This window comes from Gastrolobium bilobum, unplaced genomic scaffold (genome assembly GCF_033153095.1).
Source record: "Gastrolobium bilobum isolate Gb01-03AN ecotype WA unplaced genomic scaffold, APGP_CSIRO_Gbil_v1 utg909, whole genome shotgun sequence".
NCBI lineage: Eukaryota > Viridiplantae > Streptophyta > Magnoliopsida > Fabales > Fabaceae > Gastrolobium > Gastrolobium bilobum.
The window spans coordinates 1,025,331-1,313,688 of NW_026895707.1; the positions used below are offsets into that span (position 1 = coordinate 1,025,331).

Genomic DNA, 288,358 nt, shown 5'->3' on the forward strand with positions numbered 1-288,358 from the left:
AAAACACATGTCAGGGACGGAACTAAAATTCCGTCCCAAAAAATTAGCGAGGAGCGATTTAGGGACAAAATTTGTTCCGTCTCAAATTCTGTCCCTAAATAATTTAGGGACAGATTTATGACTTTTAGCGACGGAATTTGTCCATCCATAATACCAGTTTTTTTAGTAGTATAAACTAAGTCAAACAAATAGAAACCGAGAGCATTAAAAGAAAAGGAGGAAAATTTTTACGTATTCGATTCCTAATTGAATAAGAAAAATCTTTCAACCGATATAATTTAATATGTTGTATTTTAATATCAAGAGATATATCGTCTCTCATTTTATTTATTTTTTCAGTGGTATGACTAAAGTTATCCCTTTTGATACTTAATATATAATAACTTATTATATGGCGCTGACTTCTACTCAGGCGATTGTGGATCGGAGTCCCACTGGTCGTGCTTGATATACACATGAAAACGTACGTATAAAGAAGCTCTCTTAAAGTCCTATTAAAAAATTATTTATCATCTGCATATTTTGTTCTTAAATTTTAGAAGTGTATGGGCAGAAGGCACGGTTAGGGTGCACCTTATTGAGAAGGGAACACCGGTGGTCCTTTCCTCTTATTTATTGCTGTAGATAGCGTAGAAAAAATCAGCCGTAGCAAACTCTTACCAACAACTTGGAGAACACAGAATAATAAAGGATATGGCTGCTCTACTTTACAAATAAATAATCTCTATTTTATCACCACAATTCGTCACCTACAAAGGGTTGACTTTTGTTTTTTGAAACAAAGGGTTGACTTTGTTTATCTCCAGCATGACATTATAAATTATGTCATGATTATGGAATGGCTAGTATACATGCCCGGATTCATCATATTCAATATATTTTACATCAACTATGTAACATATCTCACATGCGCATATATAAGTGTTGAACTCCTAGGCTTTGTTTGAGAGTTTGGACAGAAGGAGAATAAAGGGGATTCGAGGGCAAGGAATGGAAGAAAATTGAAGGGTATTCCCTTCCTTTGTTTGTGAGTTAAAAAAATGGTGAAAGAGGAAAATTGAGGATTAATGAGATATTTTTACCATTTTACCTTTTTTTTAAATTAATATAATTATTATATTTTACAAATTAAATTAAACTTAAAATTTCTAACAAAATTATGTATGTACTTTTCACAACACCAAAAAAGATCATATTTTCGATGAAATTTCTACGTTGCAAACGATAAAAATTTCATCACAATTATTTTTTTCGTCGGAATACTTTTCGTCGAAAAGCGAAGGAATTTTTCAACCGATGAAAATTTTTACAAAAATAAATTTTCTATTGAAATTTTCGACGAAATTTAGTTTCCATCAAATATTTTAAATGAAAAAAGAATTCTGTCAAAAATTTTGACGGAACGTTTTTCGTTCAAAATTTCGATGGAAATATGTTCTGACGAAAATTTCGACAGAAATTGTTTTGTTAGAAATTTTGAGAAAAATGTTTCATTCGAAACTTTCGACGAAATTTAGATTATGTAAAGAATTTTGACAGAATATTTTTTTCGTCAAAATTTATGTCAAAATATTTTTCGTCAAAAATTTTTACGAAAATATTTTCTGTCGAATTTTTTTACAGAAATGCGTTCCGTTGAAAATTTTGATGGAAATGTTTTTCTATCAAAAAACTTAACGGGAATATTTTCTGTCAAAAATTTTCGATGAAAATGTGTTTCGTTGTAAATTTCGACAGAAATTTTTTTTGCCAACAAGTTAAACGAAAATTTTTTCGTCGAAAACTTTCGGCGAAATTTAAATTCTGTTAAGAATTTTGATGAAAATATTTTTCGTCAAAAATTTCGATGAATATGTTTTTTTGTGAAATATTTTGGCAAAATTTAGATTCCGTAAATAATTTTGACAAAAAAATTTTCAATCAAATTTTTTTACAGAAATATTTTTAGTCACAAATTTTGATGGAAATATTTTTTGTCAAAATTTTGATGGAAATATTTTTTGTAAAATTTTTTGACGTAATTGTTTTATGTTGAAACTTTTCGATGGAAATGTGTTTCGTCAAAATTTTGGACGGAAATATTTTCGTTAAGAGTTTTGACGGAATTTAGATTCTATCAATAATTCTGACTGTATTTTTTTTCGTACAAAATTTATATTAGTGATTATTAAATCTGGTTCCGTCTCTAATTTTGTCTTTAGTTTTGACGGAAATTTTTTGACGTATATGATTTGCATCAAAAATTTCATTACCATTTTTGACGAAATATTTTTCGTCAATAAATTCTGTCGATATTTGAGACTTTTCTAATAATATCGCATTTAAAAATGATTCACAATTACGTAGTTTTAACATTTAATGCTAAGAGTAGATAAGTAATTTTGAATATTTTTTCCCTCAAACCCTTTAGATTGGGGAAACTTTAATTTTAAGAAGAATGAGGATTTTGGAGGGATTAGTAAAAATTCCCAAATTCTTTCCTCCCTTTTTTTAAACTCACAAACAAGGGAAGGGTTTACTAAAACCCTCCCTTTCTTTTTCTTTCCATCCCCTTCTAAAACCAACTCCCAAACAAAGCCTTAAGCACCAAATCATACATAACCTGTAGAAGCCATATGTTGAACCCTTCCTCATGGAGGATGCATCACTAATACAAATATTTATTTCTTACGAAGACACTAATTCTTTATTTCATATCCTCAAACTGATCTGGCTATTAATAGGTCATTGAAATATTCTTTCGGAGTTTTCGATTAAATTAGATCCGGCTATTTACCCAAACCCGTACATTTCAATGATATATCAACCTCATCACAAGTACACCTGGCCGACATTTTCCTAGTCAAACCAATCTTTCATTTATACATGATTACAACTTAGGGTATAATTAAGTCAGGCTGGCCTACAATTTGGCTTATGTTAGGTCTGATCTATCTAGCTTATTAAGAAAATAGAACAAGTTTAGACTTGTAGAAAAGTCTATTTAAAAATAAGGGCACAAGCCAACTATGAAAAGTTTGTAAGCCGACTTGTTTAAATTTTAAAATAAAATAATATATTTATCATATGGGAAAAGTGTTATCTTTTAAAATGACACAACTTATATACTTTTACTCTCACAAAGAGGTGGGACCCACACCTTTATTTTTTTTGTTAACTCTCTCCTCTTTTATCTATCTCTTTCTCTCTCTTAAAGTGACACAACTTTACATCCTTTAAAATGACACACACTTTTCTCTTATCATATATATTATTTATTTATCCTAATTTAGTTATGGCATATTGCACTTTTGAGATTTGTTTGAATGAGAACCTGGATATAGGTTTATTGGTTTCATATGTTGGTCTAAATATTAGAAGGGATTAGATTTCCTTTAAATTCATGTTATTAAGTATTGATTCTTGTTATTGGTTTCATATATTTTATTCTTGTTATTGGTTTCATATATTTGATTCTTGTTATTGATTTCGTATTGTTTTTATAAATATGTTGTATTTGGTAGGTTTAGAAGACCTTATAGGTCATGTTAGGCTTTTTATTTTTAACAATAGGCCAGGTCTGGCCTATAAACCAAATCTTTAATAGGCTAGATAGACTCAACATATTTTTACATAGGCTTAGGTCATGAAGTCAAAAGCCTAGCCTAACCTGACCCATTTACACCTCTACTTGCAAGCATATATTGTTGTCAAAAACACAAATTAAAAATGTAGAAATGTTTTCACACTTTTATTGAAGTTACATGCATTAAAATATAAATAAAAACACATCTCAGTAAACGTAAAAATGATATAAATGCAAGTTTTTTTTTTTTTTTTTGGTAAACAGAAGGCCTAATCCAAAAGAACAACAAAGACAACCAAAACCAAAACTAAATCCTACACCTCACTTCCCTGTACCTACTGACACCAGTAAAGTCACCACGGAGAAGATGAAGAATGCCAGGAGGAGGATCCCTCCAAAACTGATAAGTAATGAAATCATCCAAATCCAGAATAAAATTCGCTAACCAATCAGCACACGTTTCCTTCTCTATAAGTATGCATCAAAGTAACTGACCAACTCCTATTGATCCATGTCTGTATACGAGCAATCAGATGACACTCACGGACTGCTACACCAGACTTGGTGAGCACAGTGATCACACTAGATGAATCACTCTCAATGATTATATTACGAAATCCTTCGTTCCAAGCTAGCTCCAAACCACGAAGAACACCCCAGAGCTCAGCCTTAAAAGAAGAGCAAATCCCCAATTTGTAAGCAAAACCCCCCAGCCATCTCCCTTGAGAATTACGAATCAAACCCCCACAAGCAGCTAGGCCAGGATTACCTCTAACTGCACCATCTATGTTAATTATTACTGACCCATCTGTTGGATATTGCCAAGTAATGTCCATCTTCATTGAAAACTTTACTGGAAGCCTCTCTTGAGCACTAGCTAAAGCATTGTTAATGTCCCTCGCAGAGCTGCAAATAATCCTTTTCCTCACATTTAAGCAAGGAAAAGCCGAGCCATGCACCAATTCATTACGCCACTTCCAATTTTTCCAACAAATAACAAAAAACAAATTCCTCCAACCATTCGTAATCCCATGCTTATCCATGTCCATATTAACCGATAACCAATGATCAACATCACCAAAGAAGAAGTTTGCAAACTTATCCGAAGGCACAAAATGAGACCAAACGGACTTAGCCTCATGACAGTCCCGAATTGCATGTAACAAGGTTTCACTCTCCTCCCTACAAATAGGACACGATTCAGTGCCAGTCCCCCAAAGAGCAGTCCTACTTCGAGTGAGGAGCTTTTTGTGGCAAACCTTCCACATAAACAACTTGATTCTTTGAGGACCATTCCAATCCCACACCCACTGCCATCTACCATCAGCCAAACCCGAGATTAACTCTTGGCCAACAAGAGCCTTATAGATCGCCCTTACTGTTATGGTGTTCTCACCATCAAGATCCCAATACTTGCTGTCAGGACCATCATTTACACCTGGAGTTAATGTCCCGCGAAAAATATCAATGACATCTCTCGGGAACCAAAGGCCTAAAGAATCATAATTCCAATCTCCATTAGAGTTAACCATATCAGCAACACACATGACATCATTAACATCCAGATTCGGAGATGTGACTAGCTCACGAAGAGGCTGCGCCAAAGTGAGCCAATTATCATGCCAAAAGGAAACAATCCTACCATCACCAACTTCCCATCTAAGCCTCCCCTCCATCATCCTCCAAATACGACACATATTCTTCCACAAGGAAGAGTCACCATTACAAGCCACAAAACCCGCAGCTCTCGAACTCCTTGATTCATATTTAGATTTCAGAACCTGAACCCAAAGATGATCTGGTTTGTTTGAGAAGCTCCAAACTCTCTTAGCAAGCATGGCATCATTCATAAATTCCAGTCGTTTCAAGCCGAGACCCCCAACCTCCTTAGGACTCGTAATGGTACTCCAATTAATAAGATGATTAGCTTTCCTTCCTTCCTTATCACCCCAAATAAAACTTCTCTGCAACTTCTCAATCTCATTACAAACAGACAATGGAATCTTACAACTTTGCATTTGGAAATAAGGCATGGAAACCACAACCGACTGAGATAATGTGATGCGGCCTGCCTGCGAAAGAGATTGTTGATTCCAAGCATTCATCTTATCTCTTACATTCTCTATGATCCCTGCATACAACTCCTTAGACGCTCTCCCATGCTGCATCATGGATCCTAAGTATCTGCCCATGTTCCTTACGCGCTTGAAGCCACTTTTTTGTGTGATTCTAGATATTACATCTTCACTAGCATTTCTGGAAAAGTAAACACTTGTGTTATCAACACTAAGACGCTGCCCAGATACTTCCTCAAATAAATGCAGGCAATGCAATAACACATCAATTTGTTCTTCCGTAGCCTCCATAAAAAGCATTAAATCATCGGCAAAAGAAATATGGGAAAGACGAGGACCCCCATTACCAACCCGAAACGGATTCCACAGACCACCCAGCACGACAGTATTAATAATATGAGTTAACTTTTCCAGTGCAATAACAAAAAGATATGGTGATAGAGGATCACCCTGCCGAATACCACGTGAAGGCCTAAAATCCTCAGTTTTACCACCATTCCACAAGCATTGATCTTGGAGGTTTGAACACACTGCATGATAAGGTTATTGAACGACATGGGAAACTGAATCTCCTCCAAAGTTCTACGTAAAAAATTCCAGGAAACCCGATCATAAGCTTTGACTAAGTCTATCTTCACTGCAATAAAAGCTTTCCTACCTTTCATTTTATGCATTGAGTGAATAAGCTCCTGGACAATCACAATGTTATCTTGAATTTGTCTTCCCGGAACAAAGCTAACCTGAGATGGAGAGATCAGTTTATCCATAACTGGTTTCAACCGATGAACAATCACCCTTGACAGAATCTTATATAAAACAGGGAAAAGGGAAATAGGCCTGAACTGAGAGATACAGTCTGGCCTCTTAACTTTCGGAATCAAAACGAGAAGGGTATTATTAAACTCCTCCACCCGATCCGGATTTGACCACATATCAATAACAGCATTATAAACCTGATCCTTCACAAGATTCCATTGTTTTTGGAAGAAAATTGCAGGGAAGCCATCTAGACCCGACGCTTTAAACGCATTCATGCCATTCAATAACTTAGTGACCTCAGCCATACTAGTAACTTTGATCAAATCATCCTTTAGAGCGTTAGACAGTGATGTCCAGTGGTTGGCAGACGCGAGCCATCTTCGCTCTTCGATATCTTCTGTAAACAAAGTTTTATAAAAACTGCAGACATGATCCTTTAACTCATTCACATTTTCAATCCATTGGTTGGTTTCACAACGCAACCTTGAAATTTTGTTACTGCTTCTTCTAATAACCGTCCGCAAGTGATAAAACTTCGTATTTTTATCTCCATCCATAATCCAATTATGTCTGGATTTTTGAAACCACAACAATTCTTCCTCCTCCAGCACATGATCAAGACTAATTTGCAAACTGATTTCCAGTTCATGAAGATTCGGACTATCCGCAACAGACCTCTTTAATTGGACAGAGGCAATATCATTAACCAAACTGTTCTCCCTTCTACCTATGTTTCCATACACCTCCTTATTCCACTTTTTAAGAATTGGAACAAATCTATTGAGCATCTGATTAAAATCAACATTCTTATTCCACTTATCCTGCATCAGATCGTTGAAGTTGGGATGGTCTAACCAAGAAGCAATAAACCGAAACGGTCTATCTTGCCAAAGATTGGGACGATTGGAGAATTTCACAAGAAGGGGACTATGATCGGAATGATGCCTTGGAAGAATTCAGACTTGAACATCTTCAAAGCAGATTCTCCAGTTCACATTAACAACTGCTCTATCTAACTTTTTTTAAACTCTTTGCAAATGGTTCCACTTTGGGCCTTGCCAAGTAAATTCAAAACCAGAGCTGATAAGATCATCCACATGACAATCATTTAAGAAACCTGCAAACCTATCACATTTATTCGAATCAGGTTGAGAACCTCCCTTCTTCTCCCCCATGCATTTTATGTCATTAAAGTCACCAGCTAAAATCCAAGGAAGGTTAACATTGAGACTCAATTGCTTAACGTCATCCCACATAACATGCCTTTCGTCTTCTCTAGGACTGCCATAAACAACCGTGCAAAGAAAACTAGGACCATCATCAATCTTCACAGTCATATGAATAAACTGATTCGACTGAGACAAAAGCTGCACTCTTGCCTTTTTACGTTACTCAACACCCAAATACCACCCGAAAAACCATTAGCCTTCTCAAAGACAGAAGAATTCAACTGAAGTTTCTTCATTAGCCTTTTACTGTTCACACTACCAGTACGAGTTTCTAATAAAATCACCATACAGATATCATGTGTATCTACTAACATCCTTAGAATTCGACCAAGTGAAGGTTTGGCCGCACCTCTACAATTCCAAAAAAGTAAAGACATTAAATACCTTTATTGGAAGATCCAGGCTGAGATTGCACCTCAGACAACCGACCAGTTAAATTCCTTCCTACTCCACGTTGGGAGACTATGGCTCTCGACTTGGCATTGCTTTCTTTATGCCCCCTATTTTTTGTATCAAGAGGTTTCAAATGTTGCACTCTACCCCTACCATCCGAGTCCTGTTTAACGTGTTATACATGCATATCTGACGCAGTACCTGTCAAACTTATTTTTGTATCTTCCACCATCAACTGGCCTAAACTAGCATATTCCCTAGTTCCATCAAAAGTTGGATTTAAACGCACATGCACTGCGTTTTGAATCCTTTTGAAAATTTCCTTTTAATCAATCAAACTTATCTCCTCTTCCTTGTCTTGACTCATAATATCGTCCTAAAAAAGATTGAAAGCATTTTGAGTTTCCACAAGCCTAACTCTATCATTGGATCCTTGCCTTTTCTGTCTGCTTGAGGTCCGAGTCTTCTCCTCATCCACCAAAATAATTGCTTTCTCTAAACCTTCTCCTCTTCCTTGCTTTATCAATGAAGTTTTTATTTCTTCGCTTAGACCTAAAAGCTGAACTGGGTCAACTTTTAATCCATGATGGTCATGATTTTGACATTCCAAGTTTTGTAAATGAACTGAGCAAGAGAAAAGGACATTGAGGACATTGAGGACATGCAACTGCTCCTTTATTATTTATCACTTTTAAATAAAAATATTAATTTAATTATTTTAAATTACAAATAAAATTCAATTAATATTCTTATGAAAATATCACTGATTAAATAATTAAGAATTAATTTTTAGTTATAATCTCATTTCATATAAATATGAAGGTAATTTATTATGGTTGATATTTTAAATAAAATTATATTTTCCATAAAAAATATATACTATGTACATTTTATTTATTTAAAAATAAGGAGGAAGGAATGAGAAGTGAGCAATGTGGGACTTCTTAGAAAAACTATTTTTTCTTCAATGTGGACAACCATTTTTTGATGACCTTTTTTGTTTATCATTTTTAAGTAAAAGTATTATTTTAATTATTTTAAATCAGAAATAAAATTCTATTAATATTTTTATGAAAATATCAATGACTAAATAATGAAGAATCAATTTTTAGTTATAATCTCATTTCATACAAATATCATGATGTTTTATTTGATTTGAATCAATTGAGATAATTTTGTTGCTAAACTTTATTCTTTTGATATTTTAGAACTTTGTTGTAGGAGTTGTTAAACTCTTTTTGAACTTATGTCTTATATAGGCATAGCTATGTGACTTATTTTAAATATGAAGTTGCTCATTGAAATTTGAGTAATGACTTATGTGATTTTTTTACATGCATATATATATATATATATATATATATATATATATATATATATATATATATATATAGAGAGAGAGAGAGAGAGAAATAAGAATCATATTGTACGAAAAAAATTTGGTTATGTTACAGATTATAACTATGTATTACGGGTAATACATAGTTACAATATTAAAGTTATTTTTTTTTCTCTCTGCCACATCAGCCGACAGCCTTCCGAGGAGAGAGAAAAAAAATAGCTTTTAATATTATAACTATGTATTACCCAGAGTACATATAATATTTTTTTGCAGGACCAAATTTCTTTCCTGCAACATGACGGATTGAAATCCCATATATATATATATATAATACTGTATCTTGGCCTTAAGTAATAGAAACTTTACGTTTCGTGTCATTTGTACTATTTACGTTTCTATTATTCCCTTCTATTTTTATGTAAGAACTCAATTTTCATAATGTTCAATAACAAGAGACGAAAGGAACATTACAATGAATCTATACATTGAATTGATACAGGAGTGTACAATATATAGAAACACTAATGGGCTTAGCCCAGACCTAATCCAAATCCTAATGAAATAAGGAAAAAGATATTTACAAGTAATAAAGATTTTCTTTCTAACAGTCCCCCTCAAGCTGGAACGTATAGATCATAAGCACAAAGCTTGTTACAGATAAACTCTATTCAAGGACCCTTCAAAGACTTTGTAAATATATATGCTAACTGATCATTAGAGAGTACAAACCTAGTTATAATTTCACTAGAAAGGACCTTCTCTCGAACAAATTGACAATCTATTTCGATATGCTTGGTTCTTTCATGAAACACCGGATTGGAAGAAATATGTAGTGCTGATTGATTATCACAAATGAGAGTTGCTGATCTAGTATTTCCAAACTTGAGCTCTCTAAGAAGTTGCTTAAGCCAAATGAGCTCCCAAGTAGTAGTAGCCATATAGTAGTTGCTTAAGCCAAATCGAGGTGACAACTACATTCTGCTTCTTACTTTTCTAGGAAACCCAGTTGTCTCCAACGAAGACACAATATCTAGTAGTAGATCTCCTATTAGTAGGACAACCGGTCCAATCAACGTCAGAGTATCCAACAACTTTAACATGACCTTTATCTTCATATTCAAGGCATTTTCCTGGAGATGCCTTGATATACTTAAGAATATGAATGATAGCATTCCAGTGTTCTTGACATTGAGAATTAAGAAACTGATTTACCTCACTAACTGCAAATGAAATGTTAGGTTGAGTGACTGTGAGGTAGTTCAGTTTTCCAACCAGTCTTCTATAACTCTCAGGATCTGAAAAGGTCTCCCCCTGATTTGGTAGAAGCTTGACACATAGATCCATAAGGGTATCAACAAACTTAGAATTTAACAAAGTAGTCTCTTCAAGAATATTCAGAGCTTATTTCCTCTGAGATATCATAACTTCATCTTTAGATTGGGCCACCTAGATTCCCAAAAAATATCAAAGTTTTCCAAGATCCTTGGTCTGAAAATGATAACATAAATGCTGCTTCAACTGAGTAATCTCATGATTATCACTACCTGTGATGACAATATCATCCACATATACCACCAAGTAGATAGACCCGAAAGCTGAATAATGATAAAAGAGAGAATGGCCAGCTTCACTCCGAGTCATACCAAATTATTGAACAACACTGCTAAATTTGCCAAACCAAGTTCTTGGAGATTACTTGAGACCATATATAGACTTGCAGAGATGACAAACAAGACTTGACTCCCCTTGAGGAACAAATCCAAGAGATTTCTCCGTATAAACTTCCTCCGCAAGATAACAAAACTAATCGGAAGAAGAGGGATCCGTGTGTCACCAAAAACGATGTCGAAACACCAAAATAGAACCAGATCCAGAACCATCTCAGAGAGAGGAGAAGAATGCAACCGGTCATCGCTGAAAAATGTCCTTCACGTGCGTAAGGGCGCGTCCGTGAGTGTAAGGAGACAATACTTGGATGGACAGGATCGCGCAGAGAAGGTGATTAGAACAATATATGGCACACCTGGAAAAGTCATCAAAAAACTGTGGTCAATAGAAGAGGAACGACAGTCAACGGCGTTTCCAATTGACGCTCGCGAAGAGACGCAGAGACGATCCAAGAAAGAGAGGTATCAGGAAACTGACTAGAAGACAATATTCAGATTTTTTTTTGAAAATCCGACATACAATGGGTTCACCAGAAAAGGGAAAAAAAACGGATCAAGGTTAACAAGAGACAAAAGGAACATTACAATGAATCTGTACATTGAATTGATACAAGACAAGAGTGTACAATATATAGAAACACTAATGAGCTTAATCCAAACTTAACCCAAATTCTAATGAAATAAGAAAAAAAAAATTACAAATAAGAAAGATATTCTTTCTAATAGACAACATTACTAGAAATGATTCTCTCGCTCTATTTCCTTGAAGTTTACTGAGCAAACAAGGGACAAACAAAAAAACTAATCTTTTCTTAGATCTCCAATTTGTCTTTGTGTGCCTCTATGTGTGTGGTTTCCTTTTTTTTTGTTAAGATGACAATTATAATGATAGTCACAAAATGCTATCCAAATATCTTTATTGCATAATTTCTCATTACTATAATATTTTTAAATTAAAATGTAAACATTTTCTCATTGATACTGCTGCATGTTTAATTACTTTAGTGTTACCTTTACTTTTGAGGTTTTGCGCATTTCTTCTTTTCTTTGTTAATGCTTCTTTGTAGTTACTTGTTTGTAGATACTTCAATAGGAACGTATATTTTTATTTAGAAATTTCTTGCCCTTGACTCTAATTGTTGGCTTAATTGCAATTTGGTTGTTGATTAATTGGTTTGGCAGGTTGACATGATATCTGGTAGTAGGATACATATTAGGTACTTTAAGTGAAAATGTATATATCTCATAAATTAATTTATTGTTTTTTAAATAAAAAATTATGAATTTATGGTTGTTTTGAAAATAATTACACATTTATTACACAATACCACGCCCAATTTATGGTTGACACTACCGTATTACCTACATCCCACCAATAAAGCATAACATCTGTGCTGACATATTTCTTTAAGAGAGAGAAAAAAAATTACTTGAATATTATATCTATGTATTTCAAAAAATAGGTAAGTGAAATTTTATTTTGAATAGGAGTCATATCCACTACTTGATACAACGGTGATACTGAAGATGTTCTCCCCATAAAAATGTCAAGGTTCAATGCCTGTACCTTGAAGTAGGGATGGCAAAAACGAGCCAACCCGTCCTAAATGAGTCGGGTTGGGTTGGCCTAAATGAGCTGCCAACCCGACTCAACCCGACCCGATACAACCCAGACCCAAACGAGCCAGCCCGCGGGTCAAACGCGCCAGCTCACGGATTGGGTATTTTTTTTAATCAAAAAATAATAATAATATGACTGTATTAAAAAAAATAAAATAAAAAATAATATGAAAACTCCAAAACTGCCATACGCTCACATCGTCGTCTCTCGTCACTTTCCTTAACCCTAAGATTCTTCTGCCCCCTGGATAGCTTGTTCACCTTGTTACCATTAACCTTGCATCTTTGGGTCTATTGGCCTATTCTCTTGACAAACGCAATTCACTACTCCCAAGGTGCAATACCCTTTTCCTTATATTTCTCATCTTTCTTTTTTATTTTCCCCCAATATATATATGAAAATGGATTCATTGTTCTTCTTCTATGTTGTTGATATTATAAGATTTGTTACTTCAATCTTTTTTCTTTTTTCAATCTGGGTACCTTTGAAGAGATCAAAGTTGGAACCTTTTGGCAGTGTTGATAATTTTAGCAGTGTTGGAGAACAAATAAGACTAGTTCCACAAAAATCAATTTTTTTAGCCAACCCGCGAGCCAATATTTTGAGCTAACCAACCCACTGACATCATTCCGAGCCAACCCGCGAGCCAACCCTAACCCGGCTCGGGTCGGGCTGGGTTTGGTTTTCTGACTCGTTTATTTTTTCGGGCCAACCCTAATCCGACCCGTTTTTTACGGGTTGAATACGAGTTGAGCCAGGTCGAGCCGGGTTGGCTCGTTTTGCCAACCCTATCTTGAAAAGACTGGTGGGGCAAAGTGTCAACAGAGTGAAGTGTGAAATAGTTGTGAACCGTTGGCCACATAAAAGTAGGATGAAGTGATACGATAGGCTTTGAGATAGGCGATTCCATCCTTAAAGGTGTGCAAGTGATTATTATATTAATAAATTTATATTAATATCTCTAATACATTCCCTCTCACACAGAAGCTTTTGAATTTGACTTGTGTTGATTTTAACTCGCTTTTTAATTTTATTGAAGATCAGGGACAATGACCACATTAACAATTTTATATTAATATCTTGAACTCTCTTTATAAAATTTCTTGTCTCCCCACCTACATGAATGACGTAATAAAATCCTTCATAATTTAGCAATTTCAACTGATTTGGAGAAGCGGTATGCTTGGGCTGATTGACCATTTTATCCTTACTTTTAAATTTTTTATACCAATTAATCTGCTCTCTTTTTAAATTATATTTTTTGAACAGGTTATATTTACAAACTCTTACAAACTATATTAAGTACGACCAGTCATACTTTAATCATGCAGTGTACGACCGGTCGTACTTAGTGTATGATGTGTAAAATCGGCAAGTGCACCGATCGTACCAAATAATAAAGAGTGAGTAGAGTATCGTCTCCACGAGGATTGAGGCACCTAAGTTGTTATAACTATTCCTCTCTTGTTGGATTAATCAAAATAGGTTGATAATGATTGTAGTTCATGAAACAAACTAAAATAATTAAAGTAAAAATGTAAATGATTCCAAAAGTGTTTTCAGAATGCAAGAACAAAAGATTAAGGATTAGGAAAATATTTGAGAAAATATTGCGGTAAAGAGAAACAAACACCTTTCCGATCCCCACCTTGCAACTTGGATTACGTTTACATTTACCTATTCAATTGATCGAACAATTCATCATCTTTTATATGAGTAGTTAAGCCCTAATCCCTTAGTGACTTTAACCTTGTTAACTCTATTAGAATCCTAATCCCTTAGAAATCCCTTTTCGAGTTAACCCTTAGAATCAATGAACCTTTAACGTTCGCTGTTCATGTAGCCTATCCCTAGTGCGTACATGAACAATTATCTTATTCTTTGTCAGGAATTAGAATTCCAACATCCCTATTGTAAACCCTAACCCTCGCAACCCTACTAGATTGATCAGTTCCAATAGAATTATAGAATGAAGAACAAGAAAAGATAAATGCAATTAAAATAGATAATCATAAATTTCAACCAAGGTACAAGGGGTTCACATCAAGGGTTGTGACCCTTACCACAATGATAAAACTAGCCAGACATGTTCATGTCTGACAAAATAACAATAAAAGAAAGTAGTATTTAAAACCTAGAAGAGAAAGGGAAGATGAAGATCTTCCGTCTTGATCGATCGAACCCTTGAATCTCCGAGAAGCTCCAAGGAATCTCTGCTCTATTTGTTGTTTTTCTCTCCTTGATTCTCCAAAAGTCCCTCCTTCTTATGTTTCTGATCCTTTTATTAGGTTTTGGGAAAACCTATTTCCCTTAGCACTCCAATTGGGCCTTATTTTAGCTGATTCACACTTAAAAATATATCGCCCGCGCACGGGGCGCCAAGCCTGGCGCCCCAAACTTGGGAGAAACAGAAGCTGAATCTGTAAACGGCGCCCCGGGCGCCAACTCTGGAGTGTCGTGCGCCAGTCCCGCGCTCCGTGCGCCAACTCCCGCGCTCCGGGCGCCAGGTTGGAGCGTCGTGCGCCACCTCCCGCGCTTCGTGCGCGACCGAAACAGAAGCAAATCGTCGATTTGGCGCCCCGTGCGCCAAGTACCGCGCCCTGTGCGCCAGTTTGGCGCTCCGTGCGCCAACCTCCGCGCGTCGTGCGCCAGCGGGAAATTTGGTTTCTCCGTTTTTGCTCCTTTTGCGGTGTTTCCTGCTATTTAAACATATAACTTGAGTGAGAACATGATTGAGAAAGAATAATCAATATTTCTTGCATTCAATGACTATTTTCACTCATTTATGATTAATTCCTTGCTTCTTTCAAGTTAGAAAACATCATATGCTAGACGCACATCAGTGTAATTTGCAAAAAAAATTTGTAAACGGATCGTATTCGTATTCCATATTTTTTATACCAAATAGCCCTGTTTTTAAAACTATATTAGACAAGAATTATAATGATGAATAAAAAAAATTGCAATTGATAAAGTTTGGAAGAGAATCTAAAAGACTAAAACAACTCTAACGATTGAATATTATCTTCAATCACATTACTTATTATGCAGAGAAATGAAATTCAATACATTTATAATTTAGAGTAAACACCATTTTTAGTCCCTGTCAATATCTACGAAGTCCTTTTTAGTCCCTGAGAATAAAAAAAAGACCAAATTGGTCCCTGAAATTACAAAAAAAGGGTCATGTTAGTCCTTATGTCAACTCCCAAATATGTAGAGTGGCCCTTTTCTTGTACTTTCAGGGACCAATTTGGTCTTTTTTTATTGCCAGGGACTGAAAAGGACTTCGTAGATATTGCCAGGGACTAAAAATGGTGTTTACTCTATAATTTAATAATTATCATGTCATTATTGAAGAGAATACATATGCTCCAAGTATAAAAACAGCACGATATCTTTCTCATTATTAAACATAATTTATGTTTGGATGGGAATGACTTGGAGAGGTTTAGTCTTATGCAAGGTAATCCCATATTTCTCAGACATATCCATTTCCTCTGCCTTTACACCATCCGCGAGCTTCCAACCATAGCTATATAGAAGAGAGGCCAACACAATGTGCACAGTCCTAGAAGCCAATGGCAATCCCGGACATATCCTTCTCCCTGCTCCAAATGGAATCAACTCTAAATATTGACCTTTAAAATCAATCTCACTCTTTAAGAATCTTTCAGGCATAAATTCATTTGGGTTTGTCCAAATACTTGAATCTCTTCCCATGGCCCACACATTAACCAGAATTTGTGCACTTTTAGGCACCATGTATCCACATAGTTCAACATCAACTTCTGATTTGTGTGGCACTAAAAATGGGATGGGTGGATGCAAGCGGAGAGTTTCCTTCACCACTGCTCGTAGGAAAGGAAGCTTTGAGATATTTGATTCTTCAAGCTGTTCACCTTTGACAAGTACCTGTTGAAGCTCTTTTGTAACTTTATCTAGTTTTTCTGGGTTACGTAACAACTCTGTCATCGCCCATTCTATTGTGCTTGATGTTGTGTCTATTCCAGCGACAAATAAATCCTGATACGATCAATTAGATAAGTCATACAAGATGAAATATCGATACGATTGTTTTCCAAAAATAAAAAAAAAATATTGATACGATTTAGTAAGAAATTGTGTTCCTTTAAAGAAAAATAATAATAATGATGGGTAACTGGAAATCCCATAATAAAGAGATTTTTTCAAATGAGCTAAAGTGGGCTTGGATAGCGAACGCTAACCGCTATAATTTAAATACTCAATTCAAATAGGTCAGTCAATTATTAACTTTGATACTACTGTTTGATAAACAGGAGAGAACTATCATCAAATGATTAAAGACAAACTCACTCCAATAAATGAATTCGGATACTGGATCTAAATTAGGGGAGTTTGAGATGTGGATTGGATGATCAATTTTGAAATAAAAATCATCTGACCATTTAATCATCTATTTGGTTTGAATTTTATTCGATTTAAATTGGATCGGTTTTCGATTTTTTGAAAAACCTAAAATTTAAGTCATACAAATCACTAACTATATCAAAATAAAACTATTCAAAGTTACAAACCACTATAAAATTTAAGTCTTCAAACTAAAATAAGTATTAAAACTCACGAAGAGTTAAAAAAAATTAATAGATAATAAAAAATTAAAACAAGATAGTTTGTTATTAATAACATCCAAGATTTTAAGTTTACAAAACAACAAGATTCCAAGTCAGCATCTTTCGAAAATAATAAATACATAATATATTAGATCGTTTGGATTGGATCAATTTTCACCAACCAAATCGAAAATCAATCTAATCTAAAATATATGATTTTTTTTTTAGTTTTTGGTTTTTTAATTTTTGGTTATCGATTTTTCGGTTAGGTTATCGTGGTTTGAATCGGCTAACATATTCTCAACTCAAAATGAGATATTTGTAGTGCATGATTAGATAAGCCATATATGATGAAATATTTATGGGTAATTGTAGTCTTATGTCACATAAAAATTTTGTTATCTCCTACACACTCAATTTAAAGTGGGGCCCAATAGAAAAAAAAATAAAAAAAATAAAAAATAATTGACACAAGTATCGATGTATGGACATAAGATAAAAAAAAAATTCCTATTACATAAGAGTAATATTGCCCTAGTATTTATACCATTAAGTAAGAAGTTGTGTTCCTTTAAAGAAAAATAATAATAAATAATGAAGTTTTTATTCAATCATCCAAATAATCAAGGGAAATTAAATAACATTGGTAGCAAAGATACTCACCAGGAATAAATGCAATACATGAGGGCGGCTCACTTGCGAATTCTCTTCTTGCATGACTTCCAACAGAGAATCTAACACATCATTGCACGCCTTGGATTCATTTTCTGAAGCTCTTAAGCGCAATCTTTCTTCTATAAGACCATCAAAAAACGCAATTAACTCTCCAAAATAATTCTTCATTCTTGTACTTGCACCTTGTGGATCAAGCAGCCGAAAGATTGGGAAAAAGTCCACAACGTTAGGCCTTCCAGCTTCTTCCATGATACCCCAAATGATATCCTTGAACTCTTGAGACTTATCAGAAGTGAAATGAGCCAAATCCATAGAGAAGAAAGTGTTTGATATGGAATTTAGCACGGTTACAAAGGAAGCTTCACCAATATCCAAAGCCTCACCTTTTTTGCAGCTTTCCTTGACATGATCCATTAAATCTTGCACCTTCCTTTGACGAAGAAATTGTGTAGAATCAAGTTTCTCGGAAGAAAAAACTTTGGTAGCACAAACTCTTCTAAGGGTCCTCCACTGAGATGAAGGAGGCATCCATACCACCGAGAGTATGTGGTGATCATGTGCTTGGAGAGTATCTGGGACTGTCCTATTAGCGAAGATTTGATCATGTTTATGCAATACTTCTTTGGCTATTTGGGGAGAGGAAATAACTATGGTGGTTATGTTCCCTAACTTGAGACTCATTATAGGTCCATAGGTTTGAGAAAGCTTAGCAAGTGCTTCGTGAGGTTTGTTGCCAAGTTCCAAAATGTTTCCAATTATTGGAAAAGGGCGAGGCCCGGGGGCTTGTTTGTGAGATTTGGTGCTTTTTCTTCCAAAGATGGAGATTAGGACATGAATGCTTGCCAACAATACCAAGGAAATTAACAGAAGTGTAAGGTTGTCCATGACTCTGTTATTGCCCTCGAATCTTAGCTAGTGTCTTTTATACTATATTAAATGTAGTTCTAATCTAGTATAAAAGAGACTAGCTAATATTAAATGTAGTTCTAATCTTTGTTTTAAAAAAAAAAAAAATGTAGTTCTAATCTATCTTGCAGTGATATCTATATTGGATTCCATACGACATGATATGACAATATATTAATTGTAAAAAATATTATATTTTGACACGTTAAAATATGTTTTGATATTAAATAATATTTTTAATTTATATAATATATATTATATTTAAAACTAAACTTACAATACTAATCAATTTTATAAAATAAATATTTCAAACATTTATAAACTCAATAAAATAATAATAGTAATTTAATAAATTTAATAACATAGCACAATACAATTTTTGAATTTTTTTTAAATCTCTGTAACACGTGATAGAATATCGAAAATGTTGAAGTATCGGACAATACATGTTATATGTTTTAGTCAAAGGTCACATGAGTACAGGGAGTGCCCTCTGGCCTCAGCCAGACAATTCTGACTAATTTGCCTAACACTTCATTCATATCTACTTTATGATTTATTATTTTTCAGATCATTGTGATGTGATCTTTTTTGGTTTTTTAGATACAGAATTGTTAGAATATTCATTAAAAATTAATATTTTTTTATAGTACTTGAGCTAGAAGGATTGAAGGAACCGGTGGGTAATGCATTTTATAAATAAATAAATAAATAAATAAACTATCTCATCTTATTTGAAAAAAGTTTGAAACTTCTCTCGAAGATTTTTCTTTGCTTGTAACATATTTTTCCACCTTCTCTGAAATGAGCAAGAAGCCAAAGATACCCTTTTCCCCAATCGGCCAAGCAGCCAAGATACAAGTGACATTGTGGTCCACCTCTAACCTAGAAGAAAAAAAAGAAAAAGAAGAAGAAGATAATTTTGAATAATTTGCCCGACAGTTCAGATCAGCTTTATGCAATGAATCTTACATAAAAATCTTCATGAAGTCACGCGCGTGCTGCACAAATTTGTCCCATTCTAAAGTTGGAACATAGTACATACGCACAGGTCACAGTGTCGTAGGATATAGATGACATTTCAGCGAAGGCTCATTAGCAAGCGCCAAAACCAATGACTGATTTCCTTCCTATAAGTGTTATCAGATTCGGTTCCAACCGATTGAGTCGATAATCTGATGAATTGATTATTGTATCAGTTCGAGTTAAGTATTGAATTGTCTATATATTAAATTCGGTGAAAATTGGTTTAAACTGGTCGAGTTTAAAAATTTGCGAGTTATGCATTTTTATTAATAAAAAAAACTGTCTCATCTTGTCGAAAAAAGGGTGAAATTCCTTTTAAAAAAATTTATAATTTTATTTATTAATATTATATTCTTTTATAGTAACTTTAAATTCCAGCTTCCAAATGATATTACGTGCCATGGCTCTCACGTGCACCAACAAACTAAAGCGGTAAAATTAATAATATTTACAGATGTGTTTAAGGTGCATGTGCATTTAGTCGTGCACCAATCAAATGGTATTACGTGTCATGGCTCTGACGTGCTCTCCCAAAAGCGTAGTTGTATCTGCCGCATCTTAAACGCGCAGGTGACAACACCGCATCTCAAGTCAAAAGCCCAATCACTTGTGATTTTCAGGGAAAAGCTTTTAAGATTATTCTTAAATTTTCGTATAAATCCAAAAACTAAGATGGTAAAGAATCTTGGGATACAACATCTTAAAAGTTAGCTCAAAGAGTGAGAGTATTTAAGGTCTTATAAACGTCACATTAGTTGCCCACACAATTAATGTGGGACTATATATTTCATCAATGTAGCTTTACCCAATAGCTTAGGCTATTGGGTTGAATTGGTTCTTTACATGGTATCAGAGCCTCGTGTCCCGGATTCAAACCTCGCCGTTCCCCACTTTCTCTTGTGGAATTTTTTAGCACAGGAGGCGAGACTGGGTCTGTTGCATCATGCACTCTTCAAGAAATGTGTGTTTTCGTGTGAGGAAGCGTGTTGATATATATAAAACTATTAATGTAATCTTAAGCTATTGGGTAAGGCTACATTAATAATTTTATATATCTTAACAAAATGTTAGTCGGGAGCAACGATGACGACGGATGCATTCACGATATCTTATAAGGGTTTTATATGTCTGCTGCAGCAATTGGAGAAGAAAAGAACCTCCTCCTAACCCTTCAAAAATCATGCTGATCCATTTGTTTTTTGATTTTGTTTTTTAAGTGGAGTCCGCTACAATTTTGTCTCAGCAAGGGAAGATTTCATTTTTGCTGTTGAAAGAGAAGATGATATCCCATCTTATAATAGTTCTACAAAACACAGAGATTATCATGGCGACTTGGCGAGGCTGTTTTTTTTTTTTTTTTTTAATTGTATCAGCTAGGCTGCTAAATGTTTATATATTTCAAATTTAATTTTAAAATATATCATAATTTTAATTTATTAAAAACTTATATATCTTTATTCGTTTCATATAATAGAAGCTTTTTTCTGGTCACTTTATTTGATATGCCAGCAATTTAATAGCGAATATATATAGTGCACACGTGTAAGAACAAAAAGTTTTATATAATAAATGAAATGTTAGATATAAATAAAATGAATTATCAAAATTAAAAGTATAATTTAAATTAGTGTAAAATAATATTAATATATATATATATATATAAAGAAATTAACAATTTGATGAAATAATTGATTCATTCGCATAAGATCATGGTAGGTAGCAGCTAATATATGTGGAAAATTTCTGAAATATACAAAATTCAATAGGTAATTCAGCACATCGGCTTTTTGATCATTTTGCTCCTTATTAATTAATTAATAATTATTTTTCCCTTTATCCAAAATTATCCACCAACTTGTCCTCTTTAATCGATTAAATACAATATTTAATCGGTTAAATGGTCAAAACACGTAAAAAGGATTGACCCGAGATTTAATCGATTAAATATCGAGTATTTAATCGATTAAATCTCTCCCTTAATCGATTAAATCACCCTAGAAATCCTATATTTACATTTCTCCGTCTCATTTCAACTATACTCATTTTTTACACCAAAATCTCTCTTGTTTGTCATATGTAATCCAAACTATCAAGAGTCTATTTCATCACACCATCTCTAAAGCCTTAATCTTGTGAAATCATTGTCATTGCACTTATATATTCCTTTGTTGTTGAGAAAATCCGAACCCAAACCCCCAAAATCCGAACCCTAATCCCAAATTCGTGTGAAAGATGAGCTCAAGTCCAAATATGTATGTTACAGTGATCTACCACGCTGGAAGGCATTATGAAGGTCTCAATGGTGTTCAATTTGAAGAAAAAATGAAAATGTTGCAAATCAAATGAGACACTACATACAACGAGCTCAAAGGGAGAATTCACCAAAAATTGGGGCTACAATGCAACCAATGCATTCAGCGAATGATAGTCAGGGTAGAGTCTACAGTTGGTAAGGATGTTATATACTACATTAGGAACGATATATGTGATGACGAAGACGTGGAATATGTCATAGATGCAATTATTGACCGAAAATTTCAAAAAAAATTCGAGATATATGTAGAAATTGATTGTGGTCAATCTTTATCTGCACCCATGCATACAAGAAGTCCATAATATTTTGGTCAAGAAGACAGAGTCGTCGATTTATCTGCACTGTACCTGTCATAAGTCAGATAACAGTGAGGGATATAGATGAGGATGAGCAGGAGGAGGATATAGAGAGTGATGAGGAGGGTGAACCTGAGAGTGTTATTCCACTAGGTGACACCTCAGATACTGACGTGGAGGGTGATTTTGACGCTGACACGAACCCAGCAAACCTGTGTTCCTCGGTTTTGCCATCATTTCATGTTGACTCAATTAGCAGTGGTAAGATAGTAAATTAAGTTTAAATTTAACATTTCATCTTTGTGTTATTATTGGTACTGACGGAAAAGTAATGATTTAGACGTAGATCCTGAGATTGAGCCATTTTGAAACGGAAAAGCCCGCATTATTCCTTCTTTAATTGGGTGCATGATGGTACGTAAATTCGTTTCCATCTAAGCCCATTTTGATGGCAAAATACTATATGTTCCCTCATATGATGAGCAACTTACATGAAAATCACTTGTTTTACACATTTGTGAAAAAAACACAGTGGGGGAACGTATGATGACGTATTTCTTTGAAAACATATTAAAAGGGGAACAGATTGAGAGCATTTATTACACCTGCTACCTTCATTTAATACTCTGCTCATTTTACAGGAAACGTGAAAACAACGTCTTCTAAAAAGCAAGGCGATGCACCACTTAAGCAGCAGGAAACGTGAACAGCAGAGAATCAAGAGTTCTCATTGGCTAGGAAGAAAACAAGGCATGAGGGACTGCAAAAAAACGGCTAATCATCAACAAAAACTGTCCCATCAAGCAATTTGCAAGTTTCTAAACACTGTTGCCACCGCCCCGTCCCTTCATTCAAGAAACCAACTCCAAAGGATTTACAAGACTGCCACTCTCTCTTCTGCCTATAAATAGGACGTCCCAAACACAAAAACATCATCGAATTCTGGAGGGATTGAAGTCCTAAAAGAAGAGATCACCTAGTATTAGTTCGTAGTTTAGTTTTGTATAGTTTTAACTGTAGTTAAGTGACAACCCTTTTTCCTTACTCTGTATCATCCATTAAGACTCCCCACGAGCATCAAACCATCTTCTCCATTTTATACTTTGTTGTAATCTTTCTTGTTTGATTTCAATATAAGTGTTTCTTCTTTTCTTTCTAATCGTTATCTCTGAACTGAATCTCGGGTCTATGGGATTTCAGTTTAGAATAATTATGTTTAAAATATCAGCCATGGGCTGAACTATCTGTGGAATGGATAAGCTGTAAAACTCTTAAAAAATTATTTCCAAAACTCTCGACTGAAGCTCTTTGTATTTCTTTGGCTAAGTAAGATATATTCATTGTGTATCAATGGAAATTGAACACATACTGAGAAAGAAACTTCCTTAAGGAAGGGATTTCAGACAGCTTAGCCATTGGGGGAAGGTAGTGTTATGGCAAAAACACTATTGGTCACCTTATGAATAAGGGGCCACTTCGTCCATTTTAAGGTTCTGTACTAAGTATCTGTTAGAGTCAAGGGAGCCGTAGGAATATGGAAACTTGTGAGCCATATAGTCCATGAGCTGAGGAATCAGAGTTGGCAGATAAGAAACTAGGACAAAGCCAAAAAGTGCTAAGTCTTGAACAGAGGAAATAACTATTTAAGAATGTAGCAGTGAATCCGTTCCTTCTGTTAAACTGTTTTTCAAACCATCCACTTTGTTGTCTCTTGATTATAGTTATCATTACTGTTTTATTTTTTACTTTGTTTAATCTTGTATCTAGCAAACTCCAATGATTATTATCACACCTTCTTCTAAACAGGAAGGATCACATACATAACGCAGCGAGCAATTGTTTGCCATCAGACTGAACTTACTGTTCCTGAGAAACGTTGTCAAGAGAGTAGGGAACGTTTGACCAGACAGTTCATTCACTAACTTTTCTTCTCATTTTCATTCTTTTTAAAATAGTTTAAGAGAATATTTAGAGTTATATCCTCGTGGAAACAATAATTTGGGCCTTAATACACTCATTATTACTTGATGTGTGCACTTGCGCACTTGGGTTGGAAGTAAGGGAACAACTCTGTTTTCTGTTGCTAACTTAGAATAGAGGAACATCCCTTATCAGAATATATAATTTCCACCATCAGCAAACCACCCAACAGTGCACCCTAATGATGAGACGAAGATATTGTATGGTGACGATGACTTGCACGGTAGTTGGCAATTAGGGGATCCATTATATTTGTATCAAGAGTTTCGTAACAAATCTGAAATGCAACATGCAGTGAAATTATATTGTATGCAGGCTCATCGCACAACCGTAGTAGAAAAAGTGATGAGCATAGATTTGTGATGAAGTGTCGACACCATGCTGATGGTTGTCCCTAGTATATGAGGCCATTGTTGCCGAAGAATGGAAATACTTGGGTGGTCAGTAAGTGGGATAAAGAACACACCTGCCTAAACCAAGGGATTACCCGTGATCATAGACAACTGGATTCTGATATTACTTGTGCAGCCATTATGAGCATGTATTGTATGATGTGTTATTACATATGTTATGTTATGTTTACGTTAGTTAATGAAAAATGTTTATTGACAATTTTGTTGTGGAGTTTGTTTTTTATAGGTATATTATAGGAAAAACCATCCTTAAAACTAGTTCTTATACAAGAGAGGGTACAACATTTGTATGGATATAAGATAACTTATAGGAAGGCTTGGAAGGTTAAAATGAAGGCCATTGTGAAGTTATTTGGTGACTGGGGTAAATCATATGCAATCTTACCCAATTGGCTGACATACATAACGCAGGTTAATGTGGGTTCTGTGTTCAAGCTTGATACGGATCAATGTTTTGACGAACGTCGAGTTTATACTGACAAGGCTATCTTTCATAGGGTATTTTGGAAATTTCAGCAGCGCATTGAGGCCTTCAAATATTGTAAACCCATAATCCGAATTGGTGGCACGCATCTGTACGGGAAATATAAAGGAACTCTTTTGATTGCGACGTCACAGGATGAAGATGGATACATTTTTCCTATTGCCTTTATTATTGTTCCTCTAGGTGAGAAGTTGGAAGATTGGTCATGGTTTCTTAGCCTCGTGTTTTCATGTGACACATAGGCATGGCATTTGTCTATTTTTCGATCGTCACCCCAACATCATAAGGGCTGTAAGAGATCATGCTAGTTGGCAGTCTCCATTTGCCTATCACGTGTTTTGTCTACATCATATTGGAAGCAACTTTAACACTAAGTTTAGGGATGTGGAATTAAAGAAAACCCTGATGCAACTAGGTTTAAAATTTCGTTAATATGTACTTGTTGTTTTGGTTTGATTATTTGTATTGCAAATTTGTGTCTAATGCATTTAAACTCTTTGTTTTTCAGGGTACACGTGTTCGAAGATTCATTTTGACAATAGATTTCAGGAATTTATCGACAGTAATCCACAAGTTGCTTCATGGATAGATCAGATCCCAAAAAAGAAATGGTGCAGGTCTTATGCTGAGGAGGGACGCAGGTTTGGTCACATGACGACTAACCTATCTGAGTGTGGCAATAAGGTCCTCAGGGGTGCACGTAATTTGCCTATAATGGCATTGGTCAAGATGACCCAAAGTAGACTTGTTGAGTATTTCGTCAAAAGACATGAAAAGATCCAAAAAGCAATGGCAAAAGGTTAGAGAATTTCAAAGAAAGTTGAGGAAGCCATACAAAAAAATGATCAGTTAACAATAAGTCTCCATGTGCGGGTTTTTGATAGGGATTTGCAGTTGTTTGAGGTTGAGGATGCCTATAATCAATCAACACATGATGTCGGTGACATAATGAGGGTGGATTTGATCAATCGCAAATGTCAATGTGGACGGTTCTTTACTAGAAGGTTTCCTTGATTGCAACCACGTTTTAGCAGTGTGCAAGGTAGAGAAGTTGAACCACTATGATTATGTTGACCCTGTGTTCTCTATTTCACAAATTGACAAGGTTTATGCTGCACATTGGTATCTGATGGGCAATGAGTTGTTGATTCCACAAGGCAACGACCCAACTATTATCCCGAATGCATCTTTGATGCGTGCACAAGGAAGACCAAAGTCTTTAAGAATACAAAATGATATGGATTGGGTTGAGTCTCAATCCACAAGCAGTTAGAGTAGATGTAGCTTTTGCAAAGAAGTTGGTCACAACATACGTACATGTCCAATGAGGATTAGACAGACTTGAATTGTATTTTGCAATCACTTTTGTAATGAATTGTTAAAGTATTTTGATTTGTATTGTACTTTGTTAATGTAATGAATGCCACTTTTGTCCTAAATTGTTCAACAAGGGTCAATCACTAATGCAACTACTCTTAATATTCCATTACAAGTCAAAACAATCAAAGATTAGGTGTTTAGAATGGTTCACTAATGTTTTGGTATGCTTAAACCAACATCAAAATACAATCTTGTGGAATTTAGGGTATTCAACGTGCGCGTTTTTATTTTGTGTCCAAAAACATGTTCCCCAAGTCACATTATCTAAGTTCATTGGTGTAGAAACTCATTTAACCCAAAAACATCCGTGGAAACAGAACCATGTTGCCAAAATCACTGGTTTAATCGATTAAAATTTTTAATTGATTAAACCAGTACAAGTTAATCGATTAAAACAATGGTTTGGATAACATGGTTCTGTATCCACAGATTTTTTTTGGTTTCAATGAGTTTCTACACTCATGAACTTAGATAATGTGCCTTAGGGAACATGTTTTTGGACACAAAATACAAATGCGCATGTTGAATTCCCTAAATTCCACAAGATTGTATTTTAATGTTGGTTTAAGCATACCAAAACATTAGTGAACCATTCTAAACACCTAATCTTGATTCATTTGATACGTGTTGGTATATTGGGGCTTTATGATCCAAATTATGGGCCTTGATGATAATTCACCCCATTTACGGGTAATCGATTACAACATAAAAGCGTTTTCCATTAACTTTAATAATATAAACGAAAGGAAACATTCATTTCATTACATCAAACAGTTCAGTACATAAAGTAAATACATGAAATAAATCAAAAGCACTTGAACACCAAATTGAACCCTAAATCTACTATTGGTCCTCATCAGACTCGGTCTCCTCGTCCTCCTCATCTGACACATGAGCCCCCTCCCCTGCTAGTTCCTCAACCTCTTGTCCTCGTGCAAGCTCCAGACGAGCAAGCCTATCCTCAACACCCTTGAATCGACCCAGAATGTGCCTAAACCTTTCTTTCCCTTTCTGGATATGGCTCTTCCTTCATTTTTTATGTTTAAGCGCCATCTTCCCTATCTTCTTAAGTGTGGCATTTATGCCTTTCATGACATCACGAAGGGAAAATCCACCCTTAGGCTCAACTATCTCCTCCAAGTCAGCCTGATCATCCTCCGCCTCAGGCTCAACCATGTGTGCATCTAGGACAACATCAGGAACCTCAACCTCAATCGTACCTGAGAACTGCCATAAACCCGCCCTGTTCTTTGAGATCTTGCACTGCTCCAGTAGACGCTTTCCAAACTTGGCAGTATAGCATGTGGGCCTGTTCAGCTGCTCAATGTCCAGGGGAACACCAAAGTGAACCAATATCCTCTGATGCTATTTGTAGCATGGGTCCAGGGTATAAAGGTCCAAACTTTTACAGAGTACGTGGTTGTAAGAACCCGCACCGTTAATTAAGGAAATTAATTAATTAATTATGTGAAATTAGGAAATAATTCCATAATTAACCCTTATAATTAACATGAGGCTTAAATAAATGTAGAAAGTGGTTCATAATGCTGAAAGTCGCTTTTCTGACGAAAAGTGCAGATACCGGTTCTGCTAGTCGGTATAAATGCGTACCGAAAAAGTATCCCAGAAAATTATAATAAGTGCATGATAATTCTTGTAAAAATGAGTAGGTTAAGAATCCTGAGTTTGGGATTAATATGCTAAGCGTAGCAATTAAAGTTAATATTGTGTGTTTATTACCTAAGGCTATATATACTTAGTGGCACATGATCCTAGGGCATATTTGTACCTTCTACGTGAACCTTGCTGAAGCCTTGTGACCAGCCACCTTGCTACTCCTCTTCTTCTCCATTTTCTCACCAAAGACACCACCTTTGATCATTGTTCTCTTCTTGATCAAGTAAACACTTGAGTATGAGAATGGGAGAGTGCTAAGGGTGCCTTTTCTGAGTTGTGAGGGCTGCCTTGTGAGGTGTTGAGGGGCTGAGTTCTTGGGTTGGGTTGTGTGGGTTGTCTTCTTTGCTTGTGGAGCTTCAAGAAGCCTTCTTTGTGAAGAAAGAGCATAGCTTGGTTGTCTTTTTCGTTTTTGGCAAAGTTAGAACTGTGAGGAGCCATTGGTGAGCTCCAAGAGCACTCTTTTCCTCTGTTTTAGCCTTGGGGTGAGTTGCCTAACCTTGATCAAGAATTTTAATGAGTTAAAGTTGATGTCTTGGCATGTTTCTTGAGTTAAACAAGTAACCTACTGGTTTGTGGACCTAAAACAGAATTAAAATGCATGCTTTGACGTTTTGAAGTGTTAAAAATGGAACCTTTGAAGGATATCTTCACGAAATGCAGAACTGCATTCTGTCGTGAAATATCCGGATATGGATATCCAGATATTGGTATCCGGATATGGGGTCTTTTGATATCCGCATATGGATATCCGGATATGATATCCGGATATTGATATCCGGATATGTCCCCGACAAATATCCGGATATTTTGGGTTTGCGAGGAACAATAGCTTACTGTTCATCCAGAACTGATGTTTGGGGTTTGTGGACCCTAGTTTGAGGAAGTTGAACTTTTTGTAATAATTGAACTAAGTCAGAATTAAGTGATTAAGGGCTTGTGGCTTGTGTGAAGCCTTAAGACGTAAAACGTAAGAAAAGGCGTTGTCTTTATGTTGTATGTTTGCAGAGTATGATTGTTGATATACTATTAGTCCATAACAGATTGTGATTCTGCTGTGTTTGGACTTTGAGCAGTGGACTTTTGGCTTGGATTATTAGCTTGCAAGGTAAGCTTTCGTGTCCTCGGTTTAGCCATTGTTGGTTCCACCATGTCCCATGGGGGGATGGTTATATGCATGATGTTGTTTTCATGATATACTGATTGGTTGAAATGCTATTGAGCTGTTATATGCTAGTGCCTTTATGATATGCAAGTGGTGTTCCACCTATACGGTAAGCCTGAGTATGTGGTACATACAAGATGGTGAGGCTGTGGGTGAGGTGCAAGCGATTTTCCTTGTACTAACTGTAGGTAATAGACGTATTCCTGCATTTCTCTGGCCAGTAGAATAGTTTAAACACACATGGCATGAATATCTGTTGCACTGCATAGTTTTGAGAACTTATATTGAATTACTGCTTTTTGAACTTATATTGCACATGTAAGTGAGCTTGGGGTGGAAGATCCTTGAGGACCCCTTGTCTTACTGTGATTTGTTGTTTAGAGATCTCACCCCACGTTTGGGGGCGCTTATTTCAAATTCAAGTAGTATGGGGGCTGATGCCTCTGGCGGCAGGAGGCCAGAGCTCAGTTGATGATATTGCTGTTTATTATGCTGACATGTTGGATGCTGGATATTCTGTTGATGTTATGTTTTTAGTTGTTTTCATTATGTTGTTGATGTTGAGACTTCTGTTGGGGCTTGTGCCTTATTTGGGTGAGCATGGAGTTTGTCCATGCCACTTTATTTTAGTACCTTGAGTTGAGTTGTATAACTTACTAGGTTGTCCGGTCTACGTGTAGTAGTTCCGTGACTAGAGACTTATATCTGTTATTTTAATTAATGAGGTATTTCAGTTAGCTGTCTTTTGCAATTTACATACAGGTATGGTTTTTTTTAATTGATTAATTAAGCAAGTTGGTAATGATAATAACGTCATAATTGAAAAGAAAAAGATATTTCGCATTTTTAATTAAGCGCAGCTTAATACGATGATATGATAACATTCCCGGATATATACGGGGTGTTACATTTTATGGTATCAGAGCCAGGTTCGAAGGAAAAGCCTGTATGTATTGCAATAACTAAGATGTTTGTCTGTGTCTGTCTTGTGTGTTTGCTCTATTGGGTTTTATTATGATAATGCATTTGTGATCACATTGCATGGACCTGATCAACTCATGATTTGTGTAACTTATGCAAAGTCATGGTAATACCCAAGAGAACTCGTGAGACTGTTGAGGGTTAACCCGACCCAATCCTGACTGCATTGGCTGATATGCAGGAGGCCATTAGATTGGCCAACATGGCAATGATGGACGCCGCCAGAGAAGCGAACTAGAAGGCCACGGAGGATGCTCTTGAGGCGAATCGGCTGGCGAACATGACCATGATGCGAGTCATGCTGGAGGAGATGAGGGATGGTCCTGCTGTTGGCCAGTTCCTTCCGCCACCACCGCCACCGCCACCGCCGCCACCGCCTCCAACTAGTGTTCAGGTTGATAGCCTGAGTAACATTGGTAGTGCTACTCATGTCACAGGAGTAATGGAACCCTTTTTGGAGCCTGCTGAGGACCGTGATGTGATTGATCGCCGGCTTAATGCTTTTCGCAAGCATAAGCCACCTTCTTTTGATGGATCTTATGATCCTATTGCTGCAGCGAGATGGCTTCAGGCGCTGGACAAGATATTCCGGGTCATGTAGAGTACTGATCCGCATAAGCTGATGTTTGCTACTTATATGCTGGAGGGCGATGTCCATGAGTGGTGGACGAACACCTCTCGTACTTTCGAGATGCAGGGTCATGTCAGGATGTGGCCATTCTTTGAGGATTGTTTTCTGGGTCGGTTCTTCCCGTATGATGCGCAGGAGAGGAAATCGAGGGAGTTCGACAGGATGGTTCAGGGCTCGTTGTCTGTTGACGAGTACCTGGCCAAGTTTAATGAGCTGGTAAAGTTTGCACACTTTCGGATGGTTTCGCCTACTCCGATTTTCTTGGTTGCTAAGTTTCGCAGGGGACTTAGTGAGGATATTGTTGATCGTCTTGCTAAAGCAGCGTCGAGAGACTTTGGGACACTTGTGCAGCAGTGTCGAGACATCGAGGATGTCTGCATCACGAGCAAGGCCAAGGTTGCTGAGGTGAAGGGGACTAGTAGTTCCATTCCCACTTCCACTTCCTGGAGTGACAGGAAGTTCGGTCTGAAAGGAAAAGGAAAACAGTTTGCGACTAGGCAGGCTCCTGGTCAGTTCAAGAGGACAACTTCTACACCGCAAGGAAGCTTTGCTAGGCCTCCTTCCACTCCGAGATGTTCGGGGTGCGGAAAGGAGCATGTGGGACGTTGTGCTTCGGGGAAGTTGGTATGCTTCCAGTGTGGCAAGGAGGGCCACTTTTCTAGAGACTGTCTGTCATCGACAGCGAGGGCTGTTGCAGTTCAGGCAGTTCCACTTCAGATGGTTCCGATGGCATCTACTTCGGCACCGCAGTGACACCTGTTACTGAACGTGTGTACACGTTGGATCGCCAGCAGTCGGATAGAGTTCCGAACCTTGTCAGAGGTACTGTGTCTTTTGGTGATTCATCTGTTGATGTATTATTTGATTCTGGGGCTACGCATTCTTTTGTTGCAACCTCGATTGCTTTGGGGCTTGAGTTTCCCATTGTCTGTGTTTTCTCCACCGTTGCGGGTGACTACCGCCACCGAAGAAAAGTGTGATGCTACCACTGTACATCGAGATGTCGTGTTTCAGTGGGACGGCCGTGAGTTCTCGGTAGATCTGATAGGATTGCCGATGGCCAACTTGGAGATTATTCTGGGCGTGGATTGGTTGTCCAGAAACTGTGCATTGATTGATTGTTGTGCCTAGCGAGTGGTGATGCCTTCGTGTGATTCCACAGCCAGTTCCTCGCCTTTTATTGCTACGGGCTAGGAGATCCTTGTGAGCAGGGACATTGGTTATGTCATGTTGGAGGTTTGGTGAGTGGGACACAGAAGGATATCACTGGCTTTCCTGTGGTGAGGGAATTCCTCGGAGTATTTCCGGAGGAGATTCATGAGTTTTTGCCTCAGAGGGAGATAGAGTTCTCTATTGAATCGCTGCCTGGTGTGAGGCTTGTTGTTAGCTCCATACCGGATGTCGCCACCAGAGTTGGCTAAGTTGAAGTAGCGTTCTGAGGGTCTTTCGACGAAAGACTTCATCCGACCGAGCGTGTCTCTATGGTAAGCACCGGTCATGTTGTTTTTGAGGCAAGATGCCTTACGCCATTACTTAATTGCGATGGTGCTCTGTTTGAGAATGTGAAATTCTCTTCAGAGAAACTGAGTGTGTAACACTTAGAATTTGTGGCAAAGGCCACGCGTGAATTTTGTATATGCGAGGCAGTGCATGTACCATTCGTTTGTGAGTTGAGTGGTCTCCATGACCCTAGGATCTTATGTTGATTATTGATATGCTTCTTAAGTAGTTCGCATATTGACATCATGGATAGTGTTAAGCATGAAATGGGTACGATAGATTGTTGTAATGTATCAATGTCATTTCACCTGTAATTGAGTTTCGATTTTGCAGATGCCATGGAGATTGAGGTATATTGTGTTTATAGTATTCGAACTATTATGTTATTAAGATTTAAAATTTTGCAGGTGTACGTGAACTAAGGTACGTTACTATGTGAATTAGCATGTTAACTAACATGTATGGGTTGAAATGAACTTGATTATGAATTCTCATTGTGAAATGAATATGAAATTATTTGGAAAATAATGATTTATCGAATATTAAGACTAGTCGGTGTTAGAGTCTTGGAATAGGACCAAACTCACTCGAGTTTTGTGTGGATTTTAGAGTTTTGGGGTTATGACACCTCTATTGAGAGAGTGACTGGTGATCCCAGAGAATTGAATGACGTTTATGATGTCATTGTAAAACTTCGAGTTTTGTCGGTGACCTCTTTGTTGGGGGTGCTATTCTCGAGATGGAGACTATGAGAGTCAAGAATGAGCTCACGGAGAATATCCAAGAGGAGCAAGTGCAGAGAGAATGCCTGGACTACGTGAAGCACCAGGACGGTGTGTCTTGAAATGAGGATGGACTTCTGTTGTTTCAGAAGCGGATTGTTGGTTCCTCGAGGTCCTTTGACCGAAGAGGTTATGGAAGAGGCCCATAAGGGCCAGTTCACTGTCCACCCTGGTGCGACAAAGATGTATTAAGACCTGAAGAAGAACTTCTGGTGGCCGGGTATGAAAGAGGACATAGCTGTGTATGTGTCCAAGTGTTTGCTTTTCCAGAAGGTGAAGATAGAACACCATAAGCCGTATGGTAAGCTTCAACCTCTTTAGATTCCGAAATGGAAATGGGAGAGCATTTCCATGAACTTTGTTGTGGGTTTGCCTAAGACTCAGGCTGGCTGTGACTCTTTTGGGTCATTGTGGACATATTGTCAAAGTCTGCCCACTTTTTTCTAGTAAGGGTGAGCTTTTCTTCAGAGCAGTTGGCCTAACTGTGTGTTCGCGAGATCGTGAGGCTTTACGGGGTGCCCGAGGGTATCTTCTGCGATAGGGACCCGAAGTCACATCTCGGTTCTGGGAGGCACTGCAGAGAGCTTTTGGAACTCAGTTGAGACTGAGTACAGCCTATCACCCTCAGACTGTTGGACAGACTGAGCGGACCATCCAGATCTTGGAGAACATGCTGAGAGTTTGCACTTTGGGGCAAGGCTCAGCATGGGATGGGTACCTGGCATCAGTTGAGTTTTTATGCTTTTGTGTTTTTCCTTGCTAGCCTGGGCATGGAACCCTGCGAGGCGCTTTTTGGTAGGAGGTGTAGAACTCCTACCTGTTGGTCTGAGGTTAGAGACAAGGAGCTTTTTGGCTTAGACTGTCCAAGATACCACCCAGCAGATCCAGATGATCAGAGAAAAGTTGAAGCAGGCGCAGAATCGCCAGAAGAGCTACTATGATGTCAAGCATCGTCCACTGGAGTTCAGTGAGGGTGAGCACGTGTTTGTGAGACTTTCACCTGTCATGGGTGTTGGACGGGCACTCGGAGTGAGGAAGTGAGCCCGCGATATATTGGGCCATACCAGATCCTTGGTAGAGTAGGACTGTTGCCTACCGGCTTGCCTTGCCTCCGAACTTGGCCAACATCCACGACGTGTTTCACGTGTCTCATCTTCGGAAGTACTTAGCAGATCCTTCGCACGTGGTGCAACCTGATGATGTGGAGGTTCGAGAGAACCTAAGGACTCCTGTCGGACCACTCAAGATTCTCGATCGTGGCGAGAAGCAGCTGAGGAGCAAGATCATTCCAATGGTCAAAGTGCAGTTGACAGGAAGAACTCCTGAGGAGTGTACTTGGGAGCGAGAGGACGAGCTCCTCCAGCAGTACCTCGAGTGTCGGGACAGGTATGTTTCTGATTTTGAGGACAAAATCTTAAAAAGGTGGGGTGAATGTAAGAATCTGCACCGTTAATTAAGGAAATTAATTAATTAATTATGTGAAATTAGGAAATAATTCCATAATTGACCCTTATAATTAACATGAGGCTTAAATAAATGTAGAAAGTGGTTCATAATGCTGAAAGTCGCTTTTCTGACGAAAGTGAAGATACCGGTTCTGCTAGTCGGTATAAATGCGTACCGAAAAAGTATCCCGGAAAATTATAATAAGTGCATGATAATTCTTGTAAAATTGAGTAGGTTAAGAATCCTGAGTTTGAGATTAATATGCTAAGCGTAGCAATTAAAGTTAATACTGTGTGTTTATTTCCTAAGGCTGTATATACTTAGTGGCACATGATCCTAGGGCATATTTGTGCCTTCTACGTGAACCTTGCTAAAGCCTTGTGACCAGCCACCTTGCTACTCCTCTTCTTCTCCATTTTCTCACCAAAGACACCACATTTGATCATTGTTTCTCTTCTTGATCAAGTAAACACTTGAGTGTGAGCATGAGAGAGTGCTAAGGGTGCCTTTTTTGAGTTGTGAGGGCTGCCTTGTGAGGTGTTGAGGGGCTGAGTTCTTGGGTTGGGTTGTGAGGGTTGTCTTCTTGGCTTGTGGAGCTTCAAGAAGCCTTCTTTGTGAAGAAAAGGCATAACTTGGTTGTGTTTTTCGTTTTTAGCAAAGTCAGAACTGTGAGGAGCCATTGGTGAGCTCCAAGAGCACTCTTTTCCTCTGTTTTAGCCTTGGGGTGAGTTGCCTAACCTTGATCATGAATTTTAATAAGTTAAAGTTGATGTCTTGACTTGTTTCTTGAGTTAAACAAGTAACCCACTGGTTTGTGGACCTAAAACAGAATTAAAATGCATGCTTTGACTTTTTGAAGTGTTAAAAATGGAACCTTTGAAGGATATCTTCACGAAATGCAGAACTGCATTTTGTCGTGAAATATCCGGATATTGGTATGCGGATATGATATCCGGATATTGATATCCGGATATGGGGTCTTTTGATATCCGAATATGGATATCCGGATATTGATATCCGGATATGTCCCCGACAAATATCTGGATATTCTGGGTTTGCGAGGAACAGTAGCTTACTGTTCATCCAGAACTGATGTTTGGGGTTTGCGGACCCTAGTTTGAGGAAGTTGAACTTCTGTAATAATTGAACTAAGTCAGAATTAAGTGATTAAGGGCTCGTGGCTTGTGTGAAGCCTTAAGACGTAAAACGTAAGAAAAGGCGTTGTCTTTATGTTGTATGCTTGCAGAGTATGATTGTTGATATACTATTGGTCCATAACAGATTGTGATTTTCCTGTGTTTGGACTTTGAGCAGTGGACTCTTGGCTTGGATTGTTAGCTTGCAAGCCTCGGTTTAGCCATTATTGGTTCCACCATGTCCCATGGGGGGATGGTTATATGCATGATGTTGTTTTCATGATATACTGATTGGTTGAAATGCTATTGAGTTGTTATATGCTAGTGCCTTTATGATATGCATGTGGTGTTCCACCTATACAGTAAGCCTGAGTATGTGGTACATACAAGATGGTGAGGCTGTGGGTGAGGTGCAAGCGATTTTCCTTGTACTAACTGTAGGTAATAGACGTATTCCTGCATTTCTCTAGCCAGTAGAATAGTTTAAACACACATGGCATGAATATCTGTTGCACTGCATAGATTTGAGAACTTATATTGAATTACTGCTTTTTGAACTTATATTGCACATGTAAGTGAGCTTGGGGTGGAAGATCCTTGAGGACCTCTTGTCTTACTGAGATTTCTTGTTTAGAGATCTTACCCCACGTTTGGGGGCGCTTATTTCAGGTTCAGGTAGTATGGAGGCTGATGCCTCTGGCGGCAGGAGGCCAGAGCTCAGTTGATGATATTGTTGTTTATTATGCTGACATGTTGGATGCTGGATATTCTACTGATGTTATGTTTTTAGTTGCTTTCATTATGTTGTTTATGTTGAGACTTCTGTTGGGGCTTGTGCCTTATTTGGGTGAGCATGGAGTTTGTCCATGCCACTTTATGTTAGTACCTTGAGTTGAGTTGTATAACTTAGTAGGTTGTCCGGTCTACGTGTAGTAGTTCCGTGATTAGAGACTTATATCTGTTATTTTAATTAATGAGGTATTTCAGTTAGTTGTCTTTTGCAATTTACATACATGCATGGTTTTATTTAATTGATTAATTAAGCAAGTTGGTAATGATAATGATGTCATAATTGAAAAGAAAAAGATATTCCGCATTTTTAATTAAGCGCCGCTTAATACGATGATATGATAAATTACCAGATATATACAGGGTGTTACAGTGGTCATTTGTAGAATAAGTGGGTTAGCGAAGTCAAGAAACTTTTGCAGAGGAAGATCCTAGCATCTAGTCACCCTTTCTTCTGACTTTGTGATAGCCCAACAAAGTACGCACAATCGTAACTTTGATTTCATATTGTTTCGGTATTTTATAATCATGTACATGATCTAGGAATTATAAATCTATCAAGAGGTGGTAAGAAAAAATAGTGGTAAGTATAACCACCCTTTTATCACACACATGAAACATTTTTTACAAGAAATATTGCAAATGGAAAATAATTAAAATATAAAATAAAATAATAATAATGAAAAAAGTAGAAAAAATATTGCGAATGGAGAAGCTTGGAAGACCAACCTAAAACAGCTCCAACGATTGAATACAATAGGAAGGAAACTTCAAGAAATAAAATTGTTACATTTATTGTTCATAATTATCACGCCATTACTGAAGAAAATATATCTCAAATCAAAACATAAAAACAACACGTCACTTTTTACGGGCGAAGACGAATATAATCTTTCTCATTAATATTATGCTTGGATGGGAATGACTTTGAGAGGTTGAGCCTTATGCAAGACAATCCCATATTTCTCAGACATATCCATGTCCACTTCCTTTAGCCCATCAGCGAGCTTCCAATCATAGCTATTTATAAGAGAAGCCAACACAAAGTGCATAGTCCTAGAAGCCAATGACAATCCAGGACATATCCTTCTTCCAGCTCCAAATGGAATCAACTCAAAATTATTGCCTTTGTAATCAATGTTATTCTCCAAGAATCTTTCAGGGATAAATTCATTTGGGTTTGTCCAAATACTTGAATCTCTCCCCATGCCCCATACATTAACCAGAATTTGTGCACCTTTAGGCACCGTGTAGCCACATAGTTCAGCATCAACTTCTGGCGTTTGTGGCACCAAAAATGGGGTGGGTGGATGCAAACGGAGAGTTTCCTTCACCACTGCTTGTAGGAAAGGAAGCTTTGAGATATGTGATTCTTCAAGTTGTTCACCTTTGACAAGTACCTCTTGAAGCTCTTTTCTAACTTTTTCTAGTTTTTCTCGGTTACGTACCAGCTCCGTCATCGCCCATTCTATTGTGGTTGATGTTGTGTCTATTCCAGCTATAAATAATGCCTGATATGATTAATTAATAAAATCATATAAGTCGAAATCTATACGATTTACTCAAAAATTAAATAAGAAGTTTCTGTTCCTTTTAAAAAAAAACATAATAAATGACGTTTGCATTTCATCATCCAAATAATCAAGTGGAATAATATGTAGACTAGACGGCGGTAGTAAAATTAAGGGATTTTGTATAAAAAAAAAAGAAGTAAAATAAGGGATTTGAATTTTGAGGGATTAAATCGTCAAAATAAATATTCAAGAGATTATATATTGATAAAGAGAGGGAGAAAAAGGTGAAGGACTGATGTGGGCAACCCTAGCCTGTTACTCTTCATGCATGGTTCCCCAAATCATCTTTTATATTTTCATGCTAAGGTGATGGCAACGGGTAATCATGCACCATTGGCATATTATTAATACCACCTTGAATTATATTTCACAATAAACGAGATTTGTAGTTTTATCAATTTATGTGCATATATTTGCTTTATATAAAGTTATATTTCTTTCTCATGAGGTAAGTTATGACATTGAATTTTGGTGTGAAGAGAGACTCAAGATACTCACCAGAAATAAATGCAGCACATGATGGCGGCTCATTTGCGAATTATCTTCTAGCATGAGTTCAAGCACAGAATCTAACACGTCATTGCATGCCTTGGATTCATTCTCTAAAGCTCTTAAGCGCAATCTTTCTTCTATAAGACCATCAAAAAACGAAATTAACTTCCAAAAATAACAATTCATTCTTGCACGCACACCTTGTGGATCAAGCACGCGAAAGATAGGGTAAAAGTCCACAACATTAGGCCTTCCAAGTTCTTCCGCGATACTGAAAATAATGTCCTTGAACTCTTGAGACTCATCAGAAGTGTAATGACCCAAATCCATAGAGAATAGAATGCTTGATATGGTATTAAGCATAGTTATAAAGCTAGCCTCACCAATATCCAAAGCTTCACATTTCTTGCACTTTTCCTTGACATAATCCATTAATTCTTGCACCTTCCTTTGACGTAGAGCTTGTGTAGAATCAAGCTTCATGCAAGAGAACACATTGGTAGCACAAACTTTCCTTAGGGTTCTCCATTGAGCTGAAGAAGGCATCCATATTACTGAAAATTTGTGATGGTCAAGTGCTCGGAAAGCATCTGGGATAATCTTGTTAGGGAAGATATTATCTTTTGTATGCAATACTTCTTTTGCTATTTGGGGAGAGGAAATAACTATGGTGGTTTTGTTGCCTAACTTGAGACTCATTATGGGTCCATAGGTTTGAGAAAGCTTAGCAAGTGAAAGGTGAGGCTTGGTGCCAAGTTCCAAGATGTTTCCAATGATAGGAAAAGGGCGAGGCCCTGGGGCATGTTTGCGAAATTTGGTGCTTTTTCTGCCTAAGCAGAAGAAGAGGGCATGACTGCTTGCCAACACCACAAAGGAAATTAAGACAAGTGTAAGGTTGTCCATGGTTCTGTTGCATTCATGTCTTTCCTTCTCCAACTAGTTTCTTTTATATAGAGAAAATGTATTTCCAGTTAAAGGTTACCGAATATGGCCTGCAAAACCTTTTCTTTTTTAATAATTATTTTTTTGGGATAAGATAAGTTGTCTTATTAATTTGATTGTCTCATTCTAAAATTGGGACGTATGCGTTGGTTTTTTTTTGTTTTTTGTTCAACCCAGCTTAATTAGGACTGAACATACTCATAATTATAACTAAGCTAGAGCTTCACAATGCATAAATATTAATGTTTTCTTTAATTTTAGTTTTTAACATTATTTTTTTTGAGTTAACAATATAATGTTCATTTTAAGATGTAAGGGGCGGATCATAAGTTTAGGTCATGACTTAATTTTAACCGTTAATTTTTGTTATATTTAACGAATCTAATCTGTGATGTGAGTCGTTGAATACAAAATGTATCAATTACTAAGATTAGACGTAAGATTTCTTATTTTTTTACTGACATGAATTAATCTCGCCACTTATAAGCTTGTATATATTACTATATATGTGATATGTATAGCTAGATAAGTAGCAATGTAACATGATAGGATTATGTTATGTTATTTTGTGTTTGGGTGAATAAGATAGTGTCAAGATATGATATTAATAGACAAAAATATCCTTTATAACAAAATTTCACATAATTTCTTTTGTAAATTAATGTTTATATATTTTTTCTTTCGACTTATAACTTATACATTAGTTCCTAGTTTAATTTTTTTAAAATAAAAAATTAAAATTAAAATTTTAAATAAAATATATTACAATCATAAAAAAACTTACAAAATCTTCAAACTAAAAATTATATATTTTCCAAATAAATTTTTAAAATTAAGTTTTGAATTGATTGTTTATACAATAAAAACAATTTGAATAACATTAACACGAAAAAAACAACTCACATATGCAACATTCATTGCTTGAATTAATTTATCTATTGGATCGAAATCATCATTAACCACATTAAGCACAATGTGCATAATATTTGAATAGGGTTAAAGATGTATTACTTGGTGAAAGTTAAATTATTTTTCCAAAGGCGCACGTCATGCGGGCAATAGCAGTGGCAGTGAAAAGCCGATGACAGGGATTTCCTTCCTAGGGAAAATCCAAGGAAAATAACAAAGGGCTAAGCTCGAAATAAGAGGGGTGGAATGTTTCTTATGCTATACTGTTCATTTCTAACCCAAATCCTTTTTAAGGATAGCTTATCAAGCTATGAGCCTATGAGTAGGATAAAATTAGTTAATAAAATCAAATTATCGTATCATAATGACTTATCAACCAATGAATAAGAATAATAATATACTTAGATTACCAAAAAAAGAAGAAGAAGAAGAATATACTCTTATTTGCGATGAGCATAATTTTCGGTAGGCAGGTGTTGTATAACGCTGTTAGGACGAGCTGCGATTAATGGTAGAAATTTAATTAGAAGGAACTTTATCAGGGGAAGTGATATACTCCTAACAATACTCATTACCGATTTAGCACTTGCGGCTAAGTAATGGCTCAACTACCCTTATACTGTTAATACGAAAATTGCGTTTAAGTAAAAATTATTGAAGTATTCTTTTCAAATCATGCTAGGGAACTTCGAGAAGACAATGAATTAGAATAAAGTGTTGTAAAGGATTTTAATTTTACTGTCATAAGTAATTATGAAGTTCAAATTTAATAAAAAAATTCTTGTAATGTTTATTCTCCGAGAAAATATTTTTTCCATAAATGATATTTTATGGTCATAAGTAATACGAAAAATTCTTGTAATCATAATCATATGTACTTCGTGTTTTGGGCTTTTTCACCCTTTTGCCCCTTATTAATTAATTAATAACCATTTTGCCCATGATTCGAAACTATCTATCAATCTGCCCCTCTTTAATCGACTACCTTGCATTTTTAATCGACTAAACGGTTGTTGGGAGATTTAATCGACTAAATCTCTCTACTTAATCGATTAAAATCATACTGACTTATTTTTTTTTTGTAAAATATGAAGATTTAGTCGACTAAATAGGGAGATTTAGTCGACTAAATAGGGAGATTTAGTCGACTAAATCTCCCAGCAGCCATTTTTTGTCTGTTTTGGTCATTTAGTCGATTAAAAATGCAAGGTAGTCGACTAAAGAGGGGCAGATTGATAAATAGTTTCGAATCAGGGGCAAAATGGTTATTAATTAATTAATAAGGGGTAAAAAGGTGAAAAAGCCTCGTGTTTTGTCCATAAAACATTTTCTCCGAGAAAATATTTTTTCTACTAGTGACTCATGCCATAAGTGGGGTCAACAAAATAGTAAAGAGAAAAAAAGCTATGTGAGACCCACTTATGCTATGAGTCATTAGTAGGAGAAAACGATTACCCATTACAAATTTATATGTATCAAATAAATGGTTTTATCCCTTGAATATTTTATTATGATTAGTATTTTTCATGTTGTATGAGATAATTTTATCTTCCGTATACACATAAAAATGTATGTGGCCCATATTTTTTTTTCTCTCACTTTCACATAGTCCAACATGACCCTCACACACTTTTATGTGTTTAAGAGAATAAATTATCTTCTACAATATGAAAAATATTAATTTCTTTTTATTAATACAAATTATATTATTAAAGAAGTCAATGTCCTTAATTAGTAATGATAAAATTTCAGGCCTTTAATAAATTTATAATTAAAATATTTGTTCGTTAATTACTACTTCACATAATTGAAGCATTAGTTCATTATACAAGTGCTGATAAATGATGCCGGCTCAATTGCGAATTGTCTAATTCAAGCATGATCAGCTTCAGCACAAGACTAACTCATCATTGCACGTCTTTGGTTCCATTTGTTGAGTGCAATATTTGCCATATAATATATGAAGATGGTAATATTTGTAACGTCATATAATATATTAAAGGCGTGCTGGATGTATGTAAGGGTGAGTGAAGCGTGGAAAGAGAAGATGAGGAAACTGGTGATATTTGGAAAAGAAAGGGAAACAACGTGACTTGGTATATATATGTGTGTGTGTGTACGTGTGTGTGTGTGTGTTAGTCAACGGGAGAAAACTCATTTAGATTATAGTGTTACTGGGTGGCAGAAATGTTATATATATGACGATGAAACTGGAACATCAACTGCATATGAGAGTCGCATGCAGCATGCAGCATGCATTAGTCTCAGCATTTGAGCAATTCAGATTGTTGATCCATGCATCTGGCTTAATATGCACGCGCGCTAAATATAGCTTTAGAATCTAGCTACAACCGACTAGTAATCATATATGGCAAAATGAATTCTTATGTTGCAGTAAATTGTTAATCTCATGTCACTCTCAATTCGTAAAACGTGCCTAATTTTTTTTTTTTTTTTTCAAAACAACTAGTGGGACCCAGCTTGCTTTTATGTGCAGGAAAATTGGGTGATCTCCAGCTACAGTAGAAATACAAAGCCCAATTTACAAAAAAAAAAAAAAAAAATACAAAGCCCATCATGTATTATGTTGCGATTACCAAAATATAAAAATAAAAACAATAAAACATTGTGATATATAACCTAATGTAATAGAGATACATATTCCCTTACTAATATCTTATGTGATCTAGATTTAATTTTCACGAAATATAGTTTTGTGGAGAGGTGAGGAAATTCAATTGTGATTAAGTCCCGACTAGAAATTAGTTTCATAGCCAATTCAAAAAACTGAAACTGGTGGGGATACGAAACTAACTCATTTCAAAAAGATAATTAGGGTCGTTATACAAAATAAAAAAAGAGTAAAGTCATTTTTGGTCCTTAACAAAAAACTTAGTCCTCACTTTAATTCCTTACAAAAAAAACTAGTCTGATACCTACAAAATTCAAAGTGTACTCATTTTAGTCCTTTTGAGAGACTAATATGAGTCTTTTTTATGAATACCTGCTTAATTATTGTCCGTTTAATGTATATCTGTAATACCTGCTTAATTCCATCACAACTATATAGTAAGTATTATAAGAGTGGATTTACTTGCCCACCATATTCCTGGGAATTATGATTCGAGGAACAAAAAAATTTCTCCTCTACCAAACATCTCATTAAAGAAAATTAATGATGATAGCTTATGAACACGTAATAGAAAACTTAATCCAATATCAGTTTAATATATAACAACATTGCAAAACCAGATTTGACAAGTTTGATATTCAAGTATTTGCAAAACCAAATTTTTAAGTCACAATTTTTTTTCTAAAATTGGAGAAATTTTGTTGTATCATTAGAAACCTTTGCAAAATTTGGGGAACAAAATGATACATAAGGCAGCTAAAGTATTTTTATTAGAAGGTAAAATAAACACATTAATTAAGTTTCTAATTAAGAATGGACTTTTGGATAGAAAAAAGCATAGGAAGTGATAAAAAAAAATATAGGTGAGTAAGTGACTTAGAGGGAAACCACAAGGGAGTATTTGAATTTTTTTCCAATTACTAATGATAAAAAAGAAAGAAAGAAATATTACAATTGGCGAAACTTGGGGGGGAAAAACCTAAACAACTCCAACGATTGAAAATGAAATAGGAAAGCACAAAGAAATAAAATTCAAAACATTTATAATTAATAATGACCATGTCATTATTGAAGAAAATATATCTAATCAAAATGTAAAAATACCACGTCATGTTTTACTCGCGAAGACTAAACCCAATCATCTATTGGGTTATTCCGTAGAATTTATTCGTGTATATTTAATCTTCCTCATTGTTGGGCTTGAATGGGAATCACTTGGAGAGATTGGGCCTTATGCAAAGTAAGCCCATATTTCTCAGACATGTCCATGTCTGCTGCCTTTAGCCCATTAGCGAGCTTCCAATCATAATCACGTAGAAGAGAGGCCAACACAATATGCACAGTCCTAATAGCCAATGGCAATCCGGGGCATATCCTTCTTCCAGCCCCAAAGGGAATCAACTCAAAGTCTTGGCCTTTAAAATCAATCTCACTCTCCAAGAATCTTTCAGGCATAAATTCATTTGGGTTTTTCCAAATACTTGAATCTCTCCCCATGCCCCATACATTAACCAGAACTTGTGCATTTTTAGGCAACATGTAGCCACATAGTTCAAAATCAACTTCTGACTTGAGTGGCATTATGAATGGAAGTGGTGGGTGCAAGCGAAAAGTTTCCTTCACTACTGCTTGTAGGAAAGGAAGCTTTGAGATATGTGATTCTTCAAGTTGTTCACCTTTGACAAGTACCTCTTGAAGCTCTTTTCTAACTTTTTCTAGTTTTTCTGGTTTGTGTAGCAACTCAGCCATCGCCCATTCTACTGTAATTGATGTTGTGTCTGTTCCAGCCACAAATAAATCCTGAAATGATTAATTAGTAAAATCATATGATAAGATGAAATGCCTATATTTGACTTAGTAAGAAATTGAGTAATTTGTGTTCTGTTAAAAGAAAATAATAATAGTAATATATAAAGTTTAGTTTGTATATACAAGCAAGACGAGAATGTATCCTCTTGTATGTTATTTAGCATGATTATGTCAAATGAGAAATCATATTATTCATGATAGATGAATATCGACGAGGGATGAGAGAGAAAAAATATTGAAATAGAAAATAACAAAATTGTCGCTATTAATCTGACAAAGAATGATTATGATCTTCTCAATATATAACATTGTTACGTCAGTTAATTAACACATGAGAAGATCAAGATTCTCACCAGAAATAAATGCAAAACATGTTGACGGCTCACTTGTGAATTCTCTTCTAGCATGACTTCCAACAGAGATTCTAGCACGTCATTGAATGCCTTAGTTTCATTTTCTAAAGATCTTAAGCGCAATCTTTCTTCTATAAGACCATCAAAAAACGCAATTAACTTTCCAAAGTAACTATTCATTCTTGCACGAGCACCCTGTGGATCAAGCACGCGAAAGATTGGGAAATAGTCCACAACATTAGGCCTTCCAAGGTCTTCCGTGATACCGGAAACGATGTCCTTGAACTCTTGAGACTTGTCAGAAGTGTAATGAGCCAAATCCATAGAGAAGAAAGTGTTTGATATGGAATTAAGAATGGTTGTAAATGAAGCCTCACCAATATTCAAAGCTTTACCTTTCTTGCAACTTTCCTTAACATAATCCAGCAATTCTTGCACCATCCTTTGACGAAGAACTTGTGTAGAATCAAGTTTCTGAGAAGAGAGTACTTTGTTAACACAAACTCTCCTGAGGATCCTCCATTGAGATGAAGGAGGCATCCATGCCACTGAAAGTTGGTGGTGGTCAAGTGCTCTTACAGTATCTGGAACTGTCCTATTACCGAAGATTTGATAATGTTTATGAAATACTTCTTTGGCTATTTGGGGAGAGGAAATAACTATGGTGGTTATGTTGCCTAACTTGAGACTCATTATAGGTCCATAGGTTTGAGAAAGCTTAGTAAGTGACTGGTGGGGTTTGGTGCCAAGTTCCAAGATGTTTCCTATTATAGGATAAGGACGAGGCCCTGGGGCTTGTTTGTGAGATTTGGTGCTTTTTCTACCTAAGCTGGAAATAAGGACATGAATGACTGCCAACAAGACAAAGGAAATAAAGAGAAGTATAAGGTAGTCCATGGTTCTGTTCTTGCCTTCAAGTTTTTCCTTCTCTAACTAGTTTCTTTTATATAGAAGAAATGTTGTTCTAATCAAAGGTCATAGAACATGCCCTGCAAAACTTTTTTTTTCCATAAATAGAAGAGAAGTTGACTTATTTGATTGTCCCGTTCTAAAATTGGGATATATGCATTTTTTTTATGGGTTTTATAAGAGTTATGTTGTAGGAAAAGTGATTGTGTTATGTTATAGAGATTCGTTTTGCGTGCCGAAGTTTTTTTTTTTTTTTTTGCTGCGGGCCCCACAAAATGTTTGTGTGTAGTAAAATTTTTATGGTCATGTTAAATGATAGATGATAAACCCTTTTTTTATTTAGTCCCAAATCCAACTTGATAATGACTACTTGGCTTACTTATAGTTGCTACTTTAAAACTCGGACCGATCATCTACTCGATCAATTGTTCAATTGAAGTCAATCGAATTTTAAAATAATATATAATAAATATTAAATTATTAACATTACGTCAAAAAAATAAAAGTGATCTAGTGATAAGCTTTCTAATTCTCAAATAAGGAAATTCAAGTTCCAATCCTGTTTGCTTGCAAAAATGGATCTGATATCCAGCTCGAACTGGTGTTACCGAAACCCGGGTCTCATAACTAAGTAAGCTAGAACTTGATACACTCAATATTTAGATAAATATATAAAATATACATAATATATATATATATATGGTTGATTAAAAAAATTTAAAATGTTAGAAACTAAAATTTTATAATATATAAAAAAACTAAATATTATCATGTTATGTAAAATAATTAATTTATGTAAATAAAATGTTATAATTTATCAATTTATCAATAATTTTTAAATGAATTGAAGTTTTTAAATAATATATAGCACTGTGTTATTTTAAAATGTGACTCGAAAATACACGACCCCTTTTTTAAAAATTTGAATAACTAGAACATCCTTATTTACAATGAGAGTATAATGTTCGGCAGGCAGGTTGTCTTGTAATAATTGTAGGACGAGATGCAATTAATGGAAAGATTATGTAATTAGCAAGGAATATGAGTGGAATATGAATTAGAATAAAATGTTGTAAAGGATTTTAATTTTGCCGTCATAAGTTATTATGGACTCTAAATTTAATAAAAAAATCATTAAATAATGCTTGTCAAAAGTCACTTGTACCATGTGTTTGTCCTTAATTATTATAAATTTATATGTGTCAGGTAGATGCTTTTATCCTTGGAATATTTTTATTTATATACATATTTTAATAAAGTCAATGTCATTAATTAGTGATAATAAAATATCGGCCCCTTACCCAATTTGTAATATAAAATATTAGTTCATTAAATAATTCCCACTCGTTCAGTTGAATTTGGCACCCATGATACTCGTTTCAAATATGTGACGACACATGACGCCGGCTCAATTGCGAATTCTATAATTAGACACACTAATGCACGTCATGGATACCATTTATATTTCTATTGAATGCAATCGTACGTTATTTTATAAGATATGGTCAGGTGTCTTGTCATCTTGTGGAGCATTGTGACTCAGAAACTCAAATAGATTATCCCTCATGAGAGGACGAAGTTATCCGTGCATCATGTGACAATGACTGTTCATACAGATAATATATATGTGACTATCAAAATGAAATATTAATACTCATCTAGCATATAATTATTCTAACCTAATCAACTAACATATAGTTATTTTAACTTAATCGGTAATCTCAAGATCGAATCTGAATACACTATATTGAAGATTGAATCTGAGTATATTATACTGAAACCCTAAACTTACATATTTTTTTAAAAAGATCACCCTCTATAACCTACTTACACTTTTAACCTTGTAACAATTAAACACTTCTGTTAAGTCCACATCCAAATCCGTTAAGTGATCATGTGATGTAACAAGTTCTAAAGCTTGTTGGAAGCAAGGGGAGGATAGGAAAGCAAACGATCGTGTGAGACTCATAGAAGCACTCTTTTTGTTGATTAGTTGTATATAATTGTAGGGAAATATTTCTCTTCAGTAACAGGAAAGAGAATTATATACTGTAGTTATATGCTTTTTAGAATACAGTGAAACTGTATCTTAAAAAACATGTATCATTTGTAGATAATTTCTCTACAACGAGATTAATAGAACCTATAATTGTATTGTGTCCGGAGACCAATACACCAGGAAGAAGAGAATGGTTTTATCTAAAGAAGAGATTTGAGGAACTGAAGTTTTAGAGCCTGTTGTATCAAGTACGTGATCAATTAACAGATTTGGATGTGAATTTCACATAAGTGTTTAATTATTGCATGCGGATAGCTAAATTGCTTCAATTCAAAGTAGAATGAAGGTGGTCTTCTGAAAAAATGTGTTAGCAAAAAAAAAAAAAAAATCGTCAGCTAATAGCCATGGACTATTTGACATTTATCCAACTATTCTCCTTTGTAAATAATGCATAATCTATGTCCAGGTCTTTGGCCTTAGCAACAAAGACACACAATCCCCCAAGCTCCCACCAGGTTCTCCTTGTTATCCTATCATCGGAAACATAGTGCAATTTGGCCAACCCAAATGTACCACGTCCACGCACTGTAAGATAGGCTCTATTACAATATTACCAATTGTGTTCATTTCCTCTCAAGCTTAACCAAAAAAATATTTTTTAAAAATTATCAAGTATTTTCACATAAGGATGTGTATAATAATTATTTTTTCTCTGGCTTTTTTATTTTTGTGCTTAGAAAAATATTTGAGAATTTGATAACAGTTTTTTTATTTTATTTTCTATGAGAAAAAATGTGTATTAATTTAATAAAGGGAAAAATTCAAAAATCCTCGTATGGTTTATTCTTTTATCACTAACCCTCTGACACATTTTTTTTCTTATTATTTACCTTTTGGCGCAATTGGATCTGCGGAAGTATAAAGACTATTGTGGTTTGGAATGCGACAAATAATCATCATTCTTTGTAGGGAAAAGTGTTTGTCATTTTAAATGTCATAACACTCTGTCCTTTTAAGAGAGAGACAGACATAGAAAAAAAATTATTTAAATCTTAAATTAAAAAAAATCATCCACTTTCTCTCTCTCATGATTTTTATTTTTCTGTGTCTATCTCTCTCCTAAAATGACATAACTTATGTCATTTAAAATGACAAACACCAAACCCTTCTTTGTAATATTAAATTATAGGGAAAAGTGTGTGTCGTTTCAAAGGATGTAAAATTGTGACATTTTAAGAGAGAGAAAGAGATAGATAAAAGAGGAGAGAGAGTTGACAAAAAAATTAAAAGGTGTGGATTCCACTTCTTTGTGAGAGTAATGAAATGATATAAATTGTGTCATTTAAAAGGATAAACATTTTTCTCTAAATTATAATATCATACATCTTGTTTCGCAAACCCACAAGGAATCTCCTTGTGTCGATGTGGTGAGTGGTGACCCATTTTGTCTCTACTACTACAGAATCTCCTCACTTCACGATCAAGTCTCCTTTGTGTCACTACACAATCAAGTCTCCTTGTTGAAGATGGATACAAGTAAATCTTCCAGACTATTCTTTAAGGGAAAGGGAAGGGTGTGTGGGCACTCTAAGATTTTATTTTTTTGAGCTCATAGTAACAACATTGTCCGGCTGATGACTACAATGGAGCTGTTAATATGCACACTAAGAAACCAAAATCCTAGACTTTTTGGACTCTTCTCATATACTGAGCCCAACAATACCCCCCCCCCCCCAATTTTTTTTTTTTTTTTTTTATCAAAATTCACCTTCAAAATTGAACTAATTTGCCTATTTAACCCATATTTTGCCCACATAAAAAAAGAACAAATCTATCATAAACAAATATTGGAATCTAAACTCATTGAGACAGAGAAAATGAAATAGCTTTTTTTTGTGTATAATAATTATTTTAATTGGTTTATCGCTTCGCTAGTCGCGACTAGTCCGATTCGAGGGCGGGTCTCGGGATTAAGGCTTTAAAACCCCTCCCAAAAATGATACAATGTCAGGGGAAGCCCGTGGCGGGAGACCACCACCAATGGACTAAGCTACACCAACAGTAACAAGTGAGTCCGACCATGTCTCAACCCAAAACCTTAATGCATTGGGTTCATGGGTCCTTTCACTTATATATTTTTCAATTAGTCCATTCCTAACCAATGTGGGACTCATCACACTTGAATATCTCAACAAACTCCCCATGAAATCCAACATTGATAGCGTCCCCTCAACCGATTACCCAAGGCCCAAATACTCAACCCGCCTCATGACCAATCACCAAGCTAGCTCGAACCCAACCCGACTCTGATACCAATATTGGGAATCATTCTCTCACCCCACCTGCTCAGTTTCCTACCAACTACCATCGTTTGCTCCAAATGAAATAACCTCTTTCTCTAATCCGCTATTGTCATTTTCCACCTTAACGTACATGTAGCATATACAGTCTGGCTCCCGCTACCACTACATGGCAGCTCATACAAATAATAGTTGAAACTGAAAACCTTTATCTTTCAAACACACAACATAATCTTGATTTAACCAACTAATTCCTCTTCGTTTTGCAGAGATGAGCACCCTCGTAAATGATAAACATTCATGCTCTGCCAAATAGAAATTATTCATCGTACCACGGGGAAACACAAATTCTTCTTCGTCGTGCCATAATCTTGATTAGTGCTTTTAATGTAAGCAAAACACAGGTAAAATGGGAAAGTTAATTAAAATTTTAATGGTGTTTGTAACTCCTTCGTCAAATAATAATAATTCAATCATAAACCCACTCTAAAACATATAATTCAATCATATATTATTACAAATAACACCTCAAAATATATAATTCAATCACAAATTATTACAAACAACACACCTATATATATAATTATTATAAACAACACTTCAAATTAAAATAAATAATTTTCTACCAAAATAAATAAATAAATAATTCAATCATAAAATATTAACAAACAAAGTTCGAAGACATTCCAAATATGAATGTTTTCTTTAATATATGATTATTATTAATAATATTTTACTATTAAAATATTAAATTTACCATTGACATTATAATGTTTTTCCTATAAATAAAGGCTATAGCAGTCCTCACCAAAAAAAAAAAAAAAAAAGGCTATAGGAGTCATTTGTCATTGCTTCAAACTTGAGAGAAATCAAGTAGTGAAGAGTATTGAAAAATTTAGAGAAAACTCTACAGGGAGAGAAAAAGAAAAAAAAATTGGAAGTAAGAAAACATAATAAGAAGGAAAGATAAAAGAGAATACTAAGAGTGAGGATAACTTCTTTTTTCTAAAATATAAAACCCATAGAAGTGTTACTTTGTTATTTTATTTTATTCTTCCTCTTATTCCCCTAACCAGTCTTGTTAGGATACCATGATCCAACTTTTTTATGTTATTTATTTTAACAATTTATACTTTTCACTTTATAAATATATGCACACACACATTCTAATTTTATATTTAAATAAATTTAAATTTTACAATTTATAATTAGTGTACATGTGCGTAATAACATATATGTTAAAATAAATTTAAATTTTACAATTTATAATTACTCTACATGTGCGTAATAACATATATGTCAATAATATCATATATATATATATATCCAAAATTATTTCCAGTTCCCCCTCTCTTTCCATATCGGGAAAAAATAGATAAAGTAAACATAAAAAAAGTAGAGAAAATATTTTATCCAATTTTTTTATTTTTGATATATCGATCATAATTATCTTTTTGATGCAAGTATTTTATCTAAATTTTAATTTCTTTATGTTTAGTTAAATTAATATTTAGCCATCTATTAATTGATACCATAAAAAAAATGAAAGAAGTATGAGGAGAGAAATAGAGAGAAAATGTGCTATTCTCCACCTTAGATGTGAAAAAGCAAAAAAAGAACACGAGCGAAAGAATATCGACCTAATATTGGTTTAAAAAATATATATAAGTATGAAAGAAAAAAAAAGAATATAATTAAAAAATTTCATCAGTGTTGGAAGATTCATCCGCAGAATCGAAATTAAATTAATAAAGTAATCGAATAAATTAATGAAAAATAAAATAAAATAAAATTGATCAGCAATATTTTTTTTGGGTAGGTTATACTATAATTCTATTTATCTTTTTTGATGTCTCTTTATTTACTATTCTGCAATACAGTTAGATCAGAAGCGGAAGATATACTTACCACTAAAAAAGTTTATCACTTTTACAACTAATTTAATCATTGTTGATTTTTGTCAATGTAACGGTTATAATTTATTCGAAATTATTGGGTCGTATTTATTAATTAATTATTAATTTTCAATAAATTCAAGAAATTATAATCGTTAGATTGAAGAAAATCAACGGTGATTAAATTAGTTACAAAGATGATAAACTTTTTTAATAATAAATATATCCTGCCCAGATCAGAATCTTAGAAAAAAATTATAAAAATTAATTGAGATTATGATGTTATGAAAAAAAAAACAGTAAAAATAACTTATTCGATTCTATTTTATCTATTTTCTATCTTTCTAAGTTAATTCTTCTTATTCTATCTTCGCGTGACATAGAAAACACTTCATTTCAGTCTTAAGGTAAGGTCTCAACACCTCTTGAAAAGAAGAAACAACACCACCGTAACTCGGAACCAGATGAACGATGAGCGCACGGAGAGGGAGACACAGTATTGCTGCGTTTCCCACGAGTTCTTCCGAATTGCGTCTGCGAACCCTAACAAAATCGCTGTGATTCATGCTTCAGGCGTGGCCAACCTTTCCAGAGAACTGCGCCGCGAAAATGCCTCCTCCCCCAACTTCAATGGAGACATTGCCACACTCTTAGAAAAGAGCGTGGAATCCACGTCCCCGCCACTGTACTATGGGGACCGTTGCTTCACTTACTCTCATCTCTTGAACGCCGTTCGTTCCCTCAGCTCTCGCATCCGCTCTATCCTGCTTGGTGCGGATGACCCTCACTTGATCAGAACCAAACCTCGTGGTTCGTTATTCACTCGACAATGGAAAATTCAGTTTGTTAGTTAGATAGTTAGTTAGTTTTCAATTGTAATTATAAGATAGATAGTTAGTTAGTTGCTTATATGTTAGTGACAACATTGGAGATAAGGTCATGTGGATGTGGAGAGAGAAAAATTCAAGGGATCCATTCCGGAGGGGAAGCTAGTTTAGGTGTGTTTGGTTGGAGGAGTTTTGGAGGGAAAGGGTAATTTTTCGTTTCTAAATTGAGAAAATTATGAAATGTTCATAAAACTGCTTAAGGGATGATTGGAAGTTTACAATGATAATCTCTCATTTTATACTTCTCATTTTAATAAGTAATATTAAGAAGGGTAGTCCTTGGAGCGAGTGATAAGGTTGCTCCTTTGTGACTAGAAGATAACTGGATTCGAGTCTAAGAAACAGTCTTTTTACAAAAATGCAAGGGTAATACTATGTATACTCAATTCTCATCCTAATGCCCATAAATTCGAGGAGCCTTTATGCATGGAGGTTTGCCCTTTTCCCTTAAATAACTAATATTAAGGAAATATGTGGTTTCATTTTATCAAATGTCCACTGTCTAGAAGATTTTGCAAATGCCTGACAAGCTGTTATTCGATGGCTCGTAATCTATTAGTCTTTTATATGTCGGAATGGAGAAACATATTGTGCTTGATGCTGAACTGGCAACCCATATTCTGCTTCAGGTAAAAAGGGAAATGTTCAAACATCTGAGTCCTCAGAAACTGTTGAGCCTAGTGAAGAGCCAATGGCTGATTCAAGTGAAGAGTATAGGCCAAAGATAGTGGGAATGTATATGCCTCCTTCTATTGAATATATTGTTGCTGTTCTTTCTGTGCTGAGGTGCGGGGAAGCCTTCTTGCCTCTGGATCCTTTTTGGCCAAACGAAAGGATATTGTCAGTTGTTTCTTCTTCAAATGCCGATCTCATTATAGGGTCCCGATCTTCATTTGGTAAAAGTAACTTGGACCAGCTTGATGAATCCCATTGGCTGGTTAAGTCAGTTTGTTGTCCTGTTTTGAACTTCTCCATTGAAGAAAACCTTCGAGAATGCAGCTGTCCAACAGATTTGGCATGGCCTTGTGCCAATGAAAAGCAGAGATCATTCTGTTATCTGATGTACACTTCTGGATCAACTGGAAAGCCTAAAGGAGTGTGCGGCACTGAACAAGGTAACTTGTTACTGTAGATTGTTGCGACTGTTATTATACATAAAAGTAAGATTTCTTTACTGAAATGTTACATGGTTCATGCAATTGTCAGTTTCCTAACTTTTTCGTTTTTATGTTCTACATGCGAGAAGAAGCATATCATATTAAGCAGTTTTTTCTGACTTTTTTCCCCCAGTATTCTTTAATATTATGGTTTTTGACTCTTAATTAACATAACCTATTATTATGATTCTTACATCTTTTAACATCCTTATTGGATAATTGGATTTTTAAAATCTTGTATTGAGTAAAACAATGTTCAATATTTATAGTTCTATCATTTTGGTTAAAACAACATCCTGTTTTTATGTATTCTCCTGTCTGAAGAAGAATTCAGTTTTATGCCAGGGAGGTCGACCATGGTGGTTATATAGTATATACCTACTGTTTGATTTGATATGAAAGGAAACAAAAAGACTTGCAAATAGTCTTCATTTAAATAGAAAAAGGCCCATGATACAATTCTATGAGAAGTTCTATGGAAGGCTCTTATATTATGAGAAAGGAGTTCATATCGCATATATTTGACCTGTAAAAGATATGTATTATGGTCATGGAGCAACAATTAGTATGTGAACTCATGGAGGTGTAACATAAGATTGTCCTGTAACAATAGGTTTGCACCAAGGATCAACTTGGTGTTCATACCTTTGTATCTTGGTATTGGACATACTTACAGGGTACATCCCAAAGTAAGAGCCTTAATGCATGTTTTTTGTGAATGATGTAGTCCTAGTTTATGGGTTGTGACTCAGAACAAGTAAATTCTAAACTTGAGTTGTGAATAGAAGCCTTGAAATCAATGGTTTTTGGTTAAGTAGGGAAATTTTTTTTTATACGGAGTACAATTTCAACATGAAGTGGAAACGTTTTGAAGGTGAAAATTGAGAACCACATCATACAATAAGTTGCAAAATTTAGGTATCTTGTATCCATCCTACAAAATGATGGGAGATTGATGGAGATGTCAAATATAGGATTCATGCTGAGTGGATGGAATGGAGGAGTGCTTTAGCTGTAATTTGCCATAACAAAGTGCCTATCAAATTCAAAGGAAAGTTCAATGCGACAAATATAAGACCAATGATGCTATGTGGTAATGAAGAGCCAACAAGAGAATTTTTTTTTTTAAGATAATAATGTTGAGGCAGATGAGTGGATATATATGCAAGAAATTATAAGATTGGGAACAAATGTATCTCGGAGAAAGTTTGAGCAGCACTTACTAAGGAGAAGATGATGGAAATTCACATAAAGTGGTTTCTCATGTGAGAAGACTAATAAATAGTACAGTGAGAATAGTGGATAAAAAAAGGAAGATCTAAGAGAACTCTAGGAGAAACCATTAAAAGAGACCTTGTTCTAAATACTTTTATCAGAATTTTGGTTTTTGATAGAGCCCAATGGTGTCAATTGATCCCTGTAGCCAATCCAATCTAGTGGGATAAGGATTGGTTGTAATTGAATTTTTTTTGTAATTTGTCGTTCAAAACAAATAAGTTTCTCTGTAAATTATCTGATTTTAAAATAAAAGTTTCTGATCCATAATAATTTTTTTTTTATGTCTATATAGTATATACTGTGTTATGTCACAATTTGTGTTGCATTCTTGTTAGGTCTTTCAAATCGCTTTTTATGGATGCAAGGAAAGTATCCTCTGAACGGACAGGAACTATTGTTGTTTAAATCATCAATTAGCTTTGTTGACCACCTGCAAGAATTTCTCAGTGCTATTTTGACTGCTTGTGTGTTAGTTATTCCTCCTTTCAGTGAGCTCAAAGAAAATTTATATTCTATAATAGATTTTCTGCAGGTATGGTGATTCCTGATTAAGCTTTTGTGATTTATGTATTGCCATTATTCATCTTTTACATCTGTAATTCGTTGAACTTTTGTTGCACATTTGGCAAGAACTGCAGGTTTGCATTCGTTTCTAACTAATGCTTATCAACAACCTTTGGGAGTTTAAGTTTTTAGCTGTATTGCCAAATAAATTCCCATTATGTTTTTGGTAACATTATTGGAAATGCTGTTTTGCAATGTTTCTATGTTTGTAGATAATAACTTAAACATTGTTCATAAAGACTGTAATTTATATTTTTAAATATCACATATATTTGAGAAGTATTCTGTATTCTATTAGTCTCTATCAATTAGTAATAAAATTATACTTTTTTTAATTGCTTATCTTTGCCAATTACATTAAATGCTTCTGTAGGCTTATTTTGTTAATAGGCTTACGGCTGTTCCATCACTAATGAGGACAATTCTTCCTGGATTGCAAACTGATGCTGACATGCGGGTTAAAGGTTCACTGAAATTGCTTGTGCTAAGTGGTGAAACTTTTCCTTTGACCTTGTGGGAGATGCTTTCGACTTTATTACCAAAGACATCAATCTTGAATTTATATGGAAGCACTGAGGTTAGAGCAGAAGACTATCTTCTAGACTGAGTTTTTGCAAGAAAGTTTGTAATTTGTAATTGCTGTCTGGTTCCTCTTATGAGATTCTTTCACACGCTATTTGACATAGCATTTTATTCTTTTCCATGTGTGAAGGTAATTTCAAAATATTTCCTAGCTGCTGCCTTGTTTTCTGTTCTTGTTTTGTTACTGGCTTACTGGAATTCAATGCTCATATAGTCATGTTTATGAGATATTATAGACTAAGTGAATTAATTGGAAACAGAGTTGCCACACTTAAAATTATTATTATTATTATCCTACTGGAACAGCTGCTCTGCCGCTGTAATGACTAATGACAAAATAAATGAAAAAAATATGTGAGATCACTTCTGTTACATTGACTCTTTTGTTTGTTTCCCCTGCCGAATCACTACACTTCTTTTAGGTAGTGAATGAAATCTGATAATTAAAGTGGTGGAAATGCAATTCCTTGGATGTGCTTCAGAACAATTTGACCCTATTTTCCATTGCATTCCATAAGCTTTTTGAAATATTAGAAGTTTCTTAGCTGGGCATAAGCATACATATTCTTACTATAATTTGTGACAAATGGAAAGTCACCATTAGATGCCCTTTTGGTCTTAACTTTTTACCATTGGAACAGAAGTCTGTTGGTAACGGTTACTTAAAACATTTTAGGTACAGATTATGATTACAAGGAGTCCCCTAGATTTTGTTTTGTTTTCCTTTACCCTGTAAAATTTTAATTGTCATAGATTTGAGGGGATTTTCAATGCTATAGGTAGATATTATGGGCCATCCTTTCTATTCATTTTTTAGAGAAAAAAAGAGAGAAAAGTATGTTTGAAAACATTAAAATTTACTGACCAATTTAACTTTTTATCTGTAATCATGTGTTTTTAAATAACAACTTAAGCTTTTGGGAGAGTTGGTTCTTGACATATATTGGTAGAAATTTAGAAATTGATTTTATATAAAAAATGCTTAGCAACTTTGATTTAAACTCAAAGAGAGAACCCCTATAAATTTCCTAGTTCGTCCCTTTTTCAATTAGATTATGCATTAAAATGCTGACATTATCTTTGAATATGCACCCTTTAATTATTATCATCGGCCATATGTTACAACGGGTAGCTAACTGTGTCATGAAAAAAAAAAAAAAATAGTGGAGGTGAGTTTATTATTCTAAACTAGACAATGTGCTTAGATTGGTTCCATAACCTCAAGGTCCATCTAACTTACTAATTATGCACGGGGAAAAACCATGAAGACTTGGAATTTATAAGCAAAGTACAAATAACGAGAATAAATTCAAGCACAAAAAAAAACCACTCCCCGTTAAACCCGACTAGCGAGTGTGGGGTGGAGGAAATCCTTGTACGCAGTCTTACCCTCGCATAATTGCAAATAGGTTGTTTCCTGGATTCGAACCCATGACCTTTCAGTCATGAAGGAACAGTTTTACCACTGCTCTGGTTCACCCCCTTTAAATTCAAGCACAAAATTTTAAGAAATTTAGAGAATAATGGAGGGTTTGATTAAGATCTGGTGGGACGGTTTGATTTACAAAAGTGGTTAGGCAAATATCATCCTCTTGAGAGTAATGCTTGTTGGGCTTTGATTTATCTTTTATTTTCATTTATTTTAGAGTAAATACCCTTTTTCGTCCCTGACAATTTTCACGAAGCCCCTTTTGGTCCCCAACAATAAAAAAGGCTCATTTTGGTCCTTAATTTTACAAAAATAGGACCACGTTTATCCTTCCGTTAGTTGGCATCCAACGGCCCAACTAACGGAGCACACGTGGAACGTTAGTTTACTGAGTCACTGTTAAGTATGCCAGCGTGGAAGTAATACGACGCCGTTTTGAACATGCCTTATGTCTTCTTGGAGTTTTGGACAGCTGACCCTTTCATGAAGGCCCTATTTGGTCCCTGACAAATTTATCGAGGCCTTATTTGGTCCTTAACACTAAAAAAATGGATATGAACACGGAAGTTGCAAGGCTATCATGACCTCTTTATATTCAAATTGTCATTTGTCTTTGACTCTTACCTGGCATTCCTCCTCCTTCTCTCCCACCTACCCAGACTCCAAACTTTTTTGTGATGAAACAGAATAACCATTTTTATAACCCTAATTGAGGAATTCAACCATAAAGTAGACTATCGATAAATATATGGCTCCAAAACTCCTTTCAAGGAATCTAACACTTCAAAAACCCAGTAGACAATTCATAGTTGAGTGATTTACATTATGCCTGCCTAGATAATAGATGAAAACCCCTGCCTCCATCTCATGCCCAAGAAAACAAACAAGGTAGCTATTACGCAGCAAGGTCTTTGTGTGATATTGATTAGCATTTACTAGCTTCCAGAAATAAAACGATAAGATTAATATCAATTGGTCCTTATTAGTATCGATCAGCATAGCATTGTTGACTTTACCTTTTTAGTATGCATTAGCATTTTTATTGGCCTTACCTTTTTAGCATTTCAAATGTTGTTATAAATGCCACAATGACTGAATGGAAAACAACAAGAAATTACTTCCTTCCAATCATTCTCTGATTCTCTTCTCTCTTCTCTCTCTCCCAATCAATCTCTCATTCTCACCTCTCTCTCTCTTCTCTATCATTTTTATTGCTGACTGGAATGCATCTCGATGCACCTATTGCCACTTGGTACCAAGGTAAGGCAGCAAATAACCTCCTGCCCAATTGGGATGCATTTGTTTGTACTATCGGTCGCCTCCTTGGTCCCTCTGAGTATGAGAATCCCACTGCCCTCCTCACTAAGTTGTCTCAGATTGACTCCATCCTCGATTACCTAGACGTCTTCAAGAACCTTGCCATCCAGTTTCATGGTCTTTATCAAGAGTGTTTATGTAGTTTGTTTATCTCTAGCTTGCAACTTCGAGTGCGTATGGCGGTCCATGCTCATCAGCCTGTTGACGTGCATGATGCATTTGCATGGGAACACATGTATGGGCCTCAATTCAATGAGCCATTCCTCAGCAACCGCCTATTTCAGCAGCCACCCAAGGCAACACCAAGCCCGACAAACCCGGCTGCTTCCCAATCCCTTTTCACATGGCCTCCTATCAAATGCCTGACAGAGGTATGACACAACAAAGGATTATGCTTCAACTACGACGAGAAGTTTGTCAACATGGACGGTCTTTTATATTTGGAGGGTCTTTGTTACATGGAGGATGAATCACTACCGCTCGAGCCCATCGAATCAAATCCACCTAAACCATTCACATGACGTGTCTCGACTTGAGGACAAGCTGCATCTACATAGGGGGAGGGAATGTTACGCACCAAGTTTTTCGCGTAATATCAATTAGCATTTATTGGCTTCCATTGATAAATAGATTAGATTGGTATCAATTAGTCATGATTAGTATCAATTACCATTAGCATTTAATGGCTTTACCGTTTCAGAATTTCAAATCTTGTTATAAATGACACAATAGCTGAATGGGAAACAAAAAGACATTACTTCCTTCTAATCATTCTATTCTCTTTTCTATCTCATTCTTGCCTCTCTTTCCCTTCTCCTCTGTCATTTCTTTGCAATTCCGCCACCCCTCTAGAAATTCACTTAACAGTAGCCATCACATAGATGGTTTCTCAAGTCAGTGTGTTTAGATTCTGGAACAGTAAGTAGGTCAATTGAATTCTTCACTTGCCACTCCCCCACTTCAGAAGACAAACATTTTATGAATTATCACCCGTCCATAACAAATTCCCTCACAATCTTACATTACATCTCAATATTTTGCATTTCAGGATTTTGAACAAAAATGAACTGTATTGATTACACTGATGCATGTAGCACCATCTTATATACAAAGGCCATTACAAGGAAGTAAAGCTACCTTTATAACAGAAAAGTAACTAATCCTATTGTTAGAAATAATATTAATTTATTATTATTAGAATAGTCTAGAATAGTCTAGATTGTGGGCTTGGCCCATTAGGTCATCCCATTAGGTCTTTTAGTCTCTATAAATAGAGAGCCTCCTTGTAGAGACTTACACACTTGAATATACAATATATTTCAGATTCAATTTGGTATCAGAGCTCTCGATCTGAGGGCTCTGCTTCCGCATATATATCTTTTCCTTTCTTTTTACTGCCGTGCATCATACCGGCAACCATCCTTTCACACCTAACCCTTATTTAGTCACAAATTTCTTGTCCTCAACCTCGTATCATCAGGAAAAAGATCGTCAGCCTCCGTTCATCGCCGGAAACCGCCACAAAACCACCGTCCGCCACTGTTCACCGCCGTCAGACTGCTTTTCCGGCGACTTTTCCGACCAACCACCACGCGATCAGGAGCGGCTCAGGGAGGCGACCCTGTCTGTCCAAGCCGCGTGTTGATCGGAGCATCCACGCGCCGCCACGCGCCGGTGGAAGTCTCCGGCGGCCGAACCACTGTTCCGGCGCGTGAGCCACCGTCCGGCCACCGTTCAAGGCCGGACCACCACCATCTTGCTCGCCTCCTCACCCTCTTTCCAGATCTGGTCTCCGTTCGTTGTGGGTCCCATCCGTTTGAAAGATATCAGTGAAAAACCCGTTGTTTGGACACTTTTGTGCAACGTTTTTGCGCGATTTCTTGCTTTCTTGTAGTTCTTTGCTATTTTCTGGTCATCTCCTTTTATTTTGTGATGGAGGGCTCAAATAATGCGTCCAAAAACACGACTGGCATCATCTCCGGTACTACCCCATCTCCATTCTTTTCTCGGGCCAGTGATTCCAATTGGAACAGTGGACGCGGTCGCAGACGTGGCCGCAGACAGAGGCCTCGTTGCAATTATTGCCAGAATCTTGGGCATTTTGAAGAACGCTGCTATAGGAAGTACCCTCATTTGAAGCCACCGTCTGCCAAATTTGCTCAAACTGATGTTACGCCACCTTCAACTGGATTAGTAACTCTTTCAAGTGCCGACTATGAGGCACTTCTCAAGAAGGTTTCTTCTCAGCATCCTACTCAAGACACTGGTAATCATGTTGCTTGTTTTTATCAATCATCTCTTGGACCCTGGATAATAGACTCAGGTGCTACTCATCATCTTTGTGGTAATAAAGATCTCTTCACTTCACTTTCTTATTCTAATAACCTACCCCCTGTCACTCTTGCTGATGGCACTAAGGCTCCTGCTCGTGGAATTGGGGAAGCCAACCCAACTCCCCTTTTAACTTTGAGTTCTGTTTATTATATACCTGGCATTCCTTTTAATTTAATCTCTGTTAGCCAGTTGATTCATTCTCTTTCATGTACTATTACCTTCTCTAAACAATCCTTTTCTATGCAGGATTCGGGTACGGGGAAGACGATTGGAGCAGGCGTTGAGTCACGAGGTCTCTACTATCTGATTGCACCACCTTCTCCAGTAGCCTGTTCTCTCACAGAGTCTCCTGAGCTAATTCACAGCCGTCTGGGTCATCCAAACCTCTCCAAGCTTCAGCATATGGTTCCCTTTTTATCCAATCTTAAGTCTTTAAACTGTCATTCTTGTCAGCAAGGAAAAAACACACTCGCTCCTCCTTTGCTAATAGAGTCAATAAAAGAGCTGATGCTCCTTTTTCTATTGTTCATTCTGATATTTGGGGTCCGAGTCGAACAACGTCTGTTTTGGGTTTTCAGTATTTTGTCACCTTTATTGATGATTTCTCCCGTTGCACTTGGGTTTATTTAATGAAAAATCGTTCTGAGTTATTTTCAATTTATCAAAAGTTTTGTGCAGAAATAAAAACTCAATTTGGTGCTTCTATTCAAATCTTGCGCAGTGATAATGCAAAAGAGTATGTGTCTCTTGAATTTTCTAAATTTCTGGATACACAAGGGACGATACACCAGACTACCTGTCCCCACACTCCACAACAAAATGGAGTCGCTGAACGTAAAAATAGACATCTAGTTGAAACTGCACGTACCCTTCTCATTCATATGAACGTCCCACTCCGTTTTTGGGCAGATGCTATTATCACCTCATGTTTCCTTATCAACCGCATGCCCTCTTCTGTGCTAAATAATGATGTTCCCCACAGTATTTTGTTTTCCGGAGCACCTTCTTATCCTCTGCCTTTACATATTTTTGGCTGTACTTGTTTTGTTCATGATCTTACTCCAGGTAAAGACAAGTTGACATCCAAGGCCTTCAAATGTATTTTCCTTGGGTATACACGTTTTCAAAAAGGGTATCGTTGCTATTCTCCTGATCTCAAGCGTTATATCGTTTCTGCTGATGTCACTTTCCTTGATCAGCAGCCTTTTCACTCTACTCCGTCTCCAGTGTCCCAAGTTGATCAGGTCCTTCCTGTTCCTTTTCTTGACTTGTCTTTACCAGCTGCAGGTGACCCTATTCCAGAGGAGCAACCAATTACCTCCATACCTGCAGATCGTCCTCTCCTCACATACCAGCGTCGTCAGCCTGCACCTCCTCCGACTTTGCCTCTTGATGACTCATCGCCCTTTCCCGTCGGCTCTTCTCCTCCGGATCCTCCATCATCAGAGACTCCTCCCATTGCCCTTCGGAAAGGTATTCGATCCACTCGAAATCCTCATCCCCTTTATTCTTTCTTGAGTTATGACAGACTTTCTTCACAACATTTTACTTTTGTTTCTAGTCTCTCTTCTGTTTCCATCCCTAAAACCACAGGTGAAGCACTATCTCATCCAGGGTGGCGCCAGGCGATGCTTGATGAAATGCAGGCACTTCACTCCAATGGCACTTGGGATCTTGTTCGTGCTCCTCCCGGGAAGTCTGTTGTTGGTTGTCGATGGGTGTTCACAGTTAAAGTTGGTCCTGATGGCACTGTTGATCGCCTTAAAGCTCGCTTAGTGGCCAAGGGATACACACAGATCTTTGGTCTTGATTATGGGGATACCTTTTCTCCTGTTGCTAAGATGGCTTCTGTTCGCCTGTTTCTTGCCCTTGCCGCCATTCATCACTGGCCCCTTCTCCAACTTGATATTAAGAATGCTTTTCTACATGGTGACTTGCAGGAGGAAGTTTATATGGAGCAACCACCAGGTTTTGTTGCTCAGGGGGAGAGTTCTGGAATGATATGTAAACTTCGGAAATCTTTATATGGCCTGAAGCAATCTCCTCGGGCCTGGTTTAGCCGCTTTAGTTCAGTTGTTGAATCCTTTGGATTAATCAGAAGCAAAGCCGATCATTCTGTCTTTTACCGGCATAGCTCTTCTGGCCAGTGCGTTTATCTCCTGGTCTATGTTGATGACATTATCATTACAGGCAGTGATCAGACCGGGATTGATCAGTTGAAAGAGCATTTATTCAATCAATTTCAGACCAAAGATCTTGGCAGACTTCGATATTTCTTGGGGATCGAAGTTGCACAGTCTAGGCGGGGCATTTCCATCTGTCAGAGGAAGTATGCACTGGATATCCTAGATGAGACTGGCATGTTAGGCTGTAAACCCATTGATACACCTATGGACCCCAATGTTAAGTTATTACCAGGACAGGGGGAGCCACTGCCAGATCCTAGTCGCTACCGCCGACTAGTTGGAAAATTGAATTATCTTACTGTGACAAGGCCAGATATCTCCTTCGCAGTGAGTGTTGCAAGTCAATTTCTTGATTCTCCCTGTGACTCCCATTGGGATGCAGTTATTAGAATTCTCCGATATATTAAAAAGGCGCCAGGAAGAGGTTTATTATATACAAATAAAGGGAGTTCAGAGATCTCTAGTTATTCAGATGCTGACTGGGCAGGTTCTCCTTCAGATAGACGATCCACCTCAGGGTATTGTGTTCTCTTCGGAGGAAATTTGATCTCTTGGAAGAGTAAGAAGCAAACTGTGGTCGCCAGATCCAGTGCGGAGGCAGAATATCGGGCAATGGCAAATGCAACCTGTGAGCTCATCTGGCTGAGTCAATTGCTGAAGGAACTCCATCTCTGTGAACAAAGGCCTATGAAGCTCATTTGTGACAACCAAGACCAAGCATATAGAAATTGACTGTCATTTTGTTAGAGAAAAGATCCAGTCAAGGGAGATCGAGACAGCATTTGTCAATTCCAATGATCAACTTGCGGATGTATTCACTAAAGCTCTTAGAGGTCCCCGAATAGATCATATTTGTAACAAGCTGGGAGCTTTAAAAATTTCAACGTAGAGAATCAAAATATAGAGAAAAATTGGTAGATATGTGAAAGGCTGAAAACATATTGTTCTTTATGGAGTGAATTTGATCAAATAATTGACTCCACTTTGCAGGCTTGAAAACACACTGAATTATGGACTAGAGAGAGTTTGAGCTGTTAGATATGTGAAAGGTTCTCCTTGGTAAGCATTTTTGCAGACTTTCTTTTTTTAGTGTTAAGGACTAAATAGGGCCTCGATAAATTTGTCAGGGACCAAATAGGGCCTTCGTGAAAGGGTCAGCTGTACAAAATTCCAAGAAGACATAAGGCATGTTCAAAACGGCGTCGTATTACTTCCACGCTGGCATACTTACGGTGACTCAGCAAACTAACGTTCCACGTGTGCTCCGTTAGTTGGGCCGTTGGATGCCAACTAACGGAAGGACAAACGTGGCCCTATTTTTGTAAAATTAAGGACCAAAATGAGCCTTTTTTATTGTTGGGGACCAAAAGGGGCTTCGTGAAAATTGTCAGGGACAAAAAAATGGTATTTACTCTTTATTTTAATATTACTAAAATATTAACAATGAAAATTATGAATTTTTTTGGACTGACAGAAGAGGTTTAAGGCTTGGTGTGGAGAGGGGAAGGATGGGCTAAGTTGAGGCAAAGAGGTTTTGATGGGACGTGATCCTGGAATTTAGTAGCTCCCAAAGGAACTTGGTGCCACTTGAGTTAATTACATTAGATTTTGTCATGAAGCACTCTGTTGCACCTTGTCTTTTGTGTCATTACTATTGTCTAATGTATTTGTTTTCTTCTTTTATTTCTGTTGAGATATATAAAAACCATTAATGTAGCCCTCACCCAACAACTTAAGCTTTTGGGTGAGGCTACATTAATGATTTTATATATCTCAATACGCCCCCTCACACGAGAGCCCACTGGGCTTGAAGGGTGGACAATGCACAGGCCCACCTACCTGTGCGAACAAAGAAATTCCACTTGAAAGAAAGTGGGGGGCGGCGAGGATCGAACTCGAGATACGAGGCTCTGATACCATGTAAAGAACCAAATTAACCCAAAAGCTTAAACTTTTGGGTGAGGCTACATTAATGGTTTTATATATCTCAACAATTTCTAATGTAAATTATGCAATTTGTTCGCATGAATTTTTGTAATAGTTGTTGTCTTATTGCATTTTCTTAACTATTTGTATGATTGTCATTGGCTAATGCATTTCTTTTCCTTTTCCATTTTTTTAACTAAGGTCTCTGGTGACTGTACATATTTTGATTGCAAAAAGATGCCATTGGTTTTGAAGGAAAACAAGCTGACTAGTGTTCCAATAGGTTTACCCATCACTAACTGTGATGTGGTGCTTCTTGGTGAAAATGGAGCATCAAATGAGGGAGAGCTATATGTTGGTGGTTCTTGCACTTCTAGGGGTTACTATAATGAATCTAGCATAATGTCTGATGCATTTGTAAAATTGCCTCGTACTGGAGATTCTGTTAATGCTTGCCGAAGCCAATTATACTTTAGAACTGGTGATCTAGCCAAACAATTACCAAGTGGTGACTTTATATTTTTGGGAAGAAAAGACCGCATTATAAAAGTCAATGGACAACGTATTGCTCTGGAAGAAGTTGAAGATTTGCTAAGGGAACATCCATATATAAGTGATGCGGCTGTAATTTATCGAAATAATCAAGCGGAGCTTGTGCTCCTGGAAGCTTTTATAATATTAAAGGACAAGGAAAGATTGGGTGAATTATTAATACCTGCTATCAGAAGTTGGATGATTAACAAACTTCCATCTATTGTACTTCCTAACCGTTTCATCTTTACCGAATCATTTCCTGTTTCTTCTAGTGGTAAGGTTAATTATGAGTTGTTGGTTGGCTCGGCATTATTAACAAAGAATGTCAAGGATAAGGTTGGTAACATTGGCTGCGTCAATCTTCTGCAACTTATTAAAAAGGTATGGTTTCATTATTTTATATGAGAATTTATCTTTTGTGTATCAAAACAGAGATCACTTTCTCCTTTGGTCTTATTTTATTGAACTATATTAGTATTCAAGAACCAGAGGGAAAATGAAAGTAAAGGAAAAAGTTGAGAGAGAAACAAGATAATTGTATTCTCTGAATATTTTGTAATTGAAAAACTGACTGAACCTTCTAAAGTTCTGGTACGTATAGGTAGCAGTTGAGCTAAGTCCCTAACTAACTGTGCCAGCTGGTAGCTGGTTAACTGACTAACAGAACCTAGGAGTTACTCGAGTGTTGTTCAATACAGTCTAACAAGATGTATTTTGTAAACCCAATAGTCATAGTTGGACAAAGTGGTGAGGAAGTGAGAGAAAATGCTGGAGAGAGAAGAGAGAAATCTGAGAATGAAGACATGATTATTCTGAGAATGCATACAAGATACAGAGAGTTAAACAGGGTTCAGAATATAAAGGGGAGAGATCAGACACAATGATGAATCAGCAATACTAACCAACGTAACAAACTCAAACAGAAAGGCTAAAAAACAAGGGAAATATTCCTGTAAAACCAGGTGTAGAACAGAGACACAACCAGCACAGTTAACACTAGTGCAGCAAACATAAATGTACATAATACACTCTAATAGTATGCATGACTGGATATCATAATCTAATTTAATTTTTCCACTCTTTCGTAAATCTGTGATTAAGAGACTCTATGCTCTGGTTTTGTGGCCTGCCTCTTTAATACAAAAAACCCTATAGGGCGTTTGGTACAAGGATTTTTTCCGTATTTCTGGAAAACTGATTTTTTCTAAATTTTTAATTTTAAGATATTATCGTAAACTGAATATAAAAATCATATTTCTTGAAATTGAGATTCTCGGATAAAAAAAAATTTCTCCTCAACCAAAGGTCCCCTAAATACGTTCATGCTCAGTGAGAGATGAGACTCCTGCTCACCATTGTTCCTGCCCGACGACGACGTCTTCTTTGACTCCGGTCGTCGCTCCCTGTGTGCGTTGCGTGCCTTCTCCACGTGCTCCATCCGCAGCTTCGCCGTTGTGCCTTCGCCTTCGCCGGTTGCTGTTCTGTCTCAATCTCTTCTGCGCTGCCTTTGTTTTGTTGCGTTTCATTTCTGCCTTTGTTTACCTTCCGTTTTACATTTTATTTTCGTTTTTGCCCCTGTTATGTTTTATTTGACGAACCAAATTAGTTTTTTTTTTCTCGTTTTATTTCTTTTTGCCTCTGTTTTATTTACCTTCTCTGTTATTCTCAAATTTGTTTTATTTGATAAACCAAATTTGTTTTTTTTTTGCCTCTGTTATGTTTCGTTTTACATTTACTGCATGGGATAAACCAAATTGTGGTTAATTTTTTATTTATTTTATGAATTTGAATGTTGTATTATTTTAGAAAATGTCTTCAAGTGGTATTAATAGTACTACTGCATGTATTATTGAAGAAAAGTAGAAGTGTTTTGTCTGAATAACACTTTCTTGATTCATTGAGAGACCCAATGGGTCCTTTTTATATTGAGTACATCCAACTACCTCAACTACTTTAATAAATATACAACCACCAACTACATAAATATACAACTACCAACTAAATATACAACTACCAACTGCATCAATAAATACTATCTAGAATATTCTACATATTCTACACTCCCCCTCAAGTTGGGAGATATATATTGATCATTCCCAACTTGCTGATCAAATTCTCAAAGGTCGGCTTAAGTAATCCTTTGGTGAGGATATCCGCCGTCTGTTCCTTGGTAGGTATATATGTCAAGCATACACTACCGTCTTCTAATTTCTCTTTGATAAAGTGATGATCAACTTCCACATGTTTTGTTCTGTCATGATGAACAGGATTTTGAGCAATGCTGACAGCAGCCTTATTATCACAATATAATCTGATAGGTAGGGAATAAGAGATCTTCAACTCCTCGAGAAGCCTTCGTAACCAAATTCCTTCACAAATACCATGAGCTAGAGCCTGAAATTCCGCTTCTGCACTGCTTCTTGCAACAATAGTTTGTTTCTTACTTCTCCAGGTCACAAGGTTTCCCCAGACATAAGTACAATATCCTGAAGTAGATCTTCGGTCCATTGCAGAGCCAGCCCAGTCTGCATCTGTATAGATTTCAATCATCCTGTTGTGCCCCTTTTTAAAGAAAATTCCTCGACCAGGGGTATTTTTGAGGTATTTGAGAATTCTATAAACAGCACTAAGGTGTTTTTCCTTAGGAGAATGCATGAATTGGCTAACCATGCTCACAACAAAAGCAATATCAGGACGAGTGTGAGACAAATAGATTAATTTCCCCACTAGTCTCTGGTACTGCTCCCTATCAACATCTTCCCCGTCCTTAACTCCCATCTTGATATTAGCTTCAATTGGAGTCTCTGCCGGCTTGCACCCGAGCATACCTGTTTCTTGCAACAGGTCTAGAATGTATTTTTTCTGAGTTAAAGAAATTCCTTCCTTATTCCGAGCAATTTCCATGCCAAGGAAATATTTGAGAGATCCAAGATCTTTTAGTTCAAACTGGTAAGCTAAACATTTTTTCAAAGAGGTTATCTCCTCGCTATCATTACCAGTGACAATTATGTCATCAACATAAACGATCAGAATAGCAATTCTTCCTTTGTCGGAGTGTTTAAAAAATAAAGTGTGATCAGTTTGAGCTTGGGTGAACCCTCTTCCCTTAACAGCTTGAGTAAATTTCCCAAACCATTCTCTGGGAGATTGTTTAAGTCCATAGAGAGACTTCTGCAACTTGCACACAGAACCATCCCCTTTTTCAAAACCAGGAGGTGGATCCATGTAAACTTCCTCATGGAGATCACCATTCAAGAAGGCATTCTTAACATCTAACTGTTGCAATGGCCAATCAAGGTTGGCGGCAAGAGATAGCAGAACGCGGATAGTGTTAAGTTTGGCAACAGGAGCAAATGTCTCCTGATAATCTATCCCATGAGTCTGAGTAAATCCCTTAGCAACTAATCTGGCCGTATACCTATTGATGCTAGTGTCTGCATTGAATTTTATTGTGAACACCCACTTGCAACCAACAGTTTTCTTTCCTTTACGTAATGTCACAAACTCCCATGTTCCATTTTTTGTAAGTGCATCAATTTCTTCTAATACTGCATTCCTCCATTTTGGGTCGTCAAGTGCTTCTTGGATATTTTTGGGTATCTTGGTACTATCTAACATAGTGTTGAAAGCACGAAAACCTGGAGACAACTTTTCATATGAGATATAATGGGAAATAGGATGAGCAGTGCAAGATCTAGTACCTTTCCGAAGAGCAATAGGCATATCAACGTTGGTTGTACTAGTACATTCAAGTGGGTTGCTGGAACAAGGACTCGAGTCAGGGTCCTGGCAGTCTAGAGTATCTTCATGTGTTTTGCGCCTGCTGTAAAATTTTCTCCATTTACCAAGAGGATCACAAGGAGGATCATTAGATTCAGGTATAGTTGCTCCCCCTGTTTCCTTCCCAATAACTCCACCTGTTTCCAAAGGCCAAGGTAAGACAGCAGCATCATTTGGTTTCCCAGGCTTATCTTCATCCATACCAATACCAATAGACTCCCCCTGAAGATAAGTCGGGGAAAAAAAGGATTGTGTCTCATAAAAGGTAACATCCATGGAAACAAAAACCTTACGGAGAGAAGGTGAGTAACACTTATAACCTTTTTGATTAGGGGAATATCCTATGAAGACACATCTGATGGATTTAGGGTCATGTTTGGACCTTTGATGTGGAGGAATATGCACAAAAACCACACAGCCAAATATTTTGGGAGGAAGAGAAGAAAGAGCACTGAAAGAGGGAAAAGATTTAGTAAGACAGGATAAAGGAGAATGAAAATTTAGTACCCGAGAAGGCATCCGATTAATGAGATAACAGGCTGTCAAGACGGCTTCCCCCCACAGATATTTAGGGACATGCATCGTGAATAAAAGAGCTCGAACAACTTCAATTAGATGTCTATTTTTCCTTTCAGCCACCTCATTTTGTTGAGGGGTGTTAGGACAAGAACTTTGATGAATAATTCCATGCTGGTTTAGGTAATCTCCAAGAACTGAATTAAAATATTCAGTACCATTGTCTGTTCGTAGAATTTTGATAGAAGTCTGAAATTGAGTTTGAATCATAGCATGAAAGTTTTTAAAAGTGGATGCTGCCTCAGACTTATCCTTTAAGAGATATACCCAACATACCTTAGAATGATCATCAATGAAAGTAATAAACCAACGAGCACCCGAGACATTTTTTTCACGAGCAGGTCCCCAAATATCACTATGAATCAATGTAAAGGGAGAAGATTCATGATATTTCTTAGGAGAATAAGTGACACGAGAATGCTTTGCAAGCTGACAAATATCACAAAGAAGGGAACTTGGCTTTTTATTGATAAATAAGTTCGGCAATAACTTCTGGAGATAAACAAAATTTGGGTGTCCCAACCTACGATGCCATAACAAAACATCATTACAGTCATCTGATAAACATAGAGAGTGGTTCGAAAAAATCCTCTTTTCACAATGAACATCTGTAAAATAGTAGAGCCCTTCTTCCTCTCTAGCACTGCCAATCATCATCCCCGAGTCCTGTTCTTGAAAGATACAAGCATTTGCAGAGAACTTAGCAACACAATGCAACTCAGCAGTAAGTTTGCTAATAGAGATGAGATTACAAGTAAGAGAGGGAACATGAAGTACTGAGTTCAAAATAATATGCTCAGAAAGTTTAATGGATCCCTTTCCCGCAATAGTGGAGAAATTCCCATCAGCTGTTCTTATTCGTGACGGGTGATAGTAAGGGGTATAGAAGAAAAATAAGGTTGCATTACCTGTCATGTGATCAGAGGCCCCTGAATCAAGGATCCAACGATTACTACGTTCAACATGGAATGCCATACCTTTTTGAGCAACATGACTAGTTGCCTCAGTAGGTTGAGACATCAATTTCTGAAAAGATGAATTTTCAAAATTTTCAGCGTCCATGGTTTTCTAACAACAGGTACCCAGAAAAAAGTTCCTCCAAATACGATTTTGACCCTCAAAACAGGAAGAGGGTTGCTCGCCAAAATCAATGAATGAGAGCAATCTTGGCTACAGTGAAACAGTAATTGCTACAGTAATGAACAGTACTGCTACAGTAATGAACAGTACTGCTACGGGTCTTCTGTGGGCTGGCTCAGAATCTTGTTCTGAACCTAATGGTGGCCTTGGTTTCGTGGTTGGAGGTGTCTAGGTAAGGATTCTAGCTTGGGCAGTGGCTAAAACGAGAAAAAAAGGAATAGGAAAATGACTTAAAAATAAATCAGAACAGGGAAGAGATTGGAATAGAACCAGCTCTGATACCATGAAGAAAAGTAGAAGTGTTTTGTCTGAATAACACTTTCTTGATTCATTGAGAGACCCAATGGGTCCTTTTTATATTGAGTACATCCAACTACCTCAACTACTTTAATAAATATACAACCACCAACTACATAAATATACAACTACCAACTAAATATACAACTACCAACTGCATCAATAAATACTATCTAGAATATTCTACATATTCTACAATTATATTATTTTATGTGCATATAAATATAATTTGTATCCCATGTTACGATTCTACAATCCATGTTATGATTATGCGATTTACGATTTTGGTTCACCCTTCTGAGTTTGCGTTGAATCTCGAGTTTGACAACCTTGCTGCAAACTCATGAGAAAGAAAACACATGAGAATGTACAACCTGCACTTGCAAGTTTCCTGTTGCACCACTTAAAAAGAGAAGAGGTGGCGATAGATTAGAGTGAAGGTAGCAGCAGCTCTCTTCTTGCTGTAGTTTAATTTGATTTGGAATGAGCTGACACTAGGCTATTGTTAGAAATAAAAAATCATTTTTCAGCTTGCACCTAACGATTCATAGTCTTTGGTTACCTCTCCCTGCCCCCTCCCTCCCAACACCAGAAAAAAGAAGCTTTAGGGTTGATTCAATTATTGACACGGTATCAAAGGCCTCAATGATCAATAAGTTAGGAGTCCGACCTTTACTGCTCCATTCTTCTTAATTAGTCGAATTTTCAGCACAAGGTATTGATGGGTTTGTATTTTGTCCATGCTTAAATCCCAAAAGGTTTCTTCGTGAGGCAGTGTGTCAGACATAAAAACCATTCTCTGGGCATGCACCTTATTCCTTAAGCTTTTAGGATAGTGGCTTTCTTTGCGTTATTTCTTTTCAGAAGGACAAGTTTATAAGTCAGCTTGTTCAGATCTTTTCAAGCATGTTCATTTTTTAAATGCACATCAATGACTGCTTGTTTTCCTTTGTCTATAGGCTTTCTTGTTTTGGATGATTCCTTATTCTCCTCCTTGTTGTACTTCACTCTTCTCTCTTTAATAAAATTTATTTTTACATAAAAAATTAGAAAAATTGGTGGCTGCTCTGAATATGTCTTTCCTTTGTGTGATCTGTGATGCATTTACAAATAATGAATATATTTATGAACCTATAATATAATGAGAGACATTTATTGCTTCTATATATTCCATTTGTGTGTGTCTACTGTCTATGCAACTTGTTTACTCCTAAACTGTTTATATAAGTTGTGTCCACTCAAGGTATGTTTCCTTCTGGAAATTTCCAGTCCATTAAAAATACTTACTGGAGAATATCTTTTCTGCAAAAATAAAGATTTTTATTTGATAATTGGTTTAACAGGCCTTTCATGATGCTTTGATGGTCGAAAAGGTTTGCAATGATGATGATTTCTTTATAATGGGTGGTAACTCTCTTTCTGCTGCACATGTTGCTTACAATTTGGGGATTGACTTAAGATTTCTTTACTACTATCCAAGTCCTTTTAAGCTTTGTATGGCTCTTCTCCAGAAAAGAGGATCATGCCCTTTGCACAACAGGTTCGATAATTGTTTGGAATCAAATACAGACAGACAAAATAACCAATTTTCTTCCAATCGTACTGAATATTCTATTCCTCTTGAGTCAAGATTGATTTCCAAAGGTAATGATGATGATAATTCTTTTACATCTAAGCGCTTAAAGAGCGGTTCTGCAGATGTTACATCGGAGGGTGATGAAACATTCCCATGGTATTCCCCTTCAATATTCTTATCATCTTCATTTAGCCGATGCAACAAGGTGTTGTATAAAGGGCAGCATGCAGTAATTGATACAAACCAAATACCTTGGACTGCAAATGTTCCAAGAGGTAGCAGAGGTCATATGAAAGACTTTTGGAAAGTTTACATGGAATCTTGTGTTGATGCTTCACCAGTGCTTGTGTTTAAAGGCTCAGAGATTTATTTGTTCATTGGATCTCACTCACATAAATTTCTCTGCATAAATGCCAGAAGGTAAAAACAAATTGTTATTTATCTAAAGGTTTTAATCCATTGCTTTGGTATTATTGATCTAAAACTAATCAAAATTGTGTTTGAATGCATATTCATTTTATAGTTTAAACTTTAATCTCCAGGTTCTGATGTAAACTTGCAATAATTGCAACAACTCATTTTATTAGTCTTGTATTCACCATTAGTGCACTAGGGATCATGATTATTCCTTGTACTCTTGAAACTTTCTTAGTACAGATTGATGTATGATAAGAATCACAGATAAACATCTGTACAATCTTGATGACCTAGCTTTTGTTAAAAGCATCAAGATGGTATATAATTTTTTTACCAGAAAAAACAAGGAAACTATTTGGTAAATTACTCAATCATATTCATCTGTTTCTCAAGCTGTTAAAATATTCTGAAGGATTGGAGAATTTAACTGTTCTCTCTAAAATTTAATTTGCATAATATGGCTGAGTTATTCTTAAAATGGACATGAATAGACGTCTCTGTCCATTTTGCATCATTCCAATAGTCTAAAATTACTTCAGTGTTTGAGTTGTAGTTACATTTTATATTGCCATGTCCTTCAGTTGTTGTCATATCTATTTGTTATGTAGCTGATAAACAGGAACTTTGGGTTTTGTTTTATGGTTGTTACCAAACCGTTCCTAGACATGTTCTGTGGGGTTAATAATGTAAATCCCTTCAACCACGACACTGGTATTCTCTATTGATGCTAGAACTGTCAAGAGAATTTTTGAATAATTTGGTTTCTAATTTCTATTCTAGCGCTACTAAAACTGCTACTTAATAATTGGTTTAGTGGTTCTGTCCAGTGGGAGATCAAACTAGAAGGACGCATTGAATGTACAGCAGCAATTGTTTCTAATTTTTCTCAGGTTGGCTTTCATTTTAATGCATTAAGTTACTCTAGTGCGATAAGATTATATGATTCTATACATTTGTTCTAACAACTGGCATTTCTGTAGGTGGTTGTTGGATGCTATATGGGAAAAATATATTTTCTTGATTTTTCAAATGGACACATCTGTTGGAGTTTTCAAACATCTGGGGAGGTATGTATCTACTTTTAATGCTGTATCAAACTGCTATCCTTTCTTATTTGAGGTTTTCTGGTGTCTTCCTGAAAACTTTAGGTTTTCTTTAGCCATGGTTTTTTTATTACCACACAGACCCTGTGAAGGGATGTAGTGATTGCTGAAGGATCTGCAAAAATAAACTTAGCAAATGAACTCAACAAAAGAAGAGGAGAAAGGCAACAGGTTATAGATACATACATAGATTGATTGATCAAAGGAGATAGATATATAGAGAAAGAGATTCTGTGAAAAATTGTCAAACCAGAATGCTCTCTTTTCTTGTCTTTTCTTTCTTATTTTCTTTTTTGGCCTGATGTTCTTGTAGAGGATCTGGTGGGCCTGTGCTATTAAAATTAAAAAGATAAGCTCATTGAAATAAACTAAAATATAGATTTTTTTAATTCTTTTATTGAGAAAAGCACATCCACAGTAATATGTACTTCAGTCCATTTGAAATTAGCGTTAACAAAATTTCTTTGGAGAAAAGTTACTTGCACTTGAAGATAATTACATCTCATATACCTGTCATACCATCTTCACTACCTATTTTTATTCACCTCATTTATGTGACTCGATTATAGTTCCACTCCCCCCCCCCCCCCCCCCTTCTTCTTTCTTTCTTTCTCTTTCCCTCCTCTTTTTTTTTTTTTTCGCTGTCAATTTCTAATTGTTTTAAACTCGTGAAGGTAAAATCACAGCCAATTGTGGACAAATGCAGGCAATTGATCTGGTAATTTTTTTATGCTTCTCTTTCAAATATTGTTGAGTGATCACACATACTTTTTATGAAAGTATTTTCATATCATAATTTTCATGGATGTGTTACTTTGTCGTGCATATTTAATCATTTAACGGTTTGCGTTATAGTAAGTATAAGTCAAATCAGAAACTTTTCTTTATAAAAAATGGCATCTAAATTGTTGAGATATATAGTCCTACATTGGTTGTATGTGCAACTAATGTGGAGTTTCTAAGGTCTTGGGCACTCTCACCCTTTGAGCTAGCTTTTGGGGTGGTGTATCCCAAGGTTCTTTACATGGTATCAGAGCCTCGCCGTCCCCCACTTTCTCTTGTGGAGTTTCTTAGCACAGGTAGGCTGGGCCTGTTGCATTGTCCACGCTTCAAGCCCAATGGGCTCTCGTGTGAGGGGGCGTGTTGAGATATATAGTCCCACATTGGTTGTATGTGCAACTAATGTGGAGTTTATAAGGTTTTGGGCACTCCCACCCTTTGAGCTAGCTTTTGAGGTGGTGTATCCCAAGGTTCTTTACATAAATCTCCATTCTACATAGGACCCTTGCAGGTAGGATGAATGTGTAAGATTGTTCCTTTACAGGACTGCTGCTTTGTGCGAGTCAATCTTTGAAATAGTTATCTTTGGCATTTGGTATAGTTAAGAAGAATAGAAGAGAAGAGACTTCTGGAATGGTTATAGCTTGACATATTTGTTTTACTTTGACCTCTGCTCAGTTTTATTAGGTGAAGCTACATTAATGGTTTTTATACTTCTCTAACACGTCCCATCACATAAGAGTTCACCGGACTTGAAGGGTGGACAATGCATATGCTCACCTACCTGTGCTAAGAAACTCCACAAAACTTAATTAATTATTAACTAAATGGGGGGCGGTGAGGATCGAACCCGTGACACCGAGGCTCTGATACCATGTAAAGAATCAATTCAACCCAAAAGAGTTGAATTGGTTCTTTACATGGTATCAGAGCCAATGGTGAGATTGGCCGGTTTGTGGTGATCGGGGGAAAGATGTGGGCCTAAGACTCACACTTGAGGGGGAGATGTTGAGGAATCTAAATGTAAATGATTGAATGTAGTCCTACATTGGTTGAAAAAGGACTAAGTGAGCATCATATAAGTGGAAGGACCCATGTACCTAATACATTAAGGTTTTGGGTTTGATTGTGATGTTCCAAGCCCACTTAATGTTACTGTTCACTTGGTCCATGGTTGGCGGTCTTCCCCCGCCATAAGCTCTCCCTGCAGGCCCAACATGTGGTATCAGAACCTCAGTATCACGGGTTCGATTCTCACCGCCCCCGTTTAATTAATAAAAAAAATTAAGTATTGTGGAGTTTGTTAAGCACAGGTAAATGGACCTGTGCATTGTCCACCCTTCAAACCCCGTGAGGGGGCGTGTTAGATATATATAAAACCATTAAAGAGACATTCACTTAACAGCTTAAGCTTTTGGGTTGAATTGGTTCTTTATATAGATAATAGAATCAGATTATTCACAGCAAACCATAGCATATCAGGGTTTTCTCTCAATGTTAAATAGGTATGTTACATGTACCTTATTGAAAACTAAGAACGTTTTCCGCATGCTTTAATAATTATACAGGTGCGGCTCACATGATCATAACTTATATGCTCTTGATTACAAAAATCATTGCTGTGTCTATAAGCTACCCTGTGGAGGCAGTATATATGGCTCACCTGCAATTGATGAGGTGCATTTTCTCTTCTAAATAACATAATAATTATATATTGGTTAGTTAAAAGATTACTACTGAGTTCTTATTCTCTTGTACTAATTTTTCGTGTAGGTTCGTGGCTCGCTTTATGTGGCCTCTACTGGTGGTCGTATAACAGCTGTATCAATATCGGTATGTTGAATTCATAATTCTATTAATATAAATGCAAAAGTGTTTGTTTCTTTTAGTGGAGGGCTTCAATTCTGTATTGATATAAAGTGCCCCGTTTACAGATACCCAAATGAGCCTCTGGATTTAGTTTCTTGTGGAAATCTTCTATTTGAAATGTCAACTTCTTCCCCCTAGATTCAAACTGACAATTATGTTTATCAAACTCCATTAACTATGATATTTAATGTTTATCAAACTGACAATTGTTAAAGATCCATAAGAGGAAAGAACACAAAAAAGAAAAAGAAAAAAGAATAGAATTAAATAATACAAATTGAAGAAAAGCAAGGAGTTTTTCATGACCAGAGCGTTACATGGGGAGAGTAGGGGGGGATCAACTAAATGTATGATGACTGTGGAATAAACATGTTTGAAATTGTAAAAGAGGTCTGGATAATGAATTGTATTATAATAATGAGAGGTTACAATATATATAGACACCACATGTATGTTAAATAAGTAAAAAGATCACTCCTCATAAAGAAGAAATAAAAAACTGATTCTAAACTGATTTTAATAGATTCTAGAAAGGAATTAGGAATTTGACAATGTCTCTAATATACGGACAGTAATTTTTCTGATTTTCTGCAAAACAGTTAAACTAACTGTTAACCTTTGGACTGACATCTAGATAAACAGTTAATGAATTCGGAATTAGGCATTTGTTGCTGTGCCAGTGTTCGCAACTTGAGTTATTTCGTCGACTTTGATTTGTAGGCAATCTGGTATAAATAAGCACATGTTTGGGTTTGCTTGGTTTTGTACGTGAAACTGCGTTTCAACCAAAAGCTCTAGTAATGTAATAAGAATAAAATGGTAAATCCCGGTGCACAAGGCTCCCCAACTTGCGAGGGTAGGGATGAGGGTCAATTGTATGTAGTTTTACCCTTATATATTTGCAAAGAGACTATTTCCGAGACTCAAACCTAGGACTTTTCAGTTACAAGAAGCAACCTTATCGCTGCTCCAAGGTTCACCTTCTATGGACACAAAATTATAAAAAGGAAAAAAAGAAATGATCGAAGTTGCTTAGCATTGCCCTAGATAATAATACTTCGATTTAACATTAGATGCATTAATCCGTTACTCTTGCTGAATGTTTTTCAAGTCAATTTAGCTATTGGTCCAAGTCAGAATGAAAAATTCCTTTGCTGAACAGGCTTCTCCCTTTAATATATTGTGGCTCCACGAGTTAGAAGTCCCTGTGTTTGGTTCTCTGGCTGTCACCCAAAATGGAACAGGTATGAAATTGTTCACTTTGCCTTTTATGTTATATGTCTTTCTGATTACTTACGCCTTGTGTAAATTTTTCTCCTTATACCAGTATACTTTTTTTTTCCTGTTCGTTGCAGTAATATGTTGCTTGGTAGATGGCCATGTGCTTGCATTGGATCCGAATGGATCCATTGTTTGGAAAGTACGAAGTTTAAACCTCATCATGGTTGCAATTCTAAATTATGTTCCCTGATGGAAGTAATTTTAACCTGCCTTGTTGATGATTTTTGCTCAGAAAACAACTGATGGTCCAATATTTGCTGGGCCATGCATACCTTCTGCTCTTCCTCATGAGGTACATCATTCTCTTCATGGATTTTGCAAAGCTGATTCTTAATTATTATTTTTTCTTTTTAAATGAAATCAATCCTTTCCACTTACCTTGTCACATTCTTTTGCCAAGATCAATAAAAGATTGTGAAAATTGATGTTGGTTTCTGTTTAGGATATACCTTGGTAATAACAAATATGGAAAGTGCTTTGGGTTCACTTAATTAGTTACTTGTAGTGCAACCAAATTAAAGGTTACTTTTGTCTTTGTGAAGTCTCGGTATTAGTATAAAATATTGGGTCGACCTATGTATTACAATCTTTTTAAATAATTAGTGAAAGATTTCTTTATATCAGTAATTTTTTGTTTATGCCACCTTAGGTGTTTGTATGCTCCAGAAATGGAAGTGTGTACTCGTTCAAACAGGTGAGAACTGGCAGATAAACTTATTTCCTTTTTTTTCTTTAATCATCTTTTTGGTGGATTTTAATTTTTATTATATTAGATTCATGATCAGCCACTCTTTTACTTTACAATGTTTATATTCCCTGTCTTAGATCAAAGTTAATTGCTGGATCTAAGTCTTTGTTTATATGCTGCTTGAGTGCGTGGTATTGGCAGTGGTTTTTAATAGCTTTAGCGTTTTCTCTGATGTGTTTTCTTAATAGCTTTAGCATTACATATTATTATGGCGTGTATTTTCAATAAACAAGATCAGATTGGAGACAACACGGCTTGAAATCTTTTATTGCTAATGAGTAATGACTATTCTACGTTCCACTCCCACCTTTCTCTCTTCTTCAAGTAAGTTCATATCCATCTGTTGTTGGCAATTGCTGACAGAGTCACTTGATGTGTTCCTACCTAACTAGTTCTAATATGAAGCTTGTTAATTGACATGTATCAGTTCTTGTCCTGCAAAAGTATATATATTCACTATGCCTTTGAATATGTACCAGGGATACCATTAAAAATCTATTGTAAATTGATGATGCCTTAAATCTGACAGCTTACAAAATGAATTTTTCAGTGTGAATTTGACAAACATCTATTCTATGTTCCAGCACTTTAAAACATGCACAAGATTGTCCTTAAATGTAACTAATTTGAATGTTAGCTTACTTATTTTTAATAATATTAGGTGAACTTCGTGGAAGTTTTCTTTTTTAACCCTTGAAATATTTTCTGTATTAATTAAATACCAAACTTGATGAATTCATTGTGAAAGATCAACTATTGTTAAATCGTTGTCCCATGTAAGAATGTGCAGTGCCCAAAATGATTAGTTTGGCTTGATATTTGGTTTGTTCCATATGTTGGATTAACACCAGGAGAAGGGGGATCTACTTTGGAAATACAACGTTGGAGATCCAATTACTGCATCTGCTTATGTTGATGAGCACTTGCAGCTGGATTCTGATGACTCCCATTCTTCAGACAGGTTAACCTCGTTGGTTGGTTGATTTTTTTTAAGGGAAAACTTCAATTACCCCCCTGTTAAGTTTGCTCATAATCACTTACCCCCTTCTCCAAAAATTTTAATCATTTACACCCTCATCTAAATTTTTTTATCACTTACCCCCTTATTTTCATTTTCCATCCAAAACTAAAGTTAACTCTGTTAACTTTTTAAAAAAATACCACAAGTACCCTTATAATAAAAAAAACACTCAATGTGAGTGTTTTCTGCGTGCACAAAGTCGCTGGTTTTGCATTTTCTGTTGCTATTGAAACACTTAATAGTGAATACAAAAAAAAAAGAAAAACAAGACAGTTGACATGATATTTAAGGTGAAATTGTTGTAGTCTATAATCTATCAACAACTCACGTATAGTGCTTGTAAGAGTAAATTTGGATAATAAAATGGCACCACAAGACAGAAGGTAGAGCATGTTGACATGATTTCTAATGGCCAAAACCACAAAAGGATAACATTTTTAATAACAATTGAATCTCCAGAGCATGAAAATATAGATTCTGAAATGGTAGAGCATGTTCTGCATCAAGTCTCTTCAAAAAATCTCCATATAGATGTAATACACATTCACATTCTGTTAAACTACTATACTGCTTGGAAATATCCACAATACAATACTGCAGCTTCAAAAAATATGGACAGCAAGCAGCATAAAAAAATCTCCTTTCGAGCATATTAACCTCAAAAAAAAAAAAATCTAGACAACAACCACAATCTTCAAATCAATGAATCTTCATTAGGTGCTAAGGGGACTGATATGTTTTCCTCCTCTTGTAGCCATCTATCAATCCAAGAGACCATTCAATTAAGAACACATAAATAACAAATTATAATTAAATAGGAAAAAGTCATTACCTTTTGCCTATTCGTAGAAGGTTGAGATATTGATTGTGATTGCTCATTTTGACATCGAGCCATCCTTTGACTTGGTGTTTCTCCAATGACAGATGCCTTACAATTTCGTGCATTATGTCCCTCAGCACGACAATTTCCACATCTGATAGGTTTGTTTATTCTTGTATTCTTGTATGGGTTTCTAGGCTCATCAGCTTGTCTTCGCCTCAAAATCTTAGGTCTACCAGGTGGCCTTTTTATAACAGGTGCCGCAACAGTCGGTTCACTCTTGGCAAGATATTCATCAAGGTCAGGAAATGGTTTAATAGGAGTTGAATATACCTTCATATATGTTTCTGTTGTGAAGCAAATATCAACAAAGTCTTCAGGCACCCTTCTCCAATATCTGATTGCTGCAATACCATGGATGCAAGGTATTCCTGTTAACCTCCAAACTCTACAGCTACAACATTTTTTTTCAATATCAGTGGAGAATGACTTCCCACGGCATGTAACTTCAACAACATTTTGTGAAGAAGGACTGACAACACAATCTCTTGACATTGTTTTTAGTTTTTCAAGCCTTTCTTGGATTTTTGGTGTAATTGGACCAATGTATTGCTCCATCTTAGTCTTTCTATCATACAAACTTTTCATTAGCTTCTTCCGAATCCAATCAATCATTGAAATTATAGGCAATTCCCTCGCTTGTACAATGCGAGAATTGAAAGATTCACTAATGCTGTTAACCAATAAATCACTTTTTGCCTTGAAACTAAAATGAGACCGAGACCATTTGTTTGGGTTTAGACGCTTCAAATAATCGTGAGCTTTCCCATCATCAACATTCTGCAGTTTCTTCATAGCAGTCTCAAAACCATTTTCAGTTGTTGCATATGCAGCTTGCCATAATAAGTCAGTGTATAATTTTCCCTTGAATTGCTTCTTATAATTGTCAAGTAAGTGGTTTAGACAATACCTATGCTCGGTGTGAGGAAGAAGGTCAGCAAATGATTGAAGTAGTCCCTGTAAAAAAAAAAAAAAAATCAACTTTAAAATAAAATAGCAAAAAAAGAAAAACAACATAAATAGTAAATAAAATAGCAAAAATAACCTTAAATTAACCTTTTGCATATCCGACATAAAGACTAAGTTCGCTGGATCAATGCCATCTAATGCATTCAAAAGTGAAGTCAAGAACCAACTCCAACTATCCTTATTTTCAGCTTCAACGACAGCTATCGCAATCGGGAACATGCCATTATTTCCATCGTGTGCTATAGCACTTAAAAGATGCCCTCCAAAATGTGTCTTCAAAAAACAACCATCAAGACCAATTAATGGCCTACAACCTGCCGTGAAACCGGCAATCATTGCATGAAAACTCACAAACAATCTTTGAAATCTAGGGAGCAATTCTTTCACAAACCCATTAATCATCACTGGAGGTTGTGGTTCAGTATGTAGCTTAACGAAACTTCCCGGATTTGTACTTAGAATAATTTCAGAATATGCACGACTAACTTCAAATTGCCGAGCATGATCCCCAAATATGGTCTTCTTTGCTTTCTTCCTTGCTCGGTACAGTCGTTGAATCCCTACATCATATCCAACATTTTTACTTACTCTATTTCTCAATCCACTCATTTCTTCCTTCGGGTTTGATCTGAAATCCTCCAATAATTTTTTTGATAAGTACTTGGAAGTAATGAGGCTATTTGTAGCTTGTCTAGGACATGTGTGGATGGGGTTCCATGTTTTAATTTGAAAAGTGCTCTCTCCACCAACCACCGAAGCATGTACTAAGAATGGACACTTTTTGGAAACCTTACAAATTGCTCTTACTCTGCTTCTTTCATTTTTCACACATGTATATTCATATCCACGAGAAATAGACCACTCCTTCAATGTATCTCGAAATTTGTAAACATCACTAAACTGCATTCCATGTGTCAATTCAATTTTACCCTCATCGGTGTCTTCATTTATAATTTCATTCATTTTGTCCTCAACCAATGCCTCACCGTCGAATATATCATCTCCAAAGTCAGCCCCATCATCAACTGCACTCCAATCCTTTCCACCATCTTCAAACTCAGCTCCATCATAGCCATCTATTGCAAACTCAGCTCCATCATAGTCATCCCCATCATCTTCAAGCACTGCTACGTCATAGTTAGCCCCATCATCTTCAAACATAGCTCCATCATAGTCAGCCCCATTATCTTCAAATACAGCTTCATCATCAAATATAGAAGGTAATGATGGAAGACCTACATCATAATCATCCATTGTAACCTGCATACCAAGAAATAGCTTCTATAGGGCTCCAAAATTAAATTCGTATTGTGTCTTTGCACCTAAATAAACAACTTTAAAAATAAATTTTCTTTTTGCCAGGTATGGCATGAATTTTCTTTTTGTCTACAAGTAAGCATTGATTAGGTTGTAGAGTGGCATGTCCTAACAGTTAGGATCTTGTGGACAGACATTGGCCTAAAATTAAATTCATATTGTGCTAATGATGGCCTACTAAATTTGTTCTCAGATTTGGAAATTTACAACAAAAATAATCAACTTTAACATTCACTACATAAAGTAAAAAAATTATCTATCCCAGTCAAAATCATCAACATCAAATTTGAGAAAGATAACGTAGGAAACAAGTCCTTTTAAATAGAACTACTATATTGGACAAAGATGGAACTTTTAAAGGTAACCAAACGCAAAAAAAAAAAAAAAAAACAAAAACAAAAAAAAAAACAAAAATCATGAAATGGGAACTTGGAACTCACGGGGCGTTGGTGTTCGTAGTTGGCAGAGAAGAAAATTGGGAACTTACATGAAATGGGAACTTGCAAGGAGCTTCGATTTAGGGTAAGTGTGTTAAAGAAGAAAATTGGAAAAAGAAAGTTTTGGAGCGAGCGAAAAATTTTGGAACCCAGACTCTGGTCTATTAGTTGTTTTCTGATTTTAAGGGTAGATGTGATATTTTTTTTAAAGTTAACAGAGTTAAGTTTACTTTTGGATGGAAAATGAAAATAGGGGGGTAAGTGATAAAAAAAATTTAGATGAGGGTGTAAATGATTAAATTTTTTGGAGAGGGGGGTAAATGATTCTGAGCAAACTTATAGGGGGGTAATTGAAGTTTTCCCTTTTTTTAATTAAAGGGGAAAATGCGTCTTATCAGCTATCAATTTCTAACCTTTTAAAAAAAATTCTTTTTTTCTTTTTTAGGTTAATTTGCATATGTTCTAGTTCTGGTGGCATACACCTTCTTCGAGTGAACGTGAATTTCTCCGAAGATGAAAATGGACGAACAACTGATGTGCAAGAATTTGCAAGGCTAAAGTTGCCGGGGGATATATTCTCTTCGCCTTTGATGATTGGTGGCCGGATTTTCGTTGGTTGTCGGGATGATTACTTGCACTGCGTTGCCCTTGAAATTCCAAAGCAACATGAAAGTTAAAGCTAATGTAGTTGAAATTTTGTTGAACTCTATTAGGATTTAGGTGGATTGATTCTGTGCTTAAGGTCTGAAATATATGAAATTCAAGGCATGTATAGGCTAACTCAAGCTAAATGTGCTCCTACTAACTTTAGGAGCTCAAATAATGAAAAAAATAATAATTGAATGAAAAGGCGTAAGATGTAGATAATGGTAAGTTATAAAAATATTTGCTATCAGATTTGATTAAGGAACAAGATTTTATCTCACGTTTAGGTTCTCTAGAAAAGATAAGGATGATTTTAACTTCTTAAATTAGTTATTAGGTGGATAATATGGTTGCCATTTTAGTTCAGAAAAAAAAAATTCTCATACTTAAGCAGACATAATAAAAAAAAAAAAAAAGAATATTTTTAATCTGAAGGATCAATTTAATACATGGACAAACATGGGTGAAAATTTTGAAAGATTTTTTAATACAATTTAGCAAATCAATTTGAAATGAATTTTTAACAGTTATTTTTAATTCCCTAACAAACATAATGTTTTAATTAGCCATTTCTCAATTACTTGGAAATAAATGTTTTCCGTAGTGATTTGGCATGCGGAGTGCTACCCCACCATCTTGTTCATTTTAAAATCCTACCAGTTTTAGTTAATATTTAAATAAAAAAAATTCTCTATCTCCAACGTATATCATTTTTAAGTGTTAACCCGGTTGTTTATAAAAAAAAAAAAAGTGTTAACCCTATTTAAGAGTGTAAATAGATTGGGTTGGATTAGATTTTAACACAAATAGACCAGGTCTCCCTAGAATACTTTAGGCCTATACTGACTTTGTTTATATTTAAAAAATAAAAAATTTAGTTTAGATCTATTTAAGCCTATTAGACATTTAATAATTAAAAAAAATTAAAATAATAATTTATTTTATTTAAAATAAATAATATTATATAGACTGACTTGTAGATTTATAAGCTCTGAAAAAGAGTTTATGGTTTGCTTTCTAAATAAATTTTTTTTGAAGCATGACTTTATCCTGTTTGGCTATATGTCATAAGTCGAGCTTAACTTGATATAGGTCGAGTCATGTACCCTTATTATTTCGGCTAGCCCATTTATTCCTCGTGTTTTAATAGAAACTGTAGGAATTAGGAGACTTTCAAATGAGGATGACACATACAATGAACTACTCTATAGTTTAAATATTAAGCAATTACATATTTAAAAAAAAAAACAGCTGTTAGAGAGAGATTTCTATAACTAATTTGAAATTTAAGATGACCATTTCAGTGCTATGAAAGCATATAATTTACAAAATCTATTGTGTCTTATATACATCTCTATTTAAGTGCACAGATATTTTTTTTAACAAATATTTTGTTTTTAGAAAAGAAAAAGATTATATTTACTACCAAATAGTTTACCACCTCTTTTATATCGTTGGATAATGGTCAGAAAAATATAATGAAAGGAGAAAAGTGAGAGAGAAAGCGGGGGAAGTGGTTGAAGAGAAAAAAAAAATTGTATCAGATGATATCCTTTGATTTAACTTCATCCGAAGAGATAGTAAAGTATACCATGTCCTTATAGAAAATATATAATAAAACTACCCATTATTATTATTTTTAAAAAAAATTAAAATTGTTGTTGTTCGTTGCTTTGTATGGGCTGAGTTGAATTGTGGGTGGGTCATGAAGCCCGAACCGGTCATTTGATTTTGACTCTCTCTGTTCTCACTTCTCACAGCACATCACAACACAAACACACGACGCATGAAAGGGCTTGCGGTGTCAGTGCCGGTGTCAGGTTGCTGCTGAGATTGTTGTGTTGTGAGGGAAGCTTACCAGGTTGATGCGACTTCCTGTTCCCTTTTTCGCTTTGAATTTTTAGTCTATTCCTGTTTGTCATGCATTGTCGTACTTTTTCTTTTTTGGTTTTTTTTTTTTTTTTAATTCCCACGACTCCGTTAATTTTTATTTTTAGTTTTCTTTTTTTGTATAAAAAATTGAATCTGTGGTGGGGTTTCCGAGATTTTGCGAACAGAAATCATGGGTTGTGTTCTTCCTTGTACATGTTTGAGAACATGTTTTGTTTAATTTAGGATTCAGTTCGAAACTTCTGTTCCTTTCCCTTCCTGGGAATCACTAGTCAAGTTAGTCCCTTTCTTTACAATATTGTCCTAAATCTTCCTTGTCTTTCTGGATTTAAATGTGTTGCTTAGTTTTTCTTCAGTAGGAATGGTCTCTATGATTGTTACAAGCAATTCTCTCTCTCTCTCTCTCTCTAAGTGATTGCGTTTTTTTTCTTGTCTGTGTATGTGCATGGTGATCACAGTATGTATGAATTTGTGATGGTAGGTTCCCTAATATGGTGGATATTGTACCTGGTAACATGTGAATACTGGGAAATATGATTATTTTTAACATATTTATTGTATGGTACAGAGATGTGGTCATTGGTCTTAAATTACCTATGGCTATGATTAGACATTATGCATTAGATGCATGTAAGGAATTTTCCCTTTTGCATTGATATAGTATACAACTTCAGTTAATTATATAATGTCCTTTAAAGGGGTTTTAGTTTACCAATTTGAAGGTTTTTAATGAGTAAGCTGAAACTCCTGTTTGAATTATGGATATTTAAGATCATTGTTGAAATCTCTGGGTGATGGCATGCTCAGAACCTGTAAGTGCAGAAGGGGAGACTATGTCAGTGGATGCTGTCCCTAGGAAGCCTCGGATTCTACTTGCTGCTAGTGGGAGCGTTGCTGCTATCAAATTTGCAAATCTTTGTCATTGTTTCTCTGAATGGGCAGAAGTAAGAGCAGTTGCCACAAGTTCATCTTTGCATTTTATTGACAGGAAATCAATTCCTAAGGATGTGATTTTATATACGGATGAGGATGAATGGTCTAGTTGGAAAAAACTAGGCGATGGCGTGCTTCACATTGAGCTTCGGAGATGGGCTGATATAATGGTCATTGCTCCATTATCGGCAAACACTCTTGCCAAGGTAATTAAATTGATAATTGTTGGCAGATTTTTTCTCATCTCCATAGTTACATGATAAAATCATGACTTATATTTCACTGCACAATAAATTAAACAGCCTGGCTTTTCTATGACTTACCTGTTTGTACAGTTTGGGCAAGTTCGCAAGATAATACATGTTCTTATGAATCATATGATGTTCAGTTTTTGTGTGTACATCTTTATATAGGGTTACTGATAAATGCATGTTTCTATTATATTTCTTAAGTAGTTGGCAATTGCCACTTTATTCCTTCTCATAATTTAAATGTATGCTGTTGTAGATTGCTCTAGGATTGTGTGACAATCTACTGACGTGTATTGTGCGAGCCTGGGACTACAGCAAGCCGATGTTTGTTGCACCAGCCATGAACACTTTTATGTGGAACAATCCTTTTACAGAGCGGCATCTCATCTCCATTGAGGATCTCGGCGTTTCTCTTATCCCACCTGTTACAAAGAGGTTAGCTTGTGGGGATTATGGCAATGGTGCTATGGCTGAACCTTCTACCATTTATTCAACTGTAAGACTCTTTTTTGAATCAAAGGCTCAGCAGGGTAATGGTGATATTTAACAATGTTAACAATCTTACAAGTATGAATTACATACTCGGAGTTATCTTGAACCCTTGATCTTATTTTGTTGCATTATAGTTTTTTGCATTTGTTTTTCCCTTACAATGTAGAGTCTGATCGTAGGTGGTGTGTATTACTATGGAGGGAATATGTTGCTATCTCCTTTATGTCTCGTAGAGTGATGCTTGTATACCTCCTTAATCATAGTATTATGTGTGTAGCCTCTTGTACTTGCTTTGGATATGTACTCATGGAGCATCATTGAATATGAAATTTTAGCAAACACGAGTTTGTTTCCCTATCTGTAAAATGACCTCAAAATACTCGAACAAATTTTTAGTTTTCCTGTTAGTATAAATGTAGGTGCTACTTAGGTCAGTGTTGTGGATCACAATTTTTCAGTGTCTCGGGGAATATATTTTCTTCTGTGAAAACTAATGTTATGCATCAGAAAGTGCTGAATGCAAGCTTGATAAATTCTAATGTTATGCTATATGTTCTGACCATTTGTAAACAATGATCAAATGGTGCTGATGAGCAATGATGGACATGTCAATTGATGAGAAGGGTGAGTTAGAGTGTATAGTAGATAACTTTAAATGCACGAAACTATAAATGGTAGAAAGTGAGAAGCTCCCACGAAATGATTTTTTTCAAAGTCAATTTTGTGCATATTAAGGTATCCCTAGCTAATTTTTTTAATAGATTATTGTACAGAGCCAGTAAAAGAATAATAAGTGCTTTATTATAGTTGTGATTGCATGTGCAATGATTTGGAGTGCAACAATTCAACCTCTTATGAAATAGGTGATCCAGTTTTGAATGAAGAAATATGAAAAGATAAAAAGAGTATTCATGGGCATTGAGAAAAAGAACCCTCGGGTGTATCACTCGAGGGAGCAAATTTACATCCCTCATCAATTGTTAATTTTTACGGCAATTTTCCCAAATCAATTAACACGATTACTTACAAAAAAAAAAATTGCATATCACCCTATAAAATAAATGAACGATATTATTTGTGAATTAACCGTTAAGAAAATTTCGGTTTTTTCAGACGTATAAGCTACCAGATTAGCAGAAAAGCTATTAAGGACATGTTAGGCCTTTTTTTATTTAAATTTTAAGAGTTGCTTTAAAGTTAGATTTAAAATTAAGAATTTCAAAAAAAAAAATATATGAGTTTCAAAATAAAGTCAAAATTATTTCCTAATTGTTATTTTTTAAGCTTAAAAGTTAAAATTCAGAACTTGTTTGACACTTTTTTTTTCAAACTAAAAGTTATTTTTAACCCAAAGTTAAAAAAAAAAAATTAAAAAATAAAGTTAAAAGTTGTGTGATAATTATGTAAAGTTATTATTAAGATTTTGAAGGGAGAGAAATGGAATGATTTGTAATTAGGGTAAATAATTAAAGTAAATAATAAAATTTATAAATAAAAATTTAGAAATGTTTACCAAAAAAAATTTAGAACAATAATAAAATTAAAAATAAATATGAAAATTTCAAAAAACATGACATATATTTTATAATAAGAGCTTTTATAAAATTATATTTAGCTAAATTTCTGATTATAATAAGAAGAAGAGAAGTCAGAATCTTCTTCTACAAACATCAAAAAAAGTAAAAAGTGCTGTTATAAGTTGGCTAGGAAAATCAAGTCAAACACCTACAGAAATGACTAATGATATGCCAAAAGCTATAAATTTAAAAAGAATATCGTTGTAAGTTGGTTGGAAAACTCAATTCAAACACCTATAAAAATTCCGCTACAAAGTAAGATTATTTATTAGGTTTCATCTTGCGGATAGGATATGATAAGAATTAATATAATAAGAGAGTTAGATAAGAATTGGAAAGAATATGAGACTATTTGTGTTTGTGGCGATCCATATAATATCATAATATGATATAAAACAAAAATATCATTTTTAATATAATTTCATATATTTTTTAAAATCGATTTTAAAATTATTTTTTTTACTAATTTACACATTAATCCTTATTTTTAAATGCTACAAAATGTTAAAAGCCAATTTTAAATAAAATATATTAATTACATAAATAACTTACAAAAAATTATATCATCAACAAATAAATTTTTAAAAATTAAGTTTTAAATTAATTATCAATATTGATTATTGATAGCTATTGATAATGGTCGCCGGTGGTGGTGGTGGCAGTTGTGGAGGCTAGTGGTAATAAGTGGTAGTGACGATGTCCTCAATAGCCAATGACAATTATGATGACTGGTGGTTGGGTGTGGCAGTGGTTAATGCTATAATGGCAAATGGGGGTGACTAGTAGGAATGGTGGTGGTGGCGGTAATGGTTGATGCCTGGTGATTATGGATGACAATGGCTTGAGTTGGTCGGGGTGGCCAATGGCAACAACAACAATGATGGAGGTGGTTGGTGCGATCGTGGCATGTGGAAGTGGTGTGACGGCGGCACCAGCAATGACTGATGACAATTGTTATGGCTGATTAATGGTGGTGGGGTTGATTGTTGGTACCTGTTGGCGTGTAAACCCTTGATTAACGTAAGTGCACGTTATCAACAAGTAATAAAGGATTATGACTCCAGATATTGTTCCCACGAAGATGATTTATGAAGTGTGATTATTTAAGTAAAGTATTAGGGAAAATAACTGATTTTTATGGTTTCTTTATAAAATAAAAGGCAAATAAACGAAAACTAATTAAACTAATGAAAACAACAAGTTAAACTAATAGATTGAAATAATGGATGTGAGGTATAGGTTAGGGTCAATTTTTCCAATAATGTGTTGACAATGATGCTATAATAATTGTAACACCTCGTGTGCACCCGGTGTATTAAACATATAAATGATAATAAGTGCAACTCAATAAATGCGAGGGCTAAAATTTCTAATTATGAACCTTATCATATTAACTCATGATTCTTTTTCAAAATCCGCCTATATGTAAATTGCAATAAATAACTAAACTGAATAACCTCATAACATAATTAAGTATCAAGTCATGGAACTACAACATGTAGACAAGACAAATCCTGATACAATAATACAACTCAGTCAGAAATAAGACAGCTTATTCAAATGTGGCATGGACAACCCCTATGTTCACCAAATAAAACAACATCGCCAAAACATGTCTCAACTACAAAAGCTATAAAATAATAACAAGGCAGAATCATATCAAAATATGGTAATAAAGAAGCATGCATAATCTCAGCTCATCTCCGACCTCCTGCCACTAGAGGTCTCAACCTCAGAGGTACCTGTACCTGAAAACGTGCCCACACGGGATGAGATCTCTAACAAGAAATCTCAGTAAGACAAGGGCTCCTCAATGATCTCTCCACTCCAAGCTCACTTACATGTGCAATATAAGTTCAAAAGGATAATAACTGTATAATGGCAAATATCCATGCAATGCAGTATATGTCTATGTCATGTGTGTACGCATCCTACTGCCAGAGAATAAAAGGTAGGAATTACGCACTTCTGCAACCCACAGTACAAGGCTCCTCCCCTATACCTCACCTACGGAGTTACCATCTCGTACGTGCCTCACATATCAAGGATTACCATCTAGTGTGGAACACCCCACATACATAACATATGACATTTGCACTCATAAAATAGCTCAACAACATATCAAATATTCTTCACATATTTTCAGAAAACACATCATGCATATAAACCATCCCTACATGAGGTACGGTGGAACCATTAATAGGTAAAATCGAGGACACGAAAACTTACCTGTCAAGCTAGTAATACCAACTAGAAGTCCACCCAAGGTAAACAAGTCACCAAACAGCACAATCACAGTCTGTTTATACCAGAAATATCATTAATATTCATAGTCTAGAAGTTCATTGCATTAGGACAACGTTTCCTTTTTCATTTAATGATCGTAGGCTTCTCTCAAAGCCATAAGCATTCAATACATTGGTTCTAACTTAGTTAATTTATTACAGAGGTTCATACTAACCAATTAAGGGTCCAGAAACCTAACTTATGCTTCTATTTGGACAAAAGACTAAAAACATGAATTTTCCAGAATATGCGGATATTCCTAGGGGACATATACATATATCAATATCCGGATATCATAGGGTCAATATCCCAAAATTCATATCCGGATATCACAGACCCAATATCTGGATATCCATATCAGGATATTTCGCGACAGAAAGCAATTTTACATTTTCGCAAAGTTATCCCTTCAAGTTTCCATTTTTAACACTTACAGACATTCAAACTACCATTTTTAAGCACATTTAAGCTAGTGATCATGTTGGTTAATTATTCTTCTCATTTAACATGCCAAGACTCAATCTTTTACATAGAAACTTAAGAACAAAGGTAGTAGTGCATACCCAATGGCTCGAAACAGAATAAAGGAAGTGTCTTGGAGCTCTCTACACCACCCCACAGCTCTGCCTCAACAAGGCCACGAATTTGGGTCACAAGCTAGGTCCTTTCCTTCACAAAATGGATTCTTAAAGCACCAAATGCAAGAAAAATGGCTTCCACTCCCTCACACCAAGAAGTCAGCCAACTAACTTCTCAAAACAGTGGCTACAACCCACAAAGATGATGTCTTTCTCCCTCACAAGGCTTCCTCTCAAGAGTTTACAAGGTGGAAGAGGAAGAATAAAAGTAAAAATGGTGTCTTTGGGGTTTTTCTTGCAAAGAAGGCTATGAAAACTATAGGAGAGTATTTTGGTCAGCCATGAAGAATGGAGAACACTATGTAGGCTTGTAAAATTTGACCTAGGGTTATGTGCATTTCCTATTTATAGGTGCACTTACTTAATCCATCGATATTAGTTCTAATAGCTCCACTATTTATGTTACTCCCAAACTTCATATTCTTAATCTAGACATTTTTTCAAGAATTATCATATTTTTATTATAATTTTTCAGAACACTTCTCCAGTACGCATTTTATATCGCGAAGCAAAACCGATATCTGCACTTTTAATCAGAAAAGCGACTTTAAACATTATTTGACTTTCTAAATAATTATCTTACCTTAATTATGCATAGTCTTTATCAAATCCATGCTCCGACATCGATAATGTTATTTTATTAATTATTTAGCAGTGCAAATTCTTACAATAATGCTCTATCAATGCTTAATTAGTAACCGAACACTACTTTATATAGGGACTCTCGCCAATCTTACATATATACCTACACTTGACCCCCATATCTCTATACAAAAGTTAACTATTGAATTCAATTAATTACAAGTTCCAAGGCTATATGGTATGAATTATTTCTCTACCTACAACTTAATTAAATTCTTTGATTTAATTAATCCACACTACTCAACAAGGGTATGGATTTAGAAACCTCTATGCCTTAGCCTCCTCTATATCATATATGTATCTCTCGGCTTGCACACATGAATGAAATAAATCAAACTTGTTGAATAAATAATTAAACATTCATAAAAACTAAGTTTAGGCATTCATTACACTATTACATCATAGGTACTCTATCACTCAACGTAAGAAAATATTTAGCTCATGGTAAAATAAAAGAAAACAAAGAAGAAAAAGAATAAACCCATGGAAAGACTGAAAAGATAACAAGAACAAGCTATCCTAAGACTTCGCGCGCAGTTCTGCTCCAGCAATGCTCAGCTCTTCTTCCTCCTAAAATCTCTTTATAGGGCTCTTCCTATCGGGCTTGAACCCTTCCACTATCTCTCTATTAGTATGGAAAAATTAAATAGGAAAAGCTCTGAAATATGGCTTTGAGATGTTAGGCATCCAATGATGATTGTGTTTATGCCTTCATGAGCATTATATTTATAGACTTGGTTGATTTTGGCTCCAAGTTTAGACTTGGATTTGAAAGTACAGTACTGCAACTCGATCTTCTAGTGTTATTTGATAAGAATCCTTGTTAATCTAATCTTCCTGACTGTTTTGGATGAGAATGAGGTGTTATCTTCATTTAATTTAAGTGTTTATTTTCATAACTACCTTTTCTCATCCTAGTCTTGAGAAAATTTTGTGATGCACTTGATTTGAATTCAAATTTTGTACTTATTAGCTTATCCATTTTGTTACAGTGCAAAATACAACATTTTATTAATTGACCATTGCTATAGCATTGTTATGACATCAACCTACAAAATAAAATACTTAGCAAATTATCTATTCCAACATTAAAATCATACGAAAAACTATAAATTTAAAATATAATAATCTTAAAACACTTAACATCATATATCATGCATATTAAGTTCAATTAATCATGATTTATGTACTTTTATGTTAAATTATGCAATAGTTTATAAATAAAAAGCATAAAATTACCTCCCACTTAGAGAGTTAACAATGCCTGATGCATCATGGTTAGGGTGGTGATGGCCTGGTTGGTGGTGGTGACACGACCAACGGTGAACAGTGGCAATTGTTGGGGCTGATCGATGTGGTGGTGATTAGTGACTGGTGGTTGGGGAGGTGGTAGTCAGTGACAATGGTGATGGTTGGTAGCTCATGGTGATAGCCGATGGCGATGGTGGCTGATTGATGAATGGTGGTGGTGGTAGAGGTGGCCGATGGCCGACGATGTTGGCTGGTCGATAGCAAGGTGGACCTTCACATGCCCGACAAAATTTATAGGAGAAGAAAATGTGGCTGTATTTGGGATGAGAGTGATGTAACATTTGTTATCCTATCTTGTCCATTCCTAACTTGAGTCCCCTCTTATGATAACTTATCCTATTGCAGATAGGATAAAATGAGCAAACATGATAAGCTTATTATATCGTGTTAGTTCGCTAAACAATGGATAAGACCTTGATATGATAACTTATCCTATCATGACCACCAAACAGATCTTTAGAGTGGGGTACTGACTCTCAAAAGAGACACTAACACTCTTCCATTATTAAACTAGTTTATTTTCTTATAGAAAAAAAAGTATAATAAAGAGAAGATAAGTAAAACATCATGTGGAAGGATAAGTGTTGTGAAAACAGTGATTCTATACCTATGCAAGTGCACATATTAACAAATAATATATGATTTATGAGTCACGATATCATTTGCACAAAGAAAATTTTAATATATTAGTTTTACCATCTCACAACTTATTTAGTGAAAAATAATGTATCATAAAATTAATTTTTATACGATGATTAAACAATCTCAATTGACTTTTATTCTATACAACAGTTGCTATCACACAAAGTGAACCACTTTGATTAAGTTGTAACGTCCAGCCGCTTCAAGAATCAATGACTGTCCCCACATACTAACACGAGACTTTTTAGTATACTTTTTCCTCACTCGCACACTTGCTATGAAAACTTCCCAGGAGGTCACCCATCCCAGAATTGCCCCAAGTCAAGCACGCTTTACTATGAAGTTCTTCCTTTTCGAGCTACCGAAAAGTAGATGTATCTTGTTAGTATAGGTAGTACCAATTAATTCTTATAAGCTATCCTAAACTGTACAGTCTCATACCAGCACAGTCTCTGGAATTCCTCTCTTTCAGGTGTCGATTCGATTTCAATTCATTCGTTCTCGTAACCCCCCGCTGGAAGCCTATCAGGAGCCGCTTCTTGTCCATGCCCTTTTGCACCGGCGATCACTCCCCGCCCTCGTCAGCACCCAAGATGTTACAAAGTGTCTGTTTGAGAGATTTTTTTTTTTAGTTTTTTTTTCTCCTTATAAGTAAAAGCTAGTCCAAACAGGATTCTATAAAAACTCTTATAACAAAAAAAAATTATAATGAAAAAAAAGCAAAAAGCTTGATCCTGTTTGGATCTTTTTTTTTAAGCTAGAAGTTACTTTTAAGTTACAGCTGAAAAAATAAAATAAAAAGCTATTTGGTAATTATATAAATTTTTTAGCTTAAAAGCTATTTAAAAACACACTTTCAAGATAAGTCTCTTGCTCTATCTCTTTATATCTCAACGACTCTTCATTTAAAAAAAAAACATGCAATTCAAGAAAAACAAATAAGAGTTTAAAAAAAGCTTCTTTTGGAAACTTTTGACTTTTGACTTTTTCTTCATTATAAAAAAAAAGATATTTTCTCAAAACCTGTTTAGCTTAGCTTCCATTTATAAGGAAAATAGAAGCTACAAATAAGAGGATTCAAATAGGCAAAACACTCCTGGGAGAAACTTTTTTTAAATTGTATCAATTTTTTTTTTTGAAATGTGTGCTATTTTTTTTAAAACTCTTCTTTTTTAGCATTAACTTAAAAAGAGGTGCAAACATACTGTAAGTCGATTTTGAGTTGTGGCGCTCAGTGGCTAGCGAATTACTCTCCTAGGACTTGTAATATGATTAATATCTATCAGCCCTCCTCAGCATTTACTAGAGATGCTAGAAGAAGATAGGAATAGTGCTATGTCTGTTTTGAATCCTATTTTCTAATCTGTTTTTGGAGGTATGGCCCTCCCCGTTACAAAAAAAAAAAAAAGGTTATGCATTTTTTTCTCCCATTCTATATTCTCCATTTTAATACTATGGATTATTGTAGCCAAAATAATACAATGATGCTATATTTTCTATTATATATTTCGAGTAAAGTTTGAATTTAATTTCAGAAAGTATAAAATCATATTCATAAATAAAAAAAGTTCTGGTAGGATCTATATTTGGGCTCAGGGTGGGCAAATGTCCTGGTACGAGCATTAATATAATGATTTAATTCAAGCGTTATTTTTAAATCTCCAACCATCTAATAGTTATGAAAATTATAAAAACGAAAAATAAAATAAAATGCAAGCTCAAATATCCAACTCCAATTTTTTTGTCAGAGTAAGTTTATCTCTTTTCTCTTTTCTAGGGTTTTGATATTCGAGTTCAATTTTCCAGTGGAATTGACGGTAGCTTTGGGGTCGTAGATCGAAGTGAAGCTTTGCAGTAGTAGATAGGCGTTAGGGTAGAAGAGCGATGGGAAAAGTTTCGCCGAAAGAGAAGAGTTGGAAGATTCCAGAAGGAAGAAGAAAGTTACAGAGCTCCGTGAATAAGTATCCGAAGCCGGAAACTCTTGCTAATTATCTAATGGTTTGTGCTTATATTTTGATGCTTGTATGCATTTTTTCCCTTCATTTTCTTTAATAGAAAGCAATTTCTCAAATTCTATGTACTGATGAGTTTCATACTACATCCTGGGAAAGCAATTTCTCAAATTCTTTAAGACATTTGTTTCGGGTTAAAAGAAAAATTACCTTTATCCATGAAACTTCAATGTAATTTCATCAATTTTGCTTTTTGGTTTGCAGACTGTGGTTCACAGTGGTATTGCAGATCAGTTGCCGCTTTCGGAAATAATATTAAGTGATGTAAGCTAACACAAACTTTTGGTATTTGTGCATGTTCTGTCTTCATAGTGTAGGACCACTTTCATTTTGGTGATCTATCACAATTGTGATCTATGTTGCACCGGCACCCGACACGAGACACGACACGATATTCCGACACTCCGAAACGTTAATTTAAAAAAATGTTACATTTCGACAAGTTAGGACACATTTTGATATTAAATAACATGTAGTGTATATTATATTTAATATTCAATAATTTAATAAAAGAATAAAGTTAAACTTATAATACCCATTAATTTTGCAAAGAAACATAAGATATCTCAAATATTTATATTAAACTAAAAAAAAATGATAATCGTAATCCAACGAATCTAATAGTTGGAATTAAAAATGCAACGCAAACTTTTAACCCTGTTTTGAGTCTCTGTAATGCGTGTTAAAGAGTTGGGGAGTATTGGAGTGTCAGTGAGTGTCGGGAAGTTACGTCAGTGTTTTTGAGGTGTAGGTGGATTGTTATAGATTCTTCATTCAAAGTTTCTATCTTTTGATTGCAAACCTGTCCTCTTTTGTAGTATTAGGAGATGTTAGTTTGTATGCTTTCATTTTAATTTCTCTACTCTTTACCTCTACTTTTTTAGATTTCTAAACCACTTATTTTTGCTATATGCAGATGATCCGGAGGTTCCTTGTGTTTTAACATCATCGTGAATTCTTGAAGGATCATGTTCTTTTTAAGAGGTGTGTTTTGTTATTTCTTTTATTTTGGGAGAGCAGCAGGGTGGTATTTTTAAGGAACATGTAGATGTGCAATGAAATTTTAGCTCATGGTATTTTATCTATTTTCTGATGTAGACCATACCATAGAATAGATCCCATTGTGTTGTCGAAGATACACCAGACACATAGAGTTGGTTTTTTGAAGTTCTGGCTCTTTCTTAGTCTTTTTATTTTTTATTGCTTTCTTCTTTTATGTGATTTTTAATTTTATCTTCTCACTTTCTGGATACTGTTTTCGCTAGAGTCTTGGATGAGGCTACTGGTGCAAATCTTCGCTCCATAATACATGCAAATGATGACTTTGTAAGATTTGATTAATAGAGAATGAAGACATACCATTTAATGCAGTGAGTGTTATCTTTATTATTGACTGCTCTGTTATTTTTCAGGTTCTTTCTCTGTTGAAAGATAAAACTACTTTTATCCCGGAGTTGTTTGCTGGGTTAAAGTCTCCCACCACCTCTTAAGAATCAAAGAAGAACTTGGTAAGTCTTGATGAAGATATTGTTTTGTAATCAACTTATAACAGCCAAGGCTCTGTTTGGTATGCAATTGTTGGGTGGAAAGAGAGTTGGATGGGCCCCACATATTTTACATCCCTTCCTAATTTCTTTAACATTCAGTGGAATGAATCTTGTCTCCAGCTGCTGAGTGCTGATGCTTTTTCATATTTAGCCAGACTTACTATTTTGTTCTCGTGATCCTTCTGTGTCCATGCAGGGGGTTCTCCGATCTCAGTTACAAACTGCAAATGAAGAGACTGAAATTAAGAAAAGGTATGGTAGTCCTCATCTTTTGCAGAGCTATTTAGAGATTAGTACAAGACAAAGAATAATAAATGACGGAAACTTAGAATCTCTTAGGTGAAATACTTTAGAAAATAGAATGACAACATAATATAATACAGCGTACCAGCTTGCAAGCAAAAATGCCACCAATAAAGGAAGTATATGGAATCAGAGGGTCTGCTGACAAAATATTCCTTCACGAACAAATTAGCTTGGTTCTGGTAAGTTTTAAATTTAATGTTTTTTTGAAGCCAACATTGCAACACTGCCCTTTTGATGAGAAGTCTCTTGAGGATGATATATGCGTTCTACCTTTTCTCGAGTCACCTATTATATGAACATATTTAAGTTTGGAGACAAGATGATAAAAAATTAAAATTCAAAGATGAACCTCAACTAGGGATGTCTTAAAAAATGACTTATGAGTTAAGGATAACAAATACTATCACAGAAGTTACATGAATTGAGGGAAAGAGACTTAGCAAATCAAGTATATGTCTATTGTGTACGAAAAATTCAAGGAGACTAAGTAATTACTACTTTCAAATGGACAACGCAAGAATATTCATAGAAGGAAAGAAGAAATACAAGGAATTAGGAGGATAAGGTGTCCGTGCAGATAAAGACATAGTTCACAACCGAAATAAATGAATAAAAGTGTGCTAATCTCTCTTGTTGAAAGCAAATTCATCCCAAATCAGTTCGAGAAAGGTACGAATTTCCCCCAGAAATCCCAAACGTTCTGCACCAAACAAAAATTACCAATAAGTTTATTTGCACACTAAACAAGGACACTAAGAATTCGATGTTAGGTTTTTAATTTCTATCTTCTTGTCATGCGGGTGTGTGATTTATGTGTTTTTGTTATAAATATAGATGTTATAGTTATTGCGGGCTTTGAAAATTCTAATAAATCCAACGGACGTTTTGTTTTCTTCTGCATTTTCATTTTCATAAGTACAGCTTGATTTTCCTCTTTTTCTAACAAACCCTAGGGTATGTTTGGTGCATAGTATAGAATAAGGTCCGATAGTATAAGACCTGATAGTACAAGGCCTGACTGAATTTTAATACTATTCAGCATTTGGTATGGTATTGTATAAGATAATATCATCTAATATTTGACAATACACTGTAAAATAATATATAAGATAAAAATAAATATTTTTAATAAAAATATCTTTTAATAAAGAATTTATATAATTCTTCAAAAAAATGTCATATGATATTAATTTTTATAAAAATCTAATGATCAGTGTGTTCAAAAAATGAATTAATTTTTATAAAATTAAAAATATCCAATATTTTAAAATTTAATATATTGAAAAATTAATTTTTATTAATTAAAATAATATATTAATTTTTGAGAATTGCACTGGTCAACGATGTTAATACATTAATCTCTTATCAGGCTTAATCCTTCATTCTTAGGCCGGATTAAGTTATACATCATTTTGATGTATTAAGGCCTGATAGTATAAGACCTGATAGTATAAGGCTTGATTGTATAAGACCTGATTGAATTTTAATATTATCAAGCGTTTGGCACGGTATTGTATAAAATAATATATTGTATAAGATAATATCATCTAGTATTTGGTATATAATACTATATATGATAAAAATAAATATTTTTAATAAAAATAATATTTTTTAATAAAAATAATATTTTTAATAAAAATATCCTTTAATAAAGAATTTATATAATTCTTCAAAAAATGTCATATGATATTAATTTTTATAAAAATTTATTGATCAGTGTGTCCAAAATATAAATTAATTTTTATAAAAATAAAAATATTCAATATTTTAAAAATTAATATATTGAATTTTTTTTATTTTAATAGATTAATATTAAAATAATATATTAATTTTTTAGAATTACATTGGTCAACGATGTTAATACATCAATCTCTTATCAGGTCTAATCCCTCAGCCTTAGGCCGGATTAAGTTATACATCGTTTTGATGTATTAAGGGATTATGTTGTATAAGCTTATACTATACGGTGGTCACACCAAACAACTGAAAATGTCATAACGTATAGTATAAGCTTATACTATCATGCCTTATACGTCACACCAAACAGGCCCTAAGAGATTCTGATGTATAAGCTTATACTATATGATGGTCATACCAAACAACTGAAAATGTCATAACGTATAGTATAAGCTTATAATATCAGACAATATACGTCACACCAAGCATGTCTCTAGAGTCGCCAATTTTTATATTTTTTAAAAATATAAAAATTTCATAAAAGTTTATAAATTAAAAGAACGTGTTTAACATTCATCGAAACTTTAAGGATTTATAAAATAATTTAACCTATTATTTTATAAGAATGTCAATAATAGAGAAATTTATTTCATTGAAATATATATATATATATATTTGGAAAAAATTCATTTCATTTAAATATTTTGATTTCATTTGCAAATTTTTTTAGATTTCATGTAGTAAATATTAAATTGATTCCAAGTCTTTATCGGGATAATCTAATGTATAAAAGTAGACTTAAACGCATTCGGCCGTTTTTGGCAGGTTGTGCTACAAATCTCAGTGCCAATATTGATTTCTACAATTTAGTGAAAATATACTAAAATACAAAATTATATTCTAAAATGAATGTTAATAAGACAAAACATGTCCAAATTGAAATAAGGAAATTAATTTTGGCTTGGAGTATTATAATAAAGTTCTTAAACAAGTATGAAAAAAAACAGTATTTTAAAAATATATGTATACAATTTTGATTCGAGTTTGATTGGATGGATTTTTATATTTTGATTGGATCCAATATAGTTAATTTTCATTTTTCACTTTTAATATATATATATTTTTTTAATTTTCCTATTTTCCTATTAAATTGTTTGCATACGGGGAGGTCCAGGGACATAGCCGCCCTTCCTTAACAAGCCGATGCATTCCCCATCCGGGGGGCTGACTGGTTGGACCTGCATGTAAATTTGATCTAAAGTCAAATGTGTCGGTGCTGATCCGAGCTTTGCGGTATCCTGCTTCCTTCATTACTTACTTCAAGCTTTATTTTCGAATCTTTAACTCATTTAATATTTATGAAAAATATAAAAAAGTGAAGAAAAACAAAATACAAGCTCATATAATAAAGTTTTCAAAGATGAATTCAGAAGTTGTTTGAGCTAGTCATGTGAAGAAGAATTAAATAAGTAATACAGGATCCAAAGTACCTCAAACTTAAAGTTTAGTAGTGGCAACTTGTTTTCGTATAAGCCAAACTGTCTTTCTGATTGCTGAAGCAACTTCAAATTTCAATTATTTGATATTTTCAGGTTGTATAACATCAACAATAATGATTATAAAAGTATACTTCAACGCTTAGGACCGCTATTGCCGGGTTGTAGCATGTGAACGTTAACAGAAGAATTAATTAATGAAATAGATAAATGCCTATATCTGGGTATTACTTCAAAGCAAAAGCTTATATTAACCGGATTCCTCCAATCACCGGATTTGTGCTACAAATCTCTGTTTGCCAATACTGATTTCTTCAACTTCATTTTCAAAACTATCTCAATGCTTTGAAGTGATTGTAGGAAGGATTCTGTAGCCTTTTCCTTCGTATTACTTCAATATTTTTGATACCTTTGAAGTGGTCTACGTAAGGACCAATCACAATTTGATCCACCGTATTTGAAGTTTAGGTTGGTTTCTCTCTCCGTCATTTTACTCAGAAGCTCCTTTAAACATAATGCGTGTTCGTCTATCATGAGAAATATTTGCTGCTTAGAATTTTATGTTCCAAACCTTTACTGTAATATAATATTTGGTGTTAATCTTCTATACCAAAAATCCTGGATGATAAGCTATATTGAACGGTTTGAAATGAAAAAAAAAAATTATTTATACCAAATTTTTTTATATCAAACTATATTAGTTGATTTTGTTTTTGAATTGCAAAAACTATAAAGAAATATTTGGAAGAGCCAATTAAAAAAGGAATTTTTGCGCAAAAGTTATTTATGTTCACAAGAATATTATTCTTTATTGGAGATGACACTCTCTTATCATTTGAAGGGAATTTTATAGAAAAAAAGGTTTTTTTTTATCCATTTACCCTTTTTTTTTGGTAATATTTTTAAAGAGGGCATTCTTCCGATTTTTTTTTAATTGAGATATTATTCATTAAATATTAAAAACAAATAAGTTAGCATTTACAATCTTACAATTTATTTCGTGAAACATATATTACAGTTTTAAAGTTTATATATGATTAAATAATGGGAAATAATACTCTCATGCCACATGAGATACTCTCATTTTCCTACACAAATTCGTTTTTCGTGCCAAATAATTTTTCTTTTCTTTTTTAATATAAAATATGGGACCCACATTTAACTTCTCTCTACTTTTTTTCTCTCCTACAATCCTACAACATAAGAAAAGCTAAACCCTTAAATAATCCATTGACTCTTATATTACACTTTTGTCGCAGAAATCGAAGCGAGTCACAGAAGTTTGAATAAATTTTGAGGATATAACGGCTTGTGGACCTGCTCTGGTATGTATGGTAATGCATTATTTTCTCGTTATATATTCATCATTTCATTAGTTATGCTGGTTAATTAATTGTAGCCAAACTAGTATAATGGTACTCTATGTTTTATTATATATTTTGAAAATAGAAATGAAAGATCAGAATACTTAGGGTATTGTGTTCTAGTTTTTTTTCTTAGAATAGTTATGAAAATAAGTGTTTTCTGTGTTTTTTTTATGGGAAAAATATTTCTCCGGTCACCGGAAATAAAGTTACCTCCAGTGAGCTCAAAACGACGTCGTTTTGGTTATAAAATTAAAAAATTATAATGATAAAGATTAATATAACTCTGCAATATATTAAAATTACAAAAACATCAAAACGACATCGTTTTGGATTCACTGGAGATAACTTATCTTCATTAACTGGAGAAATCTTTTACCTTATTTTTTTATTGTGTTTCTTTTATGGGAGGGGCTATATTTACAACCCAAATAGTTTATTTTGAAAGTTAAAAGTCAAAATAAAAAAAAAAGCTGTTTTGAATTCTGTTTTGGAAAACAGTTTTTTAGTTTTGAAAACAAAAAAATAAAAAAATCTACTTGATAATGGTTATTCTACAAAAACGCATCTAAAAACTGTATGTGTTTTAGGTTTTAAAACTAAAGTCAGAGAAAATCTCATAGATGTTTTTGTTCTGTATTTTGGGTTTTGATTCTGAAACACAGAAAAACACGGAGATCTGTTTTTTCATTTATGGCAACATAGTATTTACGTAAGAATTGAAAACAATAGAAATTTGAACTGAACAGTATAAAGACTGCTTTTGCATCCACTTCTATTGTTCTTCAATTTTTAAAATTGTTTTCAAAACATTGTCATCAAACAAGTTCTTTCTTCTTTTATTCTACAAAACAATTTTTAAAATTTGATCTACAAAATGGTTCTAAGAACCAAAAAAATTAAAACACAATCAAACATAGCAATTTTCTCTAAGGTTGATTCTAAAAACAAAAAAACAGTTATAATTTTAATTTTTTTTTACAAAACAGACTTTATTAAATGGTTTTTTTTTTTTGTTCTAAAAACCAAAACTTACTTTTAGAAACAGTATTCAAACAAGGTCTTATTTTTTTTTTCATTCCAATTTTTTTTAAAAATTATGGGATAGGATATTGTGACAACCAAGTAAAGTTACAACCAATATTACTACAAATCAATCTCACCGTTAGATTGATAGTAGCGATCCGACAGTCCTCGTTGAATTCTTAAATAGCCCCTCCGTCGTCGTTTCTCTCTCTCCCCCTTCTCTCTTCCCTTCTCTCTCTCTCAAGCAGGGAACTAGATATCTGTGAATTCTAGGGGAAGAGTTTCCATGCGGATAATTCTGGCCTGGTTGTTGATGACAATTTATTTATGTATTTTGATGATATTTTATATGAAAAAGTTACTGAGAAATAAGCTGAATGGGATCATTAGATATTTGGATTTTTATGACAATCATTGCTAGGCTATTTTGTTAAATTCATTCTCAGTAATCTTGGTGTTATTCTTTTGGAAGTTATGAAACCATTGATTTCCTTGGTGCTTTCCTGAAAAAAGCATCTGAATTCATATACCTTGTGATTTCTTTAAACAGGTTGGTCACTAGAACCGCGATAATTGATCTCCTCAAAAAATCGAATTAAATATGAATTCAGATGTATTCAAATATTAATGGAACTAGAACCGCGATAATTGATTTGCTCAAACAATCGAATCTGGTAAAAATCGAACCTGATAAAAATTGAACCCTAGCTCGTGAGAGAGAGAAGGGAAGAGAGAGAAGGGGGAGAGAGAGAAACGACGACAGAGGAGCTATTTAAGAATTCAACGAGGACCGTCGGATCGCTACTACCAGTCTAACGGTGAGATTGATTGGTAGTAACATTGGTTGTAACTTTACTTGGTTGTCACAATATCCTATCCCCAGATATAAAAGGTAAAATTTTATCATCAATAAATTTTGTAAATTATTTTCCTTTTGAAGTTAGAACATGTTTGCATTAAGAGGAATTGCTTTGATTAAAAATAAAGATATTTCTCAACATGCTAGTCATCGAGCTATTCTGATCGATATGGTATAAACCACTCCCCGTCAAACCCAACTAGCGAGTGTGGGGTGGAGGAAATTCTTGTACGCAGCCTTACCCTTGCATAATTGCAAAAGACTGTTTTTCTGGATTCGAACCCATGAACTTCATCTTATAAAATTTCTTATCTTCTTAGCCCTTCTTCAAGTACTGAAAAAAGAAAAGGAAAACAAGCAGCATATATAAATTTATAGGTGGATTAACATGAATTTAAATAAAAATGTATATACACTGATTTTTCAATTATAATAAAGTGGCTTATATTAAAATTTTAACCTATACTTAAAAACTATAAATAAGTGAAACTCTATGAGATACAATTATTAGGTTTTAGAAAGTGATTCATTTTTGTTATATGGTAAGAAAAAAGATATTTGAGCAGAAGTATAAACTTGAAATAAATAAAAAACCTTAAATGAAATATATTTGTGGTCTTTCTCTTTTTAATTAGAATATTACATGTGAATCTTAATATAATTTGGAATATAATTATTTTTACTAATATTTTGGTATATTTGCTATTGTATTAGTCTATTCTAAAGTTTTGTCTTGTCATTAAATTATCAAAAATACATTTTTTAGTTTCGATTTTTCTTACTCTGTACATTCTCATCTCATCACCAATCATATTTAACTATAAAGAAACCTACTTAAAAATGTTATAGATTAATTTGATTTGATTTTCAGCAACTAATTTATATGAAAAGTATAATCATGTTTATGCAACAAATTTGTTAGATGAAATTTTGACATTTTGTTTGTTAAATTTATTCGAGGTCTCATTTTTGTCACAAATATTTTCAAAACTCATGAAGCAATATACTTTTTTTTTGGTAAAAAGAAAGGGATTAAAGCCCCAAACAACACAAAACTAGCTCAGAGTAACTCTCCGAAAATTACAGACCAACGAAAAATCAGCCAAATATAATGGCACAATCCCAGGAGGAGGAGAATCAAAAACAGTAAAATTATCACTCAAATGATGCTCCAAAGGATATTTAGACAACCAGTTCGCACAACCATTACTTTCTCTAAACACATGAACCAGATGTACCTTCCACTCTTTTTGTAACCATGCTCGAATGTGAGTCACCAAACGAGACTCTCGAGCTGCTCCTTCAATTTTAGAGAGCAAAGTGATCACTGAACTAGCATCACTTTCTAAAACACAACGACGCCAACCACCATTCCAAGCCAATTCAAGACCTTTTAGTACACCCGAAAGTTCAGCAACAAAGGCGGAGCACTTACCAATGTGATAGGAAAAGCCTTGAATCCATCTACTAGTCTCATCCCTCAAAAGACCTCCCCAAGCCGCAACTCCAGCATTGAATTTGGAAGACCCATCGGTATTAATCTTAATCCAACCAGTAGTACGGGGTTGCCACACAATAGGAATATGCACCTGTCTTCTACCAGACCTCCCAAACGCACACTGATTCTTAGCCGAGATAACCTCTTGCACCGTTATCACTTAAGATGTAATGTTGTTTTATTACTCTCTTTTTTTAAGATGTCTGTTAAAAAGTTGTAGTACTATTCCTAAAGGAAACAATCAACATATTATTATCAGTAATTTAGTATAAATATTTGGCACTGGTTCAAGTTTTTAAGATATGGTGTGATTTTTTTTTATAGTTTTCTTGAAATTCTATTGTGCTCTCAAAGTTATAAATTCTTTTGTTCCATGTCTTTCAATATAGCTGAGCAGTTAGGGAATTTCTCCTCATACAATTTAGGCATGTAATTTAAATTATTTGTGATCGAAATATTCTTAAAATACATAATTCATTTATTCTTATACATGGAACTTATTGAATTTGAATATTTCTTTTTTATCATAGTATCCTATGAATATTATTGCAGAACTAAAAGGAATAAGTTGATGTTGCATATCACATTTATAATTTTTTTTTGTTAAATGTCACTCAATTGATTTTTTTTAGTTGCTAAACTAAATGAAAAATTACGAGAGTTAATAAAAACGGAACTTTAGCACAAAAGTTATTTAGGTCACAAGCATTAAGCACAAGATCATTCTTATTGAATTTCACATTTTCTTCATTAGAGAGCCATTTCTCTAGAAACAGAAAAAAGTATAAAAGAAAAAAGATTTGATTTGCACCATTTTAATTTTCCTTTTAAAGATGGCATTCTTTTTAATAATCACTTTTTTCTTTTCTTTTTTATCATGAGATCTTATACAATTGAATATTAAACAAAAAATAAGTTATTGTTTACAATATTATAACTTATTTGATGAAATATCATATATCATAATGTAAAAAAGCTTTTACGGTGATTAAAAGATATTGATTGACTCTTATTCTTTTTTTTTTTCTTTTGTTAATAGAATGATTGACTCTATTTCTATATTACAATTTTGTCACAGAAGTCAAAGTAAGCCCACATCAGTTCAAATTAATTTCGAGCATGTGCAATTTATGAAGCTGCTCCAATCTATATGGTAATATCTTTTCTCCCATTCTATATCCTCCATTTCCATTTGGTTACATACGTTGATTAATTATAGGCCAAAATATTTAGGCGATACTATATATTCTATTATGTATTTTTAATAAAGTTTGAACTTAATTTATTGTACGTATAAAATTATATATATAAATAAAAGGGAAAACTTCAAAAAATCTACAAGTTTTCTCAAAATCACTTAACCCCCTCCCCGAAATTTTTAATCATTTACCCCCCTATTTAAAATTTCTTTATCACTTACCCCCCTAATTTGATTTTCCATCCAAAATTTTGTTAACATAGTTAAATTTTAAAAAAAATACCAAAGTTATTCTTAATAAAAAAAGAAAAACATAATTTCTTCACAAATACAATTTTAGACAAACTCGCGGAATGTTTTCTTTAAGGTAGCCTTGTTAGAATTAGTAATTATAAAAATTATTTCCTGCAAATTCCATTGCTATTAAACACCGCACTCACAATTGTTGGTATCGTTGTTCAAATAAAATGATTAAAGAGACATCATCTCAGCAGGTTTAGATCTTCTTTTTTCTGTTATAAATTTTTTTGCTATTATATGACCAACAAATCTGACTTTATAAATTTAGGCTTTAATGTTTCTACGGTGAATGTAGATAAGTTATCTACATTCAATCCTAAAATGACGTCGTTTTGAGTTGAAAAATTAAAAATTATAATGAAAAAGACTGTTATAACCCTGAAATACATTATAATTACAAAAATAATGTGATTTTCGCCTCAAAATGACGTCGTTTTGATCTCACTGTATATAAGTTATCTACATTGACGGTAGAAAAAGCGAACCCCTAAATTTATTCAGAGCCGCACTTTATTTTGCTTGCACAACAACTCAAAAGCTTTACATTCTGTGCTTCATATATGCCTTGTTTTTCCCTTAATCATATGATATTACCAAGCAAACATTCAGAAGGTGCTATTTCGTTTTTTTCTGTGTCTTTGAGAGTAGAGGGAGGATTCAATCCATGATTTACATTCATGTCTTGCTTACGTGAGTTTGTCTAAAACTGCGCTTGTGAGGAAATTATGTTTTTCTTTTTTCTATCAAGGGTAAGTTCGGTACCTTTTAAAAAAATTTAACTCTGTTAACAAAATTTTGGATGGAAAATCAAATTAGGGGGTAAGTGATAAAGAAATTTTAAGTAAGGGGGGGTAAATGATTAAAAATTTCGGGGAGGGGGTTAAATGATTTTGAAGAAACTTGTGGAGGGGTTTTTGAAGTTTTTCCTAAACAAAAAGACGTTACGTTATCTCAATTACCATAATTTCTTTTAAAAATAATTAAGTAAATTTTTTTAAGTAATTTTAAAAGGGGAAGGATATGCTTACCACCAAAAAAGTTTACCACATTTACAACTAACCTAATTATCGTTGATTTTCGTCAATCAAACGGTTATAGTTTATTAGATTTATTGAAAATTAATAATTAATTAATAAATACGACTCAATAATTTCTAAAAGTTTACTACATTTACAACTAACCTAATCACCGTTGATTGACGGAAATCAACGGTGATTAGGCTGGTTGTAAATGTGGTAAATTTTTTTGGTGGTAAGTATATTTTCCCCATTTTTTTAAAATATGAGATATTATTTTTTACTAAATTTGTTATTTTTTCTTTAATAGTTTTAAAAACTCTAATTCAAATATGAATAATTAATTAAATTCACATTTGATTTTAAATAGTGTAACTAACTTATAATTTGGTGTATAGAAAATTGTTCGGTCATAGAGAACCGTAGAATTATACTGTAGGGTATGCGCTCAGAGATATCCTGTAGACAAATATCTTGGTTGACTTATAGTCAATATCTCAATCACTGCGCACAAGCAATAGCCAAGACGTGAGTGTGTGCATAGTGTTGCCAATAGTAGTAAATGAGTTCAGTCTGTGTACCGGGGGGTCTTTAGCCTTTTATTTATAGGGGTTATCTCTCAGGTTTGGGCTGTGTAGATCTCCCAGTTGATGTAGGACTTAACCTCTTATTTGTAGGGATAAGGGTTTAATCTTCATTATCTTTATCATCTTATGCTGTTAGGATAATTGTGTCATTATCTATTAAGGGATTCATGGGTAGGTAGTTAGGATATGGATATATTCCATAACAAGACTCATAATTTATCATAAAATTATATGAATTAGTAAATAATAAATTTTACCTTATTATTATTGTTTGGTAACAAATATACTTTACCTTATAACATTAAAAAAGAAATGAAAGAGAATATTTATTTTTTATTTTTCTTCTAAATATTTTCAAAGCCCAATATTTATGGAACATGTGGACAAGGTATCCTATAATGGGGGTATAAGTGTACAATTTACGCTAAATTATGCCAATCTTAAACTTTTATTTAAAAAAATCATTAAGTTGGGAAGAATTTGATGAATTTTAGAAAAACAATTGGATGAAAATAAAATAAAATAAAAAGTGGTGGGGCGAAAATGAAATAAATAAGGTTAAGAGGCAAAAGATAAATTTTTTTTTTTTAGTAATTTAAAGATAAAATTTTACCATCAGTAGATTGTTTAAACTTATTTTCCTTTTGAACTTGAACATTATGCATTTATAGGAGTCATTTTGTTCTATAGTTTGGTCAAAATATAAACATATTTCTCGCGATGCAAGTCATGATCTAATAGATATGGTATATCTTTTAGAATTACTCATATTTTAAAATAATCCTTCAAGTACTGAAATTTTTTTAACAACCAATATATCTATATTAGTTTTTCAATTTTAACGAAGTATAAATAAGTTAGCTTTATGAAATATAGTTCTCAAACTTTAGGAAATGGTTCATTTTTCTTGTGCGAAGATAATAAAATATAGCACAAGTATAAGCTAGAAAAACATATATGATATTACAAAAAAAAAAAAAAAAAAAACATATATGCAACGGGAAATGTTTGCAGTATTTTGTTTTATTTTATTTTGCTAGAATTAACTTTCGAACCTTAATATATGTTATGGCTATTTATATATACTACAGTTATTATGTTCTACTAAAATTTAAATTTATTTACGAAATATCCTATTTGTCTATTACAAAATTTTAACATGTCATTTAAATATATTCATTCAGTCTCGGTTCATTTTACTTTGTACACTTTCATCTTATCACAAATTATATTTAACTATGCAAAACGTATCTTAAAATTGTTATAGATTAGTTGAATGCAATTTCCAACAGCAGATTTATGTGAAAAAGCATATTAATTTTGTGAACTAATACAAATTTGAAGAAAATTAGCAAATGCTAGAGATCTATTTGTTAATTAATTTCACTTAAGGCCTCTCAAATATTTTCGACACTCATCAAGTGATATACTTATGCTCAAATTAGATGTAATGTTAACCAGTTTTATTAATATTTTTAATTGATATAAGACCGTAAACTTATCTCCAAAGTAAATAAATAAAGTAGTATCTATTATTGGTTTGCATCCTCGGGAAAATATCGTGGAACGACAAACTCATCTCATCTATTAATTTAAATTCATTGATTTACATTTATTCCCTTGTTATCATAATTAAATAATCTTCTTGTTTACGTGCATGCAGGGAACGATGTGGTTGATATATACATATTGACCTCAGTAAAGTCAACGATGAAAGATGGATCATCTAATTATTTGGTGTTCTCAATTGGCGAAGTCACCTCGTATGAAGGCGTGGCTAAAGCAGCAAGTATTGATTCCCCTACTGGAGTATGAGGCAAGAGTTCGGACACTAGAAGGTGCTGTTCAGAATCTGAAGAAAGCTAAAGAAAAACTTCAACACAAAGTTGAGGAGGAAGAAAGATATGGGAGAGGAATTCACGAAGATGTTAAAAAATGGATAGAAGGGGTGGATGAAATCATTTCTGAATATGATCGCTTCAATGGGGATGAAAGTAAGGAACTTGCCATATTTGACTTGTTTACAAGTTGTTACCTTCCTAAGCCGGGGATAAGGTATCGTCGAAGTAGAGAAGCATATGTTATTAATGGGAAGGTTAATGGACTACTGCAAGCAAAGCATGACACGCTTTCTTGTTGGCTTGGCCCACCCTCCATGGCTGCCTTTTTTTCTAACATTGGCTATGAAAGCTATCATTCGAGAGCAAAAATAGTGATTGACATTAAGGCAGCATTGGAAGACCCAAAAGTTAGAATGATTGGACTTTATGGTTTAAGTGGTGTGGGTAAAACCACTTTAGTCAAAGAAGTTGCTAAGGAAGCCTTAGAAGATAAGGCGTTCGATGTAGTGACTATGGCAAACATAACCAGAAATCCTGATATTAGAAAAATTCAAGGACAAATTGCTGATATGTTGGGGATGAAATTGGATGAGGAAAGTGACGTTGCAAGAGCTGCTCGAATTCAAGAGACGTTAAAGAATGGGAAAAAGAGCACACTTATAATCCTAGATGATCTTTGGGCTAAATTGGACTTCAATATGTTGGGGATTCCATCCGAGAATGATGACCTGAAGAATGTCAAAGAAGAAAAATCCCCTGAGGCTTCCAGTATTGGGAAAACAGAAGAAGCTTTAAATAAGATGAATTTAAAAAATCTCTTGGGTACCCCCAATAAGGTGAAAACAGAAGAAACTCTTGGTCGTTTCAAAGGGTGTAAAGTTTTGCTGATTTCTGAAACCAAACAAGTGTTATTGAGTCAGATGGAAGGACAGGGGAACTTTATTTTCTTGGTGGAAGCCTTACAAGATAAGGAAGCAGATACTCTGTTCATGAATAAGGCTGGAATAAGTGGTACGAATTCTAAATTTACAAAATTAGCTGCTCAAATTGCCAACAAGTGTCAAGGGTTACCAATGTCGATAGTTACAACTGCAAGGGCATTAAAAAATCAGAGCCGCTCGGTATGGGAGGATGTTAACCGAAAGCTTGAATGGCAAAAATTAACAGGAGCGCCTGAGTTTTCAACAAAGTTGAGTTATGAACTTTTAGAAAATGAAGAGCTCAAGTACACTTTCTTACTTTGTGCTCGCATGGATCATGATGCATTAATTATGGACTTGGTCAAATACTGCATTGGGTTAGGTTTTCTTCAAGGAGTCTACACAGTGAGGGAAGCTAGAGATAGAGTATATGCATTGGTTGGAAAGCTAAAGGAGTCTGGTTTGTTGTCTAACAGCTATTCAAGTGATCATTTCACCATGCAAGATGTTGTTCACAGGGCGGCTTTGTCAATAGCATTCGAGGAGGAGAAGCATGCATTTACAATGACAAAAGGAAAAGTAGATGAATGGCCTGATGAGGGTAAACTTAAAAGGTACGCTGCTATTTCCTTACATTATTGTGATGTCATTGAGGGGTTTCCTGGAAGTATAAAATGCCCCAGACTTACAGTATTCCATGTTAACAATAATGATCCACATCTAAAAGTACCAAACAACTTTTTCAAAGGAATGAAAGAACTCAAAGTGTTGATATTGTCTGGCTTTCATCTATCACCCTTACCTTCGTCAATTACATGCTTATCAAAACTCAGAATGCTTTCTTTGGAGCATTGTATGCTAGGTGAGAAAATATCCATCGTAGGTGAGTTGATAAAGTTAAGAGTTCTAAGTCTTTCAGGATCCGATATTGAAAAATTGCCTGTTGAGCTTAAGCGGTTAACAAAGCTCCAAATTTTTGATATTAGTGATTGCTTCAAACTTCAAAAAATTCCATCCAATGTAATAAGCAGTTTGATTAGTTTGGAAGAGTTGTATATGAGAAACACTTTGATTCAATGGAAGGATGAAGAACATACAAACCAAAGTGAAAATGCTAGTCTTTTTGAGTTGAGCCATTTGAATCGGTTGACAACTCTAGACATACAAATCCCAAATCTTTCTCAATTGCCAAAAAACTTGTTCTTCGACAATTTAAATAGTTACAAGATTGTAATTGGAGATTTGAAGGCATATTTAGAGACAAATTTCAAGATGGCAGAGAAGTATGAAGTATCGAGATTTTTGGCAATACAATTGAAAAATGGCTTTGACATTCATTCGCGAAAGGGTATCAAAATGCTATTCAAAAGAGTTGAAATTTTGTTGTTGGAAGATCTCAATGGTGTTGAAGATATTTTTTATACATTGAATTTGAAAGGATTTCCTTTTCTCAAACATTTGTCCGTTGTAAGTAATACTAACATTCAATCGCTTATCAACCCAAAGGACAGACAAAATCCTGAGAAGGTTTTCCCTAAATTGGAGTCTTTGTATCTCTATAATCTCAACAACATGGGAAAAATATGTTCTTGTAAACTTTCAACCCCCTCCTTCAGCAAATTGAAAGTCATCAAGATCAATATCTGTGGTAAATTGAAGAATGTTTTCTTAATTTCAGTGGTTAAACTTCTAACGGTTCTTGAAACAATTGAAGTTTCTGAGTGTAGCTCGATGAAGGAGATTGTGGAAACTCAAAGCAACACAGTTGAAAATGAGCTTCTAAACTTTCCTGAATTACGCTATTTGACGCTGCAATCTTTATATGAACTTATTGGGTTCTATCCCATTTCATCAACCGAAGGAGAAACTAGCAAAATACTATTCCATGAAAAGGTGTGTTTAAAATTGTCATGTGGATTTTTTATCTTTTACAATTCAAATTCTATTTCATATTTTATTTTTAAACAACTAGGAAAGGAGATTGTAAGTTGTTACACTTAAAAGAAAAAAGACATTCTTTTTTCTAGCAAGAATTAACTTGAGAAAGTCAGAATCAATTCTTGAATTTTTGGAGACTAATTCTGTATGTTGCTTTGCAGATTGTCTTTTCCAAATTAGAGAGAATGGAGTTGTCCTTGATGCAAATCGAGAAAATCTGGAGTGACCAACTTTCACTAAGTTCCTATTTTCAAAATTTGATACACTTGGATGTGAATGGTTGTTGGAATTTAGAATATTTATTACCATTTTCAATGGCCAAGAGTCTAGTGAATCTTCAAAGTCTTTTCATTAGTGAATGTGACAAGATGGTATGCATCTTTCCCCAAGGGAAAGGTTCCCTTGCTACAATGGAGGTACGTAGGTCGGTGATATTAGATTCTCTTTTTAGATCTTTGTATGCCTTCACTTTAACGTTGAACTATTATCCTTATTAATTTGAAATCTTTGTTTGTTGTGAGACCTGGGATATTGAAAACTTATTCAGAAACATACATAGGATATGCAGAATTTGGAAGAACCCTACATTTTCATGTTCAGATACTAATCAGCTTACTAAATGTGGACACTAGATAGTTAGGTCATACCACAAACCCCTTAACATAATGTGTCACGAATCACTCTTATGATTAAGATTTCAAATTGCAATCTGCAGTTGCAATGTTGCGATTTTGAGAAATATTGTGATTGATTTTGTTTGCGTTGTAATTCGTAAAAGTCATATTTGTACACATTTTTTGCAATTGCTGCAATGATAATAGAACAATATCTTAACCCAAACCACAATTTAAAACCAATATAATCAAGCTCTCTATTGATTTGGTTTCGTTTACGTTAGACATCATTTTTACTTCAACTAACTTATGACTATTGTGAATCAAAGCAGGGTAGCATCTTTCCAAATTTGAAGAATATCAAACTGAGGAGCATGAAGAGTTTGAGTGAGATATGGAATTCAAAAGTGTCTTCAGATTCTTTTGGCAAACTGGATACTCTAATAATTGAGGAGTGTGATAAATTAGACAAAATTTTTCCTTGTTATGTGGAGGGAATATTTCAGAGTCTATGCAACTTGAGGGTTACTAATTGCAAGTCATTGAAAGCGATATTTGAACTAGACAATGAAAAACGACATGTTGGGCACGAAACCAACTTGCAAGATGTTCATTTAGAAACACTCCCAAAGTTGAAGCAGATATGGAAATGGAACAATGACCAGGAAGGGATTCTTAATTTGTACAATCTGCAAAAGATTGGGATTCATGATTGTGACAGCCTAGAAAATATATTTCCAATTTCTGTAGCGAAGTGTTTTTCCAATCTTGAATACCTTGTGGTGCTGGGTTGCTCTCAATTGAGGAAAATTGTTGCCAAGGGAGAAGGTACCTTCACAAGCAGTCCTAATCCTCCCATCAATTTTGAGTTTCCTAAATTAACCACCATCAAATTAGTGAACCTATCAAAACTTGAGAGTTTCTATCCAGGATATTGTGTATTAAGATGCCCAGCATTGACTGACCTGTCTATTGAACGTTGTGACAAGTTGGAACCATTCAAAAAAGAAATTGCTGATGCGCAAAGCAAGTCAGTCCTCTTTCCTGAAGAGGTAGTAGTAAGCCTTTCAACTCTAAAGAATTCTTTCTAAATCATAGAAAAATTATTTTAGAAGAAGAGAAAAAAAAAAACCCAAAACTTTCAATGACATGAAACATATAATTCAAATATTTATTTTATGTAAATTTTCTCGTTTTTAACATTTATTTAATACTTACAGGTAATTAATAAGTTGAAGTCCATGCAAATTGAATCGTGGCATGCAAAGTCGTCAAGCAGCTACATGGGCGACGGGAACTATCGAATGGACAACTTAGAAGAGCTTCACCTATATAGATTATCAGATACCAGTATTCTATATTCTTTACTTCATAGGAATCCTAATCTGGAAAGCATATCATTGAATAATTGTTTCTTTAAAGAGATAGTGCCTCTCGAAAGTTCTCGTGAAAATGAAAATGTGGGGGTCGTTCCTGAGTTGAAAAGCTTGAAGTTAATAGATTTACCTCATCTTCAGAAGATAGGCTTTGAACGAGACATAGTTCTACAAAGGATAAAGTTCTTGATTTTAAAGACATGTCCTTGTTTGGTCACTATTATGCCTTCCTCAATATCTCTCACTCACTTGACAAATCTAGAAGTGACTAATTGTAATGGATTACAAAATTTAATGCCACCATCGACTGCGAAAAGCTTGATTCAGCTTAGCACATTGAAGGTAATTAAATGTGAATCTCTGAAGGAAATTGTATCAGAGCAAGGAAATGGAGAAGAACATGGAGGCAAAGTTGACATTGTTTTCAGACAATTAAAAATTCTAGAACTTGTATCACTGAAGAGCCTCGAATGTTTCTGCAGCTCCAAGAGTTATGCTTTTGAGTTTCCGTCAATGGAGAACTTAGTAGTGAGTGCATGCCCCAAAATGGAAACTTTCTCAGCAGAAGTCAAAAGCACACCAATTTTACGAAAAATATATGTGGTGCAGGAAAAAGAGAAGAAGAGATGGTATTGGGATGGTGATTTAAATCATACAATAAAAAAAATGTTCGTGGAAAAGGTACGCATATAAATTTACGAACTGATTTTTCATGTTCTGTTGTGTTCTTTTTCATATTCTGTTGTGAATTTTCATATTTTCTTTTCTCTTGTAATAACTGTTTAAAGAAAATAAATAAATTTCTTTAATAATCCTTTGTTTGGATTGGTGGTAAATAATATGAAGGAATTAAATAAAAACTTAAAGCATGCCACTTATGAGATGTTTAAAAAATAACATAGAATGTTATGAAATTTAAATAACTCCATGCCACTATAACCTTCCATTCTCGAATTTTCTTGGCGGGTAAGAGATGAAAAATTGAAAGTAGAATGAAACAATTTATAAAATTATGTTTTTGTCATTAGTTTTAAGATTTAGTGTGTTTGAAATTGAAGTAATATCAATAACAGCAAAGTTATAATTTATATTGTTTCATTTCCTTTCATTGAAGGCTTCATAAATCTCCACTCCTTGACCAAAAAGATAAAATTACTGAAATCATTCATATAAATGCACCATTGTGTTTGCGTCAAGGGACGATTGACATAAACCATTGTCACCAAAATGCACTATGGGCATATATACCTTAACCTCACAACCACCCTGAGATTACTATTCAATCCCTGTCTACGCCCAACGTAATATATAACATCGAAGTTCATCTTCACCATTCGTATTTGTAGCTTGATGCACCCGAGTAGTGGTGGACTCAGAAAATTATATTTGTGTGTGCATATTTAGTGGTGGGTGCAACGCCGAGTTTTTTTTAATAAAAATTTTAAATGTATTAAAAAATAAAAAAATTTAAACAAAAAAAAACTTCAACTTAATATAAAAAAAATAGTAATCAAGAGTCAAATAAGTTATTACAATAAAACAATTATATTCAAAGTAAGTTTAATTTTTTAAGCCTAGAAAAGCTTAAGTTATTATTTAATAATATATTATTATTTTATTTAAAAAAAAATTGATTTATATATATATATATATTACTAAATAAACTGTAAATCCATGTGAGAGATACACGTGTTTTGCAATAAGGTTTTCCGGTTCAGCAACTCTTAGGATATGAATGTTGGCCGCCACCAAGAACGGGTCTTTTAAAATTGACGTCTTTGTCAGGCTCTTCGAGATCATTATACACATCGTAATCGTATATCCTCTCAAAGCTCTTACGTTCACCTTGTTCATTGCCACGTAAATGTTCCAGTTCCTCTTCAATCCTTCTAGTGTTGCTGAAGGCAAACAAAACTGTGTCTGCACTATAAATGATCACTTTCATCCACCGAAAAAAAAAATTAATGTCTGCAATTGCAAACATTAACACTTACATAGGTCTGCCATTGCACCTGAGCTGACTCGTTTGGATTGGGCTTTTCCATTATTTATTTCTTTATTTAGGGAATTTTATTAATTGCTAATTATTTCCTTTTTGTTATTTTAGATTATGTTTGAGTGTGCGTTAATTGTGCGTTTTTCTTTTGATTGCGCATAATTATAGTTATTTACTTTTTTTGTTATTTTATTTTTGCCTATTTAAGGCTTGGAGAACCCTATTGTTAGGAGGTTGTTTTTGGTTAATTGAAATTAAGAAAAGAGAAATAGTGTTTTCTCGCAATCTTTGTTTAGTTCTTCTTTCTATTTAGTCAATTGGTTACTGTTTTGGCATTATTTGGTATCAGAGCCTAGTTGTCACTTAAATGGCTGAACAGAACAATGGCGGTCGAGGTCGAGGTCGTGGACTACGGGGTCGAGGCGACAGCGGTGGTAGAGTGCATGGTAACACCCTTTATAGCGGCGGCGAACAACCACACATCGACGCGCGAGACGCCACAATGGTAGCAATGACTATTACAATGGCAGAACATGGTAGACGAATTCATGAGCTCGAACAATTGTTTGCCCAAACACAGTTGGCCAAGTCAGATGAAGGATACGAATATGAAAGATCATCTCATGAGGAGGAAATGAGATTCTAAAACTGGAACCAAGAGAGACGAGGACGAAGTCAACCTGGAAATCAATCCTTTTTTGCTAATATTGAGGTGAAGATTGAGATCCAGAATTCGAGGGCACCACTCATCCAGATGAGTTTATCGACGGGTCGCACACCGTCGAAAAGGTCTTTGACATCATAGACTTGACAGAAGACCAGAAGGTCCCGATCTATGATGAATATGATGAAGAGCAAGATGATGAGAATCCTGTTATGGATGCTCCAATTTATGACGAGTTCTTTATCTATGATAAGTATGATTGGGAGCAAGACGACGAGAATCTAGAGGTGGATGAAATCTCTTGTAGTGATTCCGATGGAAAGTCAGTTATTAGAAATTCTAATATCTCTGACAAAGATGAAGTTCTACCCAAAGATATCATGCATAATGATCCTTCATCCAAGAAGTCTTTAGTTTGCAAGCAGTATTATGAATTTGGGAACAACGAGCATAACAACCTTATGCTCCATGGAGATAAAGATTTAGCTTTATTGGAGATCGTCAAGGGCAAGGGACTTACTGGTACATCAGACAAAGTTTTCCTATGACGGATCACAGATGCGATCATTGATCCAAACTACAAATGAATATACCAAGCATATCAAAGAATTGCATTTCCAAGTCCTAATCTTAATTAGAAAATTGGGTGATATTGTACCAGAAAAGTTACCACCTGGGTTACCACCTGAAGAAATAATATCAATGAAGACGAAGTAGATTCGAGGGCAAATCTTTTTTAAGTGGAAGAGAATGATGCACCCGAGCTGACTCGCTTGGATTGAGCTTTTCCATTATTTATTTCTTTATTTATGGAATTTTAATAATTGCTAGTTATTTCCTTTTTGTTATTTTAGATTATGTTTGAGTGTGCGTTGATTGTGCATTATCTCTTTTAATTGCGCATAATTATAGTTATTTACTTTTTTGTTATTTTATTTTTGCCTATTTAAGGCTTGGAGAACCCTATTGTTAGGAGGTTGTTTTTGGTTAATTGAAATTAAGAAAAGAGAAATATTATTTTCTCGCAATCCTTATTTCGTTCTTCTTTCTGTTTAGCCAATTGGTTACTATTTTGGCATTATTATCCGATTGTTGATAATTATCCCATTTATGATGATTATCAATCTTATGATGAAAATTCAGTTTATGATAATAATCCAGTCTATAATAAATCTGATGGAGAATCAGATTACGAAGATCTCATTGAGGAAGATTCATCATTTGAGTTTTTGTCTAAATAAATTGAGATTAGTGAAGATAAACAAGATTCGAGGACGAATCTTTTTCTAGCGGGGGAGAATGATGCACTTATAGTTGGCCCATTGTACATGGTCCAACCATTAATTCAAGAAACTCGTAGTCAACTAAAATTGTGGCCTAATAAGTATGGCCCAATTGTTGAAAGAGGCAATGATTTGAAATATATCAAATTACAATCAAATCCAAGTCCCAGTAAAGCAGTAGATGTGATACAATCAAATCCAAGTCCCAGTAAAGCAGTAGATGTGATTGTGATTTATTTCGAAAGAAAAGGAAAGCAACATATTTGGTGTGATTTGAGATTAAAGATTTGGGATGTATTTTGAATTATTTATTTGTAATTTTTATTTATTTTTAGATGTTAGTTACTCTTATATTTATTTTAGAAAGTTGTATTATTTTTAGAATTTTAGATTTAGAATTTTGAATCAATTTGTAATTAGTCTATAAAAGGGTACTTATGACCCTTATTCTAGGAGTTGAATTTTGTTATTTTGATAATTATAATTGGGAAACAGAGGATTACTCTTTTGTGAAATATCAACTTTTTGTTTAGCCACTTTTCTATGCGCTTTCGGCATCACAGCTGGCTTCAAACATAAGAGTAAATTGAAGCAAGGAAAAAACTAATAAATCATATCCTACTAAAGATAATTAGGCCATTAACTAGAAAATAGATTTGCAATTTGTCTGATTTTGATTAACACTAGACCATTTTATTACTTGCTTTAGTTTTTCTTTCCAATATAAAGATGCTAATAGGAAAATCATTGTAACAGTGTTTATAGGCAGAGCAGGCATTAGAATATGGAACGTGCTATATCTGATGATAAACTCATTTACGATATTTACAGAAGTATTTTCAAGGCACGGAGGAGATGAGTCATTCCGAATATCTTGAGCTACAACAAGCCTGGCGTAATGGAGTTGATCTGCAAAAGAATTGGTTTTACAGTTTGAAAACTTTGAAACTGGTCAAATGTGAACTTCAACGCTATGCAATTCCATCTCACCTTCTTCCTTATCTAAATAGCGTAAATGAGTTGGAAGTACGGGATTGTAAGAAAGTAGAGGTAATTTTTGAAATGAATGACACAGAAAGAGCATCCCAATTGAAGATATTGACTTTAAAAGGGCTCTTGGAGCTGACGCATATATGGGAAAAGAATTGTCCAGGAATTTTCAGCTTTCAAAATCTGCAACAAGTTTGTGTTAGTGGTTGTGCAAGTCTTAAAACCCTGTTTCCAGTGGCCCTGGCCAAAAATCTTAAGAAGCTCGAGAATCTTCAAATAGACACTTGTAATGAGTTGCAAGAAATTGTTGTGGAGGAAGAAGCAGCAGCAGCACGGACAACAGAAAAGTTTGTGTTCCCGCGTTTAACCGATCTGCAGATTTATCATTCGACTCAGCTCTCTTATTTTTACCCTGGAACATTCACTCTGGAATGCCCGGCTTTAAATAGTTTATATATGGCGAATTGCAAGTTGGAGCTATTTCAAAGTGCACATCCCGAGGGTGAGGGTGAAGGTAGCAGAAACAGAGACACCGGTTTCCTGAATCCAAGGGTAAGTAGTTTAAAAGAAATGAGTGTCAAAATAGTTTAAAACCTCTTTACGTGAGATGATTTGAGTAGATTATAAACAAATTAACAGTTATTATATAGGGAAAACTTGTTCTCATGTTGCATGAGAATTCAACTCTCATGTTAGTGACCCTTCGATTTGCGTGCAAAATTTTTCTTTTCTTTTTCTTTTTTTAATAAATATGGGGTCCACCACTAGTTGAGTCACAACATGAGAATTGAATTCTCATACAACATGAGAAAATCAAATCCCTATTATATATTAGAATAGGATACAAATTAAATAAAATGTTAACAGTTTTGTCTATCGTGTTGTCTGAAATGAGAGGTGATTTGACACGAGAGAATTATTTCTAATTAAAACTATCCCAAACAAATAAATAGTTTTTTAATCACTCTATTTTGATAATCTATTTTAAAAAATGCCCTTGTTTAGGGTTAGAACTCTTTACTTCTTTTCTCTTCGTCCTCTAATTCACAACCTTTTCTTTTCGATTTGTTTTACCTTTACTAGGTCATTTCTAATATGAAGGAATTGTGGCTGGATTGGAAACACACTTCGGAGCTAAGGTCAAGGTTAGGACAATTTCCGGAAGACCTCAAATATTTAAATTTAAATGAACTTCTCCTGTTTTTTCCCGCGGATGAGAATGAGAAGCCTACTTTTCCCTTTGAAATACTCCAGAAGGCACCCAATTTAGAATCACTGATCATATACAGTTGCAATAGACCCGAGATATTCGTCACTCAAAACCCCGAATATGATGAAGACGGGATGCTTGGACGCTTGAAAACATTGTTTCTGTACAAAGTATCTGAGCTCCAATCCATCGGGTCAGATGACTCATCATGGTTGAACACAGTCTGTGATAAGCTCTGCAAATTAAATGTTGTTAATTGCCCTGATTTGAAAACATTAGTACATTCGGCAGTATCTTTCTCCTGCCTAAAAGAATTAAATGTATCGGGATGTGTTGGATTGAAGTATTTGTTCACGTCCTCAGCAGCAGAAAAGTTAAAGCACCTTGAGACGATCACGGTCAAGGAATGTGGATCAATAAAACAAATAGTAGCAAAAGAGCAAGATGAAACAACTTCAGAAATAGTTCACCATCATGAAACAACTTCAGAAGGGATCAAATTTGAGCGGCTGGACAGGATAGTCCTAGAGGATTTATCAAGACTTGAATGTTTTTATTCAGGGAATGACACTTTACAGTTACCGTGTCTGATACAAGTGAACATATGGCAATGCCCCAAGATGAAAATTTTCTCTCAAGCATTGACACATGGTGATTCTTTTAGAGGAATTCAAGCTTCGTCCGACTCAAATGATGAATTGGTCTTCCAGGGTGATCTTAACGCCTCAGTGAAAAGGCTGTTACTACAAGAGGTAACTACTACTTCGAATTAATTGATTATGACTTCAACTTTTGTGTGAATTTAATGTCTTAAACTAGCCTTATGTAAAAATCTCATGTGATCAATTATGGCTTTGAATAACAACATTTGTGGAATACTCTTTCTTATGATTATAAAATTTTGATTATATATTACGAACACATTTTTTAATATTTTCTTTATAACTAAGTTCATTTTTTTATTAATCGATCCATTTTCTATTTTTGTTAATAACATTTTATCATTATTGTTATTAGTACATTTTATAAGTTGTCTCGAAAGAAATATTGGCCATTAACGTTGTATGCTTTTTTTAAGAAATTTTTTGCCGTAGTACCATTGATATTATACTTCTACAACTATGATTATATTTAGAAGGATTTTACCTTTATAAGTTGTCTCCTCAACTTTTTATTTAGCACATAGAATGTACATGTAAGCTTTGAGTCACACTTATAACTATATAAAATTAAATTATTCAGTAAATATATAATTTAGTCACTCAAAGATGTTACTTATGATACTTTAATCTTTAAAAGTCCTCAATATTAATTAGTTTATGAAATTATCAAATTGATAACAAATTCATTATATCAAATATATTAATTTGTTAATAAGTTTATCCCTTCAAAATATATTTGTATAAACAGAAAATTTGGAGGAAGAAAGCACCACAAGTAATAATTATGGGAAATATAAGAATCATGTTGCAGGAATGGCACTGTTCATTCCTGCAACAAGGATACGGCGTCGTATCTTTGGTTTGACTTTTTTTTTTAAGCGTGGGACTCATACTTGATTTGTGTGTGTAGGAAAGTGCTCTTGTCATGTCAAATGACAAAAAGGGAACCCAATAATTATATATTTATTTTGAATTGATTAATATTTTCAATGGGTGTTGTAAAAACAATGGAGCGCAGAAATGCCCAAGTCATATATTTGGCTCAGCTTTTGATAGAACTACCCTTCCCTTGAAAACAATAGTAGAAACGAAAATGCTTCACAGAGAGGTAAAATGATGAACGGAAGAGATTGCAAGGAAGAGAAATTGACAAAATAAAGTGCTTCAGTTTGTTTGGCAAAGGAAAACTAAAAGTACAACATTTGAAACTCTACATAATAATTAAGCAACAATTATATTTATCCTTACACAAGTAATAGGTAGTTTCATGTCTTTCTTCATTTGCATGCCCAGGATCATTTAGTTCTCGGGGATTCTCCTACGTTGCAAGAGATGTGGAGTACGCTGGATCCAGTCCCAAATTGGTGTTTCTGCAATTTAAATTCTTTGGTCGTGGAAGGGTGTGACTTTTTATCAAATGCGATACTACCTTCTCATTTACTTCCTTTCCTAACTAACTTGGAAGAGTTGCAAGTGCGAAAGTGTAATTCTGTTAAGGCAATATTTGATGATATGATTAATATGGGACCTGCTTCTGACCCCCTCTCCATTGGCTTAAAGAAACTGATTTTGGAGCAGTTGCCAAGTCTAAAACATATTTTTAAAAAGGATCCTCAAGGAAGTATGAGCCTTCCATTTCTAGAAGAAGTTTCGGTTTACGCATGTCAAAGTATACAAAGTTTGTTTCCAGCATCAGTAGCTAAATATAGACTACACAAACTTGACGTGGGCACTGTGATGGGATAGTGGAAATTTTTTCAAAGGATGAAGCAAGCACGGAAGAAGCAAATAAAGAAGTTATTATATTCTCCAATATAACTTTATTGAGGCTATGGAATTTGCCAAATCTGACGTGCATTTATCCTCGAATGCACATTCTAGAGTGGCCTATTTTAAAAGAATTAGATGTTTCACAATGTCAAATGCTGAAGTTTTTTGTAAAGGAATTTCAAAATTCTCCAGATTCACATCCAGAGGATGAAGATAGTTCTCCAACAGACGAGCAAGCCTTTGTCTCCCTTGAAAAGGTATGAATTGTTTTTGTGTATGAGAAATTCTTAGATAGTTAATAGTGTACAGTTTTAATTCTTTGAGATGAGATTTTGTGATTAACCTTCTAATGGGCCAATGATAATCAGTGAAACGTATTTCGTAGAGATGGTAAATGCAATTATAATCTTGTTTCTCTTTCCCTAGTTTCCTCTCACATGATATACCTGGAGATGCAATGTCATGTCAGATACTAGATTCTTATAATCGTTGTGACATCTTAGGACTCAGATCTACTGGAGTGAATCCTCTCATGTAAAAAAGTGGTCATCTCTCATGTAAAAAAGTGATCATGTGGTCATGTTATTTGATCACAACCACTCATTTAAAAATTATACGTTTTTCTCTCTCTTATCTCATCATCATGAGTGGTTGTGATCAAATAACATGACCACATGACCACTTTTTCAATTTGAGAGGATATCCACCCCCTAGATTATGTTATATTTGAAGTCCTTGTTTTGGTTCCCCTCAACACAATCTATGTAAATTAACATTCAATTTTCAAAATATCATCTCTCAATTTTTTTAATATAACTAATAAGTAAATAATTTTTATTTTTATTTTTTGGTAAGCAATAAGTAAATAATTTTATTACTTTATGTTATACCAGTAATTTAATTTATGATTTTTTAATATAATTTATTAACTTAATTACTAATAATTAGAAACCATTACTAATAACAAACTTTCTCATTATTAAATATAAAATTTACTTTTATCAGTTTATAAATTAATAAGATGGAAATTAAAAGGGATAGATGAATATTCATAAGATATTATAATTGCAAAATAATAATAATAATAATAATAATAATAATAATAAAAGAATTCAAGCATCATGCCTAGTCTTTTGAGATTCTTATAGGTTGAAAATCAAGAGTGTAAACAAGTTGAGTCAAGAAGAACACTTGAAACTTAATTTGATTTGCGGGAGGAAAAAAAGAAGGGAAAAGTTCAAAAGAAATCCTGTGGTTTTTTTCATCTATACCCCTCTTTTACACTGTTAGAAAATTAACTAAGTATACATCTTCTATTTTTCTTAAAAAAAATAAAATGATAAAAAAATAAGATTAAATACTATGAAAATTTAGAACACTTAATAAAATAATAAAAGAAAAAATAGTAAAAAATAAATAAATGTATAAAAAAAGAAATAGAAGAAATGAAATAATGATAGCTCAGTTAGCGCATAGAAGCTGAGCAGGTGGGGTGAAAACATGTGTTTGATCCTCTACAATACCATCTTTGGAAAGGGTTTAAAGTTTTAATTCTAGATTCATCCAGAATAGGTTTGTCTCCTGTAGAGGATACATGTATCCAAAAAATAAAATAGAAGAAAAAGTAAGATCAAATATATTAAAAATCACAACAATAACAGAAAAAACTAAAATTAAAAAAATAAAAATAGTCCAAATAAAAAATATATGTACTAAAGACAAAAAAATTAGAAGAAAAAAGAAATAGAATAAAAAGAAATCACATTTACCAGTTTCTAATATATTTGATTTTGTTTTCCTTGGTGTATTTTATTCTTTTTTATTTAGTTATGTTTGGACTTTTTTCTATTTTATTTTTATTTTTTGATCTATTTTATTCTGATTTTTTTTAGTCTTGTGCCACCCCATCTACTAAAGATTTTTGTAAAAAGAAATTAAAAAATAAAGAGAGAATAAAATAGAGATATAAATTACAACTTTTTTTTTTACAACCTCTTACAACCATATCTTAACACCGTTGATTTCCGTCAATCAACGGTTATCATTTATTGTGAATTAATAATTAATTAATGAGTTTAATTTGTCAAAATCATAACCGTTGATTGACGGAAATCAACGATATTAAGATATGGTTGTAAGAGGTTGTAAAAAAAAAAAAGTTGTAAGTATAACCTACCTCTATAAAAAATACCAAACATATCTAAATAGAAAGAATAAATAGACACGGACAAAAATAATAGAAAAATATTATTGGAACACGTGAACCTTCAGTTCCATTATGACTCGAAATATTTTATTTTATTTTGTATCAAATCTCTTGGAATATTTTAAAGCTTATTGGCTTAGTATTTAGTAGTTATTTTTATGGTAAAAAATGAAGCAAAAAAGAGTAAAAAATCTTTGAATATGCTAGTTAGATAATTATGATTCTCTAGATGGTATCAAAATTTACTAAATATTAAAAATCTATAAATTATTATTATCTACATTTCTTTTCTTCTACATATTAATTTTTACACATACACACACAAGTCATTTATGAGCTTTTAATGTCAAGCATATATAGTTTGAGGTTGGATCATTTATATAATTGAGTCTAAAGTTAAACTTATTCTTGTTTGTTTAGTAAAACAACTAAACTTGATAGAATATTTAAATAATTCACAAATAACTCAACTCATTGACACTACACTCGTTTCAAAGGAAATTGGAATAGGCATTTTAGTTGAATAAAGCTTTTCTAATAATTAGACTTATATCTAATAGTAGTTAGTTGTGATAAAAGTAGATTGCAACTCTCATATATGTCTCTTAACTTTTAATGAACTTTTCTTCTACAATAAAAAACTAAAAAATATGTCCCTCAACTTTTTAAACCTCAATGATGTAATCCATTTGTAAGAAATTCAGATCCCAATTTTTTTTATTTAAGTAATTTTTATCTAAAAGAAATTCTTATCTGGGGAACCTTTTTCGCCTTCTCATCTTTCTAATTTATTTTAAATCCTAGGTTACTCCCCACTTGGAGGAACTGTGGCTCAGTAAAGAAGAAGCCATGTTAATTGAGCAAGGAAAGCTTTGTGTTGACCTCCAAGGATTAAAAACCCTCTATTTGCAGTGCTTTCATGACGAATCAGATGTATTTCCATCTGTTTTCAGTTCAAAGGTGCCACTACCCATTATTGAAAGGCTTGTGGTGGTTGATAGTGCCTTCAGAGAGATATTCCCCGCTCAAAGACCTGACATAGATGATACTAAAATCCTTTCACAGCTTAAAGGATTGGAGCTTCAAGATCTGTCCCAGCTTGAATCCATAGGGTTAGAGCACTCCTGGATGGACCCCATCCTTGAAAATCTTGAATTATTACATGTTCGGGAATGCGATTGTTTGACAAACTTGACACCATCCACTGTGTCTTTCTCCAATCTGATAAAGCTTAATGTAAAGGATTGTCATGGATTAAAATGTTTGTTTACATCCTCAACCGCCAGAAGATTGCCTGAATTGAAGGAAATGTGCATAGCCAACTGTGAATCAATAAAAGAAATAGTGGCTAAAGATGGAGATGAACTAGATGAAGAGATAAAATTCGAGAAGCTTGAGATTTTGACTCTGAGCTCTCTGCCAAAACTTGAAAGCTTTTACTCGGGGAGCTCCACTTTGAATTTCCCATCCTTAAAAAAAGTGTCGCTCAACCAATGCGATCACATGGAAGCTATATGTTATGGCGACATTGTACCAAAGAAAGTGGAGATTACAGTAAACGACGACGGAAACCCTTTTACAATTGATATAAATCGTTACAATAAGTTTTGGTTAACCCCAGTTGAGGAACGAGGCAGTCTTTAGTACAGTGACAGGTTCCCATCACTCGTATGTAAGTATATATATATATATATATATATATATATTTGTTGATTAACTAACTTGGTCTCTATCTGCTCAATTTGCGTCAGTGGTGCACTACTTGGAAGATAAACACACCAGCAAATTTATGTTGTTTTTATTTTTAAACATATCGTTTGCTAATTTCCTTCAACTGCTATTAATTGAGTGAGAAGGCTCATTTCATCATCTAACAATATATGCTCCTTTATGAAAGAATTCAGAACGTTAAATCAATATATATATATTCTACCCAAATTGTTTTGTTCTTATTTGATTATCCCACTTTTGTTAATTATTTGCTTCAGGAAATTGTTGTCTGGTGAGAGAAGCTTATTGTCATTGCGTTCGTTCATGCGAGCCCTGAAAACTAGCTAGTTGTCTTGTTTTTCAAGCAGCAACAGAGCAACAAACATGGAATGCTGGTGAGTTTGTTATTTTTCCTGCATTCATTTATTCTATCTCATGAAAACACAGATCTGAACATAGTTAAAGACAACATAACAAGTTAATTTTGAGAAATAAAATAAATTAAGAAAATGTAATGGATTCGATTTGATTTAGCATGTGTAGAAACTCTTAATCGTCAGAACTAGAATTATAAACTTAAGCTAGCTAAGAAATCATAAAAACACCTAAATTTGAGACACTCACTTTCTCATGATTAATAAATATGGGTGTACACATTAATATTTTTCTGATATAATATTATTTTGAAGCCTCCAATCGAATAGACTCGGCATATTTTCCTTGTTTAAAGTTTGAATCCGTTTTAACTTTCAGCAACTATCTAATTTTGTTTTGTTTTATTTTTTTAATTTAAGGTTTGATCGTGGGACTGAAGAATGCAATCATAAGTGGATAACATCATGGCAACAACTATTGCCTGGTGGAAGTGTGTGTGATTTTTAAGTTTCAGAGTGTTGTTTCATGAATAAGTGGACATGTTTTTCTTCATGTGTTATGTATGGATTAATTTTAAGCTTTGATGTGTTTCATAAATAAGTTGACCTGTATTTTTTACAGGTGTTGTGTACGGAGTTTTTAAATTATCATGTTTCATGAATAAGTTGACCCATATGGATACAGGAATTGTGTAATATTTTTAAGTTATGGAATGTTTCATGAATAAGTTGATCTATATTTATACAAGTGTTATGTAAGACTTTTAAGTTATGATGTGTTTTATTGTTCGAATCCACACAATGGATAATCAGAAAAGAGAGAAAAGGAAGAAAAGTGGAGAGAGAGATTTACAACTTCACCCAATGCAGGCTACGTTTAGCAATATGCACTATATTCTCCTTATCGCACTCATTATAAGTCTTTCAATTTACAAAGAGAATATAAATAGAATTAGAAACCTAAGCAACAACAATTATTTATGGCCCAAGTCCAAAACTATTAATTAAGAAAAAAGAAAAAATACAATAAGTCAGAGACCCATAACAGTACCTGGCCTTCACGGTTCTGGGGACGCGCTTCCCCCACACTCCCATCAGGGCGGCTCTCTCAGATCTCTTCCCGCTCTTCGGGGAGTGGAACCCCTGTTGGTTTTCTTTGTGTCTCGCCAACAAAAATCATCATCTGAGAGCAAATTATGGGTCATACCCAATATTCATGAATATATATATATATATATATATATATATATATATATATATATATATATCTGTGTGTGTGTATTTCTCCAGTCATCCTAGATAAAGTTATCTCCAGTGAGCTCAAAACGACGTCGTTTTGGGTTATAAGATTAAACAAATTATAATGATAAAGAATAATATAATCTTGCAATATATCATAATTACAAAAATACCTTGATTTCTGCTCTAAAACGACATCGCTTTGAGTTCACTGTAGATAACTTATCTCCATTGACTGGAGAAATACTTTATCCATATATATATGGGGGCATGATATTCTTACACCAGGATATTTTTACATTGGTGTAAGAATAAGAGATTTTATATCAAATCTTGATCATCGATTTGCTTGCATCTAACAACTTAAATATCTAACAAATCAGAAATGTTAGATATAAATAGAAACAACGATCAAGATTGAAAGTGTAACTTACACCGCTGTAAAATAATTATGACCCATATATATAGAGAGAGAGGTAGGATCATATGACACCAGTGTCAAATTTTAAGTTTGACACCTCATCTGAGAGCCGTTAAATAATATATATGAGGTAGGATCCTTTGACACTAGTGTCAAATTTGAAGTTTAACACATTATCTCAGAGGCATTAGATCAAAAAAGATGAACGACTCTGATTTGTAAGCATGTGACACCATTGATCTTTCTTTATCTAACGACTCTAAGATGAGGTGTCAAACTTCAAATTTGACACTGATGTCAAAAGATCCTACCTCATATATATATATATATATATATATATATATATATATATATAATTTATCGTTTCTTCTGTCGCATGAGATAAAGATATCTCTTGCAATCCCAAAACTAGTTTTGAGGATCAAGAGAATTAATGAGAGGTGTTTTGCTAAAATTTACATAATAATGAAATGAATTAAATTATCAAAACAACTTTCATTAATGGTTTATCATTTTTTCTGTCACAAGAGATAAAATTATCTCTTGCAATCCTAAAACTAGTTTTGAGGATCAAGAGAATTAATGAGAGGTATTTCGGTAAAATTTATATAATAAAGAAATGAACAAAATTATCAAAACAACTTTCATTAATTCACTTCACTCTTAAAGCGACGTAGTTTTGGGGTTGCATTAGATAATTTTATCTCCTGTGATTGGGGAATTTTTTCCCCATATATATAGGGATAGGATCATTTGACACCGGTGTCAAAACTTTAAAATTTTACACCAAATCCTAATTGTTGATTTCCATTAATCAACGATTATCATTTATTGGGAATTAATAATTATTTAATAAGTTTGATTCCCAATAAATGACAACCGTTGATTAGCGAAAATTGTAACACCCCGTATATATCCGGTAATATTATCATATTGTCGTATTAAGCTGCGCTTAATTAAAAATGCGGAATATCTTTTTCTTTTCAATTATGAAGTCATTAACATTACCAACTTGCTTATTAATCAATTAATAAAACATCGCCTGTATGCAATTGCAATAAAACAGCCAACTGAAATACCTCATTAATTAAAATAACATAATGTATGTCTCTAGTCACGGAACTACAACACGTAGACCGGACCACTAGCAGTTTATACAACTCGACTCAAAAGTACTAACAACATAATGGCATGGACAACTCCCATGCTTACCCAAATAAGGCAACAAAGTCCAACATAAGTCTCAACTCAAAACATAAAGAGCAGAAAACATAAACTGCATCCAATCCAGTCATGTCAGCAATACAGCATAAATATCATAATCAGCTAAGTTCTGACCTCCTGCCACCAGAGGCATCAGTCACCATACTACCTGAACCTGAAATAAGCATTCCCCAAACGTGGGGTGAGATCTCTAAACAAGAAATCTCAGTAAGACAAGGGGTCCTCAAGGATCTTCCACTCAAGCTCACTTACATATGCAATATAAGTTTAAAAGCAGTTCATCAATATCATTTCTAAAACAGTGCAATGCAGCAGATAATCATGTCATGTGTGTCAATTTTATTCTACTGGCCAGAGAAATGCAGGATTTATATACGTTTAATACCCACAAATAGTGCAAGATGCTACTTGCATCCATCCCGGATCACCGTCTTGTATGACGCCACATACTCAAGCTTACTGTCAAGATGGAACAACACATGCATATTAAAAGCCATTAACACATAAAGCTCAACAGCATTTCATATATCAAAAGCATGTAACACTGCATGCATATAACCATACCCCTATGGGACATGGTGGAACCACAACATGGCTAAACCAAGGACACGAAAGCTTACCTTGCAAGCTAACACCCAAAGCCAAGAGTCCACAGCTCAAAGTCCAAACACAGCAGATTCACAATCTGTTATGGACCAATAATATATCAATAAACATGCACCGCAAGCATACAATATTAAGACAACGCCTTTCCATTACATTTTACGTCTTAAGGCTTCACACAAGCCATAAGCCCTTAATCATATGATTCTGACTTACATTAATTAATTACAAAAGTTCAACTTCCTCAAACTAGGGTCCACAAACCCATAGATCGGTTATGGATGAACAGTACGCTACTGTTCCTCGCAAACCCAGAATATTTGGATATTCCTCGGGGGCATATCCGGATATGCAATATCCGGATATCTCTCTGAAAATATCCGGATATCAATATCCGGATATCTGATCCCCATATCCGGATATCCAATATCCGGATATCCAAATCCCCATATCCGGATATCCAATATGCGGATATTTTACGAGCAGATGTTCGGATATTTCGCGACAGAATGCAGTTTCTGCATTTCACGAAGATATCCTTCCATGGTTCCATTTTTAACATTTTCAGAAGCTTAAACATGCATCTTAAGGTCCATTTATGTTCATATGACAGTTGGTTACTTGTTTAATCCATTAAACATGCCAAGACTTCATCTTTAAGCAACAACACTCAAGACCAAGGTTGGTACAACTTACCACAGCTTAAACTCAGCAAGATGGGTGCTCTTGGAGCTCACACAACAGCTCCAAGGTACTGACTTCAAGGGTGCACGAAAATGCTACCAAAGCTTGGCCCTTTCCTCACAAAGGAAGCTTCTTGGAGCCTCCACACACAAGACAAAGGCCCCAACCTCACAACTCAGAAGACTCAGCACCTTAACCTCACAAGGCAGCTCACCCAACTCAGAAAAGAAGGCTAAACATTCACCCCAAGACCCAACCACACTTAACCAAGGTGTTTAGATGAAGAAATCATGAAGAAAGGTGATGTCTTTGGAGGTTTCTAAGTAAAAACGAAAATGACCAAGAGAGGGGAAGGTGGCAGCAGCCAACTCACGCATACAAGGCTGGAGGATCAGCCTAGGGTTGTGTGCAACCCTCTATATAAAGCCACTTAAGCAATAAACACACAGTATTAACTTTAATTGCTACCCTTAGCATTTTAATCCTAAACTCAGGATTCTTAACCTACTCAATTTTACAAGAATTATCATATTTTTCTTATATTTTTCCGAGCACCTTTCCGGTACGCGCTTTTCATAGCCAATGTCAGTTTCTGGCACCAGTTCTCATTATTTTAACTTGAAACTCGTTTTACAAGTCCTACATGTTATTCTAGTAATTATCATGCACTTATTATAATTTTCCGGGAGAATTTTTTGGTACGCATTTATACCGACTAGCAGAATCGGTATCTGCACTTTTCTTTCGAAAAGCGACTTTCAGCATTCTTGATCACTTACTATAATTATTAAAGCCTCATAATAATTATTAGGGTCAATTATGGAATTATTTCGTAATTTCACATAATTAACTGATTAATTTCCTTAATTAACGGTGCGGGTTCTTACAAAAATCAACGGTTAGGGTTTGGTGTCAAATTTCAAAGTTTGAGATCGGTGTCAAAGGGATCCTGCCCATATATATATATATATATATTTGGTTTAATATCGTTCCTCAGTCACTTAAGATAACCTTATCCCGGGTCACTCCAAAACTATGTCCTTTTGGGAGTTAGAAAAATTAATGAAGGGTGGTTTAGTAAAATTCATATAATAAATAAACAAATAAAAATATCAAAATATTCTTCATTTATTCTCCTAATACCCTTCATTAATTCATTATCAAAATAAGGTTATATCAAGTAACTTCAGAAAGAATATATATATATATATATATATATATATATATATATATATATATAGAGAGAGAGAGAGAGAGAGAGTGAGTGAGAAACGTATATCCTTTTAAAGAATATAATTTTATGTCATTTTAGATTCAAACCGTTGATTTTCGTCAATCAATGTTTATAATTTGTTATGAATTACTGATTAATTAATAAGTATAATTCAATAAATTATAATTGTTGACTGACGAAAATTAACGATTAGGATAAAAAATGACTCAAAGTTATATCCTTTAAAAAGACAAATGTGTATGTGTGTGGGTATATGTGTGTATGGGTGTGTGTGTGTGTGAATTAACTTGCATATTTTTATATATGTACGGAAATTAATGATTAGGATCTAAAATGACACAAAATTATATCTTTTAATAAAACAAATGTGTGTGTGTGTGTGTGTGAATTTTTTTTATTTTATTTTTTTTGTGTACAATTTTTAAGTTGAAAAAAAAAAAGATTGATAAGTAAAGTAAATGTGCATCTGTACACGATGTATGTATTACTTATTGGGATTTAATTTTTTTCATGCAGTAGGAGAAAATTTTCTCATGTTATAGACATCTTATGTGGAGCTCACATCTATTAAATAAAAAAAATGCTACACAAAAATCGAAGGGTCATTGATAGGAGAAAATAATTCTTTTTTTTTTGGTAAACAATTCTTCTACAATATTAGAAAATGTTTTCCTTTATTTTAAACTATAAAAAGAGTGTTTCATAAATAAATGAAGTTCATTTGTATTTTCTCACATCATGTGTATAATTTTGTTATAATAATTCTACGGAAAAAAGAAGTATAATATTGTAGGAAAGTGTTTAGGTTATGTTATAGAAATAAAGATTGTGGGACCCACATTTTTTATTTTTTTGGTTTTTGAAAACAAGTATGGGTCCCACAATTTCTATCTCTATCACATAACCTAAACACTTTCCAACAAAATTATACTTCTTTTTCCCTAATTCTATAACTATTAAGTTACAGAAATGGTGTTCAAGAATTATGCTTACATGTAAGGGTGAAAGTGGGCTGGGCTAGACTAAGCTTTGCCCCAAAAAGTCCAAGCCTATGCCAATTTTTTTTAACTTGGCCTGGCCAAAGTCTAGTACGAGTCTAATTGTTAGTCTAACTTGGCTCGTTTAAAAAAATAAATGGCTTGGCCTAGCCCGTTAGCCTGTTAATTTTTAACTTCCAAGCAGAACCATGAAGCAACTTTACAAAATACTCAAATTTTGTTGCTAAACCAAAAATCATAATTTCAACGTCTAAACAGAATTATGAATCACAACAAAACTTATACAATCTGTATTTAAGTCACTTTCAAAAGCAAAATGCCCAAACTAAATAACATATATTTCATCAGATCCAACAAACAAATCCATATTTTGTAAATTAAAATAACTACATGAATCCAACAAACACATCATGGTGCTTGTAGTAAGTATAATATCTCCCAAAAATCTTTTAATATATTCATATATATACAATCTAACATGCCGAGATGTTGGTTCCTCCTACATAATAAATAAATTCAGATTTCTATTAAAATATAATCAAATATAATTAAGTTATAAATAATTGAAATTGATTAAATTTATATCTCTTATTTTTTCTTCAAGGCATACTTATTATCTACATAGCACGGACACGTTGGTTAGTTGAAAATTTACGTGTCGGACACGTGTCCGACACAGACACGCTCCGACACGCACGGACATGCGGTCAATATTTGGGGACACGTACGTGGTCAACTCTCGGACACGTTCCAATACGTTTTTCCGACACGCAGTTAACTTTTTTCGACACGCGGTCAACGCTCGAACACGCTCGGACACGTTTTTTTTTATTTTAATTTTATTTTGTTAACTAAATATAAAAGAAATAATTTATAAATTAATTTTTTCTGTTATGAAATTTGACATGAAAAATTAACAAAGTGCGAAAAATTATTTATATTTATGTTATGAAATTTAAATATTTGATTGGTTATATAACTTATTATGGACTCTTATATGTATTAAATATAATTATATTATATATATTAAAAATTTTATTTAATATCAAAACGTGTCCCAACGTATCGAAATATGACATTTTTTAGAATTAACGTGTTGGCGTGTCGTGTCGTGTCGTGTCCCGTGTCCCGTGTCCGTGTCCGTGCATCATAGCTTATTATATTTTGTTTTGTTTAAAATAAATAGTACAATATAAGTCGGCCTGTAGGTTTATAGGTCAGGCCTTGTGAAAGTGAGCCTACGACCTTTTTATTAAACAAGCTTTTTCAAAGCCCAAGTCTGGCTTATTTTACGAAATATACTAGGTCAGGTTTGGCCTGACGTAAGCCGAACCGTAGGCCCCTGTAGGCCGGCCTAGCCCAGTTTCATCCCTACTTACATGTGTTCATATTGAAGTGGTGGTTATGACTTTTAAAAATTAACTAATAATAATATTTCCTTCATAGCAATTTGTGTATGCGCTTTGAGAATTTATAAGAGAGTATAAAAAAAATTAATTTAATATAGAAAATAAAGAAAATATTTTTATTATATAAAAAATATTTGAAAAAAATATTTCTGCTTTTGTTGCAGAAAAAATTTATCTATCACACTCAAATAAAAAAAATGGATCTTATAAGTATTTTCTCTCTCTTTCTTTATATTGGGATTCACTCACTTTTATATGAGTGTGGTAGAGAAACATTTTTTGCAGCTAAAACAGAAACATTAAACCCAAAATATACATATGATAAAAAAAACTTAACTCTAAACTCCTTTGGTACCACCCACCGCCCATCGCTCTTCTCACTTGTGGGTGTTATATACAATTACATATCTTGTTCTTATTTGTTAGACATGTTTATGTTTGTCTTTTATTATTTTGTTTATTTCTAATTATTTATTTAATTATTTTTTATTGGAAATTTCTCATATAAGTTGATTGGTTGGTGGACATCCTCATCGTGCCGAGTTGCATTATTGTTATTCTCCTTGCATGATTTGTCTGCATAAATTTTGAATTATAACATACTTGTCACTTTAAAAATTGACTTCTAAATATATTTATATTTTATTAGTCTAATTTGATTGACTTTTTGTTAGTGGTTGCTTCTTTTATATTTAAATATCATGGTTGTTTATTCTTAAATTAAATACTTTTGTGTTCATTTTTTATTTGTGTATGTGTAAGCATGCATTTATAAAGTTTTGATTTATTTTAAATTATATTAAAATTAAATTTTATAATTAAAAACAAATACAATTCGATTCGATTATTTTTTTATTTTCAACAACATAGTTAAATTGTCAATATTTTGAGTTGTGTTCAACTATTGTCCAAAGTAACTATAATATATAATTTACATTTCATACAAACTTTGACATATGAGAATCTAATCCATACATTCAAGTAATGCATAATTTATCACAATGATATAATATATACTATCACATATTAAATACTGAAGAAGCAATTAAAGTATAAGAAATAAAATGTGAGAGTTAAGAAAAATGCAAATTCAATTTACCATAGTTTAGTCACCACCACTTGCGACCAACATCCATATTGCAAGTCGATCAAATTTTTTTTTCCATTGGTCAAGTTTCACAAGTGCTTGACAAACTACTATAACCTCCAAGCTTTTGGGTGCTTGCAAACCCTAAGTTCATTTATGTTGTTGCCACTTTGTTATTTCATTATTATTATTTTGTGGCTCCATCATATATCCTCAATCTTTACACATATGTGATGTTTGTCCTCTTGATGAAGAAATTTGTTTTTTTTGCCTTTTTATTATCATCAAAATATGTCTTTTATCGAGAACTTGCTCTTGAGGATGTCACATGGGTGAACAAAGATTCTGTTTTGATCTCTCTCTCTCTCTCTCTGAAAGTAAATCCCACCTATATAATACAGATGGAGAAAACTGTGAGAGAACCACCAGAGCGATCATCGGAGGAGGAAGACATACTAAAGCGAAGTAATAAACGTAATAAAGATCGTGGAGAAAAATTCTCACATGATGTATCAATGGTTCCTAGGGAGGAATCCTGGATGAAGGACCAAGAGGAGGGTCGAATTTCATGGAAGGAGATGCTGCAACGTCATAATGGAGAGAAGAATGATGAGGAGGGTGCTGATACTCTTGAAGGTGAGAATTTGCAGGGTGAACCAGCTGAGGAAGAAGACGTTAATTTTGGGGGCATAAAGATGTGGGTGGAAGAGGATGGAAAGACTCATTTTGGTTGCACTAAGAGAGGAAGAAGACGCTTGCATAGAGTGTGGGAAAAAGCTTTGATTGTTAAGCTGCTGGGCAGGTCTACAGGTGTCTCGTTCATGAAGAAAAAGATCGAGGAGCTATGGGGAAGGAAAGGAAAAGTGAACGTCACAGATATTGGGAATGAGTTTTATGTGGTTCAATTTAGTGATGATGAAGACATGGAATTTGCTCTAAGTGGAGGCCCTTGGGTTGTCCTAGGTCATTATCTGTCCTTACGTAAGTGGGAACCCAACTTCAGGCCTAATGCTGAGGGCATATCAAAGATAGCAGCTTGGATCCGCCTTCCTAATATTCCATTGGAATTTTATGATGAAGTTTTCTTTCGTAGGGTGGGTAACTGGATAGGGAAGTTAATAAAGATTGATAGGACTAAAAACCTTCATGCTAGGGGTCGCTTTGCAAGGATCTGTGTTGAACTAGATTTGGCTAAACCTTTAAAAGGAGAGTATGTTCTTGAGGGAGTTTTGAAGCATATAGAATATGAAGGTCTAGGGCTCATTTGTTTCAACTGTGGAAAGTATGGCCATAGCAAGGATTGTTGTTCTGAGATTGTTCAAGAACAGATCGTGGTGAATGAATCTCATCCTTCTGGGGATGGTGAAGCTGATAAAGTTGAAGATAACCGGAACGGTTTTGGCCCTTGGATGGTGGTTAATCGCCAACGCCGCCCTAGAAGCCAAGCTGCTACCCAAGATGGCAGAACGCCGATGACTTCGAGAAGAATCACTCAACGTGATTTCGGGGAGAATACTGCGCAATCAAAGCAGTTATCAGTGCAATCATATCAGCCTGTTTTAAATGCAGTAAATACAAAATCACGTTATGACAGTTTAATGGTGATTGGGGATTTGAATCAAGCTGAGCTGGAAGTGATTAATGAGGAGCCTAATCATGGGCATAATCCCAGCGTAATTAATGACCAAAAATCAAGGGGAATTGAGGGAGCCATCAGCGTAAAAAATAATGGCATCATTAATAGTGGTTTAAAAGGTTTTAATCGAAAAGATGCCTCGAGTCATTCTAGCATTGAATTGGAAGAACATGCAGATAGGTACATCCTTGTTGGGGGACCCTCAAATGATAGGGTAGCCTCTAAAAATGTTCCTATGCCTTCAAAAAAAGAGGATTTGGCCAATAATATAGGGCTACGTCATAAAGCTATTGCTAAAATTCAGAACCAGCATTTGACTACCCCTATGTTACTTGTAGATAGGCAAGTTGTGTTGCCTCCTGTTCAAAATACAGCAATGGAAGTGGATCAGAACGTGGGGGACCAAAGTGGAAGTGATAATGGTTTAAAATATCCTAAAGCTCCGGATCCTAATAGGACTTTGGTCACTACCCATTCGGATGCGTCTATTTTATCGCATCACATGGAGGTTGATAAAGGAGGTATAAATGAAGATAATGTTGAAATTGTTAAGGGGTCAGCAGGGTACCAGGAACCTGCAACCCTTATGGTTGATTGATGTCTTTGCTGGCTTGGAATTGTCGCGGGGCGGCAAAGAAAAGGTTTTTGGGAACCTTAACTAGTATGATCCGAAAACACAGAATAGATTTGACTGCTATTTTTGAACCTAGAATAAGTGGTGCGAAAGCTCAAAAGATTATTAAAAGAACAGGGTATAACAACTGTATTGTGGAAGAAGCTCAAGGTTTCATGGGAGGGATCTGGGTTTTGTGGAACAAGGAGTTCTGTAATGTTACGATTTTGGAAAAGAACATGCAAATGGTTCATTTGAAAGTTTGTTTTTCCGATAATGTTGCGTTCTTATGCACATTTATTTACGCCAATCCTAGAGAAGAGGTGAGACGTAGCCTTTGGCAGGATCTTTGTCGGATTGCTGATTCTATGAATGAGCCCTGGCTTATCACCGGTGATTTTAATGAAATCGCTTCCCCTTTTGAGAAACGTGGAGGTGCCCCGGTAGATTTATATAAATGTAACAGATTTGCTTCCTTGCTTACGGATCTGAAGATGATTGATTTGAATAGTTCCGGTTCGAGATTTACTTGGCGTGGTCCTCGTTTCCTGAATATGGATAGAGTTTTCAAACGGTTAGATCGTGCTTGCAGTAACGATTTATGGAGGGTTACATTTGAGGAGGGTCATGTTAGAGCCCTTCCTAGGTTAAACAGTGACCATAACCCCCTTCTTATATCCTTGTCTTCTTCAAAAGATGAGTGGAAGGATCGTCCTTTCCGTTTCCATTCCTTTTGGCAGGACCATATCATGTTCAATCAATTTTTAAAGGACAATTGACACGTGCATGGGAACATTGTTGATTGTTTGAAGGTTCTTACCCCTTGCATTAAGGAGTGGAATGAGAAGGTGTTTGGGAATATTAAGCATAGGAAGAATAAGTTGATGAGAAGACTTGAAGGTATTCAAAGAGCCATTTCTGAGCACAATAAAGATTATCTGGAGAAAGTGGAGTGCAAGATCAAAGCTGAACTTGAGGAGGTCCTTGATCAAGAGGAGTTATTATGGTATGAAAAGTCTCGAACTCAGTGGATTAATCAAGGTGACAGAAACACGAGATACTATCATACAAAGACTATTGTCAGAAGGAAAAGAGGTAGAATCGTGGAACTCAAGGATGATAATGGAAGTTGGATTCGTGAAGAGGAAGGCCTGGTTAAGATGATCCGCGATTTTTATATTAATCTTTTCAAAGATGAAAGCTGTCATCGTGAGTGGATCAATACTAGATGGCCTATTGTTCCTGAGGAAGTCATGGATAAATTAAGGGTGAGTGTTACTAAGGAGGAAGTTAAAAAAGCTTTTTTCACAATGAAAGGCTCAAAAGCCCCAGGGGAGGATGGGTACATAGCTGCTTTTTATCAAAAGAACTGGAATCTGGTAGGTGATCAAGTCTGGAATGCTTTCCTAGCTTATTTGGAAAACCCGCAAACCATTGCTGATATTAATGGTACGATTATTACCCTTATCCCAAAGGTTAATAAGCCTACATTGGTTTCTCAATTCAGGCCAATTTCCTTGTGCAATGTGATTTACAAAGGCATGAGTAAAGTTATAGTGGGTAGACTGAAGGAAGTAATGGAAGCTTTGGTTTCTGATAACCAAACCAGCTTTGTCCCAAACAGAAACTTGCAGAATAACATTATTGCAGCTAAAGATATTGTCCATTCGATGACAAAGTTTAAAGGTAAGATGGGTACTATGGCCATTAAAATTGATTTAGAGAAAGCCTATGATAAGCTGAATTGGTCGTTTATTCGTAAGGTTATCTCTGAAATACAGCTTCCGTCTTGGATGGTTGAATTCATTATGGCGTCTATCACAACTAATAGTTTCAAAGTGCTTGTGAATGGGGGCTTGTCTGAAACTATTATTCCTGAACGTGGAATTCGACAGGGTGATCCATTATCCCCATACATCTTTGTCTTATGTGTTGAAAAGCTATCTCATCTTATTGCTCAAAGGGTTGGCAGTGGTGTGTGGAAACCGATCAGAGTGTGTAGAGGTGGTCCAACAGTCTCCCATCTCATGTTTGCAGATGATATTGTCCTTTTCTCTGAAGCTTCGGTGCAGCAAATGCAGGTAATAATGGAGTGTTTAGATCTTTTTTGCAGAATGTCTGGTCAAAGTATAAGTGTTCATAAGTCTACCATTTATTTCTCTTCCAATACATCTGATGCAACTGCAAATGCAATTTCTGCGCTCTCTGGGTTCAAAAGAGTCAGTAGCATTGGTAAATATCTGGGCTCTTTTATCAGGCAAGGGCGAAATTTGAAATCAAATTATGCTGATCTAATGGATCGGGTTCGTAAGAAACTTGATGGATGGAAGCATCAAAGTTTATCTTTTGCGGGGAAAGTCACTCTGGCTAAATCAGTGATTGGTGCTATTCCCTCTTTTCATATGCAAAATGGTCTTCTTCCCACTTCTGTGTGTGATGAGATTGAACAGCTTCAACAGAACTTCATTTGGGGTATTAATAAAGCTCATTTAGTGGCTTGGGACACAATGTATAAGCCGAAGGAAATGGGAGGTCTTGGTATTATCAGATTGCGTACTCAAAATGAGTCTTATATTCATAAGTTGGCTTGGAAAATCTTAACTGACAAGGAGGAACTTTGGGTTAAGATTTTGAGAGCCAAGTATGGCAGAGGTAAAGATTTGAGGCGTGAGATAAGCTCTAAGCCTTATGATTCTAAACTTTGGCGGGACCTTTCTAAATGTTGGAACAGTTTTTTAGCCGGTCTTCGATGGGAGGTGGGTGATGGAGAGACTATTAAATTCTGGGCGGATAATTGGTTGAATCTGGATGATAATCTTTGTAATTTAGCTCCTAATCACATTCCTGATCTGGAATTGCATAGATCCATTGCTGAGATCTTTCAGCATGGTACCTGGGATGTTCGATATTTGAAGCAATTCTTAAATGATGAGCTAATCTCTAAGGTGTTTTGCGTTCCTGTTGCTTTGGAAGATAATACTGAGGATAAGTTAGTTTGGTGTCAGAATCATGTGTCCTCTTCCTTAGTTAAGGTTGCCTACTTGAACTTGATGAATTTTCAACATGCTCAAAGGAATGTTCCCTGGAAGAAGATTTAAGACTGGAAGGGTCCAGAAAGAATCAAGACTATGATGTGACTGGCTTTTCTTAATAAGCTTCCAGTTAGGAGTCGTACATGCAAATGGAATGGGGGTCCTAATTTTTGCATTAACTGTCCAAACAGTGAAGAAACTCTTATTCATGTCCTTAGAGATTGTTCTCAAGCCAAAAGATTGTGGATAGATTGGTTTGGGAGAAGGGTCCCCAACGATTTCTTCACATTAGACCTACAGCCTTGGCTCATAAAAAATGTGAGTAAGGGTTGGAATTATCAAATTCATGTTGATTGGAGAGATATTTTCTATACTACTTGCTGGAATCTTTGGAATTGGCGTAATCATCATATTCATGATGATAGTTTCCGAAGGCCAAGCAATGATAAGCGTGTCATTTCTGATTTTATTGCGCATGTAATTGAAGCTAGAGGTAAGAATAGAAGCATTCTTGGCAGCTTCCCTAATGCCCATCAGCCTACTAAATGGTGTCGTCCTGAACCTGGTCGGTTGAAGATTAACACAGATGGTGCTTCTTCCTTATCTAGGCAGCATGCTAGCTGTGGAGGCCTTGCTAGAGATCACAATGGTGCTTTTCTGGGTGGTTTCTCTTTCAGATTAGGTTTCTGTAATCCTCTTGATGCAGAACTCTGGGGTATCCTCAAAGGCTTAGAGCTGGCTTGGGGTACTGGTGCTAGGAGAGTGGAGTTGGAATGTGACTCAGAAATTGCTCTTAGCACTATCCAAGAAGGGAGCAATAATCACAGAAACTCTCAGGTTGTTTCCCGTATTCACAAATGGCTTGCTGAAGATTGGGATGTTTGTTGGGTCCACACTTTTCGAGAAAATAACAGATGTGCTCACTGGTTTGCTTCTAGGCATTTTGAGGATGATAATAATCTTATTGTTTATCATTCTCCTCCTTCTCCTTTGTTAGAGCTCCTTCTTCAGGATGCTTCTGTAGATCTTTTAAGTTCTCGCGTCGTGTAATTTTTGTTTTGTTTGGGGCTTTTGCCCTTCTTTATTACAAAAAAAAAAAAAAAAAAAGATTCTGTTTTGATAGATGAGGAAGGACATCTCGTTCTACAAAATGATAAAGTTGCTGCCTTTACTTGTGTATAAATTCATATACTAGTTGGTAACTTTGTACCCTTTCTTGTGTTCATCCTGCAATATATTGTATTTCAATACAGTTCTGCTTTACCAAAATTTGATAGGTTGAATGAGGAGAATCATATAGTGTCATTCAAGCAAACTTTTTGAGTTAGATATAACTTTTGATATCTTAATCATGACAATAATGTTGTCCCAACGCGCGCGCCTAAAGTTAATATGTTTTTATCGGTTAGACAAATTAAAATGCGAGGTCTTTGGACTGTTCATTCCCCTTGTCAAACCAGGCAGATTCTTCTTTGATTTTCTCTTACATCAAGAAAGTGACTCAGCATCCAACGAATCAACTCATTTAATCATATTTATTTTTTCAACTTTTTTACATTTTCCTTTCTTATTAGTCAATATAATTGCGACATGACTTGCATGTTTTGTTTGCGATTAGTTTCTATTGGTTGAGCTAGAGTTATATCGTTCATCGTGTTACAACTATAGTTAGTTTGATTAGAAAATAATTGTTTTAATAAGTCAGCATAGTAGTTAGATTAATTTGATGGGTCAGTGTAATAATCACTAACTTATTATTCTTTTATATATCATGAAAGAGTACATGGACCTCGTCGTTGGAAATCTCTTTTCCCTTGCACAAACCCACTTGTGGAAAATTTTTTGGGTATGCAAGGATTTTGTGCTTCTCCCGTTAAGAGGATGACATGTGAATTAAAAAAAAATTATTCTCTTCTCTCTTTTCTATTTTTTCCTTTCTCTCCTAATTTTATTGGTCTGTCTCACCCAATAACAAATGATCTGGGAGCACTTAAAACATCTTTCACTTGTGATGGTGGAGACAATAATTATTTTGATTCACATTTTGTACCTCATTATTTGGGAATATTTGTATATAAATCATCTCCAATAGAAGAGGTATATAATTCCTAGTATTTTTGTGTTATCATTCTGCTGGATTTTAGAGCCATCATTGCCTCACACATCCCCTCTCTCAGCCATACCTGCAATCATAGTAGTTAAAATTGGGATTTTACCTAAAATTAAAATGAGAATAAAAAAATCATAAAACGTAAAATTCTAACGTAAAAAAGATCGTAAAAAATCGTAAAATCATTTAAAATTTTGGTAAAATCGTTTTGATTAAAAAAAATCATAAAATCATAAAATCACATATTTTAACTATCATGCCTGCAATAACTCTTCTGGTGACTCTCCTTGAACTTAGTCTATATCATTATTTCTTTAAACATCCGCATATTGACATATTAGGACATGTTTGGTGCATAGTATAGGATAAGGCCTGATAGTATAAGGTCTGATTGAATTATAATACTATCCAGCGTTTGACACGGTATTGTATAAAATAATATATTGTATAAGATAATATCATATAGTATTTGGTAATGCACTATATAATACTATATATGATAAAAATAAATATTTTTAATAAAATTATCCTTTAATAAAGAATTTATATAATTCTTCAAAAAATGTCATATGATATTAATTTTTATAAAAATTTATTGATCAGTGTGTCCAAAATATAAATTAATTTTTATAAAAATAAAAATATTCAATATTTTAAAAATTAATATATTGAAAAATTAATTTTTATTTTAATAGATTAATATTAAAATAATATATTAATTTTTGAGAATTACATTGGTCAATGATGTTAATACATCAATCTCTTATCAGGCCTTATCCCTCACCCTTAGGCCGGATTAAGTTATACATCGTTTTGATGTATTAAGGGATTATGCTGTATAAGCTTATACTATACGATGGTCACACCAAACAACTGAAAATGTCATAATGTATAGTATAAGCTTATACTATTATGCCTTATACGTCACACCAAACAAGCCCTTAAACTCTTCGTGCAATACAGACCTGGCTTTCTTAGTGCCTGTTTGGATTCTCTCTTTTTTAAAGTTAGAAGCTACTTATAAGTATAAGTTAGGCCAAGCAGGTTTTGGGAAAAGCTCTTATAACGAAAAACTCTTCTTTTTTTTTTTTTTGATAACAAAAAACTCTTTTTTTTTATAATGAAGAAAAAAGCTGAAAACTAAAAGCTCTTAGGAGGAGTTTTTTTTTTAGCTCTTATCTGTTTTTCTTGAATTGTGTGTTTTTTTAAAATGAAGAGTGATAAAGATGGAGAGAGAGATAATTTTTTTGAAACATTGTGTTCACAAACATTGTGTGTTTTTAAAATTTTTATGTAATTTCCAAACAGCTTTTAGTTTCTTTTTTAAGCTTTTTTTTTTTAGTTTTAGCTTATAAGTAGCTTATAGCTTAAAAATAAAAGGATCCAAACAAGATCAACCCTCTCGGGCTTTGTGCCATTGTGTTCACAAACAAGCTTTCATCCACCTCTTCTGCCCACAAACTGATATCTACAGTTGGTTTAAAACTTGAAATTGCAAAGGGAGGTTCGAAGGTGAGACAAAAATTAAGGGAAGCAATTTTCCTTTTCAAATAGCAATAATGTTGAGGACAATTAAATAATTTCAAAAACATTCTGTAAAATTTAACAATTAATTTGGAGGATAGGTTGCTACAGCAAAAAACTCAAATAGAAGAGTAAAATTTGTTTTATATTTATGAATCGATTTTATTTTTAAACTGCTCATAAACCGTACAAATGTATTTTGTACAAAACATACTAAAATATAGACGGAAAGATATATTTACAAAAAAAATTTATAAATTTTTACAAATTACACTACGTACCATTAAGAGAACATAGTATAACCTAGTGTTCTCTTGGGAGTACATAGTGTAATTTGCAAGAGTTTATAAACAAAAAATTTGTAAATATAATCCTTCTCAAAATATACTACTATGATGCATACATTCTTCGAAGTAGGACCTAAATTATTATCAAGGAGTACGATATTCTCATTGCGTTTCATCATCCAGCTAACGCTACGCTGGATATTTGTTAAGTGATCCTAACCTAACAAATGACAATATGTTCTTTCTATGCCTATCCCCACCCCAAACCCAAACTCCCCACCCTCCAAAAAAATAAAATAAAGAGAAATAGAAATAGAAAATTAGTCTTCCTTTTATGGAGAAAAACTTCAACCCAATCAATGTCATCAACAAGAAAGCACAATATCCTATCCTATCTAATTTTTTTTTTTTTTGTATAATATCCTATCTAATTTTATATATATAGAAAGAGAGAATGTACTCCCAGTTTTACATTGATTTATTTGTATATAATAATTCACGTAATTAGAAAAACAGAATCATTAGGTATAAGTGAAATTAACAACTAAAATAATTCTGATCCGTGTATTATTATTATTATTAAACAAAATCTCGTTATACATGCTTCGTTTAAAGTGCCTCTTTTGCAAAAACCAAACATAGACTAAGCGATGTTGGTAGAGGCAAGCTTAGCTCCACAAGTAGAAAAGGACATTGGCGAAACCGTATTTAGCTCCCCATATCCATTCTTACTTGGCTGAAAAGTCAAAGGAACACATGGTTTGCCCCCATAAAAGTGGATATGATAGCACACATAGTGAATGCAGCCAGAAAGAGACAAAACTCCAAATGGCATTAAGACATTGGCACAAACTAAATGTTCCATTTTTCACTTTGTTCCGATATTTCCCAAACCAAACGGTCCAAACTGTCAAGAGTCAAGACGTGTAATTTTCTGAATTAATTCACATGATAATGAAATCTGGATAGAAATAAATATTACCAAGAAAAATAAAAAATAAAAAATAATAATAATATTTGGATCTAAAAATGCAAACGATGTTGAAGGGTGTGTGGAGGAGTCATTAATTACAGCTCAGCAACATGGCTTTAATGCTTTGTTTTCAATCTTGTGGAGGAAGAGAACATTGAACCCACAACACTGAAAGTGACGTTATAAACAAGAAAGTTTACATTTTTACAGCTTTTGAAAACACAGACATAGTGAGGGAGAGAGCCCCCACAGTTCTTATCATTAAGAAAAAATTAACACTTTGTTTGTTTGTTTTTGGGTCGCAACTTTTTTTTTTATTGTCTCTTTTCAGAATCTCATTCCAATTGGCGTTTCATCCTCTAAAGTTTGACCCTTTGAGATTTCCTTTTTCTCAAATTAAGCAGAAAGTTTCATCTTTGGCTTCACTTGTACGCTGTTTTGCAAGTTTGAGTCTCAAATTTGTGATTTTTTTTCATGTGGGTGTTTTTGGTTTTGATTTTTGGATTTGTGTTTTTTGTGTTGAAAGGGTGAAGGTGGTGTTTGGAATCTTGGAAAATGGGTTTGATTTCTGGGATTTTTATGGGGATGTTATTTGGCATCGCATTGATGGCAGGATGGGAGCGCATGATGAGGTATCGAAGCGCCAAGCGAGTTGCGAAGGTATGAATGATGGTTTTGTTTCATCTCATTCATTGATATCAGAAATGACTGATGATGTTCTATTTGCATTGACTTTGGTTTTTGTAATCAGTATTTTAAGGATGGTGTGGATTTCTCTGTACTAGGCTATGTTAAGAAAAATAAAGAAAAAAAGTTGATGAATTGAGAAGTAATCAGTGGGTGAAATTTCAATTTTGAAATGAAAAATTGGGTTATCATTGGATTCATGGGACTGCCAATAATCTACTAGCGAATTTTAATAAATCTTAAAATGTAGGAGGGGTGTAATCACTGTGAGAATGGATCACATAGGGCAGAAATACTGCGTTTGCATAATGAATACTGTTTGTGGTGAAACATGATTGAATGAAACATTATGGCTCAATTGAAATTGGTGGGAAAAGAGAACAGAGTATTTGATTTTGTTAAGCAATTGGTTTGAACAACCTTAAGAAGATACTCCATCAATTTACTGAATTTCTGTCATCCGGTTAAAATCATAAGCAGACCCTTGTAAGTAAAAGCTCTGGCTTAGAAAGCCTTTTTTTTGCAGTTAAATACAATCCCCCACTGCCTTCCACTATGAGTGTAGGAAGTTGAGACCTCAGACCTCCAGGAAAATAAAAACCTCTGGTATGCTATTTCTCTTTATGACTAAAGGGCAAAAGGGCAAATTCCGGTGCACAAGGCTCCCTAACTTGTGAGATTAGGGATGAAAGTCAATTGTACACAATCTTACTCTTACATTTTTACAAAGAGGCTGTTTCTCAGACTTGAACCAATTACAAGGAGCAACCTTATGCTACTCCAAGGCTTACTCTCTATTTATGACTATTAGACCCTAATTTAAACTACTAAATTACCCTTAGGATTAAAATACTAAAATGCATTTTGTCTGAAAATGTTACAATTAACCTCAATAACAACATTGAACCAAACTAATGACATTTGTGGATGTTTAAACTTATGAATTCTATTTTTTTTCTGCCTCCTGTATGAGGTACAGTTGGGTGCAATGCATGAGCATTTTTCTGTTCTCTGAATTTCGCTTGGCATGTCCAAGCTATGATGCACCTGAATATTATTCACCCTCCACATTGCACAAACTTACATTTTTCATGGGTTGATATTTTATCATGAAATGAATTGAGAAGTGAACAAATCAAGATGATGATGTAGGACTGACTCAGAAGACCTTACTTTAGTTAATGCCTACCTTTGGTCACTGATAGAATCAAGCACTCTAGGGAGATTGTATTATTCGAAACTGGGGAAAGGAAGACAAAAAGCGTAAGAGAAAATGCTCCCCAGCCAAGGAAAATTCCTTAGGCCCCAAACTACAAGATGAAAGTTCCCAAAAGTAAAGCCCCTTCCGCTTCAGATTCCTCTTTTATCAGATATATGTTCTCTCTATGCAAATAACTTTTATGCGAATACCTTTTCTCTCCTTATTACAATTAACCTTTAGTCTTAGGCCTACAGGTGTAAACTTGAAAGGCTTTCTTGGGCCCAACCACGGTTCTATTAGCTTCTTTCTTATCCTTGTTATTTTTTCCAAGCCTGGAGCAGTGGTAAAACTGCTCCTTTGTAACTGAAAAGTCATAGATTCGAATCTGGGAAATAGCCCCTTTTCAAATATGCAAGGGTAAGGCTGTGTACAAGTATTGTCTTCATTCCTACCCTTTCTAGTTGGGATTCAATATGCAGTGGTTTTTATTCCCTTTGGATGATATAGAAGCTAGTGAACTACAGCCTCTTTTATTCTTGCCCAATTAAATTTTATTTTGTGCTTATTCCTAAGATAGGGTCGTTTGAATTTTGGATTGTTCAGATGAACTTGTAAATACTATATTCAGTTTCTAAACTCCTTTCATAAGAATCAAAGTTCCCTTCTTGACAATCTCATTTGAAAGTCCAAATCTCCCCCTAAAGGTTAAGTTTTTTGTTGGAATAGTACTTAACAGGATTTATACTAATTACTTGTTGGCTGTTGCTTAATCAGAGGCCTCACTAGGCCCCTTCTCCTGATATTTGTGTTATGGGAAGAACCAACCTAGAAACTGTAACAATCTTTCCATGCATTGTGAACTAGCCACTTTCCTTTGAAACAACCTTTATGGGGTTATTTATAAGCATTTAGTGTTTCTTTCATCTTCGGAGCTCTTTTTGATGGTTTTCAATAAAGGTTTTGGCCAAAACAAGGAAGCTAAAATTTTGTAGCAGTGTGCTGTGTATGCAATCATTTGATGCATTTATGCTAAAAACAAGAATGCTTGCATATTTTTGTTGTATCTAGTTTTTCTATGTTTTGGAGGATATCTTATCCTCACCCTAGTTTTTTTCTTTCTCTGTGCTTTATAATAAAGTTTATTTTTCTATTGATAAAAACAATTTAAGTTGTACAAGATAAAAACAGTGGGTGGGGTGGTGGAATCTAAGGAATGTGATTGCTGGAACAAAGAGGATGGAGAGAGTTGACATTTTAACTTGCTAGTCAACTTTCAAAATTATCATCAAGTTCAACTCAAATCTCAATTCTTAATCTGAAAGCATAATCCATATGCATGTATGCATGCATGTGTTTTTTTTTTGTGTTTGCTGTTTTTTGTTTCCTTTCTCTTCTTGAATCCTGCATTAAGGAAAGCAGAAGGGAATTTTGGTTGCCATAATTCATGAATTATTAGAATTAGAACAAAAGGTATATCATGTTTTGCAATTGTTTGTCATGATTCATGGTTTGATGAAGTCGTCTCTATTGTGAAATTGCATAGTGATCTATTATAAGATAGTATAAATGGAGTATGATGGGAGGGAAACTTCGAATCAGAAATCTTGGCTTGTTGAATAACATCTAATACTTTTCTCTGAGTACAATGAGTTACAAGCTTATCAATTAATTTATCTTTTTTTGTCATAAGCCAACCGTATAGCCTAACTGCACCCTTTCCTTGTGCCTGTGAACTTTGGCATGGATTCTGGATCCTGGATCTGTGTCCATTTAACCAAAGCATTGAAGAAAGACAAGAAAGGGGGGGTGTCATATTATGATGAAAACTATGACTTTAACAGGAATATCATATTGAACCGTCTTCTAAGCTGGCCATATTTTCTATTTTGAAAAATGTCCCGTTTTGATCCGTCGATATTTTTTTTTTTGTGTCTTAATGTTAATTATTTATTTTCTTTGCAGGCAGCTGACATTAAAATCCTTGGATCCCTTAATAGAGATGATTTAAAGAAAATTTGTGGGGATAATGTTCCTGAATGGATATCTTTTCCTGTATATGAGCAGGTGAGATTTTGAGTTCTAATATTACTTGGCGTTTGAAATGATTTTATACAGTGCATTTCTAATATGATTGTGCTCTGTGTTTGACTCTTCATTGCATGGCCTTTTTCAGGTGAAGTGGCTAAACAAGCAGCTTACCAAACTTTGGCCATTTGTGGCAGAAGTGAGTATGCTTACATGCTCATTGTGTATTTGTACAATAATTTACAACAATTTGTGGATTGTCACCCATTGATTTCTTACAAGAGTTGTTATATATGTTAGAAATGTTTCCCTCGTTTCTGTAGTTGGCCATCCTATATTTTATTTGTAACAATAATTAAATTGCTTATTTATTCTGGTATCAGAGTATATTGCTTTTGTTAGAGATATATAAAACCATTAATGTAGCCTCACCCAACAGCTTAAGCTTTTGGGTTTAATTGGTTCTTTACATGGTATCAGAGCCCGAGACAACCGCCCCCCATTTTCTTTGTGAAATTTCAAGCCCAATGGGCTCTCTTGTGAGCGGGCGTGTTAAGAATATATAAAACCATTAAAATGTAGCCTCACCCAACAGCTTAAGTTTTTAGGTTGAATTGGTTCTTTACAGCTTTTAACCCATTTGGGTTGTTTGAAAGAAAATTTCTCCTGAAGTATTAGCTATCACGTGTTTATATGACTCTTGCATATGAAGCACCAATACTTACATTCCCTTGACATCAATATCAGATATGTATCCAATACTAATATTATCCAAGCCAAATTTAAAAACCCACCACTCCCCATTCAACCCTGATTAGGGAGGGTAGGGGTGAAGACAATCCTTATATGAAGTCTTACCCTTGTACCAAGCCAAATTTAAAAAACAAAATATTTGTCTACCCTTTCATCTGAACACACACAACTCTTCACTTTCTCTTGCACAACTTTTCAGTTTTCTCTGGCTGTCTGGCATGACACACAACTCTTTTCATCTTCTGTTCTCTGCCAAAGTTCCTATATTGATGCAATATCTTCTGTCCTCTACCTAAGTCCATTTCAACACGTGACTCTTTTCATCTTCAGGTTGCTGCATAGTTGTGGCTTTGAAAGTTTGCTGAATATTTTTCTTCTTTCACTAACAAGTTTGCTGCATGATTGTAGTTTCCTTCAATCATATTTTTATTCCAAAGGCCAAACACACAGCATCGTATCCGAAGTGCACATTAGGTCAACACTATGAATTCAAATATTAATCTGTCTTGGCAGAGATAAATCTTATTTCCATGAATTTTTAAATGGGTTCTGAAAATAATTGTAGAGATGACTGTCAATGGAACACTATAGTTTGCTGCGTTACTTTTCAATAGCATAGTTCTAGTTAAAAGATTGTGCTTTTTTTAAAATAAAAAAAATAAAAATAGAAAACCTATTCCAGTCCATTAATTATGTTTTATGAATTTTTTTATGCATATCTATATACACATCCTAGACCTATCATATCCTTCATTTTTCAAGAACAGCTGTATCGTTGCATTGATACGTCTCTATTAGGTACACATTGATACCCATATTGTATATGTGTGTGAATAATAAACATGCTTACTTTGTGGGGCTAAAATTCAACTTATTATTAGAAGAATGAGGTCAGCTAGGAGTATCATGCCATGAACTATCCATCCCTAAAGCTTAAACTATTAGGCAAAGACACGTGAATGGTGTTATATTACATCTTTAAGAGTAATTAATCTTTCACCTTTCCAAGAATAGCATTATATCAGCTTCTTGAATGTAATGGTTTACTTTAAATATCACCATGTTTTGAGGCTTGAAGAATAATACTCTTAATGTCAAAAGCCCTGAGGTGCTTGATTCTTCTGCTGCATCCACTTTGTGTTTGAAGTTAGTAGTTACGAGTAGCCCAAAGAGGAAGCATGACTGATTTACAGAACACATGCTATGGGTTCAATTAGAGATTGTTTGCTAGCATGTAGTGCTGGGCACATTAAAACTATCTACTGACTAATAAAAATTAAGCATTCGGAAACAGTAACTAGCCTTTATTCGGCAGTTACAAAGGTATGTTACGTGCAAGGCTGCCCCCAGTTGCACATGCCAGACATATATTTTCCTTAGAATCTGAAGGATATATACATAATTTCCTTTGTATAGTTAAAATGCTTGAGGTCAATGCCACTTTTGCAATCCCTATTAGTTCATATATCAGAGTCACAACCCTTTTGTCATATCTCAAGGGTACCCCAATATATGTTTTCCTTTTCTGATTCTCCTGAATCACTCTTCTTCTATTTGTATTTCCTCTTCATCTATCTCAAAAAAATTTCTAATATACCTATATTCTATAGAATATGCACCTTGCTTTGCTTAGACATAAACTCCCTGTCCCCTTGTGCTCACGCTTTAGGAGACCTTTTTACTTCAAATTTCTTTGCAAATCTTCAAAGGTGTATTCCTACTTTGCTTAAATAGCTGACTTGATCGTGATGGATTATCTACTTTAGGCAGCAACTATGGTGATCAGAGAATCTGTTGAACCACTACTGGAAGAATACAGACCTCCTGGGATTACTTCATTGAAATTCAGCAAGCTGTCACTTGGAAATGTGGCTCCAAAAATTGAAGGTATCAACCAATAGTAATTCCTCTGCACATTCTGTTCCCCGGTTAATTTACTACTGCACTCAAGGAATGTATAAATTATGATAATGAGGTTGCTCTATTGGTCTATTTTGACAACGTTTCTTTTATACTGCTTCATATGTTAAAACATTTGTGAAGAACTTTTGCAGAATCATGTTTTCCAAGTTCTTGATGTCCATTTTTTGTTCCCCCCCACCCTCAAGTCAAATGCCAAACTAAGTTATATATCTTAAAAGGGGATAAGCTTGCTTTTGGTATTTAAAAAGTAAATATTCCTCTAGTATTTCCGAATAATGACTTTTAAAGGGGCAGGCTTGGTATCCAACAATATTGTTTTACTGATTTTATATGTTCTAATCTTTCTTATAAACTCTGCTTTTAATCTCTACTTCCTTTTGACACTTATTTAGCTAATTTAGTTGGAGGGGGAATGTCCATATTTTCAAAGGGTATCTCTTTTCCCTTAATATTTTGTGGGATTGGATTCTTTTGATTGATTCTTTTTGGTGCTTTTCTCATAGTTGTTTCGATGGAATTTCAATTACTGATTTGCAGTCAGATTGGGCATCTATGGTGCATTTTTTAGCCACATTTGCTCATTGTTTTCTTCTACTGTTTTCCTCATTGAGAATTTTATGTCCTCCCCTGATGTACATTCTTTCTTTTCTCTCTTTCTTTTAATATATTCTTCTATCATTGAAGAGAAAAATTGTTTCTTTTTAAAATTCTTTGTAGGTATTCATGTAAACCTAACTTGCCTTTATAGCACGCTCTAAATTTGTTGAGAAGTATATATAAACCATTGATGGGTCTTCACTTAACAATTTAAGTTTTTGGGTTGAATTGGTCTTTACATTGTATCATAGCCTCGTGTCCCAGGTTCGACCCTTATCTCCCCCATTTTCTCTTGTGAAATTTCTTAGCACGGTAGGTGGGCCTGTGCATTATCCACCCTTCATGCTCAATGGGCTCTCGTGTGAGGGGGCGTGTTAGAGAAGTATATATAAACCATTGATGGACCTTCACTTAACAGCTTAAGTTTTTGGGTTCAATTGGTTCTTTACAAAATCTAATGCACAATCACAACCAAAAAATCGTAACATAAAAGAAAAATCCCTTCATAAATTGCAGCCTATACTTGTTTTCCCTCATTTCAAACTTGTCTTCTAGCCTTAGCTACAGCTGCTAAGCACCAAACCAGGCTGGATCATTGTTGGAGCCATGTTGAAAACTTTTGAGCTAATGAAAATTTTATTGTTAAAACAGGTTTTACTGACTTGTAAATAGTAGTGTTAATGTGTGACTTTGCTTGACTTGCCAACATTCGGCAACTGTTTGCATGCTTCGTATTGAGTGATTGCTGTTATGAGAAGTTGAGATGATAGAAGCCATTTTATAATAAATTTAGAGGGAGGAGACCAGGATGTTTGTTAACTAGTTACTTATTTTATATCTATGGTACATCCCGTTCCATTATATCTTTTCAAAATCGGGGAAACAAGTTATTATTTCATTACTATTAGGGTCAATAATTTAAATTGGTCTTGGAATTCAAGTTAATCTGTCTTGAATCAAAGGTAACTGTAAAGAACCAATTCAACCCAAAAGCTTAAGCTTTTGGGTGAGGCTACATTAATGATTTTATATATCTCAACACGCCCCCTCACACGCGAGCCCACTGGGCTTGAAGGGTGGACAATGCACAGGCCCACCTACCTGTGCGAAGAAAGAAACTCCACTAGAAAGAAAGTGGGGGGCGGTGAGGATCGAACCTGGTACACCGAGGCTCTGATACCATGTAAAGAACCAATTCAACCCAAAAGCTTTAAGCTTTTGGGTGAGGCTACATTAATGATTTTATATATCTCAACAGTAACTATGGAGGTAATGGATAAATAAAAGAAATGTGGCTTTTAATGTGGTCTGAGGATAACTGGAATCAAAAAATATTTTAGTTTTGTCTTGCACAACATAAACCTTGTGACAATAATTTCTATGTAAAAATATATAAAAATGCAGTATTGATGAGAATGTTATCAAACTGCTGACTTAGACACACAACATTTGGTACGACTGATTAAAATGTTATATAAATGCAATTTTCGTAGCACTCTTGTTTTTCTTTACCTTTGTCAATTTCTCTATTAAATTATTTTGGATGTCAACAATTTATGTATGCATAATTTATCCATACAGGTATTCGTGTTCAGAGTCTTAATAAAGGTCAAATCATAATGGACATTGATTTCCGTTGGGGTGGTGATCCCAGTATTATTTTGGCTGTTGAAGCTGCACTTGTTGCATCGATCCCTATTCAGGTTAGATGTAGCAGAGTATTTTTCTTTTGAATTTCATCACATTCCTTTTACAACGTGTCAAAATTTGAGTTCTATTGCTTTTTGCTTCAGTTGAAGGATCTAGAAGTTTTCACCATTATCCGTGTTATATTCCAACTTGCTGAAGAGATACCTTGCATTTCTGCTGTTGCTGTTGCTCTACTTGCTGAGGTAATCCTTAGGGGTGGAGGTGCAGGGAAAGAATAATATTAGTTTGTATTTGAAGGCATGAGATTGCGTATTAAAGGATATAATGACTTCATCTTGCTGATTTTTTTTTTTTTTTTCCTTTTCTTTCTCTCATAATATTTCTTGAGGTTGTAAAAAATGATCTTCTCAGTTTTTTTCATTCTCCTCTTTACAGTTTTCTTTGTGCAAAGACTTTTTGGATCCTTGCAAATATTGTTTTATGCATTTGAATTGTACCATTTTACTTGAAGCTGCATATGCATGTTGTCACTACAATATATTGTTGTGTGGCATTAGTTCTTTGCTTTTTCTGTAAGAATTTATGTATGAGTAAGTTGACAGTTAGTTAAGCAAAAAACCAGAAAGGTAGATAATAGTTCCATTCATATCATCAGCTTCAGTGGTTCACCAAACAACCAAAGTGATGATGTTAGGGTCATCATAAGGACGATTCACTTCTCAAGATTCTGAATAAAGGGGGGGGACATTATTAGTTATAGTTAAACCGTTTTATTCTTCTCTTGGCTTAAATCTATATTCTAATAATTCTTGAAAGCTGATATTAATTTTTCACTCTTGGATTAATATTTAATCAGCCAAAGCCCAGAATTGATTATACTCTGAAAGCTGTTGGTGGAAGTTTGACAGCAATTCCCGGAATTTCTGATATGATTGATGTGAGTTCTGTCTGTTTTATGTACTGCCTCTTTCCCCTGTACTGTTTTTTAAGTGACATTTAGAACACTAATATTTGCCCACCATTTCATAGGATACTGTGAACTCAATTGTTACTGATACGCTCCAATGGCCTCATAGGATTGTTGTTCCACTTGGCGGTATACCAGTTGATACTAGGTAAATATGAATCTTATAGAATTTTTTGCCTTTAGTTTTGTTTCTTACTAATTGCAGATGAAAACATGACTAGGCATGATGTTACTATGTATTATTAACAAAATCTTAAATTGGAAATTTTGTGTAAGTAAACAAATTGGGTATGCCAGTTTCAATGTTAATGGTCAAATATGTTTACACAACTTAAACAGCTCCTTTTTCTCTTTCTTGCAGTGAACTGGAGCTTAAACCCCATGGAAGGCTTAAAGTGACTGTAGTGAAAGCAAATGATTTAAAGAATATGGAAATGATTGGAAAGTCAGATCCTTATGTAGTTGTGTATATTAGACCATTATTTAAGGTTAAAACCAAGGTTATTGATAACAACTTGAATCCTATTTGGAATCAGACATTTGAAATGATTGCAGAAGACAAGGAGACCCAGTCACTCACTCTTGAGGTTTTACCCTACCAATACTTTATTAACTTCTTTTATGCTTCTCTCTTCTTCCTCCTTTCTTAGGGATATGCTGTGAGATTTTGTTTACACAAATATATCCTCTTGAAATATGCTAATTACTAACTTTAGAAATTGAAAAAAATTTAAAAATTTGTTTTCATATATGTTTAATATATGAAGATGAAAATCTAGTTAATTACCTTTAAAAGCATATTACATTCGTCCCGAGCATGATTACTTTTGGTTCACAGCTCAGGTGTTTGAACATTCTAAATCTGATCTTGAGCCAATTTTTCTTGGTAAACTAGATTTGCTTGAGCGTTCAAATGACCCCTTTCATGTTGGTTTTCTTTTCTTACGATTTAGTTAGGATACATGTGCATGTTCATGTTATGTGGAGTTGAGAGAAGTGTAAAATTATTAATTAGGTTTAAGAAATGTTGATACCTTACAGGCAGGCAAAGAATACTTGTTCAGAGTCTGTTATCAGTGGCAATGAGTGATTATTTTACACAAAAATGCAAATTTTGCATGAAATAATTCTGAAGTATAATAAACATGTTTTTTGTTGTGTTTGTTGTAATTTTTGTTTTTTTATAAACAAGAGATTAGTCTGTCTCTACACACAGTTGTAGCAGTTAATATTTTGATTTGAAATCCTTTTTTTCCCCTCTATAACTTAACATAAAACTGTTTCTATACCTTAATTGATTTAATACAACTAATATAAATGATGTTCATGACTCTCCAAACAGGTTTTTGATGAAGACATTGGACAAGATAAGCGATTGGGAATAGTACAATTACCCCTTATTGACCTGGAAGCACAAACTGAAAAGGAGCTCGAATTGAGGCTGCTGTCATCACTTGATACACTGAAGGTGAAAGATAAGAAGGATCGAGGAACCTTGACTATAAAGGTATATGCAATGATCTATATGTATTTGATGGTAGCATTGCTAAGGAGCTGTGCATAGTATATATAGATATAGATGAAAACTGAGGAATGGAAAGAAATTTTTTTCATTTTTTTCTTCTCTGTAGGTTCTCAGATCTTATTATCATTTGCATATTTTAAGCTATTCCTATTTGTTGGTCACTTAGAGCCCTCTTAGTTGATTGGAAATTATAATCAGGTTAGAATTTCAGGTCTTTTATTACCAGTTTAACAAGGAGGAGCAATTGGCAGCACTAGAAGAAGAGAAAAAGACACTAGAAGAAAGGAAGAAACTGAGAGCGGAGGGAGTGATAGGAAGCACAATGGAAGCACTGGATGGAGCAGTATCAGTGGTAGGGTCTGGTGTTGGAATGGTTGGTACTGGTGTTGTTGCTGGTGCTGGACTTGTGGGAAGTGGCGTTGGTGCTGGAGCTGGACTTGTTGGCAGTGGCATTGGTGCTGGAGTTGGTATTGTTGGTAGTGGTTTTGGAGCCTTTGGTAGTGGACTGACCAAAGCAGGAAAGTTCATGGGAAGGACAATCACAGGTCAAGGTGCTTCTAGAAGGAGTGGTTCTTCTACTCCTGTTACTAATGCTCAGGAGACTGGTGGAGGTGCAAAGCCTCTCTAGTTCCTTGCTGCAAGAGTAATGAATGGACCTTTTGCAGGTTCAAGCTTTGATTATAGAGATTTTACCTTTGTTGCTTCTTCTTTTTTTTCATAATGTTTTTTCTCCAAGGCTGGTAATAGACTAGATTGAAAAATGATAGCTGAAATGTCAATTATGTTTAGTTGTATCATCTTTTATCTGTATATTTGACTTGAATTTGTAATAAAACTTAACAAATTGTAAAAATTTCTTATTTATTGGAAACCATCAATGTGAGTATTGATGCTCTTATGAACAATCTTAACTTATGCAGCCTGGTTGGCTGTTAACCACTGGCTGAATTTGTTATATTGAACAAATGAATCAAACATCTTTTCCTGTAGGGAAGGATAGAAAGAACTTTAAATGAACCCTTCTTGATATGGCATCAGTGAATAACTAAACACTCTGGGCCACACGATAGATATGAAGGGTTTTATTTTTTATTTTTTTTCTTAAAACTACTTTGTGGAATACAAATAGTTATGAAAACAAGTGTTATTTTATTTTTTTGAAAATTAAAAGCCAAATCACAAAAAAGTACCAATTGATCATAATTATGCAAAATTCAGCATTGAAGGAGGATATTGTGTTGGGTCCATAATGGACCTGGCCTAATTAATAGGTGTCCTAACTTTTTATTTATGAGGTATGTTTAGACGTTGAGCCGTGAGAGAACAAAAACAACTCAAATATATTCTTTAAATTTGATTTTAAAAATAAAAAAATAGTTATAATTTTTAAAATGTTTTTTACAAAACAGACCTTATGAAACGATTTTTTTTTTTTTTTTCTGAAAATTAAAAAACTTTTTAGAAATAGAATCAAACGGGCCTTAAATTTTGAGATATCATAGATACTTAGCTGTAAAGTAGCTGCAATTTCAATACTTATTTTTTGTTTTTATATGTAAATTAAGTTTGTAACAAATGAATATGAAGTTTTGATTAGTGCATGGTTATTTGGAAAAAATATTATTTTTGTTATTGGATCCCAATGTTGGAAAAAGGCATATGAAACATAGGTTAACACAAACACCAAAAATTCATATTTTCCTTAAATATCATTTTCAAAAGGATGGCCTAACAAACACATTCATATAGTTCCTTCCAAAGTTCAAATCAATCAAAACCTTGATAAGCCTTTGGACCATTTATAATTTATTGGCTTCTATTATAGCCTCTGGCAATTGTTGTTTTTATTCACATCTCACTTGGCACCATAATTTAGAAAACGTTAATTTGCCACCCAATAGTATCATGGGACTGTATCCATTCCATTGATAGAGGTTGCAATACCAAAACCACTTGTACCCCGCACATTGAGGCACAATGCTAGTAAATCTATATTTCTTTTTCTTTTTTTTTGTAATAAAATCTATATTTCTTCAATGGTGGTTACTCCCATGGCTATAAAATTCCAATTCTCCAACGCTATAGGATCTTTCCTTGAACAATAACCTAGTTCTTATACAACATAACAACCATCTTAAAGCTATAATGTGACGTCTCAAACAACAAATACATAAACTAAAGATTATGTCACCTAATTTGTAGAGCAATCGCAACCTAAATTTCTAAACACCCAGGAAATATAGTTTAGCATACTAAGGTTTCTTAATTTAAAACCCTACATGTATTTAATCATAAAACATTGTTTGGAAGAAAAAAAATATATATTAATGGACTTTGATAGTGTATTCAGATTAAATTTGAAGTGGGTTTCTATATTTGCCCATCTGTTATAGCACTTCAAATTCATTGATAGCACATTTTATTATTAAATGATTGTTCAACAAAATTTAAATCAAAATCTAATGATACGGAATGCAAGAGATATCAAAATAAAAATTGTTAAAACTTTGTTGAACCAATTAAAAAAATTATTGATATTAGTTGGGTATATGAGTAATTATAATTGCTATCTCTAGCTAGTTATAAAATTAAGCACATAATAAATAATTATATTGACATATCTACGAAAATGAATTTAATAAAAAAAAAAAGGTAAGAAAATTGTCATAGAATAATTGGCTGGAATTGAATTCTGTGACTTCACGGGATCATTATGATGCAGATAATTCGTATGGTGAGTTTGTCCACTAATCTGCCAAGGCACCATACCATTGTTAATTCCTTTGGTCCTTGCTCTCAGAAAGGAGTCAGAGGACATGGCACATCCTCCATGGCACTTTAAATTAAATAATGGATCATTGCTGCTCCTTCTAATGCAGATTTATTGTATCTTTGAATTTTGGTATTGGTATGGAATAAAAGACGCTTTGTTTTTTTCAAAGCATTAAATACAGAGATATTATATTATTATTATCAATTAGTTTATTATTAATATTATTATCAATTTATTTTACTCGATTATGTTTATTCAATTATTTTATTCATTTTTATTTTTATATGGTTATAATTCTTCATATTTAATGTTTTCATATTAAATATTAAAAATCATAAATATTAAATATAGAGAAAAGAAAGAAAAATTTTAGAAAGTTAAATTAGAACTATTGATTAACATAATCAATCTAACGGTAAAACAAACTGATAATAATATTTATAATAACACTAATTAGTAGTAACAACATCCTATCTCTTAAATATAAATATTAACCCTGCAAACAATGTGTCAAACATCCAAACTAGCCCTAGCTAAAGAAAAAAAAAACTGAAATGCAGTAACCAGTAAGGATTACATGTGTGTATGAGAACATTTTCAGAAATATTTGTTTTTATTTTTAGTCTCAGAAACAGAAATAATTAAAAATAACGTTTGTATAAAATCGGTTTATTTTTTATTTATAATTAAATGTATTTTTTTTCTCAAAAACTCTTCTTAAATACAAAATTTAAAAAAAAAATTAAAGAACAAAATCATTCTCATACACATTCTAAGTAACACATAGGAAGAGATTTAAGTGAACTCATGAAGCTGACTTTGAGCTTTGGGAAGGAAGTCAAGGAACCATTTGATTTGAGTAGCAGAACCCCAATTGTTTACAAAGACCTAGTATTTTTTATTTTAATTTTTTTGGGGGGGTTTTATAGGTTTCATGCTATGTGGCTACTGGCTATGAGATCAATGGTTTTCAAGAGGTTTCCACTTTCTAAATATTACTAGCTAAGGCGTTTGTAGCATATCTAAGATTCAACCAAACAAGAAGAAATAATCTTCTTGTTGAAAAAAAAAGGAAACTAACCTTTTAGGAGGATCTCTTTAAGAAAGGTTTAGCAACAAACAAATTCGGTATGTGACAAATAGTATCTATCTAAGATGCTATAATATCTTATTTCGATATATGACAAATTGACATTATTACACCCTTAAATAAGTCTTTGAGTTTTATAATTTTTTTTTTTCTATGGTCCCCTGAATTGAAAAAGAATGTCGAAGAATAAAATGATGGAGTAGCATGGCTTATTTCTTCTGTGCAGAACATGAACAGGTTACCCGAAAGAAGAGGACAAAAAAACAGTGGAGCATACACTAATACAATAATGAACAAATCAGTGGTGTTCACAAAACCTGAATACGACAACCACCTCATTCTCATTTGAACGTTAATACAAATGCACTGTTGAGGATACTAACAATTTGTTGTATGAAGACAAACATCACTGTCCCTTTCCTTGTCATCAAAATGGCCAAACCTTTACATTGCTGTAGTAAGACCAAACTCTTAAAAGAAAAAGGAATTTTAAAAATATATATATATATATATATATATATATATATATATATATATATAAAAATTTTTATTTATTTTTTGTTCCCAAGAAGGTATATTTGAATGAGATTAATCTACTTCGTGACATAAAATATGAAGGATTTTACCGCTGACCAAATTACTTAAGATTAGAACCAGAGACATTAAGCCCAAACAATCCATTTCTTAGACACAGCTCATTTACCAGTTATGCTACCGCTTAGATTTTAAAAACAAAGGAGCCTATTCTTGAGCCAAGCCATCAAAATATTACATGACCTATTACATTGTGAACTTTAAGTCAATTTACATATTTAAATCTCAAATATTAATATCAATGGCGGAGTTACGTTGTATGTGAGAGCCTTAGAGCCTGTTTGGATCCTCTTATTTTTAAGCTAGAAGCTACTTATAAGCTAAAGCTAAAAAAAAGAGCTTAAAAAAATAAGCTAAAAGCTGTTTGGAAATTACATAAAAGTTTTAGCTTAAAAATTACTTAAAAGCACATATTTCAAAAAAATTATCTCTTTCTATCTTTATCACTCTTTATTTAAAAAAAAAGCACACAATTCAAGAAAAACAGATAAGAGCTTAAATAAAAGCTCCTCCTAGGAGCTTTTAATTTTCAGCTTTTTTCTTCATTATAAAAAAAAGAGCTTTTCGTTATAAGAGTTTTTCCCAAAACCTGTTTGGCCTAGCTTATCCTTATAAGTAGCTTGTAGCTTAAAAAAAAAGAGGATCCAAACAGGCACTTAGCCTCAACTTATTTAGGAAATTAGTCACGTTTTTAACTTGACTAAATAGTTGTGACTAAATTTTTGGATAAAATTTAGTGTTTAGCCCCATCTAAATTTTTGTTGGTTCTAGCTCAATGACTGAGTGGCTCTCCACTGAATATCTGTTTGAAAAAAATAATAATTTAGAGAACATGGATTTGCTTTACTCTCAAGCTATACGTTTGATCATTGGTTTTCATATCCATGCTGCATTTGATCATAGTTTTGCATTATTTTTAGAACTAATTTCTCAAAATAATAAGATGATAAAAAAAAGGAATTCTAATTATGAAGTACAGATACAAATACGAGACACAAGTATAGTATGATAAAGAGATATATAAATACAAGTTGTAAAAATTATAAGACATGACGCGATTCACATAATATATAAAATTAATATTATGTTAACATAAAATTATAAATTTGAATTTAGAATAAAAAATAATTTCATATAACTCTGCATTTATATGTAGTTTGAAAAAATATCAAGAAAGTATCAATTATTTTTCTCTAACTTTATCTTTAGTATTAAAAAGTGAGTGAGAGAAAAATTAGTAAAATGCCAATAAAAAATTGAGCATTTTAGTTAAATAAGTAATTAATTATGTTATTTATTTTAAGTGGTTAAATGACTTGTATAAAAAATTAATGAATTTGTAGTTAACAATAAGTTAATTCAGTTTAATAAATAGTTAATTTACATTATGTGCTAATGATAAAAAAATTAAGAATTTATTATTTCTCCATTAACTTTAGATAAAATTATCTTCACTAACATTAAAATTATATCATTTCAAAGTTGGGGAATTAATGAAGGGTAATTTAGTAAAATTTATATAATAATAAAGGGTCCACAACTTCTCCTTTTACTACAGAAGAAATCTTGTGTAGCAATCAATTACCACTATGTCTTATCGGTAAGACATAATTGTAATATTAAAAAAAATTCTCTATCACGTCAGCCAACAGCCTTATTAGGAGAAAAAAAAAATTAAAATTATAACTATGTCTTACTGATAAGACATAGTTATAATTAGTTGCTGCAAAAAATTTCTTCTCCCATACCCAATAATAAATAAATAAAACTTTTAAAATATCTTTCATTAATTCTTCTAACCCTTAAAACAATATGAATTTGGGATTTTAAAAATAATTTTATATGAGAAATAATAAACTCATTTTTTAATGGCCTAAAAGTTTTAGGTTGTTTTTATATCACTAATTCAAATCTGGGTGGACTTCTTCGGGGAACAATTCTGTGTGGGAATTTTGCCATTCGTTCAAAAATTCAAGTGCCTTGATCGAGCACATTAGGTATTTGGTTTCTCAAAAAGGGTAAAAAAGATATAGAAAGAAATAATCATAAAAATATATCTAGTATAAATATATTTCTTTTTCATATTTAATAAAAGATGTTGTAGCATCAAAAATATTTTCTTTGATCAGTAGTATTAAAATAACATGTTTTTTCTATTAAAATTTATCAAGTGTTAAGTCCTAGAGAACCGTATTGCTATACCGTATGGTATGCGCTCAGAGATACTCTAGAGATAGGTACACAGATTGGCTTATAGCTAGTATCTCAATCACTGCGCACAAGCAATAGGCTTATAGCCAAGACGTGGGTGTGTGCACAGTGTTGGCAGCAATAGTAAATAGGTCAAAAGTTGTGTACCTGGGATCTTTAACCTCTTATTTATATGGATTACCTCTTGGACTTGTGTAGATCTCTCAGTTGTAGTAGGATTCAACTTTCTTTCTGTTGGCATAGGGACTCTATCCTTAGCAGTCTTACTATTTTATATTGTTAGGATAATTGGGTATTATCTTTTAATGGATTCTTAGGAAGGTAGTTAGGATATGATATATATCCATAACAGTTGCCCACTAGCCCGGCAGTTCGGAAGCTCAGACTGCCGGGGTGCCTAAGTCTGTTTGATAGGTCGACCCTACCGAGGTACTATGATCCTGCCTTGGGTCTGGTGCGACTACCTCTTCTTGGTTTATCTTTTTATATTGGTTTCTTTTCTCTTGAAGTCTCTGAGTGGTGAGGCGGTGTTTGCCTTTTTTTGACTTTGAGCTCGGCTTCTCTTACTGAGGCTCTTTAGTTTTGACTAGGCTTATTGTCAGTCTTGTTTGCGAAGGTTGTATTCACCTTCTTCAACTCTGCTTATCATACAATGGCTTTTGTATTTGTACTAGGCCATAGTCGTCTTATATTTTTGGCATTGACTTTTGCCATATTTTGTTTGAGCCCGACTTCGGATACCGTGGCTTTCTACTTTAAGCAATGCTTTATTAGCAATGGATTTTTAATTTGAGACTCGCCTGTTGGCCCCCAAACTTTGTCATTTGGCTTTGTTGCCAAAATCTTGAATAGGAGTCCGACATCATATGCCGCCTCGATTTTTCTTTTATCTCAAATTGGGGTGTGGTCATTTTCTAGGATCACAATCTCTCCAAATTCGTCTTCTCGGATTGGGGAGTGATCCTTTTTGATAGAATCACATCTCTCCAATTCCATCTTTCTTCTTTCTTTCTTTTTCGGATCGGGGTGTGATCCTTTTGCTAGAATCACATCTCTCCAATTCCGTCTTCATTTTTATCGCGGATTGGGGTGTGATCCTTTTGCTACGATCACATCTCTCCAATTCCGTGTTCATTTTTATCTCGAAGCCTGAAGCTATGACTAAGACTGAGTTGAAGCTCAACGCCGAGGTCAAACTTTAATCTTGAAGCCCTTGGTTGGGCAGAGATCAAGGAAAAGGCCGAGCTTTAATCTTGAAGCACTTCACTGGATTGAGTTGGAGCTCAAGACCGAGGCCGAGCTATTAAACTTGAAGCCCTACATTGGGCTGAGTTGATAATCATGAAGCCCTTCACTGGGCTGAGTTGAAGCTCAAGGCTGAGGACGAGCTTTAATTTTGAAGCCCTTCGTTGGGCTAAGCTCAAGGCCGAGGCCGAGCTAATAAATTAGAAGCCCTTAGTTGGGCTGAGTTGAAGCTCAGGGTCGAGGCCGAGCTATTAAACTTGAAGCCCTACACTGGGCTGAGTTGAAGCTCACGGCTGAGGCCGAACTTTAATTTTGAAGCCCTTCGTTGGGCTGAGCTCAAAGCCGAGGCCGAGCAAATAAATTAGAAGCCCTTAGTTAGGCTGAGTTGAAGCTCAGGGCTGATGCCGAGCTTTTAATCTTGAAACCCTTCGTTGGGCTAAGCTCAAGGCCGAGGCCGAGCTAATAAATTAGAAACCCTTAGTTAGGCTGAGTTGAGCTCCAGACTGATGCTGAGCTTTTAAACTTGAAGCCCTTCTTTGGGCTGAGCTCGAGGCCGAGGCCAAGCTAATAAATTTAAAGCCCTTCACTGGGCTGAGTTGGAGCTCAAGGCTGAGGCTGAGCTATTAAAGTTGAAGCCCTTCACTGGGCTGAGCTCAAGGCCGAGGCCGAGCTAATAAATTTGAAGCCCTTCACTAGGATGAGTTGGAGCTCAAGGCTGAGGTCGAGCTATTAAAGTTGAAGCCCTTCACTGGGCTGAGCTCAAGGCCGAGGCCGAGGTAATAAATTTGAAGCCCTTAATTGGGATGAGTTGAAGCTCAAGGCTAATGTCGAGCTTTTAACCTTGAAGCCCTTCTTTGGGCTGAGCTCAAGGCCGAGGCCGAGCTAATAAATTTGAAGCCCTTCACTGGGCTGAGTTGGAGCTTAAGGCCGAGCTATTAAACTTGAAGCCCTTCGTTGGGCTGAGTTGGAGCTCAAGGCTGATGCCGAGCTTTCAGGCTTAAAGCCCTTCATTGGGGGCTGAATTGGAGCTCAAGGCCGAGGCTGAGCTATTAAAGTTGAAGCCCTTCACTGGGCTGTGTTGGAGCTCGAGGCCGAGGCCGAGACCGAGCTATTAAAGTTGAAGCTCTTCACTGGGCTGAGCTCAAGACCGAGGCCGAGCAAATAAATTAGAAGCCCTTAGTTAGGCTGAGTTGAAGCTCAGGGTTGATGCTGAGCTTTTAATCTTGAAACCCTTCGTTGGGCTAAGCTCAAGGCCGAGGCCGAGCTAATAAATTAGAAGCCCTTAGTTGAGCTGAGTTGAGCTCCGGACTGATGCTAAGCTTTTAAACTTGAAGCCCTTCTTTGGGCTGAGCTCGAGGCCGAGGCCAAGCTAATAAATTTAAAGCCCTTCACTGGGCTGAACTCCAGGCCGAGGTCGAGCTAATAAATTTGAAGCCCTTCACTAAGCTGAGTTGGAGCTCAAGGCTGAGGTCGATCTATTGAAGTTGAAGCCCTTCACCAAGGCCGAGGCCGAGCTAATAAATTTGAAGCCCTTAATTGGGATGAGTTGAAGCTCAAGGCTAATGCCGAGCTTTTAAACTTGAAGCCCTTCTTTGGGCTGAGCTCAAGGCCGAGGCCGAGCTAATAAATTTGAAGCCTTTCACTGGGCTGAGTTGGAGCTTAAGGCCGATGCTGAGCTATTAAACTTGAAGCCCTTCGTTGGGCTAAGTTGGAGCTCAAGGCTGATGCCGAGCTTTCAGGCTTAAAGCCCTTCACTGGGCTGGGTTGGAGCTCGAGGCCGAGGCCGAGACCGAGCTATTAAAGTTGAAGCTCTTCACTGGGCTGAGCTCAAGACCGAGGCCGAGCTAATAAATTTGAAGCTCTTGGTTGGGCTGAGTTAGAGCTCAAGGCTGAGGCCGAGCTATTATAGTTGAAGCCCTTCACTGGGCTGAGTTCAAGGCTGAGGCCGAGCTAATAAATTTGAAGTCCTTAATTGGGCTGAGTTGAAGCTCAAGGCTAATGCCGAGCTTTTAAACTTGAAGCCCTTCTTTGGGCTGAACTCAAGACTGAGGTCGAGCTAATAAATTTGAAGCCCTTAGTTGGGCTGAGTTGAAGCTCAAGGCTAATGCTGAGCTTTTAAACTTGAAGCCCTTCTTTTGGCTGAGCTCAAGGCCAAGGCCGAGCTAATAAATTTGAAGCCCTTAATTGGACTGAATTGAAGCTCAAGACTGAGGCCGAGCTAATAAATTTGAAGCCCTTAATTGGACTGAATTGAAGCTCAAGGCTAATGCCGAGCTTTTAAACTTGAAGCCCTTCTTTGGGCTGAGCTCAAGGCCGAGGTCAAGCTAATAAATTTGAAGCCCTTCACTAGGCTGAGTTGGAGCTCAAGGCTGAGGGCGAGCTATTAAAGTTGAAACCCTTCACTGAGCTGAGCTCATGGCCGAGGTCAAGCTAATAAATTTGAAGCCCTTCACTGGGCTGAGTTGGAGCTCAAGGCGAAGGCCGAGCTATTAAAATTGAAGCCCTTCACTGAGCTGAGCTCAAGGCCGAGGCCGAGCCAATAAATTTGAATCCCTTTACTGGGCTGAGCTGGAGTCAAGGTTGTGGCCTAGCTTTAAATTTGAATTGCGATGACGAGAATCTCTGTCAAATCGTCATCTGCTTGGAGCTCCATTCTAGAGTTTCTTGGATAGGGTTTGCTCCTTATATATATGTGGTTTCAGCAATTTCAGGGTGCACGAGTTAGCCTGCAATCAGTGGCTTTGTGCTATACCGCGCATGTTCATCATGGATGGGAGTCAAATTTTTTCGTTTCCCACAGACGGCGCCAATGTTAAGTCCTAGAGAACCGTATTGCTATACCGTATGGTATGCGCTCAGAGATACCCTAGAGATAGGTACACAGATTGGCTTATAGCCAGTATCCCAATCACTGCGCACAAGCAATAGGCTTATAGCCAAGACGTGGATGTGTGCACAGTGTTGGCAGCAATAGTAAATAGGTCAAAAGTTGTGTACCTGAGGTCTTTAACCTCTTATTTATAAGGATTACCTCTTGGGCTTGTGTAGATCTCCTAGTTGTAGTAGGATTCAACTTCCTTTCTGTGGGATAGAGACTCTATCTTTAACAGCCTTGCTGTTTTATATTGTTAGGATAATTGAGTAGTATCCTTTAATGGTTTCTTAGGAAGGTATTTAGGATATGATATATATCCATAACATCAAGAATAACTCAATCACATATAGAGTTATATGAAATATTTTACTTTACATAAATTTACATATGATCTAACACTTAATTGTGGGTGCATGCTTTATTTTAAATTTCCTTTTAAGCAATATTTTAAGAAGGTTTTGGAGAAGTTTCTTAAAATTAAATATATTTTTACTTACTTAATTTAAAAATAAATATATTTTATTATCTGACATATTAATTAATACAGGTGAGATATTTCTATTATCAATTTTTTCTACTATTACTTCATCATTGAATATTAGTTGAATCTAATAATAAGAATATCCTATTTTTAATTAACATGTAGGCTTTGCCATCTGTGTCACGGCAATACATGATCCAGCTGTTAGGCCATTGCATAAGTCCCTGCACACGTGGAGCTGGAAAAAAAATTTGGTTCTACATATACACCGTAAATTCAGTGCATCTTTCACTTATATTGTGACACGTATTTTACTTTTGTCATATCAATAATAAATAATTTATTTTAAATTAGGAGAGAAAATTACTTGATATAAACTAAGACACGTGTCACAAAAATAAGTGAGGAATGCACCAAATTTTCAATACATTATAATACGAAAGATATTCTCCCGGAGCTGAAGTATTCCTTATCACAGGCAATCTCTTAAAGCAATATTTTCACGTTCAAATTCATTTGCCCTTTCAATAAATTGTCCGTTTTTTTTTTATAATCTAGAGATATCTTATTCAACCTTCTTTAGTCATTTTATTTTTATTTTTAGTTTGATATATTGATATGATTTGTATTTTGTACATTAATTATTCATTATTAAATATTTGAGAACATATAAGATATATTATTCAATTATAAGTAAAACTATAAAATAATTTAAGTCGTATGATAATGATATATTGGGAAATATTTTTCTTATGTTGTAAGAAAATAGTTACTTCGCGTTGTAGAAATAAAATTACAAGTGAAACTCACAGGTAAGAGAAAAGAGAAAAAAAGAGTGGTGGGACCCACTTCTCTTTTTTATCTGTAAAAAAATTATTTTTATAATATAAAATGAGATAAATATAACTTGATATATTTAGATCACTAAAAAATAATATAATTCTTCCTATCTTAATTTGATTTTATCTCTCCCTTGATTTTATAAAAATATAAGAATAAATACCTTTTTTAGTCCCTAACAAAAAATAAGGTCTCCATTTTAGTCCCTTACAAAAATAAATTAGTCAGTTAGTCCCTAACAAATTCAAAGTGGACTCATTTAGTTAAAATCGTGCCCTTACAAATTCAAAAAAAACTCATATTAATCCCTCAAAGGGACTAAAATGGGTCTACTTTGAATTTATTAGGGACTAACTGACTAATTTATTTTTATAAAGGACTAAAGTGGAGACCGTATTTTTTGTTAGGGACCAAAAATAATATTTTCTCAAAATATAAAGTAAAGTGTTGAACATAATGATCAGTTAGGCCTTGGAAATATCGCTCTCACGGGTCAGCCCCTACCCCCCGACAACCATGGGCTTCTACTTTTTGTGTCTAACCAGTGCCAAAAGAAAGGTAGGACTCACATGATATATTTCAATTTTTTAAATTATTAATAGCATTATCATGTCGCAAACAAAATTATAAATTTTATTTTTTGTATAAGATCGAGAATCTATATGTATATAGAATAATGAGTTTTCTTACTACCAAAAAAAAAAAAAACCGTACATTTTTCTCTCTGAAAAGTAAACAATATTATATGTTTTCACAACAACAACAACAAAAAGTCACACCCTATTAATTATCTTCGGCTTCTTTATTGTTTTATGCTTTGGCCCTCGAACTTGATCTCGTAAGTCGTAACTTGTAAAAAGCAACACCCTACCATCTCTCTCTCTTGTTTTTTTTTGTTGTATTCGGATACACTTTAGATTCCTTCTACGAAGTTTACAAGAAGTCAAAGGCTGTCTTTGTGCAACTGCCACGACGCCCTTTGATATTAATGTGATTTGGAATCAAGTGTTAGTTCCATTCATCTTATACTTGTCCCAACATTCTTCAAGCTACACCCGTTTTTAAGGACACTGGGTTTAGAACTCTAATCCACTAGAGTCAAAATGTTTAAAGGCAATTTTGCTATTGATGGAACGTTATTTAATGTCCACGTTGGGAAATGTTTCGTCTTTTTAGAACCATACACAACGCAATATCCATATTCCAAATACATTATATTATTTAAAGAAATTTGAAATGTTTCATTTAAATTTAAAATATTAAATCATATGCAATGTGTGTGGTTAATATAGAGGATATTTTCTAGATGGAAATGTCCTAAGGTGTTAGTGATTAGTAAGGCAGCTTTTAGGTCAATTAACATTAGCAAAAACGATATGTCAGTAATTTGAACATTTATTTAGATCTTTAGGCACTTTTATACTGATGTCATCTTTGTTAGATCATTAGAGTATGATCAAAAGAACTAACCAAGCCAAATTCTTGATTCACAAAGGAAAATTATTATTTATCAGCTTGAACTTTTGGATAAAATGATTGTTTATTATGATATTAAAGCCAAGATGATCACAGGATCATGAATATTTTATTCTCACTATCTCCATTTTTTTAAATGAGCATTCAACACAAGGTAGGATAAAAAATGAGTTTGTGCAATATTCAAATTTAAATAGCTCTTGCACGAGGGACATGTGCGGATTTATGGGGGGCTAGGGTGCCCCCTAAAACTTGAAAAAATTTGAGATTGTCTCCTCCAACTTCTTCCTCTTCTCTTCGTTGGTGGTGCAAAGGTTGAAGTTTGCGCTCAACTTGCTCAATAGCAAGTATGTAGATGAGGTTTTCAGGGCACACATCAATATCAAGGCTCTTAGTCTTAGGTGTGGAATGTTGGGATCCACCATTAGATCTATCATGGGTTCCTTTTTCTTGATGTTTTCTATGGTTAATGTTATTTAGATTCACTTGGGGATGTTGTCATGTGGTAGTAAAACTGCTACTGATGTTGTTGCCGCCATGGTTGTCTTGGTTACAATTTCTCTTCAGTCTTCCGGTTTATATTCTCACTACTATATATACTTTTACGTGTTGAAATAAAAAAAAAACCCAAAAATGTTTCATTTAGTTTTGCTAGTTTGAGTTTCAATGAGATAGTGGTTCTTTTTTATGGTTTTGTGATCTTTTGTTCTATCTGCTTGTAGGGAAGTGTTTTCCCAAATGGGAATTGAGAAAATTTTCACCACTACTGTAGAACATACTTTTATTCTCAAATTAAAAAATGTGGACCCAAATTAGATAGCATTGATTTGGAGAGGCTTGAAGCTCTTGTTGATGTGAAAAATATTGGCTCTCAGAGAGTGCTGGAGAGGCATAGGGGGACTACGGAGGAGTAACCACTTTTAATTTTGCCACCCCTCGTATAAATTCCTGGCTTCACCATTGGTGAGGGTCTTTTCCTTACCAATCCAAGCACCATGGTTCAATATAACTTGGACGTCGCAATGTGTCTTGTCAAGGTAAGATGTCGGTCTCTCAAACAATTCCCTCAACATCTATCTTATGCAAAGTGTCACGTTGGAGAGTATAACCCACGACATCAGCTTTTATAACATGTAAAGTAATCATTTCAATATAAAAACTTAAATTAATAAGTGATGAGCCTTCAATAATTATATTATATCTCTCCCATAAAAAGACTCCAAAAATAGTTAATATTTCTAAATTTTATATAATCTGACACTTTCATTCATCAGCTAACAAATACTATCCTAGCTTTTACCATTTTCTGAAAAGCCAAAACATTATTCTGGAAAAGGGATAATGATAAATTGATAATGATATTTTCATAGAGGAAAGTATCTCATAGACAAGAGCATCTTGGGTATTACCGTAGTACCCACTGTTGTAAAACTCGGTCAGACCCGACTGGATCGACCCGGGACTCGGTGAACCGGTCATCAAACTGGTTCGGGTCAAGCATTGAATCGGTCATGCATCGATCCGGTCAAACCCGGACAAAACTGGTGACCCGATCGGGTTATGCATTTTCTAAAAAAAAAATCAAAGTTGTTTCATCTTATAAAAAAATGTAAAATTCATTTTAAAAACTTTTTGTAATTTTATTTGGTTGTATACTCTTCTACAATGACCTCTTAGTTTCCAATACCGAAGCAATTTGTGGAATAATAAATTAGAGAATGTGAAATATGTCATTTTAATGTGGTTGAATTTGAAAAATATGAGTTCAATGTCATTGAGAGGCATGTTTATGGGGATTCTGAGTTGCAATTTAAATTGATAGAGTAATAGCATGTATTTTTATTTATTTATGCTTCATGTTTTTGAGCTTATTTAGTGAATCTTGTTTAATTCATTTTAGATATAGGAAATATAATTAAATTTATATATTCATATTTATATATATTTTTATATATCTATATATATTCGGGTCAACCGGTCCGATCAGTGACCCAGTATTTCACAGGATCAATGCCCGGATCGGGTTTAACAACACTGATAGTACCAATCAGTGGGTGTGAAATTGGTATTTATATTATATACTTTCAGTAATATATAGTGTAAGGGATTTGCATTTGTCATTTAATATGACACAACAAACTTTCCTACACACAATATTTTGTGGGGCCCACACTTTTTGAAGAAAAAAGAAAAAGAAAAAATTACGGCACGCAAAACGAATTTATATAACATTACAAAATCATTTTTCCTACAATATAACTCTTATAAAATCCATAATGTAAATATAAAAATAATTTTTTTTTTCTCTCCAATACACAAGCATATGACATGACGCGTTCTGATTAATTTGGTGTACATACATCAGTAATATGCTAGATTTTTTCCTCATAGACTCACACGGAAGTTTTTTATTGCCACGTGATGGCTGCCAAGTGTGACAGTTTGTGAATTTGTAAATAACTTCATTTGTGATAACATTACTCAAAGGGAAAATGCAATGCTATTATGAGAGCACCTAAGCAAGACTAATTTGTCATATCAAGCCATCATGCATTTCAATGCTCATAAACAAAAGGTATCAACATATAAAGTAACATGGGTAACTTCAATGGAAAGTAAGATTAGATAACTTGCATTACAAGTATAAAACTGTGGGCTCACTTTTATGTTGAATGAACTTACCTTTTTTATTTCAGAATTTGGTCAGGTCAATGGTGATGTAACAATTATAAAGCGGACATCATATTTGGGTTGTTACCAGTGAACTTTATGGTCAACACAATTCTTTGTTACTCTACTTACATAAAAATATTATTATTTGTTATATTATTAAATTTATCTATAAATATATATAGATATTAGATAACTTAATATTTACTTTTACCCCGAGGGAAAGTTAAAAGATATAGAAAAGTAGTGGTATATGAACAGCATGCTTAAATGTCAACCCTTTATCTGACCTGAAACTGAGTCCTTGAGACTCAACTATGCGCATTGCTTTCAGCTTTTAAGGATTGCGTTTTGAACACTATACTAATTCCTCGTAGAAACAAGAAAATCTCATTTTTCTTCAAACCAAATTTGATTGGACCTTTATTTTTTTCACAAAAAAAAAAATTTGTCTAGTAGAATCAAAGACGTTAAGAATTGATTCTGAGGTTTCAAAAACAATTTTACTCAACAGCCATAAAAAAAGGTACTGAGTTAAACTGATTAGTGAACAATGGGATTTTGTTAATGAATATTTTATTCCCTTCCCATCTTACTTACACACGAAGTGGGGTTCACTAACGTGGCAAATGGCAGTGGCAGTGAAACGTTCAATGCTTGAGGCACGTGATATTAGGGGAGACTCGCCACGAGCACTTCCCTCGCGCGTGTTTTACACACCCAACGAGATTTACTCGCTCTTCAATGGGTTTTTCTTGTTGACTTTGCTTCAATCATCAAAATGAACACTCCCCACTCACGGGTACTTGCAATTCAACACTATTTTTTTTTTTTTTCAAAAAGAATTGGTTTAAGTAACACATTTAATTTCGTTTAAACAAGACTGTTTTTTTTTTTTTTGGTACATTGCCAGGAGGTATCTCCATTCAACCTTCTCCGGGCATCATACCCTCGGGGTACGGCTAGTTTGGGCTAGCCCCTCATTGTAACAGTGGGTGCACTAAGCTTCGCAATCGGAGAAAGGACGAGACTAATCCCCCAACTGAAGATTTTTTGATTTATCCTCTGGCCCCCAAAGATTTTCTAAGAAACTATTTGAAGCAGGGTTTAATCCCTGCACCAAGCAATCCCTTGGGAGCTCAGATGCCAACTGAACTACCCTTGGGAGTTCGTTTAAACAAGACTTTATGTTGAAGTTTTTATGAATGTAGAAAATTATGTAAATACTCTTGCCTCGAACAACATTACCTTTTATAGAGAATATTTGTAATTTATTAAGAAATATTTTTTCCCATTTATTTTATATTTTTTCACTACTATGTTTTATTAACGTAATTACATTACTAATTTTAATTATATTGAATTATTTAGAATTTCTCATAAATTTAACTTTCATATTTAAATTTTGATCATTATATCTTTTTTGATGTAACCTATTTTCCAATATTCTCAACCTGTCCGATTGGTTGACTCATAAATTGGACCTTCAGCCGATTCGGTTCTTGTATTGAACCAGTTATATATTTGATTTGGTATAAAATCGATGAATTGGTCTTGAACCAGGGTCAATCAATATTAAATCGGCATTGATTTTTTTTAATTTTTTTTTTTGTAGATTTTGGGACATAATGCTTGAAAAATACCACCAAATGAAATTTAAATATAGACCATGTGAATTATAACTTAATAACATTCATTACTAAACCAATTATATGTATTAAGCTATAATTATTCTAATTTGTATTTATTATATTTTAAAATATATATTTAATTCAACCGATTTTATAACATTGCTATTTTTACTACGTTTATTTACTTTTAGATCATAACTAACTTGTAATCCGAGAAGAAAAATGAATTTAAAAGAAAAAAAAGTTATATAGAACTCACATTTACCATTTATTGCACTTTCACAGAGTTTGGACTATTCAGATATGTTGATTTATTCAAAAGCCTTGTTAGAATTTAGAAAAATATGTCTTAACATAAGTTGTCAAATTATGTCAAACTTTTAAAAAGTCAAACTAATCCAAGAAATAAAAAGAAAAAACATCAAAACCTGTATCAATAAATAGGTTGCTATTAGTCAATAATTACCCTACGAAATGAAAAGTAAAGAGAATCTTCAGATAATGTTATTTTATTTTATTAAAAGCATCGCATCAATTATTTATTTATCTATTAGAATATTGGTTGGCTAAATAAAAAACAAGTAGGATATTATTACTGCTCACTGCTAGTCAATACACTCTCTACTCTCTCTCTCTCTCTCTCTCTGAATGGTTAACATTTCAATCTCATTATTACAAAAATGCCATCTCGTCCGCCGCTATCGCCTCTCTCCGCCGCTCACCGCCACCACAACCACCACCACCAAATAATCCTCGCCGGAGTCATCGCAGCGGCGCTTATCCTCCTTGCCTTGATAATCTCGCTAACGATCTTCCTCTACCGGAAGCTCTCGTACAACCGCACCGCACCCTTCGAGCTCAACCACCGGCGATTCTCCTACACCGAGCTCCGCCGCGCCACGAACTCGTTCTCCCCGTCGACGAAGCTAGGTCACGGAGGGTTCGGTTCGGTTCACAAGGCGACACTACAATCCGGAGAGAGCGTGGCACTTAAGGTTATGGACTCACCGGGCTCGCTTCAAGGAGAGAGAGAGTTTCACAACGAGCTTTCACTCTGTTCGAACATGCGTTCACCTTTTATACTCTCGCTATTGGGGTTTTCATCGGACCGGACCGGTCGAAAGCTGGTTCTGGTTTACGAGCTCATGCCGAACCGGAGTCTCCAGGACGCGCTTTTGGACCGGAGGTGCCCTGAGTTGATGCAATGGGGAAAACGCTTCGACGTCGCCGTTTCGGTTTCGAAGGGGCTTGAGTATCTTCATCACCAGTGTGACCCGCCGGTGATTCACGGTGACATAAAGCCGAGTAATGTTTTGCTGGATCGGGATTTCAAGGCGAAGATTGGGGATTTTGGTCTTGCGAGGGTGAAGACTGTTGTAGAGGATTGTGGAATGGGAATGGTGGAGGAGAAGAAGAAAGATGAGGAGGAGATGGAGGTTGAGGATTGTGGGATTGAAGATCGGGGTTCGGTTTTGGAGGAGGTGGAGAGTGTTGTGACGAATGGTACTACTGCTGGTTTGTCGCCGGAGAGTTGTACGGTGAGGGTTTTGGATTCGGATGCTTCGCCGGAGATTGGGGTTGGGGCGGTGACGTCGCCGCCGGAGATGGTTGGGGTTGATAAATTGAGTGTTGTGTCTGATGGGTGTTTTGATAAGTTGAGTATTGATAGTGGGAATCATAGGAAGAAGGGTGGTGGTGGTTCTGGGAGGGATTGGTGGTGGAAGCAAGAGAGTGGTGGAGGGTCTGAATCTGGGAGGGTGAAGGATTATGTGATGGAGTGGATTGGGAGTGAGATAAAGAAGGAGAGACCCAAGAGTGAATGGGTTGAATCTTCTTCTTCCCCTGGCTCTGCAAGGAATAGTGGAGTTGGGGTTGGGGTTGAAGGTGGGACACCACCTAAGGTGGAGGTTGAGCCCAAGAAGAAGCAGAGGAAGAGGTTGGATTGGTGGGCTTCTCTTGATGAAGACAAGGTTAAGGTTAAGGTTAAGAAGAATCGGAAGCCGAGGGAGTGGTGGAAGGAGGAGTTCTGTGAGGAGCTTTCAAAGAAGAGTAAGAAGAAAAAGAGGAGCCTTGATTGTGGTGGGGAATCTTGGTGGCAGAAAGATGAGATTGTGCGGGAGCAGAAGAAGAAGAGGAAGAGTAAGAGTAGCAGAGGGAGCATTGATTGGTGGTTGGATGGTTTGAGTGGTGAGATTAGGAATGGGAATGGAAGGAGGAATAGCCAGGATTGGGTTAATGGAGATAGGGATATACCCAAGAGTGGTGGAATCAGCAGCACCCCAAGTATGAGAGGAACTGTGTGTTACATTGCTCCTGAGTATGGTGGTGGTGGCCAGCTATCTGAGAAGTGTGATGTGTATAGTTTTGGGGTTCTGCTTTTGGTTTTGGTTGCTGGTAGAAGACCCCTTCAAGTAACAGCCTCGCCAATTTCTGAATTTGAGAGGGCCAATCTCATTTCCTGGGCTCGTCAACTTGCTCACAATGGGAGGCTTTTGGATCTTGTTGACCCTTCTATTCATTCATTGGATAAGGAGCAAGCACTGCTCTGCATCACCATTGCCTTGTTGTGTTTGCAGAGATCGCCAGGGAAGAGGCCTTCCATGAAAGAGATTGTGGGCATGCTTTCTGGTGAAGCTGAGCTACCGCACTTGCCCTTTGAGTTCTCACCATCACCGCCCTCTAATTTCCTGTTCAAGTCCCGAAAGAAGGCTCGGTGAGTTTTCCTGAGTGATTGGTTCTTCTTGTCATTATCATTAACATCTGAGAGTGTATTGTTGTAGGTCGATTCTAATTTTCTTCACCATTTGTAGAAACTAATGCAGGAAAAAAAAGTAAAAAAAATATTGAGTTACAAGCCTTGCATAAATCCATTTCTTCCCTTTTTGTGCTTTTTTTAGTTTCCCCTTCATAGGACTGTTTATTCTGACCTGGTTCTTACTTTTTAATCTGAAAGAACTTTTTGAGTGCATGATTCCAGCACGAATTACGTGTCTTTGCCACCACAAGTTGTTGAATTTCAGGAAATTCCGGGTCTTTTAAAGTTGAGGGAACATTTCTTTTACTTTTGAAGCTATTTAGCCCCTCTTTCGACGAATATATTTGGTTAGTGCCTTCTGATGTAACTGTGAGAATAAGATTTTCACGACCTTAGTAGGCTGCAAAGTACCCAAGGAAGATTTATCTATCTATCTTTTTTTTTTTTTGGTTCTAACTTTTTAAAGTTATATTCACATTGTGCCATTGTTAGTACTTAGTAGTATGAGTTTCAGTTGAAGGGAACAACATATCTTGGCCTGGCCCCTTTTTTGTCCTTTACAAGTAATTATGATGTTACTGTGAACTAAGTGGAGACTCCACTGTCCCTGGAAATGAGAGAGGGATAACATCATTTTATCATCAGTGCTCGGACCTACGAAGAGCCTTTCACTCATAAACTTTAACCCCTTGAAACAAATATAGAAACACAACTTTTATACAAAGGCTATTTGCTAATTATCCATGAAAAACCAAATCAAATGATAAATTAAGAATAGCTGGCTCTTTATTAGAAGCACGCAATTGCCATTTTCTTTTTTAATGTCAATTTCAGTACGTCCATAGCATTTTCTTCCCGTTTCCTTTATCCTACATTACAGATCTACTTGTTGTCTAAAGTTTGGGGAAGGTTTGGATGTGGTAATTCTATTTCTGAATTGGCTGCTCTCTCTCTCTCTCTCTCTCTCTCTCTCTCTCTCATACATTTGGTGACTTGTGATTTAAGGACTCAGAGTAAGGCAGGAGACTTTCAAATTCCAATAATTTATTGCTGTACTGTAATTAGAAAAAATTGGGGTAGGTTGGGTTTCCTACCGAAATTAAATTTATTTGTGCACTCGCCATAATATGGAAAGAGTGGCTGTCTCTGTGATTGGTAATATCTCAGTTTGTTTAACAGAAATGCTAGCAATCTTTTATTTATTATTTTTTTTTTTAATATTCTCTATCATTTAAATAGTGAGCTTAGGTTAGGATTAGCATGGATTTTCCCTAATAATTGTATGTTTAAAAGGAAGTGTTCACTTTTTTTACAGTTATTGATAAGTTATCTGCTGTAATTGTAAGTCCAATACGATGTCATTTTGAGGCGAAAATTATGGTATTTTTGTAATTTTAATTTATTTCAGAGTTATTATAGTATTGATAATTATAATTTTTTAATATTTCAATCTCAAAATTACATCATTTTGAAAATAAATGTAGATAATTTATGTGCAGTGAAGAAATATTTTTCTGTTAAAGGAAAGTGTGTTATTAGCATTCTTTTAGCTTAGTTTTATCAGTTGAAGAATCGGTCTCACTTTTCAATTTTTTAATTTCTCGTCTTGCTGAGGCATTTATTTGTGGAATATATCTTCCTTTGAACAAATGAAAACAAAAGCAGGAATGGCGTTATAAACGACCTCATCCCCTGCAAAAAAAATAAAAAATAAAATAAAATCGGGAATACTGTCTCTAAATTTAATGTTATTTTAAAGGTAAGTTGGAGTGAAAGATGCAATCTTGTTTATGCTTCTAATTATTCATGTTTAAGACTTGAAATCATTGACCTCATAACAATCTGTTACCCGTGCAGCCTTCTTGAATTTCTGACTGATGTTGTTGGACATTGTAAATATCCATTCTTATTGTTACATGATGATTAATGTCCGTTTAGTTATCAGTCTGATTTCAATCCTGGAATTTCGCTTGTACTTTGCTTTTTCAACAAAACCATGTTAACAAAGCGAGAGCATTCATTGATATAATACGGAATGAAAATGGTGGGAGTAGTGACAGGTAAAGACATAATAAATTCTGACTTTTCGTTCATCTTCGGTTGCCCGTTTTGAGGAGCCAATGTACTTTTGCCATGTAGAGAGCCAATGCGAATCCTAGGCAGTAACAGTACATTTGTAATCATGGCGAGGGAGGTGTTAGCAACCCATCTGAGGGGTAATAGTGTAATACTAATGCCTAGTTATCTCAGAACTGAGGACCTTAGAAAATCCCATGTTCATGTTCTTTCAGCCATCTCTCTCGTTGACATGCTTAACTTTCTACAACCTTGAATCATACGTTTAAGTACTTCTAGAAATTGAAAGTAGGTGTGTTCTGTCTACTAAACGAATTAAGCTTCTATAACATTCTGTTCTAAGAGTAAGGTATCGACCAAATGATGGTAATTCAGTTGGCGCATGGGAATTAAGCAGGTGGGGGTGAGAGCATGTGTTCGAATCTTTCCAATACCACTTTTGGGAGGGGTTTAAAGCCTTAATTCTTGACCCGCCCCGAATCCAATTAGTTGCGAAGCAATGAACCGATTGGAATATTTTCAAACAAAAAGAGTAGGGTATCGAGATGGCTCTGGACCAGTATTGGAATTCATTAGTGGTGTTGCACTCTAGTCCAGTTTAATTGGTTATGAGGAACGAAAAACAATAGTAATGTAGCCTCGTAGTGCAAGAACCAGGACTCAGGAGTAGTAAAAAATAGAAGGTAACGAAAACGAAAGGACTTGGATGAGGGGTGATAATTGCCATGACGGTGTAAGTGTGAGTTTTTTTTTTTTTTTTTAATCTAGTGAAATGTGTGATGAGTTGGTTGTTCTTTATCTTTTGCGTCAAATCTATATCTACAGTGGTTGGTGCCTTGGTGGCATCACGATATGAAATACTTGTATATATATATGGAGAGATACTTTGAGAAGTTTAAATTTGCATTATACAGTTTGGCGTTTGGTTGGTGTGTGAAATAAATAGATACGGAAGTGGTCCATGTGCAGGTGATGTATTAGTGGTTGCACTGCACATTCATAAATGCGCTAGGATTTGAAATTTGATGGATCATGTATCAAACCATGATGGCTATCAATGAACTTTCAATCGGAGTTTATTCGTAGTAAGAAATATTTGTGTTTAAAGAGCATGTTTCCTTAACTAAAGGGAACAAAGAAAATGATTTTGGGAGAGTGGTCTAACAATGATCGAAACGGTAATAAATGAACTGGTGATATATTCAAAAAAAGAAAGAAAGAAAGGAATACTTGTGTTTATAAGGTTTTGTTTTTAAATAAAAAATAAAAAATTGTGACATTGATTTTCATCAGCCTAAACCCATATGGCCAGGCTAACTCGTTTTGATTAGTTTTATCTGATTCGTGTTTGAAGTATTGGGTTTATGCTCGTGAAGATGTAGTTGGACATTGAACAAAAAGATCGTGAACGTTTTGTGCTTTGGTGAGGGTCCACAGGACGAGGCTAAACAGAGGCTGGCTAGTGATTTAGTATCCAACTCAATTTGCATTTTTATGTACTCCATTCATAGAATATCAATGAGAAATTTGAAAAAAGTTTAATTATAAATCAATAGTAAATTTGCGCATTTTCTGACCTTTGCTGCAATAAAACAAGCACTTCTTAAGCTACAGAGGTTGCTAATGAGTGATTTAATGACGTTGGAAAGATAAGATACAGAAATACAAATTTCATATGGAGTCCAAGATACGATGAATGTTGTGCAAAGAAGCAAAGCCTGGTATACGATGAATGTTTGGAAATAATTGATGACAATTTTGATGGAAGCCCAAAATTTTCACCACATGTCATCTTCCAAGTTAAAGAAAATTATTGAAGTTAAGAAAGATTTAAGAACATAGGCAACTTCCAAGTACCTGAATCATAGGTAGAAATTGAGTATTCTAGTCAGGGGTTCTAACAGGCTGGGTATACCCAAGCCTAAAAAACATTCTTCCATTTGTACTCAATCCCTTGTCCAAATAATTTCTAAGGCCCATTAATCCTGTATATGCATTTTCTAAGGTCCATACTCATGAAAGTGGAGATGCAAGCATTTGATTTGGGAAGGAAAAGGCTAGTTTGCTCGGTGATCAAATTTTTTAAATGAACATTGGGGAATGAATATTGTATGAGACAAACACGTAAAGAAGTGAATGAAACTCATTAAAAAGAGAAGAATAGAGAAAAAGAAAAAAGGATCTCACTCATTTTTTGTATATGTAGACAAAAATTGTCTCACGCATTATGAAAAATATATTTCTCATCAATATTATACTTAAATTTTTAATTTAAAAACTTGAGCCGGTACGAAGATTATAATCAACATTATTATCAAAATTTAGCAAAATTCTTTAAAATTCTACTTGACATTAGGCTAAAGATATTGCTTATGACCAGCTCTCTCATCCCTTTTTTCTCTCTCTCAAACCCTCACCTAGTGACACACAAATTCTGTTTGGTTTAAGAAACTATTGTGTTTTTTATTTTTTGTTTTTACTGATAATTATAAAAATATTACATTTTATTCATAAACTCGAAACTGGCAAGGACTGCTTCCAACCTCTCAAAATTAAAAATTAAAAAAAAATTAAAAATCACATGATACCCAAATTTCTTTCCCTAGACTTAGAGGCCGTTTGTTTCGCCTTATCAAAAAAGTAATTTTTATTTCTTCCTTATTTTAGAAGTATTTTTTACAAAAATTAAAGCTATTTATATTTTTATAAAAATATTTAGTTTTTGAAAAAAATATTTGGCTTTTAACTTCTGTTTTTTTTAGAAATTAAAATTTTTAACTTCTGATAAAAGTAAATTTTTGGCTTTTTTTTGTGATTTCTGTTTTTTTTTTAAAAGTAGACATCGAAACGAATTAAACATAAAACATGTTTTTTTTCAATAAAAAAAATATCTTTTGAAGAAAAAAAATCATCCAAACGAGCCCTTAGCACAAGTTGGTTTACACTATTTGTTCGAGAATTCCCTCTTTTATTTATTTATTTATGCTTATAAGACGAAATCACCCCTTTGATTCATTCAACAACACATTGGGATCTTTTTTTTTTTTTTTTGATAACAACACATTGGGATCTTTATATGCAGCGTTTATGACGTTGTAGTATATGGCAATAACATCTAACTACAAAATTGATGCCGTTTGATGTGGAAGCTTCGAGTTTCTTTTCTTTTCTTTTTTGAATTACGACGATTCAAAATTTTCTCATAATGAATATCAACCAACCATTCCAAAATCTAAATACAACAATTTTTGTCAAAATCTCAACAGATTAAGTTAAATGTCAATCACCTTTATCTTTAAGACATGAGTTTAAAACGAATCAAAAACACTTTATATCAGGGTTAATTAAGCTCACATTCAAGTAAGAATTAATTTCACTCGAAGTATTTACCATAAAAAACTTAAATTCAATTCTTGCTATCACATTATATATATATATATATATATATATATATATATATATATAAGTAATTTATAATATAGCTAAAAATCTTAATTAAGGATCATGATCCCAAAAAAATACAGTACGTACGCATACTTTAAGTATAATCTATTGTTAATATCAAAATTGGACTCATCATCATACACTGATTAAGCTAATTTCTTTATAATATTTCCCATTTTATATAAATAATAATTTAATAGTTATTAAATTAATATTAAGAACCTTAGTAATCACCACAAGTTTTTTGTGGCCAAAAAAAATGCATGCAAATATGCATGGCTAAATGTTAGCGTAACCATGAAACCTATTCGTGACCACAATAAAATAACAGTTACATTACATCACATCACATTCAGTACCTCTTTTCACTCACGATTTCACTTTCAATCTCTTTCTCTCTTTTTCAGATTCAAACCTCTCTTTTAACAACAATGGCGGCACAACCCCCTTCCACCGAAACCTCCACCATAGACCCTTACGAATTCCTCAAAATCAAACTCAACCCAGACGGTTCCCTCACCCGAAACTACATCGTCCCCACCGTGCCACCATCCCCCGCTGCCGCCGCCGCCGGAGATCCCAACTCGCCGCCGCAACTCGCTCTCTCCAAGGACATTCCCCTCAACGCCGAAACCAAAACCTCCATCCGCCTCTTCCTCCCCCACCCTCCGCCTTCCTCCGCCACCAAGCTCCCCGTCGTGATCTACTTCCACGGCGGCGGCTTCATCCTCTACCACCCTTCCTCCCTCATCTTCCACGAATCCTGCAACGCCCTCGCCTCGAACATCCCCGCCATCATCGTCTCCGTCGACTACCGCCTCTCGCCGGAGCATCGTCTCCCGGCGGCGTACGACGACGCCATGGACGCAATCAACTGGGTCCGAAACCAGGCCCTTGACCCGACCCGATCCGACCCGTGGATGAGGGACCACGCTGACTTCTCAAAGTGCTTCTTAATGGGAAGCAGCGCGGGAGGAAATATCGTCTACTTCGCGGGTCTACGTTCGCTCGACCTGGATCTCTCTCCGATGAAGATCATAGGGATAATGATGAACATTCCCTATTTCGGTGGGGCCGAGAGGTCAAAATCGGAGCTCCGTCTGGTCAACGATCATATATTACCGTTGCCGGCGAACGATCTCATGTGGTCGTTGTGTTTGCCGGAGGGGGCGGATCGCGATCACGAGTATTGCAATCCGAAGGTGTCTGAAGGGGTCCACGGAGCGAAGATCGGACGGCTGCCGAAGTGTTTCATCAACGGCTACGGTGGAGATCCATTGTCCGACAAGCAGAAGGAGTTGGGTAAGATTTTGGAGGCACGTGGGGTGCACGTGGAGACACATTTCGTTGATGATGGATTTCATGCTGTGGAGCTCTTTGACAAAGGAAAGGCACTCACGTTGGGTGAGAACGTCAAGAAATTTGTACACTCCGCCGCTATGTGACTCTCTGGGTGAGGCTACTTTTTTTTAAAATTTTGCTTAAATAAGAAAATAAATTTTTTGATATTGCAATGTTATTAATTGCAAACAGAAGGGACAAATTTCCATATATTTTTTGAACATTTAATTGTTGTTTTCTGATTTGTGGATGTGTATTTCTCTTTGGGTTGTATTAGCTTATCATTTGAATTTATGAATTCTGAATATTTTTTATTATAGATTCCAATAAATTGATAATGATAGTTTAATTGGTGCATAACAGCTGAATAGGTAAGTGTGAGAGAATGTCTTCGATCCTCCCCGATACCATTTTGGAAGGTGTTTAAAGTCTTCCTAATCCGAAACCCGCTCGAACTCTGAATTAAGTTTTCCCAAAATAATAATAATAATAATTAACCTTGTGCACATACATACTGTGAGGTGGTTTCTTCAATTGAGATTTGACAACAAAATCTGGTAAACTGCTTAATTGTTAATTACAGAAGCATGTGTTATTGAGTGGGAATGTGGGGAAAATTGCAAAGATATATATTGCTTAGTTTTAGAGGTTCTGATTTGTTTTGTGTGTCAACTGTCAACTCCTAGAAGAGGTCTTTTTTTATTCGCAATGCCCGCATGGTGATTTGATGAGAGGAATTAGCAGTGTTCATATAATTTATTGATATTGAAAGTCTATCTAACTATGTAAATTTCGTAATACAACGTTTGACAAATTCTACATGACAATAGGGTGATTGCCTTGCTTAGGATCCGATCTACTTTCTTTCTTTTAGGCTGAAAATTCTCTCTATATGTTGAGATTTAACTAAGCTTTTAGTCTATATTTATAAGTCTACGTTCATTTTATTATATTTGTTCACTATATTTAAAATTATTTTGTTGACTTGTACCTTATATTAATCCTTTTCCAATATTATACCGAGTTTGACACGTTCTCATTTAACAAAAAATACATTTAGGATTAAAGATCATAATAAAAGCAACATTGAACGTAATTAATAAATTGATGGATAAAAAATAAACAAGCATGTCATGTGAAGGAAAAACAAAAGAAAAGAAAGAGACAAAGCATGCTATGTGAAGGTGTTAATTGTGTCAATAGAATTATAGTCCCAATTATTTAACTAAGGTTTATAGTTTTATTTTGTGTATACAATGATGACACCGAGTTTTAAATCTTATGCAAATTGTTTAAATCTCTCGTCACTAGACCAATCATAATAGCTTAATTAGGATTTATTTTGTCCATCCCTATAAAATATCCATAACATAAATCTAATTGATCAATCAATATTGCTAATGGAGAAGTTTTCTTTTTTAAAGTGCGAGAAAATATGAAACTCCTTGTCTAGAAGAAAAACCATGAGCTACACGTTCCAACAAAATAAATGAAATCAAAAGCATTCAATTATATGTATCATATTAGAATAGAAATATTCTACTTCATCTCTATATTTTTCAATGCCGATACTCTTAGGGGGTGTTTGTTTGAAGTTTTTGAAGAGGATTACCGGTAATCCTTCTTTGGTAAATGTAATTACCACGTTTGGTAGAAGGAATAAATTACGATTTCCGGATATCCAAGGATTACCTTACCGGTAATTTGATTTATAAAGAAAAGTCACTATTCAGATTACCAAAAATAATATGGTAATTCAGAATACCAATCAGAATACCAAGCAAAAGGGAAAGTACAACAATAAATTTTGAGACAAAAATACCCCAATACACATAAAAATTTAGACCCAATCTATCAATTACAAAAGTAAAAATAGTTTGGGGTTATTTTTGTAAAATAACATCATATTCCAAGTCATATTTCGTTCTAAACCAAATATGAAATCAGTAATTTTTACCCAATATTCTCGGTAATATTTTGGCGAACCAAACACCTCTTTCGTAAGATTCCAAGTAAACTCAATTTCTACTGAATTCCCATTAATCATGATTCCCGGTCACCAAAAAATTTCTCCTGTAGCAAACACACCCTTATACCCTTCTAAATTCTTTAACCTCCGTTAATTTATAGATCTCGCAGTTACATTTGTTGCCCAGACTTCATATTCATAAAATCAAATTGTGAATGCCCTATGCACCAATAGGACACCAACAAGCTCTACCTTTCGTTATATCTATTCATCCTCTTCCTTTCATCCTTCATGCTCAAACTACCGGCTCAAGCTACTTAACTCATATAAACAATAATGTTATTAAGGTGTCTAGAGTTGAGAGCACCGTCATGGTTGAACACCTCAACAATTTACCATGATCCACACGCTAGTCATTCATCACAATAGAACATAGTTTACATTTTCACCCATATCTTGTGCTACACACCATAGATTTGAACATTCTTTAGTATTTTAAAAAGCTAAGAAGCATATATACAACTTTGGTGAAGAGGTCCAAGCTTAATTCTGGAGATAAAATACCTTAAACTGAGCTCAAAGTTATTGCATTCATGCTATCGTGGAAATAGGTATAGTCTCGATATTTAAGCTATTACACGAGCTTAAATATTACTACTTTTCCCCTTTTGTCCCTAATTTTAAAAACTATTCCTCCTTTGCCCCTGTTTTTAAACTATTTAAATTTTTTAACCTTTTATGAAAACTATACTCTAATCTACCCTTATTCGACCTTGTTGACCGCCATTTACTCGAGTAACTAGGCAATTACTAAGTAAATGACTTACTCGAGTAACAAAGGCTAGTTACTAAAGTAAATACGGTAGTGAGCAACAGAAATTTGGATTCACGAATATTTTTTATTCAAACCAAGTTCTAATGTCTTGTACATGTATAAATGGACTTGTGATGAGTGTTTGTGGGTCTTTTACAATTGAGGAAAGTCCCCATTCAATTCAAGGTGTCTCATTACTATATCATGCGCGCGCGCACGCACACACACACGTATTTAGACTTCATATATGCTTTCGAGGGTTTAAAACAATTATGGATAATCTCCATACAAGCTCTCTATATCCTAAACTAAATTTACTAAACTAAATTTAATATACATATTTATGTTCATGTGACATTGCTTTTAAAGATTTGTGTCCATTTACCTTGTCATTCCAAAAACCCATCAAGCAAGCATTGTTTTTGGAAAAAAATTTGACCAACAGGGATTTGTCATTGCTTAGATCTCAAAAAGTTACGCAAAAACAAAGAACTCTTATTCGGACAACCGAGCTAAAAGTTATGCTCTTTCGAAGTTTACATCATTTTAGGGTTTAAAGAATTGAATAAAGACTACTCTCAATTGTTTTGAACCTGCAAAAACTTATCCCAAGTCCATTAATATATGTACAAGATATTAGAATTTGGTTTGAATAAAAACTATTTGTGGATTCAAATTTCAATTGCTCAGTTGCTTACTGCCCTTATTTACTCGAGTAACTGACCCGGTTATTCAAGTAAATGACGATCAATATGGTTAAACAGGGGTATATTGGTATATAATTATTGCGACTTCGGCAAGTGTACCGGTCATAAAAGTAATAAAAGTGTACTTGAGTACGAGATCGTTCTCACGAGGATTAAAGTTCAAGCACTAGTTCACTATTTGCGCTTTATTTGGACAAACAACTATAAGAAACTTTGAATTTAAAACTAAAATTGATCAAAAGCATAAGAATTCAAAATTTAAAACAAGCAATTAATGTTATCAAAAAAAAAAAAAAAAAAGCAATTAAAAGAATTTTTTTGACAATCAAGAAAAGCGTACTAGGGTTTCGATTTCCCCCAATTTCATCCTTATGCTATGAATTAAACAGTTAAGTAACCACCCTTAATATAATACCAATCAATTCCTTTAAATTAATTAAGGCTCAATCCCTTGTTACCCTAATTCTATGTAATCTTGAAAGAACCCTAGTTCCCCAGTTATTTCTCAAGAAAATATGCATCAAATTCAAGAATCTAAAAATTGCATAATTGTCCTATGTCAATTCCTAGATCACAAGGATTACGATGAATTTGTCAAACAAGGTTCATGCACCAACATCTCTATTCACTACAAGAAAAACGACTTTTAACCATGAATTTTTAACCACGGTCAGTTAATATGCTAAATAATAAATTTTAAGTAGCTTTGCCAAACACCATAGTTCCTTTTGTCTCGCTCTTTCCTCTCTCAAATTCTCGGCTTTCTTTCTTCATTCTCAATTTCTCAGTCTCAGGCTCTACTTATGACATCCATTCGCCTTTTTTAATTCTGATTTCTTCATATATATTTTTCTGCTAGGATTCTCAATATTGTTATACAACTCCCCTAAATCAATCTACAAGGAGCAAACTCATAGAAAGCATTAAACATAGACAAATTCATGGAATTATAAAAAGGGAAAATTACAGAGATAATTTAATTCAATAACATAAGAATTCAATTGGGTTCCATCTATGCCTAACTACATACAAATCTAGCCTAGCATAGCAAAATCAAAAACAAGAGAAAGTAATGAAAATTCCCCAAATTGCATTGGTATAATGGCTTGATGAATCCTCAAAACTCCCAGCATGTTCTTGAATTCAACCTGCTCCCGATGCTCCAAAGCATAAAAGATGCGATTCTATGACCAAGTTAGGATTCCAAAGTCGGAATTGTCAAAAGCTCCATAGTTGGTGTTGAAATTTCCCTTTTATAGGTGTAAAGTCAATGCCCTAAGTGAATTCTAAAGTTTGGGCCTGAATTTGGACCATGTTAGCGCACTAAAGCGCTGATTAGCATGCTAAAACCTCATGTCTCTCTACCAGAACTTGCTAAAGCGCCCTGGAGTGAGCTTTAGCACGCTCTTCGAAGAAAAATTTCTTCATGATAGCGCGTGTTAGCGCATTCTTCCATGACATTTGGCTATTTTTGCTTCATTAGCGCTATGTAGGGCACTAAAGCACACTCATCCAGTCTTCAATAATGCTTCTGCAGCGCACTTTGTGGACTATTTTCATCCTCAATCTCCTTCTCTAGGTCCTTTATTCATTCTTGCACAAATTTATGTCAATTCATCTTCAAAATGTTCAGGAATGAATTATGTTAGATCGAAATTCAACTTTCATGCTTTTTCACTACAAAACCCAAGTTTCCATGCATTTGACTATGTAAATCATCTCATGTTAGTTCTAAAAACATGATAAACTAAAGGTTTATCAATAGATTTGATAAAAGGTTAAAATTTTTAAGTAGTTTAAAAATTGGGGTATAATGGTAATATTTTTTTAAAAAATAGGGGTAAAAGGGTTAATCACTCATATATTATGTTTTACATTTTTTAATTTGATTTTGGGGGATGACTTCGTCAGAACATTATATGCTAACAACGATATATGTTAGCATTGGTGCACTGTGACTTTTTTATAGGTTGGCTGCCTATTATTGATTTATTTCATACGGGAAACCTGATATTGTTAAGATTATATTTAAAGATGAGGAGTCTAGGATTGATATGTTGCATCTTTGTCTGATATTACCCACACTTAAATGTATATATTGTTTTAGTAATATGCAGATTTCTGGATTATATGAATTGATTTTTATTAATTACTTTTTAACTTTCTGTTAGATTTTAGCAGTATATTTTGATATAATATTAATTTCTATTATGCATATAAATTGATTTGAGATTTAAGGATTTTTCATATTTATTGTTTGAATTAAATATTAATTTTGTCTGTTATCACGCCTCGTGCGTCTTATAGATTTTATTATTTTCTCATTGAGTTGCATTGCAACTCACTCCAATTGTAATTATATTTTTTCAGATATAATTACAAAGTTAATTTCTGATTTTACTCTTTCAGTTTAATTTGATCATGAGAGTTTGTTTGATTATCAATTATGAGTTTGACATATCATTTTGTGTTGGCAATGTTTATATTTTATTTTTTCTAGAAGATTTATAGGTTTATATTCTAGAATTGCTTTTAAATTTAATAAATTTAAGCATATTTTGGTAAAAGTTAGGCAGATTAGGCTAAATAATGGTAAAATTAAGTTTAGTTTGTCTGTCGGTCATGGATCCAAAATTAGATCGTCGTAGAATATTGGAAGACAATCTAGAGGATATCAACTTTTAAAGTCATTGTAGTTTAAACAATTCATGTCGTAACTATTATTTTTTGGAAACATTCATGTCGTAATTTAATTATGCAGAATATCATGATTTGTTTCAATTTTGATTCATTATCAACATAAACTCTTTTATGCTATCATTTAATATTCTGGGCCAAAAATATATTTTAACCTTTTAATAGTTAAAAATAAATGTTTTCTAGCATTGTGTTTTTATTGCAGGAAAATCTTCAGAATGAGAGTCTATTAACATGTGATTGTTGTTTGTTAATTATTCATATATGTATAGAGATTAATGTTTGTCATGTTGTAAGAGATAAAATTATTTTCTACATACATATAAAAGTATGTGGAGGCCATGTGAAGAGAACATAGAGAAAAAGAAAACATTGACCCCACACATAAAAAATTAGGGTTCATTGTTTCTACTGTTGCTGTAAATGAGTAATTTTGTAGCAAACATGTTTAAACCATGATCTATAAGATTTATAATTTCAGGATTATGTATATGATTATAAAATACCAAACAATATGAAATCAGGTTGGGATTGTGAGTACCTTGTTGGGTCATCACGAAGCCGAAGGAAAGGGTATACATGCCAGGATCTTCCTCTCTATTACCTATTCCGAAAGTGGCAGCCTCAACGATGGGAGCATGACGGCTCATGGGATTTAATTCCAATATAAATAGGCTAGAGAGAGGACTTAGCCAAATATCCTAAAAAGAGTTTGTGTCACTGGGTCCACCCATCACGGAAAATCAGGGTTTCACTAAAGCTTACACTGCTGCCCAACTAGGCCCAATACCAACAGATGCCAAAAGCCCAACTCAATAGGATCACAACGAGCATATCAAAATAATACAATTAGAATATCCATTAACCCGATTAATTTTAAAACAGAAAACTAATTAATTAATATTGCTCCCATAAAGGAAAATTTAACAGGATCTGCATACGGATCCTGACCTTTAAAAAAAAAATTCTTCTGGAGCGACAGAAGAAGCATATTTTCCAAAAAATTATTTTCTATAACACGAGAAACATTAATCTCTATATATATATGTGTGTGTGAGTTTATTATTTTTTATGTTGTAGGAGATAAAATTTATCTCCTACAGTACACACACATAAAAATGTGCGGGGCTCATATTTTTTTCTCTTTCTCTCTACGCCTTACATGCCCCCACATACTTTAATGTGTGTAGGAGATAAATTTATCTCTTATAACATGAGAAATATTAAACTCATATATATATATATATATATATATATATATATATATATATATATATATATATTGGTACATATGAATTGAAGTCTAAAACTCTAATAGATCCGACTAATTTGATCTCGAGTTTGAATTTCTCTACCATAGTCAAGAGTTGCAACTCAGATAAATTGAATCTAACATAATAAAATGAACTAACGTTGCTTTATGTTAGAGAGATACAAAAGATATAAAATAATTAATATATCTACACCCAACACTTAAGCTTTTGGGTTGAAGTAACATTTATCATGATATCAGAGCTGGAGTGACTAGCATGTTATGAGTTTGATCTTCACTGCCCCACATCTTTAAGGTAGAATTAAGAAAAATACCTCCACTTTTCAGGTGAAATTAAGAAAAACACAAGGTAAACAAAAAAATGGGCATGTTATATTCACTCTTCAAATCCAAAGAACTTTTACCTAAGGTGTGTGTGTTAAAGAGATACTAAAGATATAAAATAATTAACTCTCACTCAATACCTTAAAATTTTGGATTAAAGTGATGCTTATCACTTTCATTAGAATTGCACACGTGTCATTCTTGTTATAAGATGGTAGGGTGATTGTCAATACAGAGGTGTTAGCTTTGCCAGTACATTTGTTAGTTATTAGATAACAATATGTGAGTGTTTAGTTGAGCTGAAATTTTTTTTTACTAGAAAAATGTAAATATTAAGGATCTGAAGGGAAAGTGAATTAGATATAAAAATTTTAAAAAAATTGTTTGTTTGGGCAAAATTTTACCAGAAAAATTGAATGAAATTCCTAAATGTGTGTTTGGTTAAAAATAAAATATTGATAGGAAAACTTAATGAAATTACAAAATTATCCTTATAAAAATAACCCTATTTTATTACAACCAATTGTTCCAACAGCTCTCGTGTCAAGGATAATGTTGTCACCCTTTTGTACCACTCGAATCACTTAGTCGGTTTTCTCACAAATACCACTTTCCAAGATGCTTTCTGGAACAGTGATTTTGTTGATTTTTACATGCAATTGTGGATTGATAGTCAAGTGGCATTGATGGGTAAAATTCATCACATCAGTAAACCAAAGATGAGAAATTGAGAGTGCCTTCTGCACCTTGCTAGGAACTGAGGAAAACTCTTGAATCAAACATTACCTATAAGAAACCAACAGTAAGTTAAGGTAGAAACTACGAACTTGAGACGATCTAAGTTTGCAGAAAATATGAGCATTTCTTAAAATTATAACATACAACTTTTCAGTTCAGATACGTATGTTAAGGTGCAAAACTCTACCTTCTCGTAAGCCTTAAGTAATTAATTAACTATAACAAATTAACAATGAATACAAACAACGAAGATGCAAAACATTTTGAAGAGAACGCAGACGGCAAATTCCACAGCATGCAATTGACATTAATTGGTCATATCCAAAACATAACATCATCATAAGAACAACTTTGCAATTGATCTTTGTGTACATACACTTAAGAATGTTATGCTTACAACCTATTTTCATTTACAACCTTTTATAACTATATCTTAATCGTTGATTTCCGTCTGTCAATCAACAGTTATCATTTATTGTGAATTAATAATTAATTAACGAATTTGATTTGTTAAAATAATAATCGTTGATTGACGAAAATAAACAGTTAAGATATAATTGTGAGAGATTGTAAATGAAAATAAGTTGTAACAATAATCTTTCTCCTTAAAAATTAGATGATTTCCACCGGGCCTTTACCTTCTTAATGACTCACTCAAATTTTTTATATATCCACCGTTTTATTAATTATCCTCGTAGTCTGATTCGAGCACAATTGACTTCCTTTAATTTATCATATATAATACAAAGGAAAAGGAAGGATTCTAATAATTATATACCATCAAAACAGTAAATATACTAAATTTCATTGAGTTATATATCTCTCGTTATTTGGACTTTGCAGAATCCCCTGGTTTCTATAACCAGTCCTACTCTGCACCAATCATACATTGATAATCAATATCACAAAATTAAGAGTTACTTAATTAATCAATTCCAATTAAACTAAAACAAAAAACTCAAGAAAGAATAAACTCCTTGGCAATGTTCAAGACCGCGCTAGCCCTAGCAGGGTCCACCACATCAATATTATGGAACCCCACTGGATCAAACCTAGCTTCCACCTGCACCCCACACTTAACCAACATGGTCACAAACTCTTGTTGCCGATCAACCATAATGTCCCCACCATACCCAATAACAAGGCACCTCTTCAATTTTTTCACATTTTCCAAGTGTGGCCCATTCACCATTGGATTACAATATCTATGGTCACGATCTGTCTCTCTAGGCAAAACCAATTGCCACATCATGTCCAACACAGGCAAAGGCAACGTTTGATCCGTGGCAAACCTCAACTCCGAGCTACTCCTTTTCTCTCCACCAAACATAGGTTGATTCATAATCACCCCACTAATCCTCAACGGCTCCAATTCCAAGTCAGCAACAAGAATTGCAGCATTGAACACAATGTTCCCACCACTTCCACATCCATAGAGGTAACACCTTGAAGGGTCACCATAATCTCTCAACCATTGCTCTCCATTGGGATCAACCATTTGTTTCTTAACCCACAAGATTGCATCACGCGCATCGTGATATTGTGTCGGGAGCCGATACTCCGGTGCGCGACGGTACGAAACGGAGACGATGATGGAGGGGATTTCGGTGGCGAGTTGCACACATTTCACATGGGCTTTGGGGTCCGCTGGGCTAAGGAGGATCCAACCGCCGCGGTGGAAGTAGATCAAGATGGGGAGCCGTGCCACCATGTTGTCGTTGGAAGGAAGCTTTGTTGGCCTGTAAATTCGAACATATGTTTCCTTCTCTTGGTTGATGGTGATGTCTTTACAGACTGTGGTGTTTCCCGACGAAGGCTCGGGATTCGCATCGATCGTCAGTGATTTGTGACTACGGGTGACGGTCCCGTCGGGGTTCAACGTGAGACCTAAGTGAGTGAATGGATCAAATTTGGACATTTTTTTTTTTTGTTTCCTTTGCAAGGTGATGATAATGGAAGGGTGATGGAAATAGAGAATTGTGGTTTTGAAGTTGATTATTAAGGAGGGTTGATGAGTACGTACATATGGATTTGGTTGATTTTCTAAGATTGAGAATTTGGTCATGAGGAATTTTTCTTGGTTGATGGAAGGTTATTAGGTAGGGTAGCTTAGGAGCCTAACATGTGTAACGTTTTGCGCCAAGTTGTGGTGGTAATGTTGCACGAAATTAAATTATCTGCATTAGGAGGAGGAGGAGGATGTTGTTGAAATGTTCTAAGATTTCCCTCTTCCTACGCAGGAGGGTGTTGCGTGGAGCCACTAAAAATTTGGTATGTAAGTTTGATATCACTGTCGCTTTTTGAATATATATTTGCATTTTGAAGATTGTTATTAGATTTATGTAAAAGTGATTATATTTTAAAACGGATAATTTACTGTTGTTTCGGATTAATTTTGGTTGAAGTAAAAAATAAAAAGTTATTTAGAAAGAAGTTTCATGAGAGATTTTTTAAAAAAAGAAAAATCTTGTTTGCATATCATACATATTTTAAGGTCTTCTAAAAAATAGATATCTCACATATTTTAAGGTCTTCTAAAAAAAAAGTTTCTACATTCTTTTATTTTTCTAAAAGAAAAAAGATACAGATAAATTTAATTGCGTAGAAAGATTAAATTTATATGCCTAAAGCTTGTTTGCATATCATTAATACTCAATAAAAATTTCAATGTGGAAAGCATACTAAATCTATCTTGATTTCCCTTATTTCTTATTCAGAGCCTGTTTGTATTCACTTATTTTTAAGCTAGAAGTTATTTATAAGCTAAAGTTAAAAAAAGAGCTTAAAAAAAGAAGCTAAAAACTGTTTGAAAATTACATAAAAGTTTTAGTTTAAAAATTACTTAAAAGCACATATTTCCAGAAAATTATCTCTCTATCTTTATCACTCTTCATTTAAAAAAAAAAACACATAATTAAAAAAAAAACAGATAAGAGCTTAAAAAAAAGCTCTTCCTAGGAGCTTTTAGTTTTCAGCTTTTTTCTTCATTATAAAAAAAAGAGCTTTTCGTTATAAGAACTTTTGTCAAAACTTGTTTGGCCTAACTTATGCTTATAAGTAGCTTCTAACTTAAAAAAGAGAGGATCCAAATAGGCACTCACTCTCTTTCTTGATTTATGATTAATGTTTTGCACTTCTCTATAAGAATAATAATTTATTAAGAGGTAGGATCCTTTGATATCAGTATCAAATTAAAAATTTGACACCTCATCTGAGAGCTGTTGGATCAAAAAAGATCAATGGTGTCACATGCTTACAAATCAGAGTCGTTAATTTTTTTTTATCTTGGCTCTCAGATGAGGTGTCAAATTTTAAATTTGAGAACGATGTCAAAGAATCCTACCTCATTTATTAATCCTCATTACATCTATTAATTGAAACCAACTAACTAGCATAGTAAATGATAAAGCTTCAGTTAGCTAGCCAACGAGCCTAGGAAATGATAAAGCTTCAATTTGCTAGGCAACAGTCTTGGAAATGGTAAATCTCTCCCAGATTTTTAATGCTCATTCATTCTAACAAAACCACTATATAAGTTTCCACTTCCGTAACCTCAAAACACAAAGCTTCAATTTCTTGTTCTCAAGTCTCAACCTTCGGTTCCCCAGGTATTTTATTTTTATTTTTTCATAGTTGGTCTAATCAATTCTCTTATTTCTTTGTTCAACCTTTTTATCCTTTTTAATGCTGTTCATGTTCCTTGGCTATAAACACTATACAATTACAAACAATGCATTATCCCAATTCTCTTTTTTTGACTTTGTTATTGGATATCATAAGAATTGTGTTTGAAACTTTTTTTTATATATATATATATATATATATATATATATATATATATATATATATATATATATATTATTTTATTTTTCAATATTTCTGCTGCATTGACTCATGAACTGAAACTGTTCTGCTATATCTCTACATATCAACAAGGAGGCTTCGTGCACTAAGGAGAGTTTCAACAGTCATGAATCGACTTATAGGAAAACAGAGGAAGCAGGTATGCACTTGTATTATGGATATCAATTCTACTTAAATATGAAGACAAGTACAAAATGCTGTAATTTTTTTACCAGAAAAATATTATTTTTGTTTTCTATACATCTTCTAAAAATAATTTCCATAAGAGCTTGGACAATGGCAATAAGACAAAGGTGCATTTATGCTAAAGTGCCACCAGGTTTGCTCCATGCACGCAATTTTTTTTATTTTATAATATCGATCAATTAATTGACTATTTGACTAGTCCGATTCAGTCTAGATAGAATCATATAAGTGATAAAACTCTTCCTACCAAATTTTAACCTAACCAAACTTGAAATTACTAGTTAAAGTGAAACAACCATTTACCAGATGATTCACACACTTAGTGGTTATTTTTTTAATATATAGGTAAGTTATTTAATTTGGTGCCATGACGCTTCATTAACAAGACTATTCTATTGCATGTGATAATTTTTTTTATATAATTTTAAATACCTCTTCATTTCTTTTCCCATTATATTACTGCAATTCTTAAAGTTGCTGAATCCGTAGAGTTATAAATCGTTCATAATCTTCAGCAAAAGCTGCCCAAAAATGTTTGATGCTACTCATATCAATTCAACTTCTCAACCAAAACAGTGGTATATAGTGGGATTTTTTTAAAGAACTTAGTGGGATTTTAGATACAATAAAAACAATAAAATAAATAACGGGATTCAATAGAAATGAACCAATTGAAAAAGGAAATTTATTTTGTCGTATGAGTGTCTTTCTTTTCTTTAATTTTCTTTATAAACAAAACATTTGGGCTTCTCCTTTGCATCAGGGGATGTAGCTTCTAAAATCTATCTGATCCAGAATCCTACTGGACTAGAGATCCTTCAACCCAATTAAGAGAGATGGTTAGATCCATTCTTTAGCGACCCACTCATTAGTTGATTGTTTTGTTGCTTCTTTATAAAAGCCTGAACACATTCAAATACCAGTTGCTTTGATTCAATGCTTATAACATGATTTTTTTATTCAATAACAAATTACTAACATATGTTTAAATTAACTTATTATACTGTTGAATAATTTATAATTGGTATATTAAAAATAATGTAGTTAAATATTTTTAGTATAAAATAAAGGGTTCGTTTTTTCTACAATTATTGCAGATAAGTTATCTGCAGTAAGCTAATACGACGTCGTTTAAGGACGAAAATCATGGTGTTTTTGTAATTTTAATTTATTTCAGGGTTATAATAGTCTTTATATTTATAATTTTTTAAAATTTCAATACCAAAATGACGTCGTTTTGAGAATAAATGCAGATAACTTATCTGCATTAACTGCAGAAACATTTTTCCCTAAAATAAATAAATTTAACTTTTTTCTAATGTTATAATTTTGTTAACACGTGAGTTTATAAATCGTTACTCATTAAACCCAACTAACAAAAATGGGGTGATGATAATTCTTGTAGAGAGTATTATTATTGCATATTTGTATAAAGAGATTCTTTCCCTGATTCGGACCCATAATATTTTAGCCACAAAAAATAATTCTATGACTTTTATACGCGAATGTTATAAATAGGATAAATAACTTATTTTATACATATTAAGTTATTTCTTTATAACATAGAAAATTGAGATGATTCTCACTTTGTCCCCTTTCTTATTTTATAATATTATTTATAAATTTTCAATTAAATCTTTATTATATTTTAATATATATAAATATATATATATATATATATATATGAATTATTTATTATTTTAAATGACACAACTCTGTGTCATTTCAAGTGAAATGACTGTATTTTGATATATATATTTATTGGTCTTTCAAATTCCTTTTTCTTTATAAAATTAGTATGAAAGAGAAAAAATAATGTGAAGGAGAAAAATATAAAAAAAATTAACAAATATACACCAAAACTCAATCCTTACTAAAAAAAATGACAACCATTTTTTCCTGTATTTGTGGGTAAATTAGTTAATAATGTCATTAGTTATGTCTGGTTTTACATTTAATTATTTGATAGGACATAAATAATTATGTTATTAAATGCAGGAATTTTGTATACAAAATAATTATATACAGGTAGGTTTGATCTGATAGTTAAAATATACGTCCTAAAATAATTCTTACACATAAATATCCATAAACTTGAAATTTAATATGATTTAGTTTTTTTTTTCTCGTCAACAATTATTATGTATATGTTTTTTAAAGTTTTTTTTTGTTTTTTGATAATATATGTTTTTTTTTTTAAGTTTTAATTTCCGGTGCTTAATGCCTTTCATTTAATGAGATGAAGTGGAACAAATGGAATGGGTTAAAAAGATTTAATGGAAGGAATTAAACAAAAGAGAAATGTTTTTTTCAAGTTACATAAAAAAAATTTATCTCATGTCACAGACACATCGCAATCTGAGTCAACATTTTTTTTTTTCTTTTAACCGTAGGATCCACCTAATTATATCTCTACATGAGATAATACTATCTCATGTAGCATGAAAAAAACATTGCCCTTAAACAAATATAGCCCATCCTAATTTGGGATGACAAATATGGGATATTGGTGGAAAAAGTAACAGCTTTCAGTTCATTCCTTTTCCAATTTATTTTCAAATTCTTATACAATGAAACTTTTTCTCTTTCTACAATTCCTTTTTTGTTCGCTATCAATTGGGCAATATCTAATTAGCATTTTTAGAGTTCCGTAAAATCGAAATATAAATGCACTGTTAACACTTAACAGTACGAGAGGATCGAAAATGTCCAATTGGTAGTTGGTCGATTGGTGTTTGTATCTGGTATCAGTTTGTCTGCAGATATCTATAGAGGAGACCCCACAAAGGGTCACAGACCACTCTGCACGAGTAGCAGCAGGGTAACCAGAGCATGAGGTACTTTTGAGAGATTAGATAAGTTATTTATCCTCAATAATAATGCGATTTAAATTATTATCGTATTATCACACGATAGAGGATAAATCACTTATCCCCAGTTTAAAAAATAACAATTAAAAAAAATGTTTGAGTGATGTGGTTTGATTTTGTTTTTTAAGGGACCATTTAGTGGTTAAGATACAAAGGACAAGATAAGATACCTTATTATATCTTACCCTTATTCAATGTTTGGTGAACTAATAAGATACAATAAATTTATCTTATTATCTCATTTTATTATGTCCGTAACAAAATAAGCTATCCTAAGAGGGGATTTGAGTGAGAAATAAACAGGATAGAAAACAAATGTTACATCTCTCTCCATTGTCATTGCCATTGTCAAGCAGCTGCCCCCGTCGGCAGCCACCTCTAGCACCCATTACTGCATCCAGCATCCATCAGTCAACCACCACCATTGTCATCAACCATCTGTTGGGAAAACTCGGTTCCCTCAAGCTCGGCTCAGGGGCCTTTATATGGAAGTCAATCAACAAGATCATGATCTCGGATCTCGACAATACCTTTGCCTGAACTTCACCAGGTCAGGCAGCGCAGCGGAAAAATCAAAACGGAAACAGGAGAGAGAGAAGAAGAACACAACCAGATTTTAACGTGGGAAAACCTTCTTGAATGAAGAAGTAAAAACCCACGGGACCTAGTCCAGATCAGAAATCCACTATGAAAAGAATGGTTACAAATAATCAAATACACCAATGTGGTGGTTAACTCAACCTCTCCAACAATGGTGATAATCAAACTACCCTAGAGATGTTTCACTCAAACTCTCTCTAGAGATCTCTCAAATGCAAAGCATAAAGCTTTTGCTCAAACAATCAAATAATTCTCTCAAATTTGTTCTCTCAAATCTGACCTAGCCTCCACCCTCAACTAATGAGTATATATAGAGGAGGTGGAAAATAGGGTTAAGGTTTTTAGGAAACCCCACAAATGGGCTTGGGCTTAGCATTGAAGGAGGAAGGCCAACACCATCACCATGAGCTATCAGCCACCCCCATTGTCACCAAGCACTAATCACCACCCTAATCATCAGGCACTAACCACAACCACCACTAATCAGCCCCACAATTCCCACTTGTCATTGTTGGCATAGCCGCCACCACCACCTTTATCTGCCACCATTGTACCAACCACCACCACCATTGTTGTTAGTTTTATTGTCATTGGCCAGCACCGTCGCCACTACCACTAGACATTAGACAACAATCATCACCATCACCACTATTAGCCACCACCATTGCAACCATCAATCAGTTACAACAGTTGACATCGATTATTGCCAGCGCCACCATTATCACTTCCACTAACCACCTGCAGTCGTGTTGCCACTATCAATTAGCCAGCAAAATTATTACCGACCATCGTTGGCACCATCACCACCCCCTATTGCTAGCATCTAGTGGCGGAGCCACATTGGCTCCATCCAGTGCATTGGGTAAATAACTATAGCTAGGTTGCAGCACCCGAAAGGGAAAGAATTTAGAATTTGACATTGGCTAAATTTTTTTTGCATGGGTTGAATAGTTTTGCTGGCTCCGCCACTACTCTCATCCTTCACAATCGTCACTAACACCACCCTTTGTCACAAGCCATTAGTCGATAATTGATTTAGAACTTGATTTTTTAAAAATTATTTGGCGAGGGTTTAATTTTTTTTAAATTTTTTTGCAAGTTATTTATGTATTTTAATATATTTAATTTAAAATTATGACTTTTAAAATTTTCTAATAAATTAAAATAAGAACTAATGTATAAATAAGAAATAGTTTAATAATTAATTTCAAAAAATCATATAAAATTATGTTAAAAATAGTTTTTTATTTTTTTTATATTATAGCATTATTGCATATAATTATTTCAAAAATCGGATAAGATAATATTATCTTATGAAATTGCTTATCTAATACAAAACACTCTGTTATCCTATCCTTTTTTTATCCCACTTTATTATCCTATCATATTTTTATTTTAGTCTATTATCCTATCCGTCCTATCTTATATCTACACCAAACGACCCTAAGGGGGTGTATTGGATTGAATTATTAGATTGTGTTTAGATAAAAAAAAATTATTGGTATGCGATTAGGATTTTAAAGTACTGAAAAAAAGTCACGTGATATTCGATTAGGATTTTAAAAGATTATTTTAGAGTCTATCCAAATTCGTTGGTATTCAATCAGGATTTTAAACGGAGGAAAAATAATCTCGTGCTATTCAAAAATCTAACGATTTTGAATGGATTTTCTATTAGAGTGGATTTCGTGAGACATTTTAGAAAGAAATATAAATAGGATGCATCTCTCATAATCTCACTCTAACCTCTAGGATTTCTTCAGATTTCTCTATTGCAGTATTTTCTTCTTCCTTTGATGGGTTGACTAACTCAAAACGAGGTTCTGCCATGGGAACTTCATCAAAGCTCAAAACAGCAAATTTTTGAGCGATTTTCATCACAAAATAATCCAGATAAAACAAACCAACAAGATTCTATTATAATTACGGGTGGCAATTCGTGTCGACACGACCCGACACGACCTGAATTTCACATGACACGAAAAATCTCAACCCGAACACGACTCGATTAAGTATTCGTGTCAAAATTTTCAACCCGAACACGACCCGCTTATTTTACGGGTTGACACGACATGACACAAATAACCTTATAATGTAACCATGACCCATTATTACACATGTTAACATGACTCGACACGAGTTTTAGAATGCTCACATTCAAAACCTGTATTTAGGCACTGATTTTACATCCAATAAAAGCACATACATCTCACAATAAAAAAATATCCAACAAAATGACTATAATAACCTTATACAAAAACTATTTGCGGGTCAGAGCGGGTTAACGGGTTAACCCGAACCCGACACGAATTTTTTGGTGTCATTTTTCTTCAACCCGAACACGATCCGAATAGCAAAACGAGTTGACCCTAACACAAAAATTTCATGTCAGGTCTGGATCAGGTTAGCGAGTCGTGTCAGGTCCGGGTCGGGTTAGTGGGTCGTGTCAGGAATTGCCACCCCTAATTATAATCCTTCTAAAAAACAATAGATTTTTGAGAGCTTTTGGAAGTTTAAAAAATAATTTTTCAAGCTATGGATCGCTATTTTCCTTGGCACAAAAATGTATAATTTTAGTATTAAAAATAACATAAAACCCTCAAACCAATTTTCACTTTACATCAACGAAACAAGATCAATTTAAAAAAAGATTGAAACTTTTATGATATTAACCCTATATTTCGTAACAATACGTTCATGAACGAAATTCTTTTGCTATAAGAAACGATTTCAAACAATTTTTGTATCAATAGATCACTAAAAACTTTTTTTTTAAAAGCCCCAAATCAATTTAATGAATACTCAGAAATTCAGGTTTTAATGTATCGATTGAAAATAATTTCAGAAATTTTCTAAACTTTCATGTAATAAAATCCAGAAATTTAGATTTGAAATTTTCTTAGAATACTTAATGAAAACATGCATATGATATATGAGAAAAGTGTTTGTCATTTTTTTTTTTTATAAAACGTGTTTGTCATTTTAAATGATATAAAAAGAGAGATAGACAAAAAATAAGATTTTTTTATTTAAAATTTAAATTAAAAAAATCACTCACTTTCTCCTACATTATTTTTATTCCTTGTGTCTATCTCTCTCCTAAAATGACATAACTTATGTCCTTTAAAAGGACAAACATCAAACCTATAATATATAGTTAGAAAACTTTCATCACGTAGAACAAAAATCCCAAGTTTTTCAAGATCAATTGCAAAAAATTTCAAACGAAATTTTATCATGAACTTTAAGTTCTATATGTAAATTTAGAATTATTTTAATAAAAATAAAAATTGGGTCTTATAATCATATATGCATAACTCTGATACCAAATGAAAAAGATAATTTTTAACTCACTGGTCAAATCCAAGAGAATGAACAAGAAAATGCTAATGCATGGAGGACAAGTATAATTTTAGATATGTGAAGAGTTGTTCCTAAGTAATTTTGAATGTTTGTTAAAATTTATATTATGTTTTATTGATTGAGAAAATTATGTTACATTTTACATTTTTTTATTAATATCATTGCATTTCTTTGTTATTTTTTTATTGGCTCTTGTAATTTTGAATCTTTGTTAAAAATTCATATAATTTTTTAAAATCTTATAAATTCATATTGTCCTTTCAAATCTTATAAATTCTATTAAAATTCTTTAAAATTCAATCTTATGAAATCTTAATTGTAAATAATGTCTTTTAAATTTTTTTTTAAAGTCCGTCCAATTTCAATAATCTTTTAAAATCTAGAAGATCTTTTATCTCAAAGAAAATCTTTCAAAATCTTAATCCAATACACCTTCCTAAGTATCACACACAAGAAGATTTGTGATATACTGATTATCGAAATTAAGTTGTTACCCGGTATATACCAAAATCCCGTAATAGATTTTCATAAAAAACCTATAATATCCTGCCCGATGTTACCCGGTATATACCAAGAAGATTTTTTCTTTTTGGAAATCATTAATTTCAGATTTTAAAAACATAGCTTTTATAACAAAAGTCATGAAAGGTGTTGTTCAATCTTCAATGCTTTCATACGCGCTTTTATCATCCATGTCACCTATTATCCAAACCACGACACTTGTTTTAGAACATAATATTATTAAATAAAATAAAATCATAATGAGAAATTAACTAAATAATACGATTTTTGTATTGTGTATCCTCATGAATCGTATTCAACTAAAACACTAAAACATAATAATAAGGATTGGCCCCAAAAGGAAAATAACAAAATCAAAAGACGCATCCCATTGCATCCAAATTTTTCCACAAAATTTTATGATATAAATATCTTTCTTACGTTACGAAACTTCTCTTTTAAGTTTATCTCTCACAAAACGCTTTTCCTTAACGCACTTTTTTCTCACTCAATTTTTTTCAAAACTCACACAGCTCCACTCCCTACCAAACACCAACCTCGCCGCCGTGACACACTTCAATGAACGGCGGTGGAGGTGACTTACCGCCGCCGTCATCCAACGGCGGCGAGTTCCTCCTCTCTCTTATCCAGGGACCCCGCCACCACCCACACCAACCCCATCATCCCCCGCCCCCGCCACCGCCGCCACAACAATCTCCTGCCGTCGATCCCGCCGTCGCCATCATGGGCCCCACGATCCCCGTCGCCGCGTCTCCGTGGCCATCCAACGGTCCAGATCATCCCCAACCTCATCATCATCATCATCTTCAACATCATCTTCCTATGTGGTCCCACACTCTCTCTCTTCCTTACCCGCCAAACTTTTTCGGGTTACCCCATGACCCGTTTCATCATACTCGGGTACCCGGAAACCACCTCCTCGCTACCCCAATTCCCTTCGGCGATGATCTGCGAATTTTAGGGTTTCCGATTGAAGGAAACAATAACAATAACAACAGCAACAGCAACAGCAGCATCAACATAAACAACGACATCAACCAAAGGGTCGATGCTTTCGTTCAGCAGCAGAAGCAACAAGAACTGAAGCTAAAGTTCGGGTCTTTACCACCTGTTGCTTATGCTGCTCCTGAAGTTTCGTCCAATGTGGATTCCTTGCTCAATTCGAAGTTCCACACAAGCTATAACGGGTTTGATAGGAACTTGCATGTGGACCCCAAGGTAAACCCTAATTCGAATTCGACTGGGAATGCTGTTCTACATGGTGGTGATCGAGATTTTGTTGAACAAGAAAGAAGTGGGGTTGGGAGTTTTAGGTCTGTTGGGGCAACCCCTGAAACTAGTAGAGCTCCACCACCTGGGTTTGGAAACAAGCCCAGGGGAAAGGGTTATTGGGGTTCTGGCACTGGTAGGAAGGGTCCTGAGGGTAGTGATGTTAGGGTGGTTGTTGTTGGTTCTGGTGAATTGGCTGGTAGGAATGAGAGTTTGTACACTAAGAAGGAAAGTGTGAGAACTGTGTCTGGTGAAAGGAGCAACACCAGAGGCAATGTGGCACGTGAAATGGGGCCTATTGAACGGCTTGATCATCCTGGCATTGAAGATTCTAGGTCGAATTTTCGGAGTGGCATTGTTGAAGATGGTGTTAGAGATAAGTATAAGGGAGTTAGGAGATCAAAGATGGAGGGTGACTCTGGCAGAGGTGATGCTGATGCTGATGTCCTTGGGGAGAAGTTAGCTGATTCCTTGTTGCTTGAGGTTGAGTCTGATGACAAGAATAACTCAGGGCAACGCCGTAGCACTCGGGAGAAGGTTTAATACTTACCATTTGTTGATATTGCTGGTAGATATGGATTGCCAATCATTCTGAAAAACTAAATTTTTAATTGAATTTAATTCAAGTAGTTTGAGTGTCCTGTATTTGTTGATATTGTCGATGCTGCATTGAAAGTTTTTATTTTAAATTTCTTTGAAGAACTGCTTTTGGAAAAAATATAGATAGATGATTGAATTTTACAGTTAGCCATCAATCATCCAATTATGAGGTTCATATCATGTTATTATTTGTCAATTTAGTGTAAAAGAAATAGATTCTTAAAGCATGAGGTTACTTACAGCATTTATTATCAGGATGCTAGATCATCAGATTCAAGAGGACAACAGCTGCTAAGTCAGAGGGCGAGAATGTACAAAAGACAGATGCTTTGTCGAAGAGACATAGATAGTCTTAATGCTCCTTTCCTTGCAATATATGAGTCTCTAATACCTCCTGAAGAAGAAAAGCTGAAGCAAAAGCAATTGTTAGTGTTATTGGAGAAATTAGTTAATGAGGAGTGGCCAACAGCTCGTCTTTATCTCTATGGATCATGTGCTAATTCATTTGACGTTTCAAAAAGTGACATTGATGTTTGCCTTGCTATTGAGGAAGCAGGCATGGAGAAATCCCAGATTATAATTAAATTGGCCGATATTTTGCAATCAGATAACCTGCAGAATGTGCAGGTGAGAAGATTACTATGTTCTCTATATATTGCTATCGTATATCTTGGTAGTTTGTATTCATTTACATATATAAAGAAATTTTCAACACTTATTTTGCTAAAGCAGGAGCTGCTTCTTTATGACTGATTAGAAATTTTTTCGTAAAGTATAATGACTTTTGTTTTATATAAGAGATAAATTGTGAAATTTGCTATGAGGAGATCGCCTTTGAATTATGTCTTAGATGGTGGAAAAGTATTCTCTATTTCGTAGACATATATTATTCCACTGCCTTGTCATTGTTCATTGATAAATTCTCACAGGCAATGAGAGCTTATATGTGCATAATCATATGTTGTTTGTAAACTTCTGTTAATTATCTTCCTAATCCTACATGTGGAATAAAATTTTCCAATTCTGCAATCTACTTCATTGCTATTCAAGGTAATGAATAATTGGCTTGCTGGGGAAGGTTGAAGGTGGTAAGGGAGGGTTGGTTTGGTTTGGGGAGAGTTTTATTTCTTTTTTTGATAAAAGATGAAATATTTTTTTGTTCTAAATATTGATATAAAAAAAATGAAAAAATTGGATTTGGAAGAGTGAGAGACATGGATAGAGAAAGAGAGACAATGTGAAAAGGTTGTAGGATGAAGTACTGTGTGAATTGCTCCCACCCTACCTCTCGTTTTAATTAAATGCTGGAGTAATATTACAACTTACCAGCAATTTTTTGTCGGCTTGGTGTGCTGTGTACCCTTGGTTTTGGCAAGACATTGATATGCTAAGGGTTCCTTGAGGAATAAAACATAACCCAAATATGAAAGAATAGAGAGATAAAGAAAAGGAGAATTTTTTTTTTGGAATAATTAAATTGAAATTAATTTTTTTTTTTTGGAGTCCTTAATTTGAGTTTGTTTACAGGCATTGACACGAGCAAGGGTTCCTATAGTAAAGCTCATGGATCCAGTGACAGGAATCTCTTGTGACATATGCATTAACAATCTCCTGGCTGTAGTAAATACGAGACTTCTTCGGGATTATGGCTGCATAGATTTGAGGTTACGGCAGCTGGCTTTTATTATCAAACATTGGGCAAAGTCAAGAGGAGTCAATGAAACCTACCATGGGACCTTATCTAGCTATGCGTAAGTTAGCTTTTGATGCTATTCTTGTTGAAATGAATTTGTTTTGCCGTATCTAAGTTAGGTAAATTACTATGATCGAATGATTGGAGTGCAGATAAATGTGGTGACATGATATTTTGCCCTAAAAATAATAATTTGTACAATTCTAATTTCAGGTATGTTTTGATGTGCATTCATTTTTTACAACAGCGAAGACCTGCTATCCTTCCATGCTTACAGGTGTGTACTTTAGTTTGCATTATTCCTCCATGAAAGATATATCTGGACAAGGCCTTTCTAGAATGTTGTTATTTGTGCTACTTAAGTTTCAGAAGTACCCTTCTTTTTCATCTGAACACAATGGTTGGTGTTTCTATTATTCATAGAAAGTGAAATTAAATTAACCGAGAGTGCTAAGCTTCTTTTCATTTTCTTTTCCATGTGATTGGCTGGAAAGCACTTAAATTCTGTGCTATAGCAAATCCCTACAATTGTTTTTGGAAAAACACTATTCACTTCTAGGATTTTCTTGGAGCAAAGTACTTTAACTATATATGAATCATGTATGCTTTCATGTTTACTATGGCATGGCTAATATTATGGAATAACATTTTTGCAGTATTCAAAGTGAACATATCTAATTCTTCCTCATTAAGCATGTCACTCATTTTCACTAGAGTAGTGTTTGTTCATCATATGCCTAGTTTTGTAAGTTATAATGCATGTAATTTTTAATGAAATACTATTTTCTTTATAGGAGATGGAGGCAACATACTCTGTGACTGTGGACGATATTGATTGTGCTTACTTTGATCAAGTTGAAAAACTTTCTGATTTTGGACGCCATAACAAGGAAACTATTTCTCAGCTTGTGTGGGGATTTTTCTATTATTGGGCATATTGTCATGATTATGCAAATGCTGTTATATCTGTACGTACAGGAAGCATAATCAGGTAAGAGAACTAAGTATCTATAAATTTTAAAATCTTCATAGTTCTCTTAATAGTTCTAATGGTTGTTGTTGGTTTTTGTTGTACAAATTTGTTGTTGTTTTCTGACATCAGGGGTTTATAAATAATGTACTAAGCAATCAGTAATGCTAAGTACTGAAATGAACTTATCTTGCATTAATAAGCCAATAGGGAGGGGGTGGAATCACATTGTGATTTCCTGATGCAGTCTATTTCTTTTATCCCTGCTTGAATAAAATAGCTGTAATGTTGAATAAAATAGAAAAACAATAAAAGCAAACTTTTGTTTCATGGCCTAGCATTCAATAGATCTGAAGTTTGTTATTGGCCATTGCCTTCTTTCTGTTTCTTCCTCTAGTTATCGCCTCCGTGTGCTTTGCAGTTCTGTTCTGTTATCACTTTGGGACTATTGGTTTCTCCTTATAGTGCTTCCCTGGGGTAAAATATATCTGGCTTTTGTTGGGATAAAATCTGTAATGCTTTGTTCATTTAAATCTTTTGTGAGGATGGTATTTTATAGCAAGTATAGGGCTTTGGACAAGACTTTTCATTTAACTAAATATATGATGCTGCTTTTTGTGTAGCAAGCGAGAGAAGGACTGGACAAGAAGGATTGGTAATGATCGCCATTTGATATGCATAGAGGATCCTTTTGAAATATCTCATGATCTGGGTCGAGTGGTAGATAAACATAGCATCAAAGTTCTCAGGGAAGAGTTTGAACGAGCTGCTGATATTATGCAGTATGATCCAAATCCATGCGTTAAACTTTTTGAGCCTTATGTCCGTAGTTGATTGACCAGTTGTTTTGAATATAGATTCATAGGTAAGGTAATGGACGCTCAGCTTGTAAAGCTTATTTTGCTGCATTTACCTTGTTTATATGTGTATTTATGAGGGTTTTAAATATGTTATCCAAATGTAAAGTACTTTTGGCCTTCTTGATCTTTTATTTGAAAGGCATGAATTATGTTATGCTGAGCGAGTTTCAATATATCAATCGGTTAGTGAATATTTGTATGCTTCACAACTCTGAAGCACAGATACGTGATTCTTGAAGAAATTTACGTGTCGGATATCGACACGTTCTGACATGGCATGCAGTCAATTTTTTGGAACACGTTGACTAGTGGGACACGCGAATTTGACCGAATCCGACACGCAGTTAATGATGTGGACACGTTTTGATATTTTTTTTTAAAAAAAGAAATAAAATTATAATTTAAAAAAATATTTAATAAAATTAAAAACTCCAGCTCCTCGAAGATCCCACGGTGCACACTCCAACTGCTTCGTCCTCCTCGTGGTGCGGAACCCATTCTCCTTGAGCTCTGTCTCAGTGACAGCATCCACCTCAATGGAGCTCAAATCCGAGGACAACAGAAACCATATGATTCATAAGTTTGGAGACCAACACTTCGTTTGTTTAATATAAACCGGGTCTCACTCCGTTGTTGTCGGAGACCAACACTTCGGAAGTGGAGGAAGCGCGGATGCTAAGGTGGGTGGTGGCAAATCTCCGATCTGAGTGACGGTGGAAGGAAAGTTTGGAACTTGGGAGGCGGGTGTGTGCGGTGTATATGGTGGGGGTACCGAGGAAGATGAGGAAGGTGCAGGAGGTTTTTTTATTTCAGCTATTTTCTTCGTCAACAATTAAGAGTTTTTATTCTTAGTGCTTTTTAAGGCCAATTCTAGACAATTGCGCTGGTGGGACCAAATGGGTTCGGGTGGGTTGTAGTTGGTATGGCTGAGCTTCTTTTTTGTTTCTTTTTAAAGAATATATATATATATATATATATATATATATATATATATAGGCATGGTCCTTTGACATCGGTGTTAAATTTGAAGTTTCACACCTCATCTGAGAGTCGTTAGATCAAAAAAGATCAATGGTGTCACATGCTCACAAATTAGAGTCGTTGATCTTTTTTGATCTAACGGCTCTCAGATGAGGTGTGAAACTTCAAATTTTACACCGGTGTCAAAGGATCCTACCTCATATATATATATATATATATATATATATATATATATATATATATGAGATTTGACACCGGTGTCAAACTTTAAAATTTGACACCAAATCTCAACTGTTGATTTCCGCCAATCAACGGTTATCATTTATTGAGAATTAATATTAATTAATGAGTTTGATTTCCAATAAATGATAATCGTTGATTGACGAAAATCAACGGTTATGATTTGATGTCAAATTTTAAAGTTTGACACCAGTGTTAAAGGATCTTGCCCCTATATGTATATGTGTGTGTCTGTATGTAATTGAACCGTGTGTAATCATAAGTAAAATAATTTTTCTATTTTTTTCCACTTTACACTTTGGGATGTTTCTATTTTTTTTTTTAATAATTATGTTATGAAATTTGAATATTTGATTAGTATATAAGTTATTATGAGTTGCTATATATATTAAATGTAAACTATATTATATATATTAAAAATATTATTTAATATCAAAACGTGTCCTAACGTGTCAAAATTTAATATTTTTTAGAATTAACGTGTCCGAGTGCCGTGTCCTGTGTCCCGTATTCATGCATCGTAGCTTCACAATTGGTGTCTAGCCTAAGAGGCTAGGCTAGCTGTAAGAAAATTTCTTTCATTTTTTTGGTTTATTTTTTTATCTTGTTTTCCTCTTTTATCAAAGCCAAGTTGTTAGAGAGTCTTGGTGTTTTATAGCATTGATTAAAAACTCGCTCTCTCTCACTCATTAAAGTACACAATTGCAAAACTTGGAATGTAGATTATTCAAAGTTTTCACTACAAATTTTGTTGCTGGTGACTTAGCCTTGAAATCCTCAATGGCAAAACATACTTTGAATCATTAAAATGCAATATATTCGTGGCAGTATATGGTAAACGCCATAAAGGGTCTAGAATTTTTTTAAATCAGTGTTTAAAAACTCGGCCCGGCCATCGACCCGGTCGAGGTAAGGGTTCATGGAGTCACAGATTCAACCGGGTGGTCATGGGGTCTCTACGCTGACCCAGTTTTATATATTAAAAAAATATAAATACATATATCCTATATGAAAATATTAAAAAATAAATTACCAATCCTCGAAGATTCAAAATATACTTAACATAATTCACCAATTACAACCACAAGTCAATATTACATAACCTAATTAAAGTATCAAGATACCAAAGTACAAAACTCATATTCTAATGATACCAAAATATCAAGATACACAAGTCTAGGTCGCTGGGAGAGAAGAGAACGATTAGATTTAAGTTTGCAACCATTTTTATTTTAATCTTTTAATAAAACGACGATGTGTCATTGAATTTTCTTTAAAAAAAAAACATGCAGTGACCCCTTTGACCCTTCTGACCCAGGAGTCACTGAAATCCGGCCAAGTTTTGGGGGTCGGAGGGGTCGATGTGCATATAGGGTCCAACTTGTGACTCCAACCCTCAAAAGGGAGGGGTCGGGGTTGACCCGGGTCAATCCAGGAGTGAGGTGGAGTTTTAAAACACTGTTTTAAATATTTTTTGTTGTCAAAATAATTTTTTTATAACTTTAATCTATAAATAAGTCTCCGCATCATTCTATTATGCTTTTTACATTCAATAAATAATTTGTAAAAACAGGTGACGCATACGTAATAAGTAGTGCATCACGTTTTACAATATCTTTTGCACATAGTCAAGTATTTACTCTAAGGTTTAAACTTAATTTTTAATTACGAAAAGTTCAAAAATCTCTTATGATATTGTTTGAATCAATTATACCCCTATTTTTTAATTATTTAATCCCATCTGATTTTTTTCATCCACATCGCTCCTTAATACTTTTAAAAACTTAACTAATATACTTACTTTATCCTTATTAGAAAAAGAAAAAGGGGTGATTAAAAAAAGAAAAATAAGACCAAATATTATGAAAACTTAAAACATCTATATTAAATACTAAAAGAAAAAAATAGAAGAAAAAAAATCAAATGTGTCTAAATAAAAAAAAAGAAAATAGATTAAGAATAAAAAAATAGAAGAAAAAAAATCAAGTTGTTGAAAAATTACAACAGAAAAGACAAAGTAAAAAAATAAAATTAAATATACCTAAATAAAAAAGAATAAAGTAGACTGAGCAAAAAAAATATGATTAAATATGTTGAAAATTTACAACACAGATTTCTTTTTCTTTATTTATATTTTATCTTATTTTTCTTCCATTTCTTTCGATAGTGATAAAAAAATCAAAAGGTTAAAAAAATAAAAAATGGAAAAAGGAAGAAACATATTTAAATAAAAAAGAATAAAATAGACCCAAAACAAAAAAATAGAAAAAAATAAAATCAAATATATTGGAAACTCATAATAGTGATTTCTTTTTTTCTATTTCTTTTTTATCTTAATTTTTTCTTCTATTTTTTATCTTAATTTTATCTTCTATTTTTTATCTTCAGTTCTCTTTTTCATTTAGACTATTTTTTTATTTTAATCTTTTTTTTTTTTGGAAATATTTATTTTAATCTTTTATGTCGCTATTGTAATTTTTAACGTATTTGTTCTTATTTTTTTGTTATTTTGACACATTTGATCTTTTTTTCTTTTATTGTTTTTCCTTTTAGTCTTTTATTAAGTGTTTTAAGTTTTCATAATATTTAGCTTTATTTTTCTTTCTCTTTTGTCACTTTATTTTTCTTCTTTTAAGAAGGGTAAAATATAAATATTTAATTAAGTTTCTAACAGTGTTAAAAAGGAGTGTGGATAAAAAAAATTACATATAATTAAGTGATTAAAAATAAAAAATATGAGTGTAAGTGATTCAAAACAGATTTTTGAACTTTTTCCTTTTTAATTTTATTTTGTCAAAGTACAACTCTTACAACCTTATCCAAAAGAAAGTGAAAAAGAGATTTATCTTGATACTCCTTCCAAAAGGAAATTTGTGAAAAGAATGATATTTATAAATATCACTTTTCCCTTATATTTATCATCAATATTTTATAAAAATAAATTTAAAAATTTATCATAAAATTGATATAATGTTGGAATAATGATATGAAATTAGTTTGATTGACTATTTTATCCTATTTGAAAATTAATTTACTACTTTCTTCTTCTTCCGGATTACATATTATTTTTGTCTATTCTCTCAAATTATATAATAATTTTTTATGTTTGATTAATATTTAACTGACATCTACATGAATAAATTAATAGATTAGTTAAACAATATCGGTCAAACACGTATAAATTAATATTTAATTTAAAAATAAGACGATATATAATATGGAAGTGAGAAGAAGTGATAAATAAATTTCAAAAGAAGGCAAAATATTAATCACCCTATGATATCATTAAAGAAAGTGATTGAACAGCAGAAGAAGAAGACATGACAATTTAAGGATTTTATTAATATCATGTTAAAGGGAGATAAGTTATCTCTTGTTATAAAAACAAACTTGTGGACTCCACCAGCTGAAAAATAAAAAGAAAAGAAAAGAAAAGAAAAAGATGACACAGTTATCAAAGAGTGTGCGTAATTTTTCTCTTTATTTAAATGCCGCGCTGTAGAACATTTTTTTCCAAAATATTACAGGACCTCAGTAACGACTGGTCCTGAATAGCAGTGATATAGATACAGCCACATGATTCATTATTCCTGAAAGCGGGTCCTAATTGACGGTTTTTTATTAATACGTAACTGAATTATTATTTTGTCACATTGTTACGAATATAAGGATCAGCTTTCAGCAATAATGGATCTTATACTCATTACTGCTTAATTCTCAGATCAAATCTTGAAAAATCATGACAGTTCGAGGGACACTGACAGTATTGTGTCTTTTTTAAATATAATACACCTTAATATCATGTAGTTGAATTTTATTTTGCCAAATTGCCATGGCATCATGATCGATGACTTAGCTACTATGGACGAGACACATGTCCGGCCACGGGTTCACAATAAGTGACTATTTTAGCTGCTAGGATGCCTTGATAGTTTAAAAAAAAAATTCGATTCCTTAGCAGCATTAAGGTATATTATATTCAAAAAAACAAAAGGGCGTCAATGTTCCACAATTTGATCGTTCTATAAAAAAAAAAAGCGCTTATCACCGTTGACATTGGCTTTGTGGAGTGAACTATGACCCCTCTCCTTCCGATTCATCTCACAGTTGTTCATCGATGGCGAACCAAAATCTCCCACGTGTCCTTCTTCTCCTTCCTCCTATGGTCTCCTCCGAATTCCAACGCCACTACTCTAACAAGTTCCATTTCCTAAACCTTTCCTCTCTCCCTTTACGCCAATTCATAGCCACCGGAGACCATGACCCTTCATCCATAACCGCTCTCATCTGCTACGGCGGACAACCCCTCAACGCCGACGCCCTCGGATTATTTCCATCTCTCCGCCTTGTTCTCACCCCTAGCTCCGGAACCGACCACATAGACTTGTCCGAGTGCGGCCGCCGCGGAGTTCAGGTTGCCGGCATAGGAAACTTGTTCTCCGAGGATGTCGCCGACTTGGCCGTCGGTTTGTTGATTGACGTCGTCACCAAAATCTCCGCCGCCGATCGCTATTTGAGAAGACATGTTCCCCCTCCCTGGAATTTTCCCCTCGGATCCAAGGTTTGTTATTTATTTATTTACTTTTTCGTTTACAAAAAACTGGGAAGGATACTCTAACAACTAAATAGTATTATTACCAATTAATTTTATCGTTAAATCGATTACGTTGATCCAACGGTTATATTTATTTTCATCTTTATATGATTATGATTCCCCATATTTAAAGTGAAAGCATTAAATATAGAAAATCATAACCATACAAATGTGAAAATAAATATAAAGTATTAAATATGGAGAATCATAACCATACAAAGATAAAAATAAATATAACCATTGAATTAATATAATCGATCTAACAGTAAAATTGGTTGATAATAATATTAATAGTAATATTATTTGATTGTTACAATATCCTATTCCTAAAAAAAATATCTTTTCGACACATTTAAGTCTAAGGGTTTTATTCTGGTACATGAGAAATGAATTTTTTTTTACACACCAGTTAATTTTCGTGTTTACGTGAATTTTACATATGATTTTTTCTAAGTATATTATAAGAAGGCTCATATGATATAATATGAGATGCATAAAACCCTAAGTCTAATTATGTAATTATAATCTATTTATCAATTTAATGTGAAAATTTGATCAAATTGTATATCACTCTCGATTTATGTAAAAGTCAACTTGCGCCGATCCAGTGTTATGCTATGTAAAACGCCCATTATTATTGTGTACATTTAAATCGTGCATTTTTCCATGCACATTTTGTATGCACGGTGCATGGTAAATCAATATTGATTTTTATATACTGTTTGAATCTAGAATTCATGTCTTTTTGGATTAGATGAATAAATAGTTTGCCTAAACAATTAAACAAGTAAATTTTTTATGATTTTACTTTACATGAGAAATTTTACGATTCTACTTCTTTTTCTTTTCTTGATAGTTATGTTATGATTCTACTTACATGCGAAAAGAAGCCATAAATATATTCTTGTATTTAAGGTTTCTTTTATATGATACTAGATTTTTTTTTTCTTGTACGGCACTGGGTTTGAACCTACTCAAGTTTCTCGTCATTAGCCCATAGTGGCTTTATGATATTAGATTAATAATTTAACTTACTAGTAATATTTTATGATGTATTAATTGATTTTACATTTCTTTGGTAAGATTAAAGTTAAGGCGTTGCAAAGATTAGGCTAGCACTAATTTTTGTAAAATCTAGTTTTGGTTTTTGTGTAATGAGAGAGAGGTTTAAGAGATAGAGAAATTTGAAGTTTTTAGAGTGTTTTTAAAATAATAAAATACTTTTGTTTTGTATTATTTAATATGTGCCATTTTTGTAGTAATATTAAAAATTATTATTAAACTAATAGATAATAGTAATAATTTACATACTTAAAATGATACATTTTTTTTGGTAATTAAAATGATACATATTAAATTACATATGATGGTAAATTTTTCCATGGAGGACATAAAAATTTTCTGATAGAGAAATTCTCCTCAGAGATGTTACTCGGAGGAAGAATTTCAAAATCTCAATCTTTAATGTCAAAAAATATCAAAATATAGACGTGGGGAGAAACGTTTGAAGTTGACAACGCATCCAACAGAGTTTAGTCTAATAGGACATGTTATGGTTTCATTTCAAGAGTTTTCTTAGTTCAAATAAGTTTAGCTAAGTTATTTGATGAAAATACATGAATAATTTTATATTCCATTTCGAAACTGATAATGCTTGACATAATTTTTAATAATACACCATGTATCAACACAAATATGTGAATGTTGATTGTCATGCATTCTATCTATATCTATTTATATATACGCATACAAATGATGTTTCAGCTGGGAGACAAGAAGGTTGGTATTATTGGTTTGGGAAAAATTGGCTTGGAAGTTGCACATAGGCTAGTTAAGGGCTTTGGATGCACTGTATTATACCACTCTAGGAGCAAAAAGCCATTTGTTTCATACCCTTTCTATGGCAGTGTTGTTGAGCTTGCAACTAACAGTGATGTACTTGTTCTCTGTTGTGAACTAAATGACCAAACAAGGCACATGATCAACAGAGAAGTCATGTTGGCATTGGGAAAAGAAGGAATCATAATCAATGTTGGAAGAGGGGCTCTCATAGATGAAAAGGAATTGTTGAAGTGTTTAATGGATGGAGAGGTTGGTGGTGCTGGTTTGGATGTGTTTGAGGGTGAGCCTCATGTTCCTAAAGAGTTCTTTGGGTTGGATAATGTGGTCCTATCACCACATTTAGCTGCTTTAACTTCAGAGTCTTACATGGGTATGTGCCAACTTATGGCACACAATTTGGAAGCCTTCTTCTCAAATAAGCCTCTGATTACTCCAGTCATAGTTGATTGAATTGGTTCTTCATATTTTTTTATTTTCTTTTTGTATCACGCTTCCTTGTGGGGGAGTCTTCTTGTGACATTTCCAACGTTCATGTCATTTTCAATGTATATGTGTACAACTAGACTTGTGTGACAAGTGTTGTAATTTACATGTAGCATGGAAGCAATAAGCACACACAAGTTTTACCTCATCAAGCAGTAAAACAGTCAATTCAGACGTTAACACTTTGTTGTTTATTTATGTCCACTTAGTGTAGACTCTTTTCGCCTAATTCCTAGTTATGTGATTTTAATTCTAATTCAATTGTAAGGTTCTGAATACAGGTTTAATTGCAAAAGGAATGAATCCAATAGGACTTCTAGAGTCCAAGCTACAAACTCTCTAAACTGGCTGTCCTTAAATCAGCCATAGAACATGGCAGCTTACTTGCGCCCTTCGTGACAATTCATACACTCTCCAACTGCTCTTAAAATTGGTAGACAGAAAATAGCATGGTAGAGCTTTCAAATGCAACTGGAATCACTCAAAACGGAGGTCTCTAGCCCATTTTATGCAAGTTAGAGATAGACTGTTAAATGAAAAACGTGAAGGAAAGATCAAGAATTTTCCCTAACTTCCGCAGTGAACTGCAGTTTCTAGGTGTCTCTAAAAATTCTGAAATTTTAAAGGATTCTAGATTGAGGTCTTATCTTTCAAATGCAACTGGTTTCACAAAAATCAGACACATGTAGAATTTATTATGCCTGTTAGACTAAAACTGCCCAAAATCACCATTTTCTGTCTAGGGCTATGCTGCCAATTCGGGCAATGGACCTTCAACCACTAAACTGTACCATTCTACTCACCCAATTGACCTGAAATTTTTACCAATCAAAGTAGACATCCAGGCCTTCAATTCAATATATCACTCATATTTTTTTTTGGAGCGCTACAACTCCAGATATAAAATTTATAAAATCGGTTACAGAACCAGAAGTTTATCAAAATCATTTACCTCAACAGCATTTAGATTGCACTAAATTACCCAAGTCACAACACTACAGTGTTTCATAATTTATCACATTCAATCTTGGATCATTCCTACACTCAACATACATGTCATACATAAGATTTAAAGTTTACTTAAGTTCCAAACAACAAAAGTTAAGCTACAACATCCTTGATACAACTTAAGTTCCAAACAACAAAAGTTAAGCTACAACATCCTTGATACAGGCAACATGTGCAGAAAATAACAATAGTTTGTACATCCAGATTGGTTCTTCAAGTACATATAAATTAAACATAGTCTTCCACATTCAAACTGAATTAAACTTGTTTTGAACCTGTAAAAGAGTAGCCCACAAAAGGGTGAGATAAATCTCAATAAGTGGAAAACCATTCCTCATCATGCATCAAACACACGGTACAACTCAAGGAACTCAAATACAATACTTATGCAGCAGTTCAACACCATCTTATAAACATAAAGTCATGGGGAGCGTTCTCCACCAAAGGTATTTCGGCCTTATGGGCACATAGCCATGAGGGTGCGCCTTCCTCAATGGTAAATTCAATTTTCATTAACATAGCCATGAAGTGAGTTCCTCCATGGTAATTCAATTATCATTAACATATAGCCATGAAGTGTGAGTTCCTCCATGGTAATTCAATCTCCAACAACATACATGCATGGTATTTAAACACCCAAGGTCACACCAAAGCAGTTTAACACAATCAAGGAGGTTAATACACTTACCTCGATGCTGAAAATTTAGCTTGGCACTCAGTTCTTCTTTGGAATTTCCTTAGAACCACCAATTGCACCTAAAACATAACCATGACATAGTTTTCAGCTAGTGTTTACATAAGTAAATCCTAGCATATGAAAGTTCGGCCCCCCCATCACTCTTAATTGTCCCCAAAATTCTTATACCTACACGATAAAATTTTGGTATTTCATCTATCATTCTTGGCTAAAACAAGACAACTAGAATTCTTTTCTTCTAAGGTCGAAAACAGAACACATCATTTCTTTAATTGATTCGGTCATGAGATACTCATAGCTTTTTATCATTATTTACTATCATATCTCATGCATTCCCTAAACTGATGAGGACCAAGGCTTGTAGGGCAGAGAGAGTTCCATTTGCGCCTTAAGGTACAGCCATCATAACACCCAAAGGAAGGAATGGTGGGTTTTTCAGCTCAAGCACAGTGGAGATTAAAAGAAATGGAAGAAAGATTTTAGGGTGGTAGAACCGTGGGATTTACCCTTTATCACCCCTTGTTCAATAATTCTAAAACAAACTGTTTTCCTCGTTTGAGAATGCATGTAGGTTAGGCAATGGACAATACATATGCTTGTAAAGTTATTCTCTTATTGTCACGTTTTGAATTGTAATATAGGTGACTAAATTATAGTGAACTTTTTCCCTATTGATCTGGAATTCCAGAGGCAACAAGTCATAGTTCTGAGACATTGAACAATTAATATATAACTTTTTAGTTTCTCTCCTTTTGTACATATTAGTAAAGGCAAAAATATTTCTGCTTTAAATGCAGAAATGTTTACATGCCGTAAACTAAATATGACCATTAAAATTTAGTGTGATGATTTTTTTTTAATTTTGGGTCCCACTTTTTTTAAAAAAGATGTCTCGATGGTGGACATTCTTCTTTTCGTTTAGGGAGCGTTTGGTTTCGGAAATTTTTTTGAAATAGTAGGAAAATATAATAGATAGAGAAATGATTGGAAAGATAGATAAAGTGAGATAGGTAGAAAAATGTAAAAAAAAGTTGTTTGGTGGAGAAAAACTTTACTGGGAAAATTAGGTAACTTTATGAAATCAACAGTGCATTAAAAGCCAGATAACCGGTTTTTCAAAAAATCCCACCTTCAAATTGGGTTTCTAAACAGTGCGGATATCTATGTTTCTCATAAATCCAGACAAATTGGATAGATGAGTTTTTGGTGAAAATACGTTGAAATAAACATGGTGTTTCTAAAAGCCATACTTCAAAAACATAGATATTCGCTGAAAAGCTCCCAACCAAACACCACCTTAAGGAAGATTGACAGACCCATTAGTAAATCACTGCGGTTTGGGCTTTTTTTTAATCATTATCACAAGTTCTAAATACCTTCCTTTTAACAAATATGTCAATAGATAATTACAACAATCGATCACAAATTTTTTTCTTGATTTAGTTAAATAAACTGTGAGTAAATACCCTTTTTGGTTCTTGACAAATTTCATGGAACCCTTTTTGGTCCCTTGCAATAAAAAAGGGCATTCGTGGTCCCTCAAATTTTAAAAAACAAGCCACGTTAGTCCTTCTGTTAGTTGGCATCCAACGACCAATGTAAGGGTGCACACTTGTCACGTTAGTTTGCTGACTCAGAATGAAACAGTCCACCATGGAAAAAAGACAAAGACGTTTTGAAGATGAGTTAAATGCATGTATTATAAGCGAACGGCATCGTTCGTTGAGATTAATCATTCACTGCCTTGGTTGTTACTGTTGTGACACACTAACTGTACTAGTTACTTGCGAAGAACCCCCAAGTTTACTCCTGAGCTTCATTACTGGTCAGCATTGTGAGTTGGGGTGGTTTTTGGGTGGAGATCGAGCTTGCACTTGCAAGGATTTGGAACTCGGCTGTTTTTTTAGTGGTAGGAGGAGAGTACGATTGTGGGTGTTAACTCATATGCAGGAAGGTACGTGTTGTACGAAATTGAATTTTATATGTGGTCCCCCCTCACAATGGTTCTGTAATTTATATTGAATATGGTCCCTGCTAAAGTTATGGTTAGGGTTTAGAAAATACAAACCTTTTTTAGTATGTGGTCCCCTTTTGAGTAATGTGTTCGTATTTTTTAGTGTTTTGTGGACCCTCATGTTGGGTAAATGAATTGCATGCCTATTTTGTAAAGCTGACATGTTTTGTCTGTTTCCATAAGTTACTGTATGTTTCTCCCCGAGTGTTGAGTTATATAGGCATCTTGATGTTGTATTAAAAATTGCTTGTTTGGGAATAATGTGAAATAAAATTGGTTGGTAATGTGGTAGTGTGAAGTAATGGCAATGTGGTCTATCTGTTTTACAGATGGATGAATATATAGTGATAAGGTATCATCTTGGGGGTGTGTTGGTGAGAAATAATGAAGGGGTCCTAACCTATGTAAATGGTATAGTAGATGATTTACCTGAGATGGATGCTGATTTTGTGAACCTGCGTGACATTGAAACTCTATTCAAAGGTTATGGGTATGAGAGTTGTAAACAGATGTTGTGGCTCAAGCCAAATGAGTCTGATCTAGAGGTAGGTTTAAGACCTCTTAGTAAAGACTCCTATATTGTATAAATGGTTAAGGCTGCCTTAGCTAATGGGTACAAGATAGATATATATTTTGAAGATTGCATTGCAATCCCTGATATTGTAGCACCTGCACCTGTAGAAGAGAGTGATGGGTTAGAATGTGACAGTGGTGATGATGAAAGGGTGCATGGTGATTCATTTGGCAGTGGATATGATCATAGGACCTCTGGTGATGGATATCATAGTGGAGATGACAATGGATTGTTTAGTGATTCATATGACAGTGTAGAGGATGAGCCATATAAGCCTCCTCCCCCAGGTTTTGAGGACCAAACAGAAGATGAAGAGGAGTATGATTGTATACCTCGGGTTACTGGAAAAAAAAGTGTGACAAAAAGAAAAAAAAGGATGTTGAGTAGCAGGCATGAGAAAAAACATGGAAGAGGAGGACCAGGAAATGTCATTTGAAGAGGATGTGTATGGATATAACTCTGAAGAGCTGAAGACTCCTCCTTCAAGTAGTGATGAGGAGGTTGAAAGACCTGTCTTTCCAAAGTTTAATGAAGATAATACATTTGGTCATGTCCACTTAGAGCATGGAATGGAGTTTGTGAGTTTAGATCAATTTAAAAATGCTGTGAAAGACTATAATATTAGTCTCTTGGGAGACAATTTAAGTGGCTGAAAAATGACAAGATCAGAGCACGAGCCAAATGTAGTAGTGAAGAGTGTGAATGGATGATATATTGTGCCTGGAACAACAAACTATGAATGGTAGTGAAGACTATAATATTAGTCTTGGAATGGCCTTTTTTTTATTCACAATTATTGACAACACAATTGGCTTTATTTTGTAAACCCCTCCTGTATTTTGATGACATCTTCAAATTAATGACAAGTCTGATGAATGGTAAATTGCCACTGATTTCATTTACCATATAATTTGTATTCAAATGTGATGTTTCTTAATTTCTGATTATTACATTGTACATGATACAAAAAATCTCAAGTTATGGATGTTTTGTGATGTTCCATATTTTGTATTCAAATGTGATGTTTTCTGATTATTACCATACATTTACCATATTACATTGCATTTCTGATTATTCAAATGTGATGTTCCTGTGGTTTGGGGTACCACTATTCACATGGCCTATGTATGCAGAAAAATAGCTCAATGCTTATAAGATGGTCAGGGCATTTGGATTGGCAGTGGAGCTGAGCATTTGCCTATACAACAGATAGTGATCTTGAGATGGCAATGGAGACAGACAAAGGACTCAAATATTTGATGCAAACAGATGGCAGTGGATCTGAGCATTTGCTTATTACAATTATATATCTTTTATGAATTACTGGCCATTATGTGATTCAATACATGCCATTATGTATTATAGGCCATTACATATAGTTTGAGCTTGAGCAAAGAAATAAACCAATAAAAAACAGTAGGAACCAATAAAAAATAATCCATTGGGTACACTTCAGTTAATCAAAAATACATCATCCACCCAACAGAGGTACACTTCAGTACTCATTACACTTCAGTTAAGCAAAAATACATTGGGTACACTTGTTTTGATTGTTAGCATACTTGCAACAAAGATACACATCATGACCAGACCAACAAAGGTAGCAACTAAGACCCTAGCTGACCTACCAACATGCCTAATTTCCTTCTCCATCCTATCTAACTCTGAAATCATCTTCAGGTATAGCTTATTCAGCTTTCTTTCCTGGTCGTTAATCTTCAGTTCTTGCTCAATAATCTTCACACCTTGCTCATTCAGCTTAACTTGTAATTGCTCACTCATCATCATGTCCACATACTTCAACTTGAATTCCATTTCAGCAACATCCAACTCCACCTTGTGTATTCTTCCTTCTTCTAGCTCCATCCTTTCATTAGATACGTCATCCACCCATCTAAAAAAATAACAAAATGGCTTCTTCTCCTGTCAGCAAAACAAACCACGGTGAACATATATTTCAACTTAAATCAACACACATTACAGATGTATACCTTGAAATTGGGGCACCCAAAGAATGCCTTGTTTGGGTTTCTTTCAGTTTTGGAGGCATACACAATAGTTTGCCTCTCACATTGACACCTTTGACCGGCTATCCTTGTCAGGGTTCTACCCACAATTGAAGTACTTCCACTTGAGCCTCCCATATCAGAAGAAACACACATCTTCTCCTACGCCCCAACAAATCCAGTATTTAACTTCTACTGTTGTCAATTTGCAGACATGAACGTGCGGAGCTTTTTGGGAAATTTTTAGGTTACAACTGATTTAGGGTTCTGAATTTACCCCTTTGTTGGGTCAGGTTACCCTTCGATGCTACGTCAGGCCAATGTCCATGGAGATGCAACTCATCTTCAAATTGTTGCCGTCTTTTTTCCATGGTGGACTGTTTCATTCTGAGTCAGCAAACTAACGTAACATGTGTGCACTGTTACACTGGCCGTTGGATGCCAACTAACAGAAGAACTAACTTGGCTTGTTTCTTAAAATTTGAGGGACGACGAGTGCCCTTTTTTATTGCAAGGGACCAAAAAGAGTATTTACTCATAAACTATTTTGCTAATAGAAAAACACTTTTGACTTCCATAAAATAAAAAATAAACGTTGATGCATTTGATTAATAAGGTTTATCACTTTGAAATTAAAAAAGAAAATACACTCTAACTTTTTCCCCTTGATACAATCCGGCAAGTGTACCGATCGTTCAAGTAATAAAGTGATAAGTAAGTTATCGTCTCCACAGGGATTGTGAGCGAATATCTTATAAACGTCCTTTCAAGATATAAAACCCAAGTGATTTGAAGAACAATAGAAATTAAAGACAAAGACGTATTTTTGGATTTTAAAAATAAGAGAATGATGCAAAATGATTTGGATAAAAATATGAGAGATATTGCAGGTAAGTACAATGATCTTTTCACTACGAATTGATTCACATTGCCCAATTAAAATAAACAATCAAACAATTTATCATTCAAACAATTATTAGCTAAACCCCAATTCCTTGCAAATTTAGCCCTTTAATCACAATTAAAACCCCAATTTCTTGCAATGTTTCAATTGAGATCAAGCATTACACAGATAAATTAAACGTTTGTAATCAAGAACGCGTCTATTCCTAGCACGCATGTTAATTATTATCCTACCCCCTTTCTGGACCAAAACCCCAATATTCCTATTTAGGGTTCTAACCCTCAGATTATCATTCACTACTAAACTGATCAAATTTAATATAAACGATAAGCAATACGCACAGAGTAGGCATAAATCAATTAAATTAAAGAGCGAAAAGTAACCAATCCATAACTAAACAAAAGGTTCACATAGGGTTTGTGACCTTACCCACAATGAAGGAAAACTAGCCAAACATAATCATGGCTAAAACTAATCCAATATTCAAAAGCATAAAATTACAGAGAAAAGAGAAGAAGAAGAACTGTAGAAGAATCCTCCTGAGCTCTGCTGTCGGTCTCCTTCTGAAGAAATAGGTCGGAATATCAGATCCCTTAGGTCTAGCACAAGGATCCTATTTATAAACTTATTTTTTTCCTTCTTCCAAAAATACCCCCGCGGAAAGACGGTGTTATTTTCTCGCAACCCGGTGCCAGTTGGCGCCGGTTCGGCGCACGTTTGCGCCAACTTGCTGCCTCGAATACGAAAGTCGGAACTGATTGCACGTGACACGGCGCCAGTTGGCGCCACCCTTGGTCTTTTGGGCGCCACTTGGCGCCATTCTCCCTTGACTTTGGGCGCCAAGTGGCGCCACTTTTCCTTTTGTTGGGCGCCCTTGTGCGCCATTACCCTGGTCATGAATGTGTGTGGCGCTAGTTTGCGCCACTCTGGCGCCAACTAGCGCCAATTCTCTGGTATTTGGCCTGCGCAGCACCCGGGTGAAATTTCCTATGTGTGGAGTCGCGTCAACAGGCTTTTTGTGATTTGTAATTTCCACTCCTCTTTTCCTGTAAAAACACAACCAAAAGGTAAATATTATTGATATAGAAAGAATCAATATAAATAGCAAATATGCATTTAAATTGCTCTCTTATGACCTGATTCTTATCAATTTTAACATGGAAAAACCACACTTGCCAGAGGCACATCAAATCATTCCCAGATTTAAACGTTGCTGTCCCCAGCAATGTACAAGACTCAATCCAGGAAATAATCAATTATTCCAACACAAAATCACACAGACAATCAAGAGATCACTATGCTAAGCATGACTGAATCCATGCAAAGAACTCCTAACAATGCCTTCTATTCTCATGAAAATGTCAGAGTCTAACTTGAACACCCCTCACCAAGATAATCATATAACGCTCAGCACTCAAGTGTTTAAGGGAGTAACAATCACTCAATCCATCACAGCAATAACATTACCATAAGCTTGATCATATTCTCAAAAATTCTTAAAAATGAAGAATCAAACACATGCATCAATTGATCAAAAGGACTTCACAGGTTGTAACTTGGCCGGGTTTAAGGGTAGGAATTTATGGACAGTAGCTCAAACAACAATGAGATTGAAAACTGATATTATTTCATTTTTAACACTTTCAACTCAATGATTTTTCTCCACTAACATTCCCACAGAATTTCGGGAATTAATTCCTTTCAGCCACATTTTCTTTACATTCACCATTTTTTTCTTTTTTCTTTTTTTTTTCTTTTTCAAAACTTTTTTGTTGTAAGGGCACATATGAACTTTTACCTCCCTAATTATTTGACCTCTGTGGAGCTTACCTCAATTTCTTTGTTTAATTTTTCAACACATCAGTAATTCAATCTCAATCAAGGTAAGTCACAATGGATGTAGGCTAAGCCATCAATAAGGCCACAGGTCATTTAACAACAAATAAGTTCAGGCTCAAGGGGCTAACAATGGAAAAATTCATACAGGTGGGTTATTTTTGGCCAGTAGCTAACAAGAACAAAATGCCTTTATCATATCAATCAATACATGCATAACAGAGAAACAGAGCAAGTTCTAGAATGCTATCACAGTGAGGGCTCTCAGAATAAAATAAGTGTTTAAGCACAAAACCTCACCAGCTATGATGTTAAGCTAGACTTCTAAAAGAATATCAGGCATCATTAATCATTCAAGCACAAAATTCAGACAAACGAGCAATCATGAAATCTACTCATGCCAATACAATATTATGCCAGAAATTCATACAAAACATGGTTCCTAGGATGAATCAGGCAAATTAACTAGGGAAAGCATATCTAAACCTGGGACTTGCTCAGAAAACATGTTCAAATTTTTTTTTTCTTCTAAATATAGCACACAAAATACTATAAAAATACTAAGAAAATTAAAAGAGTTAGAATATCTCCCCTGATAGAAGCATTGCAGCAGTTCTAAGGTGCAAGCCTACCATTCCCAGATTTAGAGAATTGCTGTCCTCAACAATAATTAAACCACAAGAAAGAAGAAAAACCTGCACAATAGAACAAACAGTGGCATATAGAAGAAACTATAATGCGCACATCAAAACTTCAGAGAAAAATATACCAACGTAAAGCAACTAAAAATAAAAATACGAAACAGAAAAATAAACTAATATACAAAATCTCTGTAAGCAAGGAGATATAATCAACCCTCCATGTCATCCCCCTTAGCAGCGTGGGATGACCCAGCAAATGGAGGATCCGGTGGTACTGGATGCTTTGGTGTATGAGACCACCATTCCCAGATTTGTTCCAAACCATGAAGCCATGTTAAGAACTCTTTGAATCTCTGATTTTTCCGAGAGATAGAGTCTCGGTGTCTCTTGTCAAACTTCAGCTCCCGGTGTCTCTTCCAACTCGTATCAAAGAGTTTCACCACTTCCTTTCTTAGTACCTTCTTCAGTATCGAATTACGCCTCCTTTGAGACGTCTTCACCTCTTTGACATCAACTTTTAGAGTTTGAGGAAGATCCTTCAATTCCACTTTTGAGGTTCCATCTTCCTTGTAATCATCTGCTTTTTCAGGAAACTCAACCGCTGCATCTTTTTCTTTCTTTACGACTTCAAAACTAAAGCAATCGTCTTTGTGAGAAGACTGTTTTAGAGAATCGAAGACGTGAATAGTAACGGTTTCATCATTCATTCTTAGCTCGAGCTTCCCGCTTTCAACATCAATCAGTGCACGAGATGTAGCTAAGAAAGGTCTACCCAGTAAAAGAGGCATTTCAGCTCCCCCTTCCATGTCCAACACCACAAAATCAACAGGGAAGATGAACTTGTCTACCTTCACAAGAACATCTTCAATAATACCACTAGGTTTCCTCAAAGACTTATCAGCAAGTTGAAGAGATGCTAAAGTAGGCTTCAACTCGGTGATCCCCAAGGAATTACAAATAGAAAGGGGCATCAAATTAATGCTAGCCCCTAGATCATATAATGCTCTGCCAATTTTTTTGTTACCAATTTCAACAGAAATATTGAAGCTCCCTGGATCATGACGCTTAGGCGGGAACTTCTTTGTAATAATAGCACTACACTCCTCAGTGAGTGTCACCGTTTGGCATTCTTGCAACTTGTGCTTTCTTGACAACAAATCCTTCATGAACTTGGCATAATTTGGCATGCTAGTCAAGGCTTCAGCAAAAGGGATATTGATATGCAATTTCTTGAATATATCAAGAAACCTTCCATATTGTTGCTTCTGATCCTCCTTCTTGAATCTGTCAGGATAAGGTGCCATGGCTCTCACATATTCAGGACTCAACTCAAACTTCTTCTTTTCAACTGGCTTCTCCACTTCAGCAGGTTTTTTAATTTCTTTTTCTGGCTCCTTAACCTCCTTTAGCTTCTTTTCAGCTTCCATATTTATTCTCGGCTTTTCTGGAGCTGCTACCACTTTTCCAGTTCTAGTTGTGATAAACATACAATCCTCCTTGGGATTTGTAACTGTGTTACTAGGAAAAGTACCTGGAATTCTTTCTGAAACTTGCTTTGCCAATTGGCCTATCTGATTCTCCAGGTTCTTTATGGAAGCATTTGTATTTTTGTAGTTGGCTCTAGTCTCCTCCATAAAGGTATTAGTGGTCTGAGCCATCTCATTAGAAGTCTTGGCCATTTGTGCAAAGGCTTTTTCCCACTCAGCAGGCTCTCGTTGTTGACTCTGTGAAGGCTGAGTATAAGTATTAGACTTGAAATCCATGCCAACTCCCTGAGCTCTCCGCTGAAAATTGTTACCACCACCACCAGAAAAATTCTGATTTCTCTGAAGATTTGGCTGCTGAGGGCGCTGGTCATACCATATACCGTTCACCTGCATTTGTTGAGGTGAATCAGAAGAAGAAAGAGATGGACATTCATTAGGAGCATGACTGTCCGTACAGTAGTCACAGACAAAAGCAACAGACTGAGCTTGAACTCCCGCGATCTGCATCTTGTCAAGCCTGGAAGTCAAACTAGCCATTTGTTGAGCTAGCAATTTATTTTCAGCCAGAACTGACTCATTACCTTCTAGATGAAGGCTACCTTTCTTAGACTTTGAAGATACCCCTTGATTTTCATTCCTGGCCATCCTCTCTATCAGCTCCAGAGTTTCATTCGCCCTCATGGTTTTAATAGTACCACCAGCTGCACCATTCAAAACCATTCTATCTTCAGGTGTGATGCCATTGAAAAATATTCTGACTTGATTACCAGCAGTCAAATTATAATGAGGGCACCTCCTCATCAAGTCCTTGAACCTGTTCCAGGCTGCACACAATGTTTCACCCTCAGTTTGAGTGAAGTTGGTGATATCATTCACCATTTGATTGTATCTCTCCATGGAAAAGAACTCTGCAAAGAACTTTGTAGACAAATCCTCCCATGTAGCAATGCTCCGTGCAGGCTGCCTCTCCAGCCAGCTAAGTGCTTCTCCCTTTACAGCAAAAGGGAATAATCTCAACCGGATAGCATCATCAGACACCCGAGGGTGCTTGGTTGAGTCACATATCATTAAGAACCGGTCTATGAACCTGTGAGGATCCTCATGCTCATCTCCTCCAAATTGAACTCTCTCCACCAACTGAATTATGGAAGACTTCAACTCCCAATTATTGTCAGCAATATTCGGTTGGACAATACTTGAATTAGGCCTGTTGAAGGCTGGAGTGAGGATGGTATCCATAAGTGGATTTTCAGCTTCATTATTCGCTGCCATGGTTGGGATTTCAGGTGCTTCTTCAGATTGAGCACTTGGCACTTTTGATTTCTTCTGAGCAAGTCTCCTGTTTCTCCTTTCAAACCTTGTAATTTCAGGATCAAATAACAATTCTGTAGGATCAACCTTGCTTCGCATAAAACTTCAAGAGAAGATTAGTAGCAATGTTCAAAACAATTTAAAACAAGAACAGAAGAAAATAAAATAAAATAATCACAAAAAGAAAGAAAAATCTTGAAATTCAAGATTATAAGATATAAGAAATCACAATCCCCGGCAACGGCGCCAAAAACTTGATACAATCCGGCAAGTGTACCGATCGTTCAAGTAATAAAGTGATAAGTAAGTTATCGTCTCCACAGGGATTGTGAGCGAATATCTTATAAACGTCCTTTCAAGATATAAAACCCAAGTGATTTGAAGAACAATAGAAATTAAAGACAAAGACGTATTTTTGGATTTTAAAAATAAAAGAATGATGCAAAATGATTTGGATAAAAATATGAGAGATATTGCAGGTAAGTACACTCGCCCTATGATCCCCTCTTTTCACTACGGATTGATTCACATTGCTCAATTAAAATAAACAATCAAACAATTTATCTTTCAAACAATTATTAGCTAAACCCCAATTCCTTGCAAATTTAGCCCTTTAATCACAATTAAAACCCCAATTCCTTGCAATGTTTCAATTGAGATCAAGCATTACACAGATAAATTAAACGTTTGTAATCAAGAACGCGTCTATTCCTAGCACGCATGTTAATTATTATCCTACCCCCTTTCTGGACCAAAACCCCAATATTCCTATCTAGGGTTCTAACCCTCAGATTATCATTCACTACTAAACTGATCAGATTTAATATAAACGATAAGCAATACGCACAGAGTAGGCATAAATCAATTAAATTAAAGAGCGAAAAGTAACCAATCCATAACTAAACAAAAGGTTCACATAGGGTTTGTGACCTTACCCACAATGAAGGAAAACTAGCCAAACATAATCATGGCTAAAACTAATCCAATATTCAAAAGCATAAAATTACAGAGAAAAGAGAAGAAGAAGAACTGTAGAAGAATCCTCCTGAGCTCTGCTGTTGGTCTCCTTATGAAGAAATAGGTCGGAATATCAGATCCCTTAGGTCTAGCACAAGGATCCTATTTATAAACTTATTTTTTTCCTTCTTCCAAAAATACCCCCGCGGAAAGACGGTGTTATTTTCTCGCAACCCGGTGCCAGTTGGCGCCGGTTCGGCGCACGTTTGCGCCAACTTGCTGCATCGAATACGAAAGTCGGAACTGATTGCACGTGACACGGCGCCAGTTGGCGCCACCCTTGGTCTTTTGGGCGCCACTTGGCGCCATTCTCCCTTGACTTTGGGCGCCAAGTGGCGCCACTTTTCCTCTTGTTGGGCGCCCTTGTGCGCCATTACCCTGGTCATGAATGTGTGTGGCGCTAGTTTGCGCCACTCTGGCGCCAACTAGCGCTAATTCTCTGGTATTTGGCCTGCGCAGCACCCGGGTGAAATTTCCTATGTGTGGAGTCGCGTCAACAGGCTTTTTGTGATTTGTAATTTCCACTCTTTTTTTCCTGTAAAAACACAACCAAAAGGTAAATATTATTGATATAGAAAGAATCAATATAAATAGCAAATATGCATTTAAATTGCTCTCTTATGACCTGATTCTTATCAATTTTAACATGGAAAAACCACACTTGCCAGAGGCACATCACCCCTATATCTTGTCACGCAATAATTCTCCTAAAAATTTAAGCGATTGGATAAAGGCACTTGAATAAATTTATATCTCTTAACATTCCTGAGATAATTCTTTAGACTTACAAATGTGAATAATGCATAAATTAAATTTTTGATTTACCTTGTGATGAAATTTATTTATTTATATTAAAAAATAGAGATAAAAAGAATCAAACTCTAAATCACTTTATCGTAAATTCTGTATCACGTAGTATGACGAACTCTCTCTAAACTTTTTTTTTTTAATACAACTATCTCAAAACTTTAAACCATCTTATGAAGGTATAACAATAATTTTATTATATTTCTTGATGTACATAACTTTTTTTATTTTTTCTATTTCTCCCCAGAGCCACATTGGCTGCTAATTTTTCAAAATTAATCATTTTTTAAACGTGAGTAAATGACTATAAATAAGTTGAAGGGATAAAGTTTAATGATTGGTACTAACTAAATTTTGTTGGTCTTAACTCATTAATCTTGCTTGCTCCTGGAGAAAAACAAATGAAAAAAAGTTAACTCATTTTGTCTTTTCTTACGCGGCATTAAAATTTTACTTGACAACTTGATAAATTATTTATGTGTTTTATTTCTGTTTGAGGCAAATTTTTAAATCGTATTTAATTTATCTAAATTTTAATATATATCCCCGTCGCTCTTTTTAAAATTTTGATATGCTTTAGTTTTAGAATGAGAATTCTTCCCCTTCTTCAATTTTCTTGTAGAAAAAATACACACTTACTTTAAATAAAAATCAACTTTAACACATTATTCTTTGGGATTTAAATTTCTTCCTACTTACCCAAAAAACTGTGGAGTTTGCCACTAACTTAAAAAAAAATAAAAAAATACACATAAATCAATATATTAGTAACAAGAGAATACCCTTCTCCGATAACAGTAGAAGTGTATTCCCTTATTTTTTATCCAGGGTTAAGATTCTATGAATTGAACTTTGCTTTTGGGTTCTTTATGTTGGGTGCCGGGCAGAAGAGGTTAAAATAGTGGAGGGCAATATTTTTAGAAATTTTTTTTCTCCTGGATATAACTTTGTATCATTTTAGATCATAATTGTTAATTTTCATCAATTAATGGTTAAGATTTATTAAATTAAATGTATTAATTAATTATTAATTTGTAATAAACTCAATAAATCCTAACCATTAATTGACAGAAATCAACTATTAAAATTTAGAATGACATAAAATTACATATTTTAAAATGACAAATTTTTTTTTTCCATATTTTTATTATCATTTAAATATTTAATCATATGTCATCTGACGTGTCGTGCTCTTTATGGAGGAAGCAGCGCTTATTACACAATTAGGAAATTTGCGTCAATAATAATGCAATTGAAGATGAGATTAAGAATGGATATAGCTAGATGGGATACATTCATTGATTAAAGTACTACTGTCATGTGGATCCCCTATTTCCCCCCCTCTTTTTGAACACTTTCTTATTCGCCATCATGCTCTTTGATCTTTTCTTGAAAGTTTGTATTGAGGGAAAGTATTTTTGGTGCTCTCATTTTATACATCATTTATTAAAAGGAAAAGTTATATTTAGATATTCAAAAAAAAAAAATTATATTTATAATTTTTTTTTGTTTATAAATTACATTAAGTATGACCAGTCATACTTCAATCAAGAGTGTATGATCAGTGATATTTAGTATAATTTGTAAAAATAATTTATAAACGGATCCTTTCCTTTTTTTAAATATATAAAATATAATATCTTTTATACTATTTTCATGCTTATATCCCTTATTTTTTTTTTATTTTTAACAAAGGAATAGTACTCTTATTATACTGAAAAAGAACTCATGGTTAGGGATACAGTTTTTTGCCAAAACAATTTTTTGGAATTCTTCCGGGGCAAGAGAAAAACTGCCTCTACCTGAAAGGGGTTAGTCTCATCTTTCATTCAGTTGGGTAGGAAACCTTCAGATTATCTAAAAAAAAAATATTATTTCTCAAACACATTGATTTGATAAAAAAAAATTTAAAATTTTCTTTAAATGGGTGAAAAGCCCTAAAAAAGAGACTTATTAAAAGTCTAGAAATACATTAACATATCATAAAATAAGTAAAGATAGATTATGTTTACAAATTTTTTGTTTACATGTATTATCCATAATATATAATATAATTTATAAGAGTTTTAAATTTTTTTTTGTAAATATAACATTTTCTTGAATAAGTAAATGTTATTAATTGAAAGATTCCAAATTATTTCAGAGTCACAATTGACCATAAATATCCACATTTCACTACCCAATTTTCGTTGTCCCTTTCTCCTTCTCAAAAGAGCTACAAACCTTCAATGGCAGAAGAAGCCAACCACAGCATTGACAGCAACAATGTCCAAGAGCTTCCAAAAGTGGTTGTTCTTGGTCTTGCAAAATGCTTCTCAATCCTTGAACAAAAATTCTCTAACAAGTTCCATTTCCTCAACTCCAAAGCCTCAGGTTTTTTCCCACTGCAACAATTCCTCATTGATCACAACCACCAATCTTCATCCATTCAAGCCATACTCTGCAGCGCCTCCGCTTCCGTCAACGTCGACGTCCTCCGCCTCTTTCCGTCGCTCGGCCTAGTTGTTACCACCAGCGCCGGAACTGATCACATAGACTTGAAAGAGTGCCGCCGCCGGGGAATTCAGGTTGCCGGCGCCGGAGAGTTGTTCTCGGAGGATGTTGCTGACATGGCGGTGGCTTTATTGATCGACGTAATGAGGAAAATTTCTGAAGCGGATCGGTATATGAAAACATTGAATCACTCTGGTCCTTGGGATTTTCCTCTTGGCTCCAAGGTTTTATATTCATCTTATCTTATTTCTCGTATTTTTTTTTGTGTGGTTTACGTTATTCAAACTAGTCAACTTAATAATAACAGGGAAAACCCCACGTTATTTATGCTGAAAATAAAATAAAATTCTACCACTGATTGTAATTATGAAAAAGGATTCGTTTACAATTTTTTTTTATAAATTTTTACAAATTATACTATGTATTCTGGAAAGTACATAGTGTAATCTAGTGTATTTCGAGAAGTACATAATGTAATTTATAGATAAAAATTTGTAAATATAACTCTTTCTTTATAATTATATAATCTAATGAGTATATACTTATAATATTATTTTTTTTTCTATTTCTTCAAAAGTTGTCAGTTGATCTGAAGAAAGATATTTTTATTTTCATATCATAATTATCTATTACCTGAAGCATATAATTATAATCTGTGACAAGTTTTTTTTGCACTAGCAGAAAAAAAAGGGACCCATAATAATATCATCATTTTGAAATCAATTTGTATAGATATATATTTTTTTTCTGAAACAAAATAATTTAAATGACATCTTTCGTTAATTAAAGGAAAAAAAATATTTATGCTTTTGTTGTAAAAAAAATTTCTATGCTATATCATATAAAAGTGAGTGGACTAGTTTGAAGTAAATCCTGAGTTTTGAAAAAATTGAAAATTCTTCAGCTGCATAGGCCATTTATGAGGGAAAGAAAAAAGTTCAGTAGTCCATATATTATTTGAAGCTTAATATGTACGTATGAAAAGGAATAAATGATTGGTGTTTCAGTTATCAGGTAAGCGAGTTGGGATTGTTGGATTGGGAAGTATTGGCATAGAAGTTGCCAAGAGGCTCGAGTGTTTTGGTTGCATTATTTTATATCACTCTAGGCATAAAAAAACAGCTGTTTCTTACCCTTTCTATTCAAGTGTTGTTGAGCTTGCGAATAGTAGCAACGCACTTGTGGTTTGTTGTGCACTGAATGAGCAAACAAAACATATAATTAACAGGGAAGTCATGTCGGCATTAGGAAAAGGAGGATTCATTGTGAATGTTGGAAGAGGGGGTCTTATTGATGAAAAGCAATTGGTGAAGTGTTTGATGGAAGGTGAAATTGGTGGTGCTGGTTTGGATGTGTTTGAGAATGAGCCTCATGTTCCTCAAGAGCTATTTGCAATGAATAATGTGGTTTTGTCTCCACATGCAGCTGTTTTTACTGAAGAATCTCCAATGAATTTGTGTAAACTTCTGGGAGAGAATTTAGAAGCCTTCTTCTCAAATAAGCCCCTAATTACTCCAGTGATGTTGGATGAATAATAACTGATTCTCTTGATAGCTTAGTATCATGTAATGCAACTTATCTTATCCCTGCAATGATTCTTAAATTGTTAATGACCATTGTTCTATCGTTCTAAAGATGTGATGCAATTTTATCTTATCTAATGACATGATTTGTATTATGGGCCAATCACATATGCCTATTTCGTTGGGTTTGTCAATAAGTTCTAATAGAGGAATTACGTCTTTAAACCTGTAAAGTGAGATAAATATTCTCTTACCTCATCTCATTTTCTATGCATAAACATCTCATGCATTAGGTGAGGATGTTTGTCTCATACCTAATGGAACCCAAAAGGGCAAAACAATTATAGGTCTCTCTCATTTGAGATTTTTCCCACTCCTATAAATGCACATTTTTTCCGTTTGAGAATGCATGTAGGTTAGGTAATGGACAATACATGTGTTTGTAAAGTTATTCTCTTATTGTCACGTTTTGAATTGTAATGTAGGGGACTAAATTGTAGTGAACTTTTGCCCTATTGATCTGGAATTCCAGGGGCAACAAGTCATCAACAACTGCTACTGTAATCCAGAGACATTGAACAATTAATATATAACTTTTTAATTTCTCTCCTTTTGTAAGTATTAGTAAAGGCAAAAATATTTCAGTAAAATTTAATGTAATGATTTTTTTTTTTTTAATTTGTGGTCCCACTTTTTTAAAAAAGATGTCTCTGTGGTAGACATCCTTCTTTTCCTTTAAGGCAGATCCGACGGACCCGTTAGTAAATCATTGCGATTTGGGTTTTTTTTTAAGGGAAATATTAGTCTACTTTTACATGAGGTAGCTTATCTCATTTTCTCTCACTTCGATTTTCGCACTTCACTTTTTTTTATTTTTTTTATTTTTTCTTGTAATGGTAGGACCCACTTAGTTTCTCTCTACAACATAAGATATCTATCTTATGTAAAAGGATATTAATAAACCCTTTTTTTAATCATTATCACAAGCTCTAAATACCTTCCTTTTAACAAATATGTCAATAGATAATTGCAACAATTGATCACACAATTTTTTTTCTTGATTTAGTTAAATAAACTGTTTTGCCAATAGAAAAACACTTTTAGCTCTGTAAAATAAAAACTAAACGTCGTTGCATTTGATTAATAAGGTTGATCACTTTGAAATTAAAAAAGAAAATATACTCTAATTTTCCCCCGTATATCTTGTCACACAATAATTCTCCTAAAAATTTAAGCGATCGGATGGAAGACAATTGAATAATTTTATATCTCTTAACATTCCAGTGAGACAATTCTTTAGACTTACAAATGTGAATAATGCATAAATTAAAATTTTGATTTACCTTGTGATGAAATTTATTTATTTATATTAAAAAATAGAGATAAAAAGAATTAAACTCTAAATCACTTTATCATAAATTCTGTATCACATTATATGACGAACTCTCTCAAAACTTTTTTTTTTAATACAACCATCTCAAAACTTTAAACCATCTTACGAAGGTATAACAATAATTTTATTACATCTCTTGATGTACATAACTTTTTTATTTTTTCTATTTCTCCCCGGAGCCATGCATGTTGGCTGCTAATTTTTAAAAATTAGCCATGTTTAAAACGTGAATAAATAACCGTGAATAAATTGAAGGGATAAAATTTAATAATTAATACCAACTAAATTTTGTTGGTCTTGACTCGTTAACCTTGCTTGCTCCTGTCCTGGAGAAAAACAAATGAAAAAAAGTGAACTCGTTTTGTCTTTTCTTACGCGGCATTAAAATTTTACTTGACAACTTGATAGAATTATTTGTGATTTATTTCTGTGTGAGTCAAATTTTTAAATCATATTTAACTTATCTAAATTTTAATATATATCCCCGTCGCTCTTTTTAAAATTTTAATATGCTTTAGTTTTAGAATGAGAATTCTTCCCCTTCTTCAATTTTCTTGTAGAAAAAATACACACTTACTTTAAATAAAAATCAACTTTAACACATTATTCTTTGGGATTTAAACTTCTTCCTACTGACCCAAAAAAACTGTGGAGTTTGCCACTAACTTAAAAATAAAATAAAAATACACATAAATTGATGTCTCACTAACAAAAGAATATACTTCTCAGACAACAGTAGAAGTGTATTCCCCTCATGAATTGAACTTTGCTTTTGGGTTCATTAACTTTATGTTGGGTACTGGGCAGAAAAGGTTAAAATAGTGGAGGGCAATATTTTTAGGAGAGAGTTACGTTTACAAATTTTTTATTTACAAACTCTTATAAACTATACTATGTTCTCCTGGGAGAACACTAGATTGATAGAAATATTTTAACCCTGAATCATGTATATGATTATAAAAAACCAAATAATATAAAATCAAAGTTGGGATTGTGCGTACCTTGTTGGATCATCATAAAGACGAAAGAAATAAGGGACTACATGCCAGATCTTCCTCTCTATCACCTATTTCGATAAAGGCAGCCTCAGCGATGGGAGCATGATGGCTTATGGGACTTAACCCCAATATAAATAGGCTAGAGAGGGGACCTAGCTAATAACCGAAAGAAGAGTATGTGTCCACTAGGTCCACCCATCATGAAAAACCAGAGTCACACTAAAACCTACACTGCTGCCCAACTAGGTCAAATAACAACAGATACCAGAAGCCCAATTCAATGTGATCACAATGGGCTAATTACAATAATAATATTGGAATATCCACTAACCCGATTAATTTTAAAATATAAAACTAATTAATTAATATTTCCCATAAAATAAAATTTCTAACATTCTCCCACTTGGGCTATATTAATTAATTTAATATTATTTTGAAAATCATTTTATTTCGAAAACGACTCTATCAGGTTAATAACTAAAAAATAATTTTACGTGGCCACAATTTTGAAAAACAATATTCCAATTCCAGCATTTCATCACAACAATCCAACATAACCTCATCATAGGAATATGGCGATCAATATACCAAAAATATCATGGCATATGACCTTTCTTACTCACATACAATGAGTATTACATCTTCATGAACAAGGCCTAGTAGTGTAGTAAGAATTAGTGCAAAAATGTAATCAACAATGTAACACAATAATTCTTATCGGTCCTCAATGTAATTTTTTAACAACATGAAATCACATTAGTGCAGTTTCCAAGCAACATGAAATTACACTTCTTGATACAATTTCTCAACAATATGAAATCGCATCACCACAATTTCTAAACAACATAAAATTGCTTTGCTTAAATAAGCCAGTATGTCATAGTACAACATGAGATCTCAAATATTTTGACATCCAATCACCTTTAAGCTCACAACATGCTTAAAGATATTATTCCATACATATATTTCTCAGTCGACAGGAGAAATAATAATGATGGTCATCACACAAAATAATTATCAGTTTACATAGAAAAGTAACCAAAAAACAAACAAACTGAATATGACTCCCATTAACCAAAGGAATCAAAAGAATCTAAAATATTCAAAAGCAAGCCTTGAGTATTACTCCCATTAATTAATAAAATAAAAAGAATTTAAACCCATGTTCTATACACGAATGAAGCTACTCTAAGGTCTTTTTTATCAAGGCTTTTAGATAAAAAAAACCCTTGTTTTATTCAATAAATCAACATCTTACTAGCAAATAAAATGTCATCCACATAAAGTACTAAGAAAATATATTTACTCCCACTTATTTTCATGTAGATGAATCAATTAATGAGCATACACTGGCTTCAGGGATCTGTCCATTTCCTAGACCAATGCACCTCCAATAATTTTATTACAGTTCAACTTCCAATTAAAACACACAATAATCCATAATACATGGTATATTTTGTAAACAAAATTTTTTATATATAAGTTTCCTTAAATTAGTAATTGTTAATTGAAAGATTCCAAATTATTTCAGGGTCACAATTGACCATAAATATCCACATTTCACTGGCCAATTTTAGTTGTCCCTATCTGTTTCTCAAAAGAGCTACAACACTTCAATGGCAGAAGAAGCCAACCATAGCATTGACAGCAACAATGTCCAAGAGCTTCCAAAAGTGGTTGTTCTTGGTCTTCCAACATGCTTCTCAACCCTTGAGCAAAAATACTGTAACAAGTTCCATTTCCTCAACTCCAAAGCCTCAGGGTTTCTCCCACTGCAACAATTCCTCATTGATCACAACCACCAATCTTCATCCATTCAAGCCATACTCTGCAGCATCTCCGCTTCCGTCAATGCCGACGTCCTCCGCCTCTTTCCGTCGCTCGGCCTAGTTGTCACCACCAGCGCCGGAACTGATCACATAGACTTGAAAGAGTGCCGCCGCCGGAGAATTCAGGTTGCCGGCGCCGGAGAGTTGTTCTCGGCGGATGTTGCTGAAATGGCGGTGGCTTTACTGATCGACGTAATGAGGAAAATTTCTGAAGCGGATCGGTATATGAAAACACTGAATCACTCTGGTCCTTGGGATTTTCCTCTTGGCTCCAAGGTTTACATTCATCTTATCTTATTTCTCGTTTTTTTTTTTTTTTTTTTTTGTGGTTTACATTGTTCATACTAGTCAACTTAATAATAATAATAATAGGAAATCCCCATGTTATTTATGCTGAAAATAAAAATAAAAATTCTACCACTGATCATAATTAATATGAGAAAAGATTCGTTTACAAAATTTTTATAAATTTTTACAAATTATACCATATACTCTGGGAAGTACATAGTGTAATCTAAGTGTTTTTCGAAAAGTACATAGTGTAATTTATAGATAAAAAATTTGTAAATATAACTCTTCCTTTATAATTATATACTCTAACGAGTATATACTTATAATATTAATTTTTTTTTCTGTTTCTTTAGAAATTGTCAGTTGATGTGGAGGGAGATTTTTTTTTCCATGTCATAATTATGTATATTACCTATAATATATAGTTAATAATCGGTGATAAAAAAAAAATTTTGCACTAGCAGAAAAAAAGTGACCCATTATAATATCATCATTTTGAAATCAATTTGTGTAGATACTTTTTTTTTCTGAATCAAAATAATTTAAATGACATCTTTCGTTAATTAAAGGAAAAAATATTTGTGCTTTTGTTGTAAAAAAAATGTCTACGCTTTATCATATAAAAGTGAGTGGACTAGTTTGAAGTAAATCCTGAGATTGGAAAAATTGAAAATTCTTCAGCTGCATTAGCCATTTATGAGGGAAAGAAAAAATAATAAGTGGTACATATATTATTTGAAGCTTAATTTATATGTGTCAAAAGGAATAATTGATTGGTGTTTCAGTTATCAGGCAAGCGAGTTGGGATTGTTGGATTGGGAAGTATTGGCATGGAAGTTGCCAAGAGGCTCGAGTGTTTTGGTTGCATTATTTTATATCACTCTAGGCATAAAAAAACAGATGTTTCTTACCCTTTCTATTCAAGTGTTGTTGAGCTTGCGAATAGTAGCAGCGCACTTGTGGTTTGTTGTGCACTGAATGAGCAAACAAAACACATAATTAACAGGGAAGTCATGTCGGCATTAGGAAAAGGAGGATTCATTGTGAATGTTGGAAGAGGGGGTCTTATTGATGAAAAGCAATTGGTGAAGTGTTTGATGGAAGGTGAAATTGGTGGTGCTGGTTTGGATGTGTTTGAAAATGAGCCTCATGTTCCTCAGGAGCTATTTGCAATGAATAATGTGGTTTTATCTCCACATTCAGCTGCTTTTACTGAAGAATCTTTAATGAGTTTGTGTGAACTTCTGGGAGGGAATTTAGAAGCCTTCTTCTCAAATAAGCCCCTAATTACTCCAGTGATGTTAGATGGATAATAACTGATTCTCTTGATAGCTTAGTATCATGTAATGCAACTTATCTTATCCCTGCAATGATCCTTAAATTGTAAATGACCGTTGTTCTATCCTTCTAAAGGTGTGATGCAATTTTATCTTATCTAATGACATGATTTGTGTCACGACGGATCACACATATCTATTTTGGTGGGTGGGTCAATAAGGTCTAATAGAGGGATTAATTACACCTCTGAACCTATAAAGTGAGACAAATGCTCTCTCACCTCATTTTCTATGCATAAACATCTCGTGCACTAGTGAATATTTAACGGTCCCCGCACATGTGGGTCGGAAATAGAGAGAAATAGAGAAGAGAGGAGAGAGGAAAGAGAAAAGAGGAGAGAAAGGTACAAATAGAAAGAAGAGAAGTTTTTATTTATCCGAGAAATAATTATTACTGGAATGTAGGGGAAATATATTTTTACCGGAATGTTAGTAAAAGGTGTTTGGTATGACCAAATTTTCCTAAGGATTTTATGATTAAATTTACTAATGTGTGTTTGGTTAATTGTTAAATATTAGTGGGAACGTGAGGTTACTTTACGAAAATAACCCCACTATATCACTTCACCCAACTCCATATCTTCGCATATTGTACAATCAGACAATGTCATTTTGGTCATCTCATTGGCTTTTGCTTTTCACATCCCCAGGCTAAAAAGTATTCCATATATTCGATGGACAAAAGGTTGTCATTGTCGTACCTAACTTTGCATACAAAAGCAAAGAATGGAGAACATTTTTATACAGGAAACTTGCCTTTTTTTTATACCAAACATGGCATACAACTTTTTCCAAATTTATTTTTCGGATAACCAAAAAAAATCCGCTTAACAAACGCCTCGTGAGGATGTTTGTCCCATATCTAGTGGAGCCTAAAATGATAAAACAGTTATAGGTCTCTCTTTTTTAAGATTTCCCCCCTCTTATAAATACACATCTTTTCCATGGGAGAGGTACCTTTTGTATACTCATTAACTAGGTTATCACTACAGCCAACTTCAGTTGTTTTTCCCTCACATTGCCTTTTGATTCTTAGCTTATGCCTGAGACTCACTCGGGTGACTTCATTATAATAGAGAACCACCATTGATGGTGTGAGAGAGAAGAGAGACGAGGAATAGAGAGAGATCAGAAAGATGAACATTGTGATTAGAGGAAAAATGAATAGTGAGTTAACCATTACACTGTACACTTATCTCTATTTAATAGAGAGGTGGTTAATGCATTGCTGACTCAGCATCTAACAAACTAACAAACTGAACTAGATACAGGTAAGCACTTAAACAGATTCACTAATACAGCTATACTAGTTATGCTAATATTCCCCCTCAAGGTCAGCAGGGTTGGCGAAGCAGAGCCGAGTTCAACACTCTGAGCTTGTGTGTGAAATCACTGAAGGAAGCCAGAGGTAATGGTTTGGTGAAGCAATCAGCCAGCTGATCTGCAACAGGGATATGATGAACAAGGATATCCTTTGCCACAACCTTTTCACGAAGGAAATGCAGATCAAGTTCTAGGTGCTTTATTTTGGCATGTAAGATGGGATTATGTGCTATAGCAACAGCACTCATGTTATCACAAAGAATTTGTGGAACAGAGAGTGACAGATGTAGTTCATGAAACAGTGATTTAATCCACAAGATCTCTGCGCAAACAAGAGCCATGCTTCTGTATTCGGCTTCTGCAGAAGATCTAGCAACAATGGATTGCTTCTTAGACCACCAAGAGATAAGATTAGGACCAATGAAGATGCAAGCACCAGAGGTGGATCTCCTATCATCAGGATCACCACCCCAATCCGCATCACAAAAGGCTGTAAGACCAAAAGAACCAGAGGCAGATTTAACTGGTTGGAAATGCAAGCCATGAGTGATTGTACCTTGTAGGTATCGCAAGATACGTTTAACTACTTTCCAGTGTTCCACATATGGTTGGCTCGTGAATTGACAAACTTTATTCACAGCAAATGAAATTTCTGGCCTTGTAATTATGGCATACTGCAAGGCTCCCACAACTGACCTGTATAGATGAGGGTCCTTAACAAGGATGCTACCAGATTTGGATAGTTTGCAACTAGAAGCCATAGGGGTGGAAATAGGCTTAGATTCACTCATATTGACCCGAGAAAGCAAGTCTCTGATGTACTTGGATTGATTGAGAGAGAGAGAACCAGCAGAGTCCTTCATCACTTCAATGCCAAGGAAGTAGTCTAGTTCACCTAGATCCTTGAGAGCAAAGTTGGAGTTGAGCTGAGTGATGAAATGTTGAATAAAGGCAGAATTGTTTCCTGTGATAATTATGTCATCTACATAGACAAGCATGTAGATGCGCATTGTACCAGTCTTGTAAATGAATAAAGAAGGATCACATTTACTTGCATGAAAACCAAGAGTTAGAACAGAACCCTTGAGCTTATCAAACCAAGCTCTAGGGGCTTGTTTAAGACCATACAAGGACTTGTGAAGTCTACACACCAGGGACTTGTCTTTGGATTCAAAGCCTGGAGGTTGCACCATATATACTTCTTCTGCAAGATCACCATTCAAAAATGCATTGTTAATATCCAGTTGTCTTAAAGGCCAACTATATGTGAGAGCAATAGAAAGAACAACCCGAACAGTAACAGGTTTTACAACAGGAGAGAAAGTCTCATTGTAGTCAAAACCAGGTCTTTGATGGAATCCCTTTGCCACAAGTTTAGCCTTGTATTTGTTCACACTGCCATCAGGATTTTCTTTGACTTTGAAAACCCATTTGCACCCAATAGCCTTTATGCCATGAGGTAAAGTAACCAGGGACCAAGTGTGATTATTTTGTAAAGCAGAAAACTCTAACTACATTGCTTGGTGCCAGCAAGGACTAACAAGAGCCTGCTTAACAGATGTGGGCTCAAGATAAGTAAGCAAGGCAATATTTTTGGCCAAGGCTTTGGATCTAGTAGTAATAGAATGACCAGATGAGTAAGAACTAAGTGAGCCAGATGGGACATACTCAGATGGGGATGTATAAGGAGGAGCAGAAGAGAAACTGGACTCAGATTCACTACTACGAGATTGACTAGGAGGAGAAATAGTGGGACTACCAGGGATAAGACCACCAGTATGGGAAGTCACATGTGTGGATAGTATAGGAGAAGGAGGGTCACGGGTAGGAAAATTAGGTGAAGGTGACTCATGTGTAGATAGGATAGGTGAAAGAGACTCTTGCATAAGTGGAATAGAGGAAGGGGCCAGTGTATCAATAGGACAAACAACAGGCAACAGTGACTGTGTTGAACCATGCTGGACAGCTACTGCAGTAGGCAACGGTGTCTGTGGTGTACTTTGTTCAACAGTTACTGCAGTAGGCAACAGTGCATGTGCTGGACTATGCTCAACAGCTATTGCATTAAAAGAAGAAGTAGGAGAACCAGTGGGGTAGGAACTCAGTGATGTGGGATGAGTAGGCTGTGGTAGGATGTGTAAGGGAAACGACACAGGGGTAGGTAACTGTGACCTGAGAGAGGATTTAGTAGGACTTTCCCATTCCTTGTAAGGAAAACGAAACTCATTGAATAGTACATCTTTTGAAATAAAAATCCGCTCTTCTGGACTGAGACAGACATAACCTTTGTGACTGGATGAATAGCCAAGAAAGATGCACTATTTAGATCTAAATTCCAACTTGTGTTTATTGTAAGGACGGAGAAAAGGAAAACATGCACAGCCAAAATTTTTGAGAAGCTTGTAATCAGGCTGTTGGTGTAAAAGTCTGGTATATGGGATCTCAAAATTGATGGCAGATGAAGGAAGTCTGTTTATTAGGTAACAGGAAGTAGTGAATGCATAATCCCAATATTTCATTGGAAGAGAGGAGTGAGCTAGAAGAGCTAACCCAGTTTCCACAATGTGACGGTGTTTTCTCTCAACTACACCATTTTGATGGGAGGTGTGAGGACAAGTTACTCTATGGGCTATTCCACTCATTTGAAGATAATGGGTAAAGGCTCTAAACTCACCACCCCAATCTGTTTGTAAGGCTTTTAGAGGAAGTTGAAATTGATTAGATATCATGGCATGGAATTGTTTAAAGACTGTGAGTGCATCTGATTTTTGTTTTAAAGGATAGAGCCATGTGTATCTGGTATAGGCATCTACAAAAGAGATGTAATAGCTATTACCAAGAGTTGATTTTAGAGGTGAGGGTCCCCAGAGGTCACTATGTACAAGAGCAAATGGTTCCTTATATTCAGTAGTAGAGGGTGTTGACTGCAACCTATGAGCCTTAGCACAACAGCAAGAAGCACAAAATTGTGGCATTTTATTATTGTGATGTATGTTACAAGACTGAAGTACTCTCTTGAGAGAGTCTAAGTGTGGATGCCCTAGACGGCAGTGCCACAATGTGTACATTGAATTGTTTACAAATGCAGAAGATGCATTGCTATCATCTATTACATCAACAGCAGACTTAGAATACTGAATACTAGAATTGACAGGTATATTGGCAAGATTGACAGACTTGGAAGCAGATTTATTTGGAATTGGAGTAGTGTCCTTAGCAAACTGGAGATCTGGAAAACGGTACAGACCATCATCACCAACAGTACCTTGAAGCAGGATTTTATGGGAATCCTAACATTTCACAAGACAAATATCAGAATGGAATTAAAAAAAAACTGAGTTATCTTTAGCAAACTTACTAACACTGATGAGATTCTTAATGATTGATGGAACTAAAAGAAGGTGTTTAAGGTGTAGACAAGTTCTATTATCAACAAGGGATAAAAAGGAAGAAGATCCAATAGCTGTTATAGGCAAACCTTGGCCATTCCCAATCAAATTATGATCAGTACCACTAAGCTGATGTCCGTGTGTAACATTCTGAGAGGCTCCAGTCACATGGTTGGAAGAACCTGAATCAGGTAGCCACTCAACAGGCTCCAGTCACATTCTGAGAGGCGTGTGAACACCTGAATCAGGTAGCACCTGAAATACATTACAAGAGTGTACGAAGAGTAACAAGAATAATTAAGAGAAGTTTTCCAAAAAAAAAAAGAGAATAATTAAGAGAAACTCACAGTTGCAACCCCAAAAAAAAATAGTGAAAGTTTTAAATATATTAAAAAATAAAAGAATATAAAAAAAAGAAAATTTTAACTTCAATTTTTTTTTAGTAAAGTACCTTTTGGGTCCTGAATAAAAATTACGGGGCCTAATTCAATTTCTTAGAAAAAAAAGTCAATTTGTGATCTTTTAAATTTTAAAATAGACTCATTAGTTCTTTTGAGGGACTAAAGTGGGTCTTCTTTGAATTTCAGAGGGATCCGATTTTGATTAACTATGTCTATTTTAATTTCAGAAGGACCATGAGTCGACTTTTCCCCCCTAAAGGATTAAATTAGCCCCATGATTTTTATTGAAGACTCAAAAGATACTTTACTACACTTGCACACTTGCACATAGTTGCAATAATGTAGGTTCGTCGATGGTTGTGATTAAAAGGTTACTTGTTCGATTTCTAAGCGAAGCACCTTGGGTCAGTGGTAAAAATCTTCACAATTTATGCCATGAATAGGATTAGTCTTATTCAAATGGGTGTGGATACCACGGGAAAAACCAAAAAATAAAATAAAAAATTCTTTAGAGAGTTTGGACAAGCCAAGAGCTGAACGGTAAAATGTAAGGGATCACATTTGTGAAAATTAGATAAATCAAAACTAACTGGTGGCACAAGAAATAAACAAAGTTATACTGATAGATTAAGATTACAAAATATTAAAGTGTAAATTATGCTCAACTACCTTAGGTTTATTAAAATTACAACAAATCTAAATTTGACCATAGATTATAATTTCTCTTTTTTTTCTTCATTTGTCTTTGACTACAACTTGACCAATTAATACCATTAAATAATAAGAAATTTTCACTTTCATCCCCGGTGGTTATGAGGTGCATCAATTGACTTTATGTGATTTCAAAGTTATCACCTACAAAAATATCATTTTATACCTGTTGTGGACTTATACAAATAAATTTTTTAATTTTCTCTAATTTTTTCCCTATATTATTATGATATTATCAATTAAAACTATAATACAATTAAATATTAAAAATTTAAGTAAAATTCATAAAAAATTATTTACGATTAAAGGCTGGGTTAACTGTGGTAAGTAAAATAATAATTTAAGCTCTTTTAAGTTTTAAATGTGGTACGGGTCAGCATGAGCATACTAATCAAGCTACGTTCTAGGCTCATAAAAGGCTGAGCCCAAAAACCTACTAATTTTATACATCATTTATGTATTAGGCTAAGTCCAACCATTTACAAGGTTAAATGAGACGATTAATGGGTCACAATTCATTCGAACATGCCGTAAATTGTTTTCTTTGGCTGTCTTTGATAACGCAAGTAATAAGGGATGGTTCCATTTCCATTGGACATTCATCTATATAATTGGATGCATAAATAACTGTTCCTTTTTTTTTATTGACAAAAAGATATGCAGGTAATTGTTTACATATGAAGATATCAAATCCAGTGGCGTAGCCACTCCTATGCCAGCAGTTGCCTTGGCACCTGTTTGGTTTTAAAAAAAATTATTTGTTATATATAAATATATAATTAATTATAATTAACTAAAATTAAATTTATAATTTGGTACCGACTAAATAAATATAATTATATTTATGTTTTTCAATCAAAAAAATAAAATTCAATACCCAAACCCTTTTACCTAACCCATCAATTAAAATTACTTTCAAAGCCTTAATTTGTGACTTACAATTGCAATCATAACAAAGGCTCAAATTATTCTCAAAGAGGAGATGCTACTTACTTAAAATAATTCGTAGTGAAGGCTCAAATTATTTTCAAAGAGGAGATGCTACTGCAGCTTATAAGATGATCACTTCCTTTAAATTTATCTTTAATTTATTATTGATGAAAGAGATAATGAGCATCACTGAAATTCTTTTTCAAGCATTACAACAAAAATATCAAGATATTTTGAATGATACAATTAGTTTAAAGTACAAAGTAACTTATTCAAGAATTACGAGATTCTATCCTTGGAGATTTTGTCAGTTTAAAAGAGCGTCGTTTACAATTTTAGGTATGCATTTTTCTATTATATTTTAAATTATTTATTAAATGTTATTAAGCATATATTTATTATATTTGTGTGTTTTCATATCCTTAGGACAATGCTTGGTCCATTACTTATTGGGATAGGTTATTCTACCTACCGTTTTTTCTGCCTACCTTTGCTTACCACTCTTTAATACCATTGGATCAGAATCTCAATTACATTTATTATTTCTTTCTCTTATTAAGATTCTGATTTAACGATGTTGGAGAGTGATAGGCAAAGGTAGACGAAAAAAATGGTAGATAAAATAACCTATTCCCTACTTATTATGCTGTGAGAGGAAAGTGAAATTCTAATGTTTAAAATGCTTATCGAAAAGGTTAGTCCCTTTCATTTAACTGTGTTTGCTACTTTTGCAAACCCTGCTATCTCATCAGTTATTAGTCTAAAAAAAACAACCACTCATTGTGTATTATATTGAAAAGAAGAACAAGAAAAAGTTATGCCCTATTTTTTTCTTCATTTGCATACCCCAAAAATAAAATAAAATAAAATGTCTTCCCCACTTCTTATGAATAGTTATGACTCTGCTTCTTACCGAACATAAAAGTCAGCTGCTAACTGCTAACTAGATCCTCTAAGGCTAAGATGTCATCAACTTTTGCATTTTAGAGACTCACTTTCCTCACCCATATATAATTGGGACATCATTAACTTTTGAAGTAGGCTCAGTTGATATGTGAGGTACATGTATACTTTTTTTTTTTTTTTTTGGGTATACCATGTAAGCTTTATTAAGCTGTAGTCTTATTTTTTTGTGTTGATGAAATGAAACTGACATGTTTTTCAAGATAACGAATTACATTCATTATGCTCAAATGATGGAAGGTGCTATGAGACCCCAAAACTTTGGCTGCTAGATGCCTAGATCCTTCTGAGTTCAGGAAGAGAAAGATTTTGTATTTTACTCTATGCTGATTTCCAATATCAAAGAAGTTGCAACTAATTTTGTACTTTTTTTTCCCCATTCTTCACAATATCTTTTATTGACAATATGAAGCCCAAAGACAATATATGGACAAGGGAGTGAGATGCATTCATTTCACTTTTAACAGGGCCTATTGTAGGTGTGAAATAATTGGGTTGTGCTTTGTGAAGGTGAATATTGAAATAAATGTGTTCAATGTTTCACAGGAATCTATTTCTTCTTGATTATGCCACATTTTCATACATAAAAGTTTCATACTTTTATGGATTTTTTTTTATGTCACGTTCACGTAAAAGTGAATGGTTCCATTGACTTTTATTTGAGTGTGATATAAAAAATATTTTTACAATAAAAATTGAAATATTTTTTCCTACTTTTATATGTCAAATTATAATTTGCAACAGGATAGGGTTTAAAGAGTCTATTCCTTTTAAGGGTTTTTTTAAAATAAAATAAAAATCATTAGAAAAACACTTTTGAAATATTTTAGAACGGTTGAAGGTTATTCTGGAAAGTTCGCTGACTTGCATTTTCTTGACCGTGGCTGAGGTTTTGCAACTGCCAGCACTGTCTCCACTCCTTAATTAATGACATTTACTCTGTAAGATAGATATGTTATAAACAGAATATATATTTGATCCATTTATTAGTTATAAAATAAACGGTAACTTTGGTAATTGGCATCCTGTTAGACATTCGTCTTTCTATATCTGACAAGAAATTGAAGCTATAATTAATTGTTTGACTCAAATAATGGGAAATTTTAAATGAATAGTCATTGCCAAGATTGAAAATATGTAAATCTATAAATGATTTAATTTATATATCTCTTACGAATGAACTATCTTCAAATGATATACTCTAAGAGGTGTTTGGTTGAGGAAATTTTTTTGGAATAGTAGGAAAATGTAATAGATAGAGAAATAATTGGAAAGATAGATAAAGTGAGATAGGTAGAAAAATGTAAAAAAAAGTTGTTTGGTCGAGAAAAACTTTACTGGAAAAATTAGGTAACTTTATGAAACCAACAGTGCATTAAAAGCCAGATAACCGATTTTCCGAAAAATCCCACCTTCAAATTGGGTTTCTAAACACTGCGGATATCTATGTTTCTCATAAATCCATACAAATTGAATAGATGGGTTTTTGGTGAAAATACATTGAAACAAACATGGTGTTTCTAAAAGCCATACTTGAAAAACATAGATATCCGCTGAAAAGCTTCAAACACCACCTAAATGATTTTGAGCTTATCTTTTATAATCCACCCTCTTCTTAGACATATTGAGGCCTTAGGTTGGCTTGTCGTTTCTGTTGTGCTTTGTTTAAAGCCTTGAGTTAAACAAACCTTGTGTGATTCTATACTACTCATGGATAACATCCCGTACAGCATTAATAAATTAACTTAAAGAATGAATCTCACAGTAATCAAATTTTTTATTTTTTTATGTGATAGAATTCCATCAAGTGGAATTATAATGACCTATTCGATAATCATAACTATATAATTAAAAGTAACAAGATCATGTCTTCATTAATTAAAGAATTTTCCAATAAGTTTTGGTATTATATGTGTTTACTTGGAACATTATAAATTCCAGAGAAAAATCACATATATATATATATATGTCATTAATTACCAATTATGGTATATATAATATGGTCCTACTCTAGATTCATGAACAACTCGATCGGTCATGCTAAAAACAAACGGTTGCTAAGATGAATGGCTTATTCGCGAGCAATGTCCAACTCATTGTTACAGTAACATTTTGTCGTGTTGGATATAAAAGCAACTGATTTATATCCAACACTAGTCCAACCTCAGTCGGTGAGTTTTGAAGTTGTGTGTGACGCGATTCTAACATTATATATTCTTCTAACTCTCTGGTCTCTATCTACAAGAAATAATTCATTAATTAATTATATCCTATCATGTTAGATTCACATAAAATCGAATTCATTAGTTGAACTTGAAAGCACATTGTTATAACAAACAACACGTGCGTCTGTGTGTATTTCAAATTTTAGTTTAAAAAAGTCATATTCAAAATTTGATAACTATAGTCATGGATTATTTCGTTTGATGTCCATGTGTTTGTGAGTGATGTTTACAAATATTAAAGCTAGTTTGGATTGGCAGAGGATGAAGAAAACTGAGAAATTGACGTCGTGAAAATATGCCTCAATAAGAGTTTATAGGTGACTTTTAAACAAAACATCACGAGCAGAATTAAATTTACACAAAATCAGACTGATATATTTCAATCTTATCAATTAAGTTAATATTTGTTTATTATGTTATCTTTAATTTGAAAGGGTGGTTAGTTGAGATTTTGATTTAATGGTGTTGGAAAAGAATAAGTGGAATAAATATGAAAAAATGTAGGCATAATATCCTATCCCTTATTATTATTATTATCATCGTCATCATATCATCATTACTTTTATTTAGAGGCCGTAGTCATTGATAATGCAAAAGTTGAAACACAACACTTGGAACTTGTTATGTGAATAGAGTTTATGATCCTACCATTCAATTTACTTAATTTCACTTTCGAAAAAAAAGAAAAAAACTTAATCATACAATGAAACATATTTAATAGACAGAAATTTAATGTGGTTATAAAATATTTGTAGATGATCCTGATCCAAATTTTAATTGTTTTCTTGATTCTAACGATTTCATTGTAGAGGTTGCATACTTTAAAAGTGGATAACATAAAGTGTATACTTAAATCTTACGTAAATCGTTGGGATTAATTTCTCTCACCTGATATAATTAAATGGATAATGTGTGTGTGTATTTATAACTTTGGCGTCTATTAACAAGCTAAGTATACAACCAGAAAAAAAAATAAACACTTTAATTTGATGAAAATAAAATTATTAGATGAAAATAAAATTCCATAGGAATTTGGAAAATTGTTCAATTTCATTACGTTGCTGATCACTTTAATTAGGTGCAGGAGAACTAAAATAGTTTTGCTTAGTAATTATTTGATTGAGGTAAAAATATACCCTAGATCCTAGAGGATTTTTTTTCTGGCTTCTTGAAAAGGAAGAAATTTAATTTAATTATTTTTGTTTTAAACTCTGAATTCAAACTAATTAAAATAAAATTGTTAAGTCGCCATAAGAAGTTGAGAGCTATCTCAACATATTACTGAGATGGCAAAATAAATTGGGTCCAATGGAGCCCAAATATGGTGAGGGATCGAGTTTTTCAACCCACCTAACTCATCAAATTCATTTTTTTAATTTTTTTTTTTAACTTTTACCTTCAAATTTTTCAACCCACCTAACTCATCAAATTCATTTTTTTAATTTTTTTTTTAACTTTTACCTTCAAATTTTTCAACCCACTTTTAAAAGGGGTAGACAAATCAAATTAATTCCTTCCGCTTTGCCACCCTTGCCATAGAGATTGCTCTCCATATGCCTGAATTGTCCATCAATTGACTGTTTATGATTTGAACGGAGTTGAATAAAGTCTCAATTTCAATTAACTATTTTTTTTTTCCAAAATTTCAAATGAAAAATCATATATTTCTGAATACATACAAAATGCAACTTACATAATTTTTTTTATTAAAAGTTCTACACACACACACATGCACAAGACATATAATTACAAGAAAGTTCAAGACAACTAATAGTGGTTTAGTAGCGTGACAAAGGATAACTTCACTACACAAGCATTGGACTCTTTGTTCCTACGAATATCTCTTCATTTCCTCCATTTGCATATTTAGGATTCTTCCAAACACTTCCACTCTTAACAGCTAATTACAGACTTGGCCTCTTTTTCTTTTTCTTTTTGGTGTTTCTGTTATATATCTTTTTCCTCACTGACCCACCAAAAGCACCCTCTAGAGGTTAAAAAAAACTCAGTTTATATTTTTGTTGGCAATGGCACAGGTGGGGACACCCTTAATTAGTTGTTTTTCTCTTGTAGTAGCCACATAGAGAAAGCATCAAGGGTTCTTGTGTCAGCCCTGTAATGCTTCTGTGTAAATTCAAGAAGACTTGGCCATGTGAAATCTGGATATTTTCTTGGATTCTCCTTGTTAACGAGATCTTTTGGAGGAGTGACCACTTTTTCCATGTTTGGACATAGAAAAAAAGCAAGTGATTTTCTCACAATTTTGCTATTTACAACTGCTCTATGCATGCAGCTCTTGAAAATCCCATTTGATAGAGCCTGAAATATAAATCAGAACATATTAATTATCATTTCAAGTTCATTACATAAGCCTAAGAATTGGTGAAGAATATAACATGTGTATCTAGTGTTGCATGTTATTCGATTATTTCTAGGACATTATGGACCTACTGAATATAATATAGTGAATTTTTCAATTACCATCCATAAAGCAATATGAGAACCTTCTAATAATATGATCCATACCATAAATGTGTCACCAATGTTGACAACGAATGCATCTTCTTTAGGAGTAACTGAGTACCATTTTTCATCCACAAACACTTGGAGACCCTCAACTTGATCTTGGTGGAGAATGGTGAGGGATGTGGGGTCACAATGAGGACCAGTTCCTAAAGTTAAATCAGGTTTTTGGCATGGTGGGTAGTAATTTAGTCTCATTACAGAGTCATTTCCTTCATAGAAATCTCTGAAATATCTGTTGCCAACTCCTAGGCTCATCCCCAGAAGCTCCATGATCCCAAGGGAGAGATTGCTCATGGCTTCACAGTAGTCTTGGTACACAGTCCTATAAAAAATGGAAACATTATGTGAAATTTTTTTATTTTATTTTTTAAATGAAGAAAAAACAAACAGGGGTGAAGGCATTTATTCTGCTTGGTGAATCTTTATATATGGGCTTCATGTTCATGTTTGTGCTGAGCCTAAGAGAAATAAAGTTAAAAATGAACAAAAGGAAAAGAATTGGATTTTTTCAGAGGAAAATTTTATAGAATTGATGTAGCAGCTAATTCTATCAATGGTTTAACTAACACAACAATTTCATATGATTGATAACAAAAACTTTTTGTGTAAAATAAGCATTTCTTGTGAAAAAGGAGAAAACACTTTTGAAGTACTGAAAGTTAAGACCTTTAAAACTGAGTAACTATAAGTATGAAAGAGAACTCTATTCTATCTTACCCAAATTGCCTGAAATCCTCACCCATAACATTTACAAAGTACTCCTCCACAGTTTTGCTGGACTTATCTGTAGAGTAACCAAAAGAAAGTGTTTCCTTCCAAGGAAGTTTGGATGAGAACCTTCCTATGAAGCTATTAGCATAACCATAATGTTCTCCAAGCTTTCTTTGAGCCTTCTGCTTCTCTGATAAAGGCATGCAGAAGAAATCATCTATGAGCTTATGAGCTTGAGCTATGAGGTCACTATCAACTCCATGGTTAACAACAAGAAAGAAGCCATGCTTCTTGCATGCTTCATTCACTTCTGAACATGCAGTTGACATGGCTTGTGGATCTCCAGAGAGAAAGCCCTTCAAGTCAATTAGTGGAACTTGGAGTTTTGGTGGTGTTAGGCATGGCTTCTCATGGTCAGGCCATATGAACTGGGAGGGTATGTTAGATAAAGATGCATCAATACTCAGTTTCTGTTCTTTCATGTCATTTTCTTTGGTATTTTGAGGTGCAAGAAGCATTGGTGGATGAGGCACTAGCATGTTTGAAGTGCACAAAACTGCTAAATATTTTGTGCTATGCAAGAGGCTGAAAGAGTGATATGGCAATAGAGGCTATGAAGAGAGAGAGAGAGAGAGAGAGAGTGAAGAGAAAAGAGATATCACTGAATGGGAAAGACAAGGGAAGAGGTTAATAAAGGTGGTGAAATAGAGTGTTGAGAAAGGCCAAGATGATTCATTGGGGAAGTCGGGGAACAGATATGAGAATCTTAATAGTTTTTGTTTTGCTAAATTGTTCAATTTCTATCTCTATCATGCATCACTCTCCTTGCATGTTTGGAATGTGTCCATTATATATATGGAGATTACACGTGCCATTATTCACATCATACAAGTGGTGTGCATAAACATCCCCCCTTAAATTAGAAAAGTTGCCTCTTTTTTAATTATCTGACCATTCCACTACAAATTATTGTAGACTAAGAATAAGAAAGTTGCGTGAAGAATGCAAATAATTTCACTAAATGAAGAAAAGTAAAGAGAATATAATTCAAAATCTAAAATTAATATTAGGGAGGGAAACCTGTGGAAAAGGAACATCTAACTTGGAGTAAAAACACCAAATTAACAACTAGAATCTGGTGGGATCCGTTTGCATGTGAATATATATATTCATGTTAATTAGAGTGATAAAGCTAATAGAGTAATATCATGTCCTTATTTAAGTTGTGCTTTAAACTTAAACAAACAACTGAGTTTTTTAGATATCATCAACTGATGTGTGAAATCTTAATGGACCGAATTACGATGATTCTTGCATGATTTGAACACACATTACCTCTTGAGGTTACATTAACTAAATATTATATGTTTATTTAATATTAAGCTCCCGAAATCATTTTAAATTTGGCATCTTTGGATATCCTTTGCCCCCTTGAGTTGTTTGATACATTTGTTGTCCGGTCAAGAGAGAGAGAGATAGCTAGAGAGCATTATTCTAACAATTTTTTTTTTGTTGACAATTTTCCTTAATATAAACTATCTCTTAGCAATTTATAAATTAATAAGGAGTGAGAAATTATCAAAAGAAAAGATAAGGACAAATGAGTATTATCAAACAAAAAGAAAATTAATGAGGGGGTAATACTGTTAATTCATAAAACATATATCACATATACATACATAATAAGCATATTAACATAATAATATAAAATTTGTTCATAAACATCCCACACTCATGCAATCAAATATAACATCTTGTCCAAATATAATTTTTTTTATCTAAGTCAATTTAATCTTATTCAAATAATGTTAAATTCATTGTATGATTCTCCCAATACTATTTTCTCCAAATAATCTTACTCAAAGAACAAAATATTGATCCAACGATTACAAGATTAATTATAAGAAATGATAAGAAAGAAAGTGGAAAGTATAACATTTCCCTTAAAAAATAAGTTTAGTGTATACGCTTGAACAATGTCTGATTTTTTATCGCACACGTGGCATAAACAAGTATATAATTACAATAACAATAGGGAGTAAATACTGTCCAAATTAAGAAGGAAAAAATAATATCCCTCTCACACAAAACAAAGACAATCAACTTACCAAAAATGATATCAAGCTGCCCTTTATTCTTTCTATATCTTTTTTTTTTTTTTTGGATACAATATTCTTTCTATATCTTGTCTAACATTTTGCATTGCTCTACTTAATTTCACAATTGTCAAGTAAGAGAAATAAAATTCATTAATTTTTTTTTCATAACTATTTACCTTCTTTTTTGTTAATGCTCTGAAATTGACTTTTCTGTTTTTAGTTTTGATTTTGACATCAATGTAATTTTTATATGGAAAACTTGCAAATGAGTACCCCCAAAAGAAAAATTAAAAATAAATAAATTATTTTACTAGATTTCATAATGAAAACCAAAAATCATGTGAAAAAATCATTTCATTAATTTTTCTGGTTTGATTTATTTGTCACGTTTTCAGCCTAATAATCCCAACAGGCCAAGAATTAAACATATTCGGACCATATATATAGGGTCGACACATAGAATGATAGAATTATGAGTACGTGCTATATATTCATATGAAACTTGTGCTCTTGCCACTGAATTTATGCTTGTTTATTAGTAAGTGGCAACTTGTTCAAGTTCAGATATGATCCATGACAATAAGTCGACCAGTTCATGCATTTGCAGCCAAACTTTGGATAAAGAAAACTTACGTGTATTCTTTACGTGGAAAAAGTGGCAGAGGCAGCATTCAGAACATGTACAGCTGTCGCCACAGTCAACTACGGCCCACACTTCATGCCTCAATTTGTCATTCTCTCCATTATATATAATAGAACCCAAAAAAAAAAAAACATATATTACAAAAAAAACAAAAAAAACATAGATATCAACGTAACACAACATGATGGTTTCTGTTTCAGTAAATACGAATTATTATTACTATTATTAGGATTATTGTTGTTGCTATTTCCAAAATTAATTGGGAATACGAGAGAAGAAAGGAAGTGATGATAGAAAATATGGAAAGATCAAAACATGAATAATTCTTGGTAAGTATATGAATATAAGAAAATTCCTATTGTTTAATCATCTATTTTTTTTTTATAGAAGTCATATTCTTATATAAGATTTTAGAAATGTATAAAAAAGTGATTATATTTTAATACATTATTAAGGTGATAGTTATATTATGTATCAAAGGTCATAAAAAAAAAAAATCAAAGGTCATTATTTACACGTCAATCATGAGACATATGAATAGTAAAAAATCATCCATATATGTGAAATAAATATTTTATAACATTTCCCCCAGATAACTATACATTATGAAAGTCTCGTTAAAACTTTGTTAAGGAAAATCTAATGAAATTAAAATAATACCCATAACTACTCTCATATATTCCTATTTACATCCAGCAACTACTACCAATTCCTCTAATAAACTTTTTAACAACACTAATTAACTAGCCACTTCTCTGCTCTAACTGTGACATTCCCACATTTTTTTTGTAACTTGAGAATATAATATTTAAGTATTAGAGTATCTATCATCACGTATAAGTCATATTGGATGCAATACCAAATCATACTTAAAAATATTTGAAGTATATACTTAACGTGTACATGCAAAGTTAAAATCAACCGTATACGGTAAGGTTTTAAAATTTATGAAGTTCAGATATTGAAAATTTAATCCAAGAAAATTTTTGTGAACGATGGAAAAGTCGTATGCACGAACATAAGTCTTGTCAAACAACGTCTCTAACAATTGAGAAACCAAGAATTGTTTGACGCCTCACTCCCTTCGCTAAGAGGGCACCAAGAAGCCGAGTCAATAATGATCTATGGTTGAAATTTTAAGCGTGAGTGATGAATAATAAAGTTTTAGTTTAATTAAAAATAAATCAAATAAGGATCATGCAAATGAAAATTAAACTAAATAACTAATAAAAATCCAATTGTTTATTTTCTTTTCAAATGGGATTTTATTTCTTTGGTCTCACTAAGATTTTTTTAGGTTGGTAGAGAAGGTTTCTCTCAAATTGAATAAGGATCTAACTTTTGAAAGCAGAACAAGCTTTATTATATAGAACATCACTGTATATGAGAGATTAGTCTCCTAATCTTAGAATTTGGATAATAATCTCTTTTAAAGATATGGGGTATGTTTAAAGGAAAAGGAAAGTTTTCTTGTCAATTTGGCATACCTGGTCGAATTTTTCAGTCACACTAATTGTGGTTTAGATTCAATTATCTAATCTCTCTCTTAATAGGCGATATGTAGTTTACTATAAATCTTGAATGAAATTTGTAATGTTCTTTCACCTTGCATAAAAACATATATTCTCCTAATATAAGCTTTTATTTGAAAAAAAAAAATATGTATCTTTTCGTATAAAGCACAATGCATCAAAGGGGGTATAAATATTGAAAAAAAAGTGCTTAATCTTAACTTTCATTAGAGAGAATGCATTTATGCACTCCTTTTTAATTATTGAAATATAATTTAATACAAAAATTGTGTAAGATATTTTTCCCTTGTAGGAAACCAATTATATGGAGATACACGTAGCTCTTCCGCATATATTTATATCACAAAACAGTTGACGTTACTAAAAGGTCATTTCAAAGGTAATTTGGACATAATATTCTACTATCCATGTATAGAAACCTTTTCATATGATATTTCAAATAAACAAGAAACACAAGCATCGAAGCCTAATTAGTGACACCGAATCACACTCAATGTTCACATCCAATGTATAAGTTAATTAAGAGGATAATCAATGTTCTTTTCATTCCGCAAATTAAAGAAATCACATCAAATCAATGGTTTTAAATGATTCTTCCTGTAATTAAAACAGAACAAGAAGCTGCACCAAAATTCACCGTTTGATTACCGTGTCATGTCCTAATATGATATTTTGACTTCATGTTACTGTGTGTCCTCGAACCAAGTTCACGTTGTCTAATATATATACGGGTTTTATTAAAGAGGTGAGGTCCACGAGTTTTTCTTTCTCTTTCATTATTTTACTTTGTCTCTCCCTTTTGTTGTGTGTGTAAGAAAGTGAAGTTGTGTTATGTTACATGATAAACATAAAATCTTATATATATATATAGGCAGGATCCTTTGACACCGGTGTCAAATTTGAAATTTGACTCCTCATCTGAGAGACGTTAGATCAAAAAAAAACAACGACTCTGATTTGTAAGCATGTGACACCATTGGTCTTTTTTGATCTAACGTCTCTAAGATGGGGGGTCAAATTTCAAATTTGACCGGTGTCAAAGATCCTACCTCATATATATATATATATATATATATATATATATATATATATATATATATATATATATATATACTTACACTGGTGTAAGAGTTAGAAGTCTTACACTCAATCTTGACCATTGATCCACTTGTATCTAATGGCTCACATTACTAAAAAATTTGAGCTCTTAGATATAAGATTATAAGTGAAATCAGTGGACAAGATTGAGAGTGTAATTTACATTCGTGTAAAATAATCCGGACTCATATATATATATAGAGTAATATTTTTCTTATCTTACAAAAAAAAAGTATTATATCCTACACTCATATTTTTCAAAATGAGTCCCACAAGAATTTCTCTCTCACCTTCAACTCTTTTCTCTCTTCTATTTATTGTTTGAGCAGGAGATAGTACTTTTCTTATGCAACATAAGAAAAGTATTACCCATATATATATATATATATATATATATATATATATATATATATATATATATAGCTTTTGTGTTGTTGTAAAAAAAATTTGCAGCAATATATAAAAAGTCAAGATACGTCAACGGATGCTAGCTTGTGTTTTTAAAGGAGTGGGTCTCATTTTTTCTATGCCTGCTGCAAAAAATTCTATCAGCAATGATTGAAGAAAAAAGAGACCCTGGCTTTTATACTTCTGCTGATGCTGCAGAAGAAAATTTTTGCAGCAACAGATAAAAATTCAGGATATCTTGATTTTTATTTTTTTTTAAAAAATCGGTGGGGTCCACTTTTCTGTGTATGTTGCACTAGAAAAAGTGGTGCAGCGACAGCAGAAAAAAGGCACCCATATATATATATATATATATATATATGGAAAAATATATTTCTACAGCCACTTTAGATAAGGTTATCTACAGCTACCATTTTTAACTATGTTCTCCCGGGAGAACATAGTTATAACATTAAAGTTATTTTTTTTCTCTCTCCTCAGTTACATTATGTTCTCCCGGAAGAACATATTTAAAAATAGTAGCTGTAGATAATCTTATCTAAAGTGGCTGTAGAAATATTTTTTTCTATATATATATATAGGGCAAAAAATTCTCCGGTCAATGGAGATAAGCTATCTCTAGTGAGCCCAAAACGACGTTATTTTGTGGCAAAAATAAAGGTATTTTTGTAATTCTAAATAATTGCAGGGTTATATTAGTCTTTATCTTTTATAATTTTTTAATCTTATAACCTAAAACGACGTCATTTTGAGCTCACTGAAGATAACTTTATCTCAAATGCCTGGAGAAATACTTTTCCCACACACACACACAATAGAGAGAGGATCATTTGACATCGATGTTAAACTTTAAAATTAGACACCAAATCCTAGCCGTTTATTTTCGTTAATCAACGGTTATCATTTATTGAAAATTAATAGTTAATTAATAAGTTTGATTCCCAATAAATAATAACTTTTGATTTGAAGAAATCAACGATTGAGATTTGGTGTCAAATTTCAAAGTTTGACACCGATGTAAAATGATCATATTCCATATATATATATATATATATATATATATATATATATATATATATATAGAGAGAGAGAGGGGTAGGATCCTTTGACACCTGTGTCAAATTTCAAATTTGACACCTTATCTGATAGCCGTTAGATAAAAAAATATCAACAACTCTGATTTGTAAGTATGTGACACCATTGATCTTTTTTGATCTAACGGCTATCAGATGAGTTGTCAAACTTCAAATTTAACACTGGTGTCAAAATATCCTACCTCATATATATATATATATATATATATATATATATATGTGGGATTTACATTTCTGCAGCTGTTGTACGTGCAACAATCAAATACTTGCCATATATATGCTTGAAAGCATTAAATGCGGGGAATCATAATCATACAAAGGATGAAAGCATTAAATGTGAGAAATCCTAACCATACACATGTCGTTGTTGTACGTAAAGCGGCTGTAGAAATGATTTTACCTATATATATATATATAGGTAAAATCATTTCTATAGCCACTTTGGATAATGTTATCTACAACTACTCCAAAAATTACGTCATTTTGATTAATGAATGGTGTTTCTGTAATTTTAAGTGAATTAATCAAAACAACGTAATTTTCATATATATATATATATATATATATATATATATATATATGCTTTTATACTTCTGTTGTCGCTGCAGAATTTTTTTTTTTTTTTTGTTGCAATACATAGAAAGTCAAGAAATGCTGGTAGATCCTGATTTAAAAAAAAATAGTGGAACCCACTTTTTATGTGTCTGCTGGACCTCTTTTTCTGGTGCAGCGATAGCATAAAAAGACCCATATATATATATATTTGAAATATAACCATTTTATATTAGTGTATATATTATTAATTTGATAGCAGAAAAAGACCCATATATATATATTTGAGATATAACCATTTTATATTAGTGTATATATTATTAATTTGTATTCCTTTGTAATAAGTTGGCAATTGGACTCTACAATGAAACATGGAATTAGAGTTAATTAGTACCACACAAAAAAGGTGTAGGGACACTTAATGGTCTTAAAAAAATTGATAAGTTGAATTACATTGTTTATACGATATTTGTATTTGTAATTATACATAATTATATAAGTAAATTAATTATTGAATTCGGGTTCAAAGAATACGTAGTCAAAGCACAAGTACAATTGTGAAAGTGTTGTTTTTATAGATCAAGAGGTTGATATAAATACAAACAGTATCAACATGAATACTTAAAATTATAAATTTTGTTATCAAAAAAAAAAAAAAAAATTATAAATTTAGAGAGTACTTCATTCAGGAAGTAACGATAAAGAAGTGAAAGGCTATTAGGATTAAATTAATTAGTGTAAAAGGGTACGAGTTCATAAATTCTGATTTTCTTACTGTTATTGTAATTTGTAAAACAATAATATAAAAATGTAGAGAGAGAGAGAGAGAATAAAGATTGAAAATTGAGGGAGATAAAAAAAAAAGTTTAATTTTCAATTCATTAAATAGATAGTAGAAAGTAGTTTAAAATCAACATTCATATTATAGAAATAATCAAATTGTATAAAAACAGAATAAATACATTATAATATACTCTCAATCATGTTGATCTTATAATATTAAACAAATATAGAATAATTTTGATTATAAAAAGTCAATCCTCTGTTTTCCATTTTTCAAAGAATCACCATTAAAATGTGGAGTGGGGACAAGAAGAATCTAATATATCTCTAATTGAAAATCTGTATTGCCTCGTTGACGTGTAAGATTAATGGGAGCCAACAAGAATGAAAGATTTATTTATGGGTTTTATTAATCTCCTTTTACATAAGATATCTATCTTATGTTGTAGAGAGAAATTAGGTGGGTCCCACCATTACAAGAAAAAAGAAAAAGAAAAAAAAAGTGAGGTGCGGAAATCGAAGTGAGAGAAAATAAGATAAGCTACCTCATGTAAAAGGAGACTAATATTTGTGGTTATTTATAGTATTCTGCCTTATTTTGTATGATTTGTTCACAGGTGATTTTTTTGAGTTCTAGGACAATCACTCAGATCTTTTTTTACCAATTGTCCACTCCATACATGCATATGCTTGTTACTACTCTTGTGTCCGTAGTCTCCGTACAATCATTATACTCCCGAACCCCCCTCTGTTTGGAGTGAATAATGTTTGATACATATTTCATGAAAATGGGTATCTTTACATCTGATATAGTAACAAAATCATAGTGGACTAATGTTTGTTACACATTCTTCCTAGGGCATATGACCTCACATTGACTATGTGTCTCAAAATTAATGCGTGTGTTGAAAAAAATAAAATATAATAAACAATAATTAAATTATGAAAATTACATAAATGTGTAAATTTATTGTGCTGAATTTATAAACTCATTAAGCTTTTATATATAATTTTATGTATGAACAAAATAGGAAATCACTAACGAAAATTAATTAATAAAGATTGAAGTTATAAAATTTAGATTTGACTTTCGCGATTAATAACTTTTCTTTATTAGTATCATTATAAATCTCCATTGGTGCCTGTGATAATGCTATAAGAAGTAGAACTCTGAAGTAGTATTTTTCTTTCACTTTTAGCTTTTACTAGTAGTATTTATTAGTATTATTTTCTTATTAATTAGTAGTAGTAGTAGTAGTAGTAAAAATTTGATGCATAAATATCAGTCTATTTTATTGTTTATTGTGGCATATTTGAGTGCCCTAGTCCACGAGATAGTGGGAGACAAACGATTCTTATGAGATTAAATTGCAAAGGAAAAGAAAGGGATACAAAAGTCATGATAGTTTTGTCAATTCAAGCAGCTAAATGGGATAAGCAGTGAGTGAACAAATCAACCAAAAAACCACATCGCATCACATAAGCGAATAAAGACGGATTTATTTTAATTTAATTTAAAGTATATTGTGGTTTGAACTTATATTATTTATAAATGAAAACATTTTAACTTACTAGGATATAAATTTATTTTAGAAGAATTTCCGCTATCAATTATAATTAATACCAAACAATCTCTCCTGCGCATGGTTAAAAAAAATTGCGCCAATCGTAATCTTTAAAATTATTTTCAAAATAAAATTTAAGTTTAAAATTCATAAATTTTCTTAAGTTGAAATTATTATAAATTAAAAAAATACTATAATAACAGTTAAATGCGCCAATTTTTAAGCAACGCAGGGAAAATGCGTGTTCGATAGAACCTAAGCTGACATGTTCAAAACAAAAAACAAAAAAAGATAACGAATATAATAAGTATGGAAACGGTAGAGAATTTCGCCAAGTGGTTTAGAAGGTGGCTTTAAAAAAATGAATAAGCCTTTTTTATTTTTTTCTTAGTCTACGTTGCAGAATTAAAAGGGAACTGATGAGAACCACATTGAAGACTAACTCTTCTACTAAGTGATTGCAAGTTACACATGAATTAATGAAGAACCCAAAAAGCTAAATGCAAACATCTCTTTAGGAAAAACAAAGTCTTAAATGTTATAGCCTTATAGGAACGTATAACCCAGTATTAAGCTTTATTCAAAATTTTATAGGTGCATGTTTCACTTCTTGAACCGAACTTACACAAAGCTGTTTTGTTCTGGTGATACCATTCCCTAACAAAAACATAACATGCATATTAGTTTGGGTTTAATCACAATCCTCTATTTAAAGCTTAGGCAATTGAGCTATAAAAAATAATATACATATTCTATTTTCATTGAAGAATAACATCACAAGCACTTCAAAAAAAGAATTATTAACTTATTTGTCCTTATTTTTTAGCATCTCACCCTTCTTTTTTAAGTTCTCACGTTTATCAATAATTAATATTAGCATCACTTTTATTCCAAACTAAGTTGACAGTCTATCAACCCATATAAAAATAAGAATAAATTAAGAAAATAAATAAAAATTGTCAGTTATACAAAAAATACAACTTTTATAATACATATTTTACTTAGCATTCATTGTATAAACCTATAAAGAGCCAGTTGCAGCATGCCATTGCATATGGCAGTATGATACGATCTGGCCCAAGATCAGGTATGTATAAGAAGTATTAAAATAATGTGAGCCCAGCCTTTGCTGACTCAGCAATCAGTTTCAACAGAATGGCGTGGGAAGGGAGGTTGAGATGGTTAAATAGCAAGGAAGGAGAGGAGTGAGGGTATCTGGATTCTTTGGGAATTGCTTGGGCCCTTTTTGGGATTGGGAGAGAGTGGAACCTCTGATATGTGTTCCACACTATCTTACATTTTCTGCATTGTGATTTCCTTTAGAGTCATTGTAATTTCTGACTTCCGGCAAGTATTTCTGTTATTAAGTCTCTGTTTGTAATCAATTGCTATTAAATATACGAAGGTTGAATATTCAGATCTTAGTTCCTGTGTTAATTCCCTTTTAGCTCTGTTAACTAGTGATTGGTCTGTATCAATTGGTATCAAAGCTCCGATCTAGGAGCTCTGTGGGCATGGTAGCGACAAGAAGCATGGAAACCAGAATGAAGGTTGTGGAAGAAAGGCTGTGCAGGAACAATGCTCGTCACGACGAGGTGTGTCGAAGGCTAGAAGCTAACGAGGTGAAGGTGGTTGAGATCATCAGAAGGTTGGATGAGATGGCTGGGAGAAGAAGAAATCTAATGAGAAGGGAAGTTCCCAGGTTCTATGGAGACAGAGAAGATGATGAAGCTTGGGGGTGGTTGATCTATTTGCAACAATTTTTCCGGATAGAAAGAATCAATGAAGATGAGAAGTTGAAGGAAGCTGTGAGAGGTCTTAGAGAGAAGTGTTTTCAGCTGGTATCAAGGTTGGAAATGGTACAATCCTAATCCAAGCTGGAGTGACTTTGAGAAGGCATTAATAGAAAAATATCTACCAGAAATTATTTTGGTAGATGATGCAGATTCAGAATGTCAAAAATCAAAATCTCAATCAAAGCAAAAATCTGTGTGGGATGAGACGGAGACCATGCACAAAGGAACGAGCATAGAACAGAATAAGGCTGATGGCATAAACACAGTAAAAGGGAAGAAGGAGGAGATCATGGAAGAAGTAGAGGAGAAGGAGATAATAAAAAATTCAAAGGAGAAACAAACTGTGGTTGTAAATCTGCCCACATATGAGAAAAAATTGCAGCAAAATCCCAAGGAAAGAGAGGAGAAAATCAACATAATATTTGAGGGAGAAGGATCACCAACACCACTGCTAGAAGAGCCACTTGCAGCTATGGAGCCATTGACGCATGAGTTTAATAAAATTTCAAACAGCATCAACCATGTGAGAGAATATTGCAAGAGAAGGTGTTGCATCTTCCACCTGCGTTGATGGTCGACCCACCCCCGCCGCTAGAGCTACAAGAATCGGATCTGAGAAGAGGTGTGTGGCGAAGAGAAACGAAGCTAGAAGAAGAAGACGAAGCTAACGGGTGGAACGTGACAGAGAAAAAAAATGAGGCTAGGTCAAAGTTGGAGTTGGATCAGCTTTAAGATCCGGCCCAAATGATGGTGCTGAAATTTACAGATCAGCCCCATGATGTTGTACCATTTTTTGTTTTGTTAAAGGAATGGGCTTGTGAGCCCATAAATCAATTTGAATTAAGTGAGCCCACTAGGTTAATTTGGGATCCGTTGACACATTATTTCACCCAACCACACACCCTAATCACCTTGATTAGCGCTGAGGACTGCCCCCAAAAACAGAACGGAGCACAACAGAATGTCCAAGCCAAATGCGATGTTGCTGCCATCTCCAATCAAACGCATAAATCAAGGTTTGGCTCGAAAGACAAAATTTCTGAATTAAATCAGAAATTGAGGAATGTGAAGATCTTCGTTGAGTCATGGAACAAGGAGAACGAAGAAAAGGTGCAAAAGAGGAAGGAAGAAAAGATTTCCAAGGCTGAAAAAGAGCAAACAAAATTGAGGGGATCCACTCGGTGGGAAGCTCAAGAGCAGTGGGATCCCGGTGGAAATTACCATATTTTTTGCATATGTGGGGTCCTATAATTCAAACAGTGGGATCCAGGAGAAGGATTTTTATGGGCTGTACCTGTCGACGCAATAGGTTTTGTTGACGCATATTGGAGAGATGTCCTTAAGAAGGCAATTACAGTTCCAGACTTTCAATTGAAGAAGTTTTTCTTAAGTTCATATGCCCCTGTTCAGGTAACATTTCAGACAAATATACCTTTTGATATTAAAAAAGGAGTTATGATTAATTTTGAGAAAAAGCTTCATAAGGAACTTATCGATGTGACATTTCTCAGCCATGGCATAGATTATGATGGAATTTGTCATATTGTACAAAGATTATGTAGCTCTTATACTCTTCAACAAGTCAATACTGATATAATTGGGCAGATTGTCAAAAAGATTAACAATTCTCTTCAAGCTGGCAATGTTTGCAATAGCGCAAGAAACAACTACGCAAGTATCGAAGAGAACCGTACAAAGGTATTAATTGCTGCTAAGTTGTATGCTCAAACAAAACTCCTGGATGTAGGGGCTTCTAAACGTTGGGATCCAGGTGGAAATTATTATGTGGGTGAATCGTTACAATTCAAGCAATGGGACCCCAGAATAAAGTTCTCAAGAGCTGCTCTGCACCTTGAGGACAAGGTGCTTAAAAAGGGGGAAGTATTTATACGATCTGGCCCAAGATCAGGTATGTATAGGAAGTATTAAAATAATGTGGGCCCAACCTTTGCTAACTCAGCAATCAGTTTCAACAGAATGGCGTGGGAAGGGAGGTTGAGATGGTTAAATAGCAAGGAAGGAGAAGAGTGAGGGTATCTGGAATCTTTGGGAATTGCTTGGGCCCATTTTGGGATTGGGAGAGAGTGGAACCTCCCATATGTGTTCCACACTATCTTACATTTTCTGCATTGTGATTTCCTTTAGAGTCATTGTAATTTCTGATTTCCTGCAAGTATTTCTGTTATTAAGTCTCTGTTTGTAATCAATTGCTATTAAATATACGAAGGTTGAATATTCAGATCTCAGTTCCTGTGTTAATTCCCTTTTAGCTCTGTTAATTAGTGGTTGGTCTGTATCACAGTAACTCAATATTAAATAGCAAGGCAAGTTAATGAAAAGATGTTTACAAGACACGTAACATAATCCTTTCTTCTATTTCCCAAAGAAACATATATACGCAAAATAATTAAATACACTCACGCAACAATCACAATTTTTACAGTGTGCAAAAAATCACCAAACTCGCACAGGCAAGTTTCACAGCTTAGATAATAGGAAAAATAATAGAAGATACCAATAGGTACCAGACAAACATCATTCTTAAAATGTCCATGATTTGGAAAGATAATACATCAGTATATGCAGTTATCCAATAAGCTCTCAAAACTGAACAAGAAAGTTATTTTTCAAAGAATACAGAAATATGATATTCAATTTCTAGTCCTATCTCAGTATCAGAGTATTGTACAATGAGGAATTTTTATGGTAAACAAGGTATACTACTTCTCTACCTTGTTTAAAATGGGTAAGAGCGGTGTAAACAATTAAATGAATTGAAATCAAAATTAATGTGGAAAGAGATGAGGTTGGGGAAAATGCAGAACAAGTGTCGATCCTATCCCTTCTAAGACATTTTATCATCATTCTAGCAAGACACTGTAGTTGAAATAGGCAAGCCATAAAGGTGAGGGAAAGTGGGGGAGGCTAGAGAAAAAAGAGAGAATTCTTCTCTGTACTAAGGAACAATTATCAGGACTATTCATTTAACTTACAGTTCTGAAGATAGGGATGATTGTACTTCACATATTTGGTCCAGTAAGACCGATACTTTGTCATGGCAATCTCTAACCATGGCTTCATATTTCCATTGTAATGTACAACTGCTGCATTCTCAATATCTGATCGATCTACACTTGGATTATAACCCAAACCAAGAACATGCCACGATTTATTTAGCGGATGTGTGAGCCCATAGAATGTCATTAGCCCTGGAGGTAATGTCCCCAGCTTCCAGAGCACCCTGTCTTCATTCTAGAATCAGACAGAATAAAAACAATGGTCAGTGAAAGATATTTTGTACTCATCTGTTTGTGTGATAATAGACACATGATGTAAACCAATGCTATATTAAACTGCTCACCATATTCTGCCACTTGTGATATATGCCAGTAATATCCTTCTTTTTCCACTCCTTCAAATCAAACATGTTCATCCCGTAAGCCCAACCGCAAGCATTTGGATCAAAATTTCTTGCAATATGCGGATTTGAAAAGTTAAGATACTTGTCAAATCGGTGAAAGCTCTCACCGCATGTTTCAACTGCACCATTTACTTTCCCTTGAAGATTCACAGCCCATAATCCAGTCAAATCCTTCTGAACAACAATGTCATCATCGAGGAAAAGAATTTTATCCAATTTTGGATAAACTTGTGGAAGATAGAATCTCAGATGGTTGAGCATCGAGAGATATTTTGGATTTCTGTACTTCAGATTGGAAGCACTAGAAGAAAGAGTGGTTGGATGGCCTGCCTTGAAATAATACTCTTTCATTGTTGCGGATTCAAGCTGCCGCAAGACTGGGCAGTAGGATGAATTCAACCACTTAAAATCATCAACATTTTCAACATGGATTGTAGCCTTTCCAGGAGGGTTCAAAAGAAACCACATGTTCATGGCTCCAAAATTTAGTTTATCAGAAACAAGGTGAAAAACATGCTTCGAAGGATCCTGCAATGTTAAAGACAGTGAAGGCTGGGTTTAATAATACAATTTATCAAATCATAGATCTACTGCATATGCATGATATACAGGTCCTATGGTCAAGCATAAATTATTTGCCATCTGCTATAAATGGAAATAATGCACATGAAACATGGGCACAAACACTGGTAGGTTAAAAGGTATTCTGACTCACCTTTGCATTCATAATAGTTGCGTTGACAACAACAGATGCAGCCAAGACATTGTCTGAAAACAGTGCATAATGATAAAGACTGGGATTCTCCAAGTTCTCACTCCTAGGAAACTTTCTCTTTTCAGGAGGAAGGAGGTAGTAATCTATAGTAAGGCGCAAAGATAAGCAATGAATTCCATTTGGAATGGTCTTGGCAGCCAACTGATTCAGGAATGTGCTCTGTTTCTTCAAGCTCCTAACTTGCTCATCAGCCGTCTGTAGCATTGCTCTCAGTTTTCCAGTGACCAGCTTGCAGTCATATAATTGCTCTCTCGCTTTTGACAGAACTTGGCCCATAGCCTTTATTTTTTCATGTGCACTAGAGATAATTAGACACTTAATTAGTTAAGTCAGCAAATTCAGACAAAGGCATACAAATGCAGATAATATACACTTCAAAGAAAATTATGCATTGCTGCCTACCTGTGATGTAGATCTGCATCATAAATTGAATCACCTAAAGCACGTTGACTCTCTTTGAGCCGAGATTGCAGTTCTTGGTACAGTTCAAGCTTGTTCTTCATTTTCGCAATACTCAAATATACCCTAGCCATAATGATCTGGTCCCGCATCAACCGAACAGTAGAATCAGCATTTTCATTGTCAATGTCTTTCCTCCAAATGCTATATTTACCCAGAACAGCTGACTCAACAGACCTAGAGCGTTCAATAGCTTCATTTTCAAGTTTTACAATTGCTTCAGTATCCAGTTTTACCAATTCATCAGCACGCTTTTCCCGCCTTTTCTCTATTAATTGCTGCAGAAAAATTTTATAAACAAGATGAAACAAGTTTATTTCCATCTTTTTCCCAAAATAAATAATCACTCAAAATGATAACACATTTTGCAAATAGAACATTGCTGTGCATGTTTGGGAATTGGAAGAACAAGTTCTGTGTTTGGGAAGTTCGCCACAAGTAATTTACTAAGAATGAATTTATTTTAAATAGTGTTGGATAAAATTACTTTTTAGAGTAAACTTATTAAAAAGAGAATAAATATTTTAAATAATATTTATATCCTAAGAGAGGACAAAATTATAAAATCCCAACAGGTGTCAAAATGTATTCTGGACAATGATATTTCTAACTAAAGCCATTCAAGGTGGCAATATTACTTTTGCCTTTGTTATAAAAGGAAGACAAAAACGAGACAAAATGCATACCCACAGTGCAAACTAACACTAACCTAAGGTCCCTCCAAACAAGCTATATGTAAGTTTGAACAAGAAAATTATCAAACAACGATGCTCACCCTTAGGGATCGCTGTGAAGGACTTTCAGTCCAATGAGCACGACCATCTGCATTAATAAAAATAATTGAATTAGAAAGTAAATTAAGCTATACTATAGGCATTATATATGATTTAAAGTATGATACCACCTGAAGATCTGCCTTCCTTCACCTCTGGTTTTTCTTGTCTAACATGTGCTGTTGAGTTTAGCTTTAATAAAAAACAAAACATGGATTAACATTTAGCAGGAAAAAACAATAATAACTTTTTTTTTTTTTGAAATACAGGAATTGAAAGTTCCATGCAGAAGGACATCAGTATTCCAAACCTCATGTGTAGCATTTGAAGTCTCTAATCGAAAACCTCTCCACGAAGCGGACAAATTATTTTTTCTAAAATTGTCAAGACTCAAAGGCCCCATATCATTTGTGCCGGATGCAATAACATCAAGAACCTAAAGGATAATATTGATTAGAAAATCAAGAAATGCTCTTACATGAAAAAAAAAAAAAAAAACATGAAATATGGATCAAGAGCAAAACTTTATAAGCCTACACTTGCCTCTTTCGAAAAAAGTGATTTAAGGTCCTGCAATGCCTGCCATTCTCTCCATTTGGAAACCTGTAGCAGTCAACAACTTTATTTTAAGGCTAAAAAGAAACTTCTAGAAGCTCTATCCAGTACTTAATTATATAGCTAATAATTCATAAAATAGGCTACCTGTATACTTGGAACAGTTGAAATATCATTTTGATCTGCACAATGCATTTGAAGTAATTAGACTAACTTAAACTGATAAATATGTGCATCTAGAAAAATCAACAGAAATGTTAATAAGAACTTTTTTCTCTTTCTATTTATTTAGGTGAATTGGGATGAAGGAATGAGAAGATAAATGAAGGATATTTCTAATAATCCAATCAGGGACATTCTACCCCATTTTAATTCTCACAAAATTGATCCACCATAAAGCTATGTTCGGTTTTTGGTTTTCTTCCATTGACTGCCATAAATTGTTGAAAACACTAATGGGTGAGCAATTTTCTACATGAAGCGAACATTACTCAAGAATTATTGAACTCCTTTAACTCTACATATCATAATGTAAAATTTTACTGAATTTAGTCTGTACATCTTTCCAGCACTTTAATGCCAAAGTCTTTTTCCCTAACATCAGTTTCAGTGTACCATTTCATATTTATTTAGTGCACCTTGAAACTGTATTATCAAAACAGTAAAGAAACAAAGATTTAACGCAAGATATTGAGTGAGTTTAATGCATCAATAAGTTATGTAACTTGTAAGCATAAGCTCAAGGCACAAGCACAGGCATAAGCAAAGTGAAACAAATATCTTTGATATAAAATTATATATCAAATATTTATGAGAAATATTTATAGTGTGTAATAAGAGAATAGATCAAAGGTTATAATAACGAATCAAATTTTCATGGCAATTAGGAAGGATGCAATTATCATCGTTATCAGAAACAATGCTAGCTTAAATAACACAGCCATAGATTCCTCATCAACCTCTTCTTCTATTTATCCATACTAACAAAGTATTTATTCAATAGAACCTAAGGCTAATGTCCTCCCAATTGGGTTGTTCGCTGTTACTCCCATACTGAATCACTTTATTCCAACACTGTAGTCACGTTGCACTTCATCTGATTGCTAATCTCGCTAAGCCCCCTTGGATCTCTAAAGAAAGTGCAAATAAGAAACATTCACCATAAATTTCCACAAAATGATTTTTTTCTTGCTGCTGTTTCTTATCCCGAAAATGCTACTGGTTATAAAATCAAACAAAACAAAAGTAACCAGCACATAAGCCAAGCACGCACCTACCAACTTAAACCTTGCCCCACCCATCTTTGCAGTGTTCTCGTCAGAGGATCACTGGACCCTGCAATCTCATGAAGTGAACTTAATATAACAGCTATTGAAAAAAGTCCGGGCACCTCAATTTAGTGGGAAGGACATACACCTACAGTTTCATTTTACAATACACGCTACCATCCACTAGCGACTGAAAAGATTGCACAAGCATCACATAAATGGGTCACCACAGTCCCAAATGCCAAATCAACTAGATTATGAAATAGATAAGATCCTAAACATCAAAGGACTCCAAGATAAAGGAATTATGAAATAAAGGGGAAGGACAAGAACAAGATAAAACTTCAGAGAAACTTCCAACCAGAGTCAAAATAGTGACGTCAGTGACACTGCACAACTAGTCAAGTTCACTAATTCCAGAACTAGACCATTTTTCCATAACAAAACAACCACCCTTCCATCATTTAATTGCACACCATAGCAATGAATTGGAAACAAGTAACCCCAGTTACATTTTCATAAACTCCAATAATCATAAACAAGTAACCACCCTCCTAACTAGGGGAACACGCTTCCCAAATAAAACCCAATTAAACAAAAATAAATAAATAAATGATAACGAAAAACCATTCAGAAACACAAAATCAACCAATATTAAAACCCATTCGTCATTGCTGAGATCAGGAAAACAAATCAAGAAAAAAACAGAGAGAGAAACAAGTAGTGTGAACTGACCCGCAGCGTAAAGCCCCTTGCTGAGGAAGAAAACCATGGGCGCAAGAACGCATAGAAGAACGAAACACAGAACGGGGAACTGAGATACCTTGCTTCTGTTCTTGGCGAAAGAAGTCCCTCTCTTCGGCTCCATTGGTGTATCAGAGAAACGAAAAGAAACCTTCACAAAGATAGGGAGAATCGGAAGAAACTCCTAGAGTGAGAAAGCAGCATTTAGAGAGAGAAAGAGAGAAAGACTGGGATCTGAGCATGTGAGGGTTTTATGGCGCAATGCTAGTCGAAATCCATAATCAACAGAGTGAAGAAAGGACACTCTCTACGTGATTCTGTTATTCAAAGTTCAAAACCGACACACAAAACAGAATGTGAAAGCGAGAGAAAGAAAGATAGCAAATCAATGCGTTAATTCCGTGTGCGATAGCGAAAGGAAGGAAGAAAGTTAGAGAGACAGAAGATATAGCGAGCGAGCAAAGTTATGCTAACTTTCTCTCTCTTCTTATTGGGATTTTTTTTTTCTCTCTCTCTCTCTGTTTTCTCGCTCTTTCTATCGCTTTCCTTCGTATTTTCTTGGCAGTCAATCATGCGAGGCAAATTATTTCCGATAATCGAATCTTAGCTATGGTTGAAACGACGTCGTTTTTGTTGGCTGGTTAAAGAAATTAGGAAAAATCACTTCCAGAGTTCAATTTCTTCCGGGGAGGTAGTGGTTTAGTTCATGGAATATGATATCATACTTAATTTTTTTATGTTTATTTTAAAAAAAAAAAATCATTATATACAATCTCAGATAATCTTCACTCTTCTTTTTTTCATCTCACTGTTAGTTAAAATTATAATCTAACAATATTGAAAAAAGAAAAATTAGTAAGGGTTAGGTCACATCTCTTAACAATATTGAAAAATTAGTAAATGTTATATTAACAATTTTTTTTTTACAATTATATTTTAACACCGTTGATTTCCGTAAATCAACGGATATAAACGGTTATCTTAACACCGTTGATTGGCGGAAATCAACGGTATTAAGATATGGTTGTATGAAGTTGTAGAAAAAAAGGTTATAAGTATGGGGGAAGATTATAGTTACTACTTTTTTATCTTACTACTTGTTACTACCAAATTTTAACCATTGATTTTCGTCAATCTAACGGTTATAATTTATTGGGTCACATTTATTAATTAATTATTAATTTTAATAAATTATAACCGTTAGATTGACGGAAATCAACGGTTAAAATTTGATAGTAACAAGTAGTAAGATAAAAAGGTAATAACTATAATCTCTCCCAAAAGTATAACCACCCTCTAAACATAATATCATATCTCTTAACAAGCAACAAATTTTCAAAGTTCTTTACACGATATTTTAAATTAATAAAAATTAATATTTTACATAAATTTTGAGGTTAGGTCTTTACGTTATAATGCAAATTAAGTGCATCTCCCTCTCAAGAAAGGAGAAAACAATAATTAAGAATATTTATGTTTTAGGGGACTTTTGTTGACCTTCATAAAAAAAAAACATCTTTCTTGGCCTTTTAATTTTATATTTTGGAGTGGTTTACTAGGTTTTCTATGCATGACAAATTTTAACATTTTTTATTGGTATGTTCATTAAAATTAATGATCTGTAATGACTTTAAAATTATAAAAGGCTCCTCTTACGTAAACTTTAATTAAGGAAAAAAAAAAGACTTTTGCTAATATTTAATAGAAACCTCGCTTCTGATAATGCAATTCTTAACAACTAATTTAAACTAATGTTAATTGATGATCAAAACAATTCGAAAAGGCATGATTAATGTCTTAATCGGAATCGGATATCAATGACACGATATGCGAACAAACAACCACGAAAACAAAATACTGATCAGCTATAATGTCATATATATATATATATATATATATATATATCTTAGACAAAGAATTGGTGTATAAAAAAAAAAAAAAAATCCACACAGGGATTAGACTTAGGTGGCGTTTGGTTGAGGATAAATTTTTTGAAATGTAGGAAAATAGTAAGAAAGTGAGATATATAAGAAAATGTAAAAAAAAATTGTTTGGTGGAGAAAAATTTTACTGAAAAAATTAGGTAGACTTTAGGGTATGTATGTTTGGTTGGAGGTGAGATATAGATGGGAAAACAATGTTAAATTGCTAAAATAACCCTGATTTTAAAATTTAAAAAAAGAGCACAGCTGTCAAATTTGCTTATACACAAGGGTATATTGGTTACACAAAATTTACTTTACCCGTCGTTTTTCAAAAAACCACGTACTAATGAGCTTTCCAAAACAGTGGACAAAGCTTTCATGCATTTTGGATCACTAGTTTTTTATCTGAATCCATCTAACCAAATATGTCTTTTTTGGAATCCACACGCCACATGCCAAGGAAAATTGGGAAAAGGAGACTTGTCAAACACCATGTTAGGGTGTGTTTGGTTCGAAGATTTTGACGAGATAAATAGGAAAATGGAGAAGTGGGATTGTATATTCACCTTGTTTGGTTGAACCATTTCACAAATTTGTCTACCTAAATGATTGTGGTAGCTTTCCAATTTGCATGTCCTTTTGATCGAAATAGCTGGCTAAATAATCCCAGAGGTGGTATCTTCAGTTATCTACATAAGAGGTCACACTCTGCAATATTAAGAAGACGAGCGTACCCTTTCCAGCTGACATCTTCATCATCGGTATATTCATTGTCACTCTCACTGCAAAAGAATGGGCACAATTAACAAGAATATCAAGCAAAAATGAACACGATACTGGCAGCCAAGTAAACCAAAAACACATACTCATCCTCCTCCTCTTCCTCTTCATGACCTTCATCATCAGTATCCTCCTCCATGTTGTCGGTGAAGTTTGGATCATAACTTAGATATTCTAGAGTCAGATGAAGAATTTCCACACGGTAAAAAGAAATATCCCTTGGACACCTTAGGAAAAAGCTTTCTAGTGCCTGCAGTAAAAAATCAACAATATTGAGCAGATGCATAGTATATACACAAGGATATTGTAAATAAACAAATATAGCACCTGCAAGTTGTATTCACGAAGCTCTTCATCATTTTCTGAGGCACTAGTACAATAATTAATAAGCACTGGAACTGTATCTCCATGATGCGGGCCAAATCGGTAACCCACAGCACGACTGAGATCCCAATTATTTATGACTTGTTAGTAACAAGAAAATAATTTCTTTTTCATTAATTTACAAACAGACTTATTTTCGTAATAACAATTTTTTTTCCCATTCATATTTTCCTTAAAGCCAAACATAGACTTTACAAAAGTTACTTGGTTTCTCCGGTAAATTTTTTTCCAACTAAACAACTTTTTTTACATTTTGCCTAACTCACCTCTCAACCATTTATCAGGTAATGACAATATTTTACATAGGCATCGGAGGCACACTTACACGATATAGCCATATCACTAAATTTGATGATGGCATATCTTAACCATATTACCTAGTGATTCTGCCTAGTAGGATTATCATTTTATTATCTAAAATCTTCTAAATTCTTTAAAATAATTCATCCATTTCTAAATAAAAATAGAAATTTGGTTTCATTGAGGAAGCGTGACCTTAAATGACTTTACTGAAAAAATCTGACCTCAGTTGGCTTTATTGAGGAAGAGGAAACATGACCTTTTGCACATAGTATTTTTTTTCCAAATAATTCTTCTGATGATCTTTATTCAAATACTTCAAGGTTTAAATAGATAATACAAGTCAACAGAGTAACTACCCACTAACACTAGATAGAATCCACTAATTGTTAATGCCTAAAATTGAAATTCAAATAACAAAGCAAACAAAATAACTACCTACAACTCACTATTTAAAGAACCCAACAATTCATAAAATAATAAAAATAAAAAACTGTAACACCTATCCTCAAAAGACTGTCTTTTTAGTCAATTTATTTTTTATTAAAATTTTTATTTTATTAAGTCAACATAGGTTCCTCATTTGCCCGAACTAATCTAATCATTCATTCCTTAATTATGATCTCATTTCCCATACATCACCAAGCGAAAGAAAATTATGATAAAAAGCAGAAGTAAGGAAAATGTCCATATACCCCCTTGACTTATTAGTCAATAAGGATTTGTGTGGATTAAGGTAGGGGTGGATGGGCCAACATTGACATTCTATCTTTTAACACTTATGAATTGTAATGCACTTTGAAGTAAATACAGCATTATAATCATTGATTAAAATGTTTGATGACCAAAATTGTAATAAAATACACGCAAATGAATAACAAATTATAAATATTGATTTTCCAATGCCCAAGTTATAACTTTTCATTTACCCTTGTAGATTGAACCCCGACTTCTTATTTACCTCCTCCAACAACCTTGTCTTTGAAATACGACTCCTAAAGCTAGCTCCCAATTAAAATAGAGAATGCATTAAACTATTATCACCAAAAAAACAGTAAGACTAATTCTTTTTGAAAAGGGAGGCAATTTTCCTCTGACTTCTAAAAAATTCTAAAAATTTACTTTAACCAAGATTTGTAACCCTAAAAGCCAAAAACACTCAGCTGCCAATTGAACGACCGTTTTTGAGAGTCAAATCTTGCTAGATGTACAGTAAATACAACACCACTTTCCTCTTAGTAGATTTATCACCAGTTCACCACTGAATGATGACAACTAATTATTCTTGCAAAATAATTTTGCTTTCGGTCTATCTTAAAATTGTCCATTTAACATTATCCTTCCTTTTATCTTCAGGGAACAAAAATACAAGACAGTGATAATAGGCATTACTCATTAGGTGGTAATTCCTTTTCGTCCCCAGTTTTCTTTTTTGCCCCCTTTACCAGTAGTAGTAGAATGGGTCAACGGGCCTTTTGCCTGATCAAATTGTCAATCTATTTTTGAAACCAAAAGAAACTGGACCTTTTTCAGTTCATTTGACATTAACTACTCAACATTGCATCAATACAAGTCTTTTAATTCTGAAATAGACTAAGTGTTTCAAGGCCTTCACACGTAAGAAGCCCAAAACATAACAAAGAGATGCCATCCACAACAAACCTACAGTATAGCCACATCCAAGTAATCACCAATCTGGACATTCACGAACAAAGTCAGCAATGAAATTTGTGAAATAATCAAAAGCATAAAATGCAAGAAGAAGGAATTCTTTACCTCAAAACCAAGTTCAGCTAAAGCCTTGCCGTCATCTAATCTTCCATTTCCAAAAGATAATGTCTTACCCACCTTCATGAAGCAATCAAGTAGGAAAGACACAATATGAGGTTTGATTCAACATTAAAGTTATGACTCATAATAACGAAAGTCACTTATAAGAGGAACTCTTAAAGGGACGAATTGAATGGTCTTCGAGAAAATATGGAAATTTCTTTGCATTAAAGACTTTATAACAATAGTAAGTATTGGCTCCAAATTAGTATATATTTCCACAACGGTAACCTAAGGCAAAAGGCACCACGTCTTACTAAAGAAAGGCATTAAGATTTAAAAAATAAAACAGTAAAATATTTGACTCTTTTGCATAGTTATTCTGTTAACATTCTGACTATTTTACCCCTTTAGCATCACAGTTAGCAAGTTCGGTAGCTGGGCACCTGGGCCATTTAGAGATTTTTCCTTTTATCGATAAGGTGCTAAAGGCATGGATTGCCTGAAACAGAATGGTAATCCTAAGGTGCCAAGAGGCGCTAAACTGTTTTAGGGCTTCACCCTCAGCGCCTTTTGGATTGACTACACATGAACTAGGAATGATAAAGTTCACAAACTTTAGCAAAATGCGTAAAGAAAACCTAAAAAATAAATGTTAGTTTAGACAGCAAAAAGCAGAGACAGGTGTTTGTCGCAGGTTTTGTTCATTTTAAACATGTTTAAATCAGTTCTCAGACAAATGATTCTGCACATAAATTACAATTTACTTATGTTTTGTGTGATTTTTAAACTAAATAAACACAGCTCAGGAATTCAAGTTTTATATGTCCATGCTCCACATTAACACACAAATATGCATGATGCAGTTACTTTATAAGCTAACCAATTAGAACCATCTATCATTAGTGCACATAAAATCATGATTGCCAAGAACTCAGTCATAAAAGTCAAGTATATCATGTGAAAAAGTTAAGGATAAAAATGGCCGTAAAGTTAAACTAATAAGCAAGAGACACAGACAGAGAAGACTTACCTCTTGAACTTTGAAACGACCATTTTTATCAGGAAACACAAAAGCAAATGAGAGCTTTGCATTTCTCCTTCTTGCAGCCGGAGCTACTTCTTTGACCTATACAAAATATACAGTCAAAGTCAACGACAACCCAAGCATATTGGCATAAAAGAAAATTTCAAAAACAGTATTGCTTCATCAAGGAAATTACAGATAACAAAGAATATTAGTTTTCAAATCAAACAAGAGAGCATTAAAATGGACAAATAAATTGCCTTCACCATATCAGGCTTTGGCAAAAACAAAGTACACTAAATGCTAAACAAAGGGTGTGCATGACAACCATTCTGTTCCCTGGTACTGTTTCTGAAAAGAAACAGTTATTTTCTATTTCTGTGCCTTGGAACAGTTTCTGAGAAAAAAAATGTGTTTGATAACATGTTTTATTTTTATTCCGAGAATGAGAATTGTGTTTGATAACACAACAAATAATATAATAAAAAATAATTCTTATTAAGCATAAAAAAATTTCGGATCATCAATTTCCTTTCCATATGGTTGTGTGGTGGTGGCGGCCGCGGTGGTGGTGGCAGCGTGGTGATGGCATCGTGGTGGTGGTGGTGACAATGGCATGGTGGTAATGACGGTGGCAATGGGTGGAGGTCGTGGTGATGGTGGCGGTGACATCGTGGTGGTGGTGGAGGCGGCGAAGACGGTTGCGGTGGTCGAGTCAGGATGGTGGTGGTGGTGGTGATAATGGTAGTGGCAGAGAGTGATTGAGAGAAACAAGTGTTTCTCATTTTGTGTCCGAGAACAAAAAAACAGAAATTTTTCAATTCATTTTTTTTCCCCAGCACAAAAGTTAAACCGGTTCATTCCGGGAACAAAAAAATAAACCGGTTTTACCAAACGAGTTTTCTACCCATTTCTGTTCCCGGAAACAAAAATTAAAAAAAAACTCATTCTGGGAAGGAACTCATTCTGGGAAGGTTGCCATGCACACCTAAACTAACTCTAGAGTCTTAATGCTAGTTGAGACCATAGTAATCAATAGCGTGCTATAGCGCTTCAATAGCGTGTTACAACTCCTCGCCGCTACAGGCCACAATGCAACGCAAGGGTAGTGGTCGTAGTGGCCATTTTAGAATCCTTATTCGAAATGATAATATATTTAATTATGGTTTAGGGTTTATTTTTTAGGATTTATATGTGTAGTGTATCTATATAACAGGTTCATACATATTACTCCGCTATTGCACTACTGCTACCCGCTATCACGCTACAGTGTTGATAGCCCCGCTTTAGCGCGCTATAGCGGATTTGCGTTGCAGCGCAGTGGCTGGCCGCCACAGACCGCAACGCTACAGTCAGGCGAAGAGTAGCGGATGTAGCTGCCGCTATTGCGGCTGAATCGTGGCGCTATTTTGCCGCTACAGTAGTTTCTACAAAAATGTTCTCATCGTAGAAGGAAGATATTTACAACTTAGATACAAGTGAAAGCAAAGATGAAGATTTGGATGTTCATGATTTCAATTATGATTAGTTCCTTAAATTCTTTTATTTTGATATTTCACTTAAGTGGCAGTTTGAATTTTGACTAATTTTGCCACTTTATTTTGTTGTGTTACATTATTTGATATTTTAATTCATTCAATTTGTTTATGATTTGAATTTTAATGTTTGAAATCATTTATGTTTTAGTTTGAGATCCTTCAAATTTGTTTTTTATGTCACATTTTCATATTTTAAGTTTTATATTTGTGGAGTACAATTTAGTGTATTACTTAGATACACTTTGCACAGTAGCGTTGTAGCCCTATAGCAATTTGGAGGGTCAGCCGCTACGCGCCGCTATCCGAGATTAATAAGTATGGTTGAGACCAAGGATATCTAGCCACTTGGGAACAATGTGGCTTTCAGTAAACACCTTGAGAAATATCTCTCAAAGCCACTGGAACTATCAAAATTGTGAAATATATATATATATATATATATATATATATATATATATATATAAACCATTACCTTGAATCATAACTTCGAATCCTTTGTAACTCCGGATTCTTATAGCAGTTTTTCAACACATTTAACCAAACATTTTTCGAACCAACTAAGCAATTCATAGCAGCTTTTCCCACATTCTAACCAAACAATATTTCCAAGCATTGTGATTATTTCACACACACACACACACGAGTTGAAAAAGCCAGAGAATTCTCAAACGAGGCCTAACCTAACCACTCGATTAGTGTCACTCTTTCATATTCTCTCATACTACACCAATTAACTTAATTCCACGTTTAATCGATTACACAAAATCAGATTAGAGAGAGAGAGAGAGAGAGAGTAACATACAAGATCAGTTAACTCTCGAAGAGTAGCGTCCTTCCAGGTATAAATCTGAACCTCATCCTTAGGCTCCTTACCTCGGACGGCGAAGTCTTCCATAGTATGGTGACCTCCAATCTGAACAAAATACAAAAAATTGTGCTATGAATCGAGTTTTTCGAAAGTGAAAAATTAGAGAGTTTATTATTTAGGTTATAGGTCAAAATTGCAAGGCACGAAAAGAATGGAAGATGAGAAAAAGGAGTGAGTGAGTGAGAGAGGAATACCTTAGTGAAGACACGAAGCAATAGGGGGCAAGTCTTTTCGCGATCGACGGGGTCTTGAAGGAGGCGAGGCCGTGAGAGTGGTGGTGGTGGGCCTCTTGGAGGCCCAGGTAATCCTCTCCCACCTTGTCGCTTCCCTACCTCGCTCATTGCTTCTTCTCAGCTTCAAACACAAACAGAAAGAGGGTTCTTGATTCTTCTTCCTTTCAATTATCTCACCACACTATGAATGAATGAATAAATAAATCAATACGTTTCATCATTTGGGCCGGGCCGGGCCGGGCCTCCGTATAAGATTGGGCTTCCACTGTCCATCTCTGTTACTATCACTCTTTTATCACTCTCCATTTCTTCTGATGTGTCTTTCCCTTTAAAATCTAGTTAATGAACATTAAAATTTTTGTTGGGTCAAGTTTATTATCAAATTCTTTAATTTAGTACAAACTTAAAAATAAATAAATTGAGCGACATGTGTTAAATTTTTTATAATTATTATGACGTGCAATCAATTACATTTATTTTTTTATTTTTA

General features: G+C 34.2%; 19 protein-coding genes across 28 annotated transcripts; 11 read left to right on the forward strand and 8 right to left on the reverse strand.

The window, feature by feature from the left end:
* Positions 1 to 4,014: 4,014 nt before the first annotated feature.
* On the reverse strand, positions 4,015 to 11,069 carry LOC133292825 (uncharacterized). Its single transcript, XM_061491282.1, has 7 exons — positions 11,007 to 11,069; positions 10,576 to 10,722; positions 8,013 to 8,184; positions 7,799 to 7,899; positions 7,459 to 7,724; positions 6,299 to 7,344; positions 4,015 to 6,170 (listed from the first exon to the last, which is right to left on the reverse strand). The coding sequence occupies exons 1-7, from the start codon at positions 11,067 to 11,069 to the stop codon at positions 4,015 to 4,017; spliced, it is 3,951 nt and encodes a 1,316-aa protein (XP_061347266.1).
* Positions 11,070 to 16,071: 5,002 nt separating this feature from the next.
* Positions 16,072 to 18,806, reverse strand: LOC133292834 (geraniol 8-hydroxylase-like). The gene is made up of 2 exons (XM_061491295.1): positions 17,910 to 18,806; positions 16,072 to 16,677 (listed from the first exon to the last, which is right to left on the reverse strand). Exons 1-2 carry the CDS (start codon positions 18,804 to 18,806, stop codon positions 16,072 to 16,074), a joined length of 1,503 nt encoding a protein of 500 aa, XP_061347279.1.
* Positions 18,807 to 37,729: 18,923 nt separating this feature from the next.
* On the reverse strand, positions 37,730 to 39,793 carry LOC133293490 (geraniol 8-hydroxylase-like). Its single transcript, XM_061492066.1, has 2 exons — positions 38,897 to 39,793; positions 37,730 to 38,335 (listed from the first exon to the last, which is right to left on the reverse strand). The coding sequence occupies exons 1-2, from the start codon at positions 39,791 to 39,793 to the stop codon at positions 37,730 to 37,732; spliced, it is 1,503 nt and encodes a 500-aa protein (XP_061348050.1).
* A 4,768-nt stretch (positions 39,794 to 44,561) lies between these two features.
* Positions 44,562 to 46,432, reverse strand: LOC133293461 (cytochrome P450 76T24-like). Its single transcript, XM_061492047.1, has 2 exons — positions 45,536 to 46,432; positions 44,562 to 45,173 (listed from the first exon to the last, which is right to left on the reverse strand). The coding sequence occupies exons 1-2, from the start codon at positions 46,430 to 46,432 to the stop codon at positions 44,562 to 44,564; spliced, it is 1,509 nt and encodes a 502-aa protein (XP_061348031.1).
* A 6,633-nt stretch (positions 46,433 to 53,065) lies between these two features.
* LOC133292387 (putative acyl-activating enzyme 19) lies at positions 53,066 to 85,816 on the forward strand. Of its 5 annotated transcripts, XR_009748915.1 has the most exons (19): positions 53,066 to 53,448; positions 54,155 to 54,640; positions 56,296 to 56,492; positions 56,898 to 57,101; positions 66,500 to 67,213; positions 73,969 to 74,621; positions 75,433 to 75,508; positions 75,599 to 75,685; positions 76,396 to 76,439; positions 78,070 to 78,178; positions 78,275 to 78,334; positions 79,533 to 79,614; positions 79,726 to 79,790; positions 79,884 to 79,943; positions 80,301 to 80,345; positions 81,251 to 81,360; positions 82,345 to 82,401; positions 82,480 to 82,665; positions 85,469 to 85,599. XR_009748915.1 is itself a non-coding variant. In XM_061490796.1 (18 exons), exons 1-18 carry the CDS (start codon positions 53,103 to 53,105, stop codon positions 85,698 to 85,700), a joined length of 3,507 nt encoding a protein of 1,168 aa, XP_061346780.1. In that variant the 5' UTR covers positions 53,066 to 53,102; the 3' UTR covers positions 85,701 to 85,816. The 5 variants fall into 5 exon arrangements, 4 of the variants coding, with proteins under 4 accessions (XP_061346780.1, XP_061346788.1, XP_061346794.1 ...); XM_061490796.1 differs by lacking the exons at positions 82,345 to 82,401; positions 82,480 to 82,665 and having other exon boundaries at positions 53,066 to 53,236; positions 53,300 to 53,448; positions 85,469 to 85,816; XM_061490804.1 differs by lacking the exon at positions 85,469 to 85,599 and having other exon boundaries at positions 82,480 to 82,901.
* Positions 85,817 to 87,186: 1,370 nt separating this feature from the next.
* On the forward strand, positions 87,187 to 89,695 carry LOC133293131 (probable phosphopantothenoylcysteine decarboxylase). 2 transcript variants are annotated; one of them, XM_061491670.1, is made up of 4 exons: positions 87,187 to 87,253; positions 87,429 to 87,529; positions 88,366 to 88,697; positions 88,999 to 89,695. In XM_061491670.1, exons 1-4 carry the CDS (start codon positions 87,213 to 87,215, stop codon positions 89,287 to 89,289), a joined length of 765 nt encoding a protein of 254 aa, XP_061347654.1. In that variant the 5' UTR covers positions 87,187 to 87,212; the 3' UTR covers positions 89,290 to 89,695. The 2 variants fall into 2 exon arrangements, with proteins under 2 accessions (XP_061347654.1, XP_061347658.1); XM_061491674.1 differs by lacking the exon at positions 87,187 to 87,253 and having other exon boundaries at positions 87,347 to 87,529; positions 88,330 to 88,697; positions 88,999 to 89,692.
* An 8,427-nt stretch (positions 89,696 to 98,122) lies between these two features.
* LOC133292841 (uncharacterized) lies at positions 98,123 to 141,903 on the forward strand. The gene is made up of 17 exons (XM_061491307.1): positions 98,123 to 98,328; positions 98,547 to 98,606; positions 99,259 to 99,326; positions 99,608 to 99,668; positions 99,755 to 99,850; positions 100,086 to 100,141; positions 100,273 to 100,374; positions 103,041 to 103,165; positions 104,628 to 104,693; positions 109,194 to 109,268; positions 112,880 to 114,591; positions 115,705 to 115,870; positions 116,077 to 116,331; positions 116,862 to 117,357; positions 117,460 to 117,581; positions 117,750 to 118,586; positions 140,071 to 141,903. Exons 11-17 carry the CDS (start codon positions 112,934 to 112,936, stop codon positions 141,901 to 141,903), a joined length of 5,367 nt encoding a protein of 1,788 aa, XP_061347291.1. The 5' UTR covers positions 98,123 to 98,328; positions 98,547 to 98,606; positions 99,259 to 99,326; positions 99,608 to 99,668; positions 99,755 to 99,850; positions 100,086 to 100,141; positions 100,273 to 100,374; positions 103,041 to 103,165; positions 104,628 to 104,693; positions 109,194 to 109,268; positions 112,880 to 112,933.
* On the forward strand, positions 141,903 to 146,000 carry LOC133292848 (uncharacterized). Its single transcript, XM_061491320.1, has 3 exons — positions 141,903 to 142,547; positions 142,731 to 144,907; positions 145,142 to 146,000. The coding sequence occupies exons 1-3, from the start codon at positions 141,903 to 141,905 to the stop codon at positions 145,998 to 146,000; spliced, it is 3,681 nt and encodes a 1,226-aa protein (XP_061347304.1).
* Positions 146,001 to 150,086: 4,086 nt separating this feature from the next.
* Positions 150,087 to 162,003, forward strand: LOC133292474 (calcium-dependent lipid-binding protein-like). Of its 3 annotated transcripts, none has more exons than XM_061490887.1 (12): positions 150,087 to 150,272; positions 150,371 to 150,504; positions 153,695 to 153,796; positions 153,906 to 153,956; positions 156,277 to 156,397; positions 158,612 to 158,733; positions 158,824 to 158,922; positions 159,537 to 159,617; positions 159,710 to 159,795; positions 160,009 to 160,234; positions 160,990 to 161,154; positions 161,384 to 162,003. In XM_061490887.1, the coding sequence occupies exons 2-12, from the start codon at positions 150,400 to 150,402 to the stop codon at positions 161,798 to 161,800; spliced, it is 1,575 nt and encodes a 524-aa protein (XP_061346871.1). In that variant the 5' UTR covers positions 150,087 to 150,272; positions 150,371 to 150,399; the 3' UTR covers positions 161,801 to 162,003. The 3 variants fall into 3 exon arrangements, with proteins under 3 accessions (XP_061346871.1, XP_061346880.1, XP_061346888.1); XM_061490896.1 differs by having other exon boundaries at positions 153,699 to 153,796; XM_061490904.1 differs by having other exon boundaries at positions 161,371 to 161,544.
* Positions 162,004 to 179,678: 17,675 nt separating this feature from the next.
* Positions 179,679 to 183,051, forward strand: LOC133292512 (receptor-like serine/threonine-protein kinase At2g45590). 2 transcript variants are annotated; one of them, XM_061490934.1, is made up of 2 exons: positions 179,679 to 180,929; positions 181,029 to 183,051. In XM_061490934.1, the coding sequence occupies exons 1-2, from the start codon at positions 179,739 to 179,741 to the stop codon at positions 181,773 to 181,775; spliced, it is 1,938 nt and encodes a 645-aa protein (XP_061346918.1). In that variant the 5' UTR covers positions 179,679 to 179,738; the 3' UTR covers positions 181,776 to 183,051. The 2 variants fall into 2 exon arrangements, with proteins under 2 accessions (XP_061346918.1, XP_061346912.1); XM_061490928.1 differs by having other exon boundaries at positions 179,679 to 183,051.
* Positions 183,052 to 187,662: 4,611 nt separating this feature from the next.
* LOC133293275 (probable carboxylesterase 8) lies at positions 187,663 to 188,925 on the forward strand. Its single transcript, XM_061491815.1, has one exon. It carries the CDS (start codon positions 187,765 to 187,767, stop codon positions 188,776 to 188,778), a length of 1,014 nt encoding a protein of 337 aa, XP_061347799.1. The 5' UTR covers positions 187,663 to 187,764; the 3' UTR covers positions 188,779 to 188,925.
* A 9,138-nt stretch (positions 188,926 to 198,063) lies between these two features.
* On the reverse strand, positions 198,064 to 199,193 carry LOC133293565 (probable carboxylesterase 9). The gene has a single exon (XM_061492156.1). It carries the CDS (start codon positions 199,112 to 199,114, stop codon positions 198,155 to 198,157), a length of 960 nt encoding a protein of 319 aa, XP_061348140.1. The 5' UTR covers positions 199,115 to 199,193; the 3' UTR covers positions 198,064 to 198,154.
* Positions 199,194 to 209,072: 9,879 nt separating this feature from the next.
* On the forward strand, positions 209,073 to 214,083 carry LOC133293044 (UTP:RNA uridylyltransferase 1). The gene is made up of 6 exons (XM_061491558.1): positions 209,073 to 210,407; positions 210,726 to 211,097; positions 211,998 to 212,221; positions 212,377 to 212,440; positions 212,958 to 213,154; positions 213,757 to 214,083. Exons 1-6 carry the CDS (start codon positions 209,160 to 209,162, stop codon positions 213,965 to 213,967), a joined length of 2,316 nt encoding a protein of 771 aa, XP_061347542.1. The 5' UTR covers positions 209,073 to 209,159; the 3' UTR covers positions 213,968 to 214,083.
* Positions 214,084 to 219,209: 5,126 nt separating this feature from the next.
* On the forward strand, positions 219,210 to 222,345 carry LOC133293352 (glyoxylate/hydroxypyruvate reductase HPR3-like). The gene is made up of 2 exons (XM_061491915.1): positions 219,210 to 219,775; positions 221,573 to 222,345. Exons 1-2 carry the CDS (start codon positions 219,332 to 219,334, stop codon positions 222,098 to 222,100), a joined length of 972 nt encoding a protein of 323 aa, XP_061347899.1. The 5' UTR covers positions 219,210 to 219,331; the 3' UTR covers positions 222,101 to 222,345.
* Positions 222,346 to 238,606: 16,261 nt separating this feature from the next.
* LOC133293175 (glyoxylate/hydroxypyruvate reductase HPR3-like) lies at positions 238,607 to 240,603 on the forward strand. The gene is made up of 2 exons (XM_061491714.1): positions 238,607 to 239,152; positions 239,936 to 240,603. Exons 1-2 carry the CDS (start codon positions 238,664 to 238,666, stop codon positions 240,461 to 240,463), a joined length of 1,017 nt encoding a protein of 338 aa, XP_061347698.1. The 5' UTR covers positions 238,607 to 238,663; the 3' UTR covers positions 240,464 to 240,603.
* A 3,827-nt stretch (positions 240,604 to 244,430) lies between these two features.
* LOC133293419 (glyoxylate/hydroxypyruvate reductase HPR3-like) lies at positions 244,431 to 246,346 on the forward strand. The gene is made up of 2 exons (XM_061491990.1): positions 244,431 to 244,947; positions 245,748 to 246,346. The coding sequence occupies exons 1-2, from the start codon at positions 244,459 to 244,461 to the stop codon at positions 246,273 to 246,275; spliced, it is 1,017 nt and encodes a 338-aa protein (XP_061347974.1). The 5' UTR covers positions 244,431 to 244,458; the 3' UTR covers positions 246,276 to 246,346.
* An 11,947-nt stretch (positions 246,347 to 258,293) lies between these two features.
* On the reverse strand, positions 258,294 to 260,017 carry LOC133293219 (gibberellin 20 oxidase 2-like). Its single transcript, XM_061491757.1, has 3 exons — positions 259,485 to 260,017; positions 258,768 to 259,089; positions 258,294 to 258,560 (listed from the first exon to the last, which is right to left on the reverse strand). Exons 1-3 carry the CDS (start codon positions 260,015 to 260,017, stop codon positions 258,294 to 258,296), a joined length of 1,122 nt encoding a protein of 373 aa, XP_061347741.1.
* Positions 260,018 to 273,602: 13,585 nt separating this feature from the next.
* On the reverse strand, positions 273,603 to 282,296 carry LOC133292502 (polygalacturonate 4-alpha-galacturonosyltransferase-like). The gene is made up of 13 exons (XM_061490923.1): positions 282,076 to 282,296; positions 281,835 to 281,998; positions 281,535 to 281,750; positions 279,035 to 279,227; positions 277,179 to 277,213; positions 277,020 to 277,079; positions 276,787 to 276,912; positions 276,608 to 276,668; positions 276,479 to 276,525; positions 275,647 to 275,981; positions 275,185 to 275,542; positions 274,410 to 274,997; positions 273,603 to 274,300 (listed from the first exon to the last, which is right to left on the reverse strand). Exons 3-13 carry the CDS (start codon positions 281,550 to 281,552, stop codon positions 274,025 to 274,027), a joined length of 2,097 nt encoding a protein of 698 aa, XP_061346907.1. The 5' UTR covers positions 281,553 to 281,750; positions 281,835 to 281,998; positions 282,076 to 282,296; the 3' UTR covers positions 273,603 to 274,024.
* Positions 282,297 to 283,730: 1,434 nt separating this feature from the next.
* On the reverse strand, positions 283,731 to 288,049 carry LOC133293228 (histone deacetylase complex subunit SAP18). 2 transcript variants are annotated; one of them, XM_061491775.1, is made up of 5 exons: positions 287,830 to 288,049; positions 287,570 to 287,680; positions 285,245 to 285,331; positions 284,209 to 284,280; positions 283,731 to 284,127 (listed from the first exon to the last, which is right to left on the reverse strand). In XM_061491775.1, the coding sequence occupies exons 1-5, from the start codon at positions 287,974 to 287,976 to the stop codon at positions 284,095 to 284,097; spliced, it is 450 nt and encodes a 149-aa protein (XP_061347759.1). In that variant the 5' UTR covers positions 287,977 to 288,049; the 3' UTR covers positions 283,731 to 284,094. The 2 variants fall into 2 exon arrangements, with proteins under 2 accessions (XP_061347759.1, XP_061347750.1); XM_061491766.1 differs by having other exon boundaries at positions 283,755 to 284,127; positions 285,236 to 285,331; positions 287,830 to 288,048.
* Positions 288,050 to 288,358: the final 309 nt, after the last annotated feature.

Coding starts and splice junctions, on each gene's coding strand:
- LOC133292825 (XM_061491282.1), bottom strand. CDS start 11,069: ATGGTCTCAAGTAATCTCCAAGAACTTGGTTTGGCAAATTTAGCAGTG. Junction 8,185..10,575: donor TTTCATTTGCAGTTAGTGAG/GTAAATCAGTTT, acceptor CACGTTAAACAG/GACTCGGATGGTAGGGGTAG. Junction 7,345..7,458: donor TCTGGTTTTGAATTTACTTG/GCAAGGCCCAAA, acceptor AATTCTTCCAAG/GCATCATTCCGATCATAGTC.
- LOC133292834 (XM_061491295.1), bottom strand. CDS start 18,806: ATGGACAACCTTACACTTCTGTTAATTTCCTTGGTATTGTTGGCAAGC. Junction 16,678..17,909: donor ATGTATTGCATTTATTCCTG/GTGAGTATCTTT, acceptor TGATCGTATCAG/GATTTATTTGTCGCTGGAAT.
- LOC133293490 (XM_061492066.1), bottom strand. CDS start 39,793: ATGGACAACCTTACACTTGTCTTAATTTCCTTTGTGGTGTTGGCAAGC. Junction 38,336..38,896: donor ATGTGCTGCATTTATTTCTG/GTGAGTATCTTG, acceptor TAATCATATCAG/GCATTATTTATAGCTGGAAT.
- LOC133293461 (XM_061492047.1), bottom strand. CDS start 46,432: ATGGACTACCTTATACTTCTCTTTATTTCCTTTGTCTTGTTGGCAGTC. Junction 45,174..45,535: donor ATGTTTTGCATTTATTTCTG/GTGAGAATCTTG, acceptor TAATCATTTCAG/GATTTATTTGTGGCTGGAAC.
- LOC133292387 (XM_061490789.1), top strand. CDS start 53,103: ATGAACGATGAGCGCACGGAGAGGGAGACACAGTATTGCTGCGTTTCC. Junction 54,641..56,295: donor AGTGTGCGGCACTGAACAAG/GTAACTTGTTAC, acceptor CATTCTTGTTAG/GTCTTTCAAATCGCTTTTTA. Junction 56,493..56,897: donor CTATAATAGATTTTCTGCAG/GTATGGTGATTC, acceptor ATGCTTCTGTAG/GCTTATTTTGTTAATAGGCT.
- LOC133293131 (XM_061491670.1), top strand. CDS start 87,213: ATGATATCCTTTGATTTAACTTCATCCGAAGAGATAGTAAA. Junction 87,254..87,428: donor TCATCCGAAGAGATAGTAAA/GTATACCATGTC, acceptor CACTTCTCACAG/CACATCACAACACAAACACA. Junction 87,530..88,365: donor TTGTGAGGGAAGCTTACCAG/GTTGATGCGACT, acceptor TGGCATGCTCAG/AACCTGTAAGTGCAGAAGGG.
- LOC133292841 (XM_061491307.1), top strand. CDS start 112,934: ATGGATCATCTAATTATTTGGTGTTCTCAATTGGCGAAGTCACCTCGT. Junction 114,592..115,704: donor GATGAGGGTAAACTTAAAAG/GTACGCTGCTAT, acceptor TTCTGAGTGTAG/CTCGATGAAGGAGATTGTGG. Junction 115,871..116,076: donor AAATACTATTCCATGAAAAG/GTGTGTTTAAAA, acceptor GTTGCTTTGCAG/ATTGTCTTTTCCAAATTAGA.
- LOC133292848 (XM_061491320.1), top strand. CDS start 141,903: ATGTCTTTGCTGGCTTGGAATTGTCGCGGGGCGGCAAAGAAAAGGTTT. Junction 142,548..142,730: donor TTACATTTGAGGAGGGTCAT/GTTAGAGCCCTT, acceptor GATTGTTTGAAG/GTTCTTACCCCTTGCATTAA. Junction 144,908..145,141: donor GAAGATAATACTGAGGATAA/GTTAGTTTGGTG, acceptor CTGTCCAAACAG/TGAAGAAACTCTTATTCATG.
- LOC133292474 (XM_061490887.1), top strand. CDS start 150,400: ATGGGTTTGATTTCTGGGATTTTTATGGGGATGTTATTTGGCATCGCA. Junction 150,505..153,694: donor GCGCCAAGCGAGTTGCGAAG/GTATGAATGATG, acceptor TTTTCTTTGCAG/GCAGCTGACATTAAAATCCT. Junction 159,618..159,709: donor GAATTTCTGATATGATTGAT/GTGAGTTCTGTC, acceptor ACCATTTCATAG/GATACTGTGAACTCAATTGT.
- LOC133292512 (XM_061490928.1), top strand. CDS start 179,739: ATGCCATCTCGTCCGCCGCTATCGCCTCTCTCCGCCGCTCACCGCCAC.
- LOC133293275 (XM_061491815.1), top strand. CDS start 187,765: ATGGCGGCACAACCCCCTTCCACCGAAACCTCCACCATAGACCCTTAC.
- LOC133293565 (XM_061492156.1), bottom strand. CDS start 199,114: ATGTCCAAATTTGATCCATTCACTCACTTAGGTCTCACGTTGAACCCC.
- LOC133293044 (XM_061491558.1), top strand. CDS start 209,160: ATGAACGGCGGTGGAGGTGACTTACCGCCGCCGTCATCCAACGGCGGC. Junction 211,098..211,997: donor ATAACCTGCAGAATGTGCAG/GTGAGAAGATTA, acceptor GTTTGTTTACAG/GCATTGACACGAGCAAGGGT. Junction 212,441..212,957: donor CTATCCTTCCATGCTTACAG/GTGTGTACTTTA, acceptor TTTTCTTTATAG/GAGATGGAGGCAACATACTC.
- LOC133293352 (XM_061491915.1), top strand. CDS start 219,332: ATGGCGAACCAAAATCTCCCACGTGTCCTTCTTCTCCTTCCTCCTATG. Junction 219,776..221,572: donor ATTTTCCCCTCGGATCCAAG/GTTTGTTATTTA, acceptor ATGATGTTTCAG/CTGGGAGACAAGAAGGTTGG.
- LOC133293175 (XM_061491714.1), top strand. CDS start 238,664: ATGGCAGAAGAAGCCAACCACAGCATTGACAGCAACAATGTCCAAGAG. Junction 239,153..239,935: donor ATTTTCCTCTTGGCTCCAAG/GTTTTATATTCA, acceptor TTGGTGTTTCAG/TTATCAGGTAAGCGAGTTGG.
- LOC133293419 (XM_061491990.1), top strand. CDS start 244,459: ATGGCAGAAGAAGCCAACCATAGCATTGACAGCAACAATGTCCAAGAG. Junction 244,948..245,747: donor ATTTTCCTCTTGGCTCCAAG/GTTTACATTCAT, acceptor TTGGTGTTTCAG/TTATCAGGCAAGCGAGTTGG.
- LOC133293219 (XM_061491757.1), bottom strand. CDS start 260,017: ATGCTAGTGCCTCATCCACCAATGCTTCTTGCACCTCAAAATACCAAA. Junction 259,090..259,484: donor GAGGATTTCAGGCAATTTGG/GTAAGATAGAAT, acceptor CATTTTTTATAG/GACTGTGTACCAAGACTACT. Junction 258,561..258,767: donor ACATTGGTGACACATTTATG/GTATGGATCATA, acceptor TTTATATTTCAG/GCTCTATCAAATGGGATTTT.
- LOC133292502 (XM_061490923.1), bottom strand. Junction 276,669..276,786: donor CTTCAAATGCTACACATGAG/GTTTGGAATACT, acceptor TTTTTATTAAAG/CTAAACTCAACAGCACATGT. Junction 274,301..274,409: donor ATCACAAGTGGCAGAATATG/GTGAGCAGTTTA, acceptor GTCTGATTCTAG/AATGAAGACAGGGTGCTCTG.
- LOC133293228 (XM_061491766.1), bottom strand. CDS start 287,976: ATGAGCGAGGTAGGGAAGCGACAAGGTGGGAGAGGATTACCTGGGCCT. Junction 284,281..285,235: donor GTCGTTTCAAAGTTCAAGAG/GTAAGTCTTCTC, acceptor TGCTTCATGAAG/GTGGGTAAGACATTATCTTT. Junction 284,128..284,208: donor TAGCTGAACTTGGTTTTGAG/GTAAAGAATTCC, acceptor GTGAATGTCCAG/ATTGGTGATTACTTGGATGT.